General features: G+C 41.6%; 10 protein-coding genes across 17 annotated transcripts; 5 read left to right on the forward strand and 5 right to left on the reverse strand.

Moving 5' to 3' along the window:
• Positions 1-3485: 3485 nt before the first annotated feature.
• Positions 3486-5971, forward strand: skida1 (SKI/DACH domain containing 1). The gene has a single exon (XM_053860598.1). The coding sequence runs from the start codon at positions 3636-3638 to the stop codon at positions 5793-5795; it is 2160 nt and encodes a 719-aa protein (XP_053716573.1). The 5' UTR covers positions 3486-3635; the 3' UTR covers positions 5796-5971.
• A 10148-nt stretch (positions 5972-16119) lies between these two features.
• LOC128756393 (polycystic kidney disease 1 like 1) lies at positions 16120-35814 on the forward strand. 4 transcript variants are annotated; one of them, XM_053860879.1, is made up of 51 exons: positions 16120-16884; positions 17368-17506; positions 18512-18534; positions 20595-20763; positions 21116-21355; positions 21440-21572; positions 22012-22209; positions 22643-22824; positions 22915-23118; positions 23294-23457; positions 23876-23995; positions 24287-24466; positions 24717-24782; positions 24852-25031; positions 25109-25186; positions 25251-25393; positions 25462-25582; positions 25652-25775; positions 25849-26032; positions 26110-26166; positions 26238-26564; positions 26667-26894; positions 26975-27091; positions 27844-27989; positions 28057-28157; positions 28365-28563; positions 28630-28713; positions 28794-29001; positions 29273-29379; positions 29443-29542; positions 29632-29757; positions 29839-30012; positions 30084-30228; positions 30588-30652; positions 30740-31089; positions 31271-31355; positions 31423-31551; positions 31617-31735; positions 31805-31909; positions 32211-32307; positions 32405-32476; positions 32552-32628; positions 32698-32932; positions 33035-33139; positions 33346-33486; positions 33577-33696; positions 34249-34389; positions 34489-34632; positions 34694-34813; positions 34887-34945; positions 35132-35814. In XM_053860879.1, the coding sequence occupies exons 1-51, from the start codon at positions 16758-16760 to the stop codon at positions 35358-35360; spliced, it is 7287 nt and encodes a 2428-aa protein (XP_053716854.1). In that variant the 5' UTR covers positions 16120-16757; the 3' UTR covers positions 35361-35814. The 4 variants fall into 4 exon arrangements, with proteins under 4 accessions (XP_053716854.1, XP_053716853.1, XP_053716856.1 ...); XM_053860878.1 differs by having other exon boundaries at positions 24717-25031; XM_053860881.1 differs by lacking the exon at positions 34249-34389 and having other exon boundaries at positions 24717-25031.
• A 357-nt stretch (positions 35815-36171) lies between these two features.
• pdia4 (protein disulfide isomerase family A, member 4) lies at positions 36172-41032 on the forward strand. 2 transcript variants are annotated; one of them, XM_053859692.1, is made up of 10 exons: positions 36172-36441; positions 36750-36915; positions 36996-37201; positions 37276-37414; positions 37479-37684; positions 38311-38469; positions 38837-38988; positions 39062-39218; positions 39292-39525; positions 40452-41032. In XM_053859692.1, exons 1-10 carry the CDS (start codon positions 36369-36371, stop codon positions 40865-40867), a joined length of 1908 nt encoding a protein of 635 aa, XP_053715667.1. In that variant the 5' UTR covers positions 36172-36368; the 3' UTR covers positions 40868-41032. The 2 variants fall into 2 exon arrangements, with proteins under 2 accessions (XP_053715667.1, XP_053715668.1); XM_053859693.1 differs by having other exon boundaries at positions 36753-36915.
• A 44-nt stretch (positions 41033-41076) lies between these two features.
• si:ch211-217a12.1 (alanine aminotransferase 2-like) lies at positions 41077-54223 on the reverse strand. Its single transcript, XM_053859694.1, has 12 exons — positions 53805-54223; positions 53571-53730; positions 46287-46376; positions 46068-46176; positions 45853-45986; positions 44929-45172; positions 44521-44600; positions 43858-43994; positions 43602-43776; positions 42085-42240; positions 41748-41860; positions 41077-41386 (listed from the first exon to the last, which is right to left on the reverse strand). The coding sequence occupies exons 2-12, from the start codon at positions 53715-53717 to the stop codon at positions 41296-41298; spliced, it is 1476 nt and encodes a 491-aa protein (XP_053715669.1). The 5' UTR covers positions 53718-53730; positions 53805-54223; the 3' UTR covers positions 41077-41295.
• Positions 54224-56317: 2094 nt separating this feature from the next.
• Positions 56318-68452, reverse strand: ppp1r16a (protein phosphatase 1, regulatory subunit 16A). Of its 2 annotated transcripts, none has more exons than XM_053860963.1 (11): positions 68350-68452; positions 61490-62349; positions 61247-61317; positions 60475-60620; positions 60211-60314; positions 59947-60071; positions 59621-59746; positions 59470-59545; positions 59171-59300; positions 58940-59102; positions 56318-58668 (listed from the first exon to the last, which is right to left on the reverse strand). In XM_053860963.1, the coding sequence occupies exons 2-11, from the start codon at positions 61731-61733 to the stop codon at positions 58132-58134; spliced, it is 1722 nt and encodes a 573-aa protein (XP_053716938.1). In that variant the 5' UTR covers positions 61734-62349; positions 68350-68452; the 3' UTR covers positions 56318-58131. The 2 variants fall into 2 exon arrangements, with proteins under 2 accessions (XP_053716938.1, XP_053716939.1); XM_053860964.1 differs by lacking the exon at positions 68350-68452 and adding an exon at positions 62872-63283.
• Positions 68453-72915: 4463 nt separating this feature from the next.
• On the forward strand, positions 72916-78273 carry foxh1 (forkhead box H1). Its single transcript, XM_053860094.1, is given in 6 exon segments — positions 72916-73341; positions 74564-74668; positions 75655-76539; positions 76542-76624; positions 76757-76803; positions 78059-78273. Coding segments are annotated over 6 exon segments (1734 nt in total). The 5' UTR covers positions 72916-72942.
• A 1069-nt stretch (positions 78274-79342) lies between these two features.
• oplah (5-oxoprolinase, ATP-hydrolysing) lies at positions 79343-93798 on the reverse strand. Its single transcript, XM_053859620.1, has 28 exons — positions 93543-93798; positions 92037-92248; positions 91434-91625; positions 91046-91160; positions 90469-90592; positions 90192-90387; positions 89598-89763; positions 89316-89454; positions 88522-88589; positions 87196-87371; positions 86892-87020; positions 85879-85991; positions 85649-85819; positions 85042-85179; positions 84797-84935; positions 84605-84717; positions 84226-84377; positions 83986-84146; positions 83816-83917; positions 83564-83738; positions 82757-82941; positions 82537-82683; positions 82328-82462; positions 82069-82218; positions 81064-81221; positions 80840-81000; positions 80672-80769; positions 79343-80597 (listed from the first exon to the last, which is right to left on the reverse strand). The coding sequence occupies exons 2-28, from the start codon at positions 92205-92207 to the stop codon at positions 80448-80450; spliced, it is 3924 nt and encodes a 1307-aa protein (XP_053715595.1). The 5' UTR covers positions 92208-92248; positions 93543-93798; the 3' UTR covers positions 79343-80447.
• Positions 93799-94611: 813 nt separating this feature from the next.
• On the reverse strand, positions 94612-103984 carry shrprbck1r (sharpin and rbck1 related). 2 transcript variants are annotated; one of them, XM_053861093.1, is made up of 14 exons: positions 103780-103984; positions 102729-102903; positions 101307-101381; positions 100932-101073; positions 100321-100411; positions 99934-100255; positions 99717-99817; positions 99460-99630; positions 98512-98672; positions 98249-98360; positions 97101-97280; positions 96929-97027; positions 96693-96836; positions 94612-95666 (listed from the first exon to the last, which is right to left on the reverse strand). In XM_053861093.1, the coding sequence occupies exons 2-14, from the start codon at positions 102754-102756 to the stop codon at positions 95586-95588; spliced, it is 1707 nt and encodes a 568-aa protein (XP_053717068.1). In that variant the 5' UTR covers positions 102757-102903; positions 103780-103984; the 3' UTR covers positions 94612-95585. The 2 variants fall into 2 exon arrangements, with proteins under 2 accessions (XP_053717068.1, XP_053717069.1); XM_053861094.1 differs by having other exon boundaries at positions 103409-103837.
• A 2572-nt stretch (positions 103985-106556) lies between these two features.
• On the forward strand, positions 106557-108252 carry prlh2 (prolactin releasing hormone 2). The gene is made up of 3 exons (XM_053859890.1): positions 106557-106581; positions 106818-107002; positions 107514-108252. The coding sequence occupies exons 2-3, from the start codon at positions 106840-106842 to the stop codon at positions 107717-107719; spliced, it is 369 nt and encodes a 122-aa protein (XP_053715865.1). The 5' UTR covers positions 106557-106581; positions 106818-106839; the 3' UTR covers positions 107720-108252.
• myripb (myosin VIIA and Rab interacting protein b) lies at positions 107951-213330 on the reverse strand. 2 transcript variants are annotated; one of them, XM_053859888.1, is made up of 18 exons: positions 213004-213330; positions 205355-205563; positions 163972-164193; positions 136188-136324; positions 126063-126149; positions 125564-125661; positions 125385-125465; positions 125068-125229; positions 121182-121341; positions 120588-121114; positions 119906-120046; positions 117910-118641; positions 117723-117785; positions 114089-114277; positions 113855-114016; positions 113198-113293; positions 113025-113085; positions 107951-110913 (listed from the first exon to the last, which is right to left on the reverse strand). In XM_053859888.1, the coding sequence occupies exons 2-18, from the start codon at positions 205462-205464 to the stop codon at positions 110870-110872; spliced, it is 3072 nt and encodes a 1023-aa protein (XP_053715863.1). In that variant the 5' UTR covers positions 205465-205563; positions 213004-213330; the 3' UTR covers positions 107951-110869. The 2 variants fall into 2 exon arrangements, with proteins under 2 accessions (XP_053715863.1, XP_053715864.1); XM_053859889.1 differs by lacking the exon at positions 117723-117785 and having other exon boundaries at positions 107953-110913.
• Positions 213331-220943: the final 7613 nt, after the last annotated feature.

The raw sequence follows: 220943 nt of genomic DNA on the forward strand, positions 1-220943 counted from the left end.
AAAACCTCTGAAATGGTGCAAGATAGTGTGTGTTTCTGGATATTGCATTTTGTGTGTGTGTGTGTATATATGGTTTTTTTTCTACATTGGACTTGATAGAACCACATGGGTTAAAAAAAGGTTTTTATTAAGCTACATTCAGTTACTCTTATAAATTAATGTGTGTGTGTGATTTTTTTTGTGTCCAGAGAAGTCAAATGTGTGTATAATTTACAGTGTGTGAGTAGTCATTAGCACATATGATGGTGTGGGTCAGTATATTTAAGTGTGTGTATGATGGTTTTTGTGTGCGTGATTGGTAAAGCACTATTGTGTGTTGTTTGAGGTATTCAAAACCATGCATGTGTAAATCTGAAACATCTAACTGTGTACTGGCCATATAGAAGGGGTTACTGTATATTATTAAAGCAATATTTAATGTGTAAATATGCAATTGTGTTCAAGTGTGTGCATATTCTATAAATAAATCAAACGCTTAGATTTGCAACTGACAATTTAAAGGTTGCTCTTCCACTGCATTTTTTTCTGGAGACGCTCTGTCAGTCTGTTTCACCGGTTTTTGTGTCGCTTTAATGCCAAAATTAATTCGTTTTTCGCATCCACATCCCTAACTGCTCTTTGGATAGATGTCCCCTAGCATGAGTTGCGTTCGTCGGTCCGACCCCTCCGCTGGTGCCCGGCAACATCCAGGCTCTGTGGAGAACATGTAAGCGCCATGCGGCATCTGGCGCATCAAAAATCTGCATCACAAAGAGTCCCCCTGCTCGTAAAAGGGAAATACCAAAACGTGCCCACGTGGTTGTTTGATTCATTAATTATTGTAATTTTTTTTCGGTAATCGTGTTTGAAGGTTTCCTTTCCTTTATAATCTGGTTACTTAAAATAATCCGCTCGACATCTGTCTGCAAGTTTTAAGAAGATGAATCACGTGACCGTGATTCTATTTAATGTAATGTGGTGTTATTCATCAGTCGTGGTCTTAATTTTACGGTCAATTTTCCGGGAGAGGAATTTAGAAATGAATAAACACAAAAGACGTTTCAACACATCACTTTGACTTTTTTTTTTTAAATAGACCACTCTCATTCATTTTACACGCAGGTGTAAACACCTCATTAAACAAGAATGAAATGAAATAATAATCACAAATTCAGGATAATTGACTTTCAAATGATGCACATAAATGGTTATGTTTATTTATTAATATGACGCACGCATGCGGTCTGATCATCCAGTTACACTCAGAAGTACATGGTGCTGTACTTTTCTATAACAACACCACGACGAGAACACAGGTGCTAGAAAAGACAAAAACAGCAATCGTGATTCTTCTAAATAGACGTATGAGGAATGAGCATGTCCAGTCCTGACTGTGGCCTCATCGCGCAGGACCCTGCAAGAGAAGCTGGCCACAAGGGAGTCACGTGTTTGAGAGATAACGAGGACCTTATTTAACGCAGGGATGTTGGAAAACCGTGGCTGAGGGGCGACGAACAATGGCCCAAAAATAAAGACTTAATTCAAACAATTAGTCTTTAGAAGATTAAGTCACGTGGTGGTCCCTTCAGCCCACGTTTCATCTGCTCTGTGTGCGTGCGTGCGTGTGTGTGTGTACAGAAAACTGACTCTACAGTATGAACGTGAGTGTCGCTATCAGTGTCTTTTCCAACGTGTTTGAGTTTACAGGTAGTTGAATGATATTGCAGCATGTGGTGCATGTCGTGTCTGTTTGTGTTAATGCAACGTGTGTGAGCGTGTTTGTTAGCTGTTATATATGTCGGTGTTTTTTTCCCATATTTCTTCACTATCAATACGACTATGTTTATTTGAGTCAGCGCAGTGTGAGATTGTTTTCATGTGCGTGGATGTAACTTTGTTATGGTGTGTTGGTCAGTGTGGGCTTGTCTGGAAGTGTGAGTACAGTTGTGTGTTTCAGTATACTATTCCTTTAGTTCTGTCTACGTCAGTTGTGTGTGTGAACGGGCATGGGTGCGTGTTCCTGACAATCTGGTTGACTACGTTATGTGTATTATTATTATTTGTTCCGATGTGCGTGATATCAAAGCAAGAAGTTAGGGATTCGTCCTCTATGGTGATTTTTTAAAAACTTCGTTTATGCAAATATGAGGATGGAGATCAGAAAAAAAGACGATTGGGCCCAATGGTATGATTTTTCGACTGAATTGCATTTTCTAAATTAAATGTGCTTATTGCTGTTCAACAGAGACGCCACTTTATTTTGCATTCATAGTTTTGGTTGAACATTATTTTTGAACGTGCGTCGTCGTAAAACTAGTCACATTCGGCGCTGTTAATATTTTATATTTATGGACCTATTTGCAGCGTCATTCCTACAAATTAAAAACAGACCGCGTGCCTTTCAAAAACTGTATTGTCACGACTCAAAAATGTGGGGGAAAGCGTGACACGGCATTTTCAGTCTACATCGATCTGATTCTCCAGTGACTCAAATGAGTGTGTGCGGAACAGCTTCACTGACGCTTTTCCATCTGTACTGCATTGTGACTCGACATCATGAAAGCATGATTCCTATTTATATCACACACACACACGCACATACAGTTTCTTAATTTACTTAAAATACTAGAATAGTGTTAATGACGGTGACGTTCTCAAACGAAAGGAAGTATTTTATTCTTGGTCAAGTTTTTAATTTGCATCATCTATTTTGTTTCTCTCACCGTTTTTGATTGTGTGTAACCTGATCTTCCATTGTGTCGCAATTTGCTAACACTGACTTGAAAAGGATTAAACAAACGCGTTAAACAATGTAGAATGGAGTCAGCATGTCGCTCGTAGTAGAAAAAAAAGCGTGGAGGGCTGGACGCAGGAAAAGCAGCTCTGCGTGTGTTAAACGTCTTTGTTTAAACTGTACTACGTTCACGGAAGCCGCAACGTCGTGGGAAAAAAAATCTTTCAGATAGAGTACAATTAATATACGACCAGTATGTGTTTTCCATAGTTATGATGCTGCAGATCACGAGAGCAATATTTACCATGGTGAACTATTGTGGTCAGATGCTGGTGGGGAGGGGAAGGAAGGGGCATCCATTTTATTGCATCACCTGTCAACATCGACCAATCAGCGCCCACTGCCGAAGCATTAATTGATGAAGGTGTCTCCAGGCGTGTGCACCTCCCTCTCTGTCATTTTATTTGTGGCTCAACCCGCAACTGCATTTTAGCTCTCATTCTGTTTCTGTGAGTGCCGAGTGTGTGTGTGTCAGCCACCCCTCCACACGCACACACACTACTCCCTCTCACCCCTCTCTCTCTCTCTCCCTCCCTCTCTCTCTCTCTACTCGCTATTTCATCCCTCTGGCTGGAGCAGCGGTGCACACCTACCCCTGGTCCCGCTGCCGTCCACAGAGGGGAGTGGAGCCCACGGGGGCAGGTAACAGCAGCCGCTCACCCACCGCCGAGATGCACCAAGTGGACGCCGGCTGCTCCTCCGTCGGTTCGACCGTTTAAACCCGCATGTCAAAGTTTACACTTTGATGACGCAGCAGCAGCATGTGGATGACCTAAAGGTGTGTGCGGGATGCGCCGATGCTCCCGCAGCCATATAAATCCATATTTCACAGGCTGGCTGTATGGATTGACACGTTAAAACCATGGGAGATCTGGAGTGTGGTTTTGAGGAGATGCAAGGAGTCCGACTGGGATACTTGCTCATCCGAGGCAAACAGATGTTTGCTTTGTCTCAGGTCTTCACTGAGCTGCTGAAGAACATTCCTCGGACCACCGTGCACAAGCGAATGGACCACCTGAATGTGAAGAAACACCACTGCGACCTGGAGGAGCTGCGAAAGCTCAAAGCCATCAACTCAGTCGCTTTCCACGCAGCCAAGTGCACGCTCATATCGCGGGAGGACGTGGAGGCGTTGTACTTCTCCTGCAAGACCGAGCGCGTGTTCAAGTCCAGTAGAAGGAAAGCCAAGCCGGTGTGTGACGAGGAAGACGATGAAGATGAGTCCACGGGGCTCCTCCACGCAGAAGCGGAGCTATGGAAGGAGAAAGTTTGGCTCAGTTTCCACGGCGTTCCCGACACGCTGACACTTCACAGGAAGAAAGTGACTACCGGCCTCAGCGGCTCCAAACTACCTCAGTTTTACCACAAAACCCACGCACGAGATTACCGCTCGATGACCAAGTTCGGTCAGAGACACTTTAAAAACTATGAAACAGCAAAAAGTCCAAGGGATTACTTGACGGTGGGACACACGCAGGCGTTTGTGCGCGGCGCGGCGAGCCGGCAGCCGCTGCTGCTCCAGTCCGCCATGACGGCTCAGTCCAGGCTCGCGCGCTCCGACCTGTTTCACAAGAGGAAGAGGAGGCGCGAGGGGGGCGGCGGCAGGCACGCGCTCCACCACCACCACGTCCCGCCGGTGCTGCTTGTGCAGCCCAAAACACCCGGTGCTCACCCGCCCGGGTTCGGTGCTTTCCACTTCACCCCGGAACTATTCACCGACTCCAGACCTCACCACCACCACCACCACCCGAGCCTGGCGGAGAGCTGCACCAGCGACTCCGAGTCCAGCGCCTGCTCGGACCGGGCCTACCCGGATTCGGATTTTGGGTCAGGCTTGTCCACCAGCAGCGGATCCGGCAGTTCCGATGAAGACTGCGAGGAGGACGAGTCGGACAGCACGGACGTCAGCTCGGACGAGGAGGACAGCTCCTCTCACTCGGACTCCAGCTCTGTCTCGAGTCGGGTTTCAGTGCAGAGTATTCGGTTCCGGCGGGCCCGGGTCGCATCTCTTACCAAAACACAGCACACAAGTAAAGCACCTTTGGTCCTGCAGCCCACGTTTCATTACTCCCACCCAGAGCTACCTAGGCCCCCCTCGCCGATCAGGTCTGAGGGGTGTTTTTTGGGGGGTTCTTTGACGCACGGATCTACACAGACATTTCATTGTAATTATGGTGCTGAAAGTATTTTTGCTGCTGAGGAACCAAACGGGACCAAGTCCTCAGGTAGAATCCTGGTCCCGCCCAGCAAGTGTGCTCCCAGACCTCAGTGTGACCCGGACACAAACGCCAAACTCCCCAGAGGTTTCGATAAAAGCGAACCAATAACTCTCTATCTGCCACTGAAAAATATCAAAACCGAGGTGGAGGATCCGACTGTGAACGCACCCCCTTACCCGGACAGCGGCAGGACAGTGAACGCACCACCATTCAACCAGCACAATGTAAAAGTGAAGGTGGAGGAGAGCTGCGATGAATATGAAAACCACATCAGTGCGGTTCAATGTAAAGCTGATAAGACAGAGGATCCCAGCGGTGTCACCAAACAAGGGGAGGGGGTTAAAGCCACAGAAGAGGGAAGCCCTGGTGTGACCCCCGCCTCCTTTGGTGCCTCTCACGACTGGAAGAACGTCCAGGACTCTGAAAAGGGGAACAAAAACTGCAAGGCTTCAGCGCTGGGGAGGAAATCCAGAGTCCCAAAAACAAAACACATGGTGAAACGGGTCAGCAAGACTGCAGCTTCGTCTCAATGCGAGGAGGGCTCGGCTGAAGAATTACCGAGCAAACGTAAACGCAACAGCAGCTCTGTAGCAGCGAACGGGAAAGTGCCTTTTAGCCTCATGGCGATTTTCCCGTCTCCGCCGTCGCTGGTTGTCGGCAGCGACGGGGATTTGTGTCCTGCTTACTCCCTGAACTCACTGAGGGCCCCCGGGACTCCCCCTCCGTCTCACCCTGTGTGGAGTTGGCAGCCAGGCGGACACATTCTCCCTCCCCCACCCGTTCACAGGACCAGGAAATACTGAGTTTTTAAATCGCATGTAGCCTGAGTCGCGTGAGTTCGCCACAGGGCTCCTAACTTTTTCTATTTTCTTTCCTGTGAATTGGATTTATATGTTTTTAAGAACGGTGGAGTAAACGGAACATGGGCTCCACTGACCGTGAAGAGTCACACGTGGATTTGATCTGAACTCTTTCTCGACCAAGCAATATGTGTTAAACTATTGTGTGGAATGACTGAATTATATATATATATATATATATATATATATATATATATATATATATATATATATATATATATATATATATATATATAATAACAGGGGACCCTACAAAGAAGCCGTGATTCACAGGTTGTTCATTATTTATAAAAATGTATATAAAATATTTGTAAAAATCGAATTCGAGTTATATATCGAGTTATATATATATGTATATATGTATATGTATATGTATATATATATATATATATATATATATATATATATATATATATATATATATATATATATATATATATATATATATATATATATATGTTAATTCTTATTTCGTCATCATCATCATCACTCATATTTCGCCAGAAAACCCCTAAGTGCAACTATAATTTTTATCAGAAAACAAAAAGTAGCCACACAGCTGACTGAATTACACTCAAGAGAAAATTAATGAAATACATAGAAAAAATGTACAAAAATGCATTATTAATAGATGTCATTGTGAAAGATAAACCCCATGTTTAGTTTTGAATGCTAAAGAGCAATGATTAGTATTAGAATCTAAATCAACACACTATTTTTGGGGGGAAATCTCGTTTGTAATCACAAATTCCAAATCAATGTCAAACATATGTTCCCCAACTGGTTTAATATGCATATTATTGACTCATAAATAATGAACAACCTGTTAATTGCCGCTACTGAACCAAAAGTGACCCCCTATTGTAGATGTGTACTTTCAATGACGTGCTGGATTGTAAGATGCCGGTGTTTGCTGGTTGAGAGGGGTTAAAAAAAAACAAAAACATGGCATTCCAAAGGGTTAGTGTTTAACAAGATCGGGGTGAAGTCTGACTTTTAAAAATCAGGGTTTCCCCAATTTGTGCCACTTCTGTATGAGACATTTTACTAGCATTATGTATCACAGTTATGCCTTTGTAGAATTGACATGAATATGTTTGTAGGTTTTTTTTTTTTGTGGGTGCGGGTTGGTGGGGGAGACTACTCTAGTGTTGGTAATCTGTTTTTTTTTTTTGTAACTTTTCAATAACAACACAACACTGGCCTTATGTACAGACAATCAAGACAAAACATTGTGTAGATGTGCAGGGCTTATGAAACAATTCTTAGCATATGTGTTGTGTTCGTATCAAAATAACAGCCAGGAAAGTGCCACAAAAATGCTCGTAGAGTGAGTTAATTAAATTATTATGGAGACACATTGAAACCATTAACATATATATACACACACACATATGCCTGTTGTGCATCAACAATGTCCATTGTCCCAAATTCTGCTAATTTAGTTCACAAAACATTCCCATTCACAAATCCTGCAACATATTCTGCCAACTTCTTTTGCTCAGTGTTGTATTTAATCTGGCCTCTTTCTCTCAGGTAAGCCAATGGGTACAATCATTTTGTTTATACTTTCTGCCAAACAATGAATGTAGTGACCTATGAGAGACTGTCCTAGTAACGGGTTCTCTTTACACACCATGAAGAGATTATTCAGAAGACAAACCTCAATTTTTACCTTTTGTAATCTCTGTGAATTTTAGTCGTAACCAAAAAAGGCATCGGGAATTACTTTTCATTTATAGCTGGCTGGTAGCATTCACCGAACGGAGCAACTTTTTATAAAAGGGGGGCAGCAGAGTTGGTTGGCCAAGTTTTAAAGATGTTACCTGGTTGCCTTCTTAGTCTGAGCCTTTCCAGGAAGGAAGGCAATATTATAGCTCTTGGTGGACCAGGAAAGGGAAGTCTGGGAATCACTGAAACGGAATTAAATGAATGTATTGATCTGCTTTTATCAGCGTCGAACTGCCACTAATCAAGTGGCTATCATGCAAATATTTGTTGAAGTAAATAGATGATGCTTTAACCACAGTTAAAAACATCTGCATTCCTTGAAGAACGCAGCAAACCCACAGTCAAGGTGCTTTCATACAGATTTTAAATGTTGATATAGATATTAGTGATCTTTTAAGGAACCATTCTCTGAGGTGACGAGTCTTGAACCGATATTTTGTTATTGCATGAAGGTGCTGGTCGTTCTGGTGGGCTTGGGAGGCTGCACATGCAGGGTTTAGAGAGGAGGGGGCTGCTGTGTTGCAAGAGCTTTCAACCTTTAATCCGCGTGTCAAAAGCATAGGCTGCACGGAATAGGAGGAAGAGGAATAGCCTGTGCCCCAAAGCTGGTTGCACCCTCCCCTTTAAACCCCCCTGACACACCGGTCTATTCTCACGCAGCACTCACAATGAGGACGGAGGTGGTGGTCTAGGGTCTTTCCAGCACAGCTCTCTGCCCGAAGTGGCGCTCAGCTCCTTCTCTCATTTCTGATACTTGATTACACCATTTAAATTTTTTTTTTTTTTTACATTTGGGATTGGAAGTCACTGGTTGTTTATATGAATATTTATTATGGTGCTTTTTCTGTGATATCTAGTTTCTGTTCCTCTTGTTGTAAATATTTACACCTAAATATATCTATATATGTGGGACAACTGCACTCAAAATGGAAACTTGAACTGTGGATTTTATGAAGCACTTTTTTCTGTTTTTGTTTTTTTTCTATGGTCATTAAATGCGACTGAGTGGAATTGTAAAGACTGTTCCAGACTGTTTATTTGTCAGTCTCTTTTTACAAGGGGCATTGTAAATACGAACCGGTGTGTCAAAATTATTTACAAAATTATATATCAACACTTTTTTTTAAATAATATTTTTAAATTGGTATTTTGGTTAAAAACAGTTGTTCATTTGCAGTGAAATGTGACATTTGTGTATTAAAAAATAAGTAATAAATAAAAAATAGAAACTCATGTTTTTATCTGCCAAATGGTACAATTTTAAATAAAATTATTTTTAAACAAATTATATCGACTATATCTAGGCACGATTAGCTAAATATTAATGAATATTTCCATCTTTAAATAGTCAAACTAAATTAAAAATAAGTGACCATAGAACCAACATAACTAGATGTCGGAATGTTGACCTAATTATTGTGTTTAATTAATCAAGGTACCATGAATATACTATAAAAAAAACTTTCCAGAGTTTATGTTGGGGACTTTCTCTGTCTTTGGTGAGTGTTTTATCACATTTAAATGCACGTCATTTAAATGCGTAGAAAACGTCGATACTATATAGACACGTAATATGGATGTATTTTATATTAAGCCCAATTTATGTAACTGACATCAATAAATGCATGATATACCGCTTAAAAGAACAATAGCAGCGGTAATGACACCTCCTCCCACACGCACGCACGCAACAATTCATCCCAACAGGGCAGGGGGAGTTCCTTATCTTCAAAATCTGGCGATGAAAAAAAAAAAAAAAAAAGGAAAATTAGGTCAATTTCTGCTCCAGGCTAACTATTTTTGATAATACGGTCAATTAAAAATTCGGAGTATTTTAACGTAGTGATCAGCGACGACCAACTTGGTGTGTTTGACCAACTGATTAATGGACCTCCATAGGTCAAACCAAAGCCCTGGGCGGCTCGCGAATTCGAAGACTCACTGGGAGGCTGGTTGTTTGGGCGGACTGCTGCCGAAGCCGCCGGCGGCTGGAGGTCCAAACATGGGAGAAGTTGCGCGCAGCCGCAGGGTTAAATTCCAGTGAGGATTGGAACTCAGTGGACTGTAGGAAGGCTATCAAATGTAGATTTTAACATGAAAAAATGTCTACATGAAATCCAAAATACATATTTTTCAGAGATACATTTTGTGTCATTTAAATATACCGACAAACTAACCAGACACTGACAAGTGTCTGCCTCATAACCTGAACAAAATTGACCACCATTTACTCAGCGGTTGAGAGAATGTTCAAGAGAAGGATCATGACAACAATGCTTGAAAATATAATTCAAATCCAATTATGTATCCAACATTATTATTATTATTATTATTACAATAAAAGTTAAATATATGGATAAATAGAATAGAATACTTACCTTCTATGTTACACACACACACACACACACACACACACACACACACTATATATATATATATATATATATATATATATATATATATATATATATATATATATATATATATATATATATATATATATATATATATATATATATATATATATATATATATATATATATATGCACTTGCTAGATTTGAAAATAGCTTTAAATGCTTTCTCGTGGAAGCAAGAAGGTTTGGCCTAACAGGGCAAACACTGAAAGACAAAGAGACTATAAAAACACAGATAACAAAACTGTCTGTTAAACGTTATTTCAAACACCAAACACAATCAACGTCTGTTATCTTTGTTTTATCGCTTTGGTCGCGAGTCAGCTATGTCGAATCAAAAATATCTAGGGGCATCGAATCAAAATATCCAGGAGCATTTTCCCTTCCATCTATACGGACATGTTTATCAAAACATAAGGTTTAAACATACTAGATTATGATGCATTGAAGTAGAGCCGGACTTCCCCTTCACAAAGCTGCCGTCGGGTGGTGAGGGAGAGCGCTGGTGCGGAACAGATCGACCCGGGGAAAAAGTACAAAAAAAAAAAAATCGATCATCAAATAAATAACAACTCAGAAATTTTACAACTTGCTTCTCTGAAAGGATTTGTCAGAAACAAGCTTTTTTATGGAACTCATTTCAACTCAACAACAATAACAACAACAACAACAAAGAATGTTTAATCTGTGCTAATATACAGAAACTGTACAAGTAGTAATGGTTATTGCAGCTAAAGTAGCAGTGGTGGAAAGAGTCACTTAGTACCAGAAATGAACATAGCTGTAAAAATCTAAGTAAACATCTCCCATGTACAAATAGTTTCCTGGATGCATATAATCCAACAGTAGATGTATTAGAATGTACAGGTCAGTGAAGGTAGTAATTGAGGAAATAGCACCTGAGTTGTAGCAGTGATAGTAATGCAGAGATCTATGCCGGTGATAATGGAAGAACTACAACACTAAGAAGTTAGATGGTTGCAGTACAAGCAGCCAAACCTGTTCTGAGGAGTCACAGCAGGAGTAGTTGATGGATTAGTAGTATAAATAAATGTGAAGGCAGATTTAATCATCTCATTAAGCACCACAAGGATCAGCAGTTCAATAATTGTTTTTGGAGATGCGGGGGGTCAGGAGCGGGGTTTTCTCTGAGCGAGGGAAGAGGTAGGGGAAGAGGAACACCGGGACTAAGGCTTCTGCTCCGTCATGGAGATCAACTCCATTTGTAAAGGCTTTTGAAAGGACAGAGCAGGGCCAGATGTAGTCTGGAGGCTGGGCATCTATTTATACTCATGAGCAATGAACAACTGTAAAACTGGGACATGTAATCGGGAGTCATTACGTCTCTATCAGCATATCATAATGCCATTTATCACAGAAAACATCTCTCGCCCGCCCCAGCGCTCCATAATGAGGTTTGTTTATTATAATTTAGGGGGAATAATACAGTACTTGAACTGATTATTGTTATTATTTTAATATGAAGTGGCATTAGTATGAAGTCAAACTTAGGACTGATATGATGAATTGCTTTTTATTTGTTAATTTATTTTAGTAGCAAATTGTATATTTATTGTATATATTGTAAATGTATTGTATGCATTATTTAAATAATGGTTCTATTATACTTTCTTTCTTTTTTATTACATATTATATCATACAATAGACACACTTTCATTTTTTTTCACCTTTGTTTTTTATCAACAAAAACAAAATTTCTAACCCCATTCCTTGCTTCCTAAAAAAAATATTTTTCATGGGTAGAATTTAACTTGCTGTTTTGTTTTCACTGATTAAAATGTTTCATGGCCGACAACGTGATATGAGAACACCCCAGTTTGGTAAATGACGGGTCACTTGAGAGCATTACATACTAAAGGAGGATTTGAACACAGCCACAAGCAGTGCTGACCTCTGACCCCTCATACCAGGGACTTAGAACCGGGGAGCCAGGCTGGACGCTGAAAGCCGCCAACACAACAGGAATCTGAAGCTCAATTATTTGCTGAGTAAGAACAAGTGTGCCATTGTTGTTCATGTTGACTGGAATTCAACAATTATTTCATAAAAAAATAAAGAGGAAAACAAACCGGGTGAATGAGTGTCAGACTTGAAGCGTCCACACACGCTGCAGCTTGTCGATCATTGATTCAGTCGCCATCATCACCACCACGTCCTCAGATCTTCTCACCTTCACCCCACCACTGCAGCACAGTCCATATGTCAAACGTCAGCCAAATGAAAAACACAGTCTATTACTCCGCTCCAGGGCACATTTGCAGGAGACATGAGGCGTCAAAAGCAGATTTGAGCAGATGAGCTTCATTCTTCTTCCAGAAAAAGTTCTTGAATCGCATGCGAAATATAATAGGTTGACTTTTTTTCTTTCAAAGGTCGACTGCGCTTGGGCCAGATAAGGTTTCAGCAAACACTTATTCATTTTGAGTGTTAGGGACAAAGAGCAACACTGGAGACTCAAGTCTCTTGTTGCAAAAACTTTCTTAGATACTTTTTTTAGATACCATTTATTTCTTTAGATACTATTTATTTAATTGTTGTCAATTGTTTTAAAATAAAATGACCTGAATGCAACCCCCATTTCTCCAGTGATTTCTTTATTCTTTACTTATTCTTCTTAATTTGTAACCTTTTTAAAATTATTGTTATAGATGCAAAATAAATAAATAAATTATTATTTTGGAATTACAGTAGAAAAAAAAACAACCTAAGGTAATAAACTGTGATGATAATTTCAATGATAAACATAACATAACACAGTTATGTTAACACAGTTAACAATAATTAGTCAAATAAACTAACACTATTTATAAGGAATAAAAAAGATAAAAAGATAAACCCAAAAAGGCAGTGGTTGTGGACAGTCAGTTTGAAAATACCATGTCATGCTATGAACAAAAACTGAAAGAAGAAACATTTACACAAACAATTGTCTTCATCAGCACATAAAACCTTCAGTAAAATTGTTTTACACTTCACTGTGAGCAATATTGATACTTTTATGGGCAGCTTCACATTGTTCACTGACTTAGCCGTGTTGCGAGGCCAAAAGAGTCTAAGCTATTTTTCCACATCAAAACTTAAATGAATAACAAGGTCTTAAACACCTCTGTTGCCTCAGTTTAACCTAGCATCAGTACTTAAGCAATTACATAAACATTTCAGATTTGCAGCATGGACACATTTTAAATTCAGACTTATTTTTTATTTGTTCTTTTGCTGTAAAAACGCTTATTTAGATTTTAGCGATGCCAGCTGTCAAGTCTGGCATATATCCTTCCACTTTTCTGTCCCATTGTTGACATTTCTTGCCAGCAATTCACTTGAGTTGCATGACAAACTGCTTCCCCACTTTTGCACATCAAATCTAGAAGTTTATTTAAACAGGAAATCATTTGACTGATTGATTTGAAATCTTTGGGATGTTATAAGATCTGTGTAATGTTAGCAACAGCCTTTTTAAGTGACTTTTTTTTTTTTTACCATCATCAGAAAAAGACCCAGTTTTGGGTGTGACAAGCAACTGCAAGCCAGTGTTTCCAATAGCATGTGACTGTTCACAGCAAAGGAACGTTAGGATGAACGTATTTTGAACTCATTCACTTTAAAGCAAATGGATTTCTAATTTTGGAATGCTTATTATTGTTAAAGAAACCATGTTTAAGATATTGATTATATGTATAATTCATTTGAAGTGATTCAACTTTGCCTCCACATGTATGTTCACATAATGTTGAAAAATAAGAGTGAGAGTCAGCTCTTGAGCTGTGAAGCATCTTTCTTGCGTCATCCTTCAAAACTAAATATGCATTAATAAAACTAATCAGAAAGCAAAACATAATGACAAAATGCATCTGCTTTTCAGCTGGAGCATTTGCAATGAAATCAAAATGAAATCTGTTTGCTACTCACTGATACACCATTGAACAAACTAATAAAGTGAAAATAATAAAATTACAATAACTGTTCAATAAGTTATTTGCACAAAATAATGAAGATAAACAACCCACAAAGAAAAAAGATAGAAGACGAAATTTAAAAAAAAAAAAAATTACAAATAACGCTTTAAATAATGTTAAAATACATTTACAGAGAGTGCATGGTCGTGTCCATGAACAATCATGAGCTTTTAAAAATAAACATGTTTAAATGAGTCCCTCTCCCACTCATGAAAGGATCTTTGATACAGTGAACCTGTGAATACAAATAAGAGGAACTAACAAAATCCTTTGACAACTACTGTAATCTAAGAAATATATGGGGAGGGGTTGGGGGATACAACATTAACTTTTTATATTGAGTTAACCTTGTCAAAATGCATTAACTTCCAGATTGGTCTTACATTTTCCTATCACAATCACAGCTTTATTCATGGATATCAATGCACAGAATTTTCATTCTGTACTCAAATATCAATGAATTGAAGACAGCGCAGTGAAGTTTGCATGTTTTGTTTTCTCTGTGATGTTACTGTCCATAAGGATCGTATTTTACCCGACATGCGTCTTAAAATCTTACTTATTTCAGTTCATGAGATGAGATTGTTAAAATTAGGCTGCGTATTCGAGGACTGAATATTTAACGAATGCGTTTTGTAACTGTAAAAACTTAGATTTAAATATAAATGAATAAATAAATTTAAATTTGTGACCGCTTCGCGCGGTGACGAGTTCCGAACCCGCTTGAAATGAGCTCTGTGAGGAACATGGCTATGTTGGAATATCAGAATTTCATATGGACACAAAATGATGTTTTGCAACAGAAGCCAACTGTGGTGTCCGCCCTTCCCCTAAGAGACCTTTTTCAATATATTTCAGTTTATTACTCCAAATAACTTAATGATATTGCTACTTAAATACGGCACCTGGTTTTCTTTTTTTTTTTTTCTCTGAGCCGAATTACTTCAAAGGCACGTTGCAGTCTACGCTTTAAATCATATATTTGAATAATTTCGGTATTATTTAACTGGCTAAGCAATATTCAATTTCATGTTTGTAAAGTGCTGTAAAATATTTTGTCTTTAGAAAAAAAAAATCATACAAACTGGTAAACTGATTCACTTTTATGGAATGAACTGAAGCTTTTTATTTGGTTTAGAATAAATACAAACGGAGTGATTGAACATTGCGGAGGCAAGAAACGGCGCTTCCCCCTCGCACACACGCAGAATAAAGCCTAATGAAATTACAGGCAAATGGAGCCTGCACGGAGCAAAGCAGATCCTCTTTCTCGAGGAACAATTTTACATGATCTATTTTTTCCCGAATTGTAATTTTATTGGAAAAAAAGGACTCGACATCCAGTTGATTTGATGACGCTTTCATACGTTTAAAATAAAAATAGAGCTATTTATAACGTGACACCGGCGATCAAATGTGTTGAATGTCACATTTTAGTAAAATACGTTTTTACCTCAGAGGTTTTGTTTTCTTCTTATTTACAATTGGCAGCGGCTTTTAATTTTAAAAGTATCTCGATAATTTAATGAAGACACATCCATCCATCACGCGATCATCAATGAATATTTTAATCACCGCTTTAATTGTCTATGTTAATCACTTTGGGGGGCGGACCCGACGAGCGCTGCTTTTTACGCACCACCCTGAATGCAACATATTGATGCTGCAGAGAATTTGAAAGCGAGAATGTTTTTGGAAATGTGATCCGGAGAACAGCAGCTGCTTTTCTGGGGCGGGTTTTAAAGATCGCGCAATTAAATGTAAAATATTTACAAACATTTAACAATATATTTTTTTAAACACGACAAACACCACGTCACTTCTTTTTGTATCTGTCGCATTAAATTATTGAAAAGGTAAAATCCCGTTTCAGTGCATTGGCTTGGCTGGATGTACAGCATTTAAGTGTTTTGCGATTACTCGCTTTTATCGGTAGACTGTCAGGAGGACAAAGCCCACTGGTGGAATCAATTGCGTATTGTTTGTAAATTAATGAAAATGTGTTTCGATCGCTTCTTCTCCCGAGGTGCTGGGAAACAATTGCTACGGTCTCACAGCGCCCTCTGTAGGACGACCAGAGAGGTCTATTTTACGCTTAAAGGGGACGTTCACAACACCGGAAGAGAATATTTAAGGTGGACCAGAACAGTTAGCCGCGCAGCAAGTACGCATTTTCTAGCAAATATGACGCAGTTGACTCAGATGTATGTAGCGTGTTGTAATCCCCTCACGGCGAACAACTGCAATAAACGAAGCTACTCAAAGTGAATTTCGTGCGTAAAGCAGATATGAATGAGCGGAATGGAACCTGAGCATAAATCGGGGCGCATCGTGTCAAGCTAAGAACACGAAGATAACATAACTATCGCAGGTTAATAACACGTATATCGTTATATAAAATAGATAATGGCAGATTTTGGGGTTTCACAACATAGAGAGCAGCTGACTTGTCAATAGGTCACAGAAAGGTTTCTCTATTAGCGTTTATGACTAACTCAAATGGACAAAAATAGCATTCATTTCGAATAAAACGAGGGATATATATCTTTTGATGGCGAACAACATTTGATGAGAACATATTGGCACTATACTCAGATTTTATTTTATTCATTTTTTTTGAACACTTGAATCGCTTTTGGCGCACACCTGCTTTTGGACCAAGTGTCTTCAGCGAGTACAGCGAATATTGTTTCCACAAGATCTGGTTCAGATCGGTTCAAGAATAAACCATTTTGCGCAGTTCGTTTTTAAATGCCACACATAGGTCAAATGTCACGCTGCAATGCGCTTCAGTTTCAGTGTTAAAACCCAGTCGTTTGACTTGATGAATATTTGCACAGCAGCGGAGACGCCGTCTTGGTCAACAGCGAGTGATTACTGTGAGTTTATCGGTGGTGTCTTCAATACAGGTATGTTTGGCAATATTTGTTTTAAAAAACTCTGCAGTTGCGCCTTTATTTATTTTCAACTTTAACTTGTGTTAGATGTTAATCTATTATTTCCTCACACCGCGGGGTCTATTTTCCTTCCGCAAAGATGTTGAAATCTTACGGGCCTGTCCATTTTGAATAAAATAACTGCTCTAATTCTTTTAATGGTGTTAATAAAGATGTTATGTATATATAAAAAAGAAAATATCATAACTGGGAATAGAACGATTGTCAAGCGCTTAAGCGACTGAGGACCCTGGAGAGTCGTGTCACCTGCCGTTCCTCTTCTTCGCATCACATCTGCATACAGTCCGTCTGACTGTCGTTGTTTTGTCACGGACACACGCGCTGGGAAGCAGCAGCAGCAGCAGGTCCCCAGTAGCTGACCTCTTCTCAGTTGACCAGGCATGTTCCAAGTGGTTCTGCTTGTCTCTTTGCACCTGTGTCTCGTCTTGGGCTCAGCGACGGGACCCACTTCACCGCCGAGGAGCCAGCGATGGTTTCTGAGCTGCTTCGCCGTCAACTGCTCCGGGCTCGATCCAGTCTGGAGGCTCCCTGGCCTTGACCCGGTTGCTGGCTGCGATCATTGTCGGGATAATGGGTGAGAATGAGCTGAGCATTTAATTCAGATACCCACTTTTAGTTGTACATTTAACCTCAAAAGCAGGCGAGTGAGAATTTGCGTGAATCAGCGTTTCACTTGTCACCAATTACAAAATAAATGTGAACGCGAGAATGACAGATAATAATAATAATAAACATAGTGATTTTGTATCAGTGTTCTTCTTTTAGTTAACTGTAAGAGAAAGGAGATCTTCCCCCAAATAAACTCTATATTTTGTTCATTAAACAGGGGTGAGGCCAATTTACCAGCGAGTTTTCTTTAAGACATATATGTCATATTGGACCAGGTAGGCAGTTAGAAAATAGCCATGTGAAACGGTACTTTTCACTACATTAATGTAACGGGATTGCAGTAAAAACTTCAACCATTTGCTGTATTTATTAGCATTTGTTAGAAGGTAATTTAACTTTATGGTCACCCTGTAAGTTATATGACGATCACACTCACCTTAAACCCAAGTGTGCATGACACTTGTAATTATAACTATAATTTTTAATATTTCCAAAATTGAAGAGGTCATAGTAATGAAAAAAATGTGTTATTTCTGCTAAAATAGTTTTGTTTTTTGTGTAAATGTCTTCATTGAAAATTGTCCACTGTAAAATAGACAAAATTTCATTGAATTTTTTTTTTTTTAATTTAGCAAACTATTCAGTGGGATGCCACCACAAAGACTATTCCATTCAATATCCTGAGACATCCTCTGAAAAATTTAAGGAAATTAGAAAAAAACGCGAGAGGTCAAGGGTGAAATTTGGCCTGCTATTAATCTTTCTGTTCTTTCTCTCTAAAATGATTACTTTTCTATTGTATATGTGTCTTTTCAACAAATTCTAATATTTGTGTGATTTAAGGTTTGCTTACATAATTTATTTAGCTTTTAATCATTGTGTGTGTGTATTTATTTTGTGATCTGTGATATTACCTTGACTGACAAATGATGTGGATTCCTTACATACATACATTAATCTCTGTTTACAGACCTGCAACGTCACTTCATGGAGGTAGGCGAACAGAGTTTGCTGTCTGCCGTACTGGTCAACAACTCCTGCACCACATTGGTGTCTTCACAGGCAGGGCCCATACAGGGAAAACTTTTGTCCTTGAAGTTAGTAAGAATCTGACAGATGCCCTGACTCACTTTCTGGTTTGTGTCATGTTGCTGGCCTTCAAGTGAACAGCTTGCATTTCCCCTTCAAGATTTAAAATTTATATCAATGTATATATTGCACTTTTTTTTTCATCCAACATACAGCCAAATTAAATAATGACACATTTTCTTGAAGAACCCACTACAACTTGTGTAAGTGTCTGAAATGAGCTTAATGTATTGAAGGTTGTTTGATATACTTAACTTAACACTTTTTAGAGGTTCCTTCCATTGAGTCCAAACACTTCTCTGTCCTTTGCTAGGTCTTAAGAATATTTGCTTATGCGGACTGCAGAAGATTTAATGGAGCTACCAAATATTACTTATTTGAACAATGCTATAGTTTATAAAATCCTAGCCTTTTCAAAGTGATCTACAATCTATTGAATCATGAAGCAAGTTCAAGCGCATGTAAGTAATTTATGATCCATTAGTTTCATAAATTAAAAAAATAAAAATAAACAAAGGATACATTTGATGTTATTTTAAATGTGACAAACTGTGATTTTGTCGCTTAAAACAACAATAATATGCCATGCCACATTTAACTGAGCCCTCTTAAAATAAGATGATGTGAGTAGTAAGTTATAATTTTAAACAATATATATTCTATCGTTATCTTTGTAAGGCACGTAGTAACATCATTCCAGGTACATTAAAAGTATGTAACTGATCAAAATACGTAGAAGAATTAACACTGGAAAAAATATTTACAATATTCAACAAAAATTGGAAAAGCCACATAATTGTTTGTAAGAACAAAATAAGTCTCATGGGTGTCAGGATAAATTTGAGGGGAAAAATAATCAAAGAGAATCTGTTAATTTTACAAAGGTGTGATGCAAAAAGTGAAACAAAATGTGAAAAAATTGGGAATTTGTGCAACTTATCCATTTTTAAATGAATGACGTCTTTTTAACCAATGTTACTACAAGTTTTTTAACAACAGCTACAACTAATACAAAAGTGTGTATGAGCTTTTATATTTGTAGCCGATTTTGCTCCTTATTGTCAGGGATTCAAGTGGAAGCGTGGAAGAAAACAAGCTGACTGCAGGAGGGGAATTAAATGTGGATGTTTGGCTGTTGGCCAACACATATATGTCGTGTAGTCTCCTCTACATCACTTGACACCAGAGCAACGCCTGTGTGCCTGACCACAGGAGCCAAACAGAAAGGCAAAACAGTGATTATTTACCATGTAATGGTGTTTATTGTCAAAACATCAACACCACAGACAATGACCCAGATGGTGTTAACTCAGGACATAATGATGCCTCTAACAACTGTATCATTGTTAACATCACCACTGTCAACACTCCCCATGAGCAGCACAATGGCGTTTATTGCCTCTGCAATACTCCTTCAGTGTTTCTCCCGACCGGCCTCAGCCCTCTTTACATTCCTTGTAATTGTCCCAGCTGTCTTCTTCTACTTCATGGTTGCCTTGTTCTATGGAAACTATCATCTCTTTGAGTCCTCACCAGAGCTTCTCTGTAAAAACCTGCCTGTTACGGCTCATGAGAAAATCAGAATCCAGAAGCGTGAAGAGTGGTTTGAACAACACAGTAGCCGCACAGTCTCCATTCAGTTTGGAAGCTAATATTGGCCATGTATCTGCAAGGGACCTCATGGTCTCTCCTCCCATAACTGCCCTTTGTAGCATCACTGTGTGTGTGAACGATTCACTTATCCATTTAATACCAGCATTTTAATCCATGGTCCAGTTGGATCCATAGCAGTTGTCTCTTTGACTCTTGACTGACTGTATACACAACTGTGACGTCCATTATTTTAATTTAACACCTTTTGATTTAAAAACCTGACATTGGTGACTCTTGTGTTATTGAAGTGTGCTGTCTGATATTTACTGTGCATGAATAATGAATAATTTCACCTCTCCTCTTTCTTCCAGTTGTGAGGATTCACACGGATCATCATGTTTATGCCACAAACACAAATATAGCCTTTGTTGCATTGACTGATTTTGATGCCCCCAAAGAATTTCTCTGGTATTTTGGAGACTCCAGATCTACCAGAAGTCATTCCAGAGCCATCTCAATTAAATACCAAACACCTGGCAGGTACATCCATCATCCAGCTTTGATGAAGTGGAATGTATTTTGTTTTCCATGTTTAGATTTATGTGTAGACAACCAACAAGCCAAAGAATGAGTCATGCTCAATTCCTCGCTGCAGTCTTCTTTAAAACACACATGCTGCTGTGAATTCGATCACATATTGTATCTCTCACTTCTTTTCAAAGTTATTTCAGTAATATTTACAACCAAGTTTGTAGTTAAACCTTTTCATTTGCACTTGGGTAATGTCTTTGACATCATATCATATCATTTCCCTCAAATAAGTGGGTTGGTTGTGTATTAAGGCGTCTCTGTTTTAATAATGTTTTTCACCAAACCTCTCTTTGGGTTGCAGGTATGATGTGTTTGTCATCATGTCAGTTGGGGGGACCTCCTTCAGGTCTGAGGTGTTTCAGTTGGTCATTCAGACACCAGTAAGATTAAACAGACTGGTCCACCAAGCATCCATCTTGCAAAACCAGACAATGGCTGTAAGTTGTCGAGTCAACTCAGGCACCGACCTTGTTTATACCTGGAGGTTTGGTGATGGAACCGTGAAGTCTGGCGGACAGAGGGAACAACACGTTTTCCACAGGTGAGTCACAGTTCCTACAGGCTTATTTTATTCTTGTTATGTGGTGAATTTGTTCACGGCAGGTGTTCTCTTCTCTCTGTGCAGGATAGGAGAGTTCACTATTGAGGTGATGGTGTCAAATTTGGTCAGTTCAGCATCACTGCACAGCCAGCTTTTTGTGGTGGATCGGCCTTGTCAGCCTCCATCAGTCAAAAACATGGGACCACGCAAGATTCAGGTATTTATCTGGAAAACCATGAACATATTCTCCAAACCTTACTGCAGCGTTGGGACGAATGTCTCCCTTATCGAAATAGCTGTGGAAAATTCCAGACCAGATGTTTTGGTCCTAAAACCCAGTTCTAAATTGCAGGCGGGGAAATCCTGTGGGATATTCTCCAAACAAGAAAACGCCTTACGACCATTAATGAGTGCAGCTCGGTTATGAAGTCGGATAATTTAAAAAGAAAAATTTAAAGTTGAAAATGACACTTAACTACTTAAATCAAACTGTTGAGACTATATCGTTGTTTTTTTCCCTTATTGTTTTTAGAATCTGCTTCATTCAAACCTTGACTATGTCTGGCAACAATGGAGCCCATTTGTTTATGCTGCATCGACTCTAAATTTATTTCTCTGCCATGAAGTAAAATTGATTCTGCTTCTTTTTCTGTCAGATGCGGAGATTTGAAGTTACCCACCTGGGAGTAACCTATGATGCTGACATTGACTGTGACCATGCAGCTGGTCTGACCTACTCGTGGCAGCTGTTTGACTCTGCAGGTGGACTGATCCCTTTGACAAACACTCACCGCCAGAGTCTGACTGTGCCAAGCTACCTACTGCAGTGTGACACCTACACTGCTGTGGCGCGGGTTAGTCACCATTTCAGAACAGATAATGGATGGAGCATTAACTATCCCATGGAAGATCCTTGTGTCTTGTATAACTTTCCACTAAAATCTGACCGTTTTAGAATCGGAATCAGAATAGAATTTATTGCCATGGTTAGTGGGGGTTCCACCACTGAAATAAAGTGCTGTTAAAAAATAAAATAAAATTAAATAAGATAAAATAAATATAACAGTCTGATGGCTGACGGGAAGAAGCTGTTACTGTGATGGGAGGTTCTGGTCTGGATCGACTGTATTGATAAAAAAGCAAAACACTTTTAAATCTACATAGTGACCAAAACTAATTTAGATGAGAGCAGATATTCTTTATTGTATCAATTGGTCCAAACAACAGAATCTATCCTTGAAGATTCAACATTGTGTGGTGGACAATGAATAATCTGTCGTTCCGCAGGTTGCGGTCATTGGCAGTGTTGTCTACAGTAACTACAGCGTCAAACTTGAAGTGGTGCCCAGCTCTCCAGTGGCTTCTATTCATGGTGCCACGAATATTCTGGTGAACAAGTGGAACAATGACATGGTGGTCTTGGATGGAAGGGAGTCCCACAACCCTGATTACCCTGAGATTCCAGTCAGGTGGAGAAACTTAAAATATATGCCGTGAAGTCACGAGTATGTTTTGAACATCCACACCAAACAAATGGGATCTGCCCTTGACGTTTTCAGCTTCACCTGGACGTGTGAACCGGTCAGCTCCATAAAGACTTCCTGTTTCAACCAACACGTCAACACGTCTTCCTCTCTACTCCAGTTCCCAGTTAATAGCCTCAAGGGTCATTTTGACCAGTTCCATGTTACGCTCACTGTCCACAGTGGGCAGCGATGGGCTTCATCAGAGGTGTTTGTCACACTCACCTCACAATCTGTCAGGTATGAATGAAATGAGAATTAGTCAACCATAGATAGCATTTTCTTTAGGTGCTCACCAGCTGTTGGGGAGTTCTGCTGAATTCTTCCTCAGTGTTTCTTTACTATAATTCTCTTTCATTTTGTTTCCTCCAAATCACATTTTGCAGTGACAATATTCTGACTGTTATGTTTGCAGAAAGATGATGGTCCACTGTCCTCAGTGTCAGGGGGACCAGGTGAACTGGGATCAGCCGTTTACCCTCTTTTCTGGCTGTGTGGATTGTGATGTATCCTCAGACAATATCCAATACACCTGGAATCTGTACACAGTTAACGCCACAACCAAACCAGTCTTTGAGGGTAGGCTGTCTTTTTTTTTCTTCTTTTTTTCCTCCAAGTATGTGGTTAATACAAAAGACTGTTTCAACAGCTAATGAATTCTTAAAAGATCATGTGGTTGAATGACCTTAGTTTTTTTAAATTTAATTTTTCATTTTTAAAATTTTAATTTTCCCAGTAACCAGTCTATAAACACAAGCACAATTCCAATTCTCATCGTTTAATCTTTGCTGTGGTTCAGGCTTCACACAAGTAACCAGCCATCTTCTGAAAATATCAGAAGCTGAATCAAGTACATCCGGGCCACAATCTGTGTGCGGTGTTCGTTCACAGCACAGTTAAGAACATTTAGTAGCAGAAAGTGACATCAAAAGCAGACTTTTAAACAAATAAATGAATTCATTTTCTGATGTGATGTGATCTGATGTGTCTTTTTCAGTTCCCTTTTGTTATTTGGCACAACTTGGCGCTCCATCTCACTTAATAGAAGGTTCTACTACCACCAAAGCGACTCCTGGACCTCCACCATCACCCACTGCAGAGACCTCTCCCCACACTGGTACACACTGGATTATTACTCTCAATCTTTACGACAATATTTGTGGTCCACATGCATAATCTTGCACTGCTTCTTTGAGTATAGGATTACTTCAAGAGTTGTGATTGTTCCTGTGTCAATAGTATAAATTTGACATTTTTAACATGTAACTGTTGCCTCTTATTTTATTTGATGCACTCTCTCTACATCGTCCTTTATTCTGCAGATTCTGCTGCATTTGTGTTGCCACTTGCCAGCGTGTCAGGCCTGATTGATACAGTCATTTTGAAAGGCTGCTCTCCCTCTGTCCAGGAAATGGAATCTTGACTCGTCCACTAGACAGGTTCACCCACATGGAGCCTCTGAACCTGCAGTTTCACGAGGACAACAGACCCTTAGATGCCAGTGGTTTCCGTATCGATGCTGAATCCTCTGCTGACTGGACCTTTGACTATGCTGCTGCAGAGATTGTTGATTATGGGGAAGGTCAAGGTAAAATCTGGTGAAGCATATAATAGGCGACTGATTCAACTTTAATGGACAACTGATTTTTAAAAATCTATCTGTGCATTTGATAGCTGTATATTTCTAACATTTGAGAGAACTGCAGGCCCCTTCAATAATTTGAATACTTTTTACACTTTGTTTTTAGTTGATTTTGGTCAGTTATCTATGCGGCTCTTGCTAGTTACAGTAGCCAGTGTGAAGGTGAAGTCACCATATGTTTATTATCTCCTCTCAGACTACGATGTTTCCAAGCCAGTGACAGAGGAGGGAGATCCTGGAAAGTCTCCTGGGCGACCTATGAGTACATTTTCTCCCATCGTCATGTCTAATAAGTTTAACTATAATTTAATGGCCCTTTTTTCCCTACCAGGGGTTGATGGCGAGATTCTCATTCCAGGGGATGATTTACACTTCACATTAGTGTCACATGACAACCAGGGCAGCAATCTGGTGGACTCTAGTCGAGCTGCCGTCATTCAAAAATCCACTTTGCTGGACTTAGCTCGAGTACCAGTCAACCGACAGTTGTTCGAGTCCTTCACTCACTCAGGTACCTCTGTCAAGAAAAAAAACTGTCATCTCTCCAGCTCAGCTCACTCAAACATTTTTTTTCTGTCTGCTATATAGGGACATCTTCATCTGCTCTCAGTTTTAGACCCTTCAGTTTAAAGCAGAGCAGCCGATACATGCTGCAGGTCACAGCTAGTAAGCTCATGAAAGATTTTGTCAGCAAATTTGCAATGTTTAATTGTTTTTATTTTGAGTGCAGCGTCCAGTGGTAGTTCACTAGGTCATGCCCAGATCTTCTTGGTGGTGAAACCTGCTCCAAAAGGAATGACGTGTCAAGTACAACCCACCGTTGGAACGGAGTTATACACACAATTCAGCATCTTCTGTGCATCAGGGAGAACGGTATTTCTCATTCTCTGTCTGTTGCTCTATGTTGGAATGTATCTGTCATGACTGATGTCCATCTTTAGGACCTTGTGTATGAATACAGCTACAGTGTTGGAGCCCGACCAGCCCAGATAATGTACAAGGGCACTGACTTCCAATACTTCTTTCATCTTCCTTCTGGAGAGCCCAGTAATGATTATCGAGGTAGTGTATAGAGTTACAGAAAAAAAAAAATCAACGTTTTGAGAAACCCACCTAAGTATTTTCCTTCAGTGACTATTTACACAAGGATCAGGAGCAGCTTATTTGGAACATCAACAAAGGTCTGTCCTGTTCACGTGCAAGTTCAGCCGAGCTTTGTCAGAGAAATGACGTCAGCAGATCCCGAGTCCCAGCTGTAAGGTTTCTCCTCAGCTTTCTTCCCCAGAAATTCTGTACACATCAAGTGCTAATTTTAATATCTGTTTCAGGTCAAAGTTAAGTATAGAAACGCTGACTCCTTTGGTGAAGCTTGGAAATGAAGCGGAGATCAGAAACTACATCAGTTTGCTATCTAACGTGTTGAACAGAACTGATGGACAAAACATTAGTGCACAAAGAAGATTACACAGTGTCCTCGTATGCACAATGTGTGAACTTGAAGCTGATAGTCAGGTAAGTCTCTTGTAATGAAATATATCCTCTGATTCTATACCAGCGACCAAAGATTTAATGACACAATAAATCTCCAGGCTTCCATGTTGGACAACATCAGCGTTCTCAAAGACCTTTTACGTGTTTCAAGTCAAGTGAGTGATTTTAATTTCCATAAAATCTGCTTATGAAAGATGCAAAGTAACTATCTCCTCACTGCTTGTAGGTGACGATGTTGAGTGTGAAGCGAGTGACGGCTCATATTCAAACAGTATCATTGCAGTTCTCTGACCCCACTGGCCCCTCTCTGTACAATCTGGACCAACAGATGTTGAGAAATTTACTCACCCTTCTTTCTTACAGCCTGCAGGCTGCTGAAGCACACTATATTCCCAAAAGTGCTGAAAACACACAGGATATAATCTTGGAGACTTTTATTCAGAAGGAAAGAATTTTGCCTGATAATGGCTGCACAAAATTTCCGTACATTTCCATGAAAACCAGAAAGAGAATTGTGAGACATGTTCTGCAGTTGGCATCTGAACTCATTATGGTAAGATAAATACATTTTCACAACAAAATCTGATCTGTATTGACAGGAAAATATCTGTACACAACTATTTCTGCTCACCAGTGTGAGTGTGTTTGTTTCCAGGTGTACGTCTCATTGTTGAAAGTCAGAGAGCACAAAGTCATCACAGGAGGGATGTTTTTCCATATGGCACACCTGAACCAATCATTCTCCACCCTCAGCTGCAGCTCCTGCTCCCTCTACATGCCCACCTCTCTCACCCGCCTTCTGCATGACAGAGAGAAGTGCGTCGTCACTCTGCTCGCTGAACTCACTCACAGTCCGTACACATGGGCTCGATATCCTCCACAGGTCAGAGCGGGGTGAAGAACAAGACTTAACTGCAAAAGAAAGTCACTCTTCTGATATACTTTTGCTTCCTTTTTTGGCAGATGAGTGGTCCGGTAATCGACATGAGTTTGTACAAATGTAGCTCAAAAAATAAAATCTCAATTCGAGCCCTTGTTGAGCCAATAATCATCGAAGTACATCGACCGGAGAGGGACCAAGTATGGGATTGTTTTCTTTTTTTTTTTTATTTAATTTTTTTATTGTTTTTTTTTGGCAGAACACAAAACAGCAAAACATGATATCAAGGCCATGAGGTGAATTCTGCCAAATAACAGAGTAGAGAGAAAAAGAAAAGAAAAAAAAACGTAACAAAAACAAACCACCAACCTCTTATGGTACATTCAAAATTATGAGCATTGAGACAACCAAGGCGCACGGTGTTTAAGCAGAAAAAAGTAATATTAATGATCATGCAAATATACAGAACAGTAGAAAATAAATTAATAAATAAATGACAAATAATTTGACCTCAGTGTACAAAATTATGGAAACCCACCTAATTGTCAACAGCTTCTGTTTCAAATGTAAATTCTATTCTATTGCTTAAAACAAAAAAAGGTTTCCAAACTTTATTGAACTTCTCCAATTGTCCACGTATAGCCAGCCTAATGGGATTGTTTTCTTTCAGCAGTGATTATAGTCTAACTAATTCGGCCTTTGAATATGTTTAGCTACTTCTTTAATATTTAAATATAAGCCTAAATCTGTGAACGATATATGTGAGTTTCTCTGCTGGACAGATGCTTAAGTTGCTTGGGGCATTTAACTCAGACAGCAAGATAATAGAGGTGGAATGTCCCAGAGGTCTTAGCAGAAAAGCTTCCAGATGGGGGTGTGTTTTAATCCGGTGCCTGGACCTGTGGGATATTTTTTCCTGTTACCAAGTAAAACTTGTCTTTCAATGTCTCAGGAAACCTCCATGTATGAACTACTGCGTGGCAGCATCAGCTATCACAGCTTCAACATCACTGAGAAACTGCTGCAGCAGTCGATACAACTGAGGGTGAAGTTTTCACCAGCAGCCGACAAGCCATTTCCGATCATGCTTCTGTTTAGGTACAAACCTGATGGTGACTTGAGTGTGCTGGATTTTAGATTCACTACTCGGACTGTATTGTTACAGGATGTATGAGAGACCGACCCCCAGCACGTACCACCGACAGAAGTTTTACCAGTGGAAAAGCTTGTCAACATACATCACTTTCCCACCTTCTTATTTTAATGGTAGGAAATCGACAGATCGTGTTTTGAAACTTTTTGGTCATATGATGAAAGAAGGAGAAAAAACCCCCAAACAATTCATGTTTATTATAGTAATTACGGTAATGCAAGAATCTGAAGGCTTAGGCTAAATCAAAGTGAAAGAAGAAAAAAATTTATAATTTAACCTCAAATTCAAATGAATTTTTATGTGTTTATCACTCACTGCAGCTGCAGGCTTGGGTCACCTGGCACTACTAAATGCTGATTTTGAGCGTCCTCTGAGAAACCATCATCTAAGCAGGCAGATCAACTACAGTTTGGAAATTGTCACCACTCAATGTTTGTCCTGGGACGAGCCGCGGGATGGCTGGACTCACCATGGGTGCCGGACACATCAGACAGAAGCAACAGCTGCGGTCAACTGCAGGTGAAATAAAGCACCAAACAGACGAATGATTCTAAAAATAAGTCTTGATAACATGTCACTGTTCAGCTGTTACCATTTGAGGCCGCTCACTGTGGCACAAGAGCAAATTCCAAGCCTTCATGACACCACAGAGCTTGACCCATCCCTGAGGTGAAACTAAACGTCCTGGAGCACGTTTTCTTGCTCCTTTTTGCTGAAAGTTGATGACGTTTTTTTCTCTGTCGCCACAGCGTGTCCAGTGACCTGAGCATTGTCAGCGTGCTGTTGGTTGTTGTTTGTTTGTTTGTGCCAATGCTGGTCATGTGCAGGAGAGCTGACCTCATCTCTAAAGACGATCAAAGGGTTCACTACCTGGCTGACAACTCGCCCTGGGACTCACATCTGTATGCAGTTACCATCCACACTGGTCTCTGCTCTGCTGCCAGGATGAGTGCAAAGGTTGATCGTGTATTTATATTGCGACCTGTTTCTAATTTATCTTCTAACTCGTTTCAGTATGGCAACTTAAGCAAAGGGTCGAGCATAATCACAATGATATATTAAAAGATACATTTGCCTGAATTACCCTGAAACTAAATTCTTCAATTCCCATGGTCAAATGAAATGGTGGGAAATGCACAGTAGTTACAATTATTCCATTGCTTCACTGAATGAACTGGAATCATGAAGATGCATAAAAATAAAATGAATGTTTCAATTGATTTTTCAGGTTTTCATAGTGTTGTATGGAGAAGATGGTGTTTCCCAGACGAGAGAACTACAAGTCCCAGGCTGCACTTTGTTTGGAAAGAACTCCCAGAACACTTTCATACTCAGGTTTCAGCCAAAAACATTAAGAGGTAATTTTACTCAAAATTTCAACATCATCTGATTCCTCAGTGTGTCAGAGCACCTCGGCCCAGTCCGTGGGCTTCACATCTGGCATGACAACTCCGGACCCTCCCCATTCTGGTACATCAAACTCATCGAAGTGGCTGAGGTAAAAAAAAAAAAAAAAACATGTGAAAGCAATGACCTCGTGATGTAAGAAATCACATCAGTGTTTTTTCTTTACTGGTTCCAACTTAGGTGAATAGTCTGTATGTGAAGCAACAAACCTGGTTCTTTCTCTGTCAGTGCTGGCTGGCTGTCAGTCAGGGTGACGGTCAAGTTGAGCGAAGACTCCGAAGTACTCGTGCAGTAAGTCTAGCTCAGGTAAGACCTTAACTCCACTGACTTCAAATTCCTTTACACATTTTGCCGTGTATTATCAAACACCTGTCTGGCTCTTTTCAGATGTGGCGCCTCAGACTGCCTGACTACCTGTCAGATTACCACATCTGGATGTCGGTGTACAGCCACCCCAGGCCCAGTTCATTCACACACACTCAGAGGCTGGGGCTGTGTCTGCTGCTGCTCCTGGGCTACGCAGGTGCCAACACAGTGGTGGTTTCCCAAATGAACCAACTGGTGAGTTAAAATAAGACAGTGAAGTGGATCATCCAACAATCTCTGATATAGTGTCTCATGTGTTATCGCAGCTTCCATCCGACCTGGGCTTTGTGTGTGTGTCTTCGCTCGCTGTGAGAACAGGATTCTTAAGTGTAATGGCAGTGTTGCCATTAGCAACGCTGGTAGACGTTTTTTTCAGATGGTGTGCAGTGAAGAATAAGCACACCAGTCAAGGTTAGTTTTGAAAGAAACACCTCCCAGCGAGCCTTGTGTTCAATGAGCTGACAGCTTTAAGAAAAGAGCCACTGCTGGTGGCGTCACCAAGCTTAAATGTCATCAGCAACATGCATCAGACACTCATCAAACCCCTTCTGAAAATTCCAGATGGTCTGTACACACTTTTTAAAACCAAAAAGCGACCTCCTGCCCGACCGAAACAAAAACATACAGTATTGCTGTCATACAATGTCTTCAATTTCTTTTATATACCTGGAATACATTGACAGTTGAGTCACCTGAACAACATGCGCACTTATTGGAATGTAAGAAAATCTGCAGATGACGTAAATCTTCCATGTTTATTTTTCCTCCAGACAGCAGTATGATGTCTGGTCAGACAACAAAAGCTCATCATGCTTGGTTGAATCTGCAAAAGCAGGTATTTGAAGCTTGAAGGGGAAAAAACTCACTCTTGTAAATGTTCGTTTTTCCTTCTCATGCTGAAAAAAATTGTCTTTTTTTCCAGGATGGTGCATATTCACTCTCTTTGGAAGACCTGGAAAAAGATGCCAGTGATTATGGAATATTTAAGAAAACAAATTCTCCAATACAAAGACTCAGCCAAACCTGTCTGAGTGGTAGCATTGTGTTTGAAAAATGTCACATGATCGACAACACAGGAGGAATCGTTGATACCTGGAAGGGGACAGAACAATTGGATGGCAGATCTGACCCAGATATCATCCGTGACTCCCCTGATACCAAAGGACTGGATGAGAAAAAGAAGAATTCCCAGTGGTTTCCCCATTTGGCCTGGACACTGTGTCTGTTGCTGTCTCTCCACTGCTTCCTTATTTCAGCAGTCCTGGGATCAAGGTAACAAGAATTTTGTCGACCAATTTATTGCATTCACACTGTATTAATATTGGAACGCTGTGTGCGGCGGTGCAATTTTTAGATTGTTTATATGTACATTCCAAAAAAGACCATTTATTCTGATTTGCTTTCATGTTGTGTCCCACTGACACTAATGAGCTCCTTCTCTATGACTTCAAAGCTTCAGTGACGGCAAGGTTCTACTCTGGATCCATTCTTTCTTCTTCTCCCTTCTGTTTTGCATTTTTTTCATCCAGCCTGCATTGGTAAGCAAATAAATATTGTAACAGACTGGACTAAATATTCATTCAAGGCCTGTTTTTCTCGCGCTAGATACTCGCACTGACGGCAGCTGTGTGCTTTAACACTAAAGTCTTCAGAGTCACTGAGCTGGAAACGTTAACAGCTGTGGAGAACTTCAGTCTCACTTTGCTTCCAGAGAGACCTCAAACGTTTGAGAAGGTGTGATCACATCATATCTTTACATTTAAAATTTTAATTTAAAATGTTGTTTGTTGTGTGAACAGCTGCTTGGAGCACGCCGGCGTGCCAGGTACCTGCAACTGGTACGCCCGCCTTCCCACATGGATCTGAGGAACGTTCGTGCAAGGAAGACAAGAGAGAATCGGATTGGAGATACTGTCAGGTCAGTGTGTGGGTGTTTTGTCTGTTGTTTTTTTACACCTAAATATTCATCATTCTGTTCATTGTGTAGGGACTTATGTGTATGTGTCGCCATGATAATGACGCTCATGAACAGCGGCAGCTCAGTCTCCGACCAACAACCGCTCAACACAATGATCCAGCAGCAACTCACCTGGTAATAAAAGTCTTGCAGAGAGTCATGGGATTCTAACCATAGGGAATCTACTCAATGCACATGTCTGTCTTGCTCCCTAATTCAAATTTCTCAAATATGTGGTTTGATAATGTCATGTAAGTCTCACTTCTTACATGTGTATTTTCTCGAAGGTCCTGTGTAGTATAATTCCAGGGTTAACGCCAATGAAAAAAGTGTCCTCATTTAAATAATATTCTCTAATGTGCACCTCCATCTTTGAGTGTAGAGCAGCTTGTTCAAAATTGCTTGCATTCATTTATTTTTAATTTATTTTCTGCAGGGAGGTGGATGGGCGTAGGCAAACAGATGCTGACTGGTGGGAGTGGGTGCAAAACCAGCTACTTGACGTGATGTACAACAACAACTCAGCACCTGAGGTAGAGTCCTGCTCTCACCGGGGTCCTAGAGAACTGTGCAGGGTGTTAAAATGTCAGAATGTGTCAGCAAATGTTCTCTTTGCAATATATTGAGCAGGCACTGCATCATATTCTCATTGGAAAACCATTACTGCAGAAAATGGATATATTAGAGTCATTTCAGTGCCAGGTAATTCATTTTGACATTATGACATGTCAAGTATTTTCATATTCATTTCAAAATCAAATTGTTTCCCTCTTGTAGGTCTTGAGAATGACTGTGGGAATACAAGGTCACCAAGGTTGTGAACAAGGCGAAACAGTTCACTTGGGACACACAAGGTGATCAGACCGGCAGAATCTTTCAACTAAAATGGGTTTTGGTTTTGATCTCCGTGATCTCCACTGCAGGAGTGAAGCGGCCCACAAACTGAAAGTGCTGGAGTTAGGAAGCTGGCTGGGAAAAGGGACTATGGACATAAAGGTCCGATTCACCTTCTTCAGTCCAGCTCCCAATTTGTTCACCACAGTCACCTCTGTTGCTGAGCGACGCCTGACTGGTGTTTTGCTGCCCCCTGCCAAAGTCCAGTCGGTTCAGCTTCTTCACCGTCCTGCTCTCCATGATTACGGTGCTATGGTGTGCCAGGTACAAGGAAGTCATCTTTATAGAATCTTTTTCATCATACCGATACTTGTCGCATGATCTATGGAAATATTGATATTCTCTGTTAAATGACCTTTGCTCCAGCTTCTCTTCGTGGTGCTTTCTCTGCTGCATCTCTGGCTCCAAATATATGCTGCAGGTCAGCAGGGGTTGATCAGATACTGCAAATCACCCTGGAAGTGGCTGGAAGTGAGTCTCCCATGAAACTGTAGTACAGACATATAAACACGCTATCTGGTGCACGATCCAGGACAAACAGTGTCATGCTGACCTCAGTCCGAGGACACCGCAACCTCATTTCCCAAACCAATGAACCTGTATCCTGAGCACCACGGCTTTGTTATTATTCATGCGTATATGCACTTACACTTTGCTACGTCTGTGTAAACCTGCAGCTGATTGTGCTGCTGGTCACCCTCCTGTACCTTGTACGGCACATGGACCAATCCTCCCTTCTCAAGGACGTGGTGGACCTGATGCAAAGACACCAGTACAGAGAACACGTGGATGTCAGCCAGCTGGCCACCAGAGAACAAGTGAGAGAGGCAGCCACATTTTGCTGTTTTGTTTTGTCAAGTTCCATATGAGACAAATATAATTTATGTGGAGGTAAACTATTCTTGCAGGAAATCCAATCTCTTCGTGGCATTCTACTGCTCCTTCTTGTGGTGAAGTGTGTGACAGTGGTGAAGGTGAACAAGACGGTGGCTCCTAATGTAAACTGCACCAAACGGCTGCGGTCTGTGGTAAACACACCTACACACCTCTGACCTGCTTCTGCAAGAGAAATGAGTCCCAAGTGTTGCTATTGTTGCTACTGTCTAAATGTTGGAGTGAGCTGGAATCCTTCCAAAACCTTCACCAGGATCATTTTTCTGCAAGATAAAATAAATAAATCCATCTAGTGGCAAAATGAGGAACTGCAGCTCTAAGTTGTGATGTTGGGACAAGTGGAAGAGTTCCAACAAATATTGACTAGTGCAATGAAAGTATAAAAAACATGACCAATGAATCAAGAGCCCCTGTTGCTGAGTAGTTTCAGCTCTATTTTGAGAAGACAAGATTTCATGTCCAGCTTAATGAATTCCTAACACTGGAGGCTGGTCTCACTTGGAGCCAGGTAATTTCCAAGAGACTCAAAGTTGAGCCAACTGTGCACAGGCATTGTAAAGTATGGTCCAAATAAGGGTAATAGACCATGACCAGGTCACAGGGTTCCATCGCCATACATGGTTCTTCATCCTCTCTTAACATAGACAAGTGATGTTCTTAAATTCACTTCCAGTTTCTTGATGCAGATTTCAAGTGTCATCCTCTTGGTGGCAGTCAGTATCATCCGATCTCTGCTGAGTAAAGGGCACAACCTTGAGATCTCTGGATCTAACTTCCTCCACTATAGAGCTCTGAGTCTGTCATCTGCTGTCCTGTTGTCAACTCTGGTATGTCTTGTCCTTCATATTTGTTCACCTTTCAGTTACAAAGCAGAGAGAAAGCCTGACAATTTAAATGTTTTTGTCTGGTTTTAATTTTCATTCTAGACAATGTCTTTCTCATCGATTAAAAAAGCAAAGCCATCACAGAGCAGGACAGGAGCTTGCACAGTAGCAGAGTTGGTTGACTACATCAGACGAAAAGCCCGTGAGCTCACTGCTGGGCCACCGCAAACAGACGTGGATGTGAAAGTGAGGAGAGAAATATTCACAGTTTTTGTCAATTTTGATAAATGAAACCTTTCGATTTTAGAGGTACTACCTTGAGGAGTTTGACTGTTTACTGGATGAGTTGCTGTACAGACTAAACAGCTTGTACTACACACTCCCTGGGCCCTCACTCACTCCGGAGCCAGTCGACACGGACTCACAGGTTCACATAAATCATTTTCATGTTTGCGATTGAGCTCATCTTGATTTTAATTTTTGTATCTTTATTAATGAAGAGCTGGACTGAAACAGCACTGACCAGTGATCAGACAGGGCTCGATGCTCAGGATCTGGGGTAAGACAATCATAGATTAGACTTGTGGATGTTGGATCTGAATGTGTTATAAATAAAATGTTATGATATGCTATGTGACGTACCAGTCAAATGCATTTGAGATGTCAGACTGGTGCCCTGCACATGATTACAGCACCATCTAAACAAGCCAAATACGTCTGATTCAGGTTCATATTTTTCCAACAGATTAAACAAAAAGGGCACTGGTGGAGAAGAGCCATGCCTGAAGGGACAAACAAATCTGTTTCAAGAAGAAGATCTAATCCGAGAAGGTGTTTCATCTCAGTCGTTTGAGCCAACTCTCCACAGCTCTCACATGACTCCAAACTGCTTCAGACGCATTGAAGATGATCGGCCAATGGCTCGATCAATAGGAAATGTACTGGTGGAGGTTGTGGTACATCAGGAGCCGTAGAGTGTGACCAATGGAGATGGGTTGTTTTTCCTTGGTGATATCACAACTATTATTGGCAAGATGGATTGTTCTCACTTTTGAGTTTAAGGTGTTAAAGTAGTCCACTTTTGTGCTGCTTCAAATATCTCTTTGCGTCATGTGTCCCTGAACGGTCCTCTAAAATATGCTTTCCGCAACAGCATATCCCCTGTTTGGATTGAGTACTTTCTCATTGCTCGAGAATTGGGGACACCGATCTACTTTCCCAGTGCTGCACACTAAACAGCAAATAAATATACATGTCACCAATCTGTGATGGTAAAGAGATCCACCAGTGAGTCACATCTTTCCATTTGCAACAGAGTTGACCTGCATGAGAGTGATGTGATGTATCAGATATGCACACACCCTATGGAATCTCTTTGTAGAAGGTGCACCATTGTCTGTAAATATGCTGTTGTGTGTTTGTGTTGTAATAAGAACTATATTTTTCTCTACTTGTTCATTCTCTGAATTCAGTTTTAGAAATGCCTTAGAAATACATTTAGAGTGTTTAACCTTTAACATTTTATTTATTTAATGCCACAAAAAAGACATTTGTACTAGACCAATAGGTAGGATTTTACTCTGAACATAAGTATGATGTACATAAGAAATATGTTTTATGTCTTTCGCGAACTGTTTTCATACCGAAAGTATCACGTTTACTTACGGATGCGCAAACAGGAAGCGATGTAGAGACCGACCAATGGGAAGCTACAACGTTCCCGATTCGGGAATTGAGTGGCGACCTCCGATTGGCCGGCGCTCATTCGCGAGGACCAATCACCACGTGGCAAGTCAGACAAGTGGCAGGCTGGAGGAGGCGGCGGCGTGATTTTGTAGCGCTCACTTTGTATGGAAGCTAAAGGCGAAGTCTGTCTCGTCGACCCTGGAAGAAGCTCCGTTCTGCCCCGGTGACCGGACCCTCCGCTGTTCTGTGAACTACCGCACACATTTTACGGAAGGCCACCGCCTCGTCTGTAAGTGATGAAGAAACGCGCTCTGCTGCTCATTGTGCTTCTTGGCGTTGCACACTTGTCTCCTGTCAGGTGTGAAGAGGGTACGTCTTTTTATCACTATTATTATTATTATATTAGCTTGCACAACACAGCGATGTCACTAAAAACGTGTTCGTCTCATGTTCAAGTTCTCCTCGTACTTTCGCTAAGAAGCTAATCGTGCAGCTGGTTCTGCTAGTGGACATAAACATTGAGCTCATTCCTGTTCGAGCGCTAACCAAACGTTCCCGAGCACTTTGTGTTATTTGAGCTTCTTATTTCTGAAACGCCTTTGTCGGGATAAGATCAAATTGAAGTGTTGTTGTAGAAGTTCTTCATTGACATGCTCTTAAAAAAAACCTTTTTTAAGAAGATGATCCGGAGGAAAATGAAGAGCTTGAGGAAGACTCTGATGACGAGGAAGATGACGACACAGAGGTCAAAGATGAGAACGGCGTTTTGGTCCTCACCGATGGAAACTTTGACACATTCATGGAAGGGAAAGACACCGTCCTAGTGGAGTTCTACGCGCCCTGGTGTGTTTCTGGTTATGGCCTTCACGTCGAGTCTGTTTTTATTGCTGCCTCTTAACCTGTTCTGTTGTCGCTCTGCAAAGGTGTGGCCACTGCAAACAGTTTGCACCCGAGTATGAGAAGATTGCCCAGGCACTGAAGGAGAACGACCCTCCGATACCTGTGGCTAAAGTGGACGCCACCGAAGCCAAGACTGTGTCCGGCAGGTTCGACGTGTCCGGTTATCCCACCATTAAGATTTTTAAGAATGGAGAGCCGGTGGACTATGATGGAGCGCGGACTCAGGACGGTGCGTTCAGGCTGGTGACGTATTGTAGTGTTGTGGATGCCTGATATTGAACCTGCTCTCTAATGTTTTGTCAGCCATCGTTGCCCAGGTGAAGGAAGTGTCTCAGCCGGATTGGAAGCCGCCTCCTGAGGCCACTCTGGTTCTGACTGAGAAGAACTTTGATGAAGTTGTTAATGATGCCGACATCATCCTGGTGGAGTTCTACGCCCCATGGTGAGAGCGCCAGCACAGCTAGTGTTCCGACATGCCGGTCCTACATGGTTGTGCTGCTCGGCAGGTGTGGACACTGCAAGCGTTTGGCTCCGGAGTACGAGAAGGCGGCGCAGGACCTAAGCCAGCGCACGCCTCCCATCCCTCTTGCCAAAGTGGACGCCACCACTGAGAACGAGCTTGCCACACGCTTCGAGGTGACCGGTTACCCCACGCTGAAGATTTTCAGGAAGGGGAAGGTGTTCGACTACAACGGACCTCGGGAGCGATTTGGTAAGAAAATTGAAGTGTTTAGAACACTTCCCACCTACCCCCAAAACATGGATTATTGTATATGCATTTATTTAAGAATAGTTTTGTCAATGTCTGAGTAGAGCGCACTTAGCCACATCCACTGAATGTAATAAGAAAATAGCAGATTTTGCCAATTCATGAGCTGCTCTGGTGCACAGGTGCAAACTCTGCGTTGTTCTGAACTGGCATCATGCCGCCAGTATTGGACTTGTCACATCAAACCAATGAAATAACATGAGTTTTGATTACACTAAGGTGCTCAAGAGTTCTGGAGTGTTTTCGCTTGTGTATTTCGGGACCTTTCCCCGGCCTGCCGCTGTCAAGCTGTGATTGGGTGTGGAGGTGGCAGAAAGTGCCGGCAAACTGAGCACTTTAATGTAAATAAAAGGCCGGTAACTAAGCTAAATATCTTGGTGGCATGATGCCTGTTTGCCCGTAAAGATCCATATATTAGGTGCATTGTTGTTGAAGCCGGAAATGATGTTACTTTAGAGTCAGCCAACATAATAGAGCCAGTGCTGTGCAGGTGGGTCAGGTAAACTTCACTCTACATAAAGAGAGTCTGTGGTATTTTGTGACACAATGCGACTTTCCTTCCGTGCCAGGTATCGTGGACCACATGAGCGAGCAGGCTGGTCCTCCATCCAAGCAGGTTCAGGCTGTTAAACAAGTGCAGGAGCTCATCAAGGACGGAGACGACGCCGTCATCGTGGGTTTGTTCAGCAGCGAGGAGGACAAAGACTTTGAGCTTTTCCAGGAGGCCTGTGAGTATAGCTTTACTTCCTGATGTTCTCTTGAACGGTGGACATGTTGAATGATGTATGCGAGCACAAATGTAACCCTTTGGCGCCTTCGTCGCAAAATTGCGATAGTTCAACATACCAGCATTGAAATTTTACAAAACTATGAAGGGAATTCACTCCCAACCCAAACTGTGGCTCACACTGAAGACTCTTCTCTTTACAGTATATTCCTTCTTCTCAAACTGTTTTCAAGCTTCAGCCTTTTGAAAATGTGGCATCTATATTGAATATTTAATTGAAAAAAACTTAAGGGTTAATGTTGTATGAATGAGTTGCGTTAAAGGTATTTCTGAAGTTGATAAAATGACTATTGATCACTGCCTTGCAGGTAACAGTCTGAGAGAAGACTTCACCTTCCGACACTCCTTCACGGCTGAAGTGGCCAAACTGCTGAAATCCTCACCTGGTAACGTAGTCATTGTCCAGCCTGAAAAGTTCCGCTCCAAGTTTGAGCCGGCCTCCCACCAACTCAAGCTGGAGGTATTTACCGTCTCATCTCTGGGCAGACTTGTGGAAATAAGCCCTTGACAGGATGTTTTCTTTGGACTGCCAGGCTTCAACACAGGTATCAGAGATCCAGGACTTCTTCAAACAGCATGTGGTTCCTCTGGTGGGCCACAGGAAGCCCAGTAATGATGCCAAACGCTACACTAAGAGACCACTGGTGGTGGTGTACTATGGTGTGGACTTCAGTTTCGACTACAGAAAAGGTGAGTGTCTCTGCTGCAGGACGTCTGTCTTAGTTCTGGCTGGCCTCATGATGGGTCTCACTGTGCGTTTCAGCCACACAATTTTGGAGGTCCAAGGTGCTGGAGGTGGCCAACGACTTCCCTGAGTACACGTTTGCAATCGCCGATGAGGAAGACTACGCCGACGAGCTGAAGAGCCTGGGCCTGAGTGAAAGTGGGGAAGAAGTGAACGTGGCCATCCTGGCAGACGGCGGGAAAAAGTTCGCCATGGAGCCCGAGGAGTTGGACTCGGACGTGCTCAGGGACTTCGTCACAGCATTCAAGAAAGGTGAGTGAGTCTCAATGTTTTTGGCGTGCGATTATCGCGTGGGTGTTTCGAAATGACCCTGTCAAGATCAGGAAGTCATGCCAGATGGGGCTTTCAACAAATTCCAAAAATGCAGTCACAGTTGATGAACTGAGTTAGTATTGGAGCTGTATAGAAACAAACACCACAGACACTGAACTATGGCGAATTCTACCATTCCTATCTCTGTGAAAATGGGTGCCGACTGGTCCTTACAGTACCGGCTCCACAGAGATCACGCTTAACCCTAGTGTACCTGTGCAGCATGCATGCTCAAACATTAAGCAATAAAACTGGGCTGAATTAATGTGACAGGGTATTTGTCCCCACCTCCAAGTATTTTCTTACAGGTTCATTACAGTATTTTCAAACATTTTCATTCGTACTGGGTTACTGCCATGACTTGAGAAAACAGATTTTCACTATTGTTTGTTTACAGCCACAGAAAACAGAAGCCTTCATTTCATTCGTGTTTTAAATGTTTTCTACTATTTTTATTGATCATTTATACAAAGTTCTAAACATTACATTATTTTGACGGAATTAAACCTGGAACAGTGAAGACCAGAGAGAAAAAGAGAGCCCCTGTGCTGTGCCCCATCTGTGGAATTTGTTGGGAAAGAATAATGGTCATTTATTCGACTTTTTGCTGCAAAATTATGTTTTATAAAATGAATCCAGGAGCAAATGGGGAAGGGATCAAAACGGCAAGATGTATTCTGATGTTTACTTTTGTTTGATTTAATTTCATGCACATTTTATGGAAGGATTCTCAATCATAAATATGATTTATAGAGAAGTATTTGGAGAAAATAAGTTTGGTTCAGCCTCTCATGATACTTGGATCGTTCTTTTGATGCTGCACGCCACAAAACTCTTCAGTTAGCTCATGCGCCTGGTGTCCTCAGGTAAACTGAAGGCCATCGTCAAGTCTCAGCCAACGCCGAAGAACAACAAGGGGCCGGTGAAGGTGGTGGTGGGAAACACCTTCGACCAGATCGTCATGGACACGCAGAAGGACGTGCTGATCGAGTTCTACGCCCCCTGGTGTGGTCACTGTAAGAAACTGGAGCCCGAGTATGTGGCTCTGGCCAAGAAGTACAAGTCGGAGAAGAACCTGGTCATCGCCAAGATGGATGCCACGGCCAACGATGTGCCGCACGACAGCTACCAAGTCTCCGGGTTCCCGACGATATACTTGGCTCCGAGCAACAACAAGCAGAAGCCCATCAAGTTCGAGGGTGGTCAGAGAACGGTGGATGATTTCAGCAAGTTCCTGGAACAGCATGCCACCAAGTTGACACGAACCAAAGAGGAACTTTGAGAGGTTCTGCTGAGAACTTAAGAACTTTGAGAGCAGCGGTGAAGGGACCGGCAGCAGTTACTGAGTTGTCAAGGTGATTTGTCTTTTAGTTTCTGTTCAAGGGACTGTTTCTAATTTGGAAAAGCATGTGAGCACTGACCAATCTTTTTAAATAAACCAGGACCACATCTGGCCCCTTGTGTCTTTGTCATGAGAGAAACCACACCGTACAAGTTCGGACGTATTTAATCACATTCCGGGGCAAACCAGCCTAATGTGGCACCTTGTGAGCAGGACACCACACCAGCAGCATCGGCAGACTTGGACACTTGCGACGTTACACAATATAGTGATATTCAGGAAAAGTGCATCTCGTGCTGTAAAACTCGACACCTGAATGACACGTTGACACTTGATGAAGGCACTTTCTCAGCGAAGTGTGGCGACTGTTAGGAGAACTCTTGTGTGAATCTCTGGTGGAACTCGCTGATCTTCTTCAGCATCACCTTCAGCTTCTCAGTGGGCGGCAGGATGGTCATTCTGGACACAAGAGCCGCGCAGTAGTTGACATTAGAAAGTCAAACAAGCAGCTTACAAATGTCCAAATAAAAAGCGGGGACGAAAACACGTCAGCTTCTTAAGGGGCGTTTGCGATATGGCCCGCATTTATATTCCTGGCCCACTAGAGGGCGCACTCTACTCAGCTGAGCATCAGTCTCATTGACCTTCACCTTTACAGAAGTTGGGACAAAATAATGGAAACACGTTCAAGCTTTTTTTTTTTTTAGCTTTAAGGCGTTTCCATTATTTTGTCCAACCCCTGTATAATAAAAACTCAACTTAAACGGATTTCAGGGTTGAGCAGCGACACAATCCACAGACTAATATCTGACTTTCTCACCTGAAGTGAAAGGTTCCCTCCCTCTGGCCGAAGCCACTGCCGGGCACCAGGCAGATGCCCTCCTCCTCCAGCAGCTTCATGCAGTAGAACATGTCTGGGACTTGACCCAGCTCCTGAGGAGGGACACGAGTTCTAATTAAACATCTGTGACATCAATAAATGCACGAGCACGTCGACTAACCCAACCAGTTTCAAGTTTAATGGTGGATCTTCCTTGCTTAATCCAACATTAACCTCCCACCAATGGGCGCATGTGTTTGCTTGAGCCATGAGTACATTTGGGTGTGACAGAGACTGAGAGCAAGACAAGGTCATGACGTCGGTGTGTGTGCCGCACCTTGGCCTTGTCGATGGCCTTCTGTGGCAGGGTGATGCGAGGGAAGGTGTACATGGCTCCCTGGACGGGGTTACAGATGAATCCTGGGATTGTGTTGAACATCTGCTCGGTCAGCTGGGCCTTCTCCGCCAAATTGGCCAGCACAGCATTCCGTTCCTGAAGGTCACAGGACCATCGGTGTCACACAGGTGGAGACGTGAGTCAAACTGCAGCAGCTTCAGAAGTTAATGTGCTCCACAACAAACAACACCCTCCAGGTGAAACTCCTGAGGTGAACCTACAGCAGCCACACCTGAAATAAGATCCTGCCTTCCCTTGCCTTTTGTCAATATTTGGGTCATTAACCTTCAGAGGACTAAATGCTAGTGGAGGCCGCTGACATAATAAATACAAAAACTTCACCTTTAAAATGTTGAAAGTACATTGTTTTTAAAGATAATAAATGTGAGAGACCGAACATTTGCTCCCCATCCTTTATTAGTTTTATGTAAAATGGCCTTATGTGAATTACAACTTATTCTACAACTTCAGTACTTCCTTGAAGTCGATATCAGAGTCGTCCGGTAGGGGGCGGCAAGCTGCGTTTTTAACATCCTACATACAGTAGATTTGCAAACACCAATAACGATGCGAAATGAATTCGAGAAAGATGATAGGAATTCACTATTATGGAGGACGAACGTTAAAAATGCTAAAATTGTCAGTAAAACAAGCCAGACCCGACCCTGCATATTTTTCAGTGTCTTTAAAAAAAAAATCAAACTCTCTATAGAATGTATTTTTGACCAAAATAATTTTATCATTTTATATTTAAATGCCATGACATTGTAAACTGATAGAAATTAGAATTACTGTGAGGGAAAAAAAAGATTTACAAAAAAACGTGACAAGAGGTAATAATTACATTATATGAAAATGGAAAAAAGAGAGGTACATGAGTAAATTGGACAGGTGTGAGATAAATGATGGAATTGAAGAAGAGTAAAAAAGCCAAAACAAAATTCTCACATGAACAGGAAAAAAACGACTTATTATGTATTAGAATGAATTGAATATTAAGAAGGAAAAAGAATCATGAATAATAAAAGTTAATATTTACATTCTTCAAACTGAAAAATAGTCAAAAACAGATGTTATGTTGTGAATTATATATAATATATAGATATATATATTATATATAATTCACATTATATATAATGTTTGTATGTATATAATTCACGATATACATTTTTTTTTTATATTTATATTTTATATATATATTTCTTTCACCATTTGACCACACTGATTCTTATATAGCAGTGATGTACTTTAATACGCATCTTAAACGGTTCACCTCATGAAAGACTCCACTTCACTCCGGATGTGGGCATTAATAAAAAACAGCATACATTATTCATGTGCCCGTTATCAAACTTCTGCAGCATGAGCACTCACCATCCAAGTCGTGCAGTAAAAGTTGGACTCCTCATAATCATTAATGTGGCGCCCTGCGTGTGTGTGTGTTTGGATGTGTGTACCTTCATGAACTGGCTGTACGAGGGTTCGTCAGGCAGCGGTGGGTTGACCACCAGGTCCAGAAGAGCCTGTCCGGGCACCGGGGGACACAGTCGCACTGAAACCAGCTTGGTGAGCTGGGCCTTCACCTCAGGGTCCATGTTGATAATCTCCATGTAACCTCCCCGAAAACCACACCTGGACAACAGAGACAGTCATGACAACAGCTGTGACCTCAACTTACATAAATAATAAAAAAAGAAAATCAATGAAACTCACTCTCCCATGTAGCACTTGGAAGTGGAGTGGAAAGAGGCCATCTCCACCACATCAGAGAATTCTGGTCCCATCTCAAAGAGCACTTTCTTGAAAGAGTGAAACTTGCAGCCATCTGCATAAACGTTGTCCTGGTACACCTGAAACACCACTGGGCCTTTACTATCGGCTCACTTTCAAAACACATTGGGCGTTCACTCAAGGAGGAAATAGAAGCTTAATACCAGCAGCTGCTAATAATGAACATCAAAATTTGTCATCAGATTATTACTTCTGAAGTACATTACCATAACATCAATATGAACTTTCTATGACCGTCTGAACCAACTGAACTTCAACGTAATAGGAAGACACACAGTCATGTGGTCATTCACACAATCATTGGCCCACACGCTACAGTTTAACAAACACCTGTGCCCTGACCTCCAGCACCGTCTGACCCACAACCAATGATCTAAAGAGACTGGTCTAAAGACAACCAAAGATCTATTCCTACAGTGACAAAGACATTTGCACAAAGAAACTGCTAAACACCTGAATATTTACAGGATTATGAAATGTATAATCCACATGAAGTTCAATACTAAAACCAAGTTCAAGTTCCACATTCACATGAGACGTACACTTCACACTAAAAGATATGAATTTAAGACAGCAGCTTGTTACCTCATCTGCCATGAGGAAGAGACGCTCCTGCTTTGCAAACCGGATCACGTCTTCGATACACTGCCGGCTCTGGACCTGACCTGACGGTGATCGGGGGAAAAAAAACAGCCATGCTGCTTCAACAAGAATTTCTCCTTTCATTTTATATTTAGCATAAATTCACCAATCTCCAACTGGAATACAGTTAGTCACTATCTATTCTGCTCAAACTCCAGTTTGGACGGAGTTTCTTGTCTTTTTCTGTGATTCTGCTGCAAGTTATTTACAGGCGTTGGCACAAACGAGTGCAAATTTAGTCCAAAGTTTGCCAAGAAGATCATCAGATGACGATCGGTTTGTGGAGTGAATCCACAGGAGCAGAACAGCAGAGTGACACCAAGGTCTGTATTTGTGTGAGGAGCGTCTCACCAGTGGGGTTGCCCGGGTTGATGATGCAGAGCACTCGGGGGTTGCAATGCTCTCGGGCAGCGTCCACAGCTCTCTTGAGCTCCGCCACGTTCAGACTCCAGCAGTTGTCCTCGTCCAGGTAGTAATTGATCTGCACAGCGCCCAAGTCCGCCAGGGCAGCCGAGTACAGCGGGTACTGAGGGATGGAGATCATGACCCCGGTTCGGGTGCGACCTTCGCCACAGACCAGCAGCTTCAGGATGGTCTGCGGCATACAGAGCAGTAGGTCAGGAGAGATGAGTTAGTAGAAGGTTTAGATGGGAAAAACAGAATGAGAAATGAACAGACTGCTTCAAGTGTGTACATGCAGGAGCCACAACTTCAGCCACAGATCTGCAACCTCAGTGAGGAAGTGGAACAGTCTGAAAAACGTCTAGAGAAGATAAAGTTCTGAGGAAGTGATTCTCAAATGCATCTAAACAAGTCAACGACTTGACTCACTGGTAAAAAAAATGAATAAATAAAACACCTAAAAGGTATATTGTATATCCAGCCATGTTACAATTGAGATGTTGCTTGCGTAGCACAAGTAGTAGAAAAAGAAGCAAAGTAGCCTGGTTCCTCTGCCAGGAACAACACAGTTGTTGCTTGTTTGAATGATCACTGGAGCACTGATCTGACTTGTCCCGCTTGAATAGAAAGTCAGTGATGCCACGAAGGTCCTTGTCATCAATGAATGTTGATCTCACATAAAGACCTGTCATGGAGAGGTTCAGCTGCTGGATCAGACTCGGATAGAATGACAGCGTGCCAAAGGTCTGTCAGTCAAGTCGAAGAAGAGCAAAGATCTGTGGGTTTATGATCGATAGGAGCTAAATCAAACAGATTTCAACAGGTGTGTGTGTGTGTGTGTGTGTGTGTGTGTGTGTGTGTGTGTGTGCGTACAGTGATGGCGTCACTGGCTCCCGTGGCCAGATAGATGTTGTCAGCGTTTGACGGTATTCCACCATCTCTCTTCTCGATGTACCGGGCCACGTCCTGCCGGATGCACTCGATGCCCTGACTGGCGCTGTAGGCACCTGAGACAAGAACAGAGTCGTGTTTATTCAGCCAACTGACAGGGTGAATCATTAATTCTGCTGGTGGGAGGGTGGTCTGACCAACACTTTGCCCCCCGCAGGCCTGGAGGATGCGACGTGCTCTCTGCTTGGCGTCATCAGGAAACTTGTTGTCTTCTAACAGTTCTGGATAAGTGCACAGAGCCAAAACCTGTAGGAGCACACGCACACAGACACACACACACGCCAAACACCCCTGGGTCGAGTTCATGCAGATCTCTTCACTGAAGACTGGAGGCCAAACTGTAAGTGTGGTCTGACCTGTCTGAGGAACGTGATTGGCTTCTGACCCATGGCATGGGCGTCGCCGATGTTAGCTTTGATCACTTCAGAGAAAGGCTTCTTGACACCCTGCACCAAGAAATTCAACAACTTAGAATGAATGTGAGAAGGAGAAGAGCATAGTGGCGTTCTTTGCTTTCAACAGTGACCCGGTCGGCCCTTTAATTCGAACCACTTTACGACATTGAAATGACCTACGCTGCCGTAAACATTTTAGCAGGTGTAATAAAAGAACGCCTGAACCAGAGTCACATCAAGTCACAAGTGTCCAGTTAACTTGTCAGCAGTCATAAGAATGAGGGAGCCAGTAAACAGTGCTGTTTCAAAGACATGTATCATATGTTGCAGATCTGCCCAGTTGGAGGCAGAATGAACTGAGCAGAACACTCAGACACTGACTTCTACAGGGTGTTTTGGCAGACACACCCTGAAATGACATCCAAGAGTTTGCCTTTCTGATCACGAAAGAGAGAAGTGCACGAATCATCTCTGGCAAAAAGCCCATTTGTCTAGACGTGCAGTCCTCAGCAGAATGAAAAGGTTATTAGACAAAGAGAACTCAAGGATATAGGACTTGGATATAGGACAATAAGCATGGACAACAGCATCAGGTTTAACCAACACATTGGCCATAACACCACATCAGACTTGGAGTGGGATGGAATCACCATGTGTGGCTCATCGACTCGGTCCTGCCTGTCATGGTGGAGCCAACCGGGGGGACAGTGCACCAGCAACGCTGCAGCTTTAAACCCTTCCACTAGGTTTGTTTACGCACACAATACATTTCACTGCCCAAAATCAACCACAGATTATATAGGTTGCGTTTGTGACATCATTGACAGAGTCTGGTCGGTTTAATATCGGGGCTGCACCCACATGATCCAGTGAGTGCTCGAGATGACCGCAGCTTCATGTCAGCTTCCTCATAACTACCACAATGTGTAAGCAGTGTGAACAGCTACGAGGAGGACCAAACATGTCGTTGGTAACCGAATGGTGTTTTGTTTGATTCGAAAAGAAGAGTTTGCTCCAAATATGAAACTTGTGCTTTTCACTGTGTTTCTCAACTTATCCTATGCATTTTCAAGAGCATGTTTGTTTATTCTTTATTATCAACAACTGTGAGCCGATGTAACAATATGTTGTGTCATCAACATCATTGCCAGATTTGTATCTTTGCTTTTCTGCAGGATAAGGAGGAATGTCGTGTTTATTTATCTGTTAAATGTATTTTTCTGATTCTCAGTTTTGTATTTTAGATCATCTTCTTTGATAATAATTCGTATTTGTTTTTGTGGCTGATGTGTACATGTCACATGCACTTAGGGAGTTATTTGTGCTTTTGTTTGTGTGTGTGTGATTATTCTTATAGTACAGTACATGTTTCAGTGTATTCTACAGATGTGTATGAATGTGTACACTCCACTCGTCTTCATGTTTCTGTCAGTGCCAGTGTGTTTTTGAGTCCTTTATCACGTCAGTGTTTGACTTGCAGTGTTGAACATTGACTAGCAGCCCACAGGACAACCATCTCTGAGGACCACTGCTGACCCTCATTCGAGGTCACAATTAAATCTGCAACTACTTCACTCCAAGCATCCATCTTCTCCCTGGCATCCGTGTCCAGCCAAAACAGCATCAGTGGAATTAAACGTCCTCCAGTGCTCAGGCACTTGCAGCAGTGCTCCTCTTGTCAGCCTCTGAGCAAGCGTTTATCTCACTGCATCATTCAGCTAGTGTCCAACGATAACAGCACTCTCTGGCAGGCTACATTTCCGGCGGCTGGCACGGGAAACGCTGGTGAATCACATGGCAAAACAACAGTCTTCTGTCCTGCTCCATCCGTCCACTGGCTTATTAAATCACTTGGTCTCTCTTTCTCTCTCATCTTCTCTGGCCTAACTGAATCTTCTGATCATGCGGTGCCTGTGAGTCCATCTGCTGCCTCCTCCATACTCAGTGGCCTTTAGCTCTACTTCTGTGGTAATGTGACACTAGAGGTCGGCCGTTTGTTTGTGCGTTGGAAGTTCATGTCATTCCCTGTGATCCGCTTAAAAGGCAGCAAGTTCCTCATTATCAGCACCACCACCACAGCTGAAGCTCTTCTGAGGTCATCAGTCTGGACAAATTGTCTGTTGAAATACTGGCCCTCATAGAAAGACTTTGATTTGGGCAGCTTGAGTGTTCATGCTGGTCAGCGCAACAAACAACAACAGTGTTTCTGAGATGTGGAAGACGCCAGGATCTGTGATGGACCAAAATGCTACTTTTTAGCCAGTTGTTGAGCAGGACTGCATCAGCAACAGGGGTTTGCGAAGGTGTCAACACTCGTGTTTGTTTGAGTACCCAAACTACATTCAAATCCTGTGGTGGAACCCACATCTTAAAGCCGTTCACCTTCTTATCAAGCATTAATGATTTAAACAAACCCAAGAAGGGGCAGCAAACATGCGCCTGACATTAGCTCCTCAAATAACAGGCTCCAAACGCACGCTGAGCTCGAACATGGTTCATGTTTGCTTTACAAGCAGGGACGTCAAACATGTTAGCGGCGTCAACCTGAGGTGACCGTGGTGTTATGCCCCAACAGCATGAGAGCAGTGTGCCTTCATGTTTGTGAAAAAAAAAAAACCTGCATGCAGGGGCATGTGTCAGGAATCTGTTTCTAATATCAGATTTGTCACAGTTAAACTGGAAGGATGTGAAGCACAGGAGTCACTTTCCCACTTGAGGTCAATTTCTGAATCATATTTATCTACGACACAATATCAATAAAGGTGAAATATGAATCGGAAATGTTAACTGTATATGATGCGCAAAGAACCAACAGGAGGCTGTTTCATGTTTGGGTATTTACCACGAGTCTTCCACTTATACAAAAAGTCACCACACTAGATACCATTCTTAATACAAGCTATTCGGATATGCCACACTCAATGGTGTTATTATCAATTTTAAGCACCTGCTCAGTAAGAACATGATAAATTTACAAGCAGCACCTTGCTTAAGAATGTAACACACATCTGGATCCAAGAGGCATCTGGCCTTCTGGGTCACTGACCTCGAACTGAGAAGAACGACCTGTGACTTGGAAGTGCTTTCATGTCCACACATTACTGAGAGTATTTTAAAAGTCATCTGTATCTGGAAAGCCTTAGTTCACATTCACATCTATGTTGATTATATGATTATAAATAAATAATAAAACAAACTAGAAAGACACCTCCGCCAAGCCACCCATATTCACTCAAACTGTGATTTTGATATTACTGCATGTATTCCATCTACATAATTTAATATATCCCGAGTGCAAAGTGCTTATTCCGACAGGTGGTAGTCGTGGTTAGGAGTCAATACAAGCTTTCTTAGTAAAGCCACATTCAGACACGACAATTCATTTATTCTATATTGTGTTTCCTGAAGGCAGGGATTTCCTCCTTTTTAAACAAGAGCGAGTAACATGACCCACACTAATACAAACAGGGAACTCTTCAGCATGTTCATAAAACCAAACAAACCTACAGATCGGTCACAACAGCTGCAACCATGGAGCTTGCTGTACAAGTGATGGAACCCAAAGAGAAGACCTATGATCATTTAAGGTTGTAATAAAAGTGTTTCAGGTGAGTTTGAAAATACAAACCTGATGTGAGACATAAGGTTCACTGACAGCCACTTATTAATCCATCACTGAGCAAACTCCCTAATTTGACAATGACGGATGAGGAGGCTCAGTAAATGTAAGAACACGAGCTCTAAATATTTACCATGAATCTGAACACCAACGTCTCTGAGGAGGACGAGCTTCTAAAGGCGGAATTTAAGTCAAGAAAGGGCCCTTCAAATTTCGACAAATTGGACGCTCCACGTCTTCTGGCTACAAAGAGGCGTCTGTTCTACTGTTCCAGCTGGTTCCTGAGAAACTCCGTCATCGCCAGGCACAGATTAAGAACACAGACACCAGACCTGAGAACCAGTCCAGTCCACCCGCTGGCACCTCAATCTGCACCATCACGTCTCACTGGGTCGCCGTGATGTGATCACCTGTTATGCAACAGTGGGACCAGATCCAAACAGAGCAACAATTGATCTGTGACAGAGAAAACTCTTTGTTCGTGTAATTACATCTTTTCCCCCGCTGAGGCGAAAGTGTAGGGATTGAATGTCAACACCATCTCCCAGTAAAAGTGACATAACAGAGCCACTGAGCCCCGTCTGTCGCAAAACTTCACTTTCCTTTTTCTCACCAAAAGGAACAGGAATGTAATGCAGGCTATTTCCCAGCAACAAACACTATTAAGGCCTCTGAAAACAAACATTTCAGCTCAGCTGTCTAGGTTAAGGAACAAAGACCACGCCTGTTTCCAATTTCTCTCTTCACGCTACAGTCCTCCTGATCATTCATTGCATTACGAGACTCAACTTGCTTAACTCACATTTTTGTTGCTACGTAAAACTGCATTTACAGGAAGCTATGTGGGTGTTGGTGACATAGGCTCTTGATCGCAGTCCATGAACTGATCCGGTTCTATCATACCAAGAACTTCTTGATACTGACTGCATTAGCGAGAGAAATAAGCTGAAATGAGATTCTTCTCCTCTGGTTCTGACATGCCGACACACTTGCGCTGCACTTTCGTTTGACCTGAAGGGGGACCATCAGTTTTGGACATGCTTCTGAATGCACTTCATATCTATTAACAGGTAGGATGTCCTTTATTGATGATCGATGAAATCCCTTCAGCAGACCAATGTTCACAAGAATTACCAATGGTGTAATGGTGTATTTGAGCAGACCCATGTGCTACTGCGTTGGTCTCTGCAGACCTCTCACCAGCAACCCCAGCTTGATATGCACAGGTCACCACTCTTCACTCAGGTCGAGGTTTAATAGCTTGCATACTGACTCCCTGAGCTGCTAGTTGACTCCACCATCAACACACGTGTCATAGCTTCTCTAACCTACCAGCATGCTACAAGACAGTACCATGCTCCTTCATCTTGCCGTTGTTCGAGAGGCCAGTCTGGCTGAAGTAGTCTCAGCATTTATCTGAAAGTAACACTGACTGGATCAGTGTCCAAAATTGAGCATTGTATTTCAAAATTGTATTTCAAGGCCTGGGTTGTTCAGGAACACCCAGGTGGAAGTCATGTTCCTTGTGAGTCCACGTTAATCCACATCTCGGCACTTTATTAACCAATAAATGTCCTTGTGAAAAAAAGCTACGTCAGCAGAGAAATCACTTCTTATCTACCATTAAAACATCAGCGACGGGAACAACCAAACTCACCTACATAAAATCAGTACAGAACACTGACACACACACAATGCAAATTTTCCAGCAGCTGACAACCAAGCCCAAATTAGCATCCGGCTTCTCATGCCTGAAGTCAAGGGTACGTATTTACAACGGCTGCCATCACGAGCACGCATCATAATCTGCTGAGCTTTCAGCTCGAGCCTTCCATTCTGCAGCCAAACAGGAAGTGTCCTGTCAGAGAAACTGTGGCCACTCAAACTCAACTGACCTTCACTCTACTAAAAACATTGCTGTGGCAGAAATGATGTGGGTTTGAGCAAACATGTCTGATGGCTATGCGCTAACATAGCAAATAGAATGACAACTAAATAAATATCCTGTCAAATGAGTGGGTTTCGTGGTGTAGCAGGTGGAGCAAAGGCTGTAGTGAACCTGTGAAATTGAAGGAACTGGTCACCACTTATGGGTAAAATTCCCTGTAGTTACTGGTCTACTGGGTTTCACAGCGCAACACAAAGAAGAGACAGCCTTCTCAGGAAAAGGGGAGGAGAAAAAAAGTAAAAGAATGTGGCTGAACGACATAGTTGCTGCATACAAAATTACATTAGAAACAATATTTAAATTTGAGGGTTTGGAAATGTTTACGATAAAAGTACATGCAATAATGACAGAATTGAATGTCATCAAATGACAAAAATAGAATTTAAGAAGAGGAAATGCTAACCAACTAAGGTTTCAAGTCAAGGTAATTAGGTGACTACAGTAAAAGAGACTTCAGTTTTCAATCACTCCTATTGAACATCAGAAAAAAAGAGTGGCGCAATAAAAGTCTGCCCGAGTAAATCACAAGCAAACTTTAGAAGAAGTGAAATAATATCTATTCACGCAGCACATTGAGCTTCAAACCGTCAGACAAAGCTGAACTAAATTCTAGTTTCAAACTGTTCAGCCTTGTTTACTGACACAAACCGATCTGGTTCACCTACATCACAATGCCTGACTTGTTTGTTAAAAAACCTCAAGCAAAGAGCAGGGCCACAACCCTCAACTGTCCAATGATCTCCCTCCTTTTGGGGGGGAGGAGGGACCATAGCATACACCCAGTGAGACAAAGCAGGACGGAGAAGTAGCCTCAATCCTTATGTAAGAACACTTTGCTGAGGACGGTTCTTCCTCTTCTCCAGATCCAGCAGCCACCTCAGGCTACAAGGCTGTCCTCATTACAAAACCCTCCCCCAGCAGAGAGAAGCTCCAGTGAAACTGCTGCGAGGGTTGCATCACGGCACTGAGAAGGAATCTGTGTCCAACATACTCTCAGGCTTTCTTCGGATCAATACCACCACATGGGATTGTGATGAGAGTAGTTTTACTCTTCCACACAGTGGAGGCCACAAATGGTTTAAGTGCAGAACCCATTAAACTGTGATATACTGTCGGACTGAAAGTAGACGCATGACGACTACCGCCAATTCTAATGGGCTTCATAGTCCACAAACATCAGTGCAAATGAGTTTTTTCTTCTGCATTTAAGACAGAGCACAGTTGGGTCCGATGAACTACTTTTTTCACATGCAGAAAAACAGACGTCGCTGTATTAGCAAGTAGTGATACTAGCTCATAGAAGTATGGGTGAATATGAGCAAAACTGATCTGTTTTCAGTTTCAGAAGACTTCAAAAACATTACATTAGGGACTTCAAGAGCAGAGAATTAGTTTGTGTGGAAGAATGTGTCGAGTTTCCAGGCAACTTTTGTTATTGACATTGCATGTTGTTCATTAAAATTTGATTTTTAAAAACCTCAGCAGATTTGGAATATTGGCATAAACGCTTGCACAAGCTGTAACCATGCATCAGCCACAACATCCGGATTTCTGTGTGACACGTGACATAATGTGCTAAACAACGACGGCGACGTAAACAACAGACAATTAAAAGGTTCGGTAATCAAGTTTGTTGACTTTTCCTCGCGTTTCGCGAGCCACACAAACACGCCCTTACTTCCTTCAGCTCCTTCTCTATCTGCAAGGCCCTGTGCACAATAGGACCCCGGACCGCGTACTCGACCCGCCTCACGTTGGGGTTCATGTTGTCCACGGTCAGGATCTTGCTGGAGCAAGAAACCCCGTTGGAAGCTTTGTGAGACATGTTGGACTGGCCGCTGGAAACGGAGCAGAAGCTGATGAGACACATGTGTGAGGATTTTTAAATAAAAAAAAGTCAGCCGCCAGTTACCAGAAGTTTGCTCCGGACGGTGAAAGAGAGCGGAGGTCGTCCTCCCTGCAGCGCGAAGTTGGACTGTCAGTTGAGTCGCTCACTGTTCATATTACCCACGCGGCAGTCACGCCCCTTGAGTCTGATTGGCTTAAATCCGTTACAAATATGTGATTGACAAGTGGTTGCCATGACAACATTCACGCTGTACACGATGCATTTACAGCCGCACAATTGGTTCTGCGCCTGCGCAGGAGCGGCGGGATCCGCATGACGTAACTACGGCACGCAGGAAGCCGGTACAAGATGGCGTCGAGGTTGGCGGCGTTACTACGCTTTTCAAGAAAAAAAGAGGCATAAAAGACCACTTGGTGACGCTATGATGAAACTCTTGAACACGAGCTTGAGCTGACTAAGCGTCCGCTCGCTAAAAAAGGGAGAATGTGTCAAGTTGCGGCGGATACTGTCGTGGCTCCGCTCTGGCGAGGAGCGGCGGCTTTCAACTGAGCAACAAACTTATTGTCGACTGACTTAAACTTGTTTGTCGGAGCTCGGGGCCTTTGTGGACGACAAGGTGATTCATTCGTCGTCGGTTGTGATGCCTGCACTTGAACTTTGTAGCAAAGAAACGTTATGACGTGTTCTTCAACAGTCCCGAAAGTGAGCGACCACCCACCCGTTTGTTGTCTTTTCTTTTCTGAAGTCTATTTTATTAAATCATATGATCACACTGATGCACAAGACACTCGCAGCTAGGATGATAACAACAACAACAAACATGGAGGAATCCCTGAGCAAAAGCATCTGTTTGCTTTTGTTTAGGGATGTTTTTCGCTACACAGTGGGCAAGGTTTTCACTACTCTGAATGTGCTTGAAATTCTTATAAAATTGAAATTCCTATACAAATATTTTCAAGACATTAAAAGAGCTTAACTGTAAATAAGGTGATATAAAAACTTGGATATAGCCACCATCGTGATTTATTGTGCCATTGTCAAACTGATGCAAAATAAACAATATTTTGTTGTTTAAATGTGTGGATGGGCCCATCATTTGATTCAGTAATATACCTAATTCATTGAAACACTTGTTGCAATAATCCTGACCGTCGTGGCTGTAGTTTGGATTGAGTCATCACATCACAACATCCTCCTTCAGTCATTGTTGTTCGGGTGTCAGAAGTCTTCCACTTTTGAACGTCTGGGCCATTTTTGGTGTTACACTGCATCCCTCTTCAAGATAATGCTTTTCTTTCTTGCAACCCACTTGTCAAAGGTTCACGTGCACGCTGTAGCGCTCCTTCCTTGAGAAGAGAGTTGAATTGGTCTGAGATCCTTATCAGAAGATCGTTGGAGCTTCATCCTGTCTTCATTTCAAACTAGATTCTGTGTCATGAGAAACGTTTTCTCTAAATCCACCTCATTAGCCACTTCCCTGCTTGCACAAGTGTGGTCTGGGCTGTTTCACACACTTGGCAATACATTGAGAAGGTCTATTAATGCTGACTCCCGTGGCCATTGTCGGTATCTCAGTTTGGACTCCCCCCCCCAAAAGACCAGCTAGTTCCTGAAAACCATGTAACATTTGTCTGTCTTTGTTTTTCTTCTGATCAAGATCAATGCACCGAGCAGTCACACACCCACTTTGCTTTAGGACACTCTTTGGGCCTTCTACCAACCCGGAGGTATCAGTCTGAAAGGTGACTCCGCGGCCTGCCAGTCTGATGGAAAAATGTCTTACACTTTTGGTTCCATCAATACTGGACTGTGTCCATGTTTTATGTGGTACTCGGGTCCTCATAGTTGGTACCGAAAGCAAAATTGATTTGTCTAACTTAGATGTTTATTTTTGCATTCTTTATGCTTTAAGTCTAATAAAAACAAATTTGTCACACAGATACGATTGTTTTCATTTGTTTTTTAAAATGCTAACTCACAAAAATTCTGCACTCACCCTAAAGCTATTAAAAATATTGACGTAAATCAAAGGTATTTAATTAAAATGAAAATAAATAGTAATGACATAAGAACAAAATACTTTTTCAAAAATAAATTAATTCAGTCGTTCTTAAATCACAAACACTTGTGTTTTAATTTAATGTTTTAATTGTATTTAAATAAAAAATAATGTAAAAATATTTACAGTAAAATAATTTATTTGTAGATATTACAGCTACATACCACTTTTTAAATGATTGAAAATGTATTTTCACTTATTGAAAAAAATATTTTCTAAATATTTACATTTTGTTACAATTGCCCCATTTGTTTCTTGTTTAGTATTTTTTTTTTGGTTGCTTTTTTTTTAAATTGGTTAGCTTCTTTTTAAATATAGTATTTTCTAAATATTTTCATTATCTTTTATGTACATTTAATGTATTCATAAAAATAATAATTATTGATTTTTTAAAAATAATTACATAAATGACTATTACTGCATTTCTTTTTAATGCTTTTTAAAATACTTTTAATACTAAAAAATGACTTTTTTAAATAGTGCTGGTGACTGCTTGACTGATTCTGGACCACCACTCTCAGCACTTGCAGATTTCTTTAAGACAATTCCGAATTAAAGCCCATTCGGCTTGATGTCCTAAAGTGCGACTGCCAACATGATTACCACTTTATGAGTTGACGGAAAGCTGGCTAGAGCTTGTACGTCTCACACACACCGTCTCTGGAGTTTGTCTTCTGTAATGGTTAGGTAGCATGTGCTGGAGTGACATATGATATCCAAAACTAAAACGGTCCATGTGACTTCCAGGAGTCACTCAGGGAATGCGTTGAGTGACTGAAACGAAACAATCTGTTCCAGTGAGCCATGGCTGGAATGACACACATAAGTTTACACTTCATAAGATAATAAGGTTATCGTTTACTCACTAACACCACCAGAATATGGATTATAGAGTCAATACCTCTCAAAGGAATGGTTATTAGATAAATATTTACTTGAGAGTTAAATCTAACTTGTGACCTTCAGTTTGTCCTCTTCCTGCATTATTCATTTCTCTGGATTTATGATTATAAATTATTTTTTCTCCCTCGGGTGCAAGGTTAAACATCTGTCCCATCCTCATCAGACACGCAAGAGCGTATAAATACTGACAATTATGCTGCGACACAACAGTTATACGCGTTTGCTTATCAACTTCTGTTGAGATGTCATAAAAATTGTCACCGCTAGGTGGCAGACAAAGCCTTTCACGGGCACGCCGAAGCGCCACCCTCCGGACTTATTTAAAAAATCTTCCAACGCGTCCTAAGGTGTCAATCACACACAAAACCTCACGTATTTGTTTTCCTTTTACTAGACTCATTCGTCACCTGCAAAAAAGGAGGAAAAAATACACAACCAATTATAAATAAAATATTAAACTTATCACTTCTGTTCCGATAAATTACAAAATGTTGTAAGGGTCTTTTTTCTTCTTCTTAGAAACAATCATTAAATCAGATAAGATGTTTGAACAACGTGGGACCTTGTGCAACTGTGCAGAATCTTCACAATAATTTACATTCAACGATAAATAATCTCATATACATCAAAATATAATTGATATCTACCTTGAAATGTAAACAGCTTTTCTTAAAAAATGCCCAGTATTGAGTGAAAAACTGTATGCTGATTTACAAGGTAGAAGATAATCATAGTAAGAATGTATGTGTTTACAAATGACTGGTGTAATATGTTTACATCAATGCACGAAAACTAATTCATCTGCCCAAAAAAGGCCGCACATTAACCATGGCCCAGTGGAGAAACACACAGCAGGCTTTCCCATTCTGTCATGTGTGTAAACATCTGTCCAGCGATGCCCTCAGCACTTGTCTTTGTGTGAAACCACTGAAGACAATACATGCTGTCTCTGTAATTGCCTAAGAATGTAAATCAAATGTTGACGTGTATCATTCAAATCTTCTTGACATTTGCCTTCAGTGTTATGCTGCTATGCTTATGACGACAGAGATAATCCAAGAAATGTTTGAGAGGACAAAGACGTGAAGAAAAATAAACACTGACATAATACATCTCTATCAGTTGCCACGGCGATACAGCTTTGCTCTGTGCGACGCTGTCACAAGGGTCGCCACTCACAGAACTACCCATTTGAGTGTGGTAGTACTTTAGTACTTTAGCTAGCCCACGTCAAAGAGCAGAATCGGCATATTTTCGTAGCTAACCTGGACCTGTGTTCACATGCACTTGGCAGTAGCAGCATGCTGGTGACCACTGGAGGCATTAGAAATGAGCTTTCAGAAACGAACTTGGACAAAAATTGTGTTTCCATACAACACAATTGCAGTGAAATGTGCTGGAGTTGAAGAGAGACGAGTCGGTCCAAGTCTACATGAGACCACAGCAGGGCTCCTTGGCGGGGGGCGGGTCCTCCTCAGGGGCTCGCAGCTTCAACAGTGGAGGATCTCCACTGGTCGGAGTAAAGAAGACCTGACTTTGAGAGTTCACCTGTTCAGTCGTGGCGTGGCCTGGGATGCCTGGCTGCACTGGGGTAGTAGTGTCGGCGTCCACGCCCTGACCCTCCTCCTCCAGCGGGGGATGTAGAGGCGGGGCAGGTGCTGGGTACTTATTCAGCTTAGCTGCCGCCCGTTGTCGCTTCAGATCGGCCAGTGTTTGGTGCGACTTCTCCAGTGTCATACTGTCTGGACCATCGCCCGCCCCAGAGACAGGCTGAGGGCTTGGTCCGGACGAGGGGCTGAGATGGTAGGAGGCGCTGCGCTCAGTGAGACCCCCACCACTGAGACCCAGTTCTCCAGGAACAGGAGACGCAAGAAAGGCAGAGGTCTCTCCGTTCCCAAGACTGGACGTGAATTTACGGTCAATGGAGTCATGTTCCTCAGGATGTGACGCTCCGCTGCCAGTCGCCTGAGAAGGGAATTTGAAATTAAATTCAGTTTAAAATAAAATTCAGTTAAATATTATTTTCAGTTGCTATTTTAATGTAATGATGTGACTTTTTTATCTTGGACAGTCAAATTACATTCAAAATATCCAATATCAGTCAAAAAAAACATGATAAAAGAAAACAAATTTCAATAGTATAATTGTAATGATATTTTGACTGAAAATAAACCAAAACCAGAACATATACTCAGCGGTACAGTCCTTGCTGAGTGGGTCCATGGACCTCGCTCACCATGTTGACCTGATGATGCAGCTCATTGTCCGTCTGTCGATCCTCATCGTCGTCAGGAGGCTCTGGCTGCCGGCCTCGCTCCTGCCACACGATGGCCTCTTTATGATGCTCGCGCTTGTACAAACTGGAGCGCTCATTGACGCTGACACGACGGACCACTTTGCTGAAACGAAAGCAGCACACCTATAGTGAGGTCTGGTGCACGGGGGCTCCTCTGAAGGTCAGTCCTACCCTCTGCTGCCGGTGCTGGACGCCCGCCGCTGGAGCGTCCCCTTCTGCCGGTCCTGACCTTTCATGATGGCGTCGTGCTTGTGCTTCAGATCCATCAGTTTGGACCGGACCTCTTCGTCAATACAAACATCTGAAGCAACAGCAGCACAAGGTGATCGGCAAGAACTAATATTTTGGAAATAAAATTGTGACTAATTCCACTCTAACCACCAAACTGCACCAACAAAAACATTAATTCTAAAATATGAATTAAAACTAGTCATTTTTTAATGACTTAAAGTGATGACATCACAACTCACCCAGTGGTGTTTCATCCAGGACAGACTTAGCATTCAGACTAGCTTCATGAGCCACTAGCAGCTCCACCATCTGGATCTACAACGTAATGGTTCAACACGTTTGCTCCCGACGTAGGATGGACTTCAATATATGTTCAACTGCAAACATTACATGTCCCCAGCAGGCGGCAGCGTGAAGCGGCGTCCAGCCATCCGAATCCTTCACCTCCACCTGAGCCTTGTGCTCCAGCAGAAGCTCTCCCACGGACACGTAGCCGTTAGCTGATGCTATATGAAGCTGAGGGACAGTGACATAAATACCACTTCTTTTATTTTGTTGATAGGACAACAATGTTTTGACTCAAAATAACAAAGGAAAAGAAAATCTGCTTCACCTGATGATTATCTTAAACCTGCAGCACATTTATACACAGATAACTTGGAGCTCTATGTCAGACACATCTTCACTTCGCTTGCCTACACTGGACCATCTCTCACCAGAGTTGCTCCGTTCTCATCCTGAGCGTTCAGGTCAGCTCCACTCTGGATCAGGGTTTGGACATCAGCCAGCATGACTTCCTCTTTAGCTCCTCTGCACTCATCTATACGATCCTGAGTTATTCCTGCACACAGAAATCACAACTTTACTTCATCTCAGCCACTGCTGAGATGAGACTACTGATATGATGGGAGAAGGAATGATTTGGTGGGATCAATTATATAACTCTCTAGATGATCCGATCAGGTTGTGAAACCACTGACCCTGTTCTGCCATGACCATCTCCAGCAGTTCCAGAGTGGCCTCATCCTCACAGAGATCATAGGGCATGTTGCCATCAGCATTGACAGCCAGCAGGTTCGCACCACTGTAATGCACACAAACACAAGAAGCAAAAAAAATTCAAGAGCAAATCTACCTGGAAGTAAATTTGCATGCACACATGAAGGAGCTTTCGCATTGAAAAGCACATTGGGGACAGATTATGAGGAGGTAGGGTTTTTTTTGGTGACGGATTTCTCACTCACGCTTGAATCAGTAGCTGCACTAGCCCGGTGTGGCCGCAGGTGGCAGCAGCGTGCAGCGGCGTCCACTGCTCACTGTCTGACGCGTTGACTGAAGCCCCAGCGTCCAGCAGGCACTGCACGACCTCCACGTAATCATCTATGCAGCACTGGAAGCACCAACACGCATGTAAATATAAACTCCTATATGGAGCTACACAGACAAACAAGGTGGCTGCGTTCATGCTGTAATAACATGTTTCAATAAAACAAGAGCACTGACTCATGTAGTGGAGGATAATTTGCATGCCTTGCCCTCCTCCGAGCAAACAAACTCTCACAGTGAGAGGCACTCAAGTCGCCTACTTTCACATCTAACAGACGTGTTCACAGGTTAAATAGCTTGATTTGAGAACTTCCTATCATATGTGATACGTGTTCAAGATGAAACACATGAGGTTTTAAAGTGGAAAGGAAGCTACATGTACCAACTCGTGCAAAAGCTTTTAACACATAAGGTGAACCTGTTATAGAATAAGACATACTTAAGTATTAGGTGGGGCATTTTAACAGCCTTGGAGAGCTATACGACTAAATCCTATTGGCAAAATACAACAAATAACAGTGGACATTGTGGACCATAGTACTTCTAGGTGAGAAAAACAAGTGGTTCAGGTCCACAACTGCGTTCAGACAATGACAGAGGGAGTGGCTGTAATCATTTGTAACTCTAGCAGCAAATACCATTGATGACATGGTTCAAAAGTCATGTGTGAAATGAAGTGTGTGAGTTTACCTGATGCAGAGCTGTCAGTCCATCCTCGTTGACCAAATCTGGGCTGACTCCACTGTTTAGTAGCTGTCTCACTGAAACACACCAGTTATAACAACCTCATTGACATTCTTATCGGTTTCATAAACTGCAACAGTAAACACTTGTTACTGCGCTGGCTAACAACAAACTAAACAGCTTATAAGTTGGAGGCCTCTAAAATAGTGACAAAGACATCATTGATTGTTAGAAAGGCCACTGACTTACTCTCCTCCACGTCGTTGCGAGCAGCTGCATCCAGCAGTGTGACAGAGTCGGGAAATTTTACTTTCGTTGCCCGCACCTTCTTCTTCTCTGCTTTGGCCTTCGAACCTCGAGCTGCATCCTTTTCCATCTGGGCCCATGTTTTAAGTTGCTGGGCGCGACGCTTCTGGGCATGTTTCAAGCGTTCAGTGGCACTTAGACGTCCAATGGTGGACATCTCGGCCAGCAGCTCACTATGCTCTGCCATGCCAAAACACCTGCGGCAGACGGTTCCTACTGCAGATCCGAGAGGTTTTTCTTTTTCAGAAGTTACAGGCCTTTTTATTTTCTTATACGCATCTGTTAAGCCTCATTTTTCTTCAACTGGTGCACCCCAATTTAGCAGCCTCTTTCCGATATCCATAAAGGTGGAGACAAATTGATCAAAAATCAGGTGGTTCAGAGATGGAAGCATCCACGATGACAAAAAACTGAAAACCTGGCACATTCTGTTTGGTCTCTCTTGCATTCCTTGCTTTTAAACTTGAAAAAATTAAAGCAGGGGCCAATGATGTAAAGGGAAGCCATCTTTCAGTTCCAAAAGCCATGTTCTTAAAAGGAACCAACAATGACTACATGCTTATAAATATTCCACTTGAGAAGTCAGATGACAAAAAGGGCCACTTTGAAACAACAAAGATAGTGACTTGCACCTGCGTCTGAGAATACTTTGAGTTCCACATCCATCATTGATGAAAGCAAGGAGAAGACACACTCATAAAGACTAAAACTGCTCCTCTGTTGAAATGCAGAATGTGTGTTGTCATGGCTGTTCTTCTGAAACACAGGGTCTTCAGTGATGTCGAACTTCCGACTGCTTGCAGCTGTAGGACGAGATAAGACACAGTGAGAGAGAGCGAGTGCAGTGTTACAGTAATGTGCAGTTCTAGCACTCTCTTAATCCTGTTATCTTCAACCCATGAGCTTCTTCAACCTACTCCCTCCACTCCCACTACTTTCCCAAAGGAAACCTGAGATGATTGGACACATTTCATTAATGATTGACAACCCTCTGCTTCACACGCACTTTTATAAAAGGTTGAAATGCACAAGAGAAATGCTCAAAGATGGGTGCAAATGAGAGTTAAGTAGCTGCTATTTGAGAGGCTTCAGTGCAAGTTCTAACCTTCGCGGAACAAGATCGCAGTCACTGCGCTAGTTTCCCAGGTTTGTTATGCAGTTCCTGGCTGTTTCTTCTTCTGCTCATATATTATTTAGACTGTGGCCTACGAATGCTGAGATGGAGGTCAACTAGAGGGACTCGCTGAGTGAGCGAGAGAGTGACAAAAATACAACATAACATCAAGCAGAGACATCACAAAGTACAGTGTGTGTGTGGCACTGACCCCTTTTTCCAACAATGCAGCCAAGAGTTCAATGATGAGAAATAGGTCACAATTAATGTCAAATACTACAGTTGTAATTCAACAACAACACCAACAAGTTCTGGGAGATTTGGGGATTGGTACAAAAAAGAAACATACTGCTATTAGGCAGACAAAGCAATGCTCGATAATTGGATCACACAATGGAACAGTAATATCCATGTTGTGACACTCATCACAATATGATTTCATTTTCACTGCTCCACAGGTTTGACATTATAGTATATAACATGGCAAGACTGCGATTGTAAGGGTGCAATGTAACTCAACACCAACAAAAGGATGTTGTGTGAGAGCTACTGTCTGATATAAGTAAGGCTGGACCCACCTCATGCTTAACATAATACATTTGTGCCGTGGGAATTATCTAAAATCAATGAGTTTATTACCACAGAGAGATCCACAACAGCAAAGCTAAAGTGATGACATCTCGATGCACATTTGTGACACAGCTGTAATTGAGTTGAGCCCACCTTAACTCACTTTAGTCAATATGAGAGTGAAGTAAATTTACAGAAAATACTCACATACACATGCATACAAAGTGACATCAACCATTTGCCCAGTTCAAAAAGATGTTGTGTACAATGTTTATGTGTGTACAATGAACTGAGGTTAAACTGGTAAGTCACAAGTATATAACTCAAGTTAAACGGTTGACAGTTACCAAATGAATGTTACTCAGAGTATTTCTGGGCTACTAAACACCACTTTAAGGATTCCCTTGTATTGAGGAAATGGCTCCGTCCAAAGCATTGATAGCTGTAGTGACTAAAATGATAAAATTGATCTCTAACTAACTAATGTTGTTTATCAGTTTTACAACATCAAGTCTGGTCCAAGGTCCACACCTTCGGAAAAGATTGAACAAGTTACCACCCAGACTTGAGCCAAACCCTTCAAGGAAGTAAACAAATATGTAGCACATTGGGAACAAATTAGTCTGAGTGACTTGTATTTACACATCGACATGGAGAAACCTGAAACTGTAGTGTGAAATATTAAGGATTTTGCTGAAAGGGACTCATTATATGATAGAATATTTAGTATTGATAATCCAGTCCACGGGGTAATAGGATTATATTTTCAGGTCAGTAGTGAGACATATTTTAGATTATTAGAAAATATCAGGAGAATTTCATTTGAATGGTTGCTATGGTTCAATCCTGAAAGAAAGAAACCTGGTCACCTTTCAACAAAACAAAACCTTGTTCCGACTTCCGTGGTTGACAACGACGAACACAATCAATTGTGAGTAAATGGTACTTTCCAGCTCATGAACTACACACATACATGTTATGAAGTTTATATCGATCTAAACTTTAAAAGAACATGAAGCGAGACAAAGTTTAGGGGAGTCAGCCTGATCCATCACCAATGAAAACAATGCTCCTACAAATAATTTAAATCATTTTAATATTCCTATTGACTCCATTGGGTTTTACTTTCACTTTATCAGAACGTTATCCAAGCCATATATTTAAGCCTGTTGAATTAAACTCCCATAGAGCTATTAATTATGCAGCTAGACTTCAGTCACTGATCACTCATGCAGCCCCTCAATAAAAAGGCGTGGGGAAAATGCTGAGAAAAGTATGCTTCTTTTTTATTACCTTTTGTTCTCGATTTTTTATTCATTCAAGCATATTACATCTGTAATAATAATCCTAATATTAAAAGTCACAATACAAAACAAAAGATACAGTTGATTTCATTACAGTAGAGCAAAGTTCTTACTCTGAACTTCTAAGTCAGGGCCTGCTGCTGCTCTTCCTTGTGTTTCCTCCTCTAACCCAGGTATTTTTAGTCAAAAGCAACACTCATGAAGACAGAATGAACAGAACTCGGTGCGTCAATGGGACTTTTATGAACTTCAAAATTTTTTTCCACCTGATGACCTCACAGGATGGGCTGTCTGCAGCTGCTGCAACCTAATCTTGAATGAATAAGTCTAGTATGAAGCCACAGGCAAACCCAGTTAGAAGGCTCAAAAATTCTCTCCTTAGAAAGTCACCGTTCACACAGGAGGATCTGCTGTTAGATCATAACATCACAAGATGACATTATTCTGTCAAAATGGCAGCCCAGTACGGTCAGTTAGGGTTAACTGTAAAGCTTCTCTGTCCAGCAACACAAACAATGCTGAGTCAACTCAGCCTGGTGAATGTTCCAGGGAGTGATGCCAACTGACATAATCTGCCAGTGAAAAGATCTGAAACGCTAATTTGCTGTTGCGAAAAGCTACAAACAATAAGGGGAATTGATAAGTCTGCGACTGCTTACTGGTCACATTCACATCAAAAGGGATGTTTTCTAAAATTCTACTTGGTCACTGTAAGTAGTTGAGTCACAAATCTGCAGCTTAGAGCCCTAATTTTCCAGAGGAAGAAAATCGAAGGGGAACTGGCGGTCGACCTTCTAAGTCATGTCATGTGTAAAGGTTTCAGCATGTAATCGCCCTGAAACGCCTCTAAAGCTTGACGTGAACTTAAAGTCTTCAGCTCTGTGAGGTTAAATGAGCTACCAGAGGATGAATTAAGAACAGTTGAATAATCAGGTTTAGGAATCAGGCAGTGAAAGAATGCAATGAATGAGCAAAAAGCAGGAAATAAAGATGTTTGCAGGAAGAGGAAACAGACCGTTCAGCATCTATTGGCCATCTGGTGTCCTGACTATGACATCTTGGTGCAGAATCTGCCACATCTACGGGGAGTGGTCAAGTTGGGAATGCTAACAGGTCAACACAAAACTCACATCAAATTATACAAAGAACGGGGACAATTTTGTTGTTTTGTTTTGGTGATTTGTTGAAAAATGCCACAGGTTAGAAATGATTTCCTTGTTGTGTTGAAGGAAACATAATTCCAAACAAAAGTTACATCTTTTGCTACAGCCGAGCGAAAGATGTCTCTGTCCAATGAATTACACCAAAATATTTTTAGTCAAAACCATCTACAGCAGCTCCATGAAGCGACAGCTTTCAATGAAACATATTTACTACGGCTGGGACATTAATTTCCATTAATCAATTACAGACTACTACTACTACAGACTGAAGAGATCCAAATAACAGAACTTTCTATCACGGGGAACATTTTTCAGAGCACCAATTCCAACATTATAGAGTGTAATGTGCTTAACATCTTAAACACACCTGTCCTTCCTCTGCTTAAGCATAAATGTCAATCTGCTTCCAACAAGTTCCCACTAATCTGATTTTCAAATTGTTTTATGACTGCCTCTATCTGCACAAATGAACAGCATGGTATCATGGGTCATGATATCAACAGGCAAAGTAATATAAATATAATAATAAAGCTTTATTTGGATAGCACTTATAGAACGTTGTTCACAAAGTGTTTTATAGGCAGAGCAGAGAAGAATGCTTGCACTTGCTTGAACACAAAGTGGCTCATCTTGCAGTGAAGAAGAACAACGAAAATGTTTGGAAGTTCATAACAATTAAAATAATAAAAGGCAATAGAAATGACCTTTTAGCAGAGTCTTAAAAGGTGGAGGGACGTGAGCTCCGGATCTACGAGCTCTGAGAGGAAGGGCTCAGTCACCTCCAGATTTTAAGGAGAGATTGAAACCCACCACAGGATCTGAGGGTCCTGGCTAGTTCATAGGGGGTTACCATGACAGGCTTTAAAATTCACCAATGAAATCCTAAAGTCAATTCTAAAGAGGAGCCAGCGCAGAGAAGCTAACACTGGAGTGCAGGACGGTAGGAGTTATGATTTTGGACAAAGGACCAATGAATGCTGTAATGAGGGACTAATAGTTTTGTTATTGACTAGCTCGGCCGGATGTAGGTTAGGTAGGTTTCAGTGAACTTCAAAGTAGTACTTAATTTTATTTCTAAGCCAACTATAGTTAGGCCACATACCATTTACTCAGTTGACCCAATTTGGAACCCAGGGCTTGAGGTTGACGTGGCGTTTGGGAAAATGGTACCTGCCCTGTCACTTTAAACGCTGACTGAGGAGCGAACAAAACACACTTACAAAGAAAGAAAGAAAGAAAGAAATAAGAACTACAGATACAGCTCAGATCAGCGGTCAGTTTGCCATCTTGCGTCGTAACTCAAATATTGTGTAACAATTGAACAAATTGAAATCATGTACTGAAAATTCTAACTCATTATTGTCCTGTACCATGTGACATTAGCACCTTAGGTGTCCCCTTGAACAAAAAAAGCCATCTGAAATCACCTTGAAGTCTAAGGTCCACACGTCACCTTGCTGAATCTTACTGAAGTTGAAGCACTAACATTTATAGCGTCATTTTTAGAAGGATCTAACTGAGGTCAAATTAACCAGCGGTTGAGCACATGACTACAAGATTAATCCTGATGACAGGCTATTAAAAGTGCACCTCATTTGGCTTGAAGTGCGTTGACAGCCAGCTTATGACATTTAGGCAATTGATGTGTTACTTTTAACCAACTCCAGCTCAACAGGGGGAGGAAGGTGTAATCGTGAATCTCCAGACCTTCTTTTGTTATTTGGAATCTGATGTTTGAGTGCAAGGACCATCTTGATTCCTAAATTGTTCAAATTTTCTACAAAAACAAAGGTGCTAGCAGACATGTCAAGGAGCAGGAACTTTCACAACTAAGTCCAGCCTGCCATGCAACCTATTTTGGGTTCATCTATCCTTGAGCTCAGAGTGGCTAACTCATGATGTACGTTTGTATTATTGACCTTGTTTTTAAATGGTGACACACTGAAAAGCAAATTCATGGAAAACAGGCCTGTGTCACAGATAGTTGAGTCATCACTAAAGTAACATTTTAAATCAATAGTTTGTCAGTAGGTCTAAAAAAGAAGAAAAAAAGAAAAATACACAGCATGTTTGATGTAAAAATGGAGGATAGTTCTGGTCCTGTATAACTTGAATGGTCGGCTTCATATTTCATATATGGACAGGTTCGGTGAGGTCTCTGTATTCTATGTCATCAGACTTTCGTCTTGTGTACATGTATAAATTTACAGATAACATTATTAAACTCTTGATATGACTCTCGATGCGAAATGCTGAGGGACGAACTGTGGCCGGGCAGGATGACACGGGAGCCGTATTAGCTAACATAGCGGTGGACTCAACAGGTGCTTAGTCTGACAGGTAACGTAAGCACTTCGTTTAAACTGCCCGGATTAGATTAGCAGTAATGACTCCATCCGCTGAATCGAGTCTTGATTTAAAAACATAAAAGTATAAACAACATGTGTGGCATAAAACATACTTTTATCCAGAGTCATGCTAACGTAGTCGCGTTGCTCTCAGGTTAGCTCACCTTCAACAAGGCGACAGTGGCGGGTTCAATTGCTTTAACACGGTTTCAACTTAACGGTTAAGTTTAAAAACACTTAAACTACCTTAATAATAAGTGAGGGAAAAAAAGCTCACTAGTGCCCGGTTATAGCGACGTCTTACCGGGTTGGAGTGCTCCCTGTTCTGGTCGGTGGCGCAGAGACGAAGTCAGCTTCTGTCCTTCGCTCCTGCTCAGCGCCAGCCCTCCGGGGAGCGTCACCATGGCAACTAGACCAATACAGGAATTGCCGCTAGAGGGCGACAAATAAAATAGAATAGATTGACTTCATATCGCAATATTGGGTTAAAGCGGTGACATACAGTATGTTTCTTGTGTCAAGGTGATGTATTTATTTTGTTGTAATTTATCTGTCTCAATAATATATTGTTATTTTTCTTGCATTTTTTTCCACCACATTCTTCCTGAATTATAGAGATATTTTCACTGCATTAATAGAAGTAAACATGACAGGTTTTTGTAGTTTGATCAGGTTTTACTTTGATTTAATTCCCAGATGGTGCGTTCTCGCGCGACTTCGAAATATCTCCATATTTAAAATTTTTAATATTTAAAATAATAATCTGGCATGTACGACGGGAAAAATATAACATACGTAGAGAAATCAATAGTGCGGAAAAAGAGACAGAAATAAAACAAACCCATTCATGTATTACTCAGAAATACAGAAATATTCGGTACACACAATAAACAAAAAATAAATTACTCAGAAACAGGGCAGTTATTTATTTTCTTCAAGTGAATACAATAAGATTCTGGCGCTTTGTTCAAGAGCTTACTTTTTCAATGACAAATTAAAATCTTTACGTCATCAATTCTTAATGTGGAAAGAACATTTTAATCGAAGGCAAATCAGGCTAGTTTTTTTCAGTTCTGTAGATAAAACTCATAGTTTTGGTGTCTCACAACCAGGACAAACCTTTTCATGTGATACCTGCTTTCAGTTGCAGGATGGTGGAGTTTTATTTGGCACCTCAAAGTCTGAGTTGTGGTTCTCAGCAGTAGGAATCCGCTATTTATTATGGCCCAAATGGCCATCAATGTGACGAACAGGTGAATTAACCTGCTCTCCTGGGCTCTATCATCCGATTTGGGGGGTAGTAGCCGCCTAACAATTCATCACAAGATTTGAATCAGTGCAGCAGAGAAAACAAACCCGTCTGAGTCAGATAATGACAGGACTTTCTCATGGTATCAGGATGAGACTTAGCAGAGGATTTGTGCAAAGACAATTAGCAGACATGAACGGCCTTGTTCTGGACGCTGCGCCATTCAGATGGTGGCCCATTCTTCTCCCACTGAGCCGACTAATCCTGACCAAACCTATTACGCATCTCTGCAGCAGACAGGAAGACACTTTGTATTTAAATCACACATGTGCAAATGGAACCAGACAGTGCGCGGAGGTTTCGTCTGAACATGTTTAGTTTTGCTGTGGCGAATGAACGCTCAGTTTCATTTTATCACCTAAGAACCGGCTGTTTTACGGATCGTGACTTTGAAGCCACTAGAGGGGAGAAAACGCTTCACTCGCGGGAGGAAAAAATGGAGCAGGTGAAGTCAGTTGGTTGTTAATGAAGCGCCAAGTGGAAATGAAGTGCAAACGTGGGAATTTGGTAAGAGAGCTCCACTGACATGAAATGCTTTTGAAGTGCACAAATGAACTTTTGCTTGGCTCATGTTCAGTTGGATTGTGTTCCACTTCTGTTGGTTGTCCGTGGTTTAGACGTGTAAAGTTCCATTACAGATCGCTTTCCTTTGAATTGTTATTTAAATGTCAATATTTCGTTTTTTCAACAATAACGTCTGAAGTGTCTTCTAAAGCAAAAGTAAAGTGATGGTTGTTTAGTTTTCTAATTTTTTTTCTGCATGACTTTTTAATGTTTCAATTATTTTTTCACTCAATTTGTTTGGTTGACTTGTCTTGTCGCTTCAACTTGTTATTTATTGAAACCTTGAAAGCACTGCTGTCTGATTTGCCTCGTCCAGTGTACACTATCATTTTTTAATTTACTTTTGAATATTGAATATTTTCCATTGAAATTTTCTCCAAAGTTTAGTACAGAATGTGGCTTCTATTTTGTCACATTTTGTTAAATTATTGAAAAAATATTTACTGTATTACACAAAAACATCTGACAATATCAGACAATAATTATGAATCCAGAATGCAGTTATATTATGTTTTTTTTTGTTATTTTATTCTTATTAATGCAGTTGTGTCCTATTTATATATTATATTTTATATTTTATATTGTATTTAATATTATTGTATTTTATATTTCATATTGTATTTAATATTATATATGTTATATATTATATTTACATTATATTTTGTATTGTAATACTGTAAAATGTATGTCTCTTCGATAAAGAGAATGACAGTATGACGTTGCTTATTCATGAGATTAAAACTTCTGCTCACAGAATTAAGGAGTTGCATTTTACATAAAAATATATTACATTATTAATTTTTGAAATAGACATTAAATGTCTCCACCTGTTACTTATTTTTGTGTAGCAATGAGCGAATCCGAAAAAATCATACTTGATTTTAAGGGAGAAATCAGTGGTTTTGTTGATTCTTGGTGTGATTTCAAGCTTGTTTCAGTCATGTTCTCAGGTGTGAACTGTCCACTCATCCCCAGCACTTCACAGCTCGTCAGAGTCAGAAAATCCCCACGTCGTTTTGAATAAGACCCCCGCCCCCTGCATCTGTTACCGGCCTCAGATCTAGGGGTATCTGGTCGGCAACAATAGATTTCCGCTATATACGATGCAAAAAATCTGTGAAGCACATGAGAAGGACACGGTTTCGCTCAGCTCAGTTGTTTACTGTTTTTTTCCTCCACAATGAAAACATATAATTCAACATAATTCAACAACTGTAAAAACTCTAATTCAACATTTTCAAAATACATTTGAAGCAACAAAAACAAGCAACAATACAGCCATATTTGCACATAAAAACAACATCAGTGCGAAACAAAAGGACCCAAACACCAAATACAACAATCTATATCCTCACACACGCAACCCACGTGATACCGTCTCTATATTAGAAAACTAAATGATAGACTCTCATTGCAAAACCTCACCTCAAACAGACATACAATCACTCACAAACACTTTTAATTTACTTTAACGAGCTGAGGAGCACTTATACCTCCTTTTTACTGCTTACCTGTGAAGCACATGAGAAGGACACGGTTTCGCTCAGATCAGTTGTTTACTGAGCTGCGCATGCGTCACTCATGTGCCTCACGGCGCATGTGCACCACCTCCTGGACAAATAACAATCCAACTTTTTCAAATGAACAAATGGTGTTACTTTGAAAAATGGGGGTGAATGTTTTTTCTTCTTTTTCCTTACGAATTTTCTGGGTATTTTCTAACCCACAACACATCCTCACATGCAAAACAGCCGCCTTTTCGGAGAAGGGGACTGTCTCCAGTTGCCAACGGGGCGCCTTCTAATCCAACTTGTTTTCACTGTCTTACTGGGAAGCAAGAGTTTGCACATTAGCACTACGTTAAGGTGGACAAAAGGGGAACATTCCCGAAACTCTAGCGAATAGAGCCCGGGGAGACCCCCGCTGGGATCCAACAACCCCCCCACCGCTGTGCGCATTCTCATTACGCATCCAAGGTTGATAAAATATGCTGATTGTCAATAAAATGCATCCAGAGAAAGAGCTATTTGACGACAAAATCTAAAATAAAAAAGTCGATTGAAAGAGTGCAAATTACGGACATATGAATTTAGACTTTAAGTAAGAAATAGAAACGCGGAAAAAAAGACATTCCATTGCACGTTAAAAATAACTTCAAATTATGAAATGTCCATTAAATAATAAATATGCATTTATTGTTTAGTCGAATTACATTTTTAAAAAGTTAATAAACTATATAATGCCACAAAAGACCAATTACATGGAAATAGTGTAATAAAAGATCAAATATATTAATGAAAGTATATTGTTGATTTCCAGTTAAAGTGTTTTTAAGTATATATTTTAATAGATTGCAGTTAGGTTGTGCCTTTGTGACAATGTTCCCTGTGTTATCAGGTTTCCTGTTGGTACCAGGCAGCGAATATTACTATAAACATTAGGAACTACCGTAATTAAATGGTACCAGCAGCAATATGAATATTGACGTTTCATGACTTATTACCAACCGGCCGCCAGCAGCGCTGTGCCTCTTCTGTTTTGAGTAAAAAGCGCACTTATAAGGGCAAATGTTTATTGCTGGTCAGAAATTGTTTATTGTGGGTAGCTTCAATCGAGACCCCCCCCCACCAACACCAGCCCACAGCTTCGGTCCCTCTGAACCCCCTCAGCTCAGTTTCAACTGACTGGATATAAAGGCAGTGCCGTCTCTTTCGCGCCCTCTCTGCTGCGCGTCAAGCTCCTGAGCGGAATGAAGCGCATTTGCCGGTGATGGTATGATGACGCTTATTTACGGGACCACCTCTCCGTTTCTCCCCCTGATGCAGGTCTCAGATAAGTGGCCATCCTCACCCTGATGACGCGGCGGGATTTACATGAAACTGTGAATTGTTTGCTCTTCAAATAGAGTCCGCCTGGAGCCAGCAGTCTGCCGCAAGTTAAGGACCGACTCTTTGACCTCCCTCCCCCTCTTTTTTCCTCCACCGTCCGAACCCCAGAACCTGCGTCCTACTGCGGCTGATCAGCATGACAAAGCACTGGCCGGAGCTGCTGGCACCGCCCGCCCTCTCTCACCTGGACCACGACCCTCAACTTGACTTCATTGCTCAGCCGAGCTTCGGAGCGGTCAGGAGCTCCGCAGCCCCACACTGGAACCCACACTCTGCCCAGATGGTTCCCCAGTACCAGCCCCTTAACTCGGCACCTTCATTCATGGATAAACCCTCACCACCGACCCAGCAGGAGAACCATTACAACCAGGGGTCTAATGCCCCGGACCCGTGCTGCGATGACCGGGAAAAGAGTGGCTCTGGAGTGGGAAAGAAGAAGAACTACCAGCGCTACCCGAAACCCCCCTACTCATATCTGGCTATGATAGCGATGGTCATCCAGCGCTCTCCCGAGAAGAAGCTCACTTTATCTGAGGTATTTTCTTTCTCTTTAAAATGCATGTGAAACTCCTGAAATTCTGTCACTGGAGTCTGGTTCCAGAGCTCAAATGAATGCTTCTATCTAGCTTCACTTTCAGTGGTAAAATGGAGATGAATTAATAAATTAAGTTAACATGTTTCAGAGGAATTTAGTTAATATCCTCTATATCATATCTGCTGAATGATTCATGAACAAAAACAGATATTATCTCAACTTATATTGTGAATGAGCGAGCCTTTTTAATCTGTGATTAACTTTCTATAAAACTTAAATTTACTTTTCAACTTGTTTATATTTAAAAACAAAAGTACAACTGTTAAGCATCTGCAAAATATATTATGAATTCATAAGTGGGTTGAATTTTTTGAACATCCTTGGAGTGGAGAAAATAGTGCTATTGGTAAAACTCAAATATGAAATGTGAAAAAAAAAAATCTTGTTTTTTGCAAGAGTTGCACCTGGTTCTGGACTCTGCCCACACAACACATTTGACAATTGGCGCTTTGTGCACCCTTCGCGGTTTTGAGTCACAAATTTTCTTGTAAATTGTTAAATGACACAAAAAGTCTGATATATTAATAATAATAATTTAATTTAACCCTAACCAGAAAGACAAACCACAAGTGGTGTCATGGCCAACATCTATAACAGTGGGGACCCTTCTGGTAGTAGAAAAAACAAATTAATTAAAGCATTCTTGAACTGAACAGTGTGTACAGTTGATATCATCACATTTCATGTATTCAAAATTCATCTTAACTCAAAAGCAGTCCAAGCTTTCAGATGCACATCCAGTTCGCTAGAGAAAAATATCACATTTTCAAAAATAAACAGAGTATAGAAAAAAAAAACAGCTTTTAAGTGTAACTGCTCATTTGAGCTTTGAATTTAATGTGTGGCGTAGAATAGGTACCTAAGTAGTATATTTACAAACAGAGTTAATTTGGACATGGTTGGAATGATTTCACTAAAATCAGCTCAGTTCAAATGACGCAAAGCAGCGGCAGCTCGCTGACACGTGCCTGCCACTCCGCCATTCTCAGTTTGTTGTGATAAGCAGTGAAACCAGACACTGATCTATATCAGTGAGGTGATAAGAGATACAGTAAAGGGTCACAACACACGCAATGGCTGTCATGACAGAGTGAATCTTTCCCTTTACATTGCCAGTGTTGCGTCACAGAGCACCAGACAACTAAAGACTTCTGTGTTACAGATCCTGAAGGAGATCAGCACACTCTTCCCGTTCTTCAAGGGAAACTACAAGGGATGGAGGGATTCTGTCCGACACAACCTTTCTTCTTACGACTGCTTTGTAAAGGTTTGCGTCTTCTTATTACTCATTCTGCTGTCAGAACAGCCTTCTTAGTTGAAATTCTGCGCAGGATTTAAATCTCTCAGAGTAGCTCTGACAGAGGGACAAGACGTTAAGTTAGAAGTGGTTGAGTTGAAAATTAGAAATTAGTGTGCGAAACAAGTGGATCAGCTGGACAGCTCACATGGAGATGTTTGGAAACAAACGTCAGGGAAGCCAGACCCCTGGTTTGGACGCATCAAGGAATGTTAGAAAATTAATGCAGTGGGTAGAAGATGTCGAAAAGATCGTTGAGGTTCATAGATGAAGTAAAGGGACGACATGAAGAGGATGCGGTGAGACCAAGGAGGAGGACAGGATAAGGTGGAGGAGGCTCCCTTGCCGCGTGGCTTGAGCATCAACACTTTGATAGGCAGTGGAGCTTGAATTTTAATGGAACTAGACGACCCTTGAAAATAGCCACCACAGCATTTTGACAAGGCACGATGTATCCATGCATCAGGTGTGATATCAACTTGGTGGAACTGGCCCTGTGTTTCATTTGTCTATTTTGTTAAGGATCTATTTTCATACTTAGAAGTTGGCTGCGGTGACAGTGGTGTGCTTCGGTTCAAAGGTTCTTCTGCAGACCTTGATTGTCAGAAGGGGTCTTTTACGTTCCTTCTTGCATTTTTAACCCCTGGAAGCCACAGCTAGTACCTGAAAACTCATGATCATTAGAGAGTGTCATCTATCAGGCTGTCCATGGTCTCCGCCGTCATGTCAGGCCTTGGCTGTCAATACCCACCAAAAATTGCGAATGGTTCTGAGGACTTGGGTGACCTGGATGAAACGTGTTTTAGACTAATCCCATGTTTGTTGAGATAAGAGTATCAGATACTGAAATTGAAACTTCAAACTCGTTTTAAGCTTTTGTCAAGTTAATGTGAACAATATTCCTGTTCGACAAGGTTTTCTTGCCACGTATTCACTGACTCCTCCTCCACCTGCAGGTGTTGAAGGACCCTGGGAAGCCTCAGGGCAAAGGCAACTTCTGGGCAGTGGAGCTGAATCGGGTTCCTCTGGAGCTCCTCAAGAGGCAAAACACGGCCGTCTCACGGCAGGATGAGACCATCTTCGCCCAGGATCTTGCTCCTTACATCCTGCAGGGACACAAACCAGAATCGGAGCCATCTCCCGACCCGGTGTCGTCCCTCCCCCCTCTGAGTTCTAGAGACCTCTCCCCACAGCAGGAGGACCTTTTCCGACCAAAACTGGACTCTTCTTTTGCTATTGACTCGTTGCTGCACAGTTTCCGGCCTTCCAGTGCCTCTGGAGATGTGGATATCAGAGATTGTTGGGGCGAGGTGGAGCGTGTGTCGCCCCCACGTCCTCTATACGCCTCGTCTGCTCGAAGCGCCTCTGCGAGCTCCGCCAGTCCGGCCTCCACCCCCTCGTCTTCTTCTGATGAGGAATGGAAAGCTACATCGCTGTCCGGAAAACGGGTCTCATCAGAAACCGGGCCCGGAGGCTACGACTTCAGACAACCGGTCCACAAATCTGCTCGAAGGGAAACTGTGGCGCCCCCCTGGGAGCTACCCACCTCTTACGCCAAATACGCTCCCCCGAACGCTGTCGCTCCCCCGAGCATGAGGTTCAACAGTGGAGCGCTGATGCCGCTTCATGGAGGACTTCCTATGTACGGTTACAGATCCTCTCCAGTCAGTCCTGGTCACTTTTTGAGTCGGGCCTACTGGCCCATCCTGCCCAGTGGACGGGTTCCAGTCCAAGCCCCTCCCCGCGTCATGGACCTTGACAACATGTTGCAGTCAGTGCCGCCCAATAAAAGTGTGTTTGATGTTTTGATGCCACCCAATCAGAACTCACATCCTCCTCAACCAGCCAGTACCCATTTCAGAAAGAGTCTTTACTGAATCGCTACCCGCAATACTGGCAGACTCTTATTTCTGAACCAACTGTCAAGTTTTTAAATGACAAAATCTACCTCCACCAACTTGGCAGAATAAACCGTTGCACTGTTTTTTTTTAAGAACGTTTACTTTTTGATATAGAAATAGTGTGTTCTGTGCCTCTCTTGGCTTCATTTATCATCAGGTCGCTCTTCTTGATGCTGCCTCCTCAGTGTGAAGACACTAGTCAAGGTGCAATTCTGTTCTGCAACATCTACCTCAGTTATTTCGGAACCAAAGTCTTGCACTGGAGAATATTTGCACTCATCCAACTTCATACTTGAATGGGAAACCGGTATGAATGTTTACTCTGCTCGACACGTGAATGTTTTGTAGCCTTTTATTGTGTTTTGTACATTTGTGTGAATTAACTGCCGCTGCTGAACAGGGGATGTAAATAAATAGTTTATTTTGACCGCTGTGTTCCTGAGTACTTCAAAGCTCACGTGAACAACCATCTCCAACACAGGGATGGAGCTTAGCAGAACAGAGTTCAGACTGGCTACATGGTTCAGGTTAATGTGCAGTTCATTAACATAGATGAATTAGGGCTGGAACTTAAAGAGATTCATTAATTAAAGACAAAAGTAAGTTGATAGATCTCTAACAGATTTAACATTTAAGCCATGTGATGAGATGTGACTGAAGGAGATTGTGCTGATGGACAAACTTTATATTTAGTTTAAATTCAAAATAAATTTGACCATTCTGGTGTCCAGTATTGAAACACGATAAACAATAAAACAATAAAATGGATTAATTACACTAGAGTGCCAACTGCAAAAACAGTTCCAGATTAAAGCAGCTTGACATTTAAAAGTAAGGACGTATCTTGAGTGTTGAATGATGGCTGCTGCATTTAGGAAAGGAGTAAAAAATAATGCTGGCAGAAGAATCATATCCATAGGTAGTTTGTTGCATACGTATTTCACATGACTGTAGAAAAACAGAACTCAATTACTTTACAATACAATCATTAGAATAACTTTGGGGATTCAAGAACTGTGTTGGCTCACTGAAGAAAAGATAAACTCTTGGGTAAAAGCATTGAACGCCAATGTGTTCACATTTGCGAGTTATTTTGTTATTTTCAAACAGACACTTCACATCCTTGGCAAAGCTAACAAACAATGCACCATGTATCCTTTCATATCACTCAGTCAGCATAGTCACATGATATCAATCCCTAAATTTCTTAAGTGCTGGCAGACTGTTTTTCCCTTTGTCGTTTGATAGTAACGGACCACACAACACACAAGCAACCAAAGAGGAAACAAACTAAAAGATAGCAGCACGACAGCAGTGAGAGGAATGACTAACATTGCAGGTTTATAAAATGTAACTTTCTTTCCCAAGGTAACCCACATCGGCAGCACCAGGGGTCCAAGCTGAGATGGTGAGCGATAAACGGCAAACAATCTTTGATCACAAACCATGGCCCGCGCAGGTTACCGCACACACACACAGATTAATGTCAACGATCCTCTGGCCGTCACCCTCCTGCTGCTCCCTATCTCTTTATCAGCAGCCCTCGCATGCCTGCTCTACCTCACCTTCCTTCCTCCCATCATTCCTCACCAAAATGGAGGAGGGGACAATTTATGCATCCCCCCCCCCCACCTTCACAACATAAACAGCCCTTCGGTGTCAACACACTCATGAATTTACATGATGGCTGCATTCAACCACATACATTTGTATACAGACAATTCTGTTCCAAGGGAGGTGCCAAACTCAGTCACACAAGGGACCAAACATTTTAAGTTCAGTAGTGGACAACTTAGAATTTTATTTACTAACCTCTGTCGTTGAGAGAATTTGCTATTTTAAATGCGTTATTGGCATAATGCCTCGTATGCTGGTTTGACCTCATAACACAAGAAACTTTATTCTGGTTTCTGCTGTCCCATCTTTCATCGCTTCTCTCTCCATCCATTTAACAGTTTTAGACAGTTTCCAGATTAACTGTTAACATTAAAATTGCCTGCTATCTTATTCCTGGCGAACACTTAAACATAGTTCATGGTTCGCGACCTTGCCCTGCATTGGAAGTGATCTTGTTGTTGGTTTATTTAGCAATGATTTTGAGAAAACTACTGTATTTGCATTTACGGCTTTGCATTTGCGGCCACATTAATTGACTGGCCGCATTTGGTCCCCGAGCCTAAGGTTTGAAACATTTTTAACCATTTATGACAAAATAAAACCAGTACATATTGGTTCGGCCACAGCACAAACTACTCACTAGCTTGTTTCCATAGTCACCAAAGCTCTTGATCATCAGTGAGGACTGTAGATCTGGTGTTACAAGAGCTGTGCTTTCTGACTGTCATCATCAGAGGAGATGCTCCCCCTTCACTCGTGAATAAGACCCCATGATAGTCCAACTTTTCACTGACAACCACGGTCGCACACTTGATCATCAGTTCGTCACAGTGAACCAGGTCTCTGAGGGAGCCAACAGCACCACATCACCTGCCCAAAGCAGTGAGGATATGCATTAGATGAGGCCTCCAAACTAAACCAACCTGGCTGCGGTAACATATTCTCTACATAAAAAATATGAGGAGACAATGAGAGATGGCAGCCCTAGCTGGTATTGCCAATCCAAAGTTTATAATTCTTCTAAAAGATGTGAAAATAATTCAACATTTTCTGCCTTCCAGGAACTGCCATTCCTGCTAAACATTATTTATTTTAAATAAAGTTCAGACAAGTGGTTTCAATGTAATTTCACAGTTTATCAACATTTCTTGTAACATTTCATGATGTTGACATTTAATACAAAATATTTGGTGGAAAAATATTCTTTCATCAACTGTCATACCATGAAGATGAGCCGAAGAAGGCATACGGTGGTTAAAGGCAAGTTAAGGGCACAATGGTAATACGCAGCAGAAAGGTAAGGTTGTTGAGAAACATCGTGCATTATAACGCACGGCTCATATGTCATATGTCTACGTTTCTAAGTTTACAGGACAGCTGAATTATTTCACGTGGATACAAATTCATGCCGCTATTGTCAGAAGATGTTCCCCGATGGTCAAACCAAGTGCTGTTAAGTGTTTCTTCTGTGTGCTCAAGAGTTTAATTCCACAAAGACATGGTCTATCACTACAAATACAAAGTCTCTTTTCTACGGAAAAAACGTTAAGAGAGAAACAAATTTGAATAAATTTAAATTATTCTTCATCAGATCTCAAGATTTGAAATCTTAAGTAGTAATTCTACCCACTTTACTTACACTAAAGGGTTCAGTAGAGTGAATGACCCACAGCTGCGCTTCAATCCTTCACAGCTGCTGTTGGGTTAAGATGCGTTAAATAATTGCGGAGGTTTGGAGGCATTTAGTCTAAGTCTTTAGTATTATCTACTCGTAAGAATAATGTTGCAACATTAAGACAGCACTTATTTCAGAAAAAAACCTGTCACGACGACGAACAAGTCCGTCTCTTGCGCCACATCTACTCAAACGCGTAAGATCGGAACGCCCCCTACTGTCCACACACGCACACCAACCAATACTTCCTACGTGAACACTTGCAACACGCAATCCATTCATTTGGCATCAGTTCAGTATAATAAACATCTGAAGTTTAACGTTTTATAGCCGCTTTATACGCCAGCATATGCTGGTTAAATCAAACAATTATTTAAGATTGTGTTTATTTTTAGTGGTCGCCTGATGGATGAGAATGCAAAAGCATGCTCTGATTCATTTTTACAAACGTTGAATCCTGAAATACTCAAGATTTCGCTTCAACGGAGGACCTGCAGGAAGTAGATTTACAAACAGAAGCTTCTCTTCCTACGCAAATAGTCTCATAACTTTCCTGTTAAACTCCTTCCTGAGCCATTCGGTAGTCAAAGACACTGCCCCTCTCCAGGTACGTCTCGTTCGGCCGCTTGCGTTTGGTCTGAGGGGCTTTGTTGGCGTCTTCCTTTCCAAAGCCGCCTCCCCCAGGTGTGTAGAGGCAGAACATATCCTGTCAGGCAGAAAAAAAAGGACACAGTGTAAATTTGATGACAATTGTTGCTGTATTAAAGAGTGTGGTCTCACCCCGGGCTGCAGGCTGACGCTGGTCTTGGCACCCAGGTTCAGAACTCTACCATCAGCTTTGTGCAGCAGGTTCAGCCCGGACGAACCGTCCTCGCCTCCTGACCACCAGAGGACGCAGAAACCGTCACACCAATTACATCCATTAATAAAAGTCATATCCAGAAGTACCTTGGAGGCCATATGGGCGAGTGGATCTCCTCTCAGTCAGAACAGACAGGACCACCGTGTCTCTGAACAAGAGTTTTCTAATCACACCATCACCGCCACAGTGTTTCCCTGGACCTCCTGAACCGGGGCGCAGAGAGAACTGCTCCAGCACAACTGGATATCTGCGAACAGCCACACACATCATCATCATCGCCTTCAGCACTAGTTTCAACGGTAGAACCCACCTTTTCTCAAGAATCTCCGGGTCAGTGATGCGAGTGTTGGTCATGTGACTGTGAACTCCACTCCTGCCGGCCCAAGTGGGTCCGGCCCCAGCGCCACCAGCGACTGTCTCATAGTAACCGACTTTCTCACTCCCGAAGGAAACGTTGTTCATGCAGCCCTGAATCACAGAATCACAGAATGTGAGGTTTGTGTAAAGTCTAGATCAGGGGTTCTGAACCTTTCTGATCTCGGGGCCCATCTTTCCCAGAACAAATGGGCCTGGGGCTCATTCAATAGAACTGATTCATTACTCTTCATTTCATTTGTGATCAACAACCATGTTTAATACACAATTACACATAAACAAACCAAAACCTTGTGATGAAATGATATGAAACCATGTGGTCATCACAAAGATATTTATTTGCCATCGAAAAGTGCAGCAGAACCAGGTGCATGTCATACTCATTAAATTTATTAAATAAAAAAAATTTAAAAATACACTTGATGCAAACTGTTGAGAAAATTGGAAAAAGTGAATAAAAAAACATAATAAAACCATTTCTAAACATCATAAAATAAAAATAATGTATATATATATATATATATATATATATATATATATATATATATATATATATATATATATATATATAAAATATATATATATATATATATTTTAGAATCCAAAGAAGATATAAGTAAAGTGTACAAGTATCGCCATAAAATGTTCTGATTCATTTTCAAAAGTGCTTTTCCTGTTGGGGGCGCCATCACTTTCTTTACCATTTTTTCTTTTCAAGAACTTCTTCATAGTAGTAGTAGATTTGCAGCTGTCATGTGAATTCAGTGACACACTACTGCCATCATATGTGGCTAATGCATTGAAACTGAGCGTCTCGTGGCCCTCACAGCCCAGAAGTGTAAAACAAAAAAAAAACCTTTAGCGGCCCTCTAGGGGGCGATCGCGGCCCAACCACAGGCCCCGGCCCTATGTTGAGTATCACTTTCATTTGACTTCTCACCTGTGAGGCGGCGCAGACCTGGAAGGCCCTAAATATGACATCAACAACCCGCTGTGATGTGAGAACATTTCCTCCCACCACAGCTGCATTCTGGGACGGCTGCAGGATTGAACCAGCAGGGATGATGACTTGGATTGGAGCGAGGCAGCCCTGCAGATGCAGACCAAACATTTACATCGCACAGCTCACTTGTATATGTCCGACACGGTGGATGATTCATGGAAAAGAACACCACATCATCACTGATCAAGACTGACACCTGATTGAGCGGGATGTCCTGGCCCACCATGCAGCGCAGGCAGTAGATGAGAGCAGACAGAGTGATGGCTCTCGGGGCATTGCAGTTGCCCCAAACCTCAGGTCCAGTCCCTGAGAAGTCGAACACTGCGCTGCCCTGAGATTGAGCTCAGATGAGAAAGCGAACAGTGTTTTGTCTTGCACTTTGAAACCAAGCATTTCACCACTCACCTCCTTCTCGTTGATCTGCACCTGAAGTCTGATCGGTGTCCCGTCGTCCATGAAATCCTCTGAATCCACCTCCAAACAGCCCCTCTGTTGCCGTTGACGACCGGCAAAGTCTCTCAGCATGTCTCTGACCGCCAGCTCCGCATTACTCTGATACAGTTCACAGAGTCCAACTCAAGTAGTCACTTAAAAAAAGCTTTTTTAAAAAAAAAATCAGATTTACCTGAATGTAACCCATGTAGGCCTGAACCACAGCCAACCCATAGCTGTCGATCAACTCCCCCACCAGTTGGCTGCCTCTCTGATTGGCTGCCACCTGAGCACGCAAGTCCGACAAGTTGTCATGGAGATTACGAGTCCCAGAGGAGCCGGGGGACTTGGCTGGGGCCATCAGAGCTTCAGTTACAGCTGATAGAAGGACAGGGTGAAGGCAGAGAAGGAGGCAAGGCAAACTGTCAAACTTTATCCACACTTACTGTCTACGTCTGAACAGACAGAGAACACGGGAATCTGACACTTTCCTTATTCACTTTGGAGTGAATTATAGTGTTCTTCATCTGTGTTAAGTATCAAAACTTAACAAAGAATGACTGTGTCGTATACACACCTCACATTATAACTCCCTTTTTTATACCCAACAAATTGTGACCCTAATACAACACATATTTCTAAAATGATTGCCACCGATAGACTTTAACAAATGAAACATCCAATTGCTTCAACATTGGTAACTACAGACTCAATTCTTGATCTTGCTTCCAGGTTGCGCCAAGAAGCATTTTTTGGGAGCACATGCTTGAATTGGGTTGTGCTGCAGCCATAAGAGCATAAAGGACTCAGGTTTGATTCCAGGTAATTCGGGGTCTGTTCCGTGTGAAGTTAGCGTGTTTTTTAATGTACAAGCACAGTTTCTTCCCATAGTTCAAAACGAAAATAGTGAACGGCTGTCTGCTCCCTGCCTCTCACACAGCCCAGCACCCTGCAGTGTAGAGATGTTTTTTGAAAATACAAAACCAAGTTGCCTTGTCACCTTCTTCTTGGAAGACTCCACCAGTGACGAGTTTGAAGGAAATGAAAACAGCCCCCTCCTGCTGAAGAGAGGTGGAGTGGGGGGGCATTGATCCTGGGGTGATCCCCCCAATGTCAGCATGGTGCCCTCTGCTGGCCACGAAGAACACAGGCCCTTTCACATCTTTTCTGAACACCTGTAGGACGGACGATAATCATCATGCAGCCGTTTTTTTAAAAAACGAAGCAGCAAGACAGAGTTCAGTAAACGCACAGGTGTGATGACAGTGAGGTCCGGGAGGTGGCTGCCCCCAGCACACGGGTGGTTACTGAGAAGCACGTCTCCTTCTTTTAGACTGTCCCCCAGGGATTTGATCTGTGGACAGAAAGAGATGTGATAGTTGGAGATTTTATTTCACCTCTTGTAAGCCATATCCTTCTCACCTGGAACTGGACAGTTTCCTGCATGGCTCCCAAGTGGACTGGGATGTGTGGCGCGTTTGACACCAGCCCGCCATCTGGTCCAAAAACGGCGCAAGAGAAGTCCAGGCGCTCCTTGATATTGGTGGATATGGATGTTCTCTGGAGGACTCGGCCCATCTGCTCTGTAGTAGGTGAAACATAGATAACTAAATGAGATCATGTTATATACGTGACACTTCATCGCGCTGCACGTTCTCTAACCTGCAATACTCATGAACCGATGGGAGAAGATGGAGAGCTGAATCGTGTTGAGCTCAGTGCCCAGGGCACAGTGAGGGTCAGAGCCCACAGTTATGTGAACATCGCCCCCCTCTGTCAGACAGGCCTCACAGCATGGCTCCACTAGGATGGTGCTAGGAGGATAACAATATTCTCACAAATAACATTGAACTGGGGCAATGGGAAGAACTTTCTGACTCACATAGGTGACCAAGAGTTCACACAGAAATAGAATCATTAGCCACAAGGAAATAGAAAAAAAGCAATAGCCATGAAATGATAGATACTGTGGATGGATGGATGGATGGAGAGATAGATAGAGTACGTGAAGTGGAGAAATGATTGAAGATTTGAACCCCACCTGTTTTTGTCAATGATGATTGCAGGACCACAGATGGTTTGGCCGCTGCTAAGCTCCTCCCACAGATACACAGCAGTATCCAGATATCTATCCTCAAAGTAGCATTTAGTCTTCTGCAGAAGAAAAGCAGATGATATTCCAACAGTAGAATATAAGTGATTGGGTTAGTATTTTAAAAGACTATCAACATACCAAGACGGGTTTAGTATCTCCAGCATTCTTTTTTGATTCATACACTGATTTGATACCAGATTTGCCACAACCTCGGACCCTGATATCATCGACCATGATGGGTCTCTCGGAGATAGTGAAGCCAAACTCCTTCATATACCTGGAAGAGAAAGTGTTTTCATCTCATCTTTTATCAAGTATTACAGCTTACTATGTAATATTAGACAGTAAAGCCAGCCGGTTAATACTGGTCACCAAGTACTGACCTTTTAGTGAAGGCCAGGCGGAAGTCACCTGCTTGACAGCTGTGGTTGTTACTTGGGTGACCAGCAGCTGTGACCATCAGGGCGCAGTCTGTTCCTTGATAACGTAAGTGGAGGAAAACCTCAGTCTCTATCTGCTCACTAGGAAAGACAAGGAGTTTGTACTTAGTTAGTTGATCCTAAGAAGCTGAGCTATAAACCACAAGGGGCTTTCACTACAAATGGTTTCGTCCAAAAACAATTTTAGACCTTGTTTACACATATTCACATTCATAAAAAAAACAAAAAAAACAATATTCAAATTTAGAAAAAATGGAGAACAAGTCATCTTGTCCAGTTAGCTGCAGCCAACTGACTTCCTATAGGACGATTGCTCTATTTCAGTAACTCACCTCCATTGACAGAAGAAATATCTCTCATATATTTATGTTAAATAATAGGCTTCAAATAACCGTTTACAGACCACATTTTTCACCTAAGAGAAGAGGCAATTTCCACTATCCTTAATTGATCAATTTCAAATGAGGTTTATCTGTCTACTCATTTTACTTGGATATTAAGTTTGATGGGCAACACAGAGCACACACAGTAACGTCAGCAGGTGGCCGACCTGGTGAATCCACGTGCACAAAGAGTGTCAAGGCAGCGCTTGGAGAGCTGCTCAATTCTGCGGTCCAGTTCGCTGAAACAGCGCGACTCATATTGCAGTGAGCACGGCTCCTGCACCTCCTCCACGACATCTGCCAGAGCCATGCCGTACGCTGACAACACACCGCTGTACCTGGAAGACAGATCAAGCCTCTTCAGCTTTTGCGTGGTGTTGATCCAATAAATTCCTACTTGTGTATGAAGACGCTCTTCATGCCCAGGGCTCGGGCAATAGCACAGGCATGCTGCCCACCAGCACCTCCGAAACAGGCCAACACATGCTGAGACGTGTCGTGACCTTTAGCCTGCAAATAATATGAATGAGTGACTTACAAGGCTTAAAGCAGCCTCTAGTTAACTGAGAAGTGAAGTTGTAGGATGCAGGATAGGTACAAGTACAGTGGTACCTCGGTTCTCGAACACAATCCGTTCCAGGCGGCCGTTCGAGAAGCAATTTGTTCGAAATCAGAATCGATTTTTCCCATTACAATGAATGGAAAAAGAAATAATGCGTTCCAAGCCTCAAAATAGGCTTTTGTAGGGGTGAATGTAGAGTGTCTGCTGCAGGTGCGCTGTTCGTCTATGTGTGTGGCCGCTGCATGTGGGAGGGGTTGCCGAGTGAGTGACGTCTCTCCAGAAGTGAAGAGGTGCCCGGTGCGTGTCCAGCTCTGAATGTGCGCTTCTGTGCAGTTTGGCTGTGACAAAGTCATAAACCAAGTAACGCTCTGTCCCAGACTCGCCTCATCCCTGTCCCAGCTCCAGCTGACAACAGGACATGAAACCCTGGAGTGCGCGCTCCAGCCTCGGAGGTGTCGAGTGTGAGCACCTCCCCTGTGACACTTGACCACGGTCCAGTGAGGAGACAAGAAAGGTTTTACACCTCAGTATGAAGAAAAAACAGTAAGTAAATGTAACTAATGGGACATGTTTGCATACAGAGGCTGCGTTATACACAATAACAAAGCGCGTCGTGGGTCAGCTGATCGGTCCGCGCATGTTATGTTTTTTCTGGCTTTTTCGGGGGGCGTTTGAGTTCTGGATTTTAGTTTGAAATTCGAAGCAAAAAAAATCTAGAAATTTTTGTTCGAACTCCGATTTGTTCGAAGTCTGGGACGTTCGAAAACCGAGGTACCACTGTATATTTCTGACATGGTCCGTAACTGAACTGCTGCGATGACAGCTTAAGAAGAAAATACAGAAATCACCTGTGTCAGCGCTCTGATTGGCCGACACATCGCCTCATTCGCCACACGGATGAACCCCATGGCGACATCTTCCACACTCATCTTTGAGGGGCGGCCTTGCAACCTGTTGTTTGAGTGCTGGGTATCCATCTACAAGTGAGCAAAACAGTCATATTAATACGAATAGCGGTATTTTCATTGTTGAGCTCTAGGAAGCCTAAAAACATCCTTCTCTATGGGGACGGAATGACTGCAGCATAAACTGGGACAACCCAGAATTTTGTGCACTGATAATATTGAAACTACAAATGTGTGCGTTAAGCACCTGTGTTTGGTTAGAGGACAAGAAGAGGTTGATCTCCTCGGTCAGTTGGTGGAAGTGCTTCATGGTCTCCTCCAGTGACAGAGGTTCGTTCTCCCCAGGCCCAAAGATCTTTGGGAAGAATGAAGGAAGAAGGCGACCCAAAGCCAGGTTGGCATCCGTCACAGTCAGAGGACCGCCTGTGGGAAACCACACAGAGAAATGACACTTCTGTTTGCTCACAGGAATTAAAAGTCTGCACACACTAAAATGTGATAATTCACTGCACAGAAAAAAACAAGGGTTGCTCACACGTGATTTCAAATGTGCCAGGTGGAAAAAGAACAAAAACAGTGCTTGTGTTGTGCACTGTGAAAACCCACTGAGCTTCGCACCGTGAACAAAAACAATACAGATAACTTAGAGCAGATCCAGCTGAGAGAGCAGTGAGACAATAGTTACTGCAACATCACACAAGATATCGACTGACAGGCCGCATAGAGCTGCACCCAAGGAGTCGCAAAACATGCTTCAGAATCCTTAAAAACGTATCTCAGTCTTTGACAAGTGCTGAAGACTGGTGGACACACTTTAATAAATGAGGGTGTGTCAGCTACAGGAGGTGACAACTGTTCGGATTAGATTCAAACACGAACACATACATGAATGGTGAGACTTAAGTTATTCGCAGTAAAGATGAGCTCTTAAATCAACTGCTGCTACAGAGTAATACTTTAATTCAACTTGAAATGAAGTGTTTGCATCCGATAAGTCCCAGTGAAGTATGACAGAAATTGAAATAAAATCCCTTTTTACAGTTTTATTGTGGTTTATATATTTATTTATATATTCTTTTATTTTATTATAAGTATTTGAGGGAAATAAAGCAGTAGTTCTTTAAACATTTTTCCATCACAATGTAAAAGGTCATATATAATTGTAGATATCATTTTATAACAGTATAACCAACATATCATGTATTTACTATTCACATAGAGTCAGTCACACGTTTAAACACAAAGCTAGTATGTTAATCAACGTTGTCTGTACTGTAGTACCATCCTTATCTCAGTCCAGCGCAGGACAAACAACTTTTTGTTTATCTGAAAGGTTGGGCAAAACTCGTTATATGAACACAAACACCTGTAAAATTTAAATAAACTATAATAAGTCAAATTAATTCACAGTTGCAAATGATCCCAGCTATGCCAGGAGAGAATCTCAGGTCATTTGTTGCTGATTTCTTCATCTGTTGAGATGAAATCCAGATGTATTCTTTTGTGGAAATCCTATATTTATAATATGTATATGTAGATGTTTTACATTGACAATGAGTAAGATTTTTGTGACCTTTTCTGTAGCAGGCCGGACCAGGATGTGCACCTGCAGACTCAGGCCCCACCACAAACATCCCTGACCTGTAAAACCAAAACGAAACAAGATCAGCACAAAGGGACCTCACAATCCAGATATGAACATTAATGAGGAACAGGGGGGAGGATTGGGAAAACTGAGGGAATTATGCACCCCTCTTCTCATTACGTCTCATGGAGTCAATGCAGCGGTGTGATGCTGGAAGTGCGCAGTAGCCACCAGGAATAGTTGACACCGCAACCCCAAACACTGGTTTTAATTCCCACTCATGAGCAGCTCAGCCACTTTCCCATCTTTTATTTCATATTCTTCCATCTGTATGAATATGTTCCACAAAAATTGTAGACATTTCTAATCTCACTATCAGTGATTTAGTTTTGGTGCACTTCAATTCAAATGTCTTTTAAGCTTTTGAAGGACACGCAATGTGACTCGAGGGGCCCGATGTCTTGAGTTTGACTCGTGCTTCAGAATAAACAGACTTGTGATCACGGTGCCGTCTTTGCATATTTAAATCGACAAACAAATTAATCTCCTTTACGTCTAATCTTTACAATGTATTTACATTGTAGGAGTAACATGGGGTTTATTGGGATTATAGTTTTTAGTATTTGACAAATAGGTTGTACAGTTGTGCTAGGTGATCATATTTCCGGACCTTAGAACTGAAACTAAATCAAATATTTCTTATAAATAAAGACGAGTGAAATATTGTACATGTAAATGATAAATCTGGGCTAGAACTTGCAAATATGTGATGATATTTGGACCTGAAGAAGAGCCGTGAGCCGCCGCCGGCAGCCACGGTGTTGATGTCCAGCTGTGGGGCCTGCAGCGTGACTCCAGCTGTGGTTGCCTCAAAAACGTGTTCGTACTGACCAGCGTAGCGACTCACATCAGTGGATGTCCCTGGACAAACATGAGATTTAGGACACTTATAAATGAAGTTGCCAGTTTTTATTTCGGCCAAAACATACCTTGCATAAAAACTAGGCAAATGTGAAAGAGAAATGATGAAGTAACCCTTAAATCCAGAGCACTATTCCACTCACCGCCCATATCGAAGCCAATAACAGGCTTCCTCTCAGTAGGACTGTAAGACGTGATGGCGTATCCCACCACCCCTCCAGCTGGACCAGACAGCACCGCACGAGAACCGCAGAACTGCTCCATAGGCGTCAACCCGCCATCCGACTGCATGAACAGAACGTCCACATCCTGAAGAGAAAAAAGCCAGCCAAAAAATGCAAACTTATTTGAATAATCTTCTTGTTTCTGCACTTCAACTGCACTGGCACTATACCAAAATGAATAATTTTTGGGTTGCTTTCTGAGAATCTGTGAAGTATAATATTTGCACAACAACATTTATCAGAATAAAATTTTACCCAGCATTTTATTGGACTTTTTTTTCAAAAGAAATACATCACTTTTGAAAACACAGTGATAAAAGCTGCTTCCGTAAATTACAAAATATAATATTTATATCTTATTTAGTTAGATGAATTGTTTACTATTGTTTCACGTCTTGAATTTTACTTTAATAAGAATATTTTCTTTTAACATAATTCATATACATTAGAACTAATTTAAACATAAACTTTTTCAATTGCATGACAAAAGAACCGTGTTTTAATTCTCCGTACCTTCAGACCGCCTTTGAAGCCAGCGGTAAATCCTTTCAAATACTGACGGATTTTCGGAGTGAGGTAGGCGTCGGCACACACCGTGTAACCTCGAGGGACTGCGCGAACCATGGGCATGACCTCGCTGGACAGTGACACCTGCGTGAAGCCCAGCCGACGAGCCAGTTCACCAACAGCTTTTTCATGGTCCGACCATCTGCCAGGGAAAAAGACATGACGTCAGATGTGAAATTGTGTTCTATGTTCTATTGTGTTCTCTTGGAAGGCTGACACTAACGTGTACGAGTGAAGCAGCAGGACTGCCAGGCTGCTGATTCCACGAGACAAAACCCCTGTGAGGTCTTTCTCCACAGAGGCCAGGTCCAGTTCCTTCCACACTTCAAGCTCATCCCCTGTGCTTCCTACAGACAACACGGTGATAAACATAGTATATGATCAGTGTGTACACACACAACCGTCAAATATAATATCTGAAAAAGACATACACATATACATTAAAGCACAAAATAAATTATAAAAAATAAAGACTAGAAAGAAAAAAGAGATTTGAAGTTCACAATTCAAACGTCTGAATTAATGCCCAGATATAATAGCGTGTGAATTTGAAATATATCCCAAAACATAAAAAAAAGATGTAGAAATCTATCAGCATCGTGGTTGTTTAAAGAGTATATACTTTTGAATTCTTGAAAGCTTATCATATGTGCTTTTACACTGAAAGCATAATGAATCCACCGTAAGTTGAAACTATATGAGGTAAAGCTCTAGTCACAAGATTCCATCTGCCATCGGTTGTGACATTTCTGTTTGTGGTTTTCCCCGTGTAAGTAGAGTGACTTTTACATAAATCCCACCTGTTACTGTCCTCTTGAGTCCATTGGTTGGCAGCTTGCATCCCTCTTGCTTAAGAACAACACGCTCATCAACCTCTATGACCTCTTCGTACAGCACTTCAGGCATCACCACCTCCTGTACGCAAACACACGTACAAACACGCAGAGCACTTGGATAAACGAAATAATATGTGAAAGAAGAATAAACAAACACGTATGACATCCTAGCGTGTCACATGTGGCGCAACTGACGCATGAGTACATTTAGGAAACCATTTGCCGCCATGGACAGGACTGGTTTAGTGACATAATCTGGGGGCAAATTCTAACCCAGACCCTGATTTAGCCCCTCATACATCAACATATGATCTGCTGCAACTTGTGAGCACAGTCAGTGGATTTTACGGACCAGATCAAACAGTTTGGGCCGGGCCTGGGTGCCGATGTGCAGCAAGTCCTTGAAGCCCTTGGTGACCAGGAGTGCCGTTCTCTCCCCCTCTCTCTCCAGCAGCGCGTTGGTCGCAACCGTCGTCCCCATTCGGATCCAGCCAATCAGAGAGGTGTCTATTGCCTGCTCGCGGGGAAACGCCTTCCCAGTTTCCTGTCGACAAAATAGGGTTTCATTTAAGCATCGACACTGGATTATAGGTGAAATTAAATAAATATAAAATATGTTACAGTACTGAAATGGTGTACAGAATAAACAGGAAATGAATAAGAGATAATATACTACAATATTTAAGTTTAAAGAAAGTGTTTCTTTATTCTTTTATAAACAGCATGTATATCTTGTTTTTTTTAAAACCAAAAAAACGGACCTGTATATTCTATACATCAAGATGAAAGATTTATTTCTACTAACGTACAAGCTGACAGAATTTAATATTCTGTTATTACTTCAGTAACCTCAAAAATGCACATCTAGCATCATATATATATAGATATATATATATAGAACCACATACAAGAAAAACAAATAAAAGTGAGCCAAATGATCATTTAAGGTCAGTACCTCTTCCAGGACTCTGCGGATGCCCTCAGTGGGGGCGTCTTTGTAATTCTGAGGGTCTCTGGACAGCAGCTTCAGGACTCTTTCTCGACCATCAGGCAGCCGGGCAAAGACATCGGTGAAGGTGCCCCCACGGTCAATGGCAAAGTCAAATTTCCCAGATGTCTCCGCCATTGTGAAGAGAGAGAACGATGCTGACTGACAACTGCGGCCCCCTGAGGTAACAGAGGAACCTCGTTCATACAGACGTTACACCTGTTTGTTTAAGTTTTTTTCGTCCCGTTATTGACTGACTACGGCAGGATCCCCCAGGTTAAAAATTCAAAACTATTTTCTACAAATGTTACACCACTCACTACATCACTCATTCATCTACTTTCCCTGTGACAATCAAGAGGACCACGTGAGGAAAGGAAAGTAAGGATTTCGTGAGTTGAAATGCACTTACTTTTGATTCAAAATCCCAGCCACAAACCTGTTTGACCATATGTGTCCCGGCCTCACAAGATCACTGCACCGGTACATCATCAGTCAAGAAATACCACTCAATTTAAATGTTGGTGACAGAGCGCAGTTACCTGGGTCATCACTCAGTAAAGGTTTGAATGAAGGCAAGAGGACTGGTAATAGTCACAGAAATCGATAGAAGATGAAACATTTTCTCTGACTTTTACCAGTCCGGTTGTCTGGATTCAAACCTTTATTCAAGTCAAATGGTTCACTGAGCTACAAGGCTCCCTGGGCTTACACTTTGTTAATAGGCAGGGCAGAGATCACCATCCATGCAATAGACGGCCTGTACCACAGGAGGAGAGGGACCCTTTTGCAATGGGACCAAAAATAGCTAAATCTCATTGTAGTGGGAGCTGATTCGCCAATCTTTTTCAAACCCTTCGTTCATACACGGCCACAAATGCGGTCATAATCAAAATGACAAGACCAAATTCGAGTAATAGTTGCAGCTAAAATGGTTTGCTCTTAAATAAAAAAAGCGCAGAACCGCGATACTGAATTACAAAAAGGTTTGATGCGTCCTTTCGGTCTAACAGGAAGTCCCAATGGATGAGTGCAATTTTAACGGACCTCCAAATTGTCGGACAACTGGGGAGATATAACTATCAGTATTGGAGAAAACAGAACCGCAGGCGGCGGTCCGTAGGAGCAAATGTATAATGTTGAGCCAATAGATTCGTTTCTTGTGACCACAATGAAGCACATTCTCAACAAAATGATGCAATACGCGCGCCTTCAGCCAGGTGCATGAATGGTCGACAAAATAGATCAACAAAATAGATCAACAAAATACACGGGACATGAAAATACTGCGGGCGTGATTGTAAGTCCGACACCCGAACTGAGCAGCTCGCACGCAGTGCACACACACGCATCTACTTGGGAGTCAGGTGGCAGACTGAGTCGGTTCACCCCATTCATTGTCTGTGTTATGGAAATGACACCCACACAGGCGACAGGCGGATTTGACGGAAAGGAGAAGGATCCCGTGCTCACCTGACTCGAGCTTTGCCCTCAAAGTGATCCTGGCTTCAGCTGGACTATTTCGGGGATTGATTCTTCAGTTGAACCTCAACACTTCGGGCTTACGTTTGACTCCGCCCCTCGGAGTTGACTGACACTTGAGAAGGCGTCTTAAACAAGCAGGGTCGATTGGAAACCGCGCTGGGGAAACACATCCATCTCAGACACGGGCTGTATCGTGTTAGCAATGAAACAGTTAAAGCTAAGTTTCTCGTGCGTACGTGTACAGACAGCTCATCAGTTTAGACTTAGCGCTTGTGACTAGGGTACGCATGCGCAATCCATCTGACCCATGTCGTCGGACGCGTGACGTCAGAAACGGTGCTGTCAAAATAGTTACGTTTTTATGGAGTTGCCCCTCTTAGTTTTACATTTCATGCCACATTGGAGTAATTCACACAATTATAGCTCCAAAACAAGTCCTTATCTTAGCTCCTCTTTTATAAATCTAAACCCCACCCAAACATTCAGACATTGACAAAAAAAAAAAAAAAACTGTTATTGCGCTGATTTTTTTAAAATTTGAACTCGAATTAAGTCTTAGAAATCTGTCAATATCCTATTCTGACAATTAGCATTCTTCATTTTGCTGAGATTGTATCATGCATAAGTGATTTGTTAATGTGTCTTGTGTACATTGTCATTTCTCTGCCGATTATACCTTTGTGTACTGATGCATTGCCCAATTGTTGCACATGTGTCAATATATGTATTAGCAAAAGGTATGTCATACCATAAAAAATAAATAAATAAATAAATAAAGCACCACCAAAATAATCAATAATTGCATTGGTTATTTATGTTCGATCCAATTCAAATGACTACGTTTAACCATCTATACAAAAAGGACAAAATTACAAATCTTCACATTCTGTCCATATATGATAGTATAGTTGGTATATGTATTCATCAAGAGGTCAACAGTGCAAGTTCTCTGCTGCACAAGGATAAATCATTTCTCACAGGTTAAAATTTGCCACTTCCTTCTGGTGCATGTGTTCATAGGGCAACCAACGCAAATTTGAATACTTACTACAGAGAACACAGCAGGACTCACATAAGAGACATTTAATGGGAACTCAAACACAGAAGTAATAAACCTTCCAAACAAGTGTAACAGGCAAAGGCAAATCTCTTCACGTTCAAGGCATTTTCTAAATCTGACACAAACGTACAGAATATGTGAGGACAGGACAGTTGCAATGATCAAATAAACATTGTGAGAATGTTGACTTAAGGATAACTACCAACTGTTCATGCCTGAATAACATCTTAGATGTGTTGCTCAACGCCAGTCTTGTCTAAATAACAATTCAACAGGAGAGAACATGTTCCTTGAAATATTTTAATACTTCGCACACACAGGATAACAACAAAAAAAACCCCCACTGGTTAAATTTGGCATAAACCCAAATACTGGAGTGGGATGAGCCAAGTCATAACTTCGCAAATGTCTCATGACCACAAGCGGTTCACTAGTAGATTGATTTCCAAATTAACCACAAATCACTATTCAAATGTAACATTAGCAACATCTCAATGTTTTGAAGAATTAGTTGACACACATTAGCAGCCCATTGATCCATAAAATGTAAAAATAAAAAAAAAAGTAGTCAGAGAAAGTATGGAAGGAGAACACAGAGCTCTTTGTGCTTTCAAGTAGCTGCACCTCAACAAATACAAACACAAAATAATTAATCTCTATTAGCTGTTCGGCATTTTGTAATATCTTCCACTATCTATCTACCACTTGAGACTCACCTCAAACATCACCATTAAAAACCAGATAAAAGCTTTCGTGCATGAATTTACAGTCTCTTCAGTCAACTGCATCTTCGATGAAACGTAGACAAAACAGGCTTTTCGGGACCATCATTCCAAAGAGTCAGCACACACAGAAATCTCGGCAGGATCGAACAAAATAGTCGTCGGACAAGAGAAGGCACATTGTTGCACTGTGTAGCGATCACTTTCAGTCTTTATACCATTAAGGTTCCCTCATGACTAGGGACACACTCAATGGCAGTTTTGACATTTTGGGTGGCATTTCTGATTGTTGACGTTGCAGCGACATCCACCAGTGGTGTCTCCAGGACCCTAGGGAAGAAAAACATCTTGGATTTAGTTCATGGTATTTGTTGGGGGTTTCCCACAGGACCTTGCCTCCAAACTATGGGGTGATGAACACAAAAGCAGAGTGCAGTGTACATCCTTCACAGTCCACCTTAACGTCCTGCCTCGACATTGGAGTCATAGTTCACTACATTTTTGACTAAACCACAGAAGGGGGTGAAACTTTGGATTCACCCCTAAAGTGGGGAAATCCCAGCATAAGCACTGGGGAGATTCCTGTATTTCATTCATTTAATCATGAACGGCAGCAGGTAACCTGTTAGAAATAGACATTAAGTAGCAAGACCACTGTGGTCTGGCTTGCTACCTCTGTCCACGCTTTCAGTAGCTATTTTGTATGTCTCGCAAGTCAGCAGAAAGAAGAGTGCTGCATGTACGGCATTTGTAGCACGAAGCGAGTAGAGAGAAAAGAAAATCCAAGTGGAACAAGCAGGAAATAGAACAAGTACTAATCGGAGATTAAACGGTAGAAGAAGCACTGAGCAGAAGAAGCTCACTTTTCAGAGTTCAATCTTTGCTGCTACCATTCCACTGCCAGATGTTATTGGGATAAAAAATAAAAAGGTTAAAAAAGAAAGGCTAATTGATATTAATAATTTAATGTTGAGTTATTTCCCGTGGCTGTCATTAATTCTTCCCAAATTTCATGTTGATGTTGCATGTAAATGTGTCTCTTACATACGGACGAATGGTCTGGAAATATTCAGAAAGTACAAACTAGCACCACTAAAAAGCATTGTAATAGTAATTTGTAATAAAAAATTGTAATAAAAAAGCAATTATAAATGTTTTTAAACCTGCCATTGCAAGCCCAGACTGCGGTTATAGTAAACCCTATAACAATGTTTTATGGCTTTAAAACTCCTCTTAATCTCACTGATTTATACAATCACAAGGAAGATAACATAAAAAAAAAATTACATCAAATGAAATCCACAGACAGCACATTTTAATCAAGCTTGGCTCTTGAGGTGTGGCTGCCACATTTACCTTGGGCCCCCACCTTGGGCCTCTGGTGACCCAGCAGATCTCGGTATGACAGACAGTGCAGCGCAGCCAATCGCATCCGTCTCTTTTCTGCATGATAATGCTACACTGCGGACAGTGCATGGCCTCGCCCGACTGCACCAAGGTCTTGTTGATGGGAACAAACACAGACGTGTGAAAGGCAGAAAAATTAGATCAGTGGTTGTGTTGACGTGTTCGAACACATTTATTTCATTTACCATTAACAAATGTGTTGTTCTTCTAGCAGCAGAGTCATTCAGAGCACGGACCGCCAAATCGTCTTGGTATTGTTTACAGTTCATTCCCTCATGAATAGCCTGATGAGGAGAAAACAAGAAGACATGTTTGAGTTCTGCATACGACAGTCAGTTCTACTTCTGGCTGACATACCTTACAAATGAGGCAGTTCTGTTTCCTGCAAACAGGACAGTGAAACACGTTGACTGTGTCCTCATACACACACCAGCCCGGGCAGTCTGCAGTGGAGCAGTGGTAGCTGCCCTCGCATCGCGACTCGGCCACAGACAGACTTCTCTGCAGCCAGCGTTCGTACTCTTCCCCAGAGACCAACTGTCAAACAAACAACATTTTCATCAGGTTTCATAACTGCGCTGCATCCAGTGACCCACTTACGAGACCAGTTGGAGACCAGTCTCACCCCATTCATGAGGATGTGGTCGACAGTTATCACTAATCAGTTTTCTTTTTCTTGTTTCGGGTGTACAGCACTGCAACCTGGCCAGGGATGCTGCTATTTTGTTGAATTGTGTTTTCTGTCTCACAATGTTTTGGTCTGTGTTTGCTTATGACCTCTCAAACAACATCTACAGTGAGAAGAAAACACTTTAATAATTGGTCTTATGGACAAGGCAAAATCCTAGTTCCTCTCGAACATCAACTTTATCACGTTTATACGACATAAAAACTCTTTTTCTCTTGTTTCAGGTGGGAGCCACAAATACAATAAATGGTGGTGCAGCAACCAACAGAGAGTTGGTCACGGAATGCGAAATACATGACTTGTCACAGACATCTTTGTGCTTCATTAAGAAACATTAGATTGGGATCACTTTTGTGATTGTAATCTCCATGAGCACGTCACTCTTTTGTTACACATACAGCTCATGGAACAAGCACACACGTGAACAGACATTGATATGTGCAGTATGATGCACATAAGAGAAATATGAAGTACTTTTGTGTACTGAGTTGAAGACAGAGAACAATAAGAATGCAAAGTTAGTTTTGCGAAGGTCAATGTGCAATGTGAGTCTTGTTGATAAACGTAAACCTGACATAACACATTAACTTAAACCAGTTGCCTTGATGAATCATCAAACAGTGAGCAGCACTGGGTTGAAGGCAATGACTTCAAGATTGCACAATGTTTAATGTTTTTTTTCTAGGGATTAGCCATGACATTGAAAGGATAACCCAAATATAACCCCCAAATAGTTGAGTGCGAGCAAAGGCTTGTTTAAACTTCTGTGTTGGAACAGATCCATGACAAACCAAAGAAGTAAGTCAAACATACTCACTGCTCTGATCTCCCTCTCTTGCAGGTAGCATCCACAGGCATATGTGTCATCTCTGTATGGACAGGCCACCTCTGGCTCCTCACTCAGCATGATGACAGAACGCAAGCACTCCCTGGTGATATGCACAAACAAAATGTTCACACATAAATCCACTCTCCCACGTATTCATTGGAAATACATACATTTCTATTTTATGTCATGCAACTAGAATCAGAACTGAAATTATCCTTGCACTGCTTAACTCGGGTGAGATGTTTAATCACCTGCAGAAACAATGCAGACACTCCCGCAACAGGGCGCCCTCGCCTGGCTGTAGATCCACATAACAAATCCGACAGTCCAAAGGCTCTGGGTTTGGCACCAAGTCCTGCCCATCCATTCGTACTAGCCTGGCGTAATTCTCTCTGCGCTCCTGCTCTCTCGCCTAAGAACGGGATGAGTGTAATCTTATATTGCACACACATAGGCAGAGAAAAAAACCATTCTTTCACAAGTGCAGATTTTGTACCACGGAAGCCTTTTAATTTCATCAGTTGAACAGGAAATGAAACAAGTTAAAAAGCTTTTTTTGGAATACATTCATCAGTAACAAAGATTCATTCAGAGCAATAAAACCATGAGTAGTAAAAGAACCACACACATCACCAGATGCAATGCAACACCTGCTTTCAACAGGAAGAGGTTAGTGGTATCACCTTACAACAATCTGCCCATCACTATGCAGCTAAATGCTTCAAGTGGAAGCTTGACATAGCACTCGAATACACACCAGGAGATGTAGTCGCTTGGATGGAAAACTACACAAGAATATACAAACACCCCAATGGAATAGTTCACATACCAGCTCCCCAAAATCAATTAAGAACCAAAAATTGATTTATTGTGCTTATAAAATGTGTGTAGAACTTTTAAAGTGTTCTGATCCAGGTTACAATGAAGTGAGTTTCACATAGCCTCTGAGTTTGCCATCAAATCCTTAAAAAAGAGAGAGAAAAAAAGAAGAGAGAGTCAAACCTTAGAGGACTCTAATTTAACATAAATTATTGTTGCCTTTCTGGAGTATCAACCAAAAGTCAACAGCAGCAAATATGCATGATCAACAATACGAAATGGGCAAAAACCTTACTAAAAGCCGACTACTAGAGTATGTCAGAAAGAAAGACCTACTGTATGTGTACCTGATCAATGTCGATATTATGCGAGAGCGTTACCTGCTGGTACTGTCTGACCGCCTCCTTCTCCTGCTGGAGCCGCCTGAGTTCCAGTGCATCAGGAGTGTAACCAAAAGGCACGGTGTAGCTCTCAGGCCGGTTTGTGCTGCAGATCTCACAGCCAGGCCTGGTAGGTTTGTTGATAAAAGTGCAAGAAGGGCATGACCATCCCTAGAGCAGACATGCACACACACAATGAGTATATTCAACACTAGATTTATCCAAATGATCAACGCAAGCAATGCACAAGTACATGCCTGTGAAGTGGATGGTTTTGGGCTCAGTGCTTCATTTAACTGAGGCATTTCAAGGTGGATGAGATCTTTGATCTTTGGAATGCTTCCTCCCGCTGAGGCACCTGAACAGATGTTATTAATATTTATGTCAACATAAGGAGACCTGAAATCCAAATTGCATTGACTCTCAAGTGAGCCGGACAACCACTTTTATTTCAAAGAAAATCAAAACACTCACCACTGTTGCTGCCTGTACTAGGTCCGGATGGTAAGGTGGCGTAAGGTCTCTGGTTTTGGGTTGATGAGCTGTTTGCAGATGTGTATGGGAGATCAAAGGTCATAGAGGAAGACAGACTTGATGGACCTAACAGAAGGCTCTCCTTGTCTTTCTGAAGGAGATGCTGTGTCAAGCCTGCATGTTGTGCAGAGAGGAGGTACAGGAAAGCTGTGTTTCCATTCTGACGAACGCCGTAAGACGCTATTGAGCGCTGGTTTGCACACAGGCACTGTCCAATCACCCAGCGCTGCACGAGTGGGTGAAAGCCATATTCCAGAAACATCTGAGTAGAGACGACAGCATTTCAGTGTGATGATGCAAAAGAATGAAAGAAAAGCACAAACACACCTGCTGTTTTAGTGCGGCAGTCGTCATGTGGGGTTGAACTTTGATTGTGACACAACAAGATGACCATGCATCTTCAACTACCACAGTCAAGCTGTCAGTAAATCAGAAAGAAAAAAAGCCATTCATTGTCCACACACTAAACATACAGTAAATCTACACATTGTATAAGGAGATAATGTAGAAATCAATGGTCACATCAAACCGGAAGAAGAAGAAAAGACAAAAGGTTGTGTGCACCTGTAATTCCTCAGTAAAACTGATAAAAACTTTCACAAATACTTTATAATACTTATGTAAACAATTTTGATTGATGTTGCAACACACTTTGCAACCATTTGTCGTACCATTTGTTTCCATTGACTACACTGCATGTGACGTCTGACACTAAACTCACTGATAATTATCACACTGTGTTTGCGTCACAAAAATGTTAAGAACAACACAGTGAAGGCTAAATCTAAAGATATGGCTGTTCACATCCAAACTGCATCCTTGGCTTATTGTTTAAATCAGTGTGTTAAAGGAATTGTGTCTGACAAATCACCTCAATAAGTCAAAATAACACCCAGAATCCTCAAGTGTTCTTTGGGATTATACAATAAGGTTCTTACTTGATCTCCTTGTCTTCATCTGCCATGGTTGTGCGCTGAATCTTCAGCGAGGCCTGTTGACGGGCTAATGTAGCAGCAAAGACAGAAGCAGCTTGGATGTCCCCAGCCTCGATGGCACGGCTCAACTCGATGCAAGACTCCTCTTCAGGTTGAACACACCCACAGATATAAACAGAAAAACAAAAGCACAGAGACGCATTCACACACAGATGAACACACGAATGTATGCAGAAAATGGAGCCACAACCAGATGGGTAGCAACAATGCTTCAATGAAAGAATAAATTAAGTAATTAAGTATACTTACGTATAGCAATACATTAATAGCAACTGATCTTGTGTGAGGTGTCATTGGAATAATTTCATGAACACACACCTGTTCTTTGTAGAGCAGAGATGTTTGATGGAAGGGAAACATCCTGGGGCTTCTGCGAATTGTTGTCTTTCGGGACTAAGATTACAAAAGCATGTTGACATTCCAGAAGAAGACATTGCAACTGCAACTACAATAAAATGTTAATCATAACAGTTTACAACTCGACTCATTCATAAAAACGCTAGCAACAACTCCACACCAGCACTACGACACTTGCAAAACATCAACACATATAGCTGTCATTTGTGGAAGGTTTACTAATTCCTTTTTACTTCCATATACACAATGGGAACAACAACAAGCAACTATTTCAGGTTATATACTTGTGTTACCAAACAATTTAATTGAGCAAGCACTGACTTCAGTTCCAAAATTAATGACACTGAGAATTAACTTGCACAATACAAACAGATGCTGAAATTAGAGCAAACAGTTACAAACTATTTCTGTATAGATCAGATGGATTAGATGGCCTTCATTACTCTCACAGCGGGGAAATTCAACTTGTCACAGCAGCCAATGACAGCAAACACATTGACACATACCAAGGGCATTAAAGATACACAACAAACATAACACAAAGACACACAAAGACTTCCACGAAGCATCAGCATACATACAAAAAAGCGAAGTCACAAGCTATCAAACTCAAGACAATAATTCCCATAACATAGAATCAAATATTATGACAAAATAAATCAATAAAATGTAAGTAGTTACAAGAAAATGGATTAGAATCAGAATCAGAATTTAATTTATTGCCATGGCCAGTGAGGGTGCCCACCAACTAGGAAAGTGTTTTTGGAATAAAGTGCTGACAAATACAATAAAATAGAATAAAAAATAAAATAGAAAAATAAAATAAAATAAAATAAAATAACAACAAAGGCTGTTCGGCCGAGGGGAAGAAGCTGTTCCTGTGACGGGAGGTTCTGGTCTGGATGGACCGTAGCCTAATCCACCTAGTATACGTATACGTAGATAATACGTAGATAATAATAGATGTAAATGTAAAAAAGATAGATGATAAATAAACAAAATAAAACAAATAGTGGTTAGGAAAAAGCTTTCCGGTTAAATGAATTTGAGTGTTTATTTCAGGGATGGCTCTTAAAAGCATTTTTGCATTTACCTGTTTGATATACTGCTAACATTCTACATGACAAGTTATATGGCGTTTGTGTGGACATTACATCACATGGCTTCTTAGTTGATTCATTGCATACAACTCTGTCAATATTTCTGTGACACAGAGATTGAAAAGGAGCGGACTGAAGACCAGTTCTTAGGATCCATTAAGTTGGGGACATTTTTCTATCAAGAGATTCTCTCAGAACTCAATAATATTTCTCTGTTTAAGCATGTAGAAATCAGCCAACCAACTTTCTCTTCCTGAATTCTTGGATGTGCAGGATGACTGACCTCTCTGTGTTTCTCTCAGTGATGACATCAGAACAGTGGCCCACTCCTGGGCTTCTTGCTCGCAGCGAAAGTTAAAGCTGATGCGGTCACTCTGAGATGAGACCAAACTCAATTCATGGCACTTGGGTGACTTCACCTCATATTTAATGCTTCTTAGATCATATTCTGCAATGGTCTGGAAAAAAAAAACAGGAAGAAAAAAAAGGATGAAACAGGAAACAAAAGCACATTGGGGAAGCCAATTGTATTTAACTCAACAATTCCCCATTTAACTTTCCGGTGACCATGAGTCAGGGTAGGTTAAAGGTAAAAGAAGCTTTAATGAAGTATCTTATCAGAAAAACTTTATTAAGTTGAAGTTTATTAACTTTATTACAGTAACAATGAGACTGGTTAAATAGTTTAGAAAAGTAAAACATGAGTTGTGTGAAAAACAACTTATAAACACAACTGTCACCTTGAATAAAATAAGTATAATAAGTATAACTACCCCTCGACCATCAGAGTGAATGTAACTATTGGGAGTCATTCCCTGGGTTTACTGTGAATAGCTGAACACTCGGTCAACAGAGTAAAGCGATGTGAATCAGATGGAGGTCGGAATTAATGACCATTGAAAAGTCTATTTTAAGAGTTACGTTTCACTTTGAGACAGGAAAACATGGCCTAGCTTGACTCACGTTACTCCAGCCAGTTACGCTGTTGTCGAAGAGCGACAGGCGGAAATCCCCGGACTTTCCCTGGTCCATGCTGAGTTGCAGTCGCAGTGACTCGCCACCTGCTCCGGGAAGACACAGCGGCCGAATGCCGGAGTGGCAAACCGAAACACGTACTGACATTAGTACGGTTTGAGAGGCGGGATGAGCCTCGGTGGCGAGACCGGGGTTAAGGGGCGAAGCGTCAGACTGCCCCGAGGTGACAGGTCCCGCGTGAGTCCCGCTCATCCTGACAACACCGTCATGTAGCTGACACTCTCTCGGCCCAGATTCGTCCGGTCGAGAAGTAGGTTTCAAACGCTTAACGCCATTGAGTTGACGAGCCACGTAATTACCCAACTGACACCAGGAAGAGAAGCTGTCAACTCCCAAGAATGACTTCAGAAACCAAACGAAGCCTTTCGGCACTCATCAGTGCTAAGTTCCGTCTCGACTGATCCCTGGCTCAGGTCCGCAGTGCAGAACCGGTCCCTCGGAAACATCCCCGGGTGGTGGTGAACAACAGAAAGTGAAGTTTCGAATTCAGTGACGTTTGCTTGTGTTTTCATTTCAGACCGTCATATTAGAGTGAGACAGCGCCTCCTACTGTTATGGCGGAGACAGCCCAGTTTCACTCAGCAGGCAGGGGGCAAAAACCTTTCAATATTTTAGATCAGATGAGATTAGACTGCCTTTATTCTTCCGACAATGGCTGGATTGAATTTGTTACAGCAGCATAAAAACAAAGACAGACAGACTGACAAACATTAAAGACATAAACAAAGCAACAGCAACACTATCTACACTCCACAGACAAAGCCAGTGTGTGATCTGCCTTGAGAGGGCGGGAGGCACGGTGGGGCCAAAGAAGGCGCTGAAAACAAGGATGAGGAGTCAGTGATGTGAAAGGAGGAGGGGCCGGAGAGTCTTCTCAGCAAAACCTTCAGGAGAGTGGAGCGACCTTGGGAGCCAATGAAGATAACCACTTGTTTTGGATCAGGCTGATGCTGGAATTTTCCATCTGCCCTTGAGTCTCTCTGCGTCTCCTGGTGGCCTGTTCCAATATGTCCGAATTCGATGGTCATATTCAGTCGAGCTGAGCGGTCAGCTTCTCCACATCCTGAGAGTTCATGAACCCTGCAGATAACAAACTCCCCTGTGAGAGCAGCGGGTCTCACAGCAAGAGGACGACCTGCAGAAGATTGGAGTCTTGTGCCTTCACAGTCTCTCAAATGCCCCTCAGCCAGATGCTGAAACAGTGAAACAAGAGGTGCCTCAGTCAGTGTGAGGAAGGCGGCAATTTACTGCTCCATTTAGTACAAGGAGTTTGCAAACCTGAAAACCAACGCCAGACTGAAATTCTAAGAACAATATGAACATCAAACACACTTTGTATTGCATTGTTTACTTCTATGTGGTTGTACCACTCAATTGTCATCAACAGATGGCAGCAACGGACACTATATTAATTTCAGGTTATCAACATTCAAATTGTGAAAACGAACATTAAAACAGAGAATAACAATAAATAATGTCCTAGAATTTTAGGCTTTCATTTGCAGGGTTCCAGCAAATTTATAACTTTTTTTATTTTTATTTTTATTTATTAACAGCACTTTATTTCGAAGCACTTTCCTAGTTGGTGGAACTGATTCTGATTCAAATGTGAATGAACCATATCAACGAAACTATTCTCCACAGAAATATTTATTATAAAACATGTCTCATATCTTGGCGTTTAATGATACACCACACCTCCTGGTGTTGCACTAGCTGGTCAAAATCTTTGATGGTTGTTTGGGTATTACTGTAGCATTATGGGTATTTGAAAAAAAAAAATCACCTCCATTAGTTATCAAGTCTAATTTCAAATGTTCATTTGACTCATAATGGTTGTCCAAATATTGTTCAAACCTCTCAGGTTTACTCAGGACCTCAGGGTTTTTTATTTAAATATTTTCAAAATTTCTGTTGCACTAACATCACATGACAGTTCAATAGAGTTTGCTAACACTATCAAGCCCAAGTGACATTCAGCAGCAAACCCAGACATGATGACGGACCTTCCAGCCCACACGCTCAGTAGGCTACAAATTACGAGCAATTACGAAAACATGGTGCTGCAGCCAGGAGGGGGCCGATGTAAACAAGTTCAGGTGGATGGAGCTAGAAATCATTACGCTGGTGGGGTTTTCTCAATCAATAAGGCATTAGTCAACCACTGGCTTGTGTTAGAAAAGAAATAAATAGAACCCCTTGCTTCATTGCTCTATAGCTTTAAGAATCTAGCTCTCATCCGATGGCAGCACGGGCTTACGCCAAGAAGCTATTTGAGTGAGGACTTGTCTGGGTCCTTTCACTGCAACACTGATGGCACAAAGGACAGAGAGGTGGCCATTCACAACCTGAAGATACTCTGACTGAAAATGAGGGAAATGCTTGAGTGGTGAAGACACCCATCATGAAGGACAGGATTTCAGGAGGCAGGATCAGCCTGACTCTTCTGGACATCAGGTCATATTAACTGTTATGTACCGGTAATACATGCACATTCATTAAAATACAGCAATATCATATGAGGAAACTGAAAAAAAATATCTGGTATAAATGAAAATGAAATGTACAGACGCTGTCACAGAGTCATGTGAGTAGAAGAGCTGTGTTGGTGCACACAGACTTCAGCTCACTTTTTAATTCAGCACCACAACATTGTTGAATTCTCTTGGTCACAGTTAGTGCGATACTAATGCACCTGTAACAGATACTGTTACAGCGAGTTACAGTGTCTGGTTCTGTGCATCATCAACGTGTAGCACATTAAAGAAACACCCACCTGAGCTGCAGGTCACCGTCTGGCGAGTCTACTTGGGGTGGTGGGCCTCAGCACAGTCAGTAATTTAGGACCATCGACTTCTTGATGGACTGCTCTGTGGCGTGACACACATCAAATTAAACCCAAATGTCTATTTTCATTCAAATGAGTGGAGTGGGAAGATGGAACCAGCAGTCGGGGTGGGGATCACTTGGAAAACGTGTGTGTGCTTGTGTGTGTGAGACGCTCATGACACCTCGTCCGACTGTATAAAAGCAGGAGTCCACCTGCTCTTCACCCAGAGTCCAGCCGTCTGCTGTTTGACCACCAGATACCAAAGTTTACGGTAAGAAATTTTATCTCTATAGAACCTTATCTTGATTTCACAGATTGTTTTATTTCAATACAGATTATTATCTGAGCTTCGTTTTTTTCCTTATTGATATAATCGTTCTTAGACTTTTAATATTTTCATTTTATAACAAAGTTCGCTGTCAGATTAATAAATAAATAAAATCTCAATGAAACTCATTTTCTAAAATAATGGGACTGTTCTGACCGGTGTGGTGGTTGCTCTTTCAGCGTCCCCGGTGACTCCCGCATCATGTTACCCGGAGGAGCGGCTCATATCCGGCTGTGCGTGGTGAAGCACCGCTGGCTGCCCGCACTTCTCGCTCTGCTCGTCCTCCTCTCCTGCAGCCTGGGCAGCTCACACAGCACCACTGTGGAGCACGACTTCCATATTGTCCACAACCTCGACAACAGAAGTACGTCTTTGATTGATTTTCAAAAAAACATACGAAAGCACGTTGTTATACATTTTACCGATTTCAAATTATGTTTCAAGTAATTATTATTTTTTTAACATTCTTCATAATTTCATTTCTGAGGATAGTATAAAAACGTACATAAAAATGTACAATAGGTTTAAATCTGCTCTGGCAACTTGAAATGTTCAATTTCAATGTCAAGAATTAAACTGAAAAGTAATTTAAAAAAAGGTAAAATATAATTTAAAGCGATGGATCTGCAGATGAAAAGCAGTCTTTCAAATACTGTCTCATAGAGTGACACTAAACCCCATCACCAATATTTTTAAGTTACTGCACAGATGAAGCTCCTTAGAAATAGATTGTATCTTCACTTTCTTTTGCGACTTTCCTCCTCTGCTCTTCTTTCAGACTGAGTCTTTTAATTCTTGACTTATGGACAGCATTCACCGGGGACACAATGGGGTTTCAAAGGCTGTTTCACTGATGTTTGACGTTTGATATCCAGGTCCAGAGATTGACCCCTTTTGGTACGTGGGACGAGGTGTACGACCTATTGGGCGTTTTGGGAAGAGGTACAGCAGCACGGAGATTTTGACACCGGTGGAAGTGCAGCCGGTTGTCAGGACGTTACTGCAGCTCCTCACAACTCTCCGAAACAAGGAGAACTTGGACCAAGTTCTGGCCAGATCTGACACTGACTGGTTGCCGTAACACATCATGAACTCCTTCCAACAATGATCGCCAAAGTGTCTTTTTTTATTATTTGTTGGAACAAAATCAGTCCATTTGCTCTTGGTCATCCGCTTTCCAGATGTGACTATTCAATTTTATTCTCCATTGACAAATGAATAAACAGAGGTGTTGAGCTCATCTACTGATCGTCTTAACAAATTTATTTATGGAAATTATGGTCTAAATTCAGAGTCTTGCACAGTAAGTTCATAGTTTGTAAAGCAAAATCTCATGGCAGCATATCAATGGTAGTTTTAATTTCATCTGAATACAGTGAATTTTTTTTTTCTTCTCTAAACTCAACCTACTGTGAATATTACCACATAATTCCATCTACAAGCTTGTTTTAAAATTTTATTCATGTCATAATACATATTTCATCCCAGAAATCTGTGGCACATAAATAATATGTACTTTTTTTTTTGCTTGTATTTTCCCCGCCGTGTCACATGAACTGCAACAAACAATTGCACATAAAAGCGAGCAATCCATACATGTTGCTGCAAAGTCAGTCCTCCCTATGGGAACTGAGATAAATCTGTATATTTGCACCTGATTTGGGACACAGTCCACAGTCTTTCCTGCGTAAATCCGACAAAACAATTACACAGACGACATTGAAAGATCTATGATTGGGCAATACACATATTAGTCTATATCAGATCCATCTATTTCACACATATACACTTATAAACTCTTGTGAGATAGGTTTCTTCTTTACAATAGAAAAATACAGGACAAGAATGATCAGACCTTTGTCACAGGCTTCTGTACATCCAGTAACATGCTTCTTTTTTCACACCGAGACTTTTAGATTGACATAAACCACTGATCTGGAATGTTGCTGAATGAAGCGTTTTCTCATTAACCTTTGTTCAGGAAGGAGTCAAAGAAGAAGCCAACAGTTTTGATGAGGGTAACTCATTGTCATAATTTGGCAAATTTGTTGTGAATAAAATGTACAGAAAACACACTCAGACTTGAACAAATATTGAAAAAAACAAGTCGTGAGATGGTCTGTGTAAAACCTACATGTGCAGTTTTGGATGAGCTTTCATTTTCCCATGACACACACACCTTCAACCAGCACAGACTGAATCGTTTTTGTGATGACCAGCGGGGCTGACAGCGGGCAGGTGGATAAATCCGTTGCAGTATCTACACTAAACTAAAATCTGTACTAATTTAAAAAATACAACCTGATATTAATCAAAACAAGATGATGATGCTCACTCATTGAGTAATAACGATATACTTAATGTTCCGATTCGGGAACATGTTATTTTCACACGCGCATCCAAGTTAAATTATTTTGTAACTAAATGCAGCATTAAATTATTTGGATGTGTCAGGCGTATTCTGACATCTGCAGTGCCACTGCAAAAGCAGATTTGGCTCAAGAAACCAAGGGTAAAACTCAAAAATCTAGCGAGACATGTACAGTAATGATAAACGTCTCACGGTCTCAAATGCACATTTCTCACACTTTCAGAGATTATTCAAGGAGAATACTGTGCTTTCTTTACAAGTATTATGAATTCACATAAATACTCTTTTCCTCCATGAAAAGAAACAAAATATATATGAGGGTTTTGAGTCTTTTGCAAAGAATACCCACCAATTTCAATAATTAAAGAGCATATCGGCTGTAGGGTTGGAAAAAGCTCCATTTATGACCTTTTGTGCGGCAATACTGGCAGATTATCGCGGTGAATACAATCTGAGAAATGATAGGAAGATCAGAATGACAGAATTAAATAGAATTCCATTGACGTTGCGTAAAAAAATAGAGAAAGTAGAAAAATAAATCACTTGTAATAATATAATGGTTGTATATGTAACAATGTAGAAATCTCTATAGTCACCTGAATGCAAACTGAATCATACTTGAACATGACAATACCTCAAAATAAAAGGCCACCTTATGATTCAAAACAGAGGAGGAGTAGAGGTAGATGTGAAACTGGGGAGAACAATACCACATGCTTTTCGTTTTGCTCTTTATGGGTGAAAAGAAAACAAATCAGACTGTGTTATATTATTATGAATCAATTACAGTATATCATGTTAAATGTACAGAACTAGCTGCTGAAGTGCAGTCTTCAGTGTAAAATTACACTTTTTAAAAAATAAATATTCGGAGCAGTTCCTTTCTGATCATTGAAGTAGGCCAGTGGCTACTGTGGAATGCAGCTTGTCAAAGACGTAAGATGATGATAGATTTCTACAGAAAAAAAAAACAAATAAATGCATCTGATATCTTTATGAAATACTAATGTAAAGCTCAGTTTTGGCATATGGACATATTGAGCTTGGCTTGCCTCACACAAGATTGGCATACATTGCATTAGCTTGCACTTGAAAGTTCAAGCAATGACACGTGCACACACAAGGACCTACAAAAATATACTATACTCACGCACTCACACGTGGAGACATGAGCGCTAAAAGTGAAAAAAAAAAAGCTCAGTATTGATGTTGGGCTCTGAAGACACAATACTAGACATCAGAACCATCCACACTCTGACATACACACATTATGTTGTTGTGTTCCTATTGATATGACAGGTTTTTAAGGTGTAAGATTCTGGCTTAGATTCTTAAATCCCCATTCTGTCATCAAACTGGACACCCATTTGAGCATGTGGCATTTTTGTTTTGTGCTGCATATGTCATAAAACATTTTCATCCGGGCAGAACAGTTGGTCCTGGCACCTTCTACATCTAAAAAAAACAAGATACAATCAAGCCTCTGAGGACAACGCACACTGACAGATGTGTCCGGCTCCTTCTCTTTACACCTCACGCATCGACCCAGTTGAATTGTATTCAACTCACCGTGAAATTTTCTGAACATAAAAAAGACAAGTTCACTATACAGAGATTTCTTGAATCTTTTAGTTGACATATCTTAAGGCAGAGACTGTCTGGATGTCCTTGCATGACGCATGATAGTTCAGAGAAGATTGTGGAATGGCCTCTTGTGTTGACAAACTTCCAGAGAGGGGAGGCGTACCCTGCGGGTCCTGATGGCCAGAGACGGACACTGGGTCAAGGCACTGGATGACGTGGCCCCTGCACCCGGGGCTCTGATTTTAGCCCTGAGGGTCTTGTGCTGTTGTCTGTCACTTATGGCCCAAAAACCTTCACGTGCTGCTCAGGCTCCGACTTATCTGAAAGGTAAGAAAAAAAGCCTGTGACTCATGTTTGAAACTGTGATGGTCTTCCATGAAAAGAGAAAGGAAGCCATTGATTACATGTCTTAGTCACTGATTTTGCTTCAACGTCCACGCTTTATGTTGTGGAAGAGTTGATGAAAAAGCCTATCTGAATCACGGCTATTCTGAGGATGCTGGTGACGAAAAAAAAAATCCCAGACAAAAAAAGAAAAAGAGAAAAAAAAAACCCTTTCAATGACTTGAAATGGAGACGACTTCTTATTGGTTGTTAAAACAGCCTGGTCTGCCTGCTAGGCTTGTTTCCTCGTGTATCTGGCTGCTTTACATCTAATGGAGCTTTTCATTGACTCTCTTTCCTTGCTTTCACTTCCACCTCTATTCAATACACAATCTCTCTTTTTTTTAACAAAAGGCGCGGATGAATGAAGAAGTCCTGTTTACCCCTCATGTCGTCATTTCGCTTTTCATTCTGAAATTCAACATGACATGATGCTACAACACGGCCATGGAAAACATGCGCTGTCCAGGTTAAAGCTTTGTTGTTTACTCACGTGTGGACTGATAATTGAACTGAATTTTTAAGTTTGCACAACCAGGAATAAGATGATGTCAGAATCACAGATCTTGAGACAAACAGCGACAAACACTTGGAATGCTGGTTTGCAGTTTTTTTTTAAATTTTTTTACCAGTGGTGGCTGATCAACAGGCGGCAGGTACGTCTCAAAGTACTTGCTTCAAGCCATGTGGTGCATTTGTTTCTTTTTTAAAGTCATATTTATTCATTATTTTTGGATGAAAGAGTGTTCAGAGTGGTCAAGGTGACTTACAAAATATTCATAAAAATTTCGAGGACAAAGCTTCCTGTCAAAAATGACAATGTCTAGACCATTTTATAATTGTCACGATAGATATTTACTAACAAAATCAGAGGAAAGTTGCCCAGCCAACATCAATGAACCCATTTTGCCAAGTTAAAGTAAATTCTTAGTCTCATTTAGTCATTCACATATCATTTAAGTCTAGTTTTAGTCAAACGAAAACTCAATGTATTTTAGTTCAGAAATACTTTTTTTCCCCCCAGTTCACTTACTTTCCACGGCTAAAATATTGACTAAAAATCTGGAATAATAAGCATCTTGAATAAACTGAATCCTCAATGCAACTGTGCTATTTCAATTCATCATGTCAATTTCATAGCTTATATTTACTAGAAACACGAACAAAATACGAAAAAATATGTTAAGTGATATAAACTTTACAGCTATGCTTTTGTAGTTGAGCATCAGCAAGTTGAAAGAAAATACAAACTTAACGTGCAGGTTTCCGCCTGTTTTTTTTTAAAACCCCCATTAAATAAATAAACAATTGAAATGGAAAGTATCCAATCAGGAATCGAAGCAAAGTTTTGACATTTATTGAACTGTTGACAACAATAACAGCTGTTTTTAATCATGAGAAGTAAAGCTCGTAGCAGTCTGTAGTGGTCCTCAGCCAGTCCGTCTCTTCATTTGTCCGGCTGGATGCAACATTAGTTCCGCAAGCTGCGGATGCATTCCCATCATTTAGTTATGTTTCTTTCAGATTTTTCCATTATATACATGTTGAAAACGGCCATAATCATGTTCAGCTCCCTGATGCATTACATTTTTTTTCCACTTGGACGTTTCCACTTTGTTTTAATCCGTTTCATCAGGTGAGATTTCATCTGCCTGAAATGGCAGACCGACAGTCTCCACTGTTTGCAGAAGCCACAGCGGTGCAGCAAGAGGACACGTAATTGGAGGATACTTCTGCGGGTTTAAACGTGCTGCGCTTCGTCTTGTGTGATTAACGAAAACAAGCAGAAAATTTTGGTTAATTTTTGTATTTCTTGCAAAACGTTTTAATCTCATTTTTATTCATCAACTATAACACACACTCAGTTTTCGTCAATGTCATTATAACAACGGCGCCGTCTCGTCATTGTCTCGTCTTTGTCATGGTAAAAAGCGGTCTTTATGAACATATTTCATCTCGTCTTGTCTGACGAAATGAACACTATTCACTTGTTCAATTTTTTTTTCAGCCTTTTCAGATTTGTATTTCAATACCCCTGGAATGGTACCTTTTAGAGGAGGTGCCGGCAGCTTCCTCCGCTGATGGCGTGATGAGTCCAGTGTCTGAGGCTGTAAACACATTTGTTATCACTAACTCAGTAGCAACAATACGATCAATGAAAAAACAAAATCGCGAACAAGACACCGTGAACATAAATGTATATTTGTTGACACAGCTTACCTTCACCCTAGGCTTGAATTTAGAGAAGCGGTTGCAGGCGGTCACATTCAAGCCGGCTGTTTTCAGAGCTGATATCCGGGCCTCAATGTTTGAAATCTTCGGATGACATGATTCAACACATCAGTATAACAACAGCTTGGCCTTAGTTCATCACTTAACATCAGCAGTACTTCCAGACTGATTGATCCGTTTGTCACATATAGCTGCATGGGCCACCCCATGAACACCAGAACATCTGCTGTTCCAGCTTGAAATTCATTTCAAAAGCATCCCTCTCACCTTCTAAGCTCACTGCAATGACCATTAGCTCATTTACAGAAAACCTCACTTCCTTTCTCCATTGCTTTCGCCCTTCTCTCCATCATTGTTTCTGTCACACCCATTGTTCCTATTTAAGCTTCTTTTTGTATGTAAGGTCTGAGTCTTCTGAAGTTGCTAAAGTATGACTGCAGTTTTGCTGATGGCACATAAAAACGCCAACAAAATACAAAAAACTACAAGGAAGAAGGTGTCCAGATCTCCAGTTAGAAGAAAATATTGGAGAAATTTGGTGTATATAATAATTTATCATCAGAGACCCATTTACCAAAACTGAGTTAATGGCGCACAACTTACAGGACTGCGATGAGATCAACAGTGACAAGTGTACCAACCCACCTGTAACTCTGACTGCTGGACCTGAGCCGCTGCTGTGGCCACTTGGTCCTCTAGAAAAGCCAGTTCTGTCTCTGAGGTGCCGCTGCTGATACTGCGGGCGCACTGCTCTAAGTCGCCCAGTGCCCCCTCCAGACCATACACTGCTCCAGCGGCCAGATACACCTACAGGGAGAACGTGAGTGTGGATTTACAGTCAGACGGAGGTCGCTCTGATCAGGGCAGCATCACACTCACATTCTCCTCCATCTTGGTGAGTCGTTGGTCCAGCCTGCGAGTCTCAGAGCTGCTCGAAATGGGGGACATGGCAGAAGACTCAGACTGACCACCACTATCTCCTCCAGCTTCACCGATCAGCTCCTCTGTAGCATTCAAAACCTTCAGCACCTCCGTGGTTATGCTACACAGAGACGCTGCAGAATACTTCTGATGAAACAAAAGACAAACCGTCGTGAAAGCAGCATATACAAATGAAAGGAGAATCAACAACACAAACAAATCAACAGATTATATACAATACAGGCCAAAAGTTTGGACACGCCTTCTGATTCCGTGTTTTTTCTTTTTTTACATGACTTTCTACACTGTAGATGCGGACTGAAGACACCAAATATATGAAGCAGGATATATGGAATTATGTAACAAAGAAAATAATGTTGAATATTATGTTATATTATTCATAATAATATTTATAATTAAAAATATCCTCAAGTTTTCACAAACTTCATGATGAAGTCACCTGTTGGAAAACCTCATCAGGTGACTCCATTATGAAGCTCATTGCGAGAATGGCAAGAGTGAGCAAAGTAGTGATCAAAGCAAAAGGTCTATTACACAGTATAATCTAAAATATAAAACATGTTTTGAGAAATTACACACTTCCTTGTTTACTATATAATTCCATGTGCTCATTCATAGTTTTGATGCCTTCAGTGAGAATCAACAACGTAAGTCATGTGGAAATGAAGAAAACACATTGAATGAGAGGTGTATATAAATATATACACACACACACACACACACACACACACACACATACACACACACACATATATATCAAGAGATACTGTTGAGAACATTGCAGTTTCATTGGTCAAAGTCAGAGTGAGTAGTTATTTTTCTTAAGGGGCCACATCATATACAGCTCCAACTCCAAATTATTCATTAATAACAAAAAAACAAATGCACACACAAATCACAACACTACAATGTTCTATTTAGAACTAACAAATCCTCAATCAAATCATAAACAGTGAGTCAGCTGAAAGAAACATTTGATATGTGATAGGTTTTGCTCTGACCTCATGGGGGCAGACAGGCTAAGGGCCACATGAGGCACCCTGGCATCCCAGGTTTTATCCAAATGTTTTCCACAAAAGCACCCTTCTGCAAAGCAAAGCCTTCCCATAATACCATTTCGAAGTTCATCTAATCTATCTATTCCTTCCGGGCACATGACAACAAGACATCAGTAAGTGACAACTTCCAGACAGCTTTAGCGTTCACGGAATTTGAAGATGAATCTCAACCAAGCAGATACAGGATTTTCATACACAAACTCCAATCGTAAAAAAAAAGGAGTCAACAAAAAAGATGACTGTACGTTTAAAGAAAACTACATTTTTCCATGGACTGCTGCATTCACATTAGTTCCTTTATTCCAGTAAAATTTCAGTTTTAAGAGCTGTAATATTGATCAGTCTTATTCATTTGAATTGGCTTTGTAGAAGGGTCAAATTGACCTGGTTTTGTTAGCATGTTGCTGTTCGTGACGAACTGGTTTCTGAGGTCTCGAAGTTAGTGGGATATGAAAATTGTAAGTTTAAACTTTCTCAAACAGGTCCTTCAAGTTTCAGTGTCATTAAGGTGACATTCCTTCTAGCCAGGAATGATTTTTTTTTCCTCATTGAGAAGATAAAAATGTGTTTTAAGGAGAGAGATGGGCTTGAGGGACTGATGTGATTCAATAATGAATGAATCACCTGCTGAAGCTTTGATCATTAGCTGTATTGATTCCTCTCAGACAGCGAGTGCCTCAGCGAGTGAAAAACAGAAAACAAGGCTAAGATCCGGTTCACTCCTTGAATTGAATGGAGAAGCAGGTGTCTTTAATCTTCTATTTAGCAGTCAATGTTTTTTTTTGCAAAAGATCAAGTGAGAATAATTTGGGTCGATGGAGATATGAGGCATCTTGGAGATGAAACCTGAAACCTTCAACGCGTCTGCATCGTCAGATGACATATATTTTCTTTCCAAAGTTTTGCTATAATGTCTCTCACTGAAATGACCATTTTCATTTTTCACCAGCAGTTTTGTTGATCTTTATCATTTAAAATAGTAGTTTAAAAAATTGTAATACAAAGGTAAATAGTGACATCAACAACTGAATCCTAAAAAGAATAGTGAATTTAAAATTGTATTTTGGTGTCACCATAATGAGTGACGCACTCTTTGGCACTTAAAGAGAAATTTGTGGTTTCTTTTGCTCAAAATTACTGGAAAATAAAACTACTAAATGCCTGTGACTCCAACAGAAGCGTCTTGGTTGTTCCACCGGAACAGAAATAGATCACACCGGCGTGATGTCACACAATGTACAGGGCCAGTATTACTCATGAAGCTCTCGCCGCATTGATCCGAGCTTGTCCATGTGGATGGTGTGATCTGATCCACAAACATGTTCAGGATGTGTGTGCCCACATGTGTCAGTGTTACATCACGGTGAGCGTGTATGGCTGTCCTCACATAGATCCTGGGAAATGAGGCTCCTACTGCATCTGTCATCTTAGCTGAGGTTGACAAATGGAGTTTTTAAAGACATTATAATGCAGTTACTAACTCCACACAAAAATGAAAATATTGATCAAATAAATATTTACATGCATTGCTTGTCTATATTTTTTAACAAATTAAGTCAGAAGAAATTGAAACATTTTATTGAATAGAATTTTTTAAATCATTATTAAAGAAATAATATTTAATCTTTCATCTTTTTTCCTGAGTCTTCTACTTAAATTGTATATGCTCATTCATGAACAAAAATGTTTTTCGACAGGTGACTAAATACGAGACTTTTTTAGTTTGAAACTTTTCAATTGAAAAATTCTGATTTATGCCATTGTAACACACTGCATCACAATTTCAGATGATGCGAAGACGGTATATTAGGCAAAATGACTTCCTCCTGAATGAATGCTAAAAGCTTGTATGGGACTGAAATAAAATAATCACCATGCTAAAATAAGATGTTTGTTCTTCTTCAAGTGAAACAAACCTTCTCACATGTGATGCCATTTTTAACAGGGTTCCACCGAGGCTCAGCTGGAAGCCAACCAGGTTTTATTTCATGTCCTAGATGATAAAAAAAAACTTTCTTCTTAACAAGCGCAAATGCTTGTTTGTAGATTATGCAGTTTGCAACAACTGTGCCATTAAGATACTACTTTATATATTAATAGTGAAGCAGAGGAATATAAAAAACACACAGAAGGAGGAAGAGAAAAACAAACAAACAAACATCGGTTGATTTTAAAAGGAAAAGATAAAACAACAGAATAGGGATGTCAACGCTGAACTCATCCATGAAGGCCAACGGCACTCACCTCCACCAGGACACTCTGATGGTACTGTTGAAATGAATTCATTTGTTCCTTGTCCCATTTCACCTATTTCCTGATCATTTCATCCATCCATAACCTTAGAAGCTAATTTGAACACAGACAAACCAACCAACCAACACCAACTAAAAAGATACCCACCCTGTCGGAGATAACCAAAGCAACTTCAAGGATCAACTAGTAGAATTTCAGAACGTATATTCAACTCTTTAGTTACATGGTGGACAGTAGATGCTGGTTCTCACGCCTCTCACCTGGTGAATTAGAGAGGAAAGCAACTCAAGTCTCTGCTGTTGCTCCATGTCTATGTGTTGCTCCTGACACGCACAGAGAGACAAACAGGCAGCAGTGAAGCACAGAGAAGAAGAGGAAGCACAGGATGAGAGACAGACCGAGCTTACAGACACACGAGACACCCCACGCCTGCCGTGGTCTTCTCACCTGGTTATCAGCTAGCACCCCCTCCTGGGAAGAAGGAGTAACTGCAGCCGAACTGGTCCCGGACCCGCTGAACTCTGCTTCAGTATCCATCGCTCTTCTGTGTTGTCTCTTACTTTGTCTCTTCCCCGGTCTTCTCTTAGGTTCCCAGTCTTCTACTTTTTCTTCACATCTGTCTGACAGAGGTTCTTCATCCAGGGATGGACTCTTCATTCCTCTCTCACTAAATTCCAGCACAAATCCACTTTCTTCTGTGTTCGCACTTTCTTCATTGCCTTCATGACAGTTGTCATTGACCATGCACTCAACGTTTTGTTTTTCACTTTCTTTCGCCATCTGGTTCTCCTGGTTTGTCTTACTTTCTTTCTCCAGCGGCTTGTCTGCAGAGGACTTTGTTTCGTCGTCCTCGGAGCTACTGTCTCTGCTGTTGGCACAAACGACCAGCCTGTTAAGTCTGCAGCGCAGTTCCTCCTCCAGCGGGTGACTGGGGTCGGACACGAGCACCAGGGTGCTGGGAGAGTTCTGCGACAATGGTGTGAGGGCGCATGGGAGCGAAGGGGGGCTTGGCACTGCAGGATTGGGGGCAATTGTGTCCAAATCTTCCGGCTCAGATCTCATGGCGTCACATTTGAAGGCCTCATGTCCAGAAGCTGTGACTGGCTTGGTGTCAGACTCCGCTTGCTCTTCACTGAAACTTCTCTTCAGCAGCTCATTCAGAAGAAAATCGCTGTTCTCCTTTAAAAGACCAAAAAGAAAAAAGAAATGCATCGCAACATCTTTTAACACCTGAATACGTTTTTTTTTTCCCATTATTACTAGTGATTAATCCCAGTAATCACTAGTAATAATGGATTTTGGCAGTTGTGAATAACAAAACATTACGGTTTGATATGAGTGAAACGATTCTTGGTTATTCATAATAGACACACAACACCACAACCACGACTATTATGACACTGTGCCCCATGGACAACAAGAATTCCAAAAATACTAAGACGGCTCATAATGGTTTTGGGCAAACGATACAAAGCCCTAGGAAGTGGATAATATTTCCCACTGGAATGCAATGTTTGCTCCGAGGCAGTGAGGAAATAAGGCTGCAAATATGCTCCATCAAATCTACAGTTTAAACCCTGTATTCCTCCCTTTCATTGCCTCCTCTGGGCCCCACAGAGCACAGTTTGCTTTGACAGGTTGTTGATTAAATGTCTCTAAATGCATGTCAGAGCTTTGTAATTGATTACCTATTTTTTTTAGTCATCATATCCACTAGAAACGCCACATTGTGGATCTAAATCAAGGGCCACCAATGTGGCTCACCAGGTAACCCACAGGCATTATATTTCCCTTCTTGCAGGGTTTCAGTTGATTCAAGGTTGCACACAGGTGGCTCGTGTAGACTACGTTCTCAGAAAGAGAGAGAAAAACCACCTATGAAAGCAGTACTGAAGAAATCTCTCACGAAGCAGTGGTGGTTCTTGACAAATTTAACTGCAGTGGCCAAGGTCACGCCATGGTTCAATCACAGAGGAACATTGAAAAGCAAAATGGATATAACTGTAATTTTACGAATTTATTATTGCATCATAATAAATAAATAAAAATAAATGAATATGAAGATCAAAATAATGTAGTAAAGTGTGTACAAACTCTATGATGTTGTACCTGTTCAAAGTTGATCAAATTTCCTTCACAAATTACACAAATTACATTATCGAAACAGGTTTACTCCAAAACAATGCATTAAAATGAGTCCAAACGCAGTTACGTGACACTGATGATCTGTGACCTATGATGTTTCTGTTGACAGACCTTAGTTAAACGTTCATCAATTGAAATCCACAGTTACATGCGCACTGTTTTCGAATTAACTACCCAGTAGTTTGCTCTCGTGAATTACTCTCCACTCATCTGTAATATGAATGATGCCTCCACCGACAATGGAATCATCAATTGTCACAATTCCCATTTGTAATCCGAATCATGTGACAGGCTTTACCTGCGCTAACGGGTAGATTGACTGCGTAGGATTTCCAGGTTTGCTCTCCGTTGACGAGTCCCTCTTGCTGCGCCTGCGCCGCCGCGCTCGCCTCACTGGATCGTTCTGTTTTTCCTCCGCCTCACTGCTGTCTCCCATCACCTGAAACATGGAGGTCAGAAGTGATTGAAACCATCCTTACTACGCCAGGTACAATGTAAACATTAGCATTTAAGACACAATGTGGTGATTAAAACCATCGGGTTTTATAGTGTTTTATCTCGGGGAACCTCACAGTGAGTAGCTGAAGTTCAGAAGGATGTGTTGCATCAGAGATCAGGTTCACCTTGACATTGGTTTTACAGTGCAACAGACACGCCCCGTCTTGCTTGCGCCGCCTTTACAGGAGAGCTCCAGTTTCGCTTTCAAATGTGTTGAAGTTACAATAAATTTGCGGTTTACTTGAGTGTAGTGTGGATTATTCCCCACCAGATGTCTCTACAACTCCATCGAACCAGAGTTTGTCTCGAGGAAACTAGAAAAATAAATCGATCGTGACTATGAAAACTAGTCATTGAACTACGGAAAAAAGGTCTATTGTCCTGATGTCTTGATCCAAAAATGGTCTCTCTTCAAGTTTTTGATTTACATAACAGCTAGTCTGAAAAAATTGACCCTTTTCAAAAAGCATTTTTTTTCTTACCCTTGGGTTAAAATTGACGTCCAGAGCCTCCGAGAGCAGTGGATGAGGGGAGAAGTTCTTGTGCAGGTGTTGGCTGTAGGACGGGGTGTGATAAGGGTGCAGGTGAGTGTCCGACATTCCTTTTTTCCCCAGCAGGTGATGAGGAGGTTTACGAGGTTGTGCTGACAGCACGGATGATGCCTCGGAATCTGAATTCAATGTCTCTGTGTTGGTGTACTGGCCGGAGGAAGGAGAGGTCACAGGCAGGTGCTGCGTGTAAGTCCACTCTGGGTCATGCTGGGAATCGGTGTAATAGGTCTCGTCTGACAGCTTGCGTCTAAACTGTCGCAGTGCCGTGCCCCAGCTGCCTTCATCGTTCTCCTCAGAGTCGGAGCCCATCTCGTCGTAGGCAGAGACGACTCCGGATTCTTTCTCCAAAACACTGAACACCAGACTCTTCCTCTTGGTCAGCAGACTGGGCCGAGAGTGCTGGGAGCTGTGCAGAGCGATCCAGTTGCCGTCTGGACTTTGAAGGACAGATGATGCACCTTGAAGAAGACACAGGCAAGTTAAGTTCATACTGACACCTCACCTCAACTCAGCAAGAGTAGTTACTAGAGTTGTCCAGCCGGTCAACACTTTTCCAATTGGGCAGCGATGTGGCTTTGGCCTCCCTCTTCAGAGACGCATATTCCTGTAGTCCAACAGCTCCTTCGTCCTCGGGCCCTTTCTCTGGGGAGTCGTCACTTGTGAGGGAGAAGGCTGATCGAGAACGCTTTTTTAAGCACAAAAACACAGGGACACAGTGATTCACACAATGATCACTACAAATCACGACTGTTGTCAGACCATTTGGTTTCATCAGGCTGGGACCTGCAACATTATTTGAGCATATAGGAGCAAGAATGAGGCTTAAACTCGTGTTAGCAAAGCACACTGAGGAAATACTTATTCCAAGTGAGGCGCTTGAGGCATCGTTCACAAGTGATGTCATGATGAATTCTCAGTTCAAAACCTCAGTCTGAACAGGCAGCAAAATGTATTTTACAGACAGAGCCTAGTCAATCACACATCCTTTCACACGCAAAATAACAAATACATTTTGATTCATGTTGTCTTGCAATTCCCATCTTTGGCTGTGAAACACAAATAAGTTTCTTTAATCGGTTCTGATGTGGCGACTCGTGAAGATTCTCACTGAAGGCAGCTTTGACATATGGGGTTATGTAGTAAACATGAAGTGTGACATTATTCAAAACATGTTTTATATTTTAGATTCTTCAACGTAGCCACCCTTTTCTTTGAGGACTTCTTTCTCACTCTTGCCATTCTGGCCATGAGCCTCATGAGGTGGTCACCTGAATTGGAGCTCAAGGCTTTGCAGCCAACAAAGCAAATGGCAGTTACTTTGAGTCATCTAAAATTCAAAGCATATCTAGAGTTATTTAAATTATATTTCTTTGCTACATAATTACACATATACTGCTTCATATAGTTGATACCTGATGTGTCCATCTACAATGTAGAATGTGGCAAAAATAAAGGAAAAACCAATGAATGATAAGGTGTGTTCAAACTTTTAGCCGATAGTGTATGTCTGGTTGAAATTTCAGGCCTATGAAAGATATTACAGTACAATATGCAACATCTGCACTTCACTATCCTGGCCAGCAGGGGATACTAAGAACATTATAAATGTCTGGTGGAACCCAAAAAGTATTCTCAAAGTCAAACTAAGTCAAACTAAGGCAGTAATATAATTACAGTTATAGTTATATGCTACACATAAGCAAAATGTGGTACAATGTATGAGACACAGATGTTGCCAGGAGTCAGATAACAAGGTTATAGAGCAACAACATGGGATTTACTGGAATTAAAAGAAGTTAAAATGTTTTTGTTTATATATCAGCTGACCCAAACTGTCAAAATGACTAAAAGAGTTTCAGTCAAGGCAGCCATCAAATGTACTGAATAAAGAAGCAGTTCAGTCACAAGAAGGAACAACATCTGTGTATAATAGCAGCAGAAAGCCGTGTCAATTTTTATGAAACGCATTTGTCTCAGTTACTAATTCTGGCTTAGTGAGTTCTCTTCAGCTCCTGAATTATCAGCGTAACACAGTGGGATGATAAAAGGACTGGGGATCTCAGTGCATTTGCACCCACTGGCTAAATGAGTGTGTTTGCAGAGCCCCTGTAATCACAACTCGTCCGCAACAACCACACCGTCGTGGAGGATCCCAGAGTATTTCACAGCACTTTGATCTTCACTGAGCGAGTGAACGGTGCGCAGAGGCCCGGGGAGCATGGCTTCCAAGCTTTTCACAAACGCAGGCTGATGACAAATACCCGACAATCCCAGATGACAAAAAGTGTGGACCTCTGCCAAGTGTGCATCTGGATCCTTTGTTCATCTGTGCAACTGTTGTAGCTGCTAATAAGGACCTTGATGTGGCTGCTACATTACTCTGTTCTCCTTGAACAGGAGTTCACCTCCTTTTCTACTGAAGCCAAAATCTGGCGCAATATCTGGCCTGTGATCTGTGTCAGGCCTGTGACATACTTTCATATCAATTATGATCTGCCGGTAAAAACACTTCCACCAGCATTTAAAGAGACCACTGTCCCAAAAAAGGGACTTGACCAGTTGGATGCACATTTCTGTCGCATCAAGCACTCGGAAATAACAATATATAATGGATGATAAAACACGTTCCTCTGAAATACTGCACAATAATTGCCAATGGTGTGACAAAAAGGAATCACAAAATCATCTTGCTGTGTACCGCCATCTTCCATCCTCTATTTCCTCTTCTGTGTGTGCGTCACCAGCTGCAGTCTTAACAACCTTGTCCTGCAAACACTGGCTTGTATATTTAAATCATTCTCTACTCTATACTATTTTTGAACCCACATTTCACCCATCCACTCTACAGCCAAAACAGCCCCTGCAGTTTCATACTGACGTTGGGCCACAGTCTCGTCACAGTCTAGGATGACTTCTGTTATGATATTGGTGCCATAGAAATGTGACTTTACAAATTATTATTTCACCTTTTTTAGATTATAAGGATTCAAGAAATTGCTTTAATAAATGTTCAATTTGATCTTCAAGAAAATTAGTCTAAAAAAAGACCTATACAAAATATTTTATCTGGTCCTGAAACTAAAGCTGGTGCTGAATTGAGCCTATAGGACCTTAATCCCATAATCCCAGGAATAGAACAAGGATTAGGGCATAAAATTCGAAGTGAGTCTTGAGTGGTGGGTTGTACTGAGACTGAGCTGCTTGAAAAATAATAGAATTGAAACCCTGGTATCACAGCAAGTTTCTACCAAACAAGATTCCATTTAAATTTTTTGGGAGCGCATTGAAAGAAAGATACTACTCTCCAAAACACAGGGTGTGGAGCGAAATGTGGCTTCAACTGAGAAAAAAAAATGGCTGAGTGTTCAACAATAACATCTGTACCGCAGAAACCAAACCACATGGTGCACAACGACACACAATATATCAGTGTATGTAGTTCTGGTAAGCAGTTTACACCCACAAGCTGACCAGTGCTGATAAAAACGTGTTCACGGGCTGCAGAGTAATAACAAATGGTTTGAGAGAGACACTGGAGAAGCCACATACATCAAACTGCAGGAGTGTGAGGACGTTGATACTTTGCCAGAGACATCAGAATTGTATTTTCACAGTAAAATCAGTTCTACTACAGTGCAAACTACAAATATAGGGCATTGAATACATGAACAAACTGTCAGTATTATTGGTGCAATGCAATCTTACATCCATGAAACCACTTTCAGTCATGAATGACAAATGAGGACTACAAACTGCAAATAAACCAAGAGAGTAGATGAATATTAGTGATGTTATGCATAGTTGAAAACAATAAAAATATGGCAGGTACATGTTCCAACTGCTGTTAACAATCGTTATTTTAGGAATTGCATTCTTGATTTAGCTTACAGAGCAACACCTTTGCAATGACATTTGCGTTGAATTCCAACTTTTGATGCAAAAATATTCTATTTTACATCTTTATGTACTGAAAAGTAACAATTCCCTCCATTGCCCATGCATGAGCATCTTATTTTACAGCTTATTTAAGATTCCATGTTCATCTAGTTTGCAGGAGGAATGGTTGTTGCTGTGAAAGTTAAATTCCTTTATTGAAAGCTAATGAAGGCGGCCCACATTGTTTAAACAGATTTTTCCAGAAAGCACAGTTTAGGAAATGTGATTCTTCAATTTAGAAATAAATGACTGGAATTTCATTTTGAAAAGCTGCAAATACAGTCAGAAAAGAGTGACAGCTCTGATGTCAATGAAGAACAACAAAATGGTTCACTGAACGCTCTGAAACCTCTAATTTCTTAAATTGCTTAAACTCTCCCTGTAACCAATTGTAAGCCTTAATAGTGCTTAATACACCAAAACCACTCACAAGCACACTGTTAGTGTGTATGGGAATGACTGTATGCAGACTGACCCAGAGTGAGTAGGTAGGCTGGAGTGGATCCTTTGGTCCTTGAGAAGAAGCTTGAGGTTGAGATGGGGAGGTCACTTCACTCGACTGTATCAGGGACTGAGCTTGAGGCCAGACAAAGTCATAGTCCGTGTGCATTTCCGAGCGCTTCCGCCTCTGAATGATCTAGGAAATGAACATGAACAAAAATGATGTGCTCACAATACTATGTTGTATTATGATTCTAGAATCACATATTAACCATTTGACAGTAGGTTGACCCTTACTCTTATATAATCGGAAGATTCCGCACAAAACAGCATCAAATGGGTTTGACCTACTTTTTGCACGATGGCTGTAGCAAGTTCCTCTATGAGCTCCTCTTTGTGGTCCCGCAAATAACGGGCCTCATTCTGCTTCTCCTGTTCACAGAGATTGCAGCGTATTTTTCCATTGTACGGATCAAAACTGAAGACAGACCTCATACAAAGATGATAAGAATCGCAATGTGAGCTCTTACTAAACTGTCACTGAACTCCTCTGCCTTGGCGATGGCTTCTTCTATAGCTTCTTCAGCAACACGTAGGGCGACTGTGAGCGTCTCTGCCATACTGTGACCTGATGACAGAGTAAAACCACAACATCAGGTGCTGGGCTAACCACAAGTCTGCTTATAGATAAGACTGGATAAGATCAGATGCTCTTCAGATGAGACGCACGAAGACAAAGTGCAGGTAAGTGATAGCAGATAACATAACAAAATAGATAAAGTGAAAGCTATTTTAGCTGATTAAATCCTAAAAACTAGGATTGACTGATGGCAGTCAGCATTCGCTTTGCTTCACTTCTGGCATCTATCACCTTAAATGAGAAGAGGAACGAGTGGATATAGCAGTTCAACATATGGTGCTTCTTTTTTAAGCTTTTTTAGCTGGTCGGTGGCTCAGAGTCATAGCTTGGCCTAAATATCCACTGCATCAAAAATAACCAGAATACAATTGAAAATGTTTCCATCCTACCTTCACTTTGTTTGTAGAAAGCAGAGTCACTCCCACAGATGCTGCCATCGTTGTCATTGCCGATACTTCCTTCATGAACGCTGCTTTCTAGGGAGAAAAAACAACAGCACTTGGATCAAATGTTTCTGTCAGAGATCTTATTAAAGCTAACACGTTTCTGATGAAAGATTAACAACAGACTACACACTGAAGTCATTTGTCTTCCTGTCAACTGTCTTCCTGTCACCACGGCTGCTTTTGTTCTTGCCATAAGTGACTCCTTTTTGCGATTCAAATGAGGAGGATATAATATTTAAACTTTCAAAACTAAATTGCTGCTTGTCTAGATGAGGCTGTGGAAATCGCTGTGATGATGAAGTTATATTTGAATGGCTTGCCATTTTTTAAATACTCTCATTAAATGTTCTTGCAGAAAAAGGTTACTACCACATTGTGAAAAAAAATCATAATGAAATCCAGAGGGAGCAAAGTGGTTTAAACAGCATCTAAAACCACATATTCCCTGAGAGGCCCATTAATCCACGTTAGAGTTCTCTCCTGTGGTTTCATCCTTATTGTGGCCCTTTCATCAGTATAGCGGTACAAATGGGGAGAGATTACATTGGATTGCTGCTTATTTGCAGGACAAATATCCAGTCAGGGATATTTCAGAACGCCAAGGTAAGAAAAAGAGATCACGTTGCATGGATCTAACCCAGATCAATGTCATCTGAGTCATTGGAATGTTGTTCAGATGTAGATAAGAACAAGCATGAAATTTAAAGTTGATTTTGGTTAAATGCCAAATCCACAATTCCTCCCCCAACCCCCATTAAAAATAAATAAATCCATAAATAAGTATTTTGGTGCACAGAAAGGAGAAGTCATAAACAAATGTTCCTGAATAATTTATTTGGGTTTGTCGAAGTAAAAGCATAAAAAATGTATCATCATGCATAGAAAATTTGTCCAGGCTTTTGGCAGAATGTTTGCACACCCATTTTTTTTTTTGGCTCATTTGCTGACCTTGAGCTTGTTGGGACACCTGCTGACTAAACACAAACGCGAGTCTTCCACTTCCAGCTCCTCTTAGCTAATTCTCCCATTAACTACACCCTGTGTGTTTTCAGATTTTTGCTTGAATGTAGAGACAAAATGAACCAAGACAAGCTCAACCAGAACAACAAGCCACTACAGAGTGGCTGCCACTCACCCTCACCGCAGAGTTAACATTGGAAGAGAACAAAGTCACATCGTAATAAATAACATGTCTTCAGTCAGCAGGGCACTTGGTGTAACGGTTTCGAAGGGATAAATCAAAGAGAAGACAAACAAGAAAGCGGTGCATATTCGCTGACATCTGCTGTTACTCAGAGCTGCCAAATGTGCCTCTTTCTTGTGCACGACGAAAGGTTTGAGAAAGGAGGGTTTTTATTGCGAGCCCTCAGAGAGGATTGCCACAAATCACAAACCGTCTCATCAACCAGTGACACGAAGTGGCATGAGCTGAGAGAGAATAACAATAAACAAATTCATAAACTGAAGCCCAGTTCAACACAAGCTTCACCCGTGATGTTTATTTTTTTCACAGGTCTAGAAGTCACAACACGTTTGCGGACATCACACGCGCTTGGGTACAGACGCAGTGGCTCTGACGCCATGTTCTCGTGCGTTTCGCCTTGTTAGACCTGTGATGACCTGCCGCAGTGTGAAACGGACAAAAGGTACAAAAATAACCAGCAGCAAATGACCGCACGCACGAACACACAGGTTTGTCGCGCTATCTTTGTGGGGTCACCTCAATGACATAATGTTTTCCCCAGCCTCTCTTCCTTTATTTAACCATCCAATGCAAATTACTAAACTTTACTTTAACTCTTAAACCACGTTAGAATCACTTAGTTGTTTGAAGTTTTCAGTGTCAAATTGAGGCTTTACCTTGTGGGGACCGGTAAAAGGGCCCCGGAAAGGCTTAAGGTCCACACCCACATACACACACATGTACATGGACACATGCAGACAAAACACAAGTAGATGACGAGACAGGGCTTATCCAGTCAGAAAGACTACTTCACACCCATGTAGTCATTTCAAAAGGCTTGTGTCTGATATGAACCCAAACCCGTGACAAACTATTTCTTGTCAAGCTACTCAGTTCTGAAGAATCCCCCGTTGCGATCACTCTCCTTTTTGCTATGCCTGCAAACACTTCCATCAAAGCTGCAGAGGAGTGAGTAAGACTTCTGATGACTTGGGATCCAGGTTGGAATACTGATAAGATTTCCTGTCACCAGCAAAATCCTGAGTCACCTCCACTGAGAAAGGACAAACTGAAAACACTGAACAAATAGTCTGATGCCTGCAAGTCAACAAGCACGTAATGGAGGTCTGCAATGGTTTTCAGGATTTGTTTGAAGCCATAACTGTGGTCAAATCACAACGGATCGATCACACATTTCACCCTTATATGCAAGAAAAAAAATGCAGCACATATTTGTTCCCTGCCATTTCACCAACCTTTACTTCTAACTTAGATTAACAACAGTAGAATGAAACAAGCGATACACAGACTAAATAAGTAATAGTCACGTCTGTGATGACATGCCTGCACAACATGTTGCCTGTTGGACTAAAACTATAAATGTGTTGACTATTTCATATCTGCTGTTCAAGGCAGGGGTCATGACCATCTTCCAGAGCCCAGACTCTCAGATGAGAAATTATTATTGCCACAGTGGAGAAAGAAGTTCAAGGTTCCCAGGTCTTGTTTATGATTGAGATTATGAAGTGTGAGAAGGGAAATGCTGAATTGCCAGCCTTGAAGTCATAAAGCAAAGCTCTCTATTCACCTGCACATGTGCTAACCCTCACCCATGGTCAGCAGTAACCACTAATGTCAGGGAATGGCCTGGTCTGCAACACCTTTGGCTGTGGAGCCATTTCTCATTCCAATCTATATTAAGCTCATGTGGCTCCAAGTGCTGTTTTTAGACAAACCGAAGAATTAAATTTACTTCTAAGAAGACCCAATTCAGTTACTTATCAGCTGAACAAAAGTAATGCCACCTTGGGTAAACCATTGCACATCTGACCAGTGTCACGTCCGCGTTTCTCTGTGCTCTTATTGTTATTCTCATGTCCACGTTTTCCATGCTTTTGTTCTTGTGATTCCCGGTTGTTCCTTCGTTTCCGTTTCCTTGTCTCTTTCCAGCTTTCAGAGCGACGCAGCTGGCGTGCATTTGATCATCAGACTTCCTCGGATATCAACCCCTCGACGCCAGCTTGTGTCGCCAGATGGTTTCTTCGCGTTCCAATGGTAAACTCTCCCAAGACTTCTGTCTCTCGCTAAAGCTCCCTCGAATTCCTTTTCAGTCGCCTCCTTAGTTCTCGTTCTTCTCGCTCCGTTTCTGTTTCACTTTCCCTCTCCGGTAGATTTCCGCCTGTGAGTATTTTGTAGATCTCCCTTTTTGTTTTCTCATTGATATAGTTATTTCCTCGTGTGTGTTTGTGTGTTTTTCACCACTGAGCGTTTTATCTTAATTGGGTCTTGTGAGTACCGTCCGAGTGTGTTTGTGTTCTCCCCGTTTGTAAGGCTTGATTATAATTCGCCTCTCTTTTGTTCCTGGTTTTTCCTCAGCCTTTACGTGTAACTCCCGGTCTGTGTTTTGTTTCCGGCGCCTTTCGTTCTTCGTTCCTTTTTGTCTTTGTATAACCTTGTCTTTTCATTATTTCAACACAATTAACTTCCTTTCATAAACACGTGCATTGATTATTACTTTGTAGTCTTTCTGCTACATTAAGAAAGTACCATCAGTACACATCACATGCAAGGAGCGCCCCCTGCTGTCTTGTGGATACTAGATGTATCACTTGCTCGATTAGATAGGTTTCGTCATATCTGAATAAATTCCATGAATATTTTTCTTAGTATATGTTGGCTACTTTCATTATTTATTACCTCATTAAAGTTCACTTTTTAGGAACAAAGAGGAGCAATATTTGTAAATTACTTCCATATATTTGCGTCCCTTTGAGGATGTTCCTCAAAAATCATTTCATTTGTTCATTTCATTTTTTTGTGTGTCGTTCTGACAGTAGCATCCATTTTATGATCTGACACACCCAGACCAGGTGGTGTCTTCACGGCTTACAGTCACTTGACACAGCAACACAACATTTACTAATTCATGCCACTGATGTCACATAGTGTTTCAGCAGTTTGCATCAGTGTGAAGAATGCCCTGGATCTGATATTGTATTCACCCCTACAAGTCACTGAGGACACAACTGACAGCAAAAATGATGCAGCTACTGCGTCGGCTGTTGGTTCAGAGATTGCTATTGGATGATGAAAGTCAGTGTGTTCAAGACTGTAACCTATTCTACCCCTGAATTAAACTGTTATTATTATTGTTATTATTACACTGACACTAATGAAAGAAATTACTGGAATTTGGCTAAATGGGAGCCCCTTTAAAAACAATAACATTGAGTAATAAAATGGAGACACAAGAGGAAAATGTGGAGGCTTCCTGATGTGGACATAATATAAGGCATGAAAATGAACTTCATCACTTCAATGAAACCCAGGAGTCTGCTTTGCTTCAGCTTGTCCATTACACAATGCTGACAATTGAAGGGGGACAGGATAAATAGAAGCATAGATTGTTGATAAAATAAGCAGAGAAACAAACAGAACCAGTTAAGCTGAGCTTTCAGCTACCGTTCCTGAAATGCCAGCAGCAGCTGGAGCAGGAAAAGAGAGGGCCGGATGGTTTACTTTCAATTACAATGCAGCATCTGGCAGCAAACGCACACACTTATAAACAAAGATCTACGAAGCCGGGCCAAACTGACAGGATGTCTGTTTACATCACAACAGGCCACGAGTGTGGAGGAAAATAAACAAGCTGGTTCATTCCTCACCCGCATTTCCTTCATGTTCTCGAGAAACCTGCCAATATCGCTTTGAAACTGCCATGAAAATAAGCAAAAGAAGTGGTGGGTGTGATGACAAAGCAGATTCTGAGATTAGGGTTCTGGCAGAAGAAATCATTCCGACTTCTGTGGATAAATGAACCAAGGCTAAAGAAGCTGCGAATCTTTTTCTTTTTGCTGAAATTGTGGCATTTCTCATAACGTTTCTTCTTCATGAGATGCAAACTGGCTTAAACGTGTGCAACTAAGAGAGACTAAGAGAGACAAGAAGAATGCACAGTTATAGGAAACAGAAGAAACAAAGAAAAAGAAGCGTTCATATGAACACCATTAAAAAGTGTTTCATAAACAAAGCAATAGGAAAAGGCACAATACTATAATAGGATAAAAAAAAACACTTGTTGTGAAGTAATTGTATTTATGATTCATGAATTTTACTTTAACATGACAGTAACTGGCTGTAGATCCCAACACTATAACAGAAGAACAATAACATTACCAAACTTCAGTCGTCCCTTTTCTGCCAACTTCATTTCTTCAGAAACGCTACAAGCATTTGTAGCACACTAAGGTAAGGTAGGTTAGGTAGGCTCACAAAGGTAAATTTAACACAGAGCAAGGGCTGTTTGCGTTTCTGGCGGGGATCGTTTGGGCTTCTGTTTAACATTCTGCCCTCCAAATCCTCCAGAAACATCAGTAATCGCTGCGTCAACACAGCCTTCTGAGGAACAGAGAATAGAACGTCTACAACATGATCCATGATCATTGCCTATAAATAAATAAAGACTCACTCTCACAGCGCTGACACAACACTCTCACATCTCATTACAGTGACAGTGGTGATTTCACATACATTTTAGTACTAAAATACCACAAAACATGAAGAAGAAAGAGGGACTGTGCCATGACATTTTCTGTTTAAAATGCTAAAATGCTTAATATACTTTTTTGTTTTATACACATTTTGTTTAAGATTCCTAAAGCAAATCAAACTTCAGACTTTCTAAATGGTGAATAGTTAGTTAATAGTAACAGAAATATGTTAAAAAAACAAGTTTGTTTTTTAATACCCCATCTATATCTTTTATTAATTACATCTATTTTGAGTGATGGAAAAATGCTGCTAAAATGAGCATTACTCATTCTAGACACTGAATCTAATTTAACTAAGCGTTGAAATGGAAGAACAAAAGAATCAAGACATTTAAGAAGAAAAAAACTTGGATGAGTTACATTAACAATTCAAACACTAATGAATGAAGAAAAAGTACGAATGAGTCATTGACTGTGTTTCAGTTGTGTCTCTCACATACATTTTTTTACATTTACATTTTTATCAGATCAACTTTGACACTTGTTATGCTCTCTTCTAATCCTCGGTCAGCTTTACTGGACATAAAGAGTTCTAAATGTTCATTTATTAATCTGAGAGATGCAGGAGCAATCTCCAATGACAGATCGACAATGGGCATTTTGTTTCTTGCATTGCTGGGAGATTTTATGAAAAGATGACAATGTTTTCATCATCATCTTGAAACTCATATGTCAAGCTTCTGTCCTATTCTGATTCATATTCCTACATTATGAACAGGGTGATTGTGGGAGTTTACATCTGTCATTCAGCACAAAAGATTTTGTGCACTACAAGTTTACATTCATTCAGTTCTAAATCACATGAAGAGGCTTTGGCCTGTGGCGCTGCTGCTCACAAAGGCAGTGATAATGTGTTGACATCAACCTTTTTAGTTAACCAAAATCATTCAAGCAACTGCTGAGGAGCTTTGCCAGACACACGGGCTTCTCTCGACTACTGAGCAGCAGTGGACGACATCACATAGACTGATTCAAAAACATGTGAAGTTTGGTGACTTTCACAGCCCCAAACCCTCGGGGGGGATGTAAGAGGAGCTGAAATATTGCCTTGCTGTTATTGCAGAAGCAAAACCTGGTGAATCCTTTCTTATCAGCTTTTAAAGTGCATCAATGCTTTCTCTGATGCTATCTCCAGCCACATAGTGCAGAGACGCACAAGGACACACACACACACATACACAGACATCCACTCTGTCTTTGCTGTCAGAGTGATATTTAGGTTCCAGAAACAGACTTAAAAACTGATAGGAGCTCCATTTCTCCTCCTCTCAATTCCCACTTGACAAAAGTCTGTTTGAATGTTTGATGTTTTCTAAATCACAGTTATCCTCCTGGATAGGTGCAACACTCCCACACACACGTTTGGAGAGATATGACAACAAACACAAAGGGCAGGAGGAAAGTGGGACAACAGTAATCCTCTGTTTGAAATGAGTGAGCTTTGCACGTCATCGTTGTTTCATGGAGAGGCAAATGATGCTGCAGCGTAAAATCAGTGAAGAAATGCAGAAGTGCTGCATAAAACTGTCTGTGTGGGACACATGAAACAAACAGAACATTTATTACCATGTGGTGAATTCTGAAAAGAAATGCAGCACTGCAACGAATCACTGTAATAATGTTTAGGAGGTCAGGAAACATGGGGACATCTTACTCTGTCATTGTAAAGACCAGCAGAACAGTGACCTGACAAGAAGCAATAACACACTGATGGACTAGTTATTATATAGTGGGATAAAGAGTAGATAGTTGGTGTTGTTAGATGGATCTGTGCTCTTAATACACACGTCCTTTTAATGACCGTAATATTATAATATTTAGTAGGCTGACCTTTACACTTGGCAAAATGGAGACGACACCACTTTTTGTGGTCAGTGGCCTAAAAAGTGGCAAGGTCAACTCATAGGCATTTACTCACAGAAATCATCAGACAAAGATGAGGAGCAAATACCTCCACAGATCACACTCTCATCATATTTGATGCAAAATACAGCTCTACAGCTGCTTTATTGAAACAATACAATATTTTTCTAAGCATTAAAATACTAACAGTAAACACTGACAGCAATGATCTGAATGGAACATCAGTAGAGTAACAGAAACATTAGGAATCTCTAGTTAAATCTTCCTAAATGATGCTTCTTTAGGCATTTGGATGCAAATATGTAAGTTCTCCATCAAGGCTATCAGATATGATAAAATGAAGTCATTGCAATTTGAAAACCTGACACACACAATTGTGTTTCTCAGGACACCATGTAAAAACTTCCAACTGAAACAATCATCCACATCCAGCACATCATCCCTGCTCTCTCTCCATCAGTGTGAAGGTCACTCACACTCAGGAGACATGATTGATGTCAAACAGCCCGTTTTTTCCCCCCTCGACTGTCATGTCACCTGACATTTCACGATGACTTATACTTGATTTCGCAGGCAATGGAAACGCATGCCATGAATAAAGAGATACAACCACGTCACTGCAATTCACAAGTCCATGAATATTTCAGATAGGGATGTGATATTTGAGAATTTCCATGTCATGCCATACTAAAATGCCAATGTAAGCAATGGTGTAGAAAGAACACGGACAGGATGGTTCAGTGTGGACAAGAAGTGGAGCTTTAGCGGCAAGTGATTTTATCTGCAACTGTGGTCTTATATGGAGTATAACAGTATAGCGACAAGCTCCTGTTCCATGTGGGAGGCGTTCCTTACAGCAGCAGTCACCAGAGGTGAGCTGAAGGTTTCCTCCACCAATCACAGCAGAGTGGGCGTGGCTGGGGAGAACAAGATATCAGCTCCCACAAAATGAAGCACTTCCGACGGGATATGCACATTTTCAAATGTCAATATTTCAAATCATAGAGAGTTTTGTGCAAACAGATGGCTATGGTCAATAGGGAACAACATAACATATGTAACCACACAGAGGCATTACTGAAGTTATTCCTGGATTTATCCCAGCACAAGCTTTAATTAAACAATGGCTAGAGGAATAATGGGAGTCCAACTCAAGGTTCCCTGCCTGAACCTGGCCCACCATGCTATTTCAAATAGTATGTAAAACGAAACACCACTGAAGTGTACCATGTATACTGGCCTATATTTACAACAGAAACCACGTCCTTCATGGCTCATAGCGCACCCCCCTAACACTGTTAACTTCCAATAAACTATAACGTCGTACTCAATATTAGTTTCTCAAGTCTTCAATGAGGTCAACTACGTTCTGAAGGCTGACCTCAACAGAAGGATGAGAGTATAAGCCTGGACGACATATTTGTAGGTCAATAAGTAGCCACAGAGTAGAATTCAATCACAGCAAGAGGCCTGGCTGCACATCGCTTAGATAACCGAACTGAATCGGAATATCATCCACAACTACGTGGGCCAGATCATATCAAAACAAATGTCCGCCCTCCAATGAAGTCTGATTAGTTTCCCTTTCATCATTTTAATTGTGTGTTGAGATATTGCAATAATAATTCTCCTAAAGTCACAGTCACAAGCTGATCACGTTGCATTCGGGGAGAAACAAAGTTATCTGTACATGTGACCGATAAACTGCCAGGCTGCTGTCCAGCACACAACAATTACAGAGGAGGGCACAGTGGTTAGAACCACACGGGATTAACCCCTTAACGACTGAATTTGTATGCAAGCAGAGGAGAAAAAAAACTGCTTCTTATTTTATAACTCTATGTTAGCTACACTTGACTGACAGCCACATGAGTGTTATAAAGAATGAAAGAAAGAAGAAAGAATGATGAAGCACTTCTTAGGACAAACAGATGGATGGATGACAATGGAAATGGATGGAAGGTCTGTCGAAGGTTTTAAAGAGGCTGTTGAACATGACATGCTAATAGAGGAACAACTTCTCCATCTTGGAAATCAATTCAGACCAAATTGGGATTCATGGTGTTGAGAGGTTAATAGACAGAATGCGCCCAGTGGGAGCTCAGTACTACTGGTAGAATGTCAGCATATGGAAAAAAAAAGCAAACTGTTGGCACATGAAAACAGGGTCACGACAAGGACAGAGACTCATCCCATTAAATAGTGGCTCAGCAGGACGTTATCATGTCATGAATCACTGCCTCTCCAAACGTCACCAGCAGCAGTCTGCAGAGTACAAAAATAAATTCCCTTTTCATAGAAAACCCAATTGCGATTGTAAGTGGTTATACATTGAGCTGCTTCTTTTAAGAATTACAGCTCACAAATTAAAGTCTGTCTATTTATGTAGGACTGAAATCAAACAGAGGAAATGACATAAAATCCTCAACAACTGGAATTACGTTGTGAGCCAAAGACAAATGAAAACGTTACCTGGGAGTTCGGAGAAGGCCCCTCGCTCAATGATGTGTTTTCTGTACAACGTCTTCAGAACCTTGGCGCTGCCGAATCTCTTAAAGCGACTCTTCACATTGTTGTAATACCATTCCAGCGACTGTGTCCTTAAAACCCTGCATTAAAGAAAAAAAATGTTTTAAAATGCATGATTTGATTCAGCCAGGTTTATTGTCCAGTAATGAATTCAGAACAGAACCAGGGCCCAGAGCTCATCTGTGTTTGTGGAGGGACATCTGTTTCAAAGTGCAAGCAATAACTTTGCAAATGTTTTGTGTGTTCTGGATGGACTTCCTCCAGGTGCAGCTCTTCACAAAGATGCTCGAACAGACTGCCTCGCATCAGCGGCCCTGAGGTGCTAAAAACACCAACAAATTACCAAATAAATAAACATACCCTGAAGCAAAATCCAAATTCCCAAAACACAACACTGCCACACAAAAGTCTGTGGCGGAGGCGATTGTTTTCAGCTATGGGAGATGTGTTTCAGGATTTTTGTCATCGCTTCCGAGAGATTTTATGAAAATAATATTCATTCTGACAGAACAGACCAAGCAGCTACTTACGCAGTGTGACTGCAGAAGATCAGCTCGAGACCACAATAACAAGCTGCATGATCCTGTCAGTTGCGTTGATTTAACAGCCCCAAAGTATAGACTGGTACCATTTGGCATCCATAGTATGGAATGAAAACTCTAATGCGCAAGTACATGGGGTCTTGCGTCACATCCGACTTGCCACTTGATTATTTGAGGCGCCTGAACCGTTATTGCTTTGTCAACACGTGCAGACCGTACTGTTTCTGAGACTCTTTGGCTTGTCTATTGGACAATAGCAAGCTATAATAATCTATAGTAAAAGCAATGATCCACCATAGTTTTCTATCCGACCCACCACAAAGGCACAAGTTGTGAACCTTTGCTTCCAGATCCAACGATGGCACTGCGCAAATGAAGCAGCGAGAGCGTTTGATGTAAGACTCACAATGGGATTTGCTCTGCTATTTTGAACAAAATAAATGTTGATTTAAAAAATTGATGTAAGAGGCCACAAAGATCAGATGTTTAGAAACGCGCTGAGGTGGAGAAATCATTCAACCTTGCATGTAACCATCAATGCTGCACTAAGCTTTTAATTTATTTGAAGTCAAAATGGGAATGACGATTAATTTTCAGGGAGTGTTGAAGTATCATGTGTCGCCTGACCAATCTCACTGAATGGACTTGTTGGAAAAATAAAAAGACTTCCATTTGAGCATCCCTGGAATAGAGTCTACGAGTTTCATTCCGCTGCTGTCTCCAATAGAAATGGGATGAAGCACTCCGGACAAGCCTATGCAACAAACCAGAAAAAGACTATGGCTCATTTAGGAGACTGGCCGACAATGCAGAGGGTGAAAATAGCAGTGCTCATAAAGGGACCCTGAGTGGCCCTCAGTGACTCGCATATGCACCGCAGACATATTCACTGCTGTTCTCTTAAGCTGTGAAGCTCCTTCTCACTGGATTTATTATTCTCAGTCTTTTTCATCCGAGCTGCTCAATGAGCCTCAGCGCCTCTGTTTCATGCCACAACTGAATCTAGTCACTCCGATGTTGGCAGCTGAGCTCCAGTGAAGAGGCCAAGCTTCTTTTTATCTACCGCTCCATGGGAGACGCCATGGAGACAAAAGAGAAGTCATATCTGGAGGGGGCACCTCTTCAAGCAGTTTCCAAGATTTTGACTGGTAATTCAAACTTTTTGTGATACGGTCTGTCTGGGTTTAAAATTTAAATCAGCTCATACAGATAAAGTTGGAATAAAATGAAAATAAATTGATAGAACCAAGCACAAAGTACTGATAGATATCTTTGCTTCAAGTTATTGGAGCACGATTTCATGAAGACTATCAAATAAATGTTTAGAAAAATCAGATTTTGATTTATACTTCATAGCTGTGGCACGTTGCTGGGGTCAGATTCAGATTCCAAAGAGGGTTATTTCTACACCCTCAGTGATACAATGAATGATAATTCGACTATGGTGCACAACAGAGACACACAAGTGCAGTAGCTTTGATATCACAGATGAAGCAGCAGAGGTTTGCTTTACTAGTGTTGTAGTCAAGAGCACCGAAGCCGAGGCAGAGTCAAGACCAAGACCACAGCATACCAATACTGAGACAAGATCAAGAATTTAGGGGGCAAGGCTGATTCAAGACCAAAAACACAGAACACTAGTCTTTTAGCCATCATCCCGTATATCCAAACAAATCGACATACTGTAGCAACAGTGGAATCAAATCCTGACTAACCCCATGGCTTAACCCTGACCCCAACCTCTGTTTTTTTCTTTTTGCGTGGGGCATATTCCTCAGGGTATCAGGTTTTGCCACGGACTGCATTTGACTTTGCTTTCACTCTGTGATGCCAAAGTCCACTTGAATATAGTCGCTATTTGATGTCTTGGGAGTGAGAATGAGTTGCTTCACCAAGTTCACTGATGACACCACAGCCTTCTGAAGCTTCGGCTTCCATCTCTAGAGCAAGGCAAACTTCAGGGGGTTGATAGAGCGTTGCTTTTCGAAACAAAAGAGATACAGTATTGTAGAAGGATTTAGGACGATGGGAGATACAGCTCAATGAATGAAGCACGACATTGCTTCCCTGGGGCGGCGTGATCTAAAAATGAGAGTAGAAGGAGGAGAGTGAGGAGGATGAGCAGAAGCTTTCAGGCAAGTGCTGCACTGCTGTGTGAGCTTCTGCAAATACACATTTCATAATGAGGCTGGGAGAGTCCCTGGTGCTTGTTGGCTGCATGAATAAATGAGAGGGATTCCTGTGGCCGGTCTCCTGACACGTCTCTGCTCTTCCTCCATCATCAGACATTTAGAATCCCCCTCCTTTTTGCATCTTTAATCATCAAACTGAATGAGAATCTTTATTTTGTTTTGAGTTGAATTGACTATGAAACAAGTCTAGTTGGCCCTTGAAGAAAAGATATTTAACGGTTCGGTTTAAATGCTTTTTAATGGCAGAACATCTGCTGCACTCTAGGAAGCTGAAAAGACAGAAAGAAAGTTCACAATAATGAGTGTTGAATGGACTTGGGGAAAAAAACCCCAAAAAGAATAATGTGGTCATTTGGCGGAAAATTACATCAAAATTAGATTTCTGCTCTGGGGTTTAGTTTTAAGACTTTGATGTGACTGTATTTATAAACCCTGCAGGTGTGAAATCTTAATGAGCGCTGGAGGAGTTTTGATCTCAAAAGAGACTTTTCTCTTCTCTTTAAATTATGTCCCCATCAAGTAAAGTGATTCATGATGGAAAAAAGTGGCTGTTAATCCCCCTAAACAGGGTGAAAGACTTATAAAAAGACTTTGCTCGCAGTCATAATAGTGTCTGTTGTGGTTTCCTCATGAAAGAATCTCATTAAAATATCTTTGAATGCCAACAAAGCAAATGCGGACGGAAATGGTTCCCAGTGTAAACAGAAAGTTCTTTTCAACTTGAAGATGATGAACACACAACAAAGGCCTCGCCACATATTTCCTTATGAAGCTCTTAAATCTGCTAATAGAAAATTCTCAGTAAAGGATGTGGTGGAGCCATTTTTGGATGCTATTATCACATTGTTTTGTGAGATGCTTAAGACAAAAGAGCGATTAGAACAGCTTCTAAAAAGGTCATTGTGAACTGTTGATCATCCTTTAAGAACTACTATTTATAGTGATCCATATAACATATTGCTCTTGTTTGTCAAACTTGAGGCCCAGGGCCTCCACTTGGGTCCAGCCCATCACATTGGTGTAAAACAAATTCTGCATTAATTGTAAGTGCATATCGAACAAAATCTTGTTCTACGATGGATGCTGGTGTCCTCGCCCATGTTCAGCAATTTCCAGAAGGCCCCGCTCCGAATGTTGTGGTCCTACACAGTCCCATAGTTGTGTTCATTACATGTCACCCTGTCCCACTCTCACTCTCCAGGAGCATAGTCAAAGATATGTGCACCTCTTTGTTGGGCCATGGAGCTATACAAACCTTTGGCATATTTTAATGTTGTATTATTTGAGTTTTTTACTCTGTGTGTGAGCTGCGAGAAAGCAGCATTATTTACCTTTGAGCAAGGGCGCTGAGAAGAGCACACCCCACTCTGTTGCCCAATAAGCCCGTAAGACTGTAGGAGGATCTGAAAATCTGGGATATTGTCCCAGCTCTCCCCCGACTGTCTGCGGAAGAACTGTCGTGTTTCATGCTCTGCTATGTAGAAAAAACCTTCGGAGTGAGTAAAGGTGCTTGTATCCATCTTAAGTTAAGGGTCAAAATTTTAGGAGCATTTTCAATCACTTTAAACTGTTCCTGTAATCACATTATCTCTTCTATCCAAGGCTCGAATGCATTTTAAGATGCCTCACTTCTGCTGAATCAGCAGACTGAGACATTCACATTTTACAGCCTCAACTGTCGAATCCAGGATGGAGCTTTATTGACACAGTGCATAAGCGCTGTAAGGGCATAATGAAGTGGAGATCTATAAAACATCTTGCTTGTCTTTATATTTAACCCAACAGTTGGCAGGGTTCCACAGCAGAGGACTTTAAAATGAGGTGACCCTTTCACATCTGCAAGCATCATTAGTTTTACTTATACAGACCTCACTCCCCGAATGATTCACCTACACGTGTCTTAGAAATGTCTAAAATTAGGAGCAGATCAGCTTCAGGCAGTTGCAAGACAATTTGCTTGGCTACAACTTCTCCCGGAGCTCACTTTAGTGATCACAAATGCTGCGAGACAGAACATCCTGAGTGCTTTTCTGGCTGGAGCCGGACTTCTAAGAAGACGCTCTTGGGCTCAATAGGCTTTAAACGAGTACATTTTGTTGGACATTTCAAGTATTTTGGCGTAATTCAGTTTTAGTGACCTCCGCTGCATCAGTTTGAGAGCCAGAAGGTTCCAAAAAACGTAGCAATAAGCTGAAATAAGATGAGTACATTTGACTAGACTAAAATGTGAAGTCATCGAGGTAAGAGTGCAGCACGTGACAATAGCAATACATTCTGATGAAGGATGAGGGTCACACACTATCATATTCATGTGGTAAATAAAGAGAACATGTGGAAGTGATTGTTCTTTTCATAGAAGGTGGTGTGAGGCAAACCTACAATGGGTGAGAAGACATAAAATAACATGAAGACCGGATGAGAAGTGAGCAACGATTTTATTTGCATAGGTCAAGCTCTTTAGCTCTTTGAGGCTTAAACTGCTGATATCACAGATTTGGAAAATATCCATGACTTTATGCCAGGTCTCGACACTCCATGACCACTGTTTGCAGGAGCTGCAGCCTACACAGCAAGGCAGAAGCAGTGGGCAGTGATTTGTGTCGATATGTGGGTAAGGGTCATTAAGAGGTGAGGATGATCGAGGTAGGTAAATGTGGAGGAGGCCGATTTACTGTGGTAACCCACAGTGGAGAATAAAGAGAAGACATTTGCATACAACTTATCTCTGTACTCTGTACTCTCTATGACTTTTAAAACAACTGAAGTGTTTCAGTGGTCAAATTCTTCTTGTGTATGTAAGACTTCATTCTCATTTATCTTCATTATCACAATTTCAAACATATACAGCTTCTAAAATCTGATATACAGTGCATGAGACAGAAATATTGTGTTGCAAACAGAAAACAAGAATGACGATAATTCACAGTGGCAGTAAAAGCATAATGCAATTAACCCGGGTAGAAAAACAGTACATGTTAAAGATCAATAATCTGATTTTAGACGAGTCACCGTGTGAGAAGGACAAACACATTAGCTGGAGAATCCATCCTGAAGCTGACAGAGGCCAAAGTGGTCAAATGTCAGACTTGAATGGCTGTTAGCAGCTGAGGAAAGACAGCACACAGCTGCCAGACAAAAAAAGTCTGTCACCTGTAAGTGAAGCTGAGTGGGAGAAACAAGCCTGCAGACGACCACTGGAGCTGAGAACACAGACCCACACAGTGTCCGACGTTCAGGAAAAAAAGGTCGCCATATTGATTGGGAGCTTAGAACAGGAGCTCACTCCCTAGAAGGTTCCTCTTCTTTTCTTTTTTTCTCTCATGGAAACCCTAAGTAAGCAGTGGATATAGTCAATATTCATTTCAAAATGCTGTATGTATTTTAAAACAATATTTTTCTTTCCATGACAAAAGGATCTGGATGTTTATCTCACAGTGCGCTACAGAGGAGCCGACGGTTTAAAGTCTGACATTTAGGCCTGTCACGATAAATAACCCATTATGGAGCCATGGACGGCAGGACCATGGGGATGAATGATTAACTCCACAAAGCCCAAATGCCACTTTGCTGAAGGCCAGACTGGAAGCCAGCGTACCCTTCGTGCAGTCTTTCTTCTTTCAGCCAGTATTGGCCATACTTCGTACTCATGTGTCACCGTTCTTGAACTCCTTTTGGCTTCATTCAACTCTATGGCTGGTTCATGCGACCTTCTTCTATCTTGTGGTCAAAGCACGGGAAGGAAAATAAGACCTGGTCTTGGATACAGCCATTTGAAAACTAAAAACGGAATGTGGATATCAAAAGTTGGGTTCATCACATTTAGTACTTTCTGGCACCCAGGATCCTCCATACTTCTGCCCCTGAACACCAGCCACGACACCATCGCCCAAGTGTATTGGTCACGTCACTACATACCTGAATGTTCTGACTTGTTTTAAAACTTACTTGAAAAGCAGAAAAACATATCTTTCTCAGGTCTACTGTAAGATCACCTAAGTTTCTAATGTGGATCTCAGGTGTGTTTGAATCATTTCGTGACAGTGGCAGTATTCATCATAACACCGGAGGGTTTCAATCATTCCTTCACCCTTTTGAGCAGGACACAATGGGTGTCATGAGAACTATGAGGCGCTAACAACCATGTTTGCCTTCACACTAAAGGGATCCACTGTCGTGACCTCACCCAAAGCTTGAACTGCACCAAACAGCTAGTCCATAGTCTGTGGGGAAGCAGATGTTCACACAAGTTGATGACAGTTTAGACAGCTCTTTGGTTGCTGAACTGAGCAGGGACTCCATGTTCCATAGTGATCTTGTGGGGACCCAAAGGCAGGAGAAGAATGTCGCACCATGTTTGAGCAGTAGCTGCTGGCATCCACCACTAGTCTTTAGAGGAAACCTCGACACCTTGCAGACAAGAACCAAACTAGCCACAAGCAAAGGCCACCCTGCTCACATAAAAGCACTTTGAAAAGTACTCACATTCTGAAACTATTTGAAGGAATTGGATATTGATCTAAAGTCAAGTCCCAGGAAATTAATAAAAGATGGTTATTCTATAAGGGAGCCCAGTGTATTTATGACCTGATGCCTCAACCCTCCACTTTCTTGATTGTATTTAATCAGTGTGGAAGCAGCTAAAAATAATCCAGTTACGAATTCTCGCTGCACTTCCACCCACCAATTAAGATATAAACGCGCAGTGCGCCTCTCTAACATGCCTCGGGCTGCGTTTGCTGAGCCAGTGCGTTTTATCACGCCAGCACAACCGCCATGAGTCGGAAGGCTCTGCTGCAGTGGTGGAGACCTTAAACAGCCACTTTGTTTTCATATCTCTTGCTTCAGCTTTCAACGTCAATGCGAAACTTAATGTTACACATTACGTTTGATACGTCTTCATACATTAGAGGAAAGACCTCATGCCTCATTGATATTCGGTAGCAGTTTCACAGGGACTCATTGATTGGTTGTAAACAAATATACAAAGCAGTTTAGTAATGTCTCAAAACAAGCTACTGCAGGTTGTTATTAACCATTAACTTAATATTAAGGTGATTTCACTGGTTTAAATTAAAATATTCTGAAAATAATTCACTGTAAAGTGACCGAAGTGAGTCATCACATTTAAATCTGAAACAAAGTTTGATGGCAATTGTTCACACATGCATATGTATTTGGTAAAATATTACCACATATTTTACACCATCAGGAATGAAAAGCAACCTTTTAAATGAACACCCATTTGTTATTTAACAGCAGTGCATATCAGTTCACACAACAGTTTGGGGTTGAGCAGAGCCTCAAGTGAAACTCTTCCCAGCTTCATTTTTAGGTATATAAAGAATTTATGTAACAGTCCTGCGCACTCAGATGAAAAATGGACTCGTGTGTGACCTTCCACTGGGAAGAAGCAAGAATACCACAACACAGCAGCGGGCCTGCTGGCTGTGGGTCAAAGCCACTTGGCAGCACAATTACGAAATCACTGGTGCTGAGAGTTCAACTGTGAAGCCGCAGATCAGATCAGATGGGGACAAATGCAAGTCGTCAGTGATGTTTGTGTGAGTCAACACAACTGGGAACTCAGTCAGGAGCAATTACAAGCTCATCCTGTTGTGTCAGAAGAAAAAAAAAAGCATCATCTTGATTGTTAACAGGGTCATGAACACATTGAGGTTTCAATGTTGACAGTAACTTGGCTTTGTAGGCACAAAACATTTCAAAGACAATGTGGTTAAACTGCCTTGGACATGAGATGGTTGACTACTGTTTTGGCCTGAGGCTCAAAAGGTAAGTTTGAAAACATCAAACTCATATGTATCCAGCATCCAGGCTATTTTTATTAATGCATAATTTGAAGATAATAATATCTGACATTACTGTGCAATACAAAGTTTGAATTCACTTCAACCATCCTACAGTTTGTTTGAGACTGGATCACAGGGGCAGCAGTCTCCCAGAGATACCTCTCCACTGAAACCTCAGAGGCATTCCCAACCTCATTCCGTGCTCTGGCCTCAATCCCAGGCAAAATGAAACCCGGTGGTCATAATCTTTTAGGTGATGGTTTCTGCCATTTCATTTTTAAGTAATTACAATTTCCATTTGTTAGTTCATTTGCTGTGAGCACTGCAGTATCTCTGATGAATTGAGGCTCCTCTACAAATGTGCAGCCTTATATCTGCCATCATTACTCTCAGCCTAATTGTGAATTGACTCCAGTAAGTGGTCTTTTATGCAAATGTAGGCAGTCAAACTTTTACTCACAGACTTGTTTGTGTGTGTTCGGACTTTGTGCCAGACTGAAGAAACGTGCACAAGCACCTTGCGCTCTGAGGCTGATGGAGAACAAACAAGATGAACCCAACTCTGTCTGGCTGACGGATCGTGGGAGACTGATGAATCACTGATGCTTGGCAAACAGCTCAACAACAAAACTCATACGCATGGACACATCCACAACACACCAGCTGCACTAACACACACACACACACACACACAGTCATCTCTCTTACTCATCTGTACTTTCTCCTTCAGCTTCATGGTGTTTTCAAAAATACACGTCATTACTTGCTTGTGTGGTTGGAGACAGATGGTGGGATAAAGAGGAGAGCTGAAGAAACTCCACTGCTTAAGAAATAAATAACACTAAATCTCAGGCCGGTACTGTAAGGCCATCATTATTAACTTTGCCAAGAAAGTTGTGTTTTCGTGTCCAAAATTATTTGAAAAGTTATGGAAGGAAGAGGTGGAAGGTTTCAGGAAACATCTGAAATGGGACAAGGAACAAATTATTGAATTTTCAAAGCAACCCGGACCACTGTTAACATTGGGAGATAGGAGCATTTTCTGCATTTGAGCCAGATTGGCAATTGTAAGAGGGCAGGTGTATTTTTATTTATTTAATATATTTCTTAAAGATACTTAGTCATTGGGAGATTATGCAGGGGTTCGAATGAAGCTGGTTGGGAGAGTTTTTTTTCCAATTTCTCTTGATTACAAACCAGTCATAAATTCACTGTAAGATAAAATTATAATATCCCTAATAATCATAAAATCTGATGTATTCAGAAGTTTTTTTTTAACCTACATACACAGTTAACCACTCAGCAGCATACAATTATGTCAAGTAATAGATGCATTCACCTAGGTTATTATAGGAAATCATTGCCTACATTATTTTTGCTTTTGCTTTTTTGTCAAAATATATTTCATTCTACAGATAAACTCTTTTTAGTAAGAGGACAATTTCTCTGTCCTACATAGAACCTAACCTGTCAATTTTTCAAGTCAAATTTTCATTAATTCCATGATTAAAATGACCTTAACAACCGCAATACTACACTAGCTGGTGTTTTTAAAAAGTAATTTCAGTATGATATAAATATTTATTTTATATAAAATGCAAAATCCAGATTAGTGACAGACACACAGTTTTCCTGCCACCCGATAACACACTGGCTACAACAAAGTCACAGCATTTCAACAAAACACGCTGCAAATATGAAGCCAGACGCAGTAATTACTTTGAACAAGCTCAAAAACAGCCCACAGTAGCAGAGACAAGGCAGTAGGGGAATAACAGAGAGCAAGAGTGCAAATTTGAGTCAGATTCAGAAGAGTAACATTGACATTCTGATGAAGATCGTACAGTGGGACAGTGACGGCAGCAGTCGACAGTGCTGCTTATGCACGTTGTGATTTGACGTGAATTTGCTATCAGGCCACAAGCACAGCATACAGGAAGCGATTCATGGTCAACACATGATGATGCAGAAAATGATATGCAATAAATAAAAATTAACAAAAGCTGAAATAGTAGCAGACATGGTAGAAGCTGCAGGAAAATACAATGCGAATAGTGGCAGAGGTGTTTGCTATCGATTAAGTAAGGAAGGTAGATCAGATAAACATCTGTAAAAGTTAGGTGATTATCTATTCTTTCCTAAACTATAATAATGCAGCATGTCTGAAATAGTGCGCATCTCATCTAAAATTGATGGGTCACAACAAAGGGGATCATATGAAAAGGGACTTATGCCTTCGGCTGAAAAATATTTTTTCACTGGTCATAAATGTCCTGAAAACAGATCAATTTTTTTTGAAAGTGTAAAGGGTTTTGTAGGATGAATCATTTGGATTGTGGTCAGGGTTCTGTCCTTGGCTGAGCAAAGTATTTATCACAGACAAGGGAAATGTATTTGCCTGTGCTCACTTGAACATCCGGGTATCTTGTGGAAGGCCAGCAATACGAAACATCTAAGAGAAAATGTAACTTGTGCACACAATTCAGGGCTGTGTAAACATTCCATGCTTACGCAATGGTTAACAGCATATTTTTCATGCAGTGAGTGCACAGGCTGCAAATCAAAACTGTCTGATGAACAACTTGGGTTGTGTTCTCTAGAAGCTCATCGTTTTCTCATATCATGAGATTAAAACAAACATTAATTTATTCATGTCAGTGAATGTGGCTGACCACCACTGCATCATTCATCCTCACTCACACTGAGGAGGCATAGGGACATTTTCTCTGGAAGACTCGTGCTTGGAATTGTGTTGATCATTATCAGTGACCTTTAAATGTGAGAAGAACAGAATCTCTGGCCGAGGACCGAAGTCAGCCATTAGGTGGTGATCACATGACCATGAGCCACAAACCCACGGCAGTCAGAGGAAAAACACCTTCATCTTACTGAGTTGTGGTTTTACACTTCCACATACATAACGTTGGCGTTGAGATGTGCAGTCGATGTGTCGGTGGACTACACTTAGCCTTAGTATTATGACCACCCAGAGAATGACGTGATGTAGGCACAGGAAGGAATCTCAGAACACAAATCAGGAGCCACTTCAGGTTTTAAACTTAACATAAACCTAACATAATTGCCAGTTTGTGACTCAATATTGTGTATATTGAGTCACAACCTAAACCAACCAACCTCAATGAGGACCATTGGAGGAGGATAATTCATTCATGCATCCTATTTATTCTGGAACCGAGGTTTAATCTGGATTCTGAAGTCACTGTGACTTTGACAAACAGAATCATCAGCTTCATTTTAAATACGGAATAGCGTTACTTTTAAGAAGATTATCTGCAGGATGCCTGGTAAAACACAGTCAGCAGTGTGAATCTGCTGAATATGATCATCTGTCAGAGAAAGACATTGACAGCAAATGCAACAAAGGAATGCAGAAATGTGTTTTTCTTGTACGTTTTGTCTTGTTTGCTTGTTGTGTGTGTTTTTGATCCATTTCCTCTCACTAGAAATGTCAGCAATCACTTCAATTCTCCTGCAGCCGTCCTGTCAACATGCGAGCTTCTCAGTCATCACTTGTTATTCATGCTCATTTGTGGCTCTTCAAACCCTGCTCTCCTTCACCTCCCTGCTTTAACACTTCATTTTGAAACATGTCCCTGTCCTGACAGGAAAGAAATGCTTCAAATTACAGAAATATGTCAGTCCAGGCTGTAATAGCCTGCTTGTTATTTCATCTGTCACTGCATTTTATTTTTTAAACAGCTTGAGCAGAGCATTTATCTCCGTCTTTTGTGAATTTCATCAAGAGCAGTAAGTGCACCGACTAAATCGAATCACTCTAAAACTGTAATAAAGTGTCTGCTGCGGCTCAGAAAACGAAAACCCTTCAGATCCGGAGGTTTCATTCAAAATAAAAATACGATTGGCTCTGAGAGAAAGTGATCGGCAGCTTTAGACCTTAAACGACTCAGAATAGAAATAGAACCTGGATCAAGAAGGCAGGATGTGATGTGCTGTCGTGGAGATAAGAGGGATTCAGGCAAAGACAAGCCCACTCGCAGCCATGATTTAGCATTTTCAGTGCTTCTTTTCTTGTTTGTAAATATTATGCGCGCGTGGTGTGTTTGAATTCTCACAGCTAAGAGGCATTATCTGAAGTGATCTATGCACATTATGGAATGATTTCTAGCGGGTGGGGGTGTATTAGGAATAAAAAGTCTGCAACAAACTATTGCCTTGTGGCTGACGACAAAAATTCAAAGAGAATCGCTGAGACAGAAAGCTAGAAATGCTTGAAGGCCTGGTGTGGATATTTACAAACTGGGAAATGCACCTCCATGTCTGTGCAGGAACAGTTCGACTCTCGCCTCCTATCTATCCCCGGGGCTTAAAAAAACATGGCAAATATCGGCAAAAAGTGGTTTTCTCTGTGGAAATGAGATCTGACCTGAGCAACCACTGCATGAGAGTCGATCAATGTCTGGCCAGGAGCAGGAATTCAACACGCTGCCTCCGATAGGAGAGCAAACACAGTGTTTCCTTTTTTATGAGATTCTGCTTTTGCCAGTTCTGATTTTACTCATTAAAATGACTCCTAGATTATTTGTTTAGCTGGTGAAAAATAACATTGATGAAAGGAAAAGGCAAAAAGAGACACATCAGTGAAGCACAGTGAAGGCAATACCCTTGAGTGACCCCATAAAGAGAAAGTTCAGACACCCTGACAGAAAGCTCATTTCAGCTGCTTCAGTCACAACCGAAAGCTGCAGTCTATAGGTGTGGATGGGAATGTAGATCAGCAAATCCGTGTCAACCAGGACACCGCAGTGAATTCTTGACAGTTAACAAAAACAGTGCAGAAGTAAATCAGATGAAATTAACAGAGTGATTTACTCTCTTCAAGATCTCATCCTTCACATGTGAAATGGCAGATTCGTAATAACAGCCAAACCTCCACAGCAATGTCTGTCTTGATGCCGTGATGGGAGAAGTGTGCTTAAGATTACTGTGCGCCATGTTGTGGTCTTTATTGGTTGGTTGCACATTGTTTTCAGAGGACGTCTGAAACACCACCATTTTTAATAGAGCACTACTTTAAAACCACCAGCTGCCCAGAGAGGCGTTTTAAAATGATCACCACTTCAACTTAGGCTGCTTTATTTCAGTCTGACAAGAAGGGCTTTCTCAATTTTAGAGATAGTGCAGATAATAGTGCAGTATTCCCATGGTATCATTATCAAAGAGATTTTGCTTGTGAGCTTTGTTGACATGAAACAGTGAGGATTTTAAAAACTGTCTTGAGGAAAAATCTTTGTGAGTTGATTCAGCGCTTTGTTGAGCAGAAGATACTGTCTTAGTTATCCCTCTGGGGTAAAGAGCTAACAGCATGCTTAAACAGTTCAGGTGAGTAATTTGCTCAGAAGCATCACAGGAAGGTGAACTCAACCTCTGTTTTAGCTTCACCAAACTGTGACAGTTATTTTCCCTTTCTACAGTGGCTACTACAAAGGTTGAGAGGAAAGTCTCTGACTTTCGGACTACATTTCCCATAGCTACATGGTCTTAACAGTTGTATATTTAGTCAATCCGTTGTGAATGTGTGAACACTCGTGTAAATAAAACCCATCATCGACATAGGAACAGTAAATAATCGACCAGCTGCATCTCACAGGTTTGACCACCTGACTGGCGTCCGCCTTTTCCATTCCTTCATCAGCTCTCAGTTTCCTCTTCTCTGTCATCCTCCTTTGTCACCATTTGAAATGAGGTTTGACTTACTATTGAAGTGTTAGTCAATGTCCCTGTGAAAGGCTGCAATGAATTCTCTTAAATATTCATGAGTGAAGAGGTTTTCATCTTAATAGTCTGCCGAAGCACCCGTTATCCGTGGTCATGAGCATTGAAGTCCTGAAGTGTGTTCCACGGATATTGTGTACCAAGTTGTGCCTTGGTTTCTTTCCCATTTGCAGGGTCTGATTTGAAAGAGGCTTTGATCTGGTTTGGATCAGGACAGCAGCCACCCTTGTCCATTTGTTGTTGCTTTGAACAAAGATCCCAAAACAACAGAGAATTACAGGGAGAGAAGGGATTCCTGATTTGTGCTGCTCGTGTGATTCCAATGACATTGAGAGCTCATCTGAAAATCTGGGACAGATGGGAGCTAAAACAACGGAGCAGTTTCATAAGTATAATTTTAATGATGTTTTTGGAATCACGTGAATCAGCGCAACTATAAAACTGGTGCAAAGGACACTTTGATGAGACAAACACTCCCAGTACGCACAAAAAAAAGAACTCAGGAGCACCCGCAGCCAATTGTATATTCAATTACTTGTGCATGTTCTTCATACCTTAAATGAAAAACGTCTTTCGTCTTTTGCAGCATTATTTTTTATTTTTACTTATTATTATGCATTATATGTACTTTTCTTTTTTCCTTATTTGTTTCCACAGAATGATTTAAAAGTACATTTCACTTCTTTCCATCTAGAACCTAGTACAAAACACAACACAAAACATATACAAGTAACATCCGACTTACGACCGGGATCAGTTACGACCAACTTGGGGTAAGTCGGATTGGACGTAAGTCGAATACCATTCAAAATAGCCGACGCGAGGGTTAAAGTTACTACTGTAGTGGTAGATCACTGTGTGAGAGTGAGATGCTGGGAGACTGTGCTGCCGTAACTGTCGTACGCGATGCTGGGCTGCTACGTGCTGCAGTACCAGACATTGAATAAAAAATAAAAATAAGCATCTGCAACAAATAAGAAGATGGCTGGGCGCATAAGCACATGAAGTTTACATTAGCACATTAGCATAATGAATTGATTGCGTAAAGATTACAAGTCAACATGGCTGGAAGGACTAACCTGTGCAGAACCTGTGCAGATACGACCAACATCGAATCTGTTTAGACGAGGTCTCATCTTCACTTCATGAGGAATAGAGCTCTGCCAAGTTGCGAAGGTTTGATTTCCCTGACATCAGGTCAACGAGACTAGTAATAGTGACCTGATTCAAACCTTTGCAGCGTGATAACCCGGATAACTGAGCACTCTGACAAACATCACTACCAAGTTAGACAACAACATCTCTCATCAGGAGCAGGAGAATCAGCGTGCGGACGAAAAACAACGTCTTTTCACCTGCAGCAGGACACCTGCTCGCTACAACCATAATAACTCTTGATGTTTTTAAACAGTTGCAATGAAAGAGGGCTCTTTGCTCAGGTGGGAAATCAACACGGAGCAGGTTGAGAGGAGGGCGCAAAGCTCTGACAACAAAGCCTCATTCAGATTCATTTAAAAAATTGGAGGGGAAGTACACAGCCGCCTGGAGCTGTGGGTAACTATTGATATGCAGCATAGAGGCAGAAATTAAAGCAAGAACCTACAGACACATCTTCAGTCTCAAAGAGGCCCAGCATAAGCATATTTATTATAATTGTTATTCACTTAGTGCAACTTCATTACTCACACAACTACATGCTCACAGTCGAGATGTAACTGAATTTTGTATTATCATAAGTAAGAGCTGGCTGGTTTTGTTCGATGAAGCAAAGGTGAAGCAAAGCAAGGCCCATGCTGGCTATTATTAACTTACCAATGGAAAAGATAATTTCTATTTGAATTCAACAGTCAATTTGAAGGTTTTGTTTTAATTACTCATGACAGCTTGAACCCATTATAAGAAATATTCCACAGATTTTATTTAAAAGTCAGTGTTTCAGTTCAAATGCTCTGCTGAATTTCTCTGTTTTCAAAACAGGTATTTACCGTGTCACTGTCTGACCCTCTCAGGTCTGACAAAGAAGCAAGCATCAGTTCTATCCAGCAATGTCTCACGATGACGTTTGTTTATAATTGTGCTGATCTCAGCGATTATCCCAGTAAGACACGCCCCTGGATTATAGACATCTGGTATACTAAACAGCTGTATCACTATTCTGTAGCCTCCTGTTTACAAATTGAAGTGGCACACAGACTGAATTGAGAGTAGGGGATTACAGTGATCATGAAGAGATGGATATCATTTTTTTTAATCCGCAGTGTTGTAACAACAATAACAAAAAAAGAAAAGCCCTTTAACCGCCCCATCAATGGCCCCACATTAAAACAGAAGTCATAACTGACTCATTTACTTAATATTTTACATGTATTTCATATACTAGATTTTTAAAAACAATTACATACAGTTGTCCCCGAATGTTGTCATGATTATCCACACGACACCAGTGGTCATCCGGCCTGTAACCTGGCTTGTTGATCTTAAAACTGTCTTTCAACGTTCCAACGTGTCTTTCAATGTTTGGGTTATATAAATATTTCATCTATCATAGGCATTATTGCTTATGATAGATGACATATCATAATAGTAGTATATAGACTTTTCTCTCATATTTTTTTTTTCCTTTTCACGTAATGTAATAATTGAAATCTGTATATTGAATGTATTGTTCTTGTTGATTTCTTATGTATGGAATTTCAATGTTCAACCATCATGCTACTGTCTTGACCGGTTCTCTCTATTAAAAGAAGTTTAAATGTCAGTAAGATATTTATGCGGTGAATTAAGAAAGGCAGTAGCAGTAGCAGTACTATACCCTAATATATGATTAATATATTCCAATACCCAGAGTAAAATGGTTAGCTTTACTTCACACCTTATTTACTTCACTATTTCACTTTCTTGTCCTTTTGTGGGCCTTTTGTTGGACTTCCAGCGATATACACGAGACAACTCATCATTGAAGTTATTTTTTTCTGTCATTTCATATGACTTTTCTCTTTCAACAACCTGACTCGATCAGAAAGGTCTCACAGGACTGAAATGAAAAACAAATCTCAAAGGGAACTGCTAAATCGACAGACGCAGACTAGAAATATGGGCGCGTACAATATTATTCTCAGGTAGACGAAAGTTCAACAACCGCGCAGCGTTAATATTCCATGTCTTTCTTGGTACAGATGTCAAATAGGAAGAAGATCAGAAGAGTGGATAAGCCAGAGGGATGCAAGGAGACGAGGGAGGACGGGTACAGAGAAGTCAAGGGTGAGGTGGGAGGAGGGGAGCGACTTTTATCGTGCCGTCTGGAAAGGCTGGAGTCATTAGAGATCGGAAGACAATGAGAGAGAATTATAATTTAGCCCAGTTAGGCGGAAACAGAAGATAATATATCACTTGATCCGCCGATAATATTATCATTTACGCTCAAAGCAGCTGCCTCGGCGTGATTCTCTCAGACTACTTTTAGGATAAATCTGCCGCCCAGGTCGATTCAGGGGTGATGCTTAAGAGGCTTTAGCTGGTGCTCAGAGATGGATTAAAGGTCTCAGCCCTCAAATCATTAACTGAATGAAGTTATGTAAAATGCAGGGTTAGGGGGAGGGTGGTGGCGACAGTGAGTGCACCAACCAGTCAATTCAAACAACATCAACAACATGAGCTAACAATCCACTATCTATCTTATAGTCTCAGCTCATTCAATGATAAGAGATCTCTTCACTTGGAAGGTCCCAACAGTCCTATTCCAGGTTTTGCCAATTGTTTTTTCTTTTTTTCACAACTGAATCACACATAGCCACACTTTCGCTCGGCTAGCCTCTTGGTAGTGCTCGGTTTTGGTGTCTTGTTGTATCGTGGAGGCTAGCCCCGAGAGTATAGAGTGCTGTACATATTGTGAACTGCAATTTGGTTGCCATTTTCCTTGACAGAGAAGCATTACCATCACTGTCCGTTGCTGCAGCAGCCTGGCACCTCTGTGATTTTCCAGAGAAATGCCGGTTTTGTTTTGTCATTTTTTTACACTGTGAGGTAAAATTTTAAAGTGTAATCTATAATTGCTCTTCATGTATTAATATAAATATCACCTTATAAAAAAATATTTGTAATATATTATATATACCATAGGTAGTATATTTGTAATGTGATCGTCCGATCATGGTGACATCATGAATGCCAAACAAATAGGGCGACAGATCGATCAGTGCAAGCCTTATCCGGCAAGATTTGCTGCAGATTTTAGCTACATTATCAATCTTAGCACTTCACTTCATGGTTGTAGTTATTAATCTAAAAAAATGGTCGGTGAATTGAGGTCGGTGAGTTGCAAGATATGTTAATTTTCTGATTTTCAGAAAGATCTGTTTTTCAAACAGATCTTTGGTCATCATCATGAGAACATACCACAGTTGGCATTGTTGTAAACAAGTCAGTTTGAGTCATTATATAATTCAGGCATCACTGCATGGATGTTTTTCCTGACCTTTAACTGCCCCAAATGTCAGAAAAAATATTACCAAGAAATTGGATGTCTACTTTATACCACAAGGGCTTCAGTGGTTCACAGAATTCTTGCTGGAAACAGAGAACAATCTAAAACAAACAACAATAAAACAAGAGTTTTAGCCTCTGTTCTGATCTGCTGGCCAACTTGCTCCATAAACCGATTTAGGAATCATGAGCTTTCCAGTCACCTCCCTGCTGCATTCCTCCAGCACGAGTTCTGTGTGAGACACAACATGACCCCATTCATGTGGCACACGTCGACACAGCAGTCACCAAACAGCATGAATTACAGGCTCAAACCTGCACACACACGTATCACAGGAAGCGCAGACTGCACAGCTTTTCATAACAAGACCTGGAGTGGTGTTCGGATGAGTCCCACGAAAACCTGCTGACAGAAACTCACATTCATGTAGAATGGGAGCAGTGAGGTTACCGCAGTGACTCAGAGGAACTCCTGCGATACGCTCACAGCTGACCAAAAATCAAACAGCGGCCTCAAGAGACAGTATTTGTATAGCTGGTGTGTGTGTGTCTTTCATAGTGTGAGTGTGTTGCCTGCCTCATTTATCTGCCTGGCAGTGATTTATCACCAACCATAGAAGCCGGTCCCCACAGAGAATAATGCTCTCAAGGAACAAAAGGGGTCAGACGGTGAACAGTAACAATTCAGACTCCTGGCACAGAAAGAAGAGCTGCATAATGTGAAAAAAACATTTCCGTTTATGACAATGCAACAAGCAAAGATAATTACAAGGATTCATCACTTTAACAGGACAATGATATCGATAATCATATCCGCTGTGTTTCATATGGAAGAAATGACACGTTGAACAATGGTGTCCTATCATGGGGGCAGCAGTCGATCAAAGAGGTCCAGACTTCCCTTCTGTGAAACTATGTTTGGTTCATGTCTAACATGAGCATGAGTACAGTGGTACCTCAGTTTTCGAACGTCCCGGAATTTGAACAAATTGGAGTTCGAATTTCAAGATTTCAAACGAAAATCCAGAACTCGAACGCTCCTGAAAAAAGCCGGAAAAAACAGAACGTGTGCGGACCAATCAGCTGACCCACGACGTGCTTTGTTATTGTGTATAACGCAGCCTCTGTATGCAGACGTGTCCCGTTAGCTACTTCTACTGACTGTTTTTTCTTCATATTGAGGTGTAAAACCTTTCCTGTCTCCGCACTGGACCGTGGTAGAGTGTCACAGACGGAGGTGCTCGCTCTCCACACCTCCGAGGCTGTAGCGCACTCCAGGGTTTGATGTCCTGTCGGACAGGGATGAGGCGAGTCTGGGACAGAGCGTTACTTGGTTTATGACTTTGTCACAGCAAACTGCACAGAAGCACACATTCAGAGCTGGACATGCACCGGGCACCTCTTCACTTCTGGAGAGACGTCACTCACTCGGCAACCCCTCCCACATGCAGCGGCCACACACATAGAGGAACAGCGCACCTGCAGCAGACAGTTTAAGGCTTGGAACGCATTATTTCTTTTTCCATCAATTGTAATGGGAAAAATCGATTCAGATTTCGAACAATTCGCTTCTCGAACAGCCGTCTGGAACGGCTTGTGGTCGAGAACCGAGGTACCACTCTATATTGCAGAAAAAAAAATCTTTAAGACGTCTCCTCATCAATGAGAAAGAGAACACAGATGGACCTGGGGTGGAGGTGGGTTGTAACTAATGTTAAATTTCATCAAGCTGATGCTATCAGTTCAGTCAAACTGGAAGTCATGACTAACCAGAACCAAGACTGAATTCATTAGAAAAAATGCAGGCTAAAACTGTCCATTTTATGACTCATCTCAAGAATGGGCGCGACATAACTCATCTGTGTGTACTTCAGCAGTTGCCGGTGAGTCTGCTGTCACAGCGGCATGAGTTACCATCATTCTTGTGTCAGCTGAAGCTGGAAGTGATAGAAGGCAGTGGAGGATGGAGGAAGCGATAACAGCCTGTCCTTCCTGTGCCTGAGTCTGCAGCAACTGGATTTCACTTATCAGTCCCTTTAATTTCACAAAATCTTTCCTTCAGTTTTCCAAACCGCTCCGAACTGCTCTGTTTGGATGTGACTGTGAAACCATCCCGTAAACAAATTGTGCAGCAAATGCAGATGAATTATTCAAGCGGAGCAGCGGTCGCAGCTACAGCTCACTCCTTCAGGGCAAACCCTCCATGTCTAAGACAAGTCCGACACTCCCACAGAGATAAAAATACTCCCCCAAGGAGGGCAGCGAAACATCATCCTGCGCCTGCAGGTCTCTCGTCGCCTCAGGTGCTTTCTGGTGGCATCGGGAAGGTTCATAAGTTTGGATTAGGTTGGAAACCGTTTTACTGAAGGCAAGGAAATAGTGACATTTGTGGATTCGCACCTTCATTGCCTCACTGAACCCCTCAACGCAGACCAATCCGATGAGCAAACACACAGATCAAACCCAGGTTAGCTCCAAACCTTCAGGCTGGATTCAAACCCAGGCTCATTTCTCAGGCTGCATGTTGACCCACCATACAAACAATAGTGTTGTGTGAAGTGTAGTGTAGAATGAAAGCATCAAGATTCATAATCTGTAGCTCCTGAGGAGAATAATTAAAGCATGTTGACGTTCACGCATCTAAATTTTAATTAGCCCTTTAGCTTGTCTCTGTGTCTGCATTTGTGTGAGATGCACACAATTCCCCACACACTGGCTAAATAAGGTCTACCTGTGCTCTGGTGTGATGATGGTTTCGCAGCTGCTGTTATCCACTCGCAGTCATGCTTTAGGAAGCAATTACAACCTCCACGGATGCGCAATAACTCAATATGTATTTTGCAATTTCAGGCCAGTCGCGCCGTCATAATTCGGTCGATAAAAAAACAAGCAAATTAACCAATTTCCATTTATCAGCTTATGATTATTGATCTATAAAAACAGGAGTCAGAATCCAAATCGAACGTGATGGAATCCGATGCTGAAATGATAAAAATGTTAACTGGTTCCTCCTCTGTTGGTCCCACCTTGAGTGTTTCTCACTTGACCTTCCCTCGCATCACTCCACACACATTCCTATGACCTTCATCTCTCTTCATCACCGCCTTCAGTATGGCGTCGCTGCGAGAAGACAGAAAGGTGTTTCTTACTATGAACAATGTTTTGCCTCATCGTTCAGTGGAGCATGGAGCGAGGCTCAAACTTCATCCATAATAATGCCATACAGGCGTCTCATTAATCGCTGGAACACCAGCGCAGAGCTGACAGGCTTTAAAAAGATGAAATAATAATGGGACAACGGATTTGATGGGTTTTAATGAATGTAACTTTAAAAGAGGTGTTAAATTTAATGAGGCATGGGCTGCACTGACTCCCTCCTGAATGGGCATGAACCTTTTCATAGATATTCCATCATTATAATTCCCTATATTTCCCTATTGTTCTCCGAAAACGCCACAACTACAGTGTATCGAAGAGAGTTTTCAATTAAGCTTGAGTCCAAATGAGGACCAAAAATAGGAGGATATTACTCACCCCGTGTCTCCTCACTGGGTCTATTATGGAGTTCATTTCAAGCCTTCACTCCTTGTTTATAAATCACTGAATAGAAGCTGGCTCAGTCATACCACGCCTCAGTTCACTGCAGTCTCTGGACCACACCCGCATCAGAGAGCTGACAGTCTTCAGCCTTTACACTTCCAAAAACACCCCAATGTGTCAGTGAAAACATGCATATATTCACAGCAGAGCTGGGATTTTCTATTTCCTCTTACTCCGGCTTTGTTGAGGCCACTGCTTTGGATAGGTGGTGTTGTTGTGGGCAGGTAGTCTAGGTCTCACATGACCTCCATCGAGATACAGTGTGAAGTCTCAGGGGGAGGCTTGTTTCAATCGGTTGCAGCAAATTCTCACTCAGCATCCGTCAAATGGCGGCTATTATCAAGTGACTTGTGTGTCCTATTTTGACGCAGAATTGTTAAAATCATTAGTGTCCAGACTGGATTTCTCTGACAGAGATGGGATCATTGCATGTTTAAAGGCTGAAGGGAGTGTACCATCAGAGAGTGACACACACATGAACGTTTTATTTTGCTCTGTTTCTTAACTAGCTTATCTAGCTGTTATGGCGTTACTTTTTCAGTTTGCATCCTTGTGTGATCATGCTGTGCGGATTCTCTGTAGAGGTGTGACTTTATTTCAAGCCCTATGATAACAAGAAGACATTCTGCCTCTTCAAAAGGTTTTGCCATTCAACCAAAGAGTCAGGGAAAGACACTTATTATCATAGAGTCGGTGAAGCTCCTCCACAAGTTAAGGAATGGGAGTCAGGCTGTGTCCCATTTCTCACTCACACACCAACACTTGTTTTTGGCCCTAACACTTGGTTTTGCGTGTTCACATGTTAGTGTAGTGTGTCACAATACTATGACTGAGCGCACTTGCTGTTCACCACTTGAAATGATCCCTTCAAACCGAGGGAGCTCCGGAGCTGACTTGAAACGAAGTGGGAAGATGAAGTGTGGATAGATTTCCAGGATACGAAAGTACTTTATTTAAAAACAATGTTGGGTAGGACATTTTGCAAATGAGGACTACTCTTCCCTTTGTTTACTTTCTCTTGTATCACACGGTTGCGACTCAAATGGTCTACCGTGAACAATGCAACATGTATAAACAAGAGCATGTTTCTTCTTAACAACGGCTAGCATCCAGGGTAACGTTAACATCGTCATACCTCCAACAGTTCTATCACCGCAACATAGTGGCGAAGCCAGCTTCAGCTCCACCCATTTCTTCTCTGTTGGTTCACCAAACCAAGTGAGATGATCAGCGCGGATGCAAGATGTTGCAAAAACGTTGGAGCTGGCATTTCCAAAACGTCTCCAACACTCTGCAGGAAAACACAGCACTGCAGCCAATGACACGTCGTCTTTACATGTGACATCATGAAGTGTTGTCCAAATTCTTAGGGATGTCAATCTCTTCACTTCGTCGTCTGAGGGAACTTCATAATGGAGGGCACTCAAACCCAAGTGCTAGTGTTAGGGTGCGAAATGGGACACAGCCTTAGATCTAAAGCATGTGAGCAGGATTTTTAAAACCTTATTAATCATAGGATGAGTAAAATAGATCTATGTTTTCAACTTCTATTTTTCCGCACATTGCAAAAGGCATTCTGGTTCGTAACCCCCCGCAATAACAGGAACAGGATCTCCCACTTGATAAAAGGCAAAGGACAAGGACTTGGGGTACTCAACCTGTACTGTATCTGGGTGAGGGACACTGGACAGGTCTTCAATATCATAGACCTACAAACACCCAAGGAAAGTTGGACTCATCGATTCACCTCTTTGTGTTCGTGGACTATGCCCGCGCAGGAGAACAGTGAAACCCAGGTAGATCGCCCATCTAGAGTAGCTTTAATCTGGATCCAAACCCAACACTAACCACCAGGCAGCACTGCTGACCATGAATAAACCAAACAAATGCATGTGTGTGTGTGTGTGTGTGTTACTGGATTAATTGGGTGACACGGCAGAAGCGCTGAATCACCCACCATCTGGTATCAACACTCATTCTCACCCTGCCAGAGGTCATTCTTCATTATTAAAAACAGCCAACGAATCAGTGACGTCGTCCCTGTCTGCGACGGCTGTCCCGGTTATTTCATTAACAAATGTAAAATCGATGGCGTCATCCGGCAGAAAAAGTGTCAGGGTATCAATCCACATATTCCTAACAGCACACATGTGCGAGTGGGTGAGTGGAGCCGCCGCTGAGTGTGCAGTGATTACAAATCTGCTGCCCCTGGAGGGATCACACTTGTGGGCAGTGCAGCCCGGCTGATGGGGATGTTGATGGACAGCCGCTCTGAGTGACTCAAACCATTTGGTGGCACTTTCCATTCGCACAAGTCAGTATCCAATTCAGGAATTGCAGTAAAATTCACATTTTCACATCCAACACTAAATTTCTTTTCCTACTTCATGCGCTCAGAGAGCTTGTTTTTCGTACAGTCTTCAGTCTAAAGTTATGCAATCTGTCCATCACTTTTACGAATGACACAACTCCTCCCAGTGACACTAAATCTCGCTAAAACCGGATTTAAGCTCATTTAATGCGTTAATGAAAAGTGCTGTATTTATATTTGGCTGGGAGCCGGCGATGTTGTGACATCAGGCCCATCTGTGGTTCTGTCTAAAGCTCTAATGAGAACATTACAGTGCCACAGGCAGAGACTCGCTGGCTGACAGCGCCGCAGAAGAAGGGAGGAGAGAGTGAGGAAGAGATGATCAATGTGAACCTTGCCACCTCTTTAGATTGCATCCCTCATTCATGCCTCTCCTCGCCGACTCCTCCCCTTGGTCTTTTGAAAATGGATTTAGGGTAGCAGCTCTAACTGAAAACCCCCAGCAGCAGACATCTTTTAAAGCCAGAAAAGGATTGAGTGAGAGAAATAGCAGCCCCCAAGACTCATTCATGTCACACGCACGGATCCTCTGGAAAATTGTGGAACACATCCCATTAGACAAAGAGTTTACTTTCGATACATCACCATTCCAACATCCACACCCCTGAAACAGCAGGGATTTTTAATTGTTTTCTTGTCTGAGGTCAGGAGATGGACATGAAGCGTTGATGCAAGGTTGTTTTTCGATTTTGCGCGGCATTTATTAAGCGCAGCATGACGGATGGCATACAGTTTGCTGCTTTCAATGAAAAACAATATGAAAACCAATAAACTGTTTTCGTATGAAATATCAGCAGAATCACCTCTGCCAAGGAGCTCAAGTCTTTGCGGGTGTCGGTCACCGACCGTCCAGTGTTTAAACAGTTTGGCTGCGATGACTGAAGACATCGCACACACATATATATCTATATAACGTCAAAAACGTCAGACCGTGGCGGTTTCTAAAGAACATTATCATCTGCAGTATTATTCATAAGATTGCACAAAAAGAAAAATACAAATAAAGCATTTCTAAGTTTGTCCACGGTGTCTTGCTTTTCCAGGGACAAACTCATTTAGTTTAGCTCCAACACACATTTCAAAAGAACAAATTGTACCTCCACATGCCTGTAGAGACGATCCAAAATAAATACTTCACAAATGGAAAACTGAAATAAATATAATACATTTTGTAATCATGTTTATATACAATGTTTTTAGTGATATTTGTGATAACATTTGTATTTTTATGGTTTAAGAAATTGTGTGTTAAAAGCTTTTAACGCAAAATAAAACTTTAAATACCAGTAAGTGGCAAATAGCAAAAATATATACAACTACTCAAAAATTCTTAGACTAAAAGAATAACTATACTATGTAATACTGAAATTAGGCACTGGCACACAGGAACTGGAGATGGTTCTAAAATCTCTCTTATATCCAGCATAGCATGATCATTTAGCCAGTAAATTCCTGGACATATTTTTAACAACACTAGTCTATGTCTATGTCTATGTCTACTTCCCACCAGCCGGCACTCATTGAATTGGCAGCCTATCGACGCACAGTCAGCGCTGTTTTGTCGTATTAAATGTGAAACCTCTGCAAACTGTACGGTCATAGAGACTTGAATTTTACTCGAACAAAATAACTTGAAAAGTTAGGAGTGGATTTCCCTTTTGAAATAAATTATCTATGCATCAATGACATTTTCAGGAAACATTAACAATTTTATTATTATTTATTTTATTATTTCATTTGATTTGGTCCATTTTTTACATCAATTATACTTTGAACACCAAAAAGGTCTCTAAATACAGGAGATTCATCATAATATGAGAGGCAATTAGAGGCTCGGCAGGGGTGTGCGCTCTCTGAGTGCTTTTCTGCTTCCTGCCTCCAATGTCAGAACCAGTCATTGATGATGACACGTATATCCAGCAGTAGATCGTCCGCAATGCATGAGGATTTGGTGACCAGTAGAGGGGACTGGAGCGCACCCACAAGCAATCCGCAAGCTCCTTTGATAAATGTCAATAATGAATCCCAAAATAGCCAAACATCCAAGAAAATGATGCAAAACAATGGGAATTCAATAAAGGTTGGCGATGTGTTGCAGGTAACAAGAACAGCTTTTAGACATTTGACACATGATATGTGCTCTGAATATAACCTCAAATAAAAGCAGGACACCTCCTTCAGTAATAACAAAAACGGATGATCCTGTCGAGTATTTCTTTTTTTTCTTCTTCGAGATGAGTTTCACATTAAGACACCAGAACAGCATCACACTCCCCCTCTATGCTTCATTAACCTTGTGCGTACACACAGATGTTTTCTCATACGGTAACTCGGAAGCTCAAAGTAACACAAGATCACAGACATACGGAGTGACCTGGATGTTATTCTCTTTTATTCTGGAAACTCACAACCCTTTGTCATGTAGAATTTCTCCTCAGGTATTACCTTAAATGAGCAGGTGGTTACTTCAATCTTCATTGACGCAAACACATGGACCAGACCGCAATATTTAATGTATAGATTCTTCATTATTAGGAGTCGACCACTCAAGCGCAGAGGCATTTCAACACCCCACCCATTCCACACATTTTCCCAGCATTTAATCACCACTACGTTATAGCCCCCATTTAAAAAATGACAAAAACACAAGTTATATATTGAAGAAAATAGATGTAATCGTGTTCACCACAACAGACTAAAAGTACTTGGGAGGTATGTTGGCTGCATTCTTCTTCACCGTCCTTTACTTTTCCCCTTCACACCAGTGCCACAGCACCAATCAGGCGTTCTCAGCCGCCCTTTCCTCTTCAGCTCTTAAACATCCCCATTTCATTTCCCATCCAAATCGTTCCTCCACTTCACTGCCCTCCAATCCAGCAAATCACAGCCTCTTTCTCATCTCCAGCCCCCATTCATTCTTTTGCCATCACTCTAATCTGTTCCCGCCGCTGGAGGCTGAGCATGTGTGGAAATACTAACCTGCCCTTCTGGCACGCGGAGCAGACCCAGGCTTTGTCCCTCTTGCTGTAGGTGCAGCAGGTCTTGCAGACGTTGTACTGGCAGTCCACACACTGACGCTTGGGATTGAGCAGGAAGGTGAAGGGCGCGCAGCAGCGGATGCAGCAGTGCTCGTTGAAACGGTGCTGCTTGGAGAGGATGGAGCATCTGCTGCCTTCCTCTGCCAGCTCCTGCTTCATCTCACTAAAAGCGAGTGAAAGATAGCGGAGAGAGAGAGGGAGTGGGAGAGAGGGGAAAGTGGGGGGAGGGGGACAGAGAGCGAGAAGGTGGTGAGCGTCTGGACATGAGGTGGAATTTGCAAACGGTTGAAGAGGGCAATGTGGATTAATCAGTGATGCTGTGGCCAATGGAAGATTAAAAAGGGAGGGTATTAACCGACAGAGGGGTCACGGATTTGGAGGGACAGAAAGTCTGATTCTTTCCATCAATTCTCTTCGAGGACAGCGATTTTGCTGGTTGACATTCTGCTCAAGTTTTGAAGGAGCTGAGAGGGAGAAGACGAGCAGCCACAAATAAGACTGAAGTGAGTTTGCAAACTCACTCAGAGTGTGTTCGTTGCCATCAGGAGCTTCAGACATGCTGTTTTCATTCATGCTGTCGATTGGCATGCAGCGTTATGACGGCGATGAGACCAATGTATTCGACTCACAACCACGAGCATTCATGTCCTTAGATTTAGGCAGGGCTGCGCAAAGCCTGGGGGACTTTTGTCTGTCTTCATCTGACCCACATGAGGTTAGCGTAAAATTGACCTTGAAGCAATGCACAAGTTTTATGTTGTGGCACTATGGCATACCAACTTATGAAAATTCAGTGTTAATGGTGGATATTTTTTAAACTTTTTAAGATGCCTTCTAACCGTTTATTTCTGTCATATAAAAACAAAATTACAATTTCAAATTCATTTTGGTACACACTTTATTTTTTATTTTCTGTTTATTTTATTGATTATTATTATTTTATATTTTTTTAATAAAAATTCCGCTTGGAGGAACACACATATATATTTCCCTGGTGTATTGCACATTTTCATTTATTGCATTTTAAGGTAGTCATGTCCTATGTTTATTTTTCAAATTCCTCTAGAGAATTTAGTCCCCCTATGCAGTTACATTTTATATCGTGGTTGGACTTAGTCAACCCTAAATACAGTATGCTCCAGTACATCTGTACATCAACATTACTTAGTTGTGTGAAGTAGTTGTGTAGCTCAATATGTTGTAAGTGACCCGTGAGTTACGAAATGAAACAAAAATATTTACAGTATAACTTCTAATTCATTCATTTTCCCAAACTGCATGAAGGTCATGACTTTATTAACTCCAGTGCCAATAAAGCTAAATGTACATCAAATGCCTTCCATATGCTTTTGCTATAAGTGATGCTAACCATATGAATATGCAAAACTCCCCTCGTGCCTTTCATCTAAATCACCCAATCTAAGAGTCAACTGCGACATTATGTTTGCACTTCAAGGAGAAAAACTTCATTAGGCCAAAATTCAATCAACTTAATGATTACGATAATAACCATATCATGTTCAAAGGAAGACAAGAGTTTATGATGCATATATAGAGAACTGAGGCGACAGAGTTTCCTCTCGCAGAAGCCAATTGAAAAGCACCAAATAACTGACAGAGCTTTTACTTAGTTACATCTGCATGCTGGACAATAACTGCACAGCAGCCTTCGCACACAGACTTCACACGTCACGGCTACATGACATTACACCCTGGCAAATGATTTAACTTAAAATTCAAAGGAATCCACTTTAAAAAGCAGGGGCCGGCTATAATGGGCCGTTGATCATTCTTTAAAGCAGCTAGCAGCTGAGCTACGTGAGGCTTGTATGCATGAATTATGCACGTGGGTTAGTTCCTCTGTAGGATTAGCACTGACTGAGCGACGCACCGCTGGCAGAGCCCACCATAAATTATGTAATGTTTTGCATTTATATTATAAGCCCACGATCATCCGCTCTGATTACTCGACTGCCAATTATTCCCAAAATTAAAAACAGGGTTTGGGAAAGCCGCGGAGCCGCGTTCACAGACATTTACACTTTGTCAGTTGTCATTACGGTGTTAAATGAGGTTGAGAGGCGATCGAGCTGCCGCTGCCTGGAAGGGTGTGAAGGGGTTTCAGCTCAAATGGGCAGGGAGTAAATTATTCAGGCTGCTACTCTACGTACAGTCAGATTCTAACCTCCAGGGCAGAGAATGATTCCACTGATACAATTATGCAAGGAGAGCAGAGAGGTGCCATTTTAAGTCCCTAACACATTGACTGGATCCAATGTTGGTGTGACTAGCTAGTTTTAAGTATGAATATTTGTTGATGAGTACTGATCTTGAAAAACAAATAAAATAAAATCTCGTCTTTTCGATGTAAACAATTGGCTTCCTGAGTTAGAACCGGGTCCAAGTCAGATCAATACCAGCGCTACTTGGACCATCAAAGCCCCAAGAAAGGGACGACAGCATTCCCTTCAACCTGTATTGAAAATGAGACACTGATGTAGTGCTGTAGTGAAGTTTAATTGACTCACATCAAATGTAATGTTGCATGAAATGCCAGCCATTTGTGGGAGTTCAGTGTGTGTTATAGCTATTACAACATGAAAAACAGTCGGGGGTTTAAAAAAAACTATCAAAAAACACTTATTTTTCCCTGTTAACTGCATCAATGAAATCCAAAGGTTCACACATGACCCTCTAATCTCATGAAGCATGGACAGTCAGTCAACCAGTCTGTATTCAGATGAAGCAGCTTCTGTAGGAAAGGTTGGGTTTCCCTCTGAAATAAATGTTCTGCATCTCAATACTGGGCAGAATTTGATATTGATCCATCCATCCATTTTGTCCTGGTCCTGGAAGATCAGAGAGGGCAGACCCACTTACTTTGGGCCTCATCAATCAATCTTTACATCTATACCACATACTGTATAATGAATCTGGGATGGAATGCAAAGGCTTCTACAGATAAATGGATTGGACTAAAATAAAGCAGGTAGCAGGTTGGTTCAGGCACAATCCGGATCAGTGTGATGATCGGACCGCCCACATCAATGACCAGATGTAGATCCTGTGCAGAGGCCACTCAGTGCAGGAGTCGCACCAGTCCAGACTGCAGTCAGACACCACCAAGATAGAACCAGCACCACCTCATATGTGGCTCATCAGGCCATTTTATGTGGCCTGCGGGAAGGTCGGCTGGAAATTAAATCCAATGCAGAGGAATGTAGACACTGCAGTGGTTATCAAACTTGGGAGTGCGCCCCCTAGGGGGAGTTATGACAGGGGGGTGCAGGGCTGACATGAACACTTTCCATGATTGAGTTACACCCAGCAGGTGGGGCTAATTTTACTGACTGGCATCTTGAAAATACCACCACAAGAGGGCTGTTAAAAATGTAAACAGTACTCGAGTACATTTTCACCTATAGCATGGGCATGTTTGTGAGAGGACTTCCCACTAAACGCAGAGCAGGTGACAAATCAACAAATAAGCCGAGGGTGTTTAAACCAAGCTATGAATCAGACATGTCAACAAAGGCACACGGATGTTTCAGTCTTTATGTGAGTTTGGTGAAGGAGGACAAGTCAGTCATGCTAGCAGTAGCCTCTAAGAATTATAAGACTGACAGCTATTAGACTCCAATTAAAGGAGTGCCAGAAAGAAAGAGAAACATGGATTTTATTCTGCTCGCGACTCAGAATGTGTTCAAGATTTTGGTCTGGTCGGGTGATTCAATTTGACAGCCCCGCACACGAGCAATGAGTTTTAAAATTCAACAGAACACAGGACTTGGGATACCTGGAAGGCTCAAAGAAATACATTTAAATGAACCCTCTAGCATTTTCTGATATTTTCACATATAATATTTCAAGTCAGTTTTGATCTGAAGATCATTTTTCAGCACTAAAATAATGAATCCATTGCTTTTGCATTCTACCGAACAGCTGCAGGGATATTGCTCAGCAAAGGTAGATCAGTGTCAATGTATGTGTTTAAGATGGAAGGACAAGTGATGTGAGCTTGATGAAAAATTGAGAAAATGACCCGAAAAAAACATTTGTATATTTTCTGTGCATGTGTGTGTGAGCATCTCCTGCTTCCCTAAGTTATGGTCTCCGCTCGGCGAACAGATTCACGCCTGCCAAGCTGATTGCTTTTCACACGCGTCATTAGATGCTGCATATTAACAAGAAGTGTTTCATATATAGCGTCATGTGAGAGTCGGGAGGGGGTCTTCGGTCGGCCGGTGCACATATGGACACACATACCCTCACGGCCAGCGGACTCAAACGGTTGTCATCTGTGCCAAGCTGTGGTGATATAAATCCCCAAATGAGATGCAACAATTAAAGAGAGCATAAGCGAGATAAAACATTCACACGAGGTCATTTGCAAGCGAAACGCACACTGGAGGGATGTTCGACTGTGGGCGAAATAAGATTTTCCACGCTTGACATCTCCATGGATTTCATATTTGGAGTTAAATCACCAGCAGCAAGGGTCACTGAACATATTTTTTAAGGTCTGTTAATCACATGACCTTCAATAGCCTCTTACCTACACAAGCCCAGATGCCTACTGCCAATAAGACTAGTGAATTTACTTCACTAGAAAATAAAAGAAAAGAAATAAATCCACTAAAAGAGCGGCTCTTTGCAGCCCAAGAGCCAATAGGGTTTAACTTTTATGTTGCTTTTGTCTCCATGAGTATTCATTGGCTGCACACCCCCCTCACCTCCACACACGCAAACACACTGTCAGTGTGATGAATGACGCTCACGCTGCTCAAATTAATAGCCAGACAAAGTTCTTGGTATGTTGGAAACACATAAAAAAGCTCTTGAATCAAAGCGATTATGCAAATGAGTTTCAGCAGTGGGTGAGGAGAGCACAGCGCTGATTCAATTTTGACAAAAACCACCATTTGGATTTAATTACACGCCCAGTGTATTTCTGACAGGATGTCACTCACATTCGATCGGTCCACAAATGAAGTGAAATCAACGCCTGACTTGCTTCCATCGATGCAAACAGGCTTTTCATCTGCGCAAAAGAGACTCCTCTCATCCACCCGGAGACACACATTTCCCTGTTCTGCTGTCAAAAAGTTATCAGTAAAAATGTTTCATATTCCTTGTGAATCCACTGAAAATGACCCAAGACAAAGCAGTACATATGCCAGGCCTGTAGTGGGCGCTGTGATGCTCTAACAACAAAGCTTGTGTTTTAAGGCATTTTTAGGAGATTGTCGTTACATGCTCCAAAGACACCACCAGGGGAGTATTGTGTACGGAACTGAACTAAATTTCAGTTATTGTTTGACTCAAAGTTTGAGAAAGTCTGCTTGAGAAATTGAATTTATGTTTGTGGCTGGTTTCTTTGTAGCATATCTGTGTTCACGAAGATCATTGGTTGCTTATTAATATGAAAGAGCAGTCCTTGTTGTGGAGTGACGACTTTCTTTTTTCAACTGGGGTGCCACTAGTGTGCCATGAGATAGTGTCAGGTGTGCCATGGGAAAATGATCCAATTTCAACTTATTTGTCACACAGAGCGATGGAGGGAGCGATCCTTGTCGGACCCGTGACGCCAAAGACAGAGCTAACAGAGCTAATGGCTAATGTGACGTTTCAGTTCCAAACTTTATTGATACTCATGGAGTGTCAAAGTTTGCTTTGTGGTTTAAAACTTGGTGAAAAGCTGAATGCACAACAAAATAAATGTGCTCCAAAATGTAAAGTGAGAAACAAATTTTCTGCAGTTTGTTTCTGCAAATAGCCTGGCAAAATAACAACCGTGTTTCAATAGTTGCAGTCACACATTCAGTATTTTCAGATGTATCCACTTTGGTACCTGGTTACAAAAAGCATTGGATATGGTGACAGAAAACACTCAATGCATGTTCATGTATGGTGCATAGTACATAGAATTTGTGTGGAGATGTGGTCTTTGTGAGGACAGGACGTTAATACCATGGTTCCCATGAAGAGTATGTCTGGGTCATGTTGCTAAGTGAGGGCACTGCATCTGTCCGTGGTGAGGATGGAACTGAGTCAAAAGAGAAAGCTCTTGATGTATCTGTCGACCTGCAAAGGAACAATATTGTTGGTCAAACTCTGGCAGAATTTCCACCAGAGTTTGGCTCCTCTAGAAATAGGGTGAAGAGAATTGTCATTTACAGTAGGAAAGTATGACTTGCACCCAGGGATTCGTCCCTGGTGAGATGTTCCAGACAGAACCAAACAATTCTGTAGAGACATCTCAACATCTCAAGTCTGCCCCCAGAAAAAGGGAGGTCTGGGCCTCTGTGCTGAGGTTGCTGCCCAGGCTACCTAGCCCTGTACAGTATGAGTATGAGAAAAAAAAGGAAAATTTGAGAGCGACACATTTTCATTATAGAAAGTGAGCTTGTTCAAGACGTGTCTGAAATATAACTGTTTCTCCAATAAAGCTAGGATGAAGCGAGGAAACGACACATGAGAGAATCTGATCGACGCTTTGATCTGACTGCGGCAGAGGAAACACACCAGCAGCATCTTCTGATGAAACCGGTTCACTGCCAAGTCTCTCTCTCTCCAGGCAGTTAGAACGTATACCTAACTGAAGGTGTTCGCCTGCACATCCATTTATCTGTGGATTGAGCACAAGGATGTGCTTATTGATCTTTTCCTGCTGCTGCTAAATGCATTTACTAATTGTGGATTGATTATGGACTTTATAAAAGCTGAAGGGTCTTTTAATTGGATGTGGGCAGTTTCAAGTGCGAAGACTTTGCTGTATCGACCTCAAAAGCCCCAATGATACAAGCATCTGCCGTGTATTGTGCTACTTCCACTCCTGCCAGGTCTCACCAGAGCTAACGCAGCTGAATTGTTCTGCACATGAATGAACTAGAGTGGAAACATTAGTCAGAAGATCGAATCCACTATTATTCTAAAATGACCTTTATGAGTGAATTCAGCAGTGGACAGTGGTCAGCAATGGGAACAATGACTGGTCTGCAAAAGAACAAAACAATCCCCCAAAAACAGAGCAATTGACAGCCCTCTGGATGTAATGTTTTTCAACTAACTACAGTATGTTAAAGGAAATAAAAGCTTCAGCTGTTGAAGTAGGAATGGTTTCATCTAGTGACTATTAATACTCATGTGGTGCCAGATATAATAATATATTGGACCTCACAGCATTCACTCAAAAATGACCACCCACACACAAGTGCTGCAGTTACAAAAGAAAGAAAACACACAGTGGAAAACAGGTGTCGATGATGTTTGGTCGTGAGACTACATGCTAATTCTCAGTCCCCAGTGACCAAAAAACAAGACGCATGTCATTTAGTTGCCCTGATGTGAAAAAGAACAGGGAGAACATTGTGAATCAATGCAAATGCAAGCACAGTTGGGAGACGTGGCGTCGTGAATTGCAAAGTTCTGAACTCCACTGCAATGCAGAGGCAGATTTACACATGGGTCATACATTTTAAGGAGCTGGGCTTCTCTGACTTGATTGTGAGTGTGGAGCAGGTGTTGAGAAGAAATAATCAAAAATAATGTTCAGGTGACTGGTGAGGAGCAATAAAAGCTCAGTATCATGTGTCATCCAAGTGACTGCTCAATCAGCTCCTCAAAAAAGGTCGGATGATGTAGGCTGAACTTGAAGTGCCTTGTCAGTCTCGCGCTTGATTCTCCAACTCCATTCAGCAGCACCAACTTAAAGGTCTCACCTGAGTACTTCATAGTATTATGAGTGTAGCAGGTGTTTTTTCATCATTTGCTCACCAACACGTTTCTGATTTTGTAAGTTGTTTTCACTAAAATTTTAAAGTGACCCAGCAGAGAGGAAAGAGACACGATGAAGGTCAGGAGAGGAGAGACTTCAGAAAGAGTGAGTTGCTCTGCCTGCACAGTTCTAAGCTGCAAAGTGGAATAGAGGATTATGAAAACCACTGTCTGTCTCAACTCAGTCATTGATCTGAACCTTATCCAAATCCCCTGCTGTGGACCGAGCACGCTGGACAGAAGAGTCCAGGTCTCGGTGCAAGTTGGAATGGCTGAGGGGTGGAATAGAGAAAAGTCAGGTTGGTTACGATGACATAACTCTCAGTGGAGTTAAAAAAGTTGGAACCAAGAAGTCCGATCTTTGCGCTCAAAAAGCTGAGAGAGTGAGCTGTGTCAGACTTCCTTACCTTCCTTACAAGCCTGATAGAAAAAGTAGAAAGGTTTAAATCTCAGCACTGTTCAGAAAATCTGGGGAAAGACTGACTGAAGCAATACAATATTAAAGATAAAGATATAAATAATTGCTGCCATGACATTTTAAATATGCATTGCCTCGTCCAGAGCGATCCAGGAAACAGCGAATATTTGCAGTGAGATACAGAAGTTATTCATCTGCCGGATTGGATGATAAATTCCAAACAAAGAGCTGCAGACTCTCCATCTTTGAGAAGAAGTGTGGCAAATTCATACAGCATACATTATTAATATTGTTCGTTTTACTGTGTCGGCCTTGGTGCAGTGTTCTGAGGAGCACCCGCAGCAAATTAAGAGAAAGTTGCTGGACTTTCTAACTTCTGTCGGAATAACAAGAGAGCCGCTTTCCCTTGGCTGACATCGTACTCTCTCTACTCAAGTGCAAGTGAATTCATGCGTGAGAGTGAATCAGGACGGTATTTAGAAAACCACTTACTGTCTAGTAAAAAATACAATGCAAAATGGTGAGTGTCAGTGTTTCTTAGTGCTTATTCTCTCTTAAAGGCTGCAAGTATTTATGTTCTCCAGTCCAGCAACTCAGACTGGGTTTGAAATATTGGTCTTTATGTGAATAAGTTTGACATCCCTGTTTTATGTGACACTCAAGGATGGGAAGGTTATGGGAACACTGAGAACTTTCCAACCAGACCGAAGTCTTCTGATAAACAACGTTGTTATCGAAGTGGACAATTGGTCCCAGTGGGACCAAAGCAGGTTATTTAGCACTCAGTGTATGTTTCTATGCTCATCTAGAATGACTCTTAGAACTGCAATGTAGATACAGTCAAAACTGTTGCCTCAACATAGTGTCTGGACTCCTGAAAGGATGAACAGTTTGGCCTTCAAGGAGAGGCTCAGCATAGAACTACAAGTCCTTAATATACTGACATGCCAATTGCAAAAGCTCGGTTGACTTGCCTTCCATGTGGAGTCCTCCCTGGTGAGGTGATCGACGGCCACAGCGCTAGATAAGGAACAAGACCAGCTCTCTCATTATAGAGAGAACAACCCTCTTAACTCAATTTACCTCAGTTTATTACTCCAGGTTTGTGTTCATTGTGAAGACAGAAAGGAGAATTACTTATTTGCAAATCACTGAAGTGATCAGCTTCTTCGTGTGTCAAAGTGACATGGAAGCAATAAAGAGGTGATGTGAAGCAGCAGTATTTAAGCATGCACTTGAAACAAATTGGCCATTTATTGACCTGTAATTCTTTGTGTGGACTGTAATATGACCACACGTCTGCGTGATTGAAGAATACAGAACTATTTCTTCCTCCAACACCCCCCGCCCACCCAGTCAACAGACTCCTTTCCCTGCAGGAATTCATTCCTGAAGCATCAATAGAAAAACTAGCAAGCATAAATATCTGCACATCATTTCAAGCACACACAGATCACATCCCCCTAGGGGCCACTGAGACTGACAACAGCCTGATGATACTAAACAACACATATGTGCACATTTGTGCATCAGTGACTACACACATTTAGAGGCGCCGCCATTAAAAAGACAGAGAGCGGCATTTCGTGTGTGGCACTGCTGCACAGAGGCAACAATAAATCCCACTTAAATACCAGGAAGTCAAAGCTGGGGGTCACAAACTGGAGAGCGGTGATGCGTTTCAGGGAACTTCTCAAGACTGACATTTATTAAGTCATTAGACTGTAATACTAATCATTTACATGACAAGAGTATTCCTACAGCTGCGGTGTAATTAACACTTCAGAAGTGACACTTATTCATAGTTAAATTATTTCCACACACATCCGGAAACATTAGCAGTTGGCAGCTGTCGAGAGAGAATATTTCATTTTGTGTACAGTCCAGGCATCAAAGGTATTCAAATAAAAAAAAAGAAGTTGCTTGATAAACAAGCCCAAAGGCTCCTCGTTCATATCACAACATTAACAGCTTGAGATTCAGTAAAATACTGTAGATTCTAAATAAAAATGAGATTGCGAGAAGAGTTTTCTTTTTCTTTTACTGCTGAGAAAAGTACGACGAAGAATTAGTGATGCAAACATCGATATTATCTTTCAGATTTATGTTTGCATCTGTCCATGTTAATGCTTTTTCTAACCTTAGAACAGTGAGAATAATAAACCTCTGCAGAGTCGTCAAACTGATGCAGCCTCTGAGAACACATGCAAATGAGTAAGTACGCATTTGATTTGTGATTGTCCACTGCAAATATTGCTTCTCCCGAATATTTCGAGGTTATTTACTCAGATGTTTGGGATTTTTGTTCCTTCTGTATCAGTTATTGACTCATTGTAGAGTGAAGCGATACCACTTCTATCACTGCGTGGTATTCTGCAGCAACCGGAACAGACTGCTGTGAATTATCTGGCCTGCAGAGAGGTGAATGTCAGCCCTCGGTCATCCGCCCATGAAATATTCAAGAGGAGAACGGATTGCAGCTAGGGCAAGAAAAGTTTTTCCCCTGGCACTTTTTCATTCTAAAAATCAGGTCGCATATTTGGACTTTTAAAATTTTTATTATTTTTTTAAACCCAGAGTGGCACTATGGGTTAACACTAGGTTTTCCATAGTGTTTTTTAATAGGCTAGGTGTGAAAGAGATTGATTTTTTAAATCTATTTTCTTTTACTATATTCTTAGAAACTGCAATGAAGACACAGTTGCTCGAATTATAGTATTGTGTAAGTCACATTTGTGCTCACAAGTAGCAGACGGTGTCATCCACAAACACAGAGTATGCTGTGGGAGAAGAAGAATTTGAGGAACAATGGGATCACGCAGTAGAGAACGCGGCCGTTGCTCACCAGGATGACAATTTTCATAAACCTCCTTTTTACAGAAACTTCCTTCTCAAACTTTTTTTTGTGCCGTCTTTGAAACTCTGTGTTAACTTCAAAAGTCTGTGGGACGGGGAGCCTGGGCTCAGAACAAACTTTATAAAGAAACCATTATCCAACAGGCCCATAATGAGCCCCAGCTTTGGGAAACAATCCAACTCAAATGTGTGCTTTGCAGATAACGTTCCCAATAACGCAGTCGGCCTGCACAGTCGCTGTGTAAGGAAACGAGGCGAGATAGGAGGTTTGAATTATGCTCAGATTCTCACAAACACAGCCAGGTGCAAAGCAGAATTCTGTTCGACATTTCCACCGAGGTATGTTTGATAAAGCTTTCATGCATGAGGAAAGGATTGCCAGAACACTGCGAATCAAACCATCATAGACTGAGAAGGATTTGCTTTTGTCGGAATAAGCTTATGAACATAGTGTAAAATCAAACCAATAAAAGAAGTTCACGGAGTTAAGAATTATGTTGGGTCCGAGCAAGGATTCAAAGTGACCGGAAATCTCAAAGTCCAGGGTTTCCCAATGCCCTATATCATGAATGAGCCATGACTAAAGCAGCACTCCACATTGAGTATATTTTCCAACCGACATGAAGCTACAGCACAACATCTTGGAGCATGCAGGAGCACTGTCTTTCTCCCACACACGCAACAGTCTGTGACAACAAGGATGTTCATGTCACAAGCAAATACAACCACATCAGTGGTTGTAAGTTTTATGGTGTTTCGCTGATTCTGAATGGAGCTGGTTCAACATCAAATCCACTTGATGGACAGTAGTCAGAGTGATATTGGCAAGTGTGAAATAATGATTTAACACCAGGAAGGTCCTGTCATCAGCCCGAACGCACAGTTACGGATGCATTGCATCAAACATTAGTGACATCATCAGCCTCCGCTGTACAGACACGCATGAATTAGGTGGCCATTGTCAGTGACAATCCACAGACTAGGGATGTGTTTTGGTGCAATCGTACACACTGAGCACAAATAACATAAATAAATAGATGAAGTATGTGCATGCTATTACATCAGCTATTGCATGCAACACTAGCAGTTGAATCCAGCATCAGTGGCATCATCCAAGGCTCTGCTACAATTAACATTTTCATGCTTTCTATATATAGCATAGCTACACTGAGACTTTTTTGTTTCCCAAAATACGTTTGTAATTATTGCCCTTCTTTACCGCCTCATTAAAACTAATTCAACAGCTACAGAGCAGAGACAGTGTTTTCGTCATCGCTCACCAGTGTGAAGGAAGCAGTTATACAGGATGCCAGAGGATGACGCGGGTGTATATATGGAGCTGCGGTCTGGGCGAGTCGGCTGGGAACAAGTGGCTATTTCTGTGCTTTCAAAGACACCGTGCTACAGAAATGCATTGTTCACTGAATTCCCATGCGATGATGGGAGCACTGCATGCGGGTGGGGGGGAAGTAAAGAGGAGCTTGCTCAGAAAAGGCAGGCTGGGAGGAATAATTTAGGCCTGAAGATGGAGTTGTTCTGCTGAACTCCATTATCAGGAAGAGTGTTTTGCTGTGGACCAGCCATAATGAGCTCATGAACTGACCAGGTCCCTATTAGTCCCAGGTGGAGTCGCCTCCGTCTCAGCTGTGTGGGTCAGCCATGACATGTGTCACACTACACCATATACACACAAGTCAAATCAATTTGAGAACCTTGCTGCGAGTGGAATGTCTGCAGTGACTGTCAACCATCTGCTGCGAGACACCCACTCTCTGGTGAGAGGTGATCTGAGGACAATGGCAGCACAATTGAAAGTGGAAGAAACTATCGATTTCAGCTGGGGTGTCAAAGATCTGTGAAACTGCAGCTTGGATTTTGGCCCAGGAGTCGTTGTGAATGACAGAAGCTGCTAGTTTGACACCTGATCAATACTGAGAGGACGTGCGTGACAGGAGAATAAATAAAAGGCTAAGGGGTGTAATCGATAGCGTGGAATTAGCTTGGTCATTGGAAAGAGTTATGAAGGAGGCGGAGACTTCAGAGGAAGAGGAGCTGGTCGTCTTCACGCGTGTTTGCTGGAGGATCTGTGAAAGTGAGTAGATCGAATCAACTGGCAGACGTGTATATTGGCTTCATGATCACACAGTGCAGGTGGCAAATCAATAAAAACAAACACAACAGACGCCTCACACAGCACGTTAGTGCACATCAATTCACTTACTGGGAGAGGCACAGCATGAAACACTTCTCACTTTTAAGATAATTGAAGCTCCTTTTTACACAAGGTCATTGACCTGCCCTTGAGCACAGGTGGATTCATCAAAGGTAATGAGTGGCTGCAAACGTGTTTGTTGGAGTCGACCATTCATTGTCTATGCTAGTAGGGACCTGTGAAAATCGCAGCTGTTGGAAGCAACACAGTGGCGTTTGTTCCTACACTGCAGAAGATTTGTGCTGTTTACATTGTTGATCATTCAGGAATTAGACAAAAGTCACCATAAAACTGTCTGTACAAACCAGAGGTGATGATTCCAGCCAGAAATCTGGGCCAAGGTCGGAATCAAGGTCAACCATTGAGCCTTTCCTTAAGCCGAGAATGTGCTTTTAAGTACGTTGTACTCCTGACAACAGGTCACAAAAACAACTGATTGAGGCAAAAAGGTTGGGAATGATGAGGAGTTTCAGTTTTCAGTTCCAGATTTTATGAACATGCATTAGTTCAGACTGGAGCTCTGCTCAAGGAGTTTAGTCAGTCTCTCTCCAGCTGTCGAAATGGAAAATAGAAGGAAAATATAAGTAACAATAAATAATGTGCAACTGCTGAATATAGTCGTACTTCATGAGTCATATCGTTTTTCTTGAAAATATTACACATTAAGAGTATCTATATGGCTTCTTATCTCTGCCTCTCACACACCCTGCTTCGTTCAGAACTAAATGGAAAACATGACTCCATTAAGCACAGTATTAGGAGTGAACAATTTTATGGAAAAAAAATCCACCGTAATTTCCAAAATGTTGAGCGCATCTGATTATAAACTGCAGGCTCCCTGCTAAATTTAAGGAGAAAATAGATTTTGCACGTACATGAATCGCTCCGGTCTGTAGCGACTCATGTACGTGCAAAATCTAGTCTACACCGTAGAGACTCAAGTCACTCACGTCTCATTCCCATTTAACCCATCTCAGAAGCAAGACAGGCTGCTTCACACGCATATTAACAATGTCCACCTCAGTGGAACGTGCAGCAAAGTAGTGGCAAAGCGAACAACAGGAACTGGCTCAAGTTCAAGAGACAGTTTCTTTCTTATTCCGCTCTTCCTCTCCTTTTTTTTACTGTTAAGACCATGTGTGATCGGTCAAAATGCGCGTCGACACTAGGGTTGCAAAATTTCACTTTAACTTTAAAGGGAATATATCGGAAGAAACATGAATAAACAGTGGATTTTCAAAGTTGAAGGTTGCTGCTACGTACGGAACTACAATATAGTTGTAGCGTTGTAGTCAAGACCACACCAAATGAGACCAAGACATTGCTGAGACTGGAGAGTATAGAGACTGACACAAGACCATGACGTTTGGAGGCAGAGACAAGACCAAGTCAGTATATATATATAAGGAGTCTCACACTGATCCACAAATGAGCCGCAGTAAGTGCGTTGAGTGGTTTTTGTTCCAATGAACACATTGGTTAACACACTGGTTAACCAATCACGTGTCAGCTGAAACAAGCAGCACCAGTCTGACATTTAATAGTCTTCAGACACCTTATTGGTGTCTGAGTATCTTCCTGATGAGTTGCAACAAAAACCAGGACCCACTGTGGCCCTTTTATGGCTCAGTTTGAGACCCCCCGATTACGCATTTGAGACCGATATGAGACAGAGATCCAGTATACTGCTTACTAAATTGCCATTGAGACCACAACCTAGTGCCGCTACTGGCACTGTGCGTGCCTGCATCACCACAGAAGACTGAACCCAACATTCCTGTTTTTGTTCAGCCATCAAACAAGTAATTAAAGCATGGAGGAAACCGGGATCGGTTCTGATTAACTGGTCGTAAGTCAGATTGGACGTAAGTGAAATGTCATTCCAAATAGCCGACACGGGGTTATAGGTGCTACTGTAGTGGTAGATGGCTGTGTGAGAGTGAGATGCTGGGAGACTGTGCTGCCTTAACTGTTGTACGTGTTGCCGGGCTGCTACGTGCTGCAGTGCCGGACATTGAATAAAAAAAATAAGAAAGAAAAAGCATGCTGCTGGCCGTGGTCGTAAGTACAAGTAGACGTAAGTCGAGCAGTTCGTAAGTTGGATGTTACTTGTATATATTCCCAGCTAGATCCCCTAAATTCCCATTAATTCCCACAATGACCACTATTCTCATTATTCTCTTGGGAAGTTTCTTTGATATCCAGCGCCTGGAAATGTCAGTGATTTCTGTGTTCCAGTTTAAAAATGATCCGCCGACGCAACATTGGACACATGGGTGCACATTCAGGCTGGGGGTTCATGTGGTCACAGGGTAAATCAATTGCCCACCCATGCTAACAGTCCATGCAGAATAAGCTTTTTACAGAACCTCTCCACCAGCGTAGCCTCAGTGAGACCTCAGATAACCCTGACAGAAAGCCATCGCACAGGCAGAGGCATTACTGCATTTTGTCCGTGTGAAAAAATCCTTTTATTTTCGGCTCAGTCATTATTTCCTCCAAGCGCTATCTATGATAAATAGCTTTCCTCCTGGAGATTTCCAGACAGAAGCAAACACTGGATCATAAAAGCACATGTACAAAGTGTCTGTCGAAGCAAAACATACACAAAATACCCAAGATAACTGGCTTCTAAATTCAGGCTCCGGGGATTTTGGAGGGAGAAATGCACGAAGAAGCTCTCTCAATGGTCACCTTTGCTTCTCAGTAGATGAGCGTGCAGGAAGAAGAAGGAGAGGAAGGTTTATCACAGCTGGAGAGGGGTTGAGGTGGCTGAGGATGATTGCCGCAACAGATTTTGTTTGTGTGTGTGTGTGTGTGTGTGTGTGTGTGTGTGTGTGTGTGTGTGTCTTTTTTTTCAGTCAATCCAAATTACATTGAAGGGAACAAAGAGATTTTAGAGATAACAACAATCCTGCGGTAGAATAGTAGTTTGCTGAATAAATCTTTCTAAATGTATCTTCCATTGTAAAAACATGATAGTTGTCATTCATTCGCATATCATCTGCTTATTATCCTGAGCACCAGAATGTGAGTTCTACGATGAAAACATATCATGGGATGTCGTCAAACTGTAGTGACTGAAACAAGCTTCAAGCATCACAATGTGATGAGCTGCCATCAGGACAGATGCTCGGTCAAGTCATGGAGAATTCCATGCTTCAAGAACAAGACTGCACATTCGTGAGATTCCTTGTTCAGTCTCACGATACAGAACCACTTGGCTTCCTTGCCTTCCACCGGTGTGTATCGACTGTTTTAATCCACATAGCACACCATCTAGGTGACGACTTGCTGGCCCCGAAATATAAGGCGCCCTGATCCCTAAGGTTGAAGTTAAAGGTGGAGTAGATTATCCAGAAAACAGTTTGAAACACTGCTTTCAGGAGAGTTGGGGGAGGGACTAGGTATATTTTTGTGTTAGCATGGGTATCTTAAGGAATAAAAAAAAGAAATCTCCAATCCCACCTTTAATAAAGAAGCAGTGTGGATGTTAAACAATAAGAGCAAACACATAGTTGAAGAGACAGAAAGGAAGATGAGGTTTGTTACAATGCTCCTGGGTTATTGGCATTTGAATTTATATATATATATATATATATATGATTTTATATCAGTGTAGCGACTTGACAGTGTCTGCAATAAATGCTTTATTACTTAATGCGAAACAGAACACAGAGGCTGGGCAGATGTCTTAGCTTTTGTCCTTGCTATTGAACTGAGGGTAAAATATATATCCAAAACCCCTCAATTATTAGCTCTTAGAACGACTGTATTCACAATAGAATATTCTTGATTGCCGTTGTGCACACAATGAAGGAGAAGTTATTTCCCTGATCCAGCATGGCGACAGGCAGAATATTAATGCCTTAACCACCAGCGTTGGTTGCATTCCAATGCGACTTGATTTAAATGTATATAAGGGTTTATTCAAATTCTCAGCAAGCAGCCACTTCCCACATTAGCAGCTGAGTTTGTGCAACGGCATATCAAACAAATTACAATGTCATCACTTTCTCCTCCACACGTTCTCACACTCGGTTCACACATCCTCAGCACGGCTCATGAATCCTCAGTTGAGATCCAAAAACCGGCAGATCAGCGGCCTCGCAGTTCGTCTTCTGTTGGTTTGCAAGGACACGCCGCCTGTGTACTTCCCGTTCAGCAAGTGTCAACCTTCACAACCCGACTGTCAACAGGATAGACAGCCTCCGTGGCAGCACTTTATCTCCCCATCTGACTGCTGCCACCATGATCCTGCCGTCCAGGAGCGAGGCTGACTGTGAGCAGGGTAAACACCAAGTGCTGATTACAAACTGAGATGTAAACAGCCCTCTCAAGTCCTCCTATGTAAACCAAAGCCAAAAACAGAGAGCAAACCCTCACGGTCCAGATGTGGAGGAATAAAGCATTTTGGAAAAATTAGTGGCGTCAGCAGACAGTACAAATCTTCAGAGGATTTTTTTGCACACCAGTCTACCACGCTGCTTTGTTCCCACCCAATGAGTTTCTTTTTACTTTAGTAGATCATACAAAAATCATACAAAAAAGAGAGAAAAAAATAATTTTGCACATGTTTTTGCACAACAAATTTACCCATGTTCATCCATCAATCAAAGAAAATTATATTCCCACTGCTTTCAACAAAATGCAAAACAAAACAATCTCAAGGGAAAACGCTTAAAGAATGGTATTTGCAATTAATGCATACTGGAATAATAGAAACATTAATGCAAAAAATAAAATAAAAGCACACAATAAGGGTGTGAATTCAACATGACTTGTTTATCTGTGTGTGAGAGTATGAGTGTGTGTCTGTGTGTGTTATTGTGTGCATGTGCCCCACTGTCAAACTCCATAAACAGTTTACTACTAATTGAAATATAAATTGCTGAGTGTGTGTGTGTGTGCGTGGGTATGGGCTTTGGCGTGTTTATACTGCCTCGTGGGGACCAATTGTTGACCTTGTGGGGACCTTATATCTTTGTGGGGACCTTTTGCCAGTCCCCGCAATCCCCAACCTGAGGATGAAGACTTCAAAATAACAAAGTGATTATAATAGGGTTTCAGTTTGGTCCAGAGTCCTGGTTAATGTTTGCCATGTGTTTTGGAGGGTTAAGTTAAGGGGCAGAGGCTGGGGAAAGCATCATCGCAATGAGAGGTCCTCAGGGATAGCAATACAAACGTGTGTGCATGTACTGTATGTCCTTGTATGGCTATGCTTGAGGCGACTAATTCTTGGAAACAAACCTACTTGTTAAGAGTCGGAGAACGCATGATGCGGCGATGGCAATAAGCGGTCCGCACAAATATAGAGATACAATCCTGTGTGTGTGCGCTCTTCCTCTGTCCTCTCTTCTCCTCAGATTGTTACAGTATGTCAAGCTTTGCGGGCTCATTGACTGGACTCATGGGTGCATTAGATGTGCTTCTTAGAGGGCCATTGCAAAGACCCTCCAGGGATGAGAGTCCAGCGAGCCAAGCGTATTCCTCACTCAGCACAGAGCAGCAGAAGCATCGGGTGGACAGAAAATGAAGTGTAGGATGCTTCAAGCTGAGAAGAATAATTAGGGGCAAATGCAGATCCAATAGCTCCGGTTGAAGGAAATGTGTTGTTTAGATCAAAAGTCCTGGTGTTTATGAAAGCCCCTGCAGCAAAGAATGGAAGAATGACAAAGACAGCAGAGCGGTGAGACAGAAAGGGAGGCATGCAGGTCTTTAAACATTGATCCAGCAGAAATAATTTAGATGCTTTGTAGATGACCTTGCAAAATTGACAGGAGAGCTTGTTTACGTGCTGACTGAACCCCCGCCGCCACTGAGGGAAGCCTTCTACAGATCACAAGTTAGAACGCCAGTTTGGTGTCTTTTACCGATGTGATTAAAAGAGACAACTTCACACACTAATTAGCCCACGGAGCACGGCGAGGAGGTTTTCACTTCAGTCATCGCAGCTTCATAAACAAAGATGATATTTGAATACTTATATAGGTCGCTTGTTCGCTGTTTTTGCTTCTCTCAAAATTACTCTCCAATTTCTTGGAAGCAACAGTGACACTTGCTAATGAAGCATCATTTAAGAGGAGTTCTAAACATTAGCACATCGACAAAGTCGGGTCAAAAAATCTAACATGAACCGATGGGTTTCTTTTTTCCCGCACGCTCTGCTCTGTATGAAGATGTATAGACTCATTACAGATTGAAATTTGGACTGCGACCAGTCGACCTTCACTGAGGTTGCGTCTCGTAGCTAATGCTGACAGCAGGGATGTAACACGAATGTTATCAATGAGTCAATCTCGGAAGTAAGAACTGAAACAGATCTTATATTCATGATAACAACATCACTGAATGAGTAACAAAGCACAAATACCTACCGTAATTTCCGGACTATAAGATGTTACTTTTTTCTCTTGGTCTGAACCCCGCGGCTAACAGAATGATGCAGCTAATATATGGATTTTCACAGGCTTAATAGCATCACGCTGCCAAAACATTGAGCCTCATCACATCAAACTGATGAAATCAAAGGCGTTTTATTGACCTTATAGTGCTCAAAATGTTCTGTTTTCACCCGCGTGTCTGCAGCTCCGCCAACAGAGCTGATCTCCTGGAGGACCAGACACAAGAAGCAGCAGCTGAGACCGGCTGTGGTGTCGGAACTTTGGGTGAAAACAGCACATTTTGAGCGCATTGATGTAAATAAAAGATGAGACAAATTCATGATTCAAGTTCAGAACATTGGTGAGTTTGCTGAGTCAGTCTCGATGGTGGACCCTGTTTTCAAAACTAGTTAAGAAGTGACGCACTGTAACCTTTCTAAGATGCAGACTGCGGCTTATAGACTGGTGTGGTTTATGTATGAACAAAATTTATTTCCTTTTTAAATTCAGTGTGTGTGGCTAATATTCGGGTGCATTCTATAGTGCGGGAATTACGGAAGTAACTGTACTTGATATACTGTATATAGCATGTATAACATAGGAATTTTATCAGGGTTTTTCCCATGTCGACTATCTGATATAACAAACCGGTTTTAGATCCAGGTCTAGTTGAAGTGTCTGATTTTTGTTGTACTAACTAAAGATAGTCCTTATTTGCAGAGACTAACAGTCCAAGGGATTTTCCGACTTTCTTCATTATCAAACTGGCACTCGAGATGCTGACCATACAGCTCTTCAACTCTCAAGTATAAAACCTCCAAGGGCACTTTTACTTTCACCAGAGACTGCTTTTGTTATTACTTTAGTTGTACTTTTACTCCAGTATTTCACAAAACTTTGTCCACCTCCGTTGATAAAATTACAATATATTTACCCAGAGTGCCTTGAGAGAAGGGGTGGAGACCCCTGTGCTGCTGCTCAGCATTCTGGAAATTCAACATGGTGCAGTTTGTGTAGGAGGTGCTGACAGAGAACATTCTATAATCTTTGCCGTGACATAAACAGCTGCACATGTGTATTGTGTCCCACAGGACATGTATGCACAGCTGGACTGGCGACATGTGGAGATGAGCAGCTATGCATTAGGGATTAAAAGTGATCAAATCCTTATCTGGACATTAATCCTGATATTAAGATGAGCTTAGCTGAAGTCTGATCATACCTTGCTGGGCAAGAGCAAAATATCAAACTGGCCACAACACGTATTTCATTTTCAACAAGCAATAAGATAAGAGAGGGAAAAAAAGTGATGTATGAAGTCGCTGGAGGATATTACCTCCACCCTGTCAGATAATCGAAAGCTGGCTCCAGATCTGCGCGGGAAGAGGAAGCAACCATTCATCCCTCATCTTAACAGCGCTAATGTTTACGTGTCAGACATGCTGATGAATCTTAATCCAAAATTTCCTCGAAAATCGAGCTAATCCCAGTCGTGGAGCCGGTGTCGTCATGGCAACAGGAAATGACTGACAGGGCAGCACGCACGAGTGAGAGCAGTCGATCAATTAGGGGATGTCGCTTAAGAAATACAATGACTTTTTTCTCACCAAGCCCATCAAGAAATCAAATTTACTCTTGATATGTTTTCACGCAACAATAATAAATAAAGGGCGAGCGCTGCGTGCCGTAAACAGGATTTGTAGCACTGCAGGAAGCAGCAGGCTCGAAACAATGAAGTCAGCGAAACAATTTCAAAGACAGATATTGAGTCAGAAAGAAGCAAACTTACTGAGAACTAAATATGACTTTACAATGGGTGGAATGGGAAACATGAGTTATCATTTCAATTAGTGACGCATGGATTTTACTTTAGTAACAGATGTTCATGACCAGGACTGATTTGGATTTCCCAAACCTATTCCCCACTACTATTCCCCACTATTATCATACTCCAAACAAACATATTAACAGAAGGTTTTCAGTTGATTTCCTCCCACACTTCCCTCCCCCTCAGCTTTGACTGTGAATGTTTCACAATAGAAATAAACCCTCCAAAATGTTTCAACTTTGTGATGTCATCAGGATTATGCATAAGTGATGTTTGCATAGTTGATGATGCAATATTTGCATTGTTCACGACTTTAGCAGTTACATAATCATCAGTTTTACAGCACACAGAGAACACTGCAACAGCTGCAACACAAAGAGAGGCATACACACAGATATAACTGCACTCTGACCAGCTGCTGAGATCTACTTTGAAGGGTCACTGACATATATATATATATATATATATATATATATATATATATATATATATATATATATATATATATATATATATATATATATATATATATATTTTTTTTTTTTATTTTATTTATTTTTTTTTTTTATTTCCCTTGGGATAAATAAAGTTTTCTGATTCGTTTTCCTGATTCTGATATCGTGGCAACCAAGACATAATATAACAAAAAGAGGAAATATGGTGTTTTCATTCCGTGTGTACAAATAATTTCAATGAAATTCAGCGTCCACATACTACCAAAAATTTCACCCTGGTGTAGAAGAGTGCAAACCTCCATTGTCATAACTATTGTCATGAGGTACCAACTCTGTAAACAAGCATAGAAGCTGCGAGCCTGTCTGCAAAAATGTGAGCAAAGCAAAAGCAGCATTTTTTGAGTAAAGAAGAGGTTCATGTAAACAAAGGACCTCTTTTTATTCAAACCACGTAGTTCTGGAAGTGACCACTCAACTCTTGTCAGAGTTAGAGTCAAACATTGGCTCCAATACAATGAATGGAAAAAAAATGTAAAAATAAAGATGAAAATGAACTGGTGTTCTACGTCATACGTGCTCTGCCCTCAAACCGGCTTTGCTATTGGTTACCTCCACTCCGAGGCCCCGCCTCACGCCTGAGATTGGCTCTCCACCCAGGAAGGCTCCACCTCTCCCCGTAAGACCCCACTGTTCGCCTTTATGCGTCCTCCTGCGTCATCATCATCGGATGCTTAGAAGTATGGAGTCTTTGAAACACTGTAACATTAGTGAGGCAGAGATGCCTCATTTCGACGGCCACACCGCGTGTGTCAAGTGCATCGGCGTATATCATCTGCGTGAGTTGAGCTCTTGTTCGACTTGTGTGGCTCTTCACGCTGACAAAGAGGGCATCGCACGTATTCATAGAACTGAAGTTACAATAGGTAACTCAGCATTTATGGTCTCTTAAGAGGTGCAAAACATTCAAAGATACTTGCTCTTTTCTGGTTTTGTCACAGCTGCATCTCTCCGTCGCTTTGACAGTACAGTACATTCCTGTTAGTTCACACTTGAAAACCAAGGGTTTTGCTTGGTTTCACAACCTGTTTGAAGTGAACTTTCAGGCCAAGTAGTTCCTGCTCAGCAGTGAAATGATCAGTGCAGAGTATCAGCAAGGCCTATGGTTGCCACTTGTTCCTCACTGTTTTAAGTTCTGTCACCCATATCTTATGACACTCTACCACTTTTGAGGAGAACAGGCATACGTGCTCAGAGGCAAGATTAGAGCATCCCTCTGCCACGCAACAGTTCGGCATCTCTTCTGTTACTGAAGCTAAAGAGTTTGTTGGCCTACACCATACGGGTTTGTCGACAGGAGCTTATGATGCCATCAAGGCACATTTCAGGTCCCTGTTTTGTGGAAACACTGGCACTGAATTTGAGTTTTATCCTGATCCTTATTCAACAGAGCCAGGTTTGTAGACAGTAAGTATATGATCATTTCATTCTGCGTATTTATGCATAGGCCTGGATCACAGAAGCAGGTGACGGTATCTTTTCTTTCGCCGCTTGTCGTGTGCTTTTTATCAAGCTGCTTTATAGATCCATCCTTGTGACCGAAGATTGTTTCAGGATAATAAAGTTGCCCTAATGAAGTATGACCATGAATTCAATCTCATCAATCCCCCTGCTAAATTATTCCTTCTCGCATAGAATGAGAATGAAATTTGGCTCAGAGTTACCCTCCAGCGCTCTACATGAAATCACCACCACAGTTCTCTTGTCGTGTGGAGCCTGAACTGCATTAATAATTCATTATTTATTAAATAATGACTCGACTATTCCCATGCTGACCCACAGGCTCAGCCCAGAGCAAACTAAACCTAAATATGGGGGGAAGAAACAGTTGCATAAGCTCCTATTTGCATATAAGGATCATACAAAAGAAATGTTTGGTTTATTATTCCAGATTGAGTCTTTCAAAAACAAAGATCAGCATACGAGCTTGTCAGTTGGACAGATTTGACGAGGTTTGATCAGAGAAGTGAGATGTGTACATATCTCATACAACAACATGCTAGTTGGAGCTTATATAGCACATTTCCACATCGAGGGCTGACCAAAGAGCTTTTCATGCAACAGTAAAAAGAAGTATGCAATTACAAATACAGAAGCAATAGCCAAAATATAGTCATTTTTATGAACCTCGGATACATTTTTTTCAAAAGAATACCAAATAATAAAAATAAATACAATAAAAACTGTAAAAAGGACGCTATGGTTTTATTAAAAGCCAGTGCAAAGAGACATTCTGAACCAGCTGGAGTCGACAAAGGGAACCCTGACCGAGAGTGCAGTACAGTGAGTTACACTAGACCAGGCAGCAACTGATGATGAGGTGAATAACTCACTGGAAAACATCAGCTGGAAGGTATGGCTTTAACCCAGACAACATTCTGAAATGAAAAGAAAAAAAAAACATACTGGACCACTGCACTCACCTATTTTTCTAAAAGAACTGTCTAAAAAGCTGAAGTGGGATGGCAAGGGACCCAGAACACTATGAGTACCATTTAAAACAGAAGGATCTCCAAATCCATTCAGTTTTCTTGACCTGCAGTCTTAACCATTTAAGTGTTACTTTGAGGCACTCCAGGAGGTCATACCCAGCTTTATTTGATTTTAAAGGCAGATACAGTTAGAGATCATCAGCACACCAGTGGAAGGACTTACTGTACTATGCTTTGCCAAAGAGTCTCAATTATCCAAGCCCTGACCTCAGATACATGAGGTCACAGGGGCAGCACCCTCAGTCAAGAGGCCCAGACCATACAGAAGAGCTACCCAGTCAAAAGAGAGCGAAAGCCTCAACAGTGTCATATTTCTGTTTTTTTTAATGTGCTTTTATTTTCTTATTTCATTTGCTTCCTGTTTTCATCCAATTGTTTCTAGCTTAATGGCAGTACAGCTGGATCTCATTCTGCTGATCAGTCTGCAAAGATTCCAGTCTGTGCTGCCAGTTGGTCACTTCGCGTTCCGATGGTAAATCTCTCCCTCTCGACCCTCCGATCTCATGTGACTCTGATTTATATTCCTGTTCCCGCGTATGGTGTTTATTTGTTCTTCTCACTTGCTTCATTTTAGTTTTATTGATCAAGTGTGAGTGCTATTAATTGAACTTGCCTTTTCTGTTTCTCTGTGTTATTGTGATCCTCGTGTGTGCGTGTGTGTGTGTGTGTGTGTGTTTAGCCTCGTGTGTTTAGTTTCCGAGTGTGTTTCAGTTGTCCCGTTTGTTCAGGTTTGAGATTAATTCACTTGCTTTTTCTGTTTTCAGGTTTTTCAACCTTCCCTACGTGTTTATCCTCCTCGCTCCGTTTCTGGTGTAGACATCTTCTATTGTTCCTTATGGTTAGTGTTTTATTTGTGTTATTTGTATTTAAGTTATTGTTAGCTGGTTCAGACAGTCAGGCAAGACCTCACAAGTAAGCAATGTCCATGAGATATCTGGCATAATGCACGTCTTTTCGCTCAGCTCTTTCTTCACCCACATTAAATCTGTCTTCCATTCTGGTGGATTGCCCTCTATTGTTGACGTTCATTTCCCTCATAAGTTCCTTTTTTGGATCACAAGGCTGGAGAAGTGTTGAGGTATTATTCATCACAACAAAAGTGACATTCCATCCCCAGTTCTGAGATTGTTTTTCTACAACTGGACTCGTCCTATATCATTATGTAAAAAGGCATGACGTGCTTTTATATAATGATGCGGAAATAAAGTGAAAATGTGGGATGAAACAAACATAAAAGTTGTTTGGATGACTTCATGTAATATTTACTGATGCAGCTGTGGGAGGAAAGAGGAGAAAGGTCTGCTCATATTGCATCATTAACAGTTGATGAGAATGTTTGTTGATGATGTTCAAAAAAAGGTCTGCAGGGTTTCTCCCGGGAAACTCTGCATTCACAGGAAGGCGCAACAGAGCAGTGTCGGGACACCTAAGCAAGGCTCCTGAGTTCAACTGCTGTGATCTGTGAAAAGAATGTTCCCAAGACGCAAACTCATCACGTTGATTCATTTCAGGTCCATTAACGTACCAGTGAACACTTCAATGTGGGGGCAGATAAGACGGCGGCTGCTGTGTAATGCTGCGACCCCGGCCTCGGCGCAGCACGGCCAATTTAACCACGCACACATATTCATACAGTGAACGCTTCCAAATCACTGTTTAATCGCGAGAATGACAACCTCAGCTAATTAAAGCTCTTCTCCAACCCTCCCACCTCACCCAACTCCCCCCGCACATAGACCCATCAGCGTGGAGCAGTTGACTCGTAACATAACACAAGTGTTTTCTCCAGTCCCGCTTGCTATGCCGATAATCTCGTGCAGCTCAAACAGACAATTCCCGGAGTGTTTCCCTTCCGGCTGTCTCTCCCCCAGCCGCGATAGTGAGTGAAAACATTGTTGCCTCTGACTGGCTGTCGGGTGAGATTTTGTCTTCAGCGCAGAAATAGGATTGAAACGCTCTATCGTGTTAGACTAAAGCACGTGAGAGCACTCTCGCAACAAAACACAATCATTCATGACTTGTTTGGAATTTTTCTTTTTATGAAGCCTACGCAACGCCAAACTCCTCCACACCATATTGTGAAAATTCATGTTGTAGCTGTTTTCGTAAGAGCTTATTTCCCTGCCATAAAACCCAAATCTTTGAGTGCGCAATGAAGTTTCATAGGTGGAGAACAATTTTTAAAACAAGCCAATTATGCCTCTCCTAGCATTAGCTCCAAACCCTGTACCAACATTTTTCTTATCTTAACACTATTAGTATCTTGCTTTTTTCATTGTATAATTGTCAAGACAAGTGTCATAAATATATTTGTTATATATTTATTACACATGTAAATTCTTTCATAGTCATTTTTAATAACAAGCTAAAATTGTGCTAGTACACATATAATGTGTATAAATAATGCTTTTATTTCCTAGTTGAGTACATTGTAGACCGTATCATAATTATTTTTTCTTAAACTCCCTCCTGCCCCTGTGTTTCCTGAGCCTGAAGCAGCAGTGAGATGCTGTTCCTTTTGTCTTGTCTTTTTAATATTTTATTAATGAGACTGTGTTGTGCTTTGGGGAGGATGGAAGATTTCTCCTTTGTTTGTTGAATTTTTTTTAGTTTTCCCAATTTCATTTTTAGACTTTATTGTGGACAGAGGCGTCGTGTTTCATAGTGTTTCATAATTCATTGGCCCTTATTGGTGTATTTCTCATGCACTGCTGTTGTCTCCAGATGCAGATTGTGGCAGACCTTTTACTTGATAAATGTTTTAGCATCTTTAGCATCATATAAAAAGGCAGAATGGGTTGTTATTGGCTGAAAGGTGAAGGTGAAGGTGAGGTAAGGTAAAAGCATGTGGATCAATATGTTTGGTGAAAGGACCGTCATTGATTCGCAAATGTATGTTTTAACCTGACATAGAATCTCTTTCCACTAAATATTAGTCATGGACAATCTGGGTTAATACCGTTATTGACCTGGAGGGGGTGTTTCTGTCTTCCTTTATTTATTTATTGATGTTTCCAGGAAAATGTTGTCGCACTGTTCAAAGTGAATTTGTAGAACGCTTCACTGACTTTGAGCAGAGTGTATTTTCTGGGTTTACTGAAGCTACAGCTTCACTTCATATCTGCATTCTTATTTGGGATGACTATTGATCATGTGCCGTTTCACTTTGAATTGACACTATAAATAATCAGTTTGATTGTGAACAATAAAGACGCTTTCCTGACTAACACGCAGAAACATTGGTGGACTAAAAAGAACCGTCATTTTCGAGTTTCAGATGTTTTCATTAGTTATTTTTTTTGTTTCTCAGAAATACTTGCACCCCTTGAGAAAGTCTCGGTTAAGAAACAGCGGATCCTTAAAACATTTACTCTCACTGCAACATGGTTTAATATTCAAGTGTCTCAAAGCAGACACAAGGAAACTTTCTCTTATTAACGCAGGCTCCAATAGTTCTCGCTGTATTATATTCATAGGAACCAACGGTCACTTAAAGGAAAAGTACGGGATGCAAATCGTGTTACAGTTTTGTTAAAGATAAAATGTAACTTACAGAGGTTGTTATTTGTAATTTAATCGTCCACAGTGAAGAGTTGTGCGTCAGCAGCACAACAACCTGGACAACAGCGCCACCCTTAGGCAGGTTACAGAAATCCATCATGAGAAGAAAGTTCAGATGCTGGAATTACATTTCAGTGGTTTGGAAGAATTTTTCCGAGCGCCTGCTTCTTGAATAAAGTGCGATGCAGTTATGGACTGGATGCTGGAATTTTTTGTCTCTCACAGCGCAGCAGAGATATTTTTCTGTGTTTTTAAAGCAGAAAACTTGGAACAAGCGGGATCAACTGTTGCCAAACACATTAAACTGGACCCACACAGAATAATAAATACAAGTAAACACATACCTGCAGCAAGGCACACACAAACAGCACTAACATTTCCATCGCTTCACACACGCTTACATACAAACAAATAGATTTGGTGTTCATTTTGGAATTGTAAATATCATTAAAAGTCAAATGATTTTTTAAAAAGTCATCTTTCGTAAATGCCCACATCTCTGGGCTGTTTCATGTAACAGCTGAAAACCTTTTGACCTGAAGCTACTGAACCTCATAAACATGCACGAGTGACCGTCTCACAACCTGGCAACCCAGCTGAGCAGCTGTGCAAAGCTCTTTAAACCCCAGCCATAAAACACAATCGCTCTAAATAAAGCTAATCGACAGGGTGGTTGGGCTACAGTGTGCGCGTCGAAAATAACACAACGAGAAAAGCAGCAGTGGCTGCAGGCAGCGTCACACTTCATCCACTTGGACGTCCATCTTTCCTACTGTGTCTGCCGGACAGCAGTAAAATCCCTTTATAGGGAGCATGAAAACCAAATTTTACTGTTTCTTTAATTGCAATTAAAGATGAATGTTGGGTTTTCTAAATCAAACGAGGGACTTTGATTTATTCCACATGTCCAACATATTTCCTCAACCTCACCGCCACTGTCCAGCAGCTGACCACAACTGGTAATGCAGATGTGGCGGTGGCCAGACCTGAGCCGACAGCGCACAACTGCGCGACCAGAGGTTTGACTCTTTCATGAGCTCTGCTCTTCACTGTTGCACAACAAGTCATGACTTACTTTCTACCATCAGTTGTTTCTCATTGGAAATATTAAAAGCCATTTGTCTGGTGTTCAAGAAGTAGCCATCTAAGAGCAGCTATTTCCTTTTGCTGGGGTTATGAAGATCATGTCTTCCTTCATTTTTATTTGCTCATTTCTGGAATGTCAGGAAGAAATCTATTCCGACACATTAATGGAATATAAAGACTTTGTTTGTTTTGCCATCTGACCACAAAGCAAATCCTACTCCAGATAAGACAATTCATATTGTTGTCATTAATATGATGTCACTGGCTTTTAGATCTGTCCCATAATTCACCTCAGAAGTAGAAGTTCTAACAGTTAACACACATACATCAAATGACTTTACTTTCTTCTGCTCACCTGATCATCAGTCGTGCGACTGGTGGGAGTCTAGCTATTAGGGGCGAGAGGCAGGCAGCCCTCTAAACAAGTCTCCAACTTGTCGCAGGCCACACATGCACACTCATGTCTATGGACAACTCAGCACAATCACTAAACATCTGTATGTTTTTGGGAGGATATGGTAGGAAACCACAGCGCCTGAGGAAGCCCACGCAAGCACAAGCACAATATACAAGCCCCACACACTGGACACAGGTGCTCTCGAAGCTGTGGATCAGACATAAATGAAGAACTAAACCCTCCTCGACTCTTGTTCTTGATCATCTGTCCTCATCACCCTTTCCACTTCATGTCTACACTGTTGGTAACTCCATTTATAAGATTCTTTGTCCATATATCTCTCTTTTTCAATTCACGTCTCCACATGTCCACCCCTGCACAGGTCTCCTTAACTAAAATCAACACTCAGAAAAAAGTGCACAATACTAAAACTACGCCAACTTGTAGCCATATATATGAGGTTTTCAAAATGGTATGTCACTCGAAGATTTAAACATGACTTTTTGAGAAAATCGGGACGCTCTGTTTTTGCTCTATTTTCTTATCATCGGTCAACTACAAATCTCATTTTTGGTGACTTTTGAATTGTTTTAAAAGGTGTAGAATTCATTTTTGCCATTTCCTAAGGACCATGAGGTGGACAAACCCCTTTTTTCAAGAGTCTCCCCAATAGGCCTAATCTCTATTCTAATAATTCTTGCACAAAGATATTCTCTAAAAAGTAATTCTACAGATGACTAGCTGCATATTCTGCCATTGCAGCCTTTGTTTCTGACCTGTACTCTGGGTATATCTCTATTCTGTGCCTGCCCTCTCATCTTCACTTCCTTTGATTTTCAGCCTGCTACTGGTGATTCACCCCAAATTTTTTGACTGAATGTACCTCTCGTTCGCACACATGAACTCTGTCGCATACTGCTGTCTTTCTTTCCTCCTCTCTCCAGTTCATAGCGCTCCTCCTCCACCTCTTTAGTAGCAACACAAATCACTGTATCATCCACAAACATCATTGTCCATGGAGACTCCTCCCATGAAACATTCTTAAAAGTAATTCTTGAAAGTATTCTTAAATACAATTTTGGAATGGTAGGTAGACCGCTATTGCAATGTCATTTTACTGTGAAAGTAAAGTAAAATCACGCTGTTTTGCCAAAGATCCACACTGAGTATGATATAATGAACGTTTAGTTTTTACTGAAATGAAAGATGGGTAGGTTGGGATCTTCAGACAGTATATTATTGTAATAATGATTCAACTGAAGCAGTGCTCGCCCGGTTCATTAATACTACCCTGTTAAGAAGGAACGCTGCTGCAGTCTATGATATCCTGGCTGCAGAGTCACTTCATTACAGAAGGAGCTGCGTCAGTCTGGCCGGACTGTTCTAATCAGCTGGCTCTTTGACTTTTTGACTCAGCGAGTAATTGGAGGACTGCAGCGCTGAGCTCATCCATAATGGCAGTGTTCCCAGTACAGAAGTGGCTGGAATCATAATGGCTCCTTGTTATTGTTATATTTCCCCACATGGCTGCCCCTCACTGTCTTTTAAAATGAGATGGCGTGTGAGAGAACATACATCACTTAAGAGCGGTGAGCAATCTACTGTACCGGAACCAGGAGCTGACTGTAAATCATGCGCTCAGTTTTCGTCGCGATTGATGCAGAATCTCTATCATGCGGCTGAGAGGATCGAAGGATGCGTGAATGTTGCAGCGAACCCACCGAGACACATAAATAAAGCATCACAAACTTCCATCAGCAGCAGCTAATGGAGCAGAGCTAACATTATCACCATCACTTGTGTCTCACCAACGACTGACGAAAAACATTCACCCAGCACTGGAGCTTCCTCACGACTGCCTCACATCCATCCTGGCCTCCTCCTGTGAGTTAGTAGGGACATCATCACATGTCCTGGCAAACACCAAAATACACTTGCAAATCATTTTTTAATAACAATAAATTATTAAATTTTTTCAGAGATTATTCAGATTTTTTGTGTTTTTATTATTATTTTTTGTTTTCTTAAGTGTTTTTTCTTTATTCACACGTCACCATCATCTCACATGTTCACTTGAAATGTTTGCACTTTATGTTATGCATCATAATGTGATGGTCTTATCACCATTCGTCATCTTTTTAATGACATTGTGAGCTGACTAAATAAGGAAACTACACAGCGAGTCATCGTAACTGAAATGGAACACAACAAGACATGTTCAGATGAACATTCTTCTCATCAAACAGAGGACATGAGTCTGCCATGCCAGCAGCGGTGACTCATAATCTCCAGAAAACAGTGAGCAAGCCAGGGATGGTAACCATGGGGAACACGTGCTGCTCGAAAACAACTAAGTGGCCCAAAACCATGAAACTATAGTGAGGGAACAAGACTCTTTTGATGATGCGAGCGAGCATGTGCGAAACAACTGCAGCAGAGTGAAAAAGTTCTGTTTGATCATGCAACCCTCCGGTGGAGCTACTGAGAGATCAAATAGCAGGTTTGTGAAACAAGGAAAACCTTACTGAAGAGTAGGAGGAAAGAGATGTTTTGACTGCAAGAGCTTAACTCAGTTTATCAAATATTCAAAGAGTTATGAGAAGCGTTAAATAAACCCTGTACAGCTGTGACAATACTGTTCAGATTGGAGTTGTAGTTTATCATTTGTGGTTTTTATCTGCAGTGATGCTCACATCAAGAAATGCACCAGTACATTCATTTTTTTTCTGCTCATCTGCCTCAATACGGAGATACAGACATGTTCCACCTGAAAGACATAATTCCTCTAGCATTTCCTGCTTCTGGCTTTGCTCTTTCTTCTCCACGACAGAATGGTCTCCATGGATCTATGTCTACCTCCCTCTTCATATTTCCCTTCCCAAGACACCCAAGTCGCTGACTGATGGTACAGCATCACCTCTGCCTCTTCACATTCATCCATGAATCCTGCCAGTTGGAGCTGTGGTTGAAGTCTAATCCTGAATGACCAGGTTCAAAACGCATCCTCTACTGAAACACAACAACATCACAAACACACTCATTGAAGGCCTATTTTGGCCAAACTCTTATATAATCTCACCACAGCAAATTGGTGGGTACCCTGGGGGGACTTGTCAAGTATTTGGGTCCCACTTAGTCTGGTTAAATTGTGGTTTGGATTCCAGATTGCCATGGAAAACTAACATCTGTACACACAATTCTGCAATATTGATTTATTTATTTATTTTTAAGTGTGACCAAGAATATGATTTCAATGACAGGAACATCCAGCTGAAGTAAAAATAACATTTCTGGAGTGCCATCTCTCATTTGGTTGATTTAGAAGCAGCAATGCTGGTCAAGTCTGTTCTCCGTGTTTGGATTCTGGTCGACTGTCAAGAGTCAGCGAGTTTTCAACAGCATTGATTCACTTCCAAGGAAAACACAATCTGCTTGAGAAAACATGTTTGCAGCAGTAGAGCGTATTAAAGAGAACACCAAGTTGGAGCCAAAGGGCTTCAGATTTAACTTTAGTGGGGAAGGTAAACTATCAGGTTCAATTTTCGCTTGTCATTCAAAAATCATGACAACAAGAAAGACCAACACGTTGAGTCTGGTCGACCTGTTGTTGTTGCTCATCTAAATAGAGTCTGCAATACCCATCACTGTCAGTACAAACTAAGCCAAAGGAAAAAAATATTTCTATCGTAATTGAGCAAGAAAAAATCACGGCAATCTTCATCAAATCATTGACTTCTGATGTGGCTTTTGTTGGATTTAAAAAGCCTTTGATGGAATCAAAACCAGACGAGCTCATCAGCACTTGAAGCAGTAATGCTGGCTTTATACTTGTAAACAGGTGTAAATAAGTGCAAGACCGCCGGCCAAATGGATTAAACTGATAATTTAACATCAAGCAGGCATCTGTTTTATTGAGAGAAATGTGTTGAAAAGCATGTTTTCTATCTTTTATCTAAAGCAGAGGTGTCAATTATATATATATATATATATATATATATATATATATATATATATATATATATATATATATATATATATATATATATATATATATATATATATATATATATATAAAACAAGGTCACCTTCATAGTTTCCCTCTGAGCGTATGACGGCCATATGAATTCAGGCAGAGGACCAGATGTGGCCTCCAGGCTGCACATGGCTCAGTTGAGGTCAGGTTACAGTATGTGATTCAGAGATGCACATATCAAATTGGCCGTGTGTTGCGACGATGCTGAATTGATTCCATCCATCCCACAGTGAAGTGACAATCCAAAGTAAAGGCTGAGTTCACCCCCTGACGAGTCACCACTCCATTACAACACTTACAGACTGCATTTTTGTTAAATGACCGGTATTCATGCTCTTGGACTGTGGCGAGGAGCAACCTTAAATAGAGGGGCTAAAAGTGACACTTTGAGAAAATAAACTCTGTCCTTTTCTCTGGCCACAGCCACTCAAACACCATTTCACTACTTAGTGTTTTTAGCAGGTTTGTAAGTTGATGTTGGACGCAGAGGCAGAAGTGCCAGTTTTAACTTGAGCAAAATGTCAAGCACACACACCTCTGGTGATGAGCCCGATACACACCAGATTAATGGAGAGGGAAGACAGGCTTCTCGGAAGACCCGGCTTTAATGCATTGAAAAAGAGTATGTGCATTTGTGTGTGCGTGTGTGTACCTGGTTTATCCTTACTTGTAGGGAACAAAACATCTCCTTGTGGGGACCTTATGCATTTATGCCTTATCTGTGAAATATAAGTGTGTGTGGGCATGTTTTGCCATACTTGTGAGGACATTTTGGCCGGTCTTCATGAAATTTACAGGGTTAAAACGCCAGTAAAAGTAGTTTATTATAAATCGGCGCAAGTTTGGTTCAGAGTCCTGGTTAAGGTTAGCCGAGTGTTTTGGGTGGTTAATTTTAGGGTGAGAGGCTGGGGAAAGCAATATGGCAATAAGAGGCCGTAACAAAAATAGCGCAACAAATGTGTGTTTTTTTTCTTGTCCTATATCGCTTTACTCTTAGAAGCACGCCTCCTTTTGCCCGTCACCACAACTTAAAGCCTGAATTTGAGGGTTAAAACTTTAAAATAACTGGGTCATTATATTCGGTTCAGGTCCTGGTTTTGTTTTGGATGGTTAGGTTTAGCGTGAGAGGCTGGGGAAAGTATAACATCAATGAGAGGTCCCCACAAAACATAAAATAATAAACATAAAATGCACGGGCGTGTGTTTGTGTGCACATGGGTCTATTACTCATTAGGAAAACAGATGAAATCTCCCCAACAGAGTTACAATGCTGCCTCAATTCATGCCTCGCCAATGAAAAAAAAGATTCCAATATGAACTTTATACTCCATATTTGTTGTTGTTTTCCTGTACAGTCCAAAGAAACAGGTCTTGATTGGTGACATGAACAGATGTGTTGGTGGGTGTCCAATGACCTGTCCACCTCCAGCCCCCATTTATCGCCCTATGTAGCCGGGATAGGTCGAACCCCATCACAACCTCATAGGCATGTGACGGCCTCCAAAGAACATGTCACGAAGAAGTATCTAATCGTACTCTCCAACAATAGCTGCCATCTCAGGGGTGAACAGTGTAAATCCCCACCGATTGCCCCAAACCTGCCTGAACATGATGCATCATCATTATGTTCTAGTTCTTATTCAATGTTCTACAACATCCTGGGAAGCGAGGAAACCCACCGTAAGCTGCCATTGAAAACGCAACATTAGCTGCATGCAGTTTCTCGAAACAGACTCTGGGAAACCAGTTCAACAGAGTCCTGCCTCCATCTCCTCACCTCTCAGACAAATTAACTCTCTGGAGATATTTTGTTTAATCTGCTAAATTGTTTACTGCAGATGAAAAAGGTCCAGACCTTATCTGGCAAAGGTTCAATCCCTTTTAAAAAGCTATGGCACTCCAAGATCCCAGGGGTTGTGGCATTGCTAGGGAAACCCATTGCAGGACATGACCCCCAAGCCAAGATGATTTTAACCCTTCATTTAAAGGTTAAACAAATAGTCTACCCATCAATGAACAGGTGACCTGGCTAGGGCATTCCTTTTTTTTTTCATGGAAATAGTGACCTGAAGTAATCGTACATAAGTGGATGATGACATAAATGAACTGAATGGCAAAACAAAAGACAAGAGAAAAAAATGAATAAAACTAACTTGCCTCGCAGGGTTTAAGCAACCGTTTAAGAACACATAAAGGGATCTTTGATGCTCAGTTGTTTGCCACTTTGGCCGCCTCCTGAATACTAAACCTTGATGCTGATGAATGACTGAAACACTGACAGGGAAAGCTGGATCAGTGATCGTTGGACTGGTAATCTGTGTGCCCCCACTGACAAAGACTAAGGTCAGTGAGGAGAAGCACACTGACCCGGCTGGAAACACCCAAACCATGTCAGAACTGACTCTGCCACAAAAGCTCGACGGGCTCATTTTTCATTATCAGGTCAAGCAATCCAGCAAGCTCAGCAGTTCCAGAGGACAGAAACTCCTTCATCAGAGCACTGATTCAGTCACTCTTCTCGGTCAAACTTGTACAGATTTCTTCAGATGAAGACGTGCCCAGGACGCTCCATGCCTGTCACAGATATATAGAGCAGCTGGGTCTGGCGATCACCTCAGTTAAGGCTCATCGACCAACAAACAAGCACCTCTCTTGTGGGTTTCAGTGGTTTCTTTTACATAAATCTCACCAGGGATTTAGCATCGCCGGCATTAACATCATTTTGCGCTCAGAGCGGCGTAACAGACTCAATAACCGTCCGTGTTTGGCTTTTTAAAAGCTCAGCTCGCTCTGTGAAGATCCACTTCAAAACAACTGTGGTGAATTTTCAAACGATTGCTCTGTGAGCGCTTCTCTCACTCAGCTGTCACAAGTGATCTCCCCAAATTATCCCCCCGAGCTCGTTGTTGCTCTTGTTTACAGCTGCAGAGATGAAGCACAGATCTCGTGTGGTTTTCAATTTGCTGTCAGGCAAGATTTCTTTGAAAGTTTTTCTTCTCTTTATTTGGATATTGAAGTGAATGCAACAGCTACAAAATGTGATGGTGGACTAATGTAATTAGTTACTGGAGACATGGCGGCAAAAATTCTGAAAAGCAGTCCAAGGGAGAAGAAGCAGGGACCTGACAGTCAGGGTCATGGGCAGACAAGATGCTCAAGAGAGGCGTGATGAAGACGTCAGATCAAACAGTGGAGTTACTGTTGCTGCAAAAGTGAATGAAGCAACAGGAGAGAATTATGATCTCAACATACGATTTGGCTTCTCCCTTCTGCCACAGCAGATCATCTTCCTCCATCTCACCCTGTCTTGTGCTTCCTCTTCTCTCAAACCTCCTTCACCACCTCCATAAATCTCCTCTTTGGCCTTCCTCTCCACCTTCTGCCTGGCAGTTCCAACCTCAACATCTTCCTACCACCTCTGTACATGTCCAAACCATCTCCATCTAGCCTCTCTGACATTGTCTCCTAAACACCTGACCACATGTGCTGTCCCTCTGATATACTGATTCCTGATCCTATCCATCCTGGTCACTGCCAGAGAGAACCTTCATCTCTGCTACCTCCAGCTCTGCCTCCTGTCTTTTCATCATTACCACTGTTTACAAACCATACAACATTGCAGGCCTGACCACCGTTTTGTACACTTTCCCTTTCATCCTTGCCGAGACCCTTTTGTACACATCACATCTGACACTTTTCTCCAATTATTCCACCCTGCCTGCACCCACTTGTTCACCTCTTTCTCACTCTCTCCATCGCCCTGGACAGTTGAGTCTAAGTACTTGAAAAAATCCCCCGCCTTCTTTATCTCTACATCCTGTAACTTCATCTGTCCACTTGGGTGCCTCTCATTCACACACATGTATTCCGTCTTACTGCGGCTAACCTTCATTCCTCTCCTTTCTAAGGCATCTAACCTCAACCTTTATTTTTTATATATATATATATATATATATATATATATATATATATATATATATATATATATATATATACAGAATTATAAGTTGTGTTTAATGCCTAAAATACTCAGATACGTGCCACCAGGTGTTCCAATTGTAGACCAAAATGTCAGAGTGTGGACTGCATCACATGAACAGGTTATTCGCTCTCTGTTGACCTTTCCGCCATACATGGCTGACATTTTCGTAGATGCTTGAATAGAAGTCAACTCTGCTGAAATCTAAAGCGCCAGTGGAATATACATTTTGAGGACAGCACAACTTAAGTCTACTCAACTTCTTCAACAACATTATTCTGTAGATTTCTTCCTCATCATGTTTACTGAGATTCAACATGAATGATTGAGCAGTAAAAAACAAATGAGAGTGAGGTCAAAAGGTAGATGGAAAATCTGAATAAAAAACACTCACATGGTAAAAGTGAGTGTCTTCCAAATCACTATAATAGAAACTGACATTCATCTTAGGTTTTATTCTCACAAAAACCTCCATTGAATAAACCACCATAGATAGATCTCCAGTCGATCGCAAACAGACATCCACCGTCACAAGGGCCAACTACTAGTCTGTTTGGGGGGACTTGCATTCATGTATCCTCCTAGATAGAAGTATAATTCATTTAAAAAAAGGTTTCTAAAACTGTGAACTTGAAATGAATATCAGATTATACATCTCTGTCAGAAGGGACAGAAGTGGTTTCAGGTTCAGGTATTGAAAACAATGCCACAAACATCAGACTGAGGTTGCTCTGCAGGTATTGGCTATTCAACTAAGCACAATAAGGCCCCTATAAGTGCCACTATGCATCCTGTGTCTCACTGACAAGTAGAGTAAATCACAACTGTCAATTCAACAAGTGCAGAAAACCTCCAAAAAAGTGAGGTTAAAGAGGATGAAACTTGAGCATCACTTGACATAAAACAATGCCACATTTAGACAACAGTTCGGAACACTGTCTGGTTAATGAGCGTTTTCTTGAAAGACTGTGTGCAGGTACACACCAGGAGAATTACTGCTTCATCATGGGAAATGAATACAGAAAACATATGAATGTATAATGGACTGGACTGCACATGTATTTCAATTAGTTCACTCATGCTAATTGCCCCGCTCTTGAAGCAGGACAAGCTTCACCTGCTGCCAAATTGCTTATTGACACTTTTTTCGCAACCTTGGTTTGGAGAGCACTTCGGCCTCCGCTGCACGTCTGCGGCACCACAGAAGGGTGCGACTCGCCCAATTAGAGAGGATGAGGAGCTGAACCTCTGGCCCGCTACGTGTTGGTGGCCATTCAACCGGCGAGGCTGATTACGGAGCAGCGGGAAGCTTGGGGGGCGCCGACGTGGGCTCACTTAACAAACAACTCGAGCGCTCCAAAAGGAGGCAGACTGGAGAGCGATTATAGACAGAAATAGCTGCCTGTGTGAGCCCAGAGAAGGTGACTGGAGTTCTCTCATGAGTAATGCCCTCTCTAAGCCTTTGTCCATGTCTAATTACTCTGCCTTTATGCCAACTTCAAACCCTATTGCACTTGGAGAGGCATCAATAGCTTTGCAGAGAGAACCGCCCCCCTGCACCTCCTTATTGTCTCCTAAACTGGATTATAAAAGCTGCTTCAAAACTGACAACACTGCAAGGCCAAAACCTACTGAGTGTATATATATATATATATATATATACAGTATATATATGCTGCCTGTTGCTGCCCTTGCTTTCAGTACTTATCCCACTGGCTCAGAAGGCACAACTAACCCACGGATGTTCTCACTTCCTCTCGCAAGGACTGTTTTCCACAGGAGTATTTAGCCAAGTCAGTCACCCACTGGTCCAAGCAGTTCTTTATTCATTCGAGCAATAAATTACCTCCTTGAATTTATTACAAAATCTGTCAAAGGATCCCTCTGGACTCTGGTCCCGAACCGAGAAGTGACAACCTTGAATGTGAATTAGGAGGCCATATGTCTACGATGGCAGAAGGTGAGGACTCCATCGGTTCATTTAAGGACGACTCTTAAGAAGACAGAAAACTGAGAGCCGACTTGCACGATGGCCGAGGACTGAGTCAGCAACCCATCCCAACAGAGGTCTCTCTCCTAGTCCATCACAAAGGACAGACAGACAACCACTCGCACACACACCAATGCATGCAAAAGCTCACATCCAAGTACTGAATCTTTGTGATGTGAAAAGATTTGAAATAAAATCACACTCATTAGATTTATAATAATAATCAAACTCCCAGCTTGGTAAACATTTGACCTTGACTTGTCCGTTTAATTGCCAAATCCAGGAATCATGTAACTCCTCCGGGAGAGACTTACCGGAACCTCAAAGACTCCATTGTGTTTGACAGACGTGAGTAATTCTTTTGTTCGCTGAGTCTGAAGGGTTTACAAGGTGTATTAATCCAGTGGCCATGTTGACATGTGACATCGATTCACATGAAGTGGCACTGTTTGATGCGGAACACACACTCGTGCACAGGAACAACTGAGGACTGAATAGACACAGTCTGCAATTCTGTCTCTGTTGTGCTTCATTTTTACAGTTCTGTTTTCCCGTTCGCTAAGGATTAGCGGCAATGTTTTGTTGGTCTAAACTGCTCATGACAGCCGTTGTTGAGCTGGACGTGAGTGTTTGTGATTTTATCAGCAGCAGTGCTGTGTGAACAGGAAGGACAAATCCCTCTGACCTTTTTCTGTTGCTGCAGTGACACGTCTGTTCACTGTAATGCTGCCGCTGATCACATTTCGTGGATCAACAGTGTACCAATTTAACCTGCGCACATTATTTTGTCAACATGCTCATGTCAAATCCAATTAGTGACCAGTCCTGCTGGGCAGGGTTTAGTTCATCTCAGCTGCGCCTATTTCTGTTCATATGGAATTTATTCTTGATGTCATTGATGGGTTTATAAAGGCCAAAGTGGATCAAGTATTTCCCTGAAATGTAAGCTTCTGAACTCAGCTGCTTTTGAGTTCTGTGGCTGTTTCATTTTGCATTTTTTGCTACAGGCTGTTAATACCGGTACGTGTTTGGTTTGAGTCTAAAAACTGAGGAACCATGTTAGGGGTGAAAGAGAGTGAACTCTGTTACTGTTTTGCCTTTCTGATCTCATTTCTATGTTGTTTCACTCGCAGACCAAGCATGGAAAGTGCTTTATAAATAAAGTTGGATGATTTAGTTTTACTGTTTCTGCCCATTTTATCCCAACAGCCACAGTCCTGCTGAAATATCACCAGACACACCGATCTGACCACAGATGGTTCAGCCCCTTGAGGCCTGTCAACTCACAAAAAATCCCTGAGAAGCTGTCACAGCCAAACAAGAGAGGAAGACTTGCAGAGAGTGCTGCATGTAGAATAAGAAGAGACGAAGTTCAGTGCATCGAACAAAAGCATAAAAATGCTTTCCTCTTGTGAGTAGTGCCTCAGCTGTCTGCATGCTTGTGTGAGTTGTGTGATTCTATAAGATTCAGCGCTACATGGAACTGAAGGTCAGAAAACACTATAGTACGTTGGCATGCATGTATCAAACTCAAGGCCTGGGGGCCAAATCCAGCCATTCAAGTCACTAGATCGCCTCAAGTTTTGCAGCTGAACAGTCTGCTTACTCGCTAACAGAGATATAAATATCGACAATTGAGCGGGAAACTCCACAAAGGAATAGAAGATATTCAGTGAAAGGTGGGGATACAGCAGTGTCTCTGACCAGACCAGAATCATCAGCGCACATACAGTAGCCTTTATAATTTGAGCCAACTTGAATTTCAACCGACGTACCCCTTCCCTTCCAGCGGGTGTCTCACCTCAACCGCTCCTCCTCCTTCTTCCTCAGCTTCATGTCCCTCTGGACCACTTTCAGGACGTGTTCGGCCTCGTCGTCCGTCAGCCCCGACAGGTCCAGTTTCCGGCCCATTTCCCCCTGGCTCGCCACGCTGAGCTGCTGCTGGTCCAATACAGGAGGACGGGTTTAGGCGCAGGCTCTGCTGCTCCGGAGGGCGAGGCTGGGACAACCCTGAAAGACAGATTAAATTTTACTGCAGATATTTTTTAATTGGAGATTGATTGCTTCAATGTCAAACAGTCCATTGATGCCTGCACTTGTATGATCAAGTTCCATCAAAAACTCAGCTGCTCTGGTGCTGGAGATCACAATGAGAGCATACTCTGTCTCATTTAGCTTGATTTTACCATCCATTCTTCACACTTCAGAGCGACCTCAACTTAAGATCTGCTCATCTAAGTGATGAACCTTCTCGAGTCCTAAGGGCCTCTGGGTTTTATTCTCAGCTTGAGCAGCACAGCGTCATTTCACCAATATTCACCAAACAGTCTTCAAGAGGCGACGAGGGCTGCTGAGAGTTGAATTCTGACAAAACTTTGTCAATAATATCTCCACTTGCAACAGCATTCCCTGTTTTTTTAAACATGTCCAGCAGACAGGATACCGCAGGAGATGCTTCCACTTTTACCTGTGATGTTTGCAGTCTGCTCTGAAGCGGCCAACAAACTGAACAGCGGTCGACACGGAAGCAGGTTGGCCATTAATAGCACAGATTTAATTGTCTGGCTTCTCTGAGTCATTGCTGTGTTGCCCACTCCTGGTGCTTTTCTGTCGTTCGCAGACCATCCCCATCTCTCCACTCCCCTCCTTCCTCTCCGCTCTACCTTCCTCTTGTCATCCGTCCTATGTTTGTCGCTGCCGCCGTATCACCGCCTTGTCATCTCTTCAAGATCTGTCTCCTTTTGTCAGCCTCACCTTGTATATATGACGCTAATTCAATTCTGCTCCAGTCGGCTGTCAACACCAGAGGTTCTCTGGCTTGGATATTTACTTTGGCACAGGTAAAGTGTTTTTGGTTTGTGAAAGATGGAATATTTACAGAACACTCTTGTGTTAAATTGAAGACATGATCATAAACGGTAGCTTTTTTTTAACAATATTTCAGAGTTTAAAAGGTACAGCAGAATGTGCTGAAATTCAATTCGCATGAGAGTAGGAAAGATAATAATGGACAGCACTCAAATACTTAAATCAACACGCAGCATTTTGACCGAAAGAAAACATGTTACAGACTATGATAGCATAAAATCATTATATCATTATTGCACTTCAGCACTTCAAGTTGTGGGACAGTTTAATTAAAGGTGCCCAGCCCATTTCACGAGCGTTGTGAATTAAACAACGTCACTGTAGATATAAATCCTTCAGTTTTTAGTAATTCTGACCAAGGACACAACTAATGTCCTACATGTCTGGAAAATGCTGCATAAGATTAGCTTCAAACGTATTCTTACTTTGAAAAAAATTTCATTAATTTCATTATTAAAAGTACAATGGCGGTGGAACAGTGCACACCACTGTCGAGCCTCCCGTTTCCTCCAACACAGTGTTTTTTTTCCACTGAAAATTATTGCCCTACATGTATCAAAAGGCGCTGATTTCGTTGGTGCTTGAGAGCTTGCACTCCTCCTTCACACCCCCCGGCTTGCATCCATACATTTCATCAAGTGCAACGAGTTTACTCGGACAGCAAGTGGCAGTATTGTTACGGAGCTCCCGCACAGGATGCATGAGGATGAGGCAGTGAAAGACTTAAAACACTGGTAAATCCTCATTTTGTCACCCTCGATATATGAGAGTTCGATTCATTCCAGTGACTACAGTGGTCAGATCTTCGGTCCTTTTTTTTCCACTGATAGTAGAGGAAAAAAACACAAAGTTGACAGGTAGCGAGGAGCCATATCTGACTGCTATACTGAACTCTTTACACAGCGATCATGCTAATTGATCAATCAGCGCGTTGGACCGGTTCAACGGTGTCACCATCATGGAGCTGTCATTGTCAACTTCCTGTTCTTTGACGGGTTTCTCGATTGGAACTAAATCGTTTCTGAATAAAATGAAGACATTCATCATCAGTGACCATTGTGGTGGTAATGTCTCCTTAAATCAGTAAATCGTGTCTTCTAATTCCTTTTGTGAAAACCAATGATCGAAACAACCTGAGTGAAGGTTGTAAACATCTACAGATCAGATGTGTCACAAGTGACAACACAGTTGATATCAGGTTTGTTATGTGTTTCCCATAGATATCAACAAGAGCCAAGGAAGCGACACACACAGTTACACTTGTTTGTTTATAACGTTATAAGACTGTCTTCACATCTCAGGAACAGTTTACTGAAGCCACATATCACCCAGTCTAGCTTAGTCCAGCTATTATCAAGGTGGTGTAGTCCGACAAAGAGAAGTTTAGAATTTCCCTCCCATAGTCGGACTAAGCTGTTTACATGCAATTTAAAAGTCCAAACGTAGGCAATAATGTGGTTTTCTGAACTGTCATCGAAGCATGCTGAGTGACTCGTTGTATATGTTGTTTTAAAAGTTAAGTCCAGTTTGTCACTTTGATTTTAAGCATGGTTAGTCACATGACCGTAGTGCACAGGAAGTAGTCAGAATGAATGGTAATCTGCAGCAGTGTTTTTCAACTTTTTAAAGCCACTACACTCCTATTTTCATTGAATAGAATCTCATGGCACACCACTAGTTGTACCTTGGCCAAAGTACACTTGTGTGTTGATGAAATCGTTGCAAAAGCTTTTCATTTTAGGAAAATGTTTAGCAACAGACACATATGTGGACTATTTACAGGAGATAATTTCTGTGAAAATGTTTACAGACCAAATGCTTTAAGAGAAACTGCTCTCTCGTTGAAAAACACTGGTCAACACAATGTATTTTTACTGTTCTGCAACTGATCTGTTTACAAACAAACAATGATAGTTGTGGGTTGACATCAACTGATAACGGTACAAATCTCAGTCCTGATACTACTGAAACAATAAAGCACTCCCATTTGCAGAAAAAGCTTTAAAGAAATATTGTCTTAAGTGCAACATTATTTGATTCCATCTTCACTATTTTCTTTTATCAAGGACTTCTATGAGTCATCCCACTCTGTGTGCAGACACTGGGGGAAACACACATATTCAGTCTCCTGTCACACAGGGACAAAAGTGAGAAAGAGCTTTTGACACATTCTCAGCTGCTGACAGAAAACAATAATACGAAAATAAATCTATTAAGAAGTCTTGGGAAGCTGGCAGACAGAAGTGTTAATATTGTCAAAATGTTACAGCAATATTGGAAAAATGAATTAACACGTGTGAACACCTACACAGTCAAATCGATTTTATACTACTGTATATCCGCAGCTCTGAACCAGAACACTATCAAGCCATGAAAAAAGCTAAACATGAAGATGCAATGCAGCAGCTGCATCTACAAAGAAAGGAGCTAGCAGAAGTGGTTTGAACAGGCGGGAATAAACAAACCCAAGGTCAAACCTGAAAAAAGATCAGTTTATTGTACAGAAGAAGTTGGATGGGCAGATGCTGCAGCTCTTGAATTAACTCCCATTTCATCTTATTCTAAAAACATCAGTCTCTAATTGAAACCCCAGCTTGCAGCAAGACTGGCACCTCATCACACTCCTAATGTTTACATGACTATGAAGGCTATTTGTGCACATTCAGAAGAGAGAACCGCTTCTGAGATTGTCAGACTCTCAAGGACGAGAGCCGAGCATCTCTGTGTCTCTGACTGTCTCTGAAGATTCAGTGACGTAGGTCTTCGAGGTCATCTGCAGTGTGTAGCAAGGTAAAAGCATTTGTCTTAATCCTGTAGCAGAGAAACATCTGCATGTCACAGTGGAAGGATGAGCCAGGCGTCTGGATCTCCTCTGTCTGTTCAACATCATCATGCAGCTCACAATTCAAATCATGTTGGATCCAAAAGAAAACGCTATAAAATAATATGCATCTACAAATGATCTAAAATTAATCTGCTACAGAGCAATATAACAGAGGGAAAACAGATTTCCCAGACCGGACCAAATAAATTGCACAACAATATAAAGCTAAACCAGGTCCATAAGATCACAACCGTAACAGTGCATCATCCAAGATGGGATCGATACAGTTGTGGTGAGAGGTGGTTCTATTTGAAACCAACATTTTACAGTTGGCCAGCACAACAACGAAACAACTATCTAGCCTCACATTTTATAAGGCTCAACAATAAATAACTAATGCATGGAGTCTGTTGTGCTGTGCTTTGTGTACAGAAGGCAATACACACGTATTAGAGAAAGTCATCTCACCAGTTGAACAATACCATTTGCTTTTCCCCTATGTTCAGTCATTCATAATACTCTCCCTGGGTGCCAATGCCAGGCAACCAATCACACACATCCTCTCCGACAGACAACATAGTTGGAGTCACTCACTGTGTTTTGGAACTGTGGGAGGAAACCAGAGTGCCCGAATGAGCGGCGCTCAAGTTAGTTCCACGTTTGAATTCACCTCACAAACAAGCAGAGGGTCATAATGTTGTGGCCACCAAGTGATAATCCTCTGTTAGACATTGAAGCGACAGAAGTGTGGAACGGAAATCTAACTAAAGTGAAACTTGACTTGTCTCGTGCCTCTCACCCTAGAAAGCTGGGACAGCCACACTGGAGCAGTCTCAGTACCAGATAAAGAATGAATGAATAAAAAGTAGGAATATACTCAAGAGAAAGAACACAACACATCCTAAACTGCATGTTATGATGGCTCAGCAAAACCACAGCTCAGCAACCATGACCGACTGGATACAGCCTGCAGGTCCACGGAGTGGAGGTGGGTCTGAGCAAGGCCGACAAATACCGGTATGTACGGTGTGAGGCTGATTATTTTTATATGCAAATTGTGTCGGTGCTACTTGAGTATTTTCATAATTTCGTACTGATTTATTTGAAGTTTGGCTACTACTACTTTATTCAGTGTCATGGTTTGGGGCAAGAATTTTCATTTGGTCGCATCCCTACCAAGTGAATGTACTGAACTGTTGATAATACATGCTAATAATGCAGAATCTACGGCTGGAAACTGCAATTTATAAACGGCATCCTTTTCTTTCATTTCTTCGAAGGCCATTTATGACTGGACCGACACTGGCAGACATCACACAGGAGACAGGTCCCCCTGCATGGAAAGTGGGTCACACTGATTTATCCCATGAGGACCAACAGAAGCGGCTGGTCCCCTCAGACGTGTCGCACGCATCAATCCAGCAGCTCATTAATGATTCTGTGTACACACACTGATGCTAAATCATTACAGGACGCGCGGCAACCATTTGTCACAGGCTGCCGAGCTGCTGGCAGCACAGATGTCCATCACTTGAGTCAGTCAGTTGTGGAGAGACCTGGAGGACGAGGACCTGCTGGAGCTGCTGGTACATTCAAACTAGGATTAGTTTCAGACTGGAGCCTTGATGTGCAAAGTCAGAGAGTTTAGCTATTTTGAAGTTAGTTTTAAAGTCTGATAATTACTTTCCTTTTAATACTCTGTACAATGCGGCAGGAAGGACACAGTGAAATAACGCTCTAAATCAGTGGTCCCCAACCTCTTTATCACCGCGGATCAGTCTACGCTTGACAATTTAAACGTGGCCTGGGGGGTATGAAGTTGCCACTTTCAACCATCAGATAAGGCCTCTGCACTTTCGTGTGCTTAGCACATGGGAATCACCGACCATGATAAATCCATATTTCAACTACTGCTATTGTCTGTTAAAAACATTCTTCTTCATGGAAGTTCTGTCTCTTCACTGAGCCTTTTACTCTTCGCAAAGAAACTTTCCAAAGACGGCTGTTTCTGACTCATTTTGCTTGTGGGTTATATTTTGGTTCTCAAGTGACCGAGGCTTAACCAAGAGAATCCGGTCCTTTTTCAAAATAAAAGATCATTCAAACTAAGATAATACATAAAACAGAAACAAATTATTTCTTTCTTTCTTGTGTGGCCCGGCACCAATTGAGGGGTTGGGGACCCCTGCTCTAAATGACCAAAAAAACATTTCATTTTGTTGCACTTGAAAACGTTTGCTTTATGTGGATTAATGCATCTGTTCCATTTCAACCTCACCAGAGGTTTTGTAACAAGCACCTTGACTTAAAAAGCCACCATACAGCCAGACTCACACGAACATTCAATGATATAATATTCAGAACACAAACACCTGCAGGCTCATTTTTCTTCCCTGAGTCAGAAAGGGATTCTAATTAGAGAAGAGACCCACGTGGCAACACTTATATCCTCCAACATGAAGAGGAGCCTGTGATCATTCGTCACTTGGACATTCTCCCGCTGTGTCATATCCATCACTACAATTACCAGCTGAGAGGAGGCTGCCGGGGAGAGAGCACTGGAGCTCAGCCCAACACACGTGCCAACAGGTATTTATTTAACCTGGAGGATCAACATTAAATCACCACTCGTCTCGGGACAAGTTAACAGCTCCCTCCCACGTTTGTCTCCGTTATTTCAATTTGTTTTGATTCATAGTACAATAAACAGGAGCATGCTGACGGACCGGCCACTTTTGGTGCGATAGCAGAAAAGACAAAGGTGGGCGATAAGATGGAACACACTCCATCCAAATATTGACAGGAAACACATTGAAAATTAACTTTTTGAAGTGCAGATGCAGTTGGAACAGAGTCGCCGCCGCTTCAGTCACAGGGTGACAGCAGCAGCTGCTTATTTTTGGGTCTATTGTGATCAGAAGACAGGCCCAGTTACAGGCACTGCTGGAGGAGGATGGTCTGTAACGCACACAGAGGCTGGAGAGACCGAGAGCTGCTCAGCTCAGTCGACGAGGGATCACAGGAAAAAGCATGTGTCTTATGAAGAAACATACTTTTTTTCACCTATATTTCTCTATTCTAATGTCATGATTTCATGTCTGCAGGGTTCCCATTATGGGTGCTGGCATGAAATGCTGGGCTGTTTCCTCTGGTCTTCAAATTAAACCATGCAACAGGCTACATTCATTCAACCACTTTGCTTGTTGCGTCCTGCAGCTGGGTTGCAGGGGGCTGCAGCATATTCCAGCAAAAGTTGGGCTACAAACACACACCCTCACATTTTCAAAGCCATCAATTCACCTGAAATGTTTTTGGACTGTGCGAGAACAGAGTCCATACAGGACCAAACTTTTTCTCTCAACTTGTGGTTAAAACAATGCTCTTTTTTATTGGCTATGACGTCGCGACACAGCACATTTCATGCGCGTTTGTGTCTGAAGGAGTGGGTTCCAGGAGCGCAACTGATTCCATGTTTACGATGTCAACAGGTGACGTCCCACAGCAGTAAACAAACCGCGCTGCTAAATCTGAATTTCCAGCTCACAGCCTTTTGTCTTTAATCCCTCTACACGTGCAAGAACGAAGCTGAGGGGCATTTTCGACACATCGGTTGTTTCACCGGTGCCACGGTGGCTCCTCGCTGACAACACAGAGATGAGGATGACGAAGATGCTGCTGCACAGGTGCCACACAAACATGCACGTTGACGGAGCTAACGCGGACAGTCGATTGCGTCAGAGCTGAGGAGGGTCACTTACACAGGCTCCGCCAGTGACGGCTCCTCTGATTCCAGCCGCCGAGGACCCGCGCAGTGATGCGATGCCCAAGTTCCGCCACACCTGTCTGCCTCCACTCACTTCAGCGCTCCCGCCTCGACCGGCCGGCTCATTGTTCTGCTCGCCTCCAGCAGACGCGATCACGGGGTTTGTATTACACACGCGGGGGAGGAGGAGGAGGCGCGGGGACGCACGCGGAGCGACGTGAACGGCTGGCGGAGCAACTGATGCTTTCCTCCCTCTGAGCCCATTCCGCGCGGTACACGCCAGGCTGAGGTGAGGGAGCACGAGGAGGTCTATTTCCGTGTTTGGCTGACACCTGTGAGGCTGAGTCCGGGACCTGCTCTGACACTGAGGAGCAGGAGGAGGGAGGGAGGGAGGGAAGGAGAGGGCGGTCCTGTATCAGTGATGCTCCATTCATAAACCCGCATAGCGGTGCCAACGATTGGTTCATTCATGTGCTGGCTCTCCTGCCCTCATCTGCCTCTGTGTGGTGATCCAAACATCATTCACCTGTGCAGGTGCACTTGGTCATCAACAAGTCACTACAGAAGGGACAGGTCGATCAATATTAGGCGTCTGCAACCTTCATTTTTCACCCATTCATTCTGTTTTTCTGAGGCTCTGTCTGCACATTCCTCCTCCCTCCATCCATGCCCAGGACTCAGCATCCTCTGACTCTCCTGGAGAAATTATAAGGCCATCAGTGAGATATTCTCTCAGGAATGTTGCGGGTTCGCCCCATGGTCTCCTCCTAGTTGAACTCCTCAGGTGAGAATAGGAACACATTCCTTTGTTCATTGCAGTGAGCATGCACAATCATGTGACTTGCACAGTTGGCACACACATTTCTGCTATTCAGACTGAGGTTGCAATTTCTAATCCGAATCAAGACAAACCGGGTGCCACATAGAGCCCATGATGTCATGAGGTCCTGTGACACATGAGCCCATGGTCGACATATAGGTCAACATTCATACACACACCGCATCATATACAGCTCCCATTTGATTTGTTTTATATTTGGACTGTGGGAGGAAATCTGAGTGCCCAGAGAAATTCCACACAGAAAGTATGGCCTCATGTGGAGTTTGTATTGGACAATCTCAAGCCTGAGTCGGACCTGTGGCCCACTTGCCTTGAGGCTGCAGCACTAACCACTCTTACACTGTGCTGCCTATTATCAGCCGAGATCAGTTGGGAGCAAGACCACAGAGAGAGTCACGACAATCCACAACACAGAAGCATACATCTATTAGTCATATAGACACACACATTTGCTTTTTACTGCAATAACTGAAATATTTTTATTGGAACAAACCCATAGCTTGTTGGCCATCTATTCACTTTGGTCACAATCTTTGTCTTGGTGTCGTCCCATTTCAAAGTATTTAAAAATGATCTGACACAGAAACTTCAAGACTCTAGTGAAGAGACCTCCAAGATCAGAAGGAACTGACAGCAACATAAAACACAATGTACAGGATATGATGCAGATACAAGCATCGCACAAAGTCACACATATGTTTGGGAAAAGTGGGAAGTGGCAGGAACTGTATGGAGTTCTACACTCTGCTCAATTTCAATCTCTCTATGTATAATGTAAGATGACATGCTGCCTGTACTGTATGTAATATATCAGAAGCAAAGTAATGTAATGCAGAGAAATGTAAGTCACGTGAATGTCAACTGTAATAAGCTTACGGATTTGCAGCAATTGAAATAAACACGCATTCAATGAGGCCCTCCCCCAGACCACAAGATATACACTATTAGCTTGGCAGCATTCCGAAGTTTTCATAGCTCAAGCCATCTCATGTGGTTTTAAATTTATGCTGATACTTATGACGTGGACAGCAGGATTAGATGATTTAGGTTGTTAAAAGACAACAGCTTATTATCATCACGTGAGGTCGGAGCGGTTAAAGGTCGCGCCTAATTAAATGGTAATAACCAGCTTCATAAGCAGACCCATAATAGTTCCTATTGGGAAATGATGTGTTCAGACAGGCTGCCTGAAAAAGGACAAAAGCAAAAGCAAAGCATAAAGTGGTGAAACCAGCAAGCAGCTAAGCAAGTGCGCAGCGGTGCACTTTGAAATAAGCTCATTTATTACAGTTCAGCACTCCTTGATTCAGATATCTCGCTGGCTAAATGGCAAATTTCCAACTTATTTAATGGAGGAGTGTGAAAGACCCTGCAGAACGAATTGGCAGAAATGGGATTTGGATGATTTAACTCCCACTTCCTGTACTCTTTCCGCGAGGGTTGGCAAACCCATTCAAACGTTTGTCTCCAAAGTGTTTGCTCATGAAATGAGAAACGGGGACATTTATTTCACAATACCTGTTATAACATTGTCCAGCATATGCTGTTTACCTAAGTCGGCTGAGCTTGTTCTCAATGTCTGTGCAACTGTCGTGGCAAGGCATTGTTAATGATCATCTGTTTACAATGCACTTCTGACAGGATCAAAGCACATATTAATTCAATATGAACCAAATCATGCAGTGAAACAGGACATTGAAACAGAGCATGACAGATGTTCATGTGAAAGCAGCTGCTGTCTCAGATGCAGATTGTTATGTCACCTTTTTAATAGGATAAAACAGGAGGAACAATCTCATGAAACAATTTCAAAATTATCATATAATTTCACATGTACTGAAAGGGAAATGTAATGTATTTCGGTCAGCCATGATTTGGTTAGTGCGCGGTCAGCAACTCCATTTGCTGTCCGAGCCGAGGTGAGATTCAGAAGTAATTAAGAGAATCTTAAAATCAATTCTAAGACGAACAGTGAGTCGATGAGGTGAGGCTGAAAGTGATAATTGATGGTGCGTGACAATGGAAAAAGGCAGTGATGTATGATGAAAAATTTTTGGTGTTTCAAATCGCTCCTACTGGTGGTTTGGTAGAAAAAAAAGAAGCAAAAGTAGTGTTTTCTTCGCAGTCGCTTTCCAGACTGCATCAAAAATGCTTTATTAGTATTAGTATTAGTATAGTATAGTATTTTTGGTGTTTAGATATATATATATATCCTCACAGTACCCTTAGATTCCATCTCGCTCATCCTCAAAATGCAACCCATCCTCACTCCATTGGCGTAACATATAGATTCTGTATCTCTGTAGTCCATTGATCACCCAGGAAAAAGTTTACACACTACACTGAGGAGGGATGGGAATAGTTGGTGGGTTTTGTAGAAAGAAATTTAACGTGAAACTCCTCTCCACAGCAGCATTTCTACGGTTGTCTGCATTCTTCCTAACCACCAGACGTTAAGAATTAACAGGTAGTTTAAGATAATGTCTTACAGGAAATCTGCCCTTTAACAGAATGCATCTATTATCTACTTAACTTGTCTGTATGTGGCCGTGTTAGCAGTCTGTAAACCTCTCAGCGATGTAATGGCAAAATGCTAATCAGTGTTTATCTTTGTAGCACGTCTGAATGCAATGGCTTTGGGGGTAAACAAGGCTAAACATGGTTGCTACTGAAAGACAACTGTAGTTCCTAATAGGGGAAAGGAGATTAAAGCGCAGCTAGGTGTCAGAGCCAGTGCTTTAGGAGCATGACAGGACACTTTTCCTCACAGAGCGCTATTGTAGGTCAGTAAGTGGCCACTGACAGGAGTGAGGTCAGTAATCCTCTGGTCACAAGCACATTTCTCCAACTTAAAGTGACTGTGGCTCGCATACGTGTTGGACTAAATCTCATTAAAGGGCCTCACGTTCAGCTGCTGACTCATTTGCAACACGAACCTCCATTTAATAGTGGTCATTGATCAGAGGTAAATAAATGTTGGCTGCTATCTTCCACCCCTGTGGTCTGCTGCCAGGATGGAGGCTCATTATTGGGTTCAAACCCTCCCTGTTTGCAGCATTGCTTCAGGGGCAATGGTAGATTTGCAAACTTTCCTAATCCAGTCAAGCTCGTGGGCAGGAGCAGGAATATTCATGGCGGCCTCTTCAGAAGCTGCTGTGTGAAAAATGCAATCAGCGCGGCCGCCTGAAGAACCCCTGATAGATTGTCTCTGTGTAGGGGTCCTTGAAGGTTCCCCACAAGCCATAAACGCTGAAGTGGAATATTTAGAGCGACTGAAACCTTTCAAGCTCTTTTCCCCTTATGGCATGATGAGTCTGAGCATGTCTGCGGCACCATCTCATTTGAGGTCATAAATGAACCGACTGAACCAACAACCTTTGAGGGCCAGCAAAATTTCAAAGAGGCAGTGGACTCCTCGCTTGTGTTCTAACTCAGTCTCTTCTTTATCATCGCTTGGTGTCATAGGACCACGCTGAATGCCAGTCACTTTATATCGTATATGGATTGGGTGTTTGTCTCACTATACAATTGAGACAGACGTATTTCTGTTGGGCCCCCACTTTACTTTACTTACTTTCTAACAATCATAACAACAAACCACTTGGAACCCAAAGGAAGCTGAAGAAGTAAACTTGGCAGCAAAGTCAGATATATTCATATTTTCATCTTGGAGCTCAAACACTTGCAATAACATTTTGCCTCTCAAGACCCATCATGCCTCACTGTGTGACAGAGTTTAACAGAGTTGTCCAGCTCCCATCTCATCACACAGCACAGAGACAATTCGAGCTTCTAGGGGTCTATTCTTGACAACAGCAATATCAGCTTCATGACTTTGGACCTGCTTTATAAAGCTTTGCATAGGTAAGCACACTATGGTTTGTGTACGCAGGAAACATAGGACGTGTGTAGGTGCAATTACATCCAGATAAAAATGAAATGACTATGACTGTTTCAGTCGATAAATCACAACCTATGCTAATGCTGGCCATCTAAGCTCATGAAACATCCCAAATGAATATTCACCACTGCTGTGGCACGGAATCGCTGTTACCGGTGTGTCGACGGAGGCAGGGGTGACACCAGATGAAGGAAATTCTGTGATCTTGCCTGCAAATAAAATGTACATTTGAGACACCATTCACCACAGTTAACATTATTCAAAGCCAAACAATAATTCACTTTAATCCCCAGAGGTTCCTTCTCAGTTGGTGTTTCTGCACGGTGTAAATCAATGGTGTAAACATGCTGGGACAAGGATCAACATCTGAGCCTCACGCATCATCAGTCAGGTGGTGGAGGTGCCGTGTTGTGCAGCGCATCACAGAGGGATGGAGAAATTTCCTACTGGTTCATTGAGAATCATTGAGAAGTATTACATTTCTTTGTTTTTTCTTTGTTTTTTTTCAAAAAATATTGTTTATATTGTGGGTAGTCTCTAATTATTTCACTCTCATTAATTACTTTTTCTTTGATTCCATCCATGTAATGTTCTGCAATATTTTGTACATACAGCAGGAGCTGCCGCAGAGGTGAGTTTTTTACAACCACCAAAAGATGTGTACTATTTACCGTATGCACCGTTTACATTTGAGGTCCCAGGACTCAGCTGACTTGTTAGCAGCACCTCTTTGTCGATGATATAGTGCTTCTGATGTGCAGTGAGCATTAGCGCCAGCGGTCCTCACTAGCATGCACCAAAGTCAGCCTTCCGAGTAGCTAACACATACCGACTCAGACTGTTTAGCATTTGTTCATATCAGTTTCATGTAGTACAGGTTAACCTTGTGACCCAAAGAAAACGGAGGCCTGTCTTTGGCATGGTCATCTGGCCAGGTTCATTGAGGAACCGCTGCTTTATGGGGAGCCAGTTACGTTGGCTTGGGCGACTTCTTTAATACCTCCACTGACTCTTTCCTTATCGGGTGTTCTGGGACAACCAGTCTGACCCAGGACACACTCTTGTCTCTGTGTCTTGAGAACACTTGAGTATTTCCTTTTATAGAGGAGTCAGGGGTGAGGAGCTTTAGGGTCTCTTCACCTGGGCTGAGTGATTTGATCAGAACATTTTATGCTTGCAGTGTCTTCATAATGGTTGCTTCCACTCACCTCACATCACGTCCTGTAATGTCATTCTGGCATTTCAAGTGAAGTTGCTCCTGCGACCGTCTTCCCTTGGTCTACACTTCCCATCCTACTTCTATTTATGTCCTGCTGCATCTTAGATCAGATGTAAATGAGCATCATTGTACTTGGCTATCTCTCTGCAAGGATATGAGAAGAGGGCTCGACATTCACCTCGGCTTCAGCAGATATATTCTTGTGTCTGTCACCAAAGAGTGCAGTTGCTGCCCACACAATGTGACATATTGAACCTTAGTCCATTCCATCAGTGGAGACAAAGCGATGATGAGTCACTCTTGCATCGACTGGTGTCCCAAGAGAACATTGTTTCTCAGAATGTATGCAGTTATTTAAGCTTTACAACCTGTTCTACACAGGTTTTGGCTGACTTGCACAGTGTAACATTCTGCTAGATTTAAACTAATTATTTTTCCCCTAAGTACAGTGATGAAACCAAACAAAAGATGGTGGATATAACTTCCAGAAGCTTGAAGTACAGCCACTCTCCTCCACATGAGTCAGGGGAGCTGGTCTATAAATCTAGGCCTAACTCCGTATGATCCTTCAAACCATGGACTCAAATGTAAGTACCTTATTGAAAACTGAATACTAGAAGGTTGCGAGCAACATTTGAACCTCCTTGTTGCCATCATGATCTACTTCACTTTTATTTTAAATATTTGATATTTTGTGTGATTAATTGAAATGCACATTTATGGTCACTTCCATTTTCCATTTCCCTCCAATTTATTTTCTATATATATGTATATATTATTATTTATTTTTTAAATCAACATATTTAATAATGTTTCCATTAATCCGTACATTTATTTCCAAATTTTGTCACTGCGATTTCAAAAGGTACAAATAGATATTCCCTTTATTAATGTTTTTATTCATTTATTCAAGTCACCATTTGGTAATATATAATAAATATTTGGTATATATGGACCTGTTTGCACTACAGCATGTTACAAGTGTATATCTGTATACCTTCTATTTCCTGTATATATGTTATTTATTTCATTTATTTTATTTCTATTGTTGAGCAAATCCCTAACCAGTCACCAGCAGACCAATTCCTTGTATGCTGCCAACATACACGTTGAATGTGCATGTGTGTGAGAAGTAACTAAAAATAGGAGCAAACTATTTTCATTTCACTGGACAGTAGATTTTCTTCCACCGAGAACAGAAATATGTTTGTTGAAGAGGCATAATCTAAAGTTCTGTCGACAGATGTGGTGTGTTTCTACAGGTTGAAATGTGAAACATTAGCTGCAGTGGAAGATTCCAGGTGACTGTTTCAGTGGATTCACAGTGGAATCCCTTACTGATAACGTGGCACAGACTTTGGAAATCTTTCTCCTGGTTTAACAGACAAAGCAGTGACTTGCCTCATTTCACATTCTGGTCTGAACACCCGACAAAATGAGTCACCACTCATATAAAATGTGTGAGTATCCAGAAGCACAAGGATGACTTGTCACGTCAGAGACTCCAGCCATGATGGCGTTGTTTGAATTGAGTTCCTTGCTGCCATGACAACCAGGGCAGGGAGAGGAGGAACAAATGAGAGCCAGCGAGGGGCCACGACCTGCACTACGCCGACACTCTCCTGGTGTTACATTAGCTGTTCTGGCTGGCTGAACAACAGTCAGGCTGTGTGACTAGCAAGACGGATCTCATCACCACTTCACTGATCATTGTAGACCAAACATTACAGCATCATCTCGGGTTAGAATCATCCCTCTACACCCTTCTCAGTGACTGGAAACTTGTTACACACACCAGATGTCTCACCAATAGTTGAAGTTGAAGTCAAATCATAACAGTCAATTGATTTTTCAATTCCTTAACTCTGGATTTACCTAGCTTCACTCACAAGTAACTCAAACCAGAAACACCACTTGTTTCTGACTCTTCTACCAAATAAACCCGAATAAAAAAAGGCAGATTTCAACTGCAAC

This window comes from Synchiropus splendidus, chromosome 3 (assembly GCF_027744825.2).
Source record: "Synchiropus splendidus isolate RoL2022-P1 chromosome 3, RoL_Sspl_1.0, whole genome shotgun sequence".
NCBI lineage: Eukaryota > Metazoa > Chordata > Actinopteri > Syngnathiformes > Callionymidae > Synchiropus > Synchiropus splendidus.

Bases quoted from the DNA above. Each gene is read 5' to 3' on its own strand.
- skida1 (XM_053860598.1), top strand. From the start codon at position 3,636: ATGGGAGATCTGGAGTGTGGTTTTGAGGAGATGCAAGGAGTCCGACTG.
- LOC128756393 (XM_053860878.1), top strand. From the start codon at position 16,758: ATGCGCTTCAGTTTCAGTGTTAAAACCCAGTCGTTTGACTTGATGAAT. The intron at 29,002-29,272 runs GTTGATCGTGTA...TTGATTTTTCAG, and splicing joins CTGCCAGGATGAGTGCAAAG to GTTTTCATAGTGTTGTATGG. The intron at 31,090-31,270 runs GTAACAAGAATT...ATGACTTCAAAG, and splicing joins TCAGCAGTCCTGGGATCAAG to CTTCAGTGACGGCAAGGTTC.
- pdia4 (XM_053859692.1), top strand. From the start codon at position 36,369: ATGAAGAAACGCGCTCTGCTGCTCATTGTGCTTCTTGGCGTTGCACAC. The intron at 38,989-39,061 runs GTATTTACCGTC...TTGGACTGCCAG, and splicing joins CCCACCAACTCAAGCTGGAG to GCTTCAACACAGGTATCAGA. The intron at 39,219-39,291 runs GTGAGTGTCTCT...TGTGCGTTTCAG, and splicing joins CAGTTTCGACTACAGAAAAG to CCACACAATTTTGGAGGTCC.
- si:ch211-217a12.1 (XM_053859694.1), bottom strand. From the start codon at position 53,717: ATGTCTCACAAAGCTTCCAACGGGGTTTCTTGCTCCAGCAAGATCCTG. The intron at 46,377-53,570 runs GTAAGGGCGTGT...TTCTTGGTGCAG, and splicing joins TAGAGAAGGAGCTGAAGGAA to GGTGTCAAGAAGCCTTTCTC. The intron at 41,387-41,747 runs GTGAGAAAGTCA...TCTTGTGTCCAG, and splicing joins GAGGGAACCTTTCACTTCAG to AATGACCATCCTGCCGCCCA.
- ppp1r16a (XM_053860963.1), bottom strand. From the start codon at position 61,733: ATGGCAGAGCATAGTGAGCTGCTGGCCGAGATGTCCACCATTGGACGT. The intron at 60,072-60,210 runs GTCAGTGGTTTC...TTCTGTGTGCAG, and splicing joins GATGGTCATGGCAGAACAGG to GAATAACTCAGGATCGTATA. The intron at 59,747-59,946 runs GTGAGAGATGGT...ACTGTCCCTCAG, and splicing joins ATGAGAACGGAGCAACTCTG to CTTCATATAGCATCAGCTAA.
- oplah (XM_053859620.1), bottom strand. From the start codon at position 92,207: ATGGCGGAGACATCTGGGAAATTTGACTTTGCCATTGACCGTGGGGGC. The intron at 91,161-91,433 runs GTCCGTAAAATC...GTTTGCGTACAG, and splicing joins GGCCCAAACTGTTTGATCTG to GAGGTGGTGATGCCTGAAGT. The intron at 81,001-81,063 runs GTGGGTTCTACC...GGCTGTTCGCAG, and splicing joins CCGGAGATTCTTGAGAAAAG to ATATCCAGTTGTGCTGGAGC.
- shrprbck1r (XM_053861094.1), bottom strand. From the start codon at position 103,672: ATGAGCGGGACTCACGCGGGACCTGTCACCTCGGGGCAGTCTGACGCT. The intron at 101,074-101,306 runs GTGTGTGTTCAT...TTCAACCTGAAG, and splicing joins CTCTGCTCTACAAAGAACAG to AGGAGTCTTGCATCGAGTTG. The intron at 95,667-96,692 runs GTAAATGTGGCA...TTTCTTCCCTAG, and splicing joins GCCCAAGGTGGGGGCCCAAG to GGTCCTGGAGACACCACTGG.
- prlh2 (XM_053859890.1), top strand. From the start codon at position 106,840: ATGTTACCCGGAGGAGCGGCTCATATCCGGCTGTGCGTGGTGAAGCAC. The intron at 107,003-107,513 runs GTACGTCTTTGA...TTTGATATCCAG, and splicing joins CCACAACCTCGACAACAGAA to GTCCAGAGATTGACCCCTTT.
- myripb (XM_053859888.1), bottom strand. From the start codon at position 205,464: ATGGGCCGGAAACTGGACCTGTCGGGGCTGACGGACGACGAGGCCGAA. The intron at 125,662-126,062 runs GTAGGATGGAAA...CTCTGTCATCAG, and splicing joins TTTCTACAAACAAAGTGAAG to GTCACAGTATGGCAGAGACG. The intron at 125,466-125,563 runs GTAAGAGCTCAC...CTCTGTGAACAG, and splicing joins AGGAGTTCAGTGACAGTTTA to GAGAAGCAGAATGAGGCCCG.